Raw genomic sequence first — 214,762 nt, forward strand, 5'->3', positions numbered from 1 at the left:
ATCCTGCTTCCACTCCATTCCTAATAAAAATCTTTCTTCTCATCTCCAATGTGGAATACCCAATCTGTGACAAGTTTTCTGTAACATCAGGCAAAAGCATCCTGAGATTCAGTGAGCTAGTCTGAATTCAATCTTGTCTACAGGATGAGAAATGCACTCATAATCTCTTATTTTTGACTTTGTATTAAGGAAGATTCCCAGCATGCACAAAAATAGAGAGAAGAATATAATGAAACAACAATATCAATATATGACAAATAGTTATCATCTGATGCCCTCGTGTATTATTTTAAAATAAGTCCTAGACATTATATTATTCCATCCAAAAATACCATAGTGCACCAATGTTTGCTTTGAGATGCAATACAGTGACTTTTTCTCCGTTCTTCTAATCCAACTCCTCTTTATATTATCTCATCTTTTCTTCCTCTTCCCACCACCATAGCTTTAAAAAGAGGAAGTGTTTCAATAGGAGAAGGGGCAGGGGTGGCAGTGGTAAGGGATAGAAAGCCCAGAACAAATACTGGAATCCTTTCATTCATTCAACAAACATTTTAGACCTATCCTCTCTCAAAGTCTCAATCATCACTAGTGTAGGCAGTTGTTCAGATAGGTGGTACTGGACAATGATGTTTTTGTTTAGCCAGAAAGGAAGAATGGAAAAGAGTCCCTTAACACCTGCCATCTAGTGGTTACAGTGATAAGTAACATGCATGCTTTCTACTAGACAGATTTATACATGGTTTGTTTTATGGAACAAACAGGAAATTAAGGCCAGAGGGGTAAAGTGATTTAAGGACATATGGCTAGTTAATAGCAGAGCTTGGCATAGAACCCAAACAAGTTGATTTTAAGACCTGTGTAAATTTTGATTGTTTGAAACATAAAGATGTCATTCAAATGATTTTAAATTTGATTAAAGCATCATCCTGTTTTGTATTTATTTGTATAGTACATTAGTATCAAAGGAGAAAAAGTGCCATTGGTTGAATAAGGGAACAAGATGGGCCTATGAGATAATATTAACATTGAATTATTTTCCATTAAATGGTCCTATTACCAACATTCCAATAATAATAATAATAATAATGCCTATGCTAGCTCTGTCACATTCCTAAACAAAGGTTGAATAATTATATTAGAGAAAACTAAATGCAATTATGCCACATCATTGACAGTGCATTCACAGAGTCTATGTTACCTTCTGGAGTTTGTTGGATCTGTTACTTATTCCTGTCCAGTCAGTTAAAATTGAAGGTGGAGCTCACAGGAGCTGATACTTTACACTTTATTTCTGAGTAAATATAAGAAGTTTGCCAGGGGAATGGAAATACTGTGTTTCAAATGAATCCAGCAATGGCCACACCAAACATTCAGATGATCATCACAATTAGGTGGCATCTAGGTTACACTGCCCTTGTCTCTCCAGGACTGGGACTTTCCTAATCCTTTTCACTTGAGAGGGAAGGATTTAAAAGTGAATCTACCCCTACCTTATTAACATTTTGAGGCAGATTTTGGGAATGGGGATAGGTGGCGAGCATTTTGAGACTCTACTTTTGGTGTTAGCATTGAAACTCATTGTGTGACATTTAGACGCTTCTTTGGATCCCATTTTCCTTATCTGTAACAGCAAGAGGTTGACTAAGTGATCATCTCTAAAAGTTCCTTTCAGTTCTGTCATTCTGTGAAATTTTTGTACTAAGGATAAATCTTCAGTTCAGCTGGTCCCTTCTGCTTTTTCCTGGGTTGACTTCCTTCCTCCCACAATCATTTATTGAGTATCTCCATGTTCTTGAGGGTAGGGCCTGGGTTTTATTCAACTTTCCCCATTACCTAGCACAATAACTAAGCAGGTTATTTCCAGTAGGGTTAAAGTTGTTTTCTATATAAGATTCCAACTTTGAATGGAGGGGCTCACAGTTCCAAAGAGGGTGCCAGGCATCATCAATTAACTAAAAGCTGAGTATCCGTAAAAATAAAAAAAAAAGTTGGGGGGGGCGGGACGCGGGGGGACATAAAGGCTAGCAGGATATCTGGTTCTAGTTGTCCTTAAGCACAGGTATGTTACAACAGGGAATAAGAGTGCATAATAATGCAAAAAGTAATGGTTAACACTCATCGAATGCTTTCAGTGTGACAGCGCTTTCAGTGTATTATCTCAAGTAATACAATCGTCCTATTTTCTAGGTACTAGTATTATGTTTCACACTTGAAGTGGGCACAGAGAGGTTAAGTAACATGCCCAGGCAACACTGTTAGAAGCGGGAGGCAGCATTTGAAACCAGATAGCGAAACCTCACAGCCTGCACTCCTAGCGCTCCACTACGTAGATAAATAAGAAAAATCACAATAACAATCGTGATTTCTCCAAGAGGCCAGGTGAATTTGACCAGTGATGAGTACAACCTACAGAAGGAGCAGAGGGAAGTGGCTGCCGAAAAGAAGGCTAAAGAAGTTTGCAAAAAGATAACATGCACTTTTCCAGGCTAGATACCCAGGCCGAGAAGCAAACCGGCGGAATAAAATTCGACAAGCAAGATCTGGAGCGCGCCAGGATGCCAGGTGAACGCTAAAGAACAGGTCGGAAGTGACGTCACTAGCTGAGTCTGGCGCTCAGCGGGACTGCGGGTCAGGTGGAATTCCGGCCGGACGTGGCGCACGGGAAGTTACGCAAGGGAGGCGGTACCTGGTTGTGGAGGGTGACGCCATGGGCGGGGCGGAGCGTCTGGGATCCGCTGGGAGCCTCGGATCCCCGACAGGTAACCTGCTGGCGGGATCTGAACTGGGGTGAGGGTGGCAGCTGGGGTTGATGGCCTAGCTCGCTCGGGGCCCTAAGCGCGGGCGGACACAGGTTAGGTAATGGACTGCATTAGGTCGTGGCTGGAGAAAAGGCTCCTTGGCATGAGACTCCCTGAGGGGTTGAGGATATGGAGAACTCTTGGGAACTTGGTCTTGGGGACCCGAAGTCGTCGAGGAAATACGGACAGGTTGAGTCTTCTCAGAATCAGACATGGCTGGGGGCCATGGGTTTGCGATCATTGGCGCGTGTATTGGAGAGACGGAGCCTGGGACACTGAGATGAGTTGACCTAGGGTTCACCTACCCCGACCTGTTCTGCTAATAGGGGACAGGGACCTCAACTTTTTGTCTCTTAACTCGTAGCACAATGCCTTGCTGCAAGTAAGCATTCTTTAGATGCTGTCGAAGGAATGAATGAATGAATGAATGAATGAACCAACCAACCTGATTCTGGCTCCCCGGCAGAACCTCTCCCAAATTTCAGTATTCTAACCTCTGAATATAGAAATGACCCCAGTTTAGTTTGCTAACCAGTGGTTTATGAGGATGCTGGTGCAGCAGATACCCAGGACATTGTTGGTTTTTGTTAGTTTTGTCTTTTATGGTTATTGAAATTTAGAAATGTGTCTTAGTATTCTTATCCGGGTGGAGAGGATGAGTCACTTACTTTGGCTTCTTTCAGGTTCCTTTACTTTTCTGGGAAGAACTTGTAGGGAAATGATACCAGGGAGGAGTTGGACCGTTGTAAATAAACTGCTGTTATAGCACTGACTGCTCTTAATGCTTTCTTTTAAGCCAAGTAAACTTACTTTCCTTTTTTTTTTTTTTTTTTTTGAGACGGAGCCTTGCTCTGTCGCCAGGCTGGAGTGCGGTGGTGATCTCGGCTCACTGCGCGACTTCCGACTCCCTGTTTCAAGTGATTCTCCTCCCTCAGCTTCTCGAGTAGCTGGGATTACAGGCACACGCCACCACCCCCAGCTAATTTTTGTATTTTTAGTAGAGACGAGGTTTCACCATGTTGGCCAGGATGGTCTCGATCTCCTGACCTCGTGATCCGCCCACCTTGGCCTCCCAAAGTGCTGGGATCACAGGCTTGAGCCACTGCAAGTGCGGCCACTTTCCTTTTTCTTAATGGTTTCTTCCTTATCTTATACGTAAGTGTACTACTTACATTTGAGATGTGAGAATTATAACTCACTATAATTATATTGTAATTGAGAATATACCTTATATTTTTGATTATGAAAATGAAAATAGTAATTTATAAAAATCCAGTCAGAGATTATACCTGGTGTTTATAAGTAAGGTTAACTCCTTCCAAACAGTTATATTAATAGAGGGTCCTCAAAAGAAGATTAAACTGTTTCCTTTGTTGGAAGTACTTGTTTAGGTGTCTTAAATGTGATCAAGAGTGGGGCCAGGCATGGTGGCTCACGCCTGTAATCCCAGCACGTTGGGAGGCCAAGGTGGGCGGATCACTTGAGGTCAGGAGTTCAAGACCAGCCTGGCCAACATGGTGAAACCCCGTCTGTACTAAAAATATGGAAAAAATTAGCCGGGCAGGGTGCGATCCTGTAATTCCAGCTACTTGGGAGGCTGAGGCACTAGAATCACTTGAAGCTGGGAGGCGGAGGTTGCAGGAGCAGAGATTGTGCCACTGCACTCCAGCCTGGGCGACAGTGTTAACTCCTCAGGAAATATAAATAAATAAATAAAATATAAATAAATAAAATTTAAGAAATAAAAATTAATTTTAAAAATGTGATAAAAAGTGGGAAAGGACCTAAAAAACAACTACTGTAACCTTATTGGTTTTGGTTGTCAAATGGAAAAAAAGAGCAGATGAGACTGTCTTCAGGCTGTGTAATGAAATCTTGGCCTGAATCACTACCTAGTCCAGTGAGGTGAATGTGTGTATGGACCACATAATGAGATAGCAGCTCTGGTTTCAGAATCTTACCATTAGATTGGGTATAGTAGGAGTAGGAAACCCTGAATTTATGCCACATGGGTGTGTGTGTGTGTGTGTTTTACAGAGATGAAACTTCTTAAGCATTTTTTAGATATAAAAATCTAAGATGTTCTCAAAATAGGTTGAAAACTCCAAAAAGTTGACATGTAAATATATTATTGCACTGTTTAAATTTTAAGTTTACATACCCTTAAACCTTGTTTTCCCAGTTTCTGGAAAGTGCCCAGAATCATGCCCATTTGTGTATACTGTTACTTTAGAATACGTAAAATTATGGTACAAAGTCATGTTTTGAGATCCTGTAGATTTATGTTAATATTATTGTCTTACTTAAAAATCCAGTCTAATTTTGCTACCTCAGTCTCCTGTTCAGTGTCAATCTGTTGTTCAGTGTGATGTCCACTAAGTTGTGGACATCTAAATGTCTGTGTAGTATAACTTTTATTCATAATGAGTTGGTATCTCAGTGGTAACTTAGGTCTGTACATTGACATTCTTGAGGTTTTTAGTTTTGCAGAACACTGATATCTATGGACTCTAAAATGGACTTCATTTAAAGAAACCCACGGACCATTAATGAACAAAAACATGAGTCAATATGTATTGTGGCATTCAAATCCTAGCACTTTGGGAGAGGTAAGTAATTGACTGTGTTTTATGTTTGTTGAGATGGTAGAACAATCTTAAATTTGCCTAGGAAATTATAGGATTGTAATTGAAAAGTACAGTTCTTAATCTCTTTATGTTTTAATCAGGACCTTCCAAAGAAAGGTTTGTTTTGTATATATAAAGCAATTGTTCTTATTTTCCTGTAAAGTTGATCAGAAATTGAAGATTGGCAAGCTATATTTATATTGTTCCTGGAAAGTTACTGCTCTGCTTTCTTTTTTTAGGGGGGAACCTCCTTTCAACACTTTACATCCTGGTAGAAATAATTTAATCTGTGGATACCCTGTAGAAATGAGGCCTCAAATAGTCATTTAAATTATCTTGCATCCAAGTTTGGCTATGTAATAGTATATGTATCAAATCTACTGATCAATTTTATCTTGTGCCTCAGGTTTAAGCAAGAAAAGAGGCCCCAAAATGTCTTTTTTTCTTTATCCTGCCTTATTCATGCTATTTTATTTTTTTCTTTCTTCTTCTGATATTAGGTGGTTGATTCTCCAGGCCTTTTGTCTTTCTGTCTCAAGAGGATAAAATTTATTTCCTCCCATTTAACCTTTTTTAATTGATCGGTTTGTTCATTTTCAGAACCTTAACTTCTAACTTTATGATAATATTTGTCACCCTTTAATCACTAAGCATTAAACTTGTAGTTTTTTTCTGGTCTCCTTTGTAGATACCCTGGCTTCTTATTTAGAATTTGCTTAATTCTATAGCAGGCAGTACTTCTAGGAATTCATCTTTCAGATTTATTTGGCCTTACACACAGAAATTTGCATACAAAGATTTTTGTCACCATATTGTTTGAAATTAAAAAAACCTGCTAGAAATAGCCTAACTGTGTTTCAACAGAGGTCTAGTTAAATGACTGTCTTTATACAAAGTAATACTTTGCAGCTCTTAGGGTAAAGTAGTTGCAGAGATGCAGATATGGAAAAATCTCTAATACACATTGTTAACTGATAAAACAATAAAAAGAACTATACATACAGTATGTTTTCATTTGTGTTTATATAAAGCATACATTTATATACATACATACAAAATTTCTTCAAACCAGTGTAAGGAATTATTGACAGATAACCCTGGGAAATGAGACTAGAGGCCTACAGTAGGAAGAAGAGACTCACATCTCACAATTTTTCCATATACTATTTCTGGTGGTTTGATTTTTTTTTTTTACTATGAGCATGTTTGTATTTTCATAATACTAAGAAACAAACAGCAAGTCTTTACAATAATTTAGCAATTATGAGAGCCTTTTACTATTCCCTTATAACTTTCTGTTCTTATAATACTTGGACTATTTAGAAGAAGTAGGGTTACATAAATGAGTTAAGATTTTTTTAGAGCTGCAATCTATTCCAATCCATTGTAATAGATTTTAAACCTTGACGTTAGATTGTTACTATTAATAAGATCTTAAGAATACTAAATGCTTAGTCTTGCCGAATTCAGTATTCATTTACAGTATACTGTGTGTTGCTGACCTGACCAGGTGATATGGTGGGTGTTACCATTGTTTGCAAGCTAGGTTAGTATTGCTGTGGCATAGTTCTGAACTTCACAGTATTACTGAATAGGATGAACTTTGTTTTATCTGAATTGCTATTTAGGGACTTTTAAAACAACTCATTATTGTTTTACTTTATTCTTGATGTTTAGAACTGGCTTAAGGCATTGCAAAGAATGGCTTGTTCTGTTAGTAAAATCAGTAAACCAGAAAAATAATTTATATAATTGGTAATCTCATTTTGTATTACTTTTAATTAGCTGATTATCTGCCTTAGGAATGCAGCAGAAAATTCTGGTGACTTTTACTTCGATAATCATTTTTGTCTTCCCACACTTTTATTGTAGGACATTTGGAATAGTAGTAATAGATAAGTAAAATGAATTATATGAAAAATTTAAATATATAATAATCTTTATTTTTTAATAGGGATTTCATTAGAAACTTGCTTGAGAACAGGCTTTGTAAGATATATACCTATATGATACCACTTATTGTGTGTCTGTTAAAAATCATAATGAAGGCTGCTAACTAGTGGTTGAATCATGATTAGTAGAATAGAAGAAGTTATAGGCTCACGCCTGTAATCCCAGCACTTGGGAGGCCGAGGTGGGTGAATCACCTGAGTTCAGGAGTTCGAGACCAGCCTGACAACCATGGAGAAACCCCATCTCAACTAAAATTACAAAAAATTAGCTGGACATGGTGGCACATGCCTGTAATCCCAGCTACTCAGGAGGCTGAGGTAGGAGAATCACTTGAACCCGGGAGGCAGAGGTTGCGGTGAGCCAAGATCACACCATTGCACTCCAGCCTGAGCAAACTTGGCAGAGTATTTTGCATATACTCATCTCTGTTAAATGATGCTTTGTTTCCTAATGTCCTTGGGATTAATCACTATCATCATGAAGGGGAAATCAGTGAGTGCGATGCCTAGAGTAAGACTCTTTATTCTTGCTAAGTGAATGGATAGCAATGAATTGAATCCAAGGACAGATTGTTTTCCTAAATCAAGAGGATAGAATATGGTAAAGGTGACATAGAGAGAAAGGAGATGAACCTGAATGTAAAAGTTACATGTAAAGAACACAGAATTGAGGAAAGATGCTTCTATATGTGTGTGTATATATGTGTGTACATAGATATATAGTATATAATATCTACATCTATGTATGTTGCATACATATATGTTCCAGAAACATATATATTTATATAGAGAGAATATATATATTCCAGAAATATATGTGTGTGTGTATATGTATATACACATAGAGAGATAAAGAGAGAATATACATATATATATTCCGGAAAACCAGATAGGAGGTTATCCAGTTAGTCAATGAGGAAAAAAAAAAAAAAGCGCATTAAGTCCTTAGAGATGGGCCTGTCATAGGCTAACTCATGATTTTGCGAGTAGCTTAAATAATTTTGGAAGTTTTAAGATTATTCACAGAGTTGAAATGACAGGAAGGCAGACCTAAGCTTAAGTGAGAAAATTAAAATCTAGCAACATAAACTATTATGTTAACCATATCCTTTGAGATTCTGTTTTGTGTTGTTTTGGGGAGGGGAGAAAGAATAGAGAACTCAAAAATTTATTGATGTTCAATTTGAATTGAACTAGAACATAAGTCTTTCCTAGCATTCCAATTGTTTATGACCAAGATTAAACAGATCCCATTAACCTATAAAACATTAATGTACAAAAGCTGATTTGATTACCTTGCAGAACAGGAGAACTGTTGTTAATCAATGTTTTGATCCTATAAAAGGGCAATTGTAATGATCTAGATTGAGGGGACTGGAACTATTTAGAAGACTTTGGAAGGGTTGGAGAAACTCCATAGGAAGTATACTTGTTCTTTGTTATTTGAGGCCAAATTTCACTCAAAATAAGAGAAAGTATAGAACTATTAATAATTAGCAGTGAAGCAGACTGTGTTGAGAGGCAGTGAACTCCTGGTAATTTGGGTTGCTTAAGCAGATTTTGAACATCAGGAACACTGTAGAGGGGATTTTTCATTGTATGGGAGAATGTACTAGATTATTCCGGAGGCCTCTTTCAAATCCTAAAAACTTTTTTGTAGTGTAATAAAGTGATTTATTGTAGATGGGTTTAATCTCTTATTCCTATATTTAAATACTGATAGCTAACATATCCACTGGTCACTTATCCGTCAACCTCACCTCACCCATAACCAGGACATAAATTTTAAAATTATTTGAACTTCAAATTATAAGACATAAAATCAACATGCTTTTCTCAGATCCTTATTCAGTTTACTTTTATTTTAGACACAATTCTGATAGGCTTAATTAGCTGGTATCTAATTCCATGAGATATTAGAAGTAACAAATCATGACTAGTCCAGGTGCTCTTATTAGAGGCAAAGAAAAAAGGAAAAAACTCATAAAGCAGACCAGCTAATTTAAAATTATAGCAACCTGAGTCCTTTTGATAAGATGAAAACAGCTCTATATTAATGGATATTCAAAATGATAACCCTGACTGAACAGAAATAATTTATGTTTAGTATTTTCTATTGAGGAAGGGAAGAATACCTGAATTTTAGAAAGATCTCTTCAGTGTTTAATAACAAAAGACAGTCGGACAGATATTTTGGCATTTGGAGAGGCTGCATTGTATAGTGGAAAGAGCACAAACTCTAGAGTAATATAGACAGATTTGAATCTGGGCTCCAGTCTATTAATTAAGTTTTATTATTCGTTTCAAGCCTCAATTTCCTCAGCTGTAAAAAGGAATTTACTGAAGGTTAATGTACATAAAGTCTTGTCTACATAAAAATAGCTATTGTTATTATTTCATTATTACCATAAAGCTGACTTTATCTTGATTAAAAAAAATTTTGGGCTATTCAAGTAGAGCAAGAACAAACTTATCTAATAGTTTTAGTGTAAGTTTAATATATATAATGCTAATAATGGTGATGGCATGCTTGAAAAAAGTTTTTTAAAATTATACAAGTAATTTATATCCACCTTACAAAAATTAGGTTATAGAAAATATACCTAAGCAAAACAAGGAATAAAGTTGTCAGAATCCTTTATCACTATAATATTTTAGTGCATGCTTCATTTTTAAACTGCTTTGACATTCCCACAGGGTGTCACTTCTGAGTAGTGACTGCTGAAATGGATTCTATATTACTACTGTTGGGGAATTTACATTATTCACTGTGCTTTCTAATCATAACATGAAGTGAAAGATTGTGACGTGGCACAACACTGATTAAAATAAAGCCCCGGTCCTGGTAAATTTTGTTGTATTGAAACCAGTTTTGTAGAGTGGTGGGTGTTGCTTTCTGTTGTGGAGCCAGAGAGCCCAAGTTTGAATCCCGTCTCTACTATTTATCAGCTGGGTAATTACCTGAATTTCTGAATTTTTCTGTACTTCAGTTTCTTTATCTGTAAATTGGGGACAATAGTAGTATCTAATTCATGGGTTGTTGTGAGGATTAAAGGAATTAATCTACATAAAGTGTTTAGAGCAGTGCCTGGCACAAAGTATAGACTCAGTAAATATTAGCTGCTATTATTATTTGTTTTTAGGCAGGTTTATACAAGCATATACAATAAACAGAATGAGCACAAAATTAAGTCAGTGAGATTAAAAACCTCTTCTAAAAAAGGGAGAGGTATGGAACAGAGGCTAGTATCCCCTGAGGGAGAGAGGCCTCTGGTAATTATTTACTGAGCTAAAATTTCAGAGGGCTATAACCTGTCTTTCGTTGCATCATGCACATGTTTACAACATTTTTACTATATGTTTTTCATTTGAACCTTACAAAGGGGTCTGAATTTTTCCATTTGAAGGCATTGTTTCTTTTTCTTCCTGTTTAAATATTTCAGTATTTTTGAACCATAATGTTTCCACATCAATTTCTTTCCCTACCCCACAAAGTCAACATCATTTTATGCTGTCTCTTCCGACAAGCATTTTGGCTATGCTTTCAGAGATCAAAAGCTCTTTAAGACAATTCGATACCATGGATAGAGATCAAAGAGATACAATAAATTATCATTAAATCAGTGTATCTGACTACAGCCCCAGGGAGATTCTGTAAGAACTTTAAATTCTGTTGCAATTTTCAGTGACGGGTATTAATCAAAGAGATAAGCCAATGAACATATTTAGCCGTTCTGTCTACGGTACCTTTTAAAAAGTTTTTTTTCCTTTTCTTTTTTTTTGATTTTCTCCTTTTCTTTTAGCATGGTATCTAGTAATCTGATTAATTACTGACCAAAAAGAAGTTTTTAATTTCCCTTAAAAAAATTGTTAGACTTGTAGTAGAATTTTTTTTGTGTTTTGTTTTGTTTTCAAGCATCAAGTACCACGTTTTTGAAGACCATGGCCTATCATCATTATGCATTCAAGATTTGAGTTTGAATAACCTCATCAAGACTTAGATCTTCTTCAAAAGCTTCAAGTCTCATCTGCATTAAAGCTCTCCATTGAACCCTCTCACAAAAGTACAAGCTTAAAGGGACTAAAATCCATTCATACATTCCATTTTATATCCCTTCCTCTGACTTCTCTTCAATTTCCTTGGCCTCTAGGGTGCTTCATATTGCTTGTGTTCCTTTAGACTAGAGCCAAGGAGACAGTGCTTTCCAAAAAATGTGTTCTGTGGCCATAAGTTTTCATTGATAGAGAAGCATAAATTTAACATGATGAATTTAGAATTAGGACTTTTATGGTATCCTATAAAAAGTTGAGTTAACACGCCGGGCATGGTGGCTCCTGCCTGTAATCCTAGCACTTTGGGAGGCTGAGGCAGCCGGATCCCCTGAGGTCAGGTGTTTGAGACCAGCCTGGCCAACATGGCGAAACCCCATCTCTACTAAAAATACAAAAATCAGCCGGGCGTAGTGGCGGGTGCCTGTAATCCCAGCTACTTGGGAGACTGAGGCAGGAGAATCACTTGAACCCAGGAGGCGGGGTCTGCAGTGAGCTGAGATCGCGCCACTGCACTCCAGCCTGGGTGACAGAGCAAGACTCTGTCTAAAAACAACAACAAAAAAAGTTGAATTAACAATAAGGAAATTAGGACGAAGTGGCAAAAATATTTTGGGTTACATTATACTCTCAGAAGCTATGTGGTTTAGAGAAAAGGGTCCCCAACCACAAAAGTTAGTGGTTCTTATTCTGTCTACCTCGTACTAGGTATATGGTAACTGAGAAAGTCACTTAACCTCTCTGAACCTTAACTTCATCATCTATAAAGTGAATCTGACATTTCCCCCCCGGCCTACCTCACAGGGTTGTTGTGAGGATCAAATGAAATAATGTACATGAAAAGACATATATAAAATGTATAATACAGACAAAAGGTCCTGTTACATAGTTGGAAGTCATTCCCTCAGATCTTGGGTCTAGGAAGGTAGGTGATTTAAACTCACTGAAAGCATGTACCATGTTCAGGTTGGATACATGGTAACAAGGCTATATTAAATTTTTTTCTCTGAGTTGAGTCCCTAAAATACTATCATGGGCTGATTCTAAGAAGGAGCACGAATATATATTCCCCTAAAATTATAGCTTAGCATTGTTAATGCTCTAGAGCAGTTATCAGAGTTATATGTTGTAACATATTAGTGATTTGTGAAACTTTTTTACTAAAATGTGACCCTCATTTTTCTTTAAATGAAAGAACATAGAATATTTCACAATCCATTCCATGTGGTAAGAGTAAAAAATTGTTTTAGTTATTTGTACAAATGTGTGTGTGTGAACGTGTGTGTACTTGGTCATTAAATAAAATGTACTTTTTCCCCCCTGTGAGTTGCAGCTGCTGTTCTTTCTTTCTTTTCTTTTTCTTTTTTTTTTTGAGACGGAGTCTGGCTCTGTCACCTAGGCTGGAGTATAGTGGCGCGATCTTGGCTCACTGCAACCTTTGCCTCCTGATTTTAAGTGATTCTCCTGCCTCAGCCTCCTGAGGAGCTAGGATTACAGGCACCTGCCACTGCGCCCTGCTAATATTTGTATTTTAAGTAGAGAAGGGGTTTCGCCATGTTGGCCAGGCTGGTCTCAAATTCCTGACCTCAGGTGATCTACCCACCTCAGCCTCCCAAAGCGCTAGGATTATAGGCGTGAGCCACCGCGCCCAGACTCTTTTTTTTTTTGAGACAGGGTCTCACTTTATCACCCAGGCTGAAGTGCAATGGCACAGGCTACAGCAGCAGCGTGATCATGGCTCACTTCAGCCTTGACCTACCGGGCTCAAGTGATTCTCCCACCTCAGCCTCCCCAGGTAGCTGGGACTACAGACACAGGCCCCCACAACCGGCTAATTTTTCTACTTTTTGTAGAGATGGGGTTTCATCATGTTACCCAGGCTGGTCTTGAACTCCTGAGCTCAAGTGATCCACCCACCTCAGCCTCCCAAAGTACTGGGATTACAGACTTGAGCCACTGTGCCCAGCCATCAGTTGCTGTTCTCAGAGTGCCATTTTGGCACTAATGCCTTCCTACACATTTGGATTCCTAAGAGACTCAGCATTTTTTTTCACTTTATACTACTACTTGTGACAAATAAATTAATATCAATTTGACTTATGGTGTAATTTAAATATTTTTATTTCGTAGCACAGATAAAACCTGTATGCCTCATGAATATTTAATATTTTAATATCTATTCTGATACCCAGACTGTTATAGTATTTAAAAGGTTGCTTCAACCTCTACTAGCAGAAAGATTGTCAAATATTTTGCTTTTTAATTTTTTTTTCTTGTATCTTTCTGGCCTAATGGCAAACAAAACCCTCCATTTAGCATTATTCGAGGACTAAGTAGAGAGAGGCTATCAAGAACGTAGTTAGCATGACTGGGAATTTGATGTTCTCTGGAAAAGAAAGTGCCATTTCTTTTCTTTCTTTGAGTAACTAGGTTTATCTTTAGTTTAATGATTTAAGATAAATAATTCACTAACATTAACTTGTTCAACTGTTACTCCTAAAAACAGATATCTCCCTCTTTGGTGACAGCATTGGTTAGGTTAGCATAGGTGACTTTATTATAGTGTCCATGAACAGTAGGGCATCGCTGCTTCTTCGCAGGGTTATGCATTCCAGTTCATTGATGAAGAACTAATTTTTTAGTGCTTTAGTGTACTGAAATGCTGTCTTTAGTGCCCTGGAATTATTTAAAGTTTGTTAGAAGGTTGTACAAGGTATTCATTTTCTCTGCTTATAAATTATATGAATGTATATAGTCCTAGCAATATGAATATTTATCAGAAGATGTATAATGTAGAATCCAGCTGCCTCATTCTTCCTGAACAGCCGTGGCCAAACTTCTTACATTAATGGAGACTGAATGAATTGCAAAGGTTGTATAAATCGAGGCTATTATGTTTATGACAATTGGCAGCTGTGGCATAAAAGGCTCATTACCATCTGTAATTGACATTTTGTTGTTCCTCCTTCCTCCACACCTTTGCCAAAAAATGGCATTGGTATTACTACCTCTCCATGCAGGAAGTAGGATCTACCTATGAGAAAGTTCAAGAGAGTAGTAGGCAAGTTCAGCTATCCCTGACCTTCTTCCACAACCCTCATGAAACTAATTCATTGCAAAATTCAGTCTTTTCTGCTTCCTAAATATCTTTCAAATTATTCATCTTTGTTTCCATGTCCGTCCTTATTTATTTTATCATCTTTGCCTACATTTTTGCAATATCTCTTGAATGGTTTTTTGTATTTACTCCTCCCCCCTCTAATCTCTTTGCTTTTAGACTGATTTTTAAAAATACAGTTCTAATCTTTTTGATCCTCTGATCTAAACTCTTATTATCTTATTGCCCTTAGAATTCAACCCCAAATCTTCAATCATTCTTTGCCTACTAAGCTCAAGCCATAATGGTCTTCCAGTTCTCTAACAATGCCATTTTTTTTTCTTCAGAGCTTTTGTTGTTGTTATTGTTGTTTTTTGAGACAGAGTGTTGCTTTGTCACCCAGGCTGGAGTGCAGTCCCGCAATCTTGGCTCACTGCAACCTCCACCTCCCGGTTCAAGCAGTCATCTGCCACAGCCTCCTGAGTAGCTGGGATTACAGGTGCCCGCCACCATGCCTGGCTAATTTTTGTATTTTTAGTAGAGATGGGGTTTCACCATGTTGGCCAGGCTGGTCTTGAACTCCTGACCTCGTGATCCACCCGCCTCGGCCTCCCAAAGTGTTGGGATTACAGGCGTAAGCCACCGTGCCCAGCCTTCTTTAGGGCTTTTGCAGATACTTTCTGCTTGGAATGCCCTCCTCTCTCCTATTCCTCTTTACATAACCCACTTCTACTCATACTACCAGTCTCACTTTAAATATTATTTTTTCCAAGAAGCCTTCCTCCATATCTCAGACTAGATTAGACCTCCATTCTCTATCATTCTTTCACAAATCACCCATTTTTTCTCAAACATAGCATAGTTGTAATTATTTCTCATATATAATCATTTGTGAATAATCTTACAAGGCAACCTTTAGGAGGGCAGTGACTGGTGCATGTTTTATTACACTGTATGCCCAGTGTTTAGGAAATTGCCTAGCAAATAGTAGGGAATCAGTAAATATTTGTCAACTGATTCTTCCCACAGCTATCACTCTTCACTTAGGTATTTCAGTACTGTAAGTTCTTCTGGGTTGTTGAACTTCCTCTGTTTAAAACCCTCCACTTGGCTGAGTGCAGTGCTCATGCCTGCAATTCCAGCACTTTCAGAGGCCAAGGCAGGAGGATCGCTTGAGGCCAGGAGTTCAAGACCAGCAGCACAGTGAGACTCCAGTCTCTACAAAATAAAAATACTTTTAAAATGAGCCGGGCATCGTGGCACATGCCTGTAGTCCCAGCTACTCAGGAGGCTCAGGTGGAAGGATTGCTTGAGCCCAGGAGGTCCAGGCTGCAGTGAGCCGTGATTGTGCCCCTGCACTCCAGCCTGGGTGACAGAGCGAGAGCCTGTCTCAAACACACAAACAAAACCCTCTAGTTGCTTCTCATCTCACTCCAAATACGAGCCCAGTCCTTATAATGGTCTCTAGGGCCTTACCTGATATGCCTCTGCTCTCTCCTTACCTCTCTACCATCTATTGGACTGCCCCGCCCAGATCTCTTAGCTGATCTCAGAAATGCCAAGCTTTCTTCTGCCTCAGGACCTTTGTACTTGATATTCCCTGTGCCTGGAATACCATTGCCTTAGATATCTGTCTGGTTTAATCTGTCATCTTTAGGCCCTTGAGGTTATGTGACTTCGGTGAGGCCCTCTTTGACCATCTTATTTAAAATTGTTTTACTTTTCTCCATCGTACTTATCTCTGATTGACATTCTCTTCATAGGTATTTTCCCCAGTACTGAGAACAGTGACTGACACATGGTAGGACCTTAGAACTTACTTATTAATTGAGTTAATTTAACCTGTACTCACAGAGATGCATATTTGGGACAATGAGACCTGTAGCCCAAATTATGAGGGCTGAATATTTCAAGATGATTTTAGAAGATGAGTTAATTAAATTTATTTATATCCTGCCTTGTTCTAAAAAAATTTTCAAATGCATGTAGTATGTAGGATGGAGACATAAAGAGAATAAGACAAAGCGAATGTAATAGTATTAAAGTGGGTAATGTACAGAAGGTCCCGCATAGTGGCTAAAGGCATGTTATAAATTTGACTTATGAAAGAGTTAGCTTGCTCAGAAATGATTGAGCTGGAATCAAGAATCTGTTCTCTGGCACAGGTCACAGATATTTGAGTCTTACATAGAAACCCAGAAAACCCATTTAACTATAAGACATTGTGCAATTACTCTTCGAAAAAAGAAACAAAAAAAAACTTGCTTTCTGTATTAGGAAATTTCCTATTGGCATAAAATGTACACAGTCTATCCATTATAAAGGCTCTTCTACATTTGAGAGATGGCAGTCACAGCTACCACCTCTGCTTATATCATGTCCAGGACATTCCCAAAGTTGATTTAAACCGAGTAATTGGATATTTTTGAAAGTTAGCTGTGAAAAATACCAACCAGCACATTAATTACCCCAGTGTCTCCTCCTCTAATCATGAGGTAGCATGACAGTACAGTGGTTGTGGCGTCCTTCCTTTTGAGGTAGATAATTGACAACTTAGAAATAGGTTCTTGGCTGAGTGTGGTGACTCACACCTGTAATCCCAGCACTTTGGGAGGCCAAGGTGGGCGGATCACCTGAGGTCAGGAGTTTGAGACCAGCCTGGCCAACATGGTGAAACCCTGTCTCTACTAATAATACAAAAATTAGCTGAGTGTGCTGGCACATGTGTGTAATCCCAGCTACTCAGGAGGCTGAGGTGGGAGAATCTCTTGAACCCAGGAGGCAGAGGTTGCAATGAGCTGAGACTGTGCCACTGTACTCCAGTCTGGGCAACACAGTGAGACTCTGTCTCAAAAAGAAAAAAAAAAGAAAAGAAAAAGAAATAGGTTCTTATGTAGTCACAACTAAACAGGGTAGGAAGATTGAGAGTTGGATGAATTAGACTTCAAGAAATTTTTCACCAATACAGTAACCAAAATAAGAGCTTCTCTCTCTCTCTCTCTCTGTGCATACAATTAATAGATATTATATAGTACATGTCTTTCTGTTCATGGTATGTATACTTTCCTAATTCTGTCTTTTTTTTTTTTTTTTTGTCATTTAAAACTGAGTCTGAGAATTATTGCCATGTCTGCAGGCCAGAGATAAAGCAAGGAACGTGGGGACAGACTATAGGCCTTTCAGTAAACTCTGCAGTACCTCACTAAACAAAGCTGGTATTTTTGAGGCAAAAGATGAGAATATTTAGCTAAATGGTGTTCCATTTGCAAAATGTGCTAGTTCTTATTTGAGTTTTTTCTTCTTTCTTAGAAAGTTTTCTCCTTTCTATCTTTGACTTGCAGATAAATATTACATTTGAAGTCACATCTGTCCCATACCATTTTTTTCAGGAAGAGGAAAACTAAATGAACCATAGACTTAGGGAAATAATGGAAATATGGATGTTTAAATAAACCATTTATGTTCCACATATTTCAAGGAAAGGAAATGAGGAGACACATTAAGAACACCACAGAACCATTAAAATGGACAACTCACATAAGGGGAAAATATTTTACCAAAAGCATTACGTATAACATGTTACTGATTAAATTTGTGTTGTTATATTTAACGTGTAAGTATACATTATTCTAACTAATTTAAAATATGTTTATTGAATTTGCTTTACATATTTTATTTATTTGATGGAACTTTATGTTCATTTTTTAAGACGTCAAGTATCTCCTCGTTTTGACATTTCATGAGTAACAGGAGAAAACCTGAGAAGAGACAAAAGTAATGCAAAGGTCATTGTGTCTTCCAGCATAAGTGATGTAGAAGCAGAAAGATCTTATTTTCATTAAAAGTGGTGAAGTGGCAGAAAGACAATATCCCCCGACTGGTTTGCTGACACAAATTTTGCCATATAGTGAGGACAAAAAAATATGTCTAGGCGTTTAACTCATTATCTCCTCAACTATGGTACACAGAATGTCTGACACAACTGCAAGAGATTTTGTAAGCCAAAGGGGTTCTGTAATGACATGTTTGGAAAACGTTGCAGTCTTTTTTGAAAATTTATAATGTATCTTAACACATTCCAAACATGCAATCACAATTCTTTTTCGCTCATAAAATCTATTAATAACCCTTGGAATCATCTTTCAGGAAATGCTGAAAATTTTGCTTCTGTTTAGGATGTAGAATGTTGCAAGAGAACATTGTTCCCATCCTAACAATGAGAAAAATCTTGATAATCCACAAAGTCATGATGTTTCTTGAGCTCATCAGAGAGTTGAGGTCACAAGGCAATCAGATGAACTGAAATTCCAAAGAGAGACAAGCCCTTTTGAAGAGATAGGACACAGAAACTGTGTTACCTTTGGCAGAGCATAGGAGGAAGAGAAGGCACTGTAAAGGTAGGTAAGAAGAAAGCGGCTAAAACTGTAATGAATTCTTAAAGGCTGAGTGTGGGCTAATGTAACATTTCAGAATAACGGGGAGCCCCAATCACAAAAAGAGCCTGCACTCACTTGCAAGCTTTCGTCTATGGACCCCTGTGTTAGTTTCCTAGGGCTGCCAGAACAAAGTACAGCAGTGTGCTGTGTAACGACATTTCAGGCAATGACTCCATCTTCATATTGCCATCCTCTCTGTATGTCTGTCTGTTTTCTCTCTCTCTCTCTCTTTAAAACCATTTTTAAAGATACAGTGCAGTAATATTAACTGTATATATATATGTGTATATATATATAGAGAGAGAGTTACAAAACAGATCTCTCGAACTTTTTCATCTTGCAAAACTGAAACTCTATACCCCTTGAATAACTCACCTTTTCTCTCTTCCCCATTCTGCTAGTAGCACCATTCTACTTCCCATATCTAAGAGTTTGACTATTTTTGATACTTCATAGAAGTGGAATCATGCAATAGTTTTCTTTTTGTGGCTAGTTTGTTTCACTTAACATAATGTCCTCGGAGTTCATCTATGTTGTAGCATATGATAGGATTTCCTTCTTTTTTTTTTTCAGACGGATTTTCACTCTTGTTGCCCAGGCTAGAGTGCAGTGGCGTGATCTCAGGTCACTGCAACCTCCGCCTCCTGAGTTCAAGCTATTTTCCTGTCTCAGCCTCCCGAGTAGCTGGGATTACAGCCACCCACCACTACACCCAGCTAAGTTTTTGTATTTTTAGTAGAGACAGGGATTCACCATGTTGGTCTGGCTGGTCTCAAACTCCTGACCTCAAGTGATCCGCCTGCCTCTGCCTCCCAAAGTGCTGGGATTACAGACATGAGCCAGCACGCCTGGCCTACCTTCTTTTTTAAGGCTGAATAATATCCACTGAGTGAATATACCAAATTTTCTTTATTCATCTGTTGGTGGACATTTAGGTTGTTGGCTATTGTGACTAATACTGCAATGAACATGAGTGTGCGAATATCTCTTTGAAATCTTGTTTTTAATTCTTTTGGGTATATACCCAGAAGTGGGATTGCTAGGTCATATGGTAATTCTAGTTTTAATTTTTTGAGGAACTTCCATACTATTTTCCATAGCAGCTGCACCATTTTACATTCCCACCAACAGTGTACAGAGGCTCCAAGTACTCTACATCCTTACCAACACTTGTTATTATTTTTTGTTTTTATTTATTTATTTATTTATTTATTTATTTGAGATGGAGTCTGGCTCTGCCGCCCAGGCTGGAGTGCAGTGGCCAGCTCTCAGCTCACTGCAAGCTCCGCCTCCCGGGTTCACGCCATTCTCCTGTCTCAGCCTCCCGAGTAGCTGGGACTACAGGCGCCCGCCTCGTCGCCCGGCTAGTTTTTTGTATTTTTTAGTAGAGACGGGGTTTCACCGTATTAGCCAGGATGGTCTCGATCTCCTGACCTCGTGATCCGCCCGTCTCGGCCTCCCAAAGTGCTGGGATTACAGGCTTGAGCCACCGTGCCCGGCCCTATTTATTTATTTTTAATTAATTTACGTTTTTTAATAGTGGTCATCCTAATAGGTATGAGGTGATACTATTCTGGTTTTAATTTTCATTTCCCTAATGATTATTGATGTTGAGGATCTTTTCATTTGTATATCTTCTTTGGAGAAATGTCTGTCAAGTTCTTTGCCCATTTTTAAATTGGGTTATTTTGTTTTTTTAATTATTATTATTGAGTTGTAAGACATCGTTATATTAATATATTCTGGATTTTTGTCAAGTTCTCTTGAGAAACTTTTTTTTTTTTTTTTTTTTTTGAGGCGGAGTCTCGCTCTGTAGCCCGGACTGGAGTGCAGTGGCCAGATCTCAGCTCACTGCAAGCTCCGCCTCCTGGGTTTCCGCCATTCTCCTGCCTCAGCCTCCCAAGTAGCTGGGACTACAGGCGCCCGCCACCTCGCCCGGCTAGTTTTTGTATTTTTAGTAGAGACGGGGTTTCACCGTATTAGCCAGGATGGTCTCGATCTCCTGACCTCGTGATCCGCCCGTCTCGGCCTCCCAAAGTGCTGGGATTACAGGCTTGAGCCACCGCGCCCGGCCGAGAAACTTTTTAAGGTTGCCTTTTCACTCTTAGATTATTTCCTTTGCTGCATGTAAGTTTGTAAGTTTGCTGTAGTCCCATTTGTCTATTTTTTGCACTTGTTGCCTGTGCTTTTTGTGTTAATATCTAAATAATAATTGCCAAACCCAATGTCATTAAGCTTTTCCCCTGTGTTTTCTTCCAGGAGTTTTATAGTTTCAGGTCTTACAGTTAGGCCTATGATCCATTCTGAGTTCATCTTTGAAATCAAAATTTTGTAGGACCTTTGTATGACAAGGGTCCAACTTCATTCTTTTGCACGTGGATATCCAGTTTTCCCAATGCCATTTGTCTTTTTTTTTTTTTTTTTTGAGACAGAGTCTCGCTCTGTCGCCCAGGCTGGAGTGCAGTGGCCGGATCTCAGCTCACTGCAAGCTCCGCCTCCCGGGTTTTATGCCATTCTCCTGCCTCAGCCTCCCGAGTAGCTGGGACTACAGGCGCCCGCCGCTTCGCCCGGCTATTTTGTATTTTTTAGTAGAGACGGGGTTTCACCATGTTAGCCAGGATGGTCTTGATCTCCTGACCTCGTGATCCGCCCGTCTCGGCCTCCCAAAGTGCTGGGATTACAGGCTTGAGCCACCGCGCCCGGCCCCAATGCCATTTGTTTAAGAGACTGTCCTTTTCCCATTGTGTGACCTCAGCACCCTTGTCAAAGATCATTTGACTATATACATGAGGGTTCGTTTTGGGGCTATTCTGTTCCATTGGACAGTATGTCTGTTTATGCCACTACTATTCTGTTTTGATTACTAAAGCTTTGTAATGTATGTTGAAGTCAGGAAGTTTGAGGCCTTCAGCTTTTTCTTCTTTCTCATATTTTTTAAGGCTGTTCAGAGTCCTTTGATATTTCATATGAATTAAAAGTTTTTGTTTTCTATTTCTGTAAAAATGTTGTTAGGGTTTTGATAGGGATTGCATGAATCTGTAGGTCATTTTAGGTAGTATGGACATTTTAATAATATTAAGTCTTACTGGGCGCGGTGGCTTATGTCTGTAATCCCAGCACTTCGGGACGCCGAGGTGGGTGGATTATTTGAGGTCAAGAGTTCGAGACCAGCCTGGCCAACATAGTGAAATCCTGTCTGGGGGGCAGAGGTTGCAGTGAGCCGAAATCCCACCACTGCACTCCAACCTGGGTGACAGAGCAAGACTCTGTCTGAAAAAGTAAATAAATAAATGAGCAAATAAATAATATTAAGTCTTCCACTCCATGAGTATAGGATGTCTTTTCATTTATTTGTGTCTTCTTTAATTTCTTTCAGCAATGTTTTATAGTTTTCAATGTATAAGTCTTTTTCCTCCTACTTTACATTTATTCCTACTTATTTTATTATTTTTGATGCTATTATAAATGGGCTTGTTTTCTTAGTTTCCTTTATCAGATGGGTCATTGTTAGTGTATAGAAACACACTGATTTTTGTGTTTTATATTCTGATTCATTGATTTTATATTCTGCAACTTTGCTGAATTTATTGATTTTTTGTGGCATCTTTAGGATTTTCTACATATATAATCAAGCCATCTGTGAACAGAGATAATTTTACTTCTTTCTTTCCAATTTGCATGACTTTTATTTCTTTTTCTTGTATAATTGCCCACGCCAGAACTTCTAATACTATATTGAGTAGAAGTGGTGAAGGTGGGCAATCCTTCCCTTCTTACTGATATTAAAGGGAAAGTTTTCAGTATTTCACCATGGAGTGTGATATTAGCTGTGGACTCTTCATAAATGGCCTTTATTGTATTAAGATATATCCTTCTATTTTTAGTTTGTTGGGTGTTTTTATCATGAAAGGGTATTGAAGTTTATCATGCTTTTTCTGAATCAACTGAGATGGTCATGTGGTTTTGGCCTTCATTGTGTTAATGGGGTATATTACATTGATTGATTTCATATGTTTAAGCCATCCTTGTGTTCCAGGAATAAATCCCAATTGATCATAATGTATAATCCCTTTAATGTGCTGTTGAATTCTGCTTGCTAATATTTTATTCAGGATTTTTACATCAGTGTTCATCAGGGATATCAGTCTGTAGTTTTCTTAGAGTATCATTGTCTGCTTTTAGTATCAGGGTAGTGGTAGCTAGTTTGGAAGTTTTTATCCTCCTCAATTTTTTGAAAGAGTTTGAGAAGGATCAGTGTTAATTCTTCTTTAAATGTGTGGTAGAATTGTCCATTGAAGGCATCTGGTCCTGGCTGTTTTTGTTGTTGTTGGGAGGTATTTGATTACTGATTCACTCTTCTTACTAGTTACAGGTCTTTTCTGATTTTTTTCTTTATGATTCAGTCTTGGTAGGTTGTATGTTTCTAGAAATCTATCATTTTTTTCTATGGTATCCAATTTGTGTATAATTATTCATAGTAGTCTCTTATGATCCTTCTATGGCATCAGTTGCAATGTCTTACTTTTAATTTTTGCTATTCAAATCTTCTCTATTTTTTACCTTAGTCTAGCTAAGGATTTGTCAATTTTGTTGTCTTTTTAAAAAAGACAAGTTCTTAATTTTGCTGATTTCTTTCTACTATTTTTCTATCCTCTATTTTATTTATTTCTGTTCTAATTTTTATTATTTCCTTCCTAATACTAATGTTGGGTTTAGTTTATAATTTTGTTTCATTGTGATTGGAAAAGATGCTTGGTATGGTTTCACTCCTCTTAAATTTGTTAAGACTTGTCATGTGGCGTAACATATTATCTATCCCAGAGAATGTTCCATATGTCCTTGAGAAGAATGTGTGTTCTGCTATTGTGGAGTAGAATATTCTGTATATCTGTTAATACCAATTGGTTTATAGGGTTGTGTAAGTCATCTGTTTTTTATTGATTATCTGCCTGGTTGTTCTATCCATTATTAAAAGTGGGGCATTGAAGTCTCCTACTATTATTGTGTTACCATCTGGTTTTTCTTTCAGTCTGTCAATGTTTGCTTTATATTTAGTTGTTCTCCTGTTACAAATAGAAAGACATATTTATAATTACTATTTCTTCCTAGTGAATTAACCCTTTATTTATTACATAATGTCTTCCTTTGTCTCCTGACAATTTTTTTTTTAACTTCAAGTCTCTTTTATCTGATATTAGTATGGCCACCCCTGTTCTCTTTTGGTTATCATTTGCATGGAATATCTTTTTCCATCCTTTCACTTTCAGTCTATGTGTGTTCTTATACCTAAAGTAAGTTTCTTATACATAGCATATAGTTGGGTCTTTCTTTAAAATCCATTTTCTATGTTGGGTTTAGTTTATAATTTTGTTTCATTGTGATTGGAAAAGATGCTTGGTATGGTTTCAGTCTTCTTAAATTTGTTAAGACTTGTCATGTGGCATAACATATTATCTATCCCAGAGAATGCTCAGTCTTCCTTTTGACTGAGAGTTCTGTTTACATTTAAAGTAATTATTGATAGGGAAGGACTTATTATTGCCATTTTAAGATTTCTTTTCTGTATGTCTTGTAGTTCTTTTGTACCTGTTTTCCTGTCTAGCTGCCTGCCATTTTGTTCTGCTGACTTTTTGTAGAGAGAGATATGCTTTGACACCTTTCTCACTTTCTCTTGTGTATCTTCTAAAGATATTTTCTTTGTGTTTACAATGGGGATTACGTAAAACATCTTATAATTGTAACAATCTATTTTAAACTGATATCAGCTTAATTTAAACCATGTAAAAAAACTCTACTCCTTTACATACCCCCTACTTTGTCAATGTCACAAATTATGTATTTTATACTTTATATCTAGTAACATAATTTTATAGTTTATAGTTATAGTTATTTTTTATGCTTTTATCTTTTAAATTCTCCATGGGAATTAAAAGTGATTTATGTGCCACCATTACAGTATTACATGATTCTGTATTTACCTGTGTATTTACCTTTACAGAGAGCTTTACATGTTTATATGCTTTCAAGTTGTTATGTACTATCCTTTTTTATTTCAACTTGAGGGTCTTCCTTTAGCATTTCTTGTAAGATAGCTCTAGTGCTGAACTTCTTCAGCTTTTGATTATCTGGGAAGGTCTATTTTTTTCCTTCATTAAAATTTTTAAATTTTTATATATTTATTTTTATAATTTCAACTTTTACTTTAGATTTAGGGGATATATGTGCAGGTTTGTTACATGGGTATATTGCATGATGCTATGATTTGGGATGCAATTGATCCTGTCACCCAGATAGTGAGCATAGTACCCAATAGTTAGTTTTCCAACTCGTCTCCCTTCCTCCTCTTTTTCCCCCGTCTACTAGTCCCTAGTGTCTACTGTTGCCATCTTTATGTCTATTTGTACGCAATGTTTAACTTCCACTTATAAGTGAGAACATGTAGTATTTGGTTTTCTATTCCTGTGCTAATTCTTTTAGGATAATGGCCTTGAGCTGCATTCATATTGCTGAAGAGAACATGATTTCATCCTTTTTTATGACTGCATAGCATTTCATGGTGTATATATATATTTTCTTTATCCAGTCCACCATTGATGGGCACCTAGGTTGATTTCATGTCTTTGATATTGTGAATAGTGCTGTGATGTACATGAGTGCATGTGTCTTTTTGGTATAACAATTTATTTTCTTTTGGATGTATACCCAGAAATGGAATTGCTAGGTTGAATGGTAGTTCTGTTTTAAGTTCTTTGAGAAATCTCCAAACTGCTTTCTACAGTGGCTGAACTTATCAACATTCCTACCAACAGTGCATAAGCATTCTCTTTTCTCCACAGCCTTATTAGCATCTGTTGTCTTTTGACTTTTTTATAATAGTCGTTCTGACTGGTGTGAGATGGTATCTCATTGTGGTTTTGATTTGCATTTCTCTGATGATTAGTGATGGTGAGCTTTTTTCATATGTTTGTTGGCTGCATGTATGTCTTGTTTTGAGAAGTGTCTATTCAAAGTTCCTTCGCACACTTTTTAATGGGGTTATTTGACTTTTGCTTGTTGAATTCTTTAAGTTCCTTATAGATTCTGGATATTAGACCTTTTGGTGGTTGAATAGTTTGTGAATATTTTCTCCCATTCTGTAGGTTGTCTTTTTACTCTGTTGATAGTTTCTTTTGCTGTACAGAAGCGCTTTAGTTTAATTAGCTCTACTTGTCAATTTTTGTTTTTGTTCCAATTGGTTTTGAGGACTTAATAATACATACTTTACCAAGGCTAATGTCCATAATAGTGTTTCCTAGGTTTTCTTCTAGGATTCTTACAGTTTGAGGCCTTACATTTAAACTCCTTCAGTTTTGAAGGACAGTTTTGCTGGCTATAGTATTTCTGATTGGCAGTTTTTTTCTTTTAGCAGTTTGAATATATCATACCACTCTTTCTGATCTGCAATGTTTCTGCTGAGAAATCCAATAATAATCTTATGGGAATTCTCTTGTATATGACAAGTCGCTTTTCTCTTGCTGCTTTCAAGATTCTTTGTGTCTGGCTTTTGATAGTTTGGTTACAGTGTGTCTCTGTGGGCCTCTTTGGATTCATCCTAGTTGGAGTCCTTTCAGCTTGTTCAATTTAGATTTCCATTTCTTTCTTCACGTTTGGGACATTTTCAGCCATTATTTTTTCAAATAACCTCTCTGTCCCTTTCTCTCTCCTTCCTTTGATAATCCAATTAATGCATATATTGGTCAACTAGATGGTGTTCCATAAGTCCCTTAGGCAGTCTTCACTTTTCTTCATTGTTTTCACTTTTTATTCAATTATCAAGCAGGAGCTTGATAATTTTTAATGGGTTTACTGATTTTGTTTTCTGTTTGATCAAGTTTGTTGTTGAATCTACTTAGTGTAATTTTTAATTCAGTTTTTTATATTCCTCAGCTCTATAATTTCCATTTGGTTCTTTTAAAATAGTTATTCTCCCACCCACCCCGCTAAGATGGAGTCTTGCTCTGTCGCCCATAGCTGGAGTGCAATGGCGTGATCTCGGCTCACTGCAACCTCTGCCTCCCAGGTTAAAGCAATTCTCCTGCCTCAGCCTCTTGAGTAGCTGGGATTACAGGTGTGCACCACCATGCCCAGCTAATTTTTGTATTTTTAGTAGAGATGGGGTTTCACCATGTTGGCCAGGCTGGTCTTGAACTCCTGACCTCCTGATCCACCCGCTTCGGCCTCCCAAAGTGCTCGGATTACAGGCGTAAGCCACCGCGCCCACCTTTAAAATAGTTTTTATCTCTTTGTTGGTATTTCCATTTTGTTCATGTATCATTTTCCTGACTTCCTTTATTTGTCCATCTTCCTCTTATAGGTGCATTGAGTTTCTTTGACAATTATTTTGAGTTCTTTGTCTCGTGATTCATAGACTTTCATTTCTTTGGGGTTTTTTTTTTTTTTTTTTTGATTTATTTTGTTCCCTTGGTTGGATCCTTGTTTCTTTGTATTCCTGATTATTTTTTTCCTGGGATTTGTACATTTTTAAAAAACAGCCACTCTCCCAATCTTCTGAACTGGCTTCATACAGGGAGGAAGAGGCGTTAAGACTCTCTTCAGCCCAGCTATAGAGTCTTCCGGCCTCTCAAACCTTTAATGGGGGTGTATCTCCTCTGAACCGTGCCTGTAATTTCCCAGTTAGAGGCTTGCTGGTTTCTTTTTTAGGCACTTGCTCCCTCTGGTGTCTTTCTGTGGTATTGCTGGTTTTCTGGTGTTCCTACAAGCTGCCTAGGTCTCTTGTTCTCAGCAGTTCCCAGGCAATCACAAGTTGCCAGTTCTGTCAGCATTCCAAGTCAGGCAAGACAGAAAGCCATCTCTTAGGCAGTCCCCAGAAAAGCTGAAAGATTGGATATACTTTCTACCTTTCTCTTTTCTTCATGAGAGAAAGCCATGAGTTGGCATTTTCTCCCAGTAACACTAAGTTCTGTTGTCTTCTGTCTGCTGTGCCACAGGTTCTCAGGTGCTGCAGCTAGCTGCTGAACTCTCCACTGTTCTCAGTGGCCCCCAAGCATCCAGAGTATTCTGGTTCTGTCAGTGTTCCACATCATGCTAGACAGTGACTATTCCCTTGGGCAGCTCCCTAAAAAGCTAGAACTTTGGATGTACTCTACTCTTTTCTTTCCCTTCTGATGAGAAGATGCAAGTTTGGCATTTTCTTGCAATTATGTAGGGCTGGACTGGCTTGGGGAAGGCCTATTATGGGTGAAATGTATTGACTTTTCTTGCCTGTTTCAATGTGGCTATTCTTGGCTTTGAGCTTGCTTGGGATACTGTGACTTTTTAACTGGTTTCTGGAGTTCTTATAAAGTCTTTTTGGACCATATGTTGTTGTTAAGTCAGCATCTCTGTGGGGAAATGAGGTCCAGGGATTCCTATTCCACCGTGTTTTCTCTTCTTATAAGGATGCCAGTCATGTTGGATTAAGGCCCACACTATTCCAGTGTGACATCATCTTAACTTGATTATATCTGCAAAGAGCCTATTTCCAAATAAGGTCACATTCACAGGTGCCAGGGGTTAGGATTTTAACTTATCTTTTGGGGTACATAACTGAACCTACAATAGCTTCCACCACTGTTCATAAAAAGATTGAGGCTGGATGCTCACTCTGTAATCCCAGCACTTTGGGAGGCCACAAGGAGGTGGGTGGATCACTTCAGCCCAGGAGTTTAAGACCAGCCTGGGCAATATGGTAAAACCCTGCCTCCTACAAAAAGAAAAAAAAAAAAAAAAAAGAATTAGCTGGGTGTGGTGGCACATGCCTGTAGTCCCAGCTACTCCGGGGGCTGGGAGGTGCGAGGGTCGCTTGAGCCCAAGAGGTCAAGACTGCAGTGAGCAGAGATCACACCACTGCACTCCAGCCTGGTAACAAAGCGAGACCTTGTCTCACAAAAAAAAAAAAAAAAAAAGAAAGAAAGAAATGAAAAGATTGAGGGCAAGACAGCAGATTGAAGAGAGCCACTCTTTAGTGATACACAATTACATAACCCTGCCTAAATTATCAGCTATTCTCTCACATGAAGCAAAAACTTTAAGTGAAAGGAAACCCTTTTATCCTCAGTCCAGGTACAGATTCACTGATTATGGGGGCAGGGTGCAAGCAAAAGCTGTCTGCCCTTAGGGAAGGCACAGAACATTCTCCAGCAGTAGCTGCTACTATTTTGTATTTAGTGTGATCCGTGGGATACTGGAGGGTTTTTGTTTTGTTTTGTTTTGTTTTTACAGTGTTCCTCCACAGATATAAGGCAAAATTTCATTGCCAAGAGGTTGGGGTAGGGGCACAGAAAGCCCTATACCCAAGTCCTAGGTGCACAGGGCCTAGCTAAGATGGAGATATCAAGAAGAACAATGAGTTCTCTTAGTAGAGTGGAGTTAAAAACAGCTGTAGCCTACTGCTGAGGGAGGGACAAGGATGCAGAGAGAGAACCTCCTCCATGGCACAGATATGCAGTGACTGCTGAAAGCTGAGATTGGAGTAGGAACACTGAGTGAAATCCCTTGAACACTGTAGGCGCCACATGAAGCACAAGATGGTAGCTGCCCACTGCTAGAGGAAGGTGCGCAGAAGGTAACTACAGCAACAGGGAAGCAATACCTCGACCTCGACCACTGAGTAGATTCTCTCTTTTTGGAATTTGTTTACCTGGTTGTCTGACAAAATAGGCATCTCCATTTCCAGGAATAACTATTCTTTCCTTCAATTTATACTGTTATTCTACAAACAATATTTGGAATTCTATAAAAAATTATTAAATATGTGGGGGAAAAAAACCATTTTCAAGAGATAAAGCAATCAACAGACCCAGACCTAGAGATGACTCAGATGTTGGAACTACCAGATCAGGACTTTAATTATGATTGATATATTACAGGAACAAGTGGAAAAAGTAGACCTCATGCATAAACAGTTGGGGAATTTCAGCAGAGAAATGTAAACTCTAAAAAGAGTCATATGGACACAGTAAAATAAAAAAAACCCATGATATCTGGGATGAAGAACTCTTTTGACAGTCTTTTCAACAGACTGGGAAGTGGTGAGGAATGAGTAGATAAGTTTGAAGACAGATCCATAGATGTTATTCAAACTGAAGCACAAAGAGAAAAAAAGAATGATATGGAAAGGGAAAAAAAGAGATATGAGAAAAAATAAAAATAACGTGGTATAACTCTTCAACTACCCATTTATTCCTGTGATAGGCAGAGGAGTCAATACCTGCCACTATGCTATCACTGCCATTTTTCTGTGTTCATTTCTGTATTCCTTAGTGCTTCTCTGTTCTTGCTGTTTTCTGCTTTCAATATTCACAGTGATGAGCAAAGGTTGTGCTCACATTCCAGAACACATCCAGGCTCTATGGTGGAACTTAAGACAACTTTGCAGGAGTTGAGTCAGAAGTCGCTTTGAATTAAACTGTTTTGTGTTTCTCTAAATCATATGTCCCTAAAGCACTCAACAAGTGATACCTTGATTTTCTTTGATTATAGAATGAGTTTCCTAGGAATATTCCTACTCCAAGTCATAGTAGCCTTTGTTTCTCGCTTTCGTTGTTAATCCTGTGTATTAGTTCTTTTTCATGCTGCTGATAAAGACATACCTAAGACTGGGAAGAAGAAGGTGTTTAATTGGACTTACAGTTCCATGTGGCTGGGGAGACCTCAGAATCATGGCGGGAGGCAAAAGGCACTTCTCACATGGTGGCGGCAAGAGAAAATTAGGAAGAAGCAAAAGTGAAAACCCCTGATAAACCCATCAGATCTCATAAGACTTATCCACTATCATGAGAATAACATGGGAAAGACCAGCCCCCATGATTCAATTACCTCCCCCTGGGTCCCTCCCACAATGCATGGGAACTCTGAGAGATACAACTGAAGTTGAAATTTGAATGGAGACACAGCCAAACCATATCATCCTGCAATCTCATGTGTCTACCATGAGCCCCAGAATCACCTTTACATATTTTCTTGGCAGCCTGGGGAGGTCCTCAGCCTCATCAAGGTTCCCTGATGCCTCAGAGTCCCCCAAATTGGTATGTAGACCTTTAGTTATTGTCTAGACTCCCCTCTCCTTCTATTTGGCTATTTTGAAAGAACTTCTACATTTTTGGTTGAAAGCGAGGTGGGCAGATACTTAGGCACATGTTTTAGAAAATATGGTAGTCTTTCATGCTTACCCAAGTAATTGACAAAAATGTTCATTGCATTACTGTTTTAAAAGAAAAAAAAGGAAACAGCTTACACAGTCATCAAGAGGAAAGTGAATGAATAAGCTTTGCTGGACTATTCATTCATTGAAATAAAATTTAACAATGAATCATACAGCTTCGTGTATTAACATAGATCAGTCTCAGAAATCATGTTGTCAAAAATCATGCTGAATGTAAGTTGTGAAACTTACTGACATTGTAAGAGCCTAAATGCTATTTAGAAAGGCATTGGGTAAATAGCCACTATGTCTTTGGTATCATGAGTGATATCAGGAGGCTGGGGAAACAGTGGAATTTTTGAATTCCATTTTTCCACATGAAAAGGAACTCCTTCCTCTACTGGGTATTCTGAAGACTGACTAACCTTTGCCCCAGGCTGCAAGCCAAGGAGAGGAAGTATTTACTTGTATAGCTACCTCCTCCAGTCAGGCCACATGACCCTCCAGAATTACTGCTGCTCTTCGGTCTCCAAAATGCAGACAGAAGATAGAAGCTCGGGTCTCGGTTCCAATTTTGTTTCTTTGGCTATGCTGTTATGAGTCTATCCATTCATGTGTGTTTCAAGGGTCATGCAGAGAGATGCTTGGACAGAAATTGGGATCACATCTCTGGCTCTGTCTCAGCAGGACTCTGTTGGGGATTTTAATGTTTTGAGGGGCAGGAAGGATTCATATTATCTTGGCAGAGAGTTACCCAGTGAAAAAATATTTGGGGTTATGCAATGCAGAGATTTCCCACTTTGTGCTGCCCTAGGAAGGGGATTAAATGCGATCAGGGCACTTCTAAACAAATTAACATTTATCAAGTAATTATATATGATATATCAATTATGGAAATATACTATGCTGAAATCAAAAGCATCTTGATGCAAATCAATTACATAATTATATGCAAACTATCAGTGTGGGATAATATTTTGAATAAAGTAGAAATAGATAATAAAGCTCTCTAATGAAAATGCCTGACAATTTATAAAGCAGCATGATTATTAGAAGGCCTATCCCCTGTTGATAGCCACTGAGAAAAAGTAAATTTGAAAGTATGTTAGATGAATATAAAACTCTAATGGTACATATGGACATACTTTCTGAATTTCATAATAAAAATAATACAGAAATAGAAAATTAGAAAAATAGCTAAGGCAGGCAGATCATCTGAGTTCAGAAGTTCAAGACCAGCCTGGACAACATGGTGAAACCCTGTCTCTACTAAAAATACAAAAATTAGCCGGGCGTGGTGGTATATTCCTGTAGTTTCAGCTCTCAGAAGGCTGAGGCAGGAGAATCACTTGAACCCAGGAGGTGGAGGTTGCAGTGAGCCAAGATCACACCTTTGCACTCCAGCCTGAGAGACAGAGCAAGACTCCATCTCAAAAAAAAAAAAAAGTAAAATGTTGAGTAAAACAAATTTCAGAAGCATTTAATGTTTTCACAAAAATGAACATTAGTACAATTTTTTTTTTTTTTTTGAGATGGAATTTCACTCTTTCATCCAGGCGGGAGTGCAGTGGCGTGATCTCAGCTCAGTGCAACCTCTGCCTCCTGGGTTCAAGCGATTCTTCTGCCTCAGCCTCCTGGGAGCTGGGCCTACAGGCGCCTGCTACCATGCCCAGCTAATTTTTTTGTATTTTTAGTAGAGACGGAGTTTCACCGTGTTAACCAGGATGGTCTCAATGTCCTGACATCGTGATCCACCTGCCTCGGCCTCCCAAAGTGCTGGGATTATAGGCATGAGCCACTGCTCTTGGCCAATGGAAAGGTAAACACCAAATTCAGAATAGTGATTAAAGTATTAGGGAGGAGAATATGAACTTTGAAAGGTACAGTTTCCTTTCCAAGTTTGAAAAGTAAAGATTTTGGAAAATACTTGATATAGACATGAAAAACATGAAGTAGTGGGAAAAAAAAAAAAAAGAGTGAATTGTTGTGAAGTTAATTATAGATTCGAATTGGTAAGCTCTTTGGACTCTTTAGTAACCCAGAGACTGACTACCTTCTCTACTTGTCTATCATGGCCTCTGCACTCTAACCAAGGAGCAATGACCTTACTGAGTTTGTTAATCCCAGTAACAAACAAACTGATGGGGAATGCTGCTCTGGCAATGCCTCTGTTTTGGGCATGGATCCCTGGGTTTCGGGCAGCAGATGTGTTGCCAAGAAACAATGTTTCTCAGAAGTGGAGTGTAGGATTTTCTAAGAGATCCAAATACAGTCCTTGACCTACTGCAGTTTGCCTCTCCTCAGCACGCCGTGCACTTCTGTTGCTGTATTACCAACTGACATTGTGATTACTACATTTCTGCCTGTCTTACTAGGCTGGTTTTTCATGCACTTATTCTTTGGCACATAGAAGGTGCTTAATAAATGTGGAATAAATGCAAGTGAGTGCTCCCTTGTAAGACATGGAATAAAAGTGGTAAAAAAAAATTGATTAAACCTCAATACATGAAATACATGGCTAAATGAGAATTTATTTGTTTTACATAGAAACAAGATCTCATTCTGACTGGGGGCAGTGGCTCATGCCTGTAATCCTAGCACTTTGGGAGGCCGAGGCAGTTGGATCACTTGAGGTCGGAAGTTTGAGACCAGCCTGACCAACATGTTAAAACCCCATCTCTACTAAAAATACAAAAATTAGCTGGGCATCATGGTGCATGCCTGTAATCCCAGCTACTCGGGAGGCTGAGGTGGGAGAATTGCTTGAACCCAGGAGGTGGAGGTTGCAGTGAGTCGAGATCACACCACTGCATTCCAGCCTGGGCAAGAGCAACTCCACGTCTCAAAAAAGAAAAGAAAAAAAAAGAAGCAGGATCCCACTCTGTCACCCAAGCTACAGTGCAGTGCTGCAATCATGTTAATAGCTCATTGTAACCTAGAACTTCAGGGCTCAGGCGACCCTCCTGCCTTAAGTGATCCTCCTGCCTCAGCCTCCCAAGTAGCTAAGACTACAGGTACACCCCACCACATCCAACTAATTTTTAAACATTTTTTGTAGAGATGGGGTCTCATCTTCTTCCCTAGGCTGGTCTCAAACTCCTGGCCTCAAGAGATCATCCCACCTCGGCCTCCCGTAGCACTTGGAATACAAGTGTGAACCACCACACCTGGCCACGATTTTTAAAAAATAACTGATACATGTTGGCTGGGCACGTTGGTTCATGCCTGTAATCCCAGGACTTTGGGAGGCTGAGGTGGGCGCATCACGAGTCAGGAGTTCGAGACCAGCCTGACCAACATGGTGAAACCCAGTATCTACTAAAAATACAAAAAAATTAGCCAGGTGTGGTGGCATGCACTTGTAATCCCAGCTAATTGTGAGGCAGAAGCAGGAGAATCACTTGAATCTGGGAGGTGGAGGTTGCAGTGAGCCGAAATCACACCACTGCACTCCAGCCTGATGACAGAGCAAGACTCCATCTCAAAAAAGAAAAAAAATTCTATAAATATATTACACATAGAACAATGGTCCTTAAACTTTAGTATGCATCAGAACCACCCAGAGGAGTAACTTAGCAAAAAGAGGAGAGAATATATGTGTGTACGTCTTAACAAAAACAGATTGCTGGGTTCTACCCTAGAGTTTCTGATTCATTAGGTCTGTTGAGATCTGAGAATCTGCATTTCTAAGGAGCTTCCAGGTAATACTGATACTGCTGGTCCAGAGACCATTAATTGAGAACCACTGCATTAGAAAAATCATGGGAAAAAATATGGAAATACATAATGAAAATAACAAAATCAAATAGCCCTTTCCTCCAAGTATCATTCCTTTGGGAATGCCTTCCAAAGAAATCCAAAACAAGCAAATTGTTTCACTATAACACTTAACAAATTTTGTTAGTGTACCCTATTGCAAATGGGATATTAACTACCTTTACTTCCAGGGGCCTAATCTGTAAAATGAGGATAACAGTGTATCTTTTAACTAGAAGTATCTCACAGGATTGTGAGGATTCAGTTACCAAGTGTTCAGAACAGTGTTTGGATTAATATATATTGCTATTATTATATTAATATTTTTTGTTAAGATACATCAAAACTAACCACAGAAAAGTGAGAGAGAGAGAAGTTCTGAATAGAAGATATTAATTTGCGAGTCATTAGGATATAGAAGATCAATTAGAGAAAGCCCTGAACAAAAAGCAATAAATATATTTTTGCTTACTTATAAAAATGAAATTATATCTTAGAGGCCAGCGTGCTTCTTGATTTTGCATTTGAGAGTTTACTGTTTGATAGATAACTTCACATAAAAACCTTTGCATTGAAAAAAAAAGTTATTTTATTGGGATTTTTTGGTTACAAATATATTTGAGCTAAAATATGTAAAAAATAAAAGAAGAGATGTTCTTGAAATTCCACTCCCCACCTCCTGGGATGCCAGCATTTTTATTAATATCCTTTCAGACATCTCTCTATATTGCAATAACTTTTAAAGAAAGTGTTAGGGAAAGTAAAGGTTAGGAAATAATTACAAATTCTTTATGTTAAATATTTTATTAATATCCAAACTAGCATCATCAAAAGTTTTTTTTATGGCTGGGTGGGGTGGCTCACGCCATTAATTCCAACACTTTGGAAGGCCAAGGTATGCGAATCACTTGAGCCCAGGAGTTCAAGACCAGCCTGGGCAACATGGTGAAACCCAGTCTCTACAAAAAATACAAAAATTAGCTGGGTGTGTTGGCACATGCCTATAGTCCCAGCTACTTGGGAGGCTGAGGCAGGAGGTTCACTTAAGCCTGGCAGGTGGAGGTTGGAGTGAGCCAAGATCACACCATTGCACTCCAGCCTGGGTGACAGACCTGTCTCAAAAAAGAAAAAAACAATTTTTTTTGTTTTGCTGACTAGATGGGAGTAGGGAGGTAGAAATGGAAGAGAGATGTCCTTGGGAAAAAGCAGTTTGATTATCTAGTCTTTTCTCTCTCCCCGTCCCCAACCACAGCAATTTAATTCCAGTTTCATTTTAAAAATCAAGATTGAGGTTATATGTGGCATTAATATCCCATCCTAAATTGGAGACAGTAGGGATAGGAACATTGTGAGCTTGGACAGGAAGGACGATGACTGGGTCTTTAATTTGAAACTATAATTATTGTGATGTCATGTTAATACTTGAAACATTCTTGTTAAAAGATTTGTAATACTGAAGATATTCCAGCCATTGTTATAAAATAGTGTATTGAAATAGTCTAGGAAAAATATTAAAAAGCAGTGCTTCCTTTGCTGGACTTCCCTGATACTCCACTCTTTCTCCATTCACTCTTGTGTACCCTTCATGTCAACTTCTGAAACACCAGTATGTTCTGTAGAAACTCAGATTATGAAATCTGAGTTACATTTTTTCAGCCCTGAAAACAGCTTTGGAAGGAAGATAGATGACTAGGCTAAAATTCCAGGGCAATCTTTATTGTTCTTTCACCTTCTGAAAATGAGGGAGAGAAGTGCCAAGGGTGAAACTAGAGGTGTGGCTAGATCGGAGAAATATTTTGTTTCTGCTCTAAATTGTCCTTACTGTTGCCTATGACTGGAATGATCTTCAGTGGTTTAGGGTTAGTTTCATACTTGGCTCATACTGGAAAGGACAGGTTTCCTGAAGCCTTTTCACAGTTAATCTGAAGTAACTTCTGTCAGTTAAAATAGGTATTTTAGAAATTCTAAAATAAAGCAAAAACGATAAATGCTTTATATTATCTAGACTTTTAGGTAGTTATACTAAGGTCACAGGAATTACGTATGGACTCAGATTCTAACTTTAGCATGATATATTAAATGTCTATCAGACTTGAAAATAGGCCTTTGAATAGCTTGAAGCCATAATCAAGGGTAAATTTCTTGAAGTGGGTAAACGTGAAGTTTTCTATGTATAATTGACCCTACATCTATATAATGTCAAATGTATTTAAATTTGATCTCTTCTTAAGTGACCTAAGTGGGGAAGGGAAGCCTTTAATTTTGTGTAAAGTTTATTGATTCATCTGTGGTGTAACATTCAAGTTCAAGGTATTGAGACAGACACTACTTGGATACCATTCTAATGCCACATATGAAAGTAGTTTCTATTTGAAAGTTCCAAATAGATACTCCAGAACTGACAGGGGAATTCCAGCAAGGTCATTCACCCTTTAAAACTCTAAAGAAAAAAAAATGCAAAGGAAAAAAATTGCCTTTGTGTAACCATTAACCTATCTGCTTTTAAGTGGTTATTTTTGTTTAATTTTTTTTAATATTAGAGGGAGAGTTCAAACTGGATTGTCAAATATTTCAAATCACAAATAATAAATTTAATTAATTTAGAAGTTAAGTTTATACCTTTGTCATTTATTATATCTCTTCTGGGTTGGCAAAATATCCATTACTTAAAAAAAATGGCTTCCCATTTTGTAGCCCACAAAATACAGGAAGGAATTCTTAAAATGTCTGTGGTATGTTATCCTTGGTAGTTATATCAGCTGAAACATACCAAGTTCTTGCTCTTGAAGCTTTATAGACCTGCCCTTAAATAACATTGACAGACAGTCATTTGACTAAGCAAACATTGCTGGATATACATGATGAATTAAAGTATTGTCATTCTGTAAATGTCTTTTGTGAGGTCTAGATACACAATGAAATGCTGACTGTTTAGAAAATAGCAAGAGCAGTTATTCATCCCTAGGCTGGCAGTTTATTCAGTCCTGAATCTTGAAATTCATATTTCATTTAATGTTAAAATTCTCACATATGGTGCCTCATAAAATGATAGCACACTGAATTTAGTTTTAATTTTAATTGTGTTGGTAGCTTTCAAATCTTTTTGTTTGAGTTGTGTATGAGTCTGTAGGGGCTTCTGTGAAACTTTCTGTATAATTTATGCTTTCAGTCCCTCCTGTTCCACAGACCTCATACTGCTGCAGAGATGGCAGATACATTCATGATCTACTTTGGACAAAATAGAGCTTTTAAAAAAATGTTTATTAAATGTTGAGTAGATATAAAATATTTATAAAACATCTGTTAGGCTTATGGAATAACTATACAGAGAACATCTGTGTACCTACAGCCCAGTTTAAGAAAGCAATATTACCATTATTTCTAGCATCTCCTGTGGGCTCATTCCTGATTCTGTACTTTTCTTGTTCCCTCAGAAGTAACCAGAGTTTTAAATTTTGTGTTAATAATTCTCTTGCTGTTCTCAATGGTTTTATCACATTTCTATATATCCCTAAACAATATATTGATTAGTTTTACATGTTTTTGAACTTTATAAAAATGAAATCCTATTGTATGTTTTTTTCTGGGACATGCGTTTTTAAAAAAAAAAAAACAACTCTACATTATAGCCTTAGATTTATCCATGTCAATGCTTACAGCTATTCCTCATTAGTTTTCACTGTATAATATAGCATTGTATGAGTATTACAGAATTTCTTAGCAGGTGAATTGATTGATTAACATTGTAATGTTTCAGTTTTTAGTTATTATAAACATTGTACCTATGTATAGATATATTCCTGTGTTTATATCTACCACATATATGCAATTATTTCTCCATCAATGTTTCCTAACCTTTTTCATGTCATGGCACACATAGAAAATGATAGATAATATATGTACAATACACTAGGTTAAAGAAGTAGAGCTATGTCCTGGCCTGGGGGCTTCTGCTTAACGAGAGAGCTGAGTTCCATAACTGGACACACCAGTCACCCACTCACTGCATACTAGGCCTCGGCACACCAGTTGGGAAGCTCTGTTAGTGTGTGTGCCTGGGAGTAGAATTGCTGGTTATAGGTAAATGCTTCTCCAGTCCTTCCAGGCTAGATACCAAATTGCATGGTGGTATTAATTATTTCATTTAACTGACATCTAAAGTGTTTGTATCAATTCACGTTCTCTAAATATATTTAAATCAAAAAGATTTGAGAATTCTACCAACCTCCTAATTAAGAAGGTTAAGTAGGAAAAGAAATAATTAATTATTCCCTAGGAAATCAATTCAGATTTGCTTTCTCAAAACATGATAATGTCAAAATTCTTTGACAATGTGACAGCAGAGAGTTATAGGTAGTAGGCAACGTTCAAAAGTGACAACATGCCCCGTAGTTGTTATTAACTGTGAAAGCCACAGCTTAAGCGAAATGAATTACTTATGAGAGCTGTAATTCTGTCTTCCAGGTTGGGTATTGTACTGGGTTTTTGTTTCTTAGCCTCAGGAACTGTTTTCAGATAACGTATACAAGATGGAGTAATGAAAACTATTTGCTATGTAAGAAACTTTTTATTTCTTTTTTTTTTTTGAGAAGGAGTCTTGCTCTGTTGCCCAGGCTGGAGTGGAGTGGCGTGATCTCGGCTCACTGCAACCTCTACCTCCTGGGTTCAAGCGATTCTCCTGCCTCAGCCTCTCGAGTAGCTGGGATTACAGGTGCCCACCACCACACCCAGCTAATTTTTGTATTTTTAGTAGAGACAAGGTCTCACCATGTTGGCTAGGCTGGTCTCAAACTCCTGACCTCAGGGGATCCGCCCACCTCGGCCTCCCAAAGTGTAAGGGTTACAGGCATGAGGCACCGCACCTGGCCTATGTAAGTAACTTTTAGTGTAGAAAGGCAAACCTTAAGAAAATGGGTGTTTATGTTGACTACTCTTAAAATTGGTTTTCTTTTAAACAGTAGAGATCTCAATCAGAATTACATTAGGTTAATAAATGATAATATTAATTTCTCCATTCAAATGACATCAGACTAGATGATTGATTTTAGAAAAATTACAACCTGACATAGGTTTCCCATGGCATTTTCAAGAAGCTTCTGGACATTACCTCCATAGTTACCATTCAAATGACTTGCTCATATACAAATTTAAAAGAAATTTTTACTTGGTGGGAGTATTACCTTCTGGCTTGTAGGCTGAGGATATTTAAAATTAGATGGAAAATATGAGAGCAAAGATTTCAAACTCATGCTTACCCTGGTTTATGAAAATCTAATGCCAAATTTGTATTTTAATTTATTTGGCAGAGAATTATAGAGTAAAACTGCATTTCCATTTTACTGGTATACTGTGTACTACACATAAGTCAGGGTTTCAGTTGTTTTTATATAACTTAAGATTGGAAGCAGAGTACCAATTATTGAATTAACACCTATAGTATGTGACAGTTGTGCATATGTGTGCGTGCGTGCATATATACACACATACGTATATATATACGTATGTGTGTATATATTATATATATGCACACACATATATACACATGTGTATATTATATATATGCACACACAGACATGCACATACCGTGCACTTGTGTTATATATATAGTATGTGTATAGTATTGATTGAGGCTCAATGCATATTTAACAGTATCAAATAGCATTGATTAAGCATCTGGATATAATCAGTACTGTAACTTCACTCTAAGCATGTAGCTAAGCTCAAGCTACAGACATATAGGATACATAATAAATGAGACTCAATAGCAAAATAGTGGTAAATATGAGTGATACATTCAAGATTTTTTTCATTATTTTTCTCCTTTGTATACAAAGTATTTATTGTGATTTGCCACATGTGGCCATATTCTTATTTTTTTTTTATTACAAGTAACCGGTTTTTTGTTGTTTGTTTGTTTGAGATAGAGTCTCACTCTGTTGCCAAGGCTGGAATGCAGTGGCGCAATCTCGGCTCACTATAACCTCTGCCTCCTGGGTTCAAGCAATTCTGCCTCAGCCTCGTGAGTAGCTGGGATTACAGGCATGTGCCACCATGCCCGGCTAAGTTTTGTATTTTTAGTAGGACAAGGTTTCACCATGTTGGCCATGATTGTCTAGGCTGGTCTCGAACTCTTGACTCTTGACCTCAGGTGATCCGCCCGCCTCAGCCTCCCAAAGTGCTGGGATTATAGGCGTGAGCCAACACGCCTGGCCATAACTGAGTTTTAAGAGCAAGTACACATTTCCCTATAGCTGGCTATTATATAAGTGCTTCTTTAATTTCTACCCAAGTATCCCCTTACAGAAATGGTAAGTCAATTTGTAGCCCTAGAAATAGGAAGATGACCTCCTTCCTATAAGGGCATTTTATGTTTGAAATGTCAGGATTTGTCTTTAAAAGCTCATGGCAAATTTGCATTTTCCTTTCTCTTTCAATATATTTTCCCCTATATAAAGTTGATACTACAGAAAGATCTGTTCTGCGACTTCATATACCCCAGTTTGAGGAGCACGTTAAGTGGAATTCTATTTTCCAAAGGGCTGTAAATCAGAAGGACTTTCTTCTAGGAAAATGTTGACTTCTGTAATCTGAGTTCCGTTTAGGCTTTACTGAAAGTGAAAGAAGTTTCTTGGGTGACTTTGGCCATCAGTGATCTCGCTCTCTTTTTGTAATCATCTTGTCATCTTTTGTATATCTTTGTTTCTTAGACAGTGCATTTGATTTAACCGTTTTTCCTAGATCTTTCTTTTGTCTTGGTTTCCAGGAAATTACACCATCCTGCTCCTTTTCAAAACCCTCTGTCCATCCCTTCTCTGTTTTCCGTGCTTCTCCTGTATTACCCTGTGTTTATATTTCACAGCTCAGTTTTGACCGCTCCTTCCTCACTCTGTATAATCTTTCTCAGTTAACTCAGTTCTGTTCTCTCATACTGTGTGTATCCAGATGCCTTTTGGACAATTCAACTAGGACATTTTAGAGTCCCTTCACACTTTGCCTTTATAAACTCACTCTCATATCCCCAGCGCCTTGCATAGTGCCTTGCATAGTAGGTACCAACAAATATTTGTTGAATGAATGAGTTAAATAAATCTCATTCCCTTCATCTAATTTCCATCTTTTGTCACTGGTGCCACTGTTCTGATCTCTCTTTGATATTGCAAGTATTTTTCTTTTGAAATACATTTTATCTTTGATCAATTATTTTCACTGTAATTTCATAGCCTTTACCCTAATGTAGGCCCTCATTACCTCATGCCAAGATTACTCCCATAGTTGTCCATCTGACCTTTTTGGTTCTAACTTCTTCTTTCTCCAAGCCGTTTTCATCATAGCTGCTCTAATAATTTTTAAAATGTCTGTTTATTGGGGAAAAAGTCTATTGTTTTAATAAACTTTTGGTTTTTGGAATAATTTGAGATGTATAGAAAATCTGCTAAGATAGTACAGAAAGTTCCTGTAGAACCTTTACGCACCTTCTCCTGATGTTAACATCTTACATAACTATGACTCATTTATCAAAATTAAGAAATTAACATTGGTACACGACTATTAGCTAAAAGCCAGACTTTATTTGGGTTTCACCAGTTTTTCCATGACTGTGGTTTTTCTATTCCAGGATCTGATCCAGTGTACAACAATACATTTGGCATACCTTTTTTTTTTTTTTTTGAGACAGAGTTTTGCTCTTGTTGTCTAGGCCGGAGTACAATGGGGTGATCTTGGCTCACCGCAACCTCCACCTCCCGGGTTCAAGCAATTCTTCCTCCCGGGTTCAAGCAATTCTTCCTCAGCCTCCCAAGTAGCTGGGATTACAGGCATGCGCCTCCACGCCCAGCTAATTTTGTATTTTCAGTAGAGATGGGGTTTTTCAGTGTAGGTCAGGCTGGTCTTGAACTCCTGACCTCAGGTGATCCGCCCGCCTCAGCCTCCCAAAGTCACCTAATTTTTACATTCTAGTATCCTATTAGATATCTGTACTATAATTTAATTTACCAGTTCCTTCCTGATTTCCATCTTTTTCTTTTGCAAACAATGCTGCAGTTAAACTGACACATATACATGTGTGTATGTATGTTTTTAGTTATTGCTGGGTGAAAGTGTATGTGTTCATAATTTGATTGCCAATTTGCTCTTCAGAGAGGTTCTATCAATTTATCCTCCATTATTTCCCCATAACCCATAACCTCATCGACATTGTGTCTTATGAAATTTTTTTTTTTGTTTTTTTTTTGAGACAGAGTCTCGCTGTGTCGCCCAGGCTGGAGTGCAGTGGCTGGATCTCAGCTCACTGCAAGCTCCGCCTGCTGGGTTTATGCCTTTCTCCTGCCTCAGCCTACCGAGTAGCTGGGACTACAGACGCCCGCCACCATGCCCGGCTAATTTTGTTTTTGTATTTTTAGTACAGACGGGGTTTCACCATGTTAGCCAGGATGGTCTTGATCTCCTGACCTCGTGAACCGCCCGTCTCGGCCTCCCAAAGTGCTGGGATTACAGGCTTGAGCCACCGCACCCAGCCGAAATTTTTTTAACTTTGCCAATTTGTTTGGTGAAAATATAGGTTAAGATGATGTCATTGTACTTTTAATTTTTATTTCTCTTATAATGAGTGAGGTTGAGTGTCTTTTTATGTATTTAAGAGCCATTTATATTTCTTCTGTGAACTGTTCATATACTTTGCCCACTTTTCAATTAGGTTGTTTATTAAAGCACATTTATTATTTTATTTTCTTGCTTTAAAATCTTTCAATTCCTCCCATTTTCTGATATTTTAAGTTTAAATCCCAGTCCCTTTTTCTAGACTTTACATTCTATGTTTCAACTCCAATTTCCCAGTACTTTTCAACAACCACTCCTACTGTGACCAGCCTGGTTTCTTCCCTCTCCCAGGGGCACACCGTGCTCGCCCCTTCCGCCATGCTTTCTTTTCTAATATTCCCCTACTTTTCTCCTCCACTTATATCTCCTATTTTGAGATGGAGATTCCTGTCGTTTCCTCCATTTGTGTAAACTTCCTTTTAACCTCAAGGAGACTTCTAGAAAAAAAGAATTAACTCATAGTTTGTAAACTCTTTAAAAAAATGATCATCACTAAGAGCCAGCACAATTTAAAAAACTGCTCAAACAAACTCATCTTCATTTCCATTAGAGTTTGACAAGATTGGGATGCTGTGGACATAGCTTTACTTATAAGGTATTTTGTTCTCCTGAAATGTTTGAGGAACTACAAAAATATAAGCTGTATGAGAATAGGTGGTTTTGTAGCTGATCAAACATGTGTACCCAAAGAATATTGATTTATGGATCAATATCAAACTAAACGTCTCTAATACATGTTTCAGAACTCTATTCTCAATCTTGACTGTTCAATGTTTATTTACTAATAATTTGGGTGAAATCGTGGTAATTAAGTAGATGTAGTTAGGCTGAAAAGGTTACTTACTATGACAGAGGACAGCTGGCATGATTCAAAATGATCTTAATGGTTTGGAAAAGTGGGCTAAAACCAAAATTGAAATGTAAAAAGGTTGTATGTAGGGCCCTGTATTTCATCTCTAAAATTAATTGAGAAAAGAATGAGGGGGTCCTCTCACAAGCACAAGTCATTGGATTTAGAGCCCACTTAGATAATCCAAGATGATCTTATTTTGAGATCCTTAATCACATCTGCAAAGCCTCCTTTTCCAAATACAGTCACATTCATAGATTCCAGGGATTCGACATGGGTTCTTTCTGAGGGGCCACCATTCAGCCTACTACAAAGAGGAACTTGCAGCCATCATGTGTGTCGCTTTGCATCCCTTGCTCTCTCCTCCTCATAGACTGCTACCTTGGCTCAGGGTCACCTCAAAACTGCCTGTTTGGTTTTGGGAGGTAGAGGAGTGGCTAAAAGCTGAGAAGGTAGAAGGACCAGGTATGATCAGACTGGGTCTGAAGGGGATTCTGGAACTTGAAGCAGAGGCTTTGGGCAGGACCAGCTTTCTGTCAGGTTCAAGTGTTCCCTTGTCAATCACATTCTGTCCTTTGGCTGCTGAAAACCCTCCCATGGCATCTCACTGTATGAAATCCAAACCTCTCCCCACAGTTACAGGATCCCTGACTACTTTTTTGGGCCTCACATTTGGTCCTTGTTCTCTCTCCTTTGGCCACACTGGCCTTCTTCCTCTTGGTTCTTGAGCAAGCCAAGGTCATTCTTGCCTCTGAACCTTTACATTGGCTGTTCCTTTGGCTGAAACACTGTTCCTTTCTACTTGCTTCACACCTGATTCCTTCACCTGAAACACTATTTCTTCCCCTCACTCCTCAGTTCACGTTCCTCTCAGCTCAAACATCCCTCCTTCTCAGTGAGTCCTGAATATTGAGTTTTCCCCAGTCACCCTGTTCTCTTATCATCACAGTACTTGGCACTCCCTGAAATTTCCTGGGTTGTCTATTATCCACCCTCTTGCTGGAATGTCAGTCCCAGGAGAATAACGGTCTTGTCAGATGGATTCACTGTTAGAACAGTGCCTGGCAGGTAGCAAGTGTTCACTTTGCAACTCCAGGGGAAAGTGGGGTTCTCAGACCCATGAAATCCAGCTAGGATCAACTCAAGCCCTTTCCACATGTACTTAAAAGCTTCAAACCCCACCACACCCCCAGGACTTTAGCAGAATCTAGAGTGGCTCCTGTTCTCCAGGCCACCCCTGCCTCGGAGCTTCTGCTTTCTTCTACAGCTTATCTATTGATCCAGATACAAATCTCAGCCTGTTCCTCAGCTCCCACAAGAAAGCCCCTCCTTACAGTAGCAGCTGACATTTACCCAGCAGTTACTATGCTCCAGGCACAGGTCCAAGTACTTCGTATGAGCTACATCACTTCATCCTACCTAAAAGGTAGGTGAAATATTGTGCCTGTTTTACAGATGAGACAGCTGAGACCCAGAGAGGTGTTAAGCAAATTACCTAAAACCACTCAGCAAGCAAGGGATAGAACCAGGATCCACACTTGGGAAACTTGTGTGTGTTTGATCTCAACACAGGAAAGGAAAAAAAATGAGGGTAGAGGTAGGCACTTGGTTTAATGTAACTCATGGGGCAAAGACTTAGGAAGCTAGTAAGTTAAGAGTATAATGCTTTAAAAATCTGAAATAATCTTGGTTTGCATTTATAAAAGTATAGCATCCAGAATAAGGAATTTGATAGTTCCACAGTTTTTTTCTGTATCAGTTTTCATTTGAGTATTCTATTCAGTCTTGAGTATTATACTTTAAAGGGAGCTTGAAATTAAAGTACCTGTATTATTTTTCTATTGCTCCCATAACAAATTATCACAAACTTTGTGGTTTAAAAACAGCACAAGTTTATCTTATAGTTCTGTGGGTCAAAAGACCAACATGGGTCTCACTAGGCTAAACCAGGATGTCAGCAGGGCTGGAGGCTCTGGGGAAATATCAGTTTCCTTGCCATTCCCAGCTTCTAGAGGCCACCTGCAGTCCTCCAAGTCCCGCTTCCTCCATCTTCAAAGCTGGCAAGAGCTGGTCAAGTCCTCGTATCACATCTCTCTGAGCACAGCTGGGAGGGAAAGGTTCACTGCTTTTCAAGTATTCATGTGATTAGGTTGGACTCCTCTGGATAATCTCCCCATCTCAAAGTCCTTAACATTAATCACACCTGCAAAGTCCCTTTTGCCATGGAAGGTAACATAGTCCCAGGTTCTCAGGATTAGGACATGGACATCTTTGAGAGGTGCATTATTTTGCCTATCACATTGCTTGTTGCAGAAGATCCCCAGGATAGTGAAAGGATCACATTGGATGCAGAGAGTCAGACTAAAAAGAATTGAAGATGATCCCCAAATTTATTGCCTGGGAGATAATAAAATAATGTTCATAAAGTGAGTAGTGCAGTAAGGATGTAATAAATGGTTGCTACTTCAAAGGCTAATGGTAGAAATTGCAAGGCCAGGCGCAGTGGCTCACACCTGTAATCCCAGCACTTTGGGAGGCCGAGGTGGGCGGATCACCTGAGGTCGGGAGTTTGAGACTAGCCTGGTCAACATGGTGAAACCCTGTCTCTACTAAAAGTACAAAAATAAAAATTAGCTGCGCACGTTGGCACATGCCTGTAATCCCAGCTACTCAGGAGGCTGAGGTAGGAGAATCACTTGAACCTAGTAGGTGGAGTTTGCAGTGAGCCAAGATCGTACCACTGTGCTCCAGCCTGGACAACAGAGTGAGACTTTGCCTCAAAAAAAGAAAAGAAAAGGAAGAAAGATGGTAGCTCAGAAGGGAAAGAAGCTTAGGAATGCAGCAGGAGATGAAGTATCTTGCAAAGAATAGAATTTGGGATCCAAGTTTTCAATTTACATCAGATCAGCCGGTGGTTTGAATGTCAGAAAGTACTACATTTACCAAGAACTTTGCGTTTTTTCTTTCTCTAGTAAGGAGTCAGGGAGAATGCAGATGGGGAAGAACTATTGTGGAGAAGCAATTTTCTGGCCCTTTTCTGCAATGATTATACAATGTTTAGATTCTGAGGAGGAAGGGAAAGTTTTTTGTTTTTTTTTTGAAATGGAATTTCAAAAAGGAGTGTCAGCCTCCCAAGTACCTGGGATTACAGATGCCCGCCACCACACCTAGCTAATTTTTGTATTTTAGCAGAGATGGGGCTTCACCATGTTGACCAGGCTGGTCTCGAACTCTTGACCTCAGGTGATCTGCCCAACTTGGCCTCCCAAAGTGCTAGGATTACAGGCGAGAGCCACCGCAGGTGGCTGGGAAAGTTCTGAGAGGAAAGCAAGATATTTGAAGCTCAGAGGACTATCCTTTTCTTTTTTTCTTTTTTCCAGGAACATATGGGAAAGAAATCCCCTCGGAAACCAAAGCCCAGCCATCAGAGATTATAAGATTTTTCAGGTTTTCCCTGTAATCTTCCTTACATTTGTCTCTTTAAACACGTTTAAGTCGACCTTTGAGAAGTTGCTGATAAGCGGTTATCAAACAAGAGTTGGATTAACACACCCTCCCACCTCGCTCTGTTGGGTGGTAGCTTCCAAGGCCACTGTAAATGTGTATCAGTGTGAACCTGATCCAGAAACAGCCAGGAAGGGAGCAAAGTTTAGTTTAGTCTATGAGGAAACTGTCGGCTGCTGGTAGTTCCATGCTGTCTGTTCAGACTTCAGCTTGGTGTAAGTAGTTTTTAAAAAACTATTATGACATTTTAATATCAAAAGGATTGTAAGAATAATTTCCATCAAAGATTAAATCAAGTTTCTACCTGGCTGTGAATCTTACAGATTAGAACTACTGAAAAGAAAGTTTCAGCACTCAGCAGTAGTTTTATTTTTTTTAATGGAAAAGAAAGCCGTGAGGTGTTTCAGCAAGTGTGCTGCTAAAACAGGTCCTGTGTGCATGAAATGATTTCTAATGTCTTATGTTGAGTGAGTGTTTACAGTTAGAAAATAAAAGTGAGTATGTATCTACTGCCGAGAGATTGTTTCTAAGCAGTGCTTAGATTTCTCCTCGTGTTCTTTCCAGTTGCTTTTCCTCTGGTTTAGGTTCATAGTTACAGATTCATGTTAGCAAATATAATTAAATTGGAGGTTTTGATGTTCAAAGAAATTAAAAGAATGAGAATAAAGTAGAACTTAATACCCTGTAACAAGATGTTGGGATCCTAGATTTAAGAGCAGCAGAATGTATTTTCAAAGAGGAACTTTGTAAAACAGAAGTGGCAAGCAGCCTGAGGTTTCACGCAACTTCAGAGAAATCTGTTTTCTTAAAATTTGACATCTGTATGGATTTTTTAGACTAAATTCCCAGTACTATGGTGTGTAAAATGAGTTTCATATATGAAATTAGAGTTGCCGTGTTTCAGCTGTTCTAATTCTATCTTGAGATTAGGATCCAGGAACTACACATTGTTACACAAACATATTGACTTTATTAATACAGCTATGAGAATGTTAAGGTCGCATGTGGTAATGGAAAGGTTGGTGTTTTCTATTTCCCTTTTACCACAATGCATTTTTTTAAAAACCTGGTACATGACAATTTTATGACTTTTAACTGTATAAATATATAAAAGGTCTAAAGGCTGACTATTAACCACTAGCCTTTCTTTTTTCTTTTTCTTTCTTTTTTTTTCCTTTTTTTTTTTTTTTTTTTGAGACAGAGTCTCGCTCTGTCGGTCAGGCTGGAGTGCAATGGCGCGATCTTGGCTCACTGCAAGCTCCGCCTCCCGGGTTCAAGCGATTCTCCTGCCTCAGCCTCCTGAGTAGCTGGGACTACAGGCGCCTGCCACCACACCCGGCTAATTGTTTTGTTTGTTTGTTTGGTTTTAGTAGAGACGGGGTTTCACTGTGTTAGTCAGGATGGTCTCGATCTCCTGACCTCGTGATCCACCCGCCTCTGCCTCCCAAAGTGCTGGGATTTCAGGCGTGACACCGCGCCCGGCCTAGCCAGTAGCCTTTCAAATCACTGGAGGAGTGCCCAGAAGAGAGATTATTTATGTAGATGTTCACTGGGTTTCCCCTTCCTCTGTCTTCATCTCAGACCTCAGTCTATTTCTCCAGCCTGCTTCTTGTTTCTGCTGTATTGAGCGGGAGCCCAGATGATGGTTCTGGGCCCCAGCTGAATCTTGGTGAGATGGAAGTCCAGGACGCATTGTCCTAAGAAGGCTCTAGGGCTACAATGAAGTGAAAACCTTTACTCACTCTCTAGCTTTCTGAATCTCGTGATTCTAGCCTCTTGAGCTGATTAACGTCTCCAAGTCAATAGCTTCGGCTGGGCCAAGTTCCTTATTTAATTGTTGGTTGATGAGAAGGAGTGGAGGGCTGGGGGGTGTCCTGGGAAAGAAGCCAGTGTGGCAGGTGACATTGTTGCTGGGGAAGCAGCTATTTTCTCATGGGACTTGAAATATTTCAGTCTTTTAACAACCTGGAAGGCCATACAGGTGTGTACTAGCTGAATTGTTAACAAGCCCCTTTGAAAAAATTTTTTTAACCTCCATAGGTGCCTATACCATCCAGACCACTGCTCATGCCCTACAAAGCAGCCTTCAGGATCTGGCTTTCAAGCATGTGTTTTACATCATTGCCTACCATTGTTCTCACTCAGGTTGCTCTAGCTACAAAGGTGTGTTGCTTTCTCTTGAACACATCAAACCTGCTCTTACCTTAGGGCAGCTGCTGCCTAGAAAGCTCTTCCCCCTCATTGTGTCTTCCCACCCTTCATTCAGGTCTCTATTCAAACAGCTCCTCCTCAGAGAGGCCTTCCCAGACTACCCTAACTAAAATGGCACCCTACTCCACTTCCACCACAACACTTCTTTTCCCTTTAACCTAATTTACCGTTTTGTTTGTTTATTTGTTTGTTTTTTCTTGAGACAGAGTTTCACTCTTGTTCCCCAGCCTAGAGTGCAATGGCACAATCCTGGCTCACTGCAACCTCCGCCTTCCGGGTTCAAGCGATTCTCCTGCCTCAGCCTCTGGAGTAGCTGGGATTACAGGCATGTGCCAGCACACCCAACTAATTTTGTATTTTTAGTAGAGATGGGGTTTCTCCATGTTGGTCAGGCTGGTCTCGAACTCCTGACCTCAGGTGATCTGCCTGCCTCGGCCTTCCAAAGTGCTGGGATTACAGTCATGAACCACCGTGCCCGAAATTTCTTTTTCTTTTTTTCTTTTTTAAATAGCCACCTGGCAGTGTTTATTTTATAAATTAAAAAATGTGTGTACATATATGTATGCCTGTGTGTGTTTATGTATGTGTGTTGTGTATGTAGGATATATATTTGGTCTTTCCCTCTAGAATGTAAGAACTTTGTCTTGTTCAGGGCCATATTGTCAGTGCCTAGGACAGTGACGGCTTGACATGTAGTAGACACTTGGTAAATCATTGTATGAATAAATTAATGTCAACTGGTGTTACTAAAGTTTATTTCCAACCATAGAAATTTTTTGAATAGCTGATATATTCACATTTCCAAGACCAAAACATATCAAGTTATACATTGAAAAGTCTTCCCACCCTAGCCCGTCCTCCATCCATTCAGCTCCCATTCAGGGTCCCCAAACCATGGCTATTATTTTTCCATGTATCTTTCCAGAGTTTCTTGATATATATGTAAGGAAATATAAAAGTATAAATAGATTCTTATTTCCCTCCTTTTCACACATAACATTATACGTAATGTTCTAAATGTTTTCATTTGTAATATATGTTGAATCTCTTTCCATGTAAGTACATAGAGGGTGTCCTCATTTTTAAATAGCTGCCTACTATTCCATTGTACGGATGTGCTATAATTTATATAACCAGTCACCTATTGATAGACATTTTGGTTTTTTCCAGTGTCTTCCTATTGTAAACAATGCTGAAGTTCATAACCTTGTACATGTATCATTTTATACATGCATAAAGTATATCCATATGACTAAATTCCCCAAAGTAGAATTACTGGATTAAAAGGTATCATAAATATTGCCTAACTGCCTTCTTTAGGGATTGTACCAATGTGTACCCCTCCCCCCATTATAAGAGTACTGTTTCTTAGATCCTTGCCAACAGAGTCATCAGACTTTTGGATTTATGCCAGTTTGATAGGTTAAGTTATGGTTTCGGCATAGTGTTTGTTTTTTAGAATTTACAATAAAATTTGTGTTGAAGTTTTAAAAACTAATTTTCATTTATAATTGTGGTTAAAAATCTTCTAACACCATTTTCAAGTGTGCAGTTCACTGGTGTTAAGTGTATTTACATTCTTGTGCAACAGTTTTCCAGGACTTTTCTGTCTTGTGAAACTGAAATTCTGTACTCATTAAATAACAACTCCCCACTTCCTCCTCCCACTAACTTCTAGCAACTACCATTCTACTTTCTGTTTCAATGAGTGACTAGTAGCTATCTCATGTAAGTGCAATCACGCAGTAGTTATCCTTTTGTGGCTGGCTTATTTCACTTAGCCTAATGTCCTCAAGGCTTATCCACGCTGTAGTATGTGGCAGGATTTCCTTCATTTGTAAGATGAACAATATCCCATTGTATGTATACGCCATATCCTGTTTATCCATTCATTCATCATTGGATATTTGGGTTGCTTCTACCTCTTGGCTATTGCAAATAAGGCCTCTGTGAACATGGATCTCTTTGAGATCCTGCTTTCAGTTCTTTTGGCTATATACCCAGCAGTGGGATTGTTGGATCATATGGTAATTCTATTTTTAATTTTTTGAGGAACCACCATACTGCTTTCCATAGCAGCTGTACCATTTTATCTTCGTTTTAATTTGTATTTCTTTCATTATGAGAGGGGTTGAGCATCTTTTCATATTTAAAATAAATGCCATTTTCTTCTGTGAACTCTTTATATTCTTTGCCAGTAATGGAATTTTTTTCCTATTATTAATTTGATAACATTTTTTGTTCTTGTGCCCTTGAGTTTTCCAAATTTATAAACTAGTTTAGTAGTCATACATACAGGTGTGGAATAAGACTACCTGGGTTTGAATTCTAGATCTACTAATAGCTGTGCAATCTTGATTGGACAAGTTACTGAACCTTTTTGAGCCACATTTTCTTATTTGTTAAATTGGAATAACATTGGATTGTTGTAAAGATGAGATGATGTATATTAGATACTTAGTATAGAGCTCGTATGATAAGGCAAAAACAAAAAAGGAAAAACAAATTAAAAGACCTAAAGTGCAGAAAAGAAATAAAACTGTCATTATTAACAGATGACATGATTGTATGCATGAAAAGCCTTATAAAATCTTTAAAAAAGTACTTGAATTAATTAATGAATTTGTAAGGCCACAGGTTAGAGTCAACATAAAAATCATACTAGAAACAACAGCTAAAATAGGTGAAAATATCACCATTAAAAATGTCTGACTGGGCACAGTGGGCTCACACCTGTAATTCCAACATTTTAAGAGGCTAAGCCAGGAGGATCACTTGAGGCCAGGAATTAAAGACCAGCCTGGGCAACATAGCAAGACCTCACATCCATTAAAAAAAAAAAAAACTAAAAATATGAAAAAAAAAAAAAAAAAAAAGAAAGAAAAAGAGGCTGGGTGTGGTGGCCCATGCCTGTAAACACAGCACTTTGGGAGGCTGAGGCAGATGGATTGCTTGAGCTCAGGAGTTCAAGACCATCCTAAGCAACATGACAAAACACTGTGTCTACAAAAAATACAAAAATTAGCCCGGCATAGAGGCACACACCTGTAGTCTCAGCTACTCAGGAGGCTGAGGTGAGAGGATCGCTTGAGCCCAGGAGGTGGAGGTTGTTGTGAGCTATGTCACGCCACTACACTCCAGTCTGGGTGACAGAGTAAGACCCTGTCTCAAAAAGAAAGAAAGAAAAAAAAGAAAAATATATCTAACACACAGGAATAAATCTTTCAAAAGAGGACAACACCTCTATACTCAAGACTGTAAAACATTGCTGAGAAAAACTTAACTCAGAAATAAAAAGTGCAATATATATACCATGATCATGGATATAAATGGTTAAGGTGTCATTTCTCCCTAAATCAATCTGTAGATCTAATGCAATCCCAATCAAACTTTCAGCAGGCAGTATTGATGAAATTGACTATTTCTAAGTTTTTTGTGAAAATACAAAAGATATAGAATAGCTAAAACAATCTTAAAAAGGAACAAAAAGGTGAATGACTTATAATACGTGACTTGAACACTTAACTATGAAACATTAATCAAGACAGTGTGATATTGCCTTGAAGATAGGCAGATATGTCAGTGGAACAGAATAGGGAAACCAGAAATAGATTCACACATGTGAGGTCAATTGATTTTTGATCAGGTGGTCAGTTCAGTGAGAAAAGGGTAGTTTTCTTTAACATGTTGCTGAAACAATGGATTTTCTTTTTTCTTTTCTTTTTTTTTTTTTATTTGAGATGAAGTCTTGCTCTGTTGTCCAGGCTGGAGTCCCGTGGTGCCATCTTGGCTTATTGCAGTCTCTGCCTCCTGGGTTCAAGCAGTTCTTCTGCCTCAGCCTCCCAAGTAACTGGGATTACAGGTGAGCGCCACCACACATGGCTAATTTTTGTATTTTTAGTAGAGATGAGGTTTTACCATGTTGGCCAGGCTGGTCTAGAATTCCTAACCTCAAGTGATCTGCCTGCCTCGGCCTCCCAAAGTGCTGGGATTACAGGCATGAGCCACCGCACCCGGCTAACAAATGGATTTTCTTATAGGGGGAAAAAATTTCATGCTGCTCTCACTATACACAAAACTGCAATAGACATGCGTCTATCGATAAATAGACATGGATCATAGATCTAAACAGAACCAGAAACCTTAAAAAAAAAATAGGAAAATATCTTAGCAATCTTGGGTTATGCAAAGATTTCTTGAGCAGAACACTAAAAGCACTAACCATAATAGTACATTAAATACAATTAAATGAACTTATTGCAAGAACTTCTTAGGACCTTTAGGATGTTACTGTTTCTAGTAAGAGGACCGTGCAGCATTTTCCACAGTGTTTGACCACAGAATCCTTTGTTCATCTGGAACATGCAACATACTTGGAGAAGTGTTGCTTTGATCCTCTCCTCAAAATACAGTATTTTTGAGAGCTATAGTAAGCCCCTCTTTGATACAAAGTAATGTAATTGGATCCACTTCCCTTCAACAACTTGAGTAAAGAAAACACTTCTGCCCAAAGAGCTGTGATTACACCCCATCCCCTCTTTGCTGGTTGGCCAGCCAACTGTGGCAATTACTCCAGGCTAATGTCACATTACAGCAGAATTCACCATAGTAAGCCAGGCAAAGAGTCACTGAAGGTGCAAAGCATTTTTCATTTTCCTTGCTGCAGGTTCCATACACATTGTCCCTCAGTATTGGTGGAGGATTGGTTCCAGACCTCCTAGGGATAACAAAATCCAAGGATGTCCAAATTCCTTATATAAAACCTATATAACCTATGCACATCCTCTCGTATACTTTAAATCATCTCTAACTATTTATAATACCTAATGCAATGTAAATGCTATGTGAATCATTGTTATACTTTATTGTTTATGAAATAAGAAAGCCTATACATGTTCAGTACAGATGCGATTTTTTTCCCCAAATATTTTCAATTTACAGATAGTGAAGAGGATAAGGAGGGCCAACTGTACTTGCCTGGCCTGCTCAGCCCTCCTCTGTCACTGCCTAGCAAACTCCAGGTTATTAACCCTTTGCTTCTCTGTACTCAGCTCCTATAGTCCTAGCTCCTAATTGCTTGAAGGGCTGTAGACGGACAGTCTTTATGCATTCTAGATTTCTGTAGCATGCCTGGTCTCTGACTCATAGTTTACTGATGAATCAGATTCCCCTACCTTCTGTTGCTGCCCATGAACTGAAGTTTTATGGAATATGAGTTGTCACATAAGAAATAGGAGAGGAACCAGAAGACAAAGTAGAGGCCAAACTTCACCTTAACCGGAATTTGACCCAAGGCCCATCCTGTTCAGAAAAAGAAATCTCAAAAAGAAGTCAAAATGGTATGTAATGCCAGAATAAATATAAAAAGAAAAGAAATTGGCTGGGTGTGGTGGCTCACACCTGTAATCCCAGCACTTTGGGAGGCTGAGATGGGCAGATCACTTGAGGTCTGGAGTTTGAGACCAGCCTGGCCAACATGGTGAAACCCCATCTCTACTAAAAATACAAAAATTAGCCGGACCTGGTGGCACGTGCCTGTAATCCCAGCTACTCACAAGGCTGAGGCAGGAGAATCACTTGAACATAGGAGGCGGAGGTTGCAGTGAGCCGAGATGGCACCACCGCACTCCAGCCTGGGTGACAGAGTGAGACTTTGTCTCACAAAAAAAAAAAAAAAAGAAAAGAAAAGTTTAAGGAAGTATCCCTACAATATTTATGGGTTGTATTTTTTAAATTGAACTACTATCATAGATACCAGTTTCTCCTGAATGTGGAAAGCTAATAATGAGAAATGGAAATGTCATCAATGTCATCTGAATAGGGCTTACGAGGTAGACTATACATGACCGGAAGTTAAAAGGCTTTAACTTTAGATCTGCCACTAATTTGCCTTTTGATAGTAAAATATACTCTTTTAAAGAAAAAAAATTATGGCCCTCCCCTTATTGCAAAAAAGTATGAATATATGTGTGTTTATGTCTGTATCTATCTACATGTACACCAGGATCTGTCCGAGATACTTCCTCATGTGCCATCTCATTTAATCATCCGTCTGTGTCTCAGCTCCTCAACCTGGAAAATGGGATAATAATATCTCATTCTGCCTTCCTCACAGAACAACAAATGGTTGTTGTTATAATGAGACAATAAAATATACTGCTTTGAGCATGACTCTATAATTTAAAGACAAATCTTTAAAAAAATTTTTTTTTTAAATAAAAATAAAGATGAAGTCTCACTATGTTGCCCAGGTTGGTCTCGAACTGAGCTCAAGTGATCCTCTGGCCTCGGCCTCCCAAAGTGCTAGGATTACAGGTGTAAGCCATAGCAGCCAGCCTGACGATTCAGTCTTGAATGCCATGTTGTGAGATGTGTAGCAATGGTTTCCATAACAAAATGATGTGATGAATCCTGGTAAAATTCATTTCAAAATACACTTGCAATACAAACTTAGAAGAAGCAATGTACACAGGATGTTTCACAGACACTTACGGAACACCTGGAAAGTGTAGCAGCCTTCTCTCTAATTCTCAATAAAGGCAACACAAAGTAAACACACACTTTACGGTATTTTATGACACATCTCATCTAAGAAAAATGGGCAAGAAAAACACTTAGGCAAATAAGTGGAGGCAGAATGCCAACACAGATGATAATGAAAAGAATTTCACATCAGAACTTGAAAACTGATTTTGGGCCTGTGTTAAGATAAAATGGGCATTTAGAAGATGAGAAATTCCACAGAAGGCATATAGGGGGTTGTGGGGGGTGAAAGAAAGGAACCTTATATAACTCTAACACTTATTAACCTGGACCTAGTCGCTGAAACTTGATCTCTTTTCTAGCAACCTGATTCTTTATTATTTATAATCAGAAGGTTTAAGAACTACTGGGCCTCAGCTCTAGGCTATCTTTCCATAGTCCGTCCAGTTTTCAGAATTTAATAATATGGTGGGGGTGGGGGTGGGGAGGGGACACAATAGCTCCCAAGTATCTAGGAAACTACAAATTTTCCTCACTAAAACTCCCTAAAATAACTAGGTTAACACCAACTAGTAAACAAGCTCATCAAGGAGAGACCATAAAAAGTCACTAATTGAAAAATTGTAAAGGGCTGCCTGTATAATCTATTATCTGAAAAATGATTTGATAATGAGACCCACAGGAATAAACATGAAAAGCAATGGCCCGGCACGGTGGCTCACACCTGTAATCCTAGCACTTTGGGATGCCAAGGTGGGCAGAAAACTTGAGCCCAGGAGTTCGAGACCAGCCTGGCCAACGTGGTGAAACCCTGTCTCTACTAAAAATAGAAAAAATTAGCTTGGTGTGATGGTGTGCTTCTGTAATCCCAGCTACATGGGAGGCTGAGGCAGGAGAATCTCTTGAACCCAGGAGGCACAGGTTGCAGTGAGCCAAGATCGTGCCCTTGCACTCCAGCTTGGGTGACAGAGTGAGACTCTGTCTCAAAAAAATAAATAAATAAAAATAAATAAATAAATAAATAAATAAAGACATGAAAAACAAGTGGCTTATATGGGTGTTTTAAGAAGCTGTAAAAAAGAAAATAATTTTGCTAGAACTTTTTTCAGCTCAAGAATCAAGTTTTCAAACAATATACTTAAGAAATTATACAAGATATGACTTAGAAGCCATAAGTAGCAAGTTGGAAATTACTAACATATAAGTGGATGTTAATAGTGCTGGTTCACTGAATAAGGAACATATTATGAAACCCTTACAACTCAGTACAGAAGTTGCCTTCATTATATAACGTTACCCCTATGCCTATCAAATGAATTCTTCAATTTTGATATTTATTTTTTATTTCTAGCATTTCTTCTTGATTCTTTTTTATACTTTACATCTCTGTGGTCAACTTCCCCATTTGTTCATGCTCTCCTTTCCTGCTAGATCCTTTAACAGAGGGAATAATTGTGATGGCAGTTACACGAATCCATATGTAAGTTAAAACTCTTAGAACTATACACCATAAAAAGTCAATTTTACTTGTGTTAATTTACAAAGAATGAGATTCTGACCTGTTTAAAGCAAAAATAATAACAATGTATAATAGAGTTAAGAGCATATAAAGAAGTAAAATACATAATAACAAGAGCACAAAAGGTGGAAACAAAATAGTATGGTGTATGAGGTAGACCGTAATAAGTTAAAATTATAAAATGCTATCTCTAGGCTGGGTGTGGTGGCTTACACCTATAATCCAGCACTTTGGGAAGCCGAGGCGAGTGGGTCATCTGAGGTCAAGAGTTCAAGACCAGGCTGGCCAACATGGAGAAACCCCGTCTCTATTAAAAATACAAAAATAGCCAGGCGTGGTGGTGGGTGCCTGTAATCCCAGCTACTCCGGAGGTTGAGGCAGGAGAATCGCTTGAACTGGGGAGGCGGAGGTTGCAGTGAGCCAAGATCGTGCCACTGCACTCCAGCCTGGGTGACAGAGTGAGACTCTGTCTCAAAAAACTACTAAACTAAACTAAAATAATGAAATGAAATAAAATAAAATAATAAAATAAAATAAAATGCTATCTCTAGAACAGTGTGTTCTCGAAGTGTGTTCTGCAGACCAGCAGCATCAGTGTTACCTGGGATCTTGTTAGAGAGGAAATTTTTGGGCTCCACCCCAGGCCTAACTGAATCAGAAACTCTGGGGGTATGGTACCATGATTTGTCTTTCTGTGATTGTGATGCATGCTAAACTTTACAAAACATTGCTTTAGAGCAGGGGCTGGGGAATTTTTTTCTATAAAGAGCCACATAATAAATATCTTTAGGTTTTGTGAGCCATGTAGTCTCTGTAGTAACTACTTAACTCTGCCATTGTAGCACAAATGCAGCTATAGACAATAAATAAATGAAGGAGAGGGGCTGTGTTCTAATGAAGTGTTATTTATAAAAATAAGCAGCCAGCAGGATTTGGCCCATGGGCTATAGTTTGCCTACCTCTGCTTTAGAGCAACTCTTCACACACAGATACAACTAAATTGGTGAAAAGAAAATAAAAGGAAACATGAAAATATACAGACAGCCCTCACTTTGCATAGTAATATGTGACTATAAAAATGATCATGCAAGCTGAAACTATGCAAAGCAGTTTTAATAACCAGTGGGAAAAATTAGGGTTGTTTTGTGACCTTTAATTCTTTTTTTTTTTTGTCAAAATATATTTGGTAAGGGGTGGAGGGGAGGTGTTTTATTGACTGGAAAGATGCACCAGGGAACTTTCTAGAGGTTATAAAAATGTTTTAGGTCTTGTTCTGGGTGGTGGTTACATGAATGTATAGCATTGTCAGCATTTATTATACTGAGCACATGAGATTATGAATTTCATGTATGTAAAGAATATATAATCAAAGATTTTTTAATAGTACAAAATAAAGGTGTGGAATAAAGTATGCAGTTCGCATTAGGTGACATTCTCATTGCAAATAAAACCTGATATAACTTATGGGGTACCTCCGTGAGTCCAAGGAAAAGAGGTGACAGGGCACTATAGGCAGAAGAAGCAGTGAGGCTATGCAGCCTAATAGGTTGGGAGAAGGAGCAGCTCCATTTGACTAGAGTGAATATTAAGGAAGTGGCAGGAAATGAGGACAGAGAAATTGCTAAAGACACATCAGCAGTGGCTTTATGTACCAAGTTAAGGAATGTGTACTTTACCCTGAAGATGGTGAGAAACTTCCCTAATATAGTTCAGGGCTTAAGTGGCCCTCTTCTTCTCATAAGGACATCAGTCATTGGATTTAGAACCCAACTGATACGGTTTGGCTGTGTCCCCACCCAAAATTTCATCTTGAATTGTAATCCCCATAATCCTCACGTGTCAAGGGCAGGATCAGGTGGAGCTAATTAGACCACGGGGGCAGTTTGCTCGATGCTGTTCTTGTGATAGTGAGTAAGTCTCATGAGATCGGATGGTTTTATAAGTGTCTGGCATTTCCCCTGCTGGCACTCACTGAGTTCTGCCACGCTATGAAGAAGGTGCTTGCTTCTCTTTTGCCTTCCACCATGATTGTAAGTTTCCTGAGGCCTCCCCAGCAATGCAGAACTGTGAGTCAATTAAACATCTTTCCTTTATAAATGATCCATTCTCTGGTATTTCTTCATAGCAGTGTGAGAAAGGACTATTACACCATCCTATCCAGTCTCATTTCATATTAACTTAACTAATATAATACTTTATTTCCAAATAAAGTTACATTGTGAGGTTCTGGGTAGATGTGAATTTTGGGGGCATACTATTCAACACACCACAACACAAAATAGTGTCCCCCCAAAATTCATGTCCACCAGAACTTCAAAATGTGACCTTATTTGGAAACAGGCTCTTTATAGATGCAATTAGTTACGTATGAGGTCATAGTGATTAGGGTGAACTCTAAATCCAGCAATTGGTATCCTTATAAGAAGAGCAGAGGACACACAGATGTATATATAGGGAAGAGGACCATGTAAAGACAGAGGTTGAGACTGGACTGAAGAAGCTATAAGCCAAGGAGCATCAAAGATTTCTAGGAGCCATCAGAAGCTATGAAGAGACAAGGAACGGTTTTTCCCTCAAGCCTTCAGCAGGAACATGGGCCTGCCAACACCTTGATTTTGGACTTCTAGCCTCCAGAATTGTAAAAGAAAAAATTTCTGTTGTTTTAAGCCACCAGTTTGTGATAATTTGTTAAAGTATGCCGAGGAAACTACTGCAATATTTAACCCACATTCTGCTTTCTGTGTTAAGCCTGTGGTAGTGGTTTTAAGACATGTCTAAAAGTTTTTTTATTCCTCTCTTTGAGAGGTATAGCCTAATTCCTCTCCCCTTGAGTGTGGGCTGGACCTAATGACTTGCTTCTAATGAATAGAATCAAGAAGAAGCAAGAGGCTTCAAGTCACTGGCCTTGGAGACCAGGTCAGAGGTTGGCAAACTGTAGTTCTCAGGCTGACTGCCTATTTTATAAATAAAGTTTTATTGGGATACACCATGCCCATTTATTTGTGTGTTGCATGTGACTGTTTTTACACGACAACAACTGAGATGAGTAGCTGTGATACAGACTATAAGGCATACAAGCCTAAAATATTTACTATCTAGCACTTTAAGAAAAAGTTTGCCAAACTCTGAACTAGGTCATAAGAAGCACTGCAGCTTTTTGCCTGCTGTGAATAACTTGCTCTAGGGGAAGCCAGCTGCCTTGTCATGAGGACACTCAGATGTCCCTGCAGAAAGGCCCATGTGACAAGTAACCAAGGCCTCCTGCAAACAGCCACGTGAGTGAACAATTTTGGAAGTAGTTCCTCCAGCCTTTAGGGGACTACATCCCTGGTCAACTGCTTGACTGCAACTTAATGAGAGACCCTGAGCCAGAACCACCCACCCATGCTGCTCCTAGATTCCTGCCCCTCAGAGACTGTGCGAGATAATAAATGTTAGTTGTTTTAAGTTGTTAAGTTTTGGGGCGATCTGCATGCTGCAGTGCACAAGTAATATACTCATCTGTCTGTTCTGCAGTTTTCAGTGCAACCTGCAAGCTGCTCTATGTGTCTTATCTATGCCACAGGCTTTTGCTATTTTAGAAACATACTGGGAAATGAGACTTTTATATAAAGAAACTCCAGGATGACATAGACAACACTTTTAGGAAACAAAGGACATTGGAAGGCAAGAATATTTTCATAACTCTGCTAACTGTCTAATACAATACTAGGTGTGATTGTTGCCACTGATATTAGGTCTATACATCATGCTTATTTGAGTCATCAGGCAAGATGTTTGCTATGTTACTCACTATTATTTATATAACAAGGAGTATTAGAGTATGCCATTATAATCTTTATTAGATGCTTTCTATAAATGTGAAGCAAGTTGTTTCCAGATGGAATGGTGTGAAGTTCTGTGGGTGTATTAATTTTCTCTTGCTGCATAACAATATAATCACAAACTTAGTGGCTCAAAACAATATACCTTTGTCACCTCGGTTACTGGGCATGGCCTACCTGTGTCCTCCTCTGAGGGTCTCACATAACTTCAGTCAGGGCTGCGTTCTCATCTGGATGCTCAACTGGGGAACTCATAGACATAAGTTATTAACACCATTCAGTTCCTTGTGGTTTTAGGATGTGGTTGTAGTACCAAGAACTATAGTGTTTTTATTTTGCTTTTTCTCCCTGTTGGCTAAAGTCTGCCCTTAGGTCATAGAGGCCACCCACATTTCCTTGCCATGGGGGGTTCCCCAACATGGCCACTAGCCTCCTTACAGCTAGCAAGGGAGGGAGAGACTCAAGACAAGTACTCCAGCTTTATATAGCATATTCATATATTACGTGCATGTAATCATGTTCATCCCAGCACCTTTTCTGTATTCTATTGATTGGAAGCAAGTATTACACTCAAAGAGAGGGAATCACACAAGGGTGTGAACACTAGAAGGTAAGGATCATCAGGGCCACCTTAAGAGTTTGTCTGCCATAACAGGCCTGGAGATTATGCAAATCCTACTTGCAGGGTGGAATTAATGCCTTATCAAAGATGGTTTCTGTACCTAAGAGACAATGGAGGGCCTTGTTTTTATTTTTTTCCTCCTCTGTGCTGCAAAAGTGTGACTCTCAGCAGGTTGTTTTTTATTTATTTATTTATTTATTTATTTATTTATTTGAGGCAGAGTCTCGCTCTGTCACCAGGCTGGAGTGCGGTGGCATGATCTTGGCTCCCTGCAACCTCGGCCTCCCAGGATCAAGTGATTCTTCTGCCTCAGCCTCCCGAATAGCTGGGACTACAGGCGCATGCCACCATGCCTGGCTAATTTTTGTATTTTTAGTAGAGGTGGGGTTTCACCATGTTGACCAGGATGGTCTCAATCTCTTGACCTTGTGATCTGCCTGCCTTGGCCTCTCAAAGTGCTGGGATTGCAGATGTGAGCCACTGTGTCCAGCCAGGTATTTTTTAGTGACTAGAAATGGAATAATAAAAAGCAGGAGGGTAAAAAAATATACATGAACCCAAAACATACCTTCAAACTGGAATGTACTGTAGCTAGAAACAGCTTGGCATACAACTAGCTAGATTGACCTAAGCAAAGGCTTCCTGCATATGAGGAGCCACATAACCCCAAAACATACCTTCAAACTGGAATGTACTGTAGCTAGAGACAGCTTGGCATGCAGCTAACTAGATTGACCTAAGCAAAGGCTTCCTGCCTATGAGGAGCCAAAGGTACTATTTTTAGGAGCATAAAGGGAACCCATTTCCAGGAGATCAAAGATACGGTGCAAAAACTTTTATTATTTGTTCTAGTAAATGTGATAGATCACAAATCTACCTTGCTATAGGATATGCATGCATTCATTCATTTAGAAAATTGCTATTAAATGTTTCCCACACACAAGGCCCTTTGCTAGGTGCTACTCAATTTTGCATATGTTGATGGAGTATGTCCGAGGGAAAGAATGCCACCATCTACTGTCTATACCTGCTATGCATCTGGGAAGAGGCATAGAGGCGTAGGCATGTGCCTAGCGTTTGCTAGTCCTGGTATATAGTGTTTTTCCAAGAAGTTTGGTGGTAAAGAAAAGGGGAGTGAGTCGATAAGTCAGAAGGAAATTTTGAAAAGGAGAGACATGGACATGCTTATAGGCAAAGGAGAAACCCAGCCAATAAGAAGAGACATGATGATCTGTGACAAAAGAATCTGTTACATAATAGATGCTCAGTTAATTATTGTACCCCTCTCCTTACACAGTTTCTCCTCGCTTCTTTTTTTTTTTCTTAAACATATATTACCCTGCTCTACTACATGCTATACATGGCAGTAGATACCAAACTGAATATGCGCTTGACCCCTTTCTCTTTATGCCCCATCCAGCTTGGAAATATCATTAGCCATTTATCACTTCCGCCACCCCTTATCAGCCTTTGGTCTGTCCTCCTCTGACTATGCCCAACACAGAGTACCTCCTTAATCATATTTTCAGCTACCATGTTGATTGCTTTGCATCCTCAGTCAGGCCCTCACGACTGATTGGTGGCCTTTCATTTCTATCTGTCGTTTCCCACAGTGGCTGTCGAAACCTCTCTTGCTCCATAGAATCCCAAATCTGTCACCTTTTCCTTTCACCAGGTGATCTGCCTTCTATAATGTCATTGGAAATGGGATCTTGCAACTTCATTTCTACTAATCTCATTTTTTTTTTTTTTTTTTTTGAGACAAAGTCTCGCTCTGTCGCCCAGGCTGGGGTGCAGTGCAACCTCTACCTCCTGGGTTCAAGTGATTCTCCTGCCTCAGCCTCCTGAGTAGCTGGGAATACAGGCATGCGCCACCAGCTAATTTGTGTATTGTTAGTAAAGACAGGGTTTCACTATGCTGGCCAGGCTGGTCTTGAACTCCAGTCCTCAGGTGATCACCCACCTTGGCCTCCCAAAATGCTGGGATTATAGGCGTGAGACACTGAGCCCCGTTTCTACTAATCTCATCATCTTTTATTGCCATCTACACTTTTCTGTTTTCTCTCAAAAAAGTACACACACACCCACACATACACACACACACACACACGTAAACGCATACACCTTCTTCTTGTTAAGGCTTTTCATTCCAAATCCTCCCACCTCCTCAAAGTTTATCCCATCCATGACCATCCCTCACTCTAGTGAAAAGACACACTCTCTATTACAGCATAGTGCAGGGGTCTGCAACGCCCTGGCCACTGACTGATGCTGGTCCGTGGCCTGTTGGGAACTGGACCACACAGCAGATGAGCAGCAGGCCAGTGGGCTAAGCTTCACCTGGTATTTACAGCTGCTCGCCATCACTTGCATTATTGCCTGAGCTTCTCCTCCTGTCAGATCAGCAGTGGCATTAGATTTTCATAGGAGCAGGAAACCTATTGTGAACTGCACATGTGAAGGATCTTGGTTGCATGCCCTTTATGAGAATCTAATGCCTGATGATCTGTCACTGTCCCCCATCACCTCCAGATGGGACTGTCTAGTTGCAGGAAAACAAGCTCAGGGCTCCCACTGGTTCTACATTATGGTGAGTTGTGTAATTATTTCATTATATATTACAATGTGATCATAGAAATAAAGTGGGCCGGGTGTGGTGGTTCACGCCTGTGATCCCAGCACTTTGGGAGGCCGAGGTGGGCAGATCACGAGGTCAGGAGATCGAGACCATCCTGGCTAACACGGTGAAACCCCGTCTCTACTAAAAATACAAAAAATTAGCCTGGCGTGGTGGCGGGCACCTGTAGTCCCAGCTACTCGGGAGGCTGAGGCAGGAGAATGGTGTGAACCGGGAGGCAGAGCTTGCAGTGAGCCGAGATTGTACCACTGCACACCAGCCTGGGCGACAGAGCAAGACTGTCTCAAAAAAGAAAGAAAGAAAGAAAGTGCACAATAAATGTAATGCACTTGAATCATCCTGAAACCACCCCCTCCCATCCTGTGCCCTGAATCCATAGAAAAATTGTCTTCCACGAAACCAGTCCCTGGTGCCAAAAAGGTTGGAAACTGCTGGCATAGTGTATTACAGAATCATTTTCAGGCTATCTTGCTTAAATTAGAAGGGAAAAAAATTGTAACAAGTTTTGTTTTTGTTTTACCTCACATACCTATTATTTATTTGTGGTGAGACATTTAAAATCCATTCTAGCAATTTTTCACGTGGTGTGGAATACGTTGTTATTAACTACAGTCACTGTGTTGTACAAGAGCTCTCCTGAACTTATTCCTTCTAACTGAAGTTTTGTATCCTTTGACCAACATCTCCCCAAAACCCCAATAACACGTTTTTTAAAGTTAAAATAATTTGGTTAAAATAGCAGTGAACATTTCCTACCTTATCAATTTTTGTAACTTTTCCCAAAAGCAATACATTTATACTTCACAGATAATCTAGAAATTTATATTAAAAGAGAAGAAAATAAAATCACCAGTCTCTCTATATCCAGAGATAGGCATGATATATGTGTGATCTAAATCCTTCATCCTTCTAGTCATCTACACATGTTAGATCACCTGGTATCCATTATTGTGTTGCTTGCCTTTTTTCACACTTTGTCATGATTTTTTTTTTTTTTTTTTTTTTGAGACAGAGTCTCGCTCTGTCGCCCGGGCTGGAGTGCAGTGGCCAGATCTCAGCTCACTGCAAGCTCCGCCTCCCGGGTTTACACCATTCTCCTGCCTCAGCCTCCCCAGTAGCTGGGACTACAGGCGCCCACCACCTCGGCCGGCTAGATTTTTGTATTTTTTAGTAGAGACGGGGTTTCACCGTGTTAGCCAGGATGGTCTCGATCTCCTGACCTTGTGATCCGCCCGTCTCGGCCTCCCAAAGTGCTGGGATTACAGGCTTGAGCCACCGCGCCCGGCCTTGTCATGAATATTTTTACCTGTTCTTATACATTTTAGTATACAACCTGTAAAGGTTTTAAGTGTTCTATTGAATAGTTTTATCATAATTTATTTAATACCTTCCATTGTTGGGAGTATTATATTATTCCCAGTTATTTTTGTTTTAAACAATTATGTGACGAAATCCTTTTAGCTAGATTGTTTTGCAGAGTACTGATTATTTATTTAGAATTAATTTCTCAAACTTGAATCTTGGGTCAAAAGATATTTACATTTTAAGTCTACTGATACCCATTGCCAAATTGTACTTCAAAAAAGATGCAGCAATTATTTAGCCATCAGCAGTATAGAAGAGTACCTATTTTGCTATACCCTTTCCAAAGGGTGCAACATTTTTGTCTGTGAATTGCTTGTTCATTAACCTTTTCCTCCTCCTCCCTCTGCCTTATTAGTATGTTTATCTATCTACCTTGATAAGTTTTGAACTCACATTTGTTCAAATTAGTAAAAGTGAATTTTGCACTTCATTTTTCTAATACTTTTGAATTGAGGTGTTCATAACACAAAGGAAGATTTGCTTTTTTTTTTTTTTTTTTTTTTTGACGAGTCTCGCTCTGTCACCAGGCTGGAGTGCAGTGGCGTGATCTCGGCTCACTGCAACCTCCACCTTCCGGGTTCAAGTGATTCTCCTGCCTCAGCCTTTCAAGTAGCTGAGACTACAGGCATGCGCCACCACGCCTAGCTAATTTTTTGTATTTTTAGTAGAGATGGGATTTCACCATGTTGGCCAGGATGATCTCGATCTCCTGACCTCGTGATCCTCCCGCCTCAGCCTCCCAAAGTGCTGGGATTACAGGCATGAACCACTGCACCCGGCCGAGACTTGTTTTCATACATTGGACAGACTACAGATTATGTATATGGATATAGGTATATCAAGGTGTAGCTTTACAAAGCCATTTAATACTGTTCTGTGTAGCTTACTTTATTTCTTTATACATCTCTATTTACTCTATTTCTTATATGTTGCCTTATTGATCATCATTCAGAGGCCTGGAATAATTAATAGTTTAGTTAAAAGTAAAGCATGACATTGATCTCAGTCTACTTGTCTGACTTATAAATTATTCTTTAATACTAGCCCATTTTCTCTTTCACATTTTTAAAACATATTTTTTAGGTTTGCAGTAGATGGCAGCAGCAGAAAGCATTCTTTCATTCAAGTGACAATGTCATCAGGCATTTTGAGGGAACAATACAAAAGAACTTGCCCTAAATGTGAAGAACTTGTGATGGAGGCGATTTCAGAAATATCAATGTAGCCGGGCGCGGTGGCTCACGCCTGTAATCCCCGCACTTTGGGAGGCTGAGGCGGGTGGATCACCTGAGGTCAGGAGTTTGAGACCAGCCTGGCCAACATGGTGAAACCCTGTCTCTACTAAAAATACAAAATTAGCCAGGTGTGTGTGGTGGTGAACGCCTGTAATCCCAGCTACTTAGGAGGCTGAGGCAGGAGAATTGCTTGAACCTGGGAGGCGATGGTTGCAGTGAGCCAAGAGCGCATCATTACACTCCAGCCTGGGCAACAAGAGCAAAACTCCGTCTCAAAAAAAAAAGAAAAGAAAAGAAAAATAAATATAAATGTAGCATGAAATTGGTGACTATTTTATACCCCAACTAAGCAGTGAGCTCCAACAAATAATCTCCTGGGGAAAATGGATTTAATTTTTCAAATGTTGCATTGTTTACTAGTTACAGTATATTTTACTGGTTTTCTGGAATTCTCCTTTTTCCTCCTACCTCTCTTTATATTTACTTATAGTGAAAGCCACTTCAAGGCACCAGCCTCTTTTCTAGACGAATGGCCCTTTGCAGATGACCATTTATTATGGAGCCTTGAGTAATTTAATACACTAAAAATACATGCTCAGAAAATGTGGCCTTTTTAGGCCACTGCTTCCATTTTGAATGATTTTCAACGGAGCTTCATTTTGCTCATTTTGAAATTTAGGCTCAATATATCTCTTGAGTATTTGTAATAATTTTCTCTAGATCATAACATTCCCCCTAAAGTTAGACAAGCATTTTCTGTAAGTCACTCATGACAGGAGCAAGCAACACTACCACAGGGGATCTACGGACATGTCGCTTTTCTTTCCACACTATACTAACAGGTGGATATTCTGTCCCATAGACCACGAGGGGTGGCTATAAGATAGGCCTGGCCAGGCATGATGGCTCACCCTTGTAATCCCAGCACCCTGGGAGGCCGAGGCTGGTGGATCACGACATCAAGAGATTGAGACCTTCCTGGCCAACATGATGAAACCCTGTCTTTACTAAAAATGCAAAAATTAGCTGGGCGTGGTGGTGTGCACCAGTAGTCCCAGCTACTTAGGAGGCTGAGGCAGGACAATCGCTGGAACCCGGGAGGCGAAGGCTGCAGTGAGCCGAGATCGCGCCACTGCACTCCCGCCTGGCGACAGAGCGAGACTCCGTCTCAAAAATAAATAAATAGATAGATAGATAGATAGATAGATAGATAGATAAATGAAAGATAGGCCTAGTGGTTATGGGTTTTGAAAAGAAAAGAGGAACACTTGGTACTTTGGCTGGTTGAAAAGCTAATGGTGTTTTCAAAGGCAGAGAAATAAGATTGTTCTGAACTAGGAACAAGCAGAGGCTGTAAGCATATGGTACTATAATCAAAGGCTTCCATTTCTACCTATTCTTTTTTAAAAAATTTTAGATTCAAGGGGCACATGTGCAGGTTTGTTACATTGGTATATTGTGTCATGCTGGGGTTTGGGCTTCTACTGAACCCATCACGCTAATATTGAACTTAATACCCAGTAGATGGTTTTTCAGTCCTTGCTCTCCTCCCTTCCTCAGTGTCTCTTCTTTCTATCTTTATGTCTATGTGTCCCCATTGTTTAGCTCTCACTTATAAGTGAAAATATGTAGTATTTGGTTCTCTGTTTCTGCATTCATCCATTCAGGATAATGGCCTCCAGCTGCATCCATGTTGTAGCAAAGGACATGACTTCATTCTTTTTATGGCTATGTAGAATTCCATGGTGTATATGATCTACCCAGTCTTAAGACTGTCTCAAAATAAGAAAGAACAGATTGAGATTCAACTAACTGAAGATGGTCTGGAGTGGTTTTCAAAAATTGTATTTTGGAGTGAAGAATTTTTTCACCCTTAATTCCATCCCAGCCCAAATTCTGTGTGTGAGATATATTAAGAAAGGAAACTTTCCAGTTCTAGACTGTAAGCTTCTTCAGGGCGGGGACTGTGTATTTATCATCAGATCTCAGCTCAGTGCTGGCACATACCGAGTGCTCTGAAGAGTTTCCCGAATGAATAAATGAAGTTAACTGCCTTACAGTGACTCTTTCCTTTCATGCCTCCCTAAGACTCCCCTTCTCCTTATATGCCCTTAGCTTGCTGTGTGCATATGGTGCAGTAGGCAGGAACTCTTCCTCCTCCACCAGGACACAGCTTAGAAGAGAGGTTTCTGGTAAAGAATGTCTATTGTTGGTTAGTCAGCACAAGGGAGACCCCGGGGCCAAAGACTTCTGAGGTGGTTTTTAAAAGATTAAAGCATCAAAATTTTCCAGGCCACAGAAAAATAGAAATTTTTATAAGACTTTAAAATACATTTCCAGACCCTAGCATATTTTATTAGGTTCAACAGAGCACTTATGAATTGATCCAAAGATTCTCGAATCATATATTTCCAAAGCACTTCTGTTATCAGAAGTGCTTCTGTGACCCCCTTTTTTTTTTTTTTTTTAAGACGGAGCTTTGCTCTTGTTGCCCAGGCTGGAGTGCAATGGCGCAATCTCGGCTCACTGCAACCTCCGCCTCCTGGGTTCAAGCGGTTCTCCTGCCTCAGCCTCCTGAGTAGCTGGGATTACAGGCATGCATCATCACGCCTGGCTAATTTTTTGTATTTTTAGTGGAGACGGGGTTTCACCATGTTGGTCAGGCTAGTCTCAAACTTGTGACCTCAGATGATCCACCTGCCTCAGCCTCCCAAAGTGTTGAGATTACAGTCGTGAGCCACTGCGCCCAGCTTCCTATGACACTTTTTTGACCATTTTCACTTATATCTTGTTGGATCTCTGACTATAATTGCTTGGGTCCATGTTTCTTGTTTGTTCATTCTTGTTTTCATCATACTATATGGTATGCTAGCATTTTCTCTTATGTTACGTTTCAGATACTTTTGAGACAAAATATGTGATTTTCACACCAATCAGAATGGCTATTACTAGAAAGTCAAAAAATAACATATTCTGGCAAGGTCACGGAGAAAAGGGAACGCGTATACCCTGTTGGCAGGAATGTAAATAGTTCAGCCATTGTGGAAAGCAGTTTGACAATTTCTCAAAGAACTTAAAACAGAACTGCCATTCGACATAGCAGTCCCATGATTCAGTATACACTCAAAGGAAAAGAAATCGTTCTTCCATAGAGACACGTACATGCATATAATCATCACGGCACTCTTCACTATAGCTCAAACATGGAATCAACCTTTCAACAGTAGACTGGATAAAGAAATGTGGTACATATACACCATGGAATACTACACAGCCATAAAAAAGAATGAGATAATGTTCTGTGCAGCAACATGGATGGAGCTGGAGGCCATTATCCTAAGTGAACTAATCCAGGAACAGAACACTAAATACCACATGTTCTCACTTATAAGTGGGAGCTAAACATTGAGTACACATGGACAATAGACATCAGGACCTATTTGAAGGTGGAGGATGGGAGGAGGATGCAGACTAAAAAACTACCTATTGGGCACTTTGCTTATTACCTGGGTGATGAGATAATCTGTATACCGAGCCCCCATGACACACAATTTATCTGTATAACAAACCTGTACATGTATGCCTGAAACTAAAAGTTTTTTTAAATCTGATTTTAAAAATTCTTGTTGGCTTTCCTTTAGAATTGAGGACAGTTTTCTATGTCCCAGGATTACTGAGTGAATGTTAACTGACTCTGCCAAAGAAAGAGGCAGTATTAGTGGTCACTGTTATCCACAGATGGGATGATGTCATGCAAAGAAGATCCCAGGAGACTGGTAATCAATTCCTGGCTCTGCCATGAATTCCAAGACTGTGGACAAATCTCTGAACTTGCATTTATTCATATGTTAAAAAAAGGAAGACAGAGTAGATTGAGTTTTAAGATTTCTCCCAGTAGGCCGGGCGCGGTGGCTCACGCCTTTAATCTCAGCACTTTGGGAGGCCGAGGCGGGTGGATCACGAGGTCAGTAGATCAAGACCATCCTGGCTAACACGGGGAAACCCCATCTCTACTAAAAATGCAAAAAATTAGCCGAGTGTGGCAGCGGGCACCTGTAGTCCCAGCTACTTGGGAGGCTGAGGTAGGAGAATGGCGTGAACCTGGGAGGTGGAGCTTGCAGTGAGCTGAGATCGCACCACTGCACTCCAGCCTGGGTGACTGAGCGAGACTCTGTCTCAAGAAAAAAAAAAAAAAAAAAAAAGACTTCTCCCAGTGTCTTGTTTCTCTGAGTAATTAATTCTCAGAATGTCTAAAGCAATCATTTACTGATCTCATTTAATAAATAGCCACGTAACACCAATTAGCAGTATGTATTAGTTGGGATATAGAGTAAGTAGCAGCAACAGAGTCTCAAAAAATTTGGTCCCTCATAAAAGGAAGAACACTCATCATTAGCAACCCTAAAGCAGGCAGATAATTTAGGACAGATAGACAGCTTTGATTCATTAGAATATTCAAAGCCCAGGGTTACTTCTATTTGTTGTTCTGCCATTGCCTAGGGTGTTGTCATCATCTGCATAGTACAAGTTGACTCAGTGTGGCAATGGGGAAAAAAGAGTCCAGGGCAGCAGCTTCATCTCTAAGAAAACCTGGAAGTTGCAAACATCACTCACTCACATCTCATTGACTAGAACTTAGTCATGTGGTCACGTGTACAGCCAGGAAAGTACAGAAATCTTTAGCAGAGTGGCTGTGTACCTACCTAAAACTTTAAAAGTAGGAGTGAGGGCCGGGCGCAGTGGCTCACTCCCGTAATCCCAGCACTTTGGGAGGCCGAGGTGGGCAGATCACCTAAGGTTGGAAGTTCAAGACCAGCCTGACCAACATGGAGAAACCCCATCTCTACTAAAAATACAAAATTAGCCGGGCATCGTGGTGCATGCCTGTAATCCCAGCTACTCAGGAGGCTGAGGCAGGAGAATCACTTGAACCCAGGAGGCGGAGGTTGCAGTGAGCCAAGATCACACTACTGCACTCCAGCCTGGGCGACAGAGCAAAACTCCATCTCAAAAAATAAAAGTAGGAGTGGGGATCAAGGATTCTCTTACCTAAAGGAAAGAGGAAACATTGGATATTGGAGGACAATCTCTACCACTATACCTTCTGTTATAATTTTAAGCCACTAAGACAATTTTTATTTTCCTATTTATTGTGTTTCTTGTCTAATGAAATAGGCTGAGATCAGGTTCTGTGATTTATCCCTATGTGTATATAAACCAGCATATGTTAAGTTATCTTGAACATAGATGGCATGCATTAAAAATATGTATACTTGATTTATATATTGATGTTCAGAGTATCTAAGTCAGCACTGTGGCCAGCCCCCTTCCTCACTCCTATATTCTCCTGTATCTACTTATTACTTGTTTAATGACTGCTACCTGTACCGCTTATTTCTCAACCTAGTTGAACAGACTAGATTGGAACCTATGAAGTAAAATTTTAAAAATACAATAGAAATCGATCGATTCAGGGCAGGTTGCTGCTAGTAGCAACTACTATCTTTTACTACTTGACGTAAAGATATTACTGTTCTATCTTGGAGTAGAACAATTACACGTAATGGAAAACCAAGAGCTTTCCAATGCGGCTTCATTATTTAATTTTAAGTGTATTTCCTGGACATAACGTATAATTACTTTCATGAGTATACTTTAAAACAGAGTTTTTCCCTGAAAGATTTTTGGGTTCTGCCCCCTCTGTCCCCTTCATCAGTGTTAATAGTAAAGAGATGACTATAGTGCTGGATATTGTTAAAAGAAAAACTTCAGCCAAATTAAATTTAAAGGAGTTTAATTGAACAATGAACGATTCGTGAATTCGGCAGCCCCCAGAATAACAGCAGATTCAGAGGGACTCCAGCGCAGCCATGGGATGGAAGAGGTTTTAAGGACAGCAAAGGGAAAGTGACAGTACAGAAAATGAAAGCAAGGTGCAGAAACAGCTGGGTTGGTTCCAGCTCGGCATTTGCCTTATTTGAACGTGGTTCGAACAGTTGGCTACATTTGATTGGCAAAACCCAGTGACTGGCGTAGGTGTGGGCTACAGTTGGTTTACACCTCCACTTGTTACAGTTTACGATGTACAGAAAAATCTTTAGGCCAAACTTAAATACATAAAGAGGCCGCTGTAGGCTAAATTTGACTTAACAGTATGACTCTACGTAGTATGGACCTGTTTATGGATGGTTATATAAGGCTCATTTTAAACATTGACTTCACAGTTTACTGATTCAGTGTTAATATCTTATCATCTTTAACTTCTAGTTCTTCACTTGCTGTACTCACACACTGTAATCTTATATTAGAATGAAAAGTACTAATGTGTGCCTTACCAGTTTTACATTTGATGTGGACCTTGGGGGAATTGTCCCTGCTCTCTCATATCCAGTTTCCCCAAATCCTTCCCCTTCAAGGTCTACCTCCTTATTGAAACTGACCATAACCACCCCCCGCCCCCACCCACCCCAAATGGTCATTCCATCAAAAAGAAGAAAGACTTAATTCAAGCTCTGGGTAAGAGAGTGGCAGTGCAGACTGGGGCTAGTAGAGCAAACTGCAGCATTAGACCAGGCTGTGTTTGTGTAAGGACAAGCCTTTATTCCCTTCACAAGTGTGCCAACTTGCCAAAGATAAGTAAATCATAAAAGTCGGCTATCGTCTGGTCTAGGAAGAGCGGCTCTTGGCCTTGACTCAGCCTCACTTCACATTCCTAGAGCTCTTGATGAGCCTCAACTTGAGACATCTTTGTTCTTGTCATATATGTCTCCAGGGGACTTAGATGTTTCCCTAAGGGACGGGACGTATCTATCTGCTAAGGGTCTGCTCCTACCTCTCTATGTCAACAGAGGGCAGCAGAGAGCCCCACCCGGTAGCCTAACCTGTAGGCTTCAAACCAGGGCAATGGCAATCCAAGTGCCTAGGGAAGCAAATGCATGGGGAGTGTACCCGTTGCCCCCATTCGTCCCGTCCCTTAGGGAAACATCTAAGTCCCTTGGAGACAAATATGACAAGAATAAAGATGCCTCAAGAACAACACAGGGACTGTTATAAGCGTGGGTGGCAGCGTACTAAATGTGTTGCTGTGTGTAGGATGGTCCCATGCAAGGAAGACTATTATTGCCCCCAAATTTCAGTTACCTTTCTAGTAGTATTGTTTCCCAAATTCAGGTAAAACATTCGTGTCTGCCCCACTAATTCAACATCTACACCATTTTGTATAGTTACTCATCTCACCAAAGCTCCTTGATACTTAGGGACTGGCTTTTTAATCTTTGCATTGCTACTTCTTAAAAATTCATCTTTAATTTTACTCATTGGATGATGAAAAACAGGTCTTTAAAGGGGGAGGGTTAATGGGTAACGGATATAATTTAAAAGTATAGTCAGTTTTCAGTAGATAACAGAGTTTAGGTAAAAGCTATATTAATGAGCCAATCTCCCTGGGGCCCTTATTTTCTTACATGTAAAATGGAACTAACAACTACCCTATTTTAAAGAAATTTGTAAACTGTAAAGTGCAGTACAAGATCGTTTACAAAGAATGTCTAGGACCAGATTTGCTCCCAATTATTATTTCTGGAATTTAAGTATCTGAACTTCCAAAAGAGTGCAATATAATGAAGATACGTTAAGGCTGGGCGTGGTGGCTCACGCCTGTAATCCCAGCACTTTGGGAGGCCGAGGCGGGCAGATCACTTGAGGTCAGGAGTTTGAGACTGGCCAACATGACGAAAACTCGTCTCTACTAAAAATGGAAAAATTAGCCTGGCGTTGTGGTGCACACCTGTAAGCCCAGCTACTAGGGAGGCCGAGGCAGGAGAATCGCTTGAGCCCAAGAGACGGAGGTTGCAGTGAACCAAGATTGCGACACTGCAGTCCAGCCTGGGTGACAGAGCAAAACTCTGTCTCAAAAAAAAATTGACCAGGCATAGTGGCGTACACCTGAAATCCCAGCTACTTGGGAGGCTGAGGCAGGAGAATCACTTGAACCCGGGAGGCAGAGGTTTCAGTGAGCTGAGATCACACCACTGCACTCCAGCCTAGGCGACAGAGTGAGTGAGACTCCGTCTCATAAAAACAAACCAAACAACCAAAAAGCAAAGGGAACTCAGAATTGACTTTAAAATGAAAGTCAGAAAAAGGATAGGTCACAGGAAAAATATGCTTTTATAACCTTTGAGTAGAGAAAAATAGAAAAAAAATTAAGAGATTCAAAGTTATAATCTGTCAACCACAGAATAAGAATAACCTATGAGAAAAAGCATGAAATTCAGAAATATAAAATATATGTTTAGTTATAGTTTTGATTATGAGGTTATTACGTAACATAACTAACATTGTTTACCATGTTGAGGTGCTATGCTATACCTATAATTACTTCCATTTTGCAGTGAGTCACAGAACATTTAAGTAACCTTGCCCAGGGCTTCAGAATTAATGTATCTTAAAGCCTGGATGAATTGAGATAAACGGTAAAAGATTTCTGTGAAAGTCACTGACTTCAAAATATCAAAGATAGAGCTTGCTGTTGAGATGAAATATTAGGTCTTTAAAATGTTGAACTTTTGATAATGACAAAGATAATAACAATAAAGTGTAAACACCATGTAAGAGTTAGAATGTAAGAAGTGTAAACACCATGTAAGAAGACAGAATTTGAAAGTTAATCTACCAACATATTGAAATTATTAGTGTCAAAAAAGGAATTCTATAGTACAGGGAATCTGATTTTAATTTGGTTTTATTGAATAGGATGAAAGAGAATCAATTAATGACATTGTGTTAATAAGGACTCTTGGCTGCAAGTGACAGAAACCTATATCAAACTGGTTTAAGTTTGTGTCTTTTTTTAAAGGGAGCAGGGAGGAATGGATTGATTGGCTTATGTAGTTGGGAGGTCCAGCAGAGTAACTGGCTTCAGACAAGACTGCAGTTAGATGCCCAGTGGCTTTTTTCAGGAATCTGTCTTCTTTCCTTTATCTCTGGTCTGCTTTCCTCTGCCCTATATATGGATGGAGACGACAGCCCTCTGCCTACTTGTCCTTACAGCTAGTGTCCTGATGAAACAAATGTTCAGCCTCCACCCTATCAATAATTGTAAAACATCCTGGGGATGACTCGGATGATGCTTATTGGCTGGCTTGGAGGATGTGTCTATCCTTTCACTAATTATTACGACCAGGGAGTTGAGTTGACCAGCCTTGTGCCACGTGGTCACTCTTGGAGCACTCGCTTCAGATGGGGTCATCCCCATCTGAGCCATATGAACTAAAAGTGGGGGAGAGATAGTTCCTTCAAATGGGGAAGATACAGAGGCAGACTTTATGTATGTATGTATGTACGTATGTATTGAGATGGAGTCTTGCTCTGTCGCCCAACTTTAAAAGGCAGATATCCACTACTCTGATGTTTTGGTATTGAATTCTATAGCCTGCAATATGTGGCTAAAGTGGAAATGCCAACTTGTGTCTAGCTAAATAAGGGGAGAAATTAAAACAGGGTCAAAAGAATGGAAGTTAGACGGTTAAGAGGTTTTGTTGTTGTTGTTTTCTCTCTCTCTCTCTCTTTCTCTTTTTACATGAGCTCTAAGAAAGTAGTATGAATTCTAGGCCAGGTGCGGTGGCTCATGCCTGTAATCCCAGCACTTTGGGAGGCTGAGGCGGGCGGATCACCTGAGGTCAGGAGTTCAAGACCAGCCTGGCCAACATGGTGAAACCCCGTCTCTACTAAAAACACAGCAAAAATTAGCTGCATGTGGTGGCGGACACCCGTAATCTCCGCTACTTGGGAGGCTGAGGCAGGAGAATTGCTCGAACCCAGGAGGCAGAGGTTACGGTGAGCTGAGATCATGCCATTGCACTGTAGCCTGGGCAACAAGAGTGAAACTCCATCTAAAAGAAAGAAAGAAGGAAAGAAAGAAAGAAAGAGAGAGAGAGAGAGAGAAAGAAAGAAAGAAGTATGAATTCTTTGTGGATAAGTAAATAATGTATAAAGTCTTCTTTTGCTCTTTCAATGTATAAAGTACCTTTGCAAATTCAGTATATTATTTTTAATCCTTCAAAGGTTTGGTTTATGGTATTTTGCCAGAATTTGTATGTTATGGAATGGTGTATTTTGGGGATGGTAAATATTTTATTAATTGAGAAATCTGTCTGCTTTTGATTTGCTTCAGTACATTTGCATTATCAATCAGAGAAGAATCTTACATCCCTCATTGGCAGTTATCCTTTTGACAGGAATAACACATTAAAGCTTCATTAAGCTGTTAAGATTTATTCTGAATAGCGCATAAAATCTTAAGCAATTGCTTTTCTCCAGCTGGCTAGATATTTTATTATCCTTTAATAAAAAATATTGAATAGTTAAGTCCAATTGACTCACGATATTCTTTAAAGTTTGCCATAATGTGTACCTTTAATATAAAGATGACTGTAGAATTTAACATGAGGCTTTAATCTTCTTAAAAGTTTACAGATATGTATTTAGTGCAAATTTTTATTTATAGCATACCTTTTCAAAAAGAGTTTGAAGTGCTTATCATAAAAAAGAATGCATATAATAAGGTTAACAATAGAGTAATCCAACCCAAAACAAGGAAGAGAAAGCAAGTATGCATATAAATATAACTTTTGTGCTTAGCTTATTTTAAAGCATATGAATTTTAAAGCTGGCTCTGAGCTTCCCAGCAGCAGGGTCGAAAAAATGAAAATTCAGTGGATTACATTGTAGTCATCTAAAAGGTAGACAGACACCTAATAATTCTTCAAGAACAGAAAACTTTTCCTTCATATTAAGTTGTAAAACAAATTCCTCATATGAATTCCTTACGTGGGAGATATCATTCAAGACAATGGACAACACAGAAGCAATATGAATCTTCCTTATAATAATTTTTAATAAAAGCAAGACCATAACACTCAGTGATAGTTATTCTGCTAAGGGGTATTAGGCTAATGATATTTAGATAGCAGGTAGCTTTCTGATGATCTCCCTTGACACAAGGATAGATTTGAGTGAGCTTATAAGGATGTTTTCCCTTAGATGTTTCTTAAAAATCACTTTCTCAGCTAGGCATTTAATGGGAGCTGGACAGGGAAAAAATGGCAGTATAATAATAATCTGCTGAGGTCTTTGAATGTTGAAATTCAGTTGTTGACCAAGGCTCCATATACTTTGGTGTGGAAATAGGGTTAACATTCTGATATGAAAGTGGAGAATTCTGACCAGTATTCCCAACTAGGAGACAGACTGTTTTCCAAATTAATTCACATCATTTTATACAAGCTACATCTTTATGTAGAAAAAATGTAGCTGCTTTTTAAAAACAATGAATAGAGCTCTTGATCAGCTAGCATAACTACCTGAAGATTCCCCGGATCTGTTTCAGAACCCCAAAGATATTCCCTAACTGCCTGAAGGAAAATGACTTGGATGAACTTTCCTTTGGAAGTTGGGTCACGAATAGATATTTTTAGAATTTCCTGAAAAGATTTTGTACTAGTCTGTGTTCACGCTGATGATAAAGACACACCTGAGACTGGGCAATTTACAAAAGAAAGATTTAGTTGGATTTACAGTTCCACGTGGCTGGGGAAACCTCACAATTATGGCAGAAGGCAAGGAGGAGCAAGTTACATCTTACATGGATGGCAGCAGGCAAAGAGAGAGTGAGGAAGATGCAAAAGTGGAAACTCCTGACCATGGGGATTATGGGATTATAATTCAAGATGAGATTTGGGTGGGGACACAGAGCCGAACCATATCAGATCTGTTCAAGATTTATTATAAGCAAAATAAAGACGTTGTATTATTTCCTATGGTTCTGATTCCTGGATCTGCACAGTTGTTGAAATTTCCCTTGTTGAGAGAGTAGCAGAATCTCAATAACAAAATAAAACCAGCTACCAGTATCATTTGCTGAGTATCTTCTGTATGTAGATACTGTGTGCAACTCTTTACATGTGTTATAATATTACTTTAACCTTCACACAATAATATAGGCTATTATTATCCCCATTCTAATAATGAGAAAACTGAAACTCAGGTTTACCTGAATATCCATAACTAATAAGTGGCAGAAACAGGATTTGAGCCCAGATCTCTTTACCAGCTTTTAACCACTACACACTGTTGTCTGCGAAGGAAATTTGAGTCTCCATGTATTAGCATTTGAGATCACTAAACTCTTTCTTTTTCCTGGCATTTCTGACAAAAATTGCCCATGGGTCATGTTACTTCGGACTTCGATTCTGGCTTAAATGAGTTGTTTTGCTTTTTTAAAAACACACTTTTTTCCTCAAAAAAAAAACTCCAAAACTAGAATAGCTTATATTTTTATAGCAGAATTATTGTACCTTAATTTCTACCTATAGATTTTTATCTAATAATTAGTTTTAAATATATTAGTGAATAACAAGACTAGAGTCATTTTTTTTCCAGTTATTACTGAAGTTTGAGGAGATTCATTTGGTTCTTAAAAGAGCTTACTCACCTTGATAATGGCTTTGCAGTTCTCTACACTTACTATGCCCATGTGCTGAAATTAAAAATTACTTATAATGTTGGGACTTGGCTTGTTATCTCTAGAGTTGCATTGTTCCATACCATAACCACCAGTTACATGTGACTATTTTTGGAGTTAACTAAATTTAAATCACTTTACATTAAAAATTCACTTCCTCAAGAACACTAGGCATCTTTGAAATGCTCAGTAGCCACATGTGGCTACTGTGTTAGTGCAGATTATGGAACACTCCATAATCACAGCAAGTTCTCTTGGGCTGTACTTCTCTAGAGTGTACATTTTTCATGCCTCTATCTCCTTTCCTATCTTCTGCTTCTAAAATGATAATGACTTTCTCCAAGACTGAGTTCCATATCTTCCATAATTTGGTGAGACAGCTTATCTTTCCAATGATTTCCCATGATAGCTGACATGGAGGAGTCTTTGTTGGCCTAGCTGATGTTCCTGTGGTATGGGAAGCATGCTCACCCAGGCCAAGTTTATCTTACTAAAGCGGCAAGTCCATAAAGCCAGCAAGTTTTTATTTTCCAGGTTATATATTGAGCCAAGAATCTTAGGTGACTGTTATTAGAAGCATTTATAGACCTTGTTTTGTTGAATTGCTTCAGAGACTACTCCCATCCCTAGTGGACTTATTATTAGTAATTTTGTTGCTGTCAAACCTTACAGAAAAACTTCTACAACAGCTTTAGCCACTTTTTTTTTTTTTTTTTTTTTGGAGAGGGAGTCTTTCTCTGTCACCAGGCTGGAGTACAGCGGCGCGATCTCGGCTCACTGCAACCTCTGCCTCCTGAGTTCAAGTGATTCTCATGCCTTAGCTTAGCTTCCTAAGTAGCTGGGATTACAGATGTGCCCCATCATGCCCAGCTAATTTTTGTATTTTTAGTAGAGACAGGGTTTTACCATTTTGGCCAGGCTCGTCTCAAACTCCTGACCTCAGATGATCTGCCTGCCTTGGCCTCCCAAAGTGCTGGGATTACAGGTGTGAGCCACCACACCTGGCCAGCTTTAGCTGTCTATAAACAACAACAACAACAACAATAACAGCAGCAACAAACAGCTTTATTGAAATATGATTGACATAGAAAAAGCTGTAAATATTCAATGTGTACAACTTGGCTGGGCGTGGTAGCTCACATCTGTAATCCCAGCACTTTGGGAGGCCGAGGAAGAAAGATCATTTGAGCCCAGGAGTTTGAGACCCACCTGGGCAACATGGTGAGACCCCATCTCTACAAAAACTTATTTAAAAATTAGCCAGGCATAGTGGTGCATGCCTGTAGTCCCAGCTTCTCTAGAGGCTGAGGCTGGAGGATTACTTGAGCCCAGGAATTCGAGGTTGTGAGCCATGATCGCACTACTGCACTCCAGCCTGGGTGACAGACAGTGAGACCCTGTCTCAAAAAAAAAAAAAAATATATATATATATATATACACACACACACACACACACATACAACTTGATGTTTCTTGGCTATCTTATTGACGTAGTCCACAAAAAGTTTGCCTCTTTCTATTAGTCTGTACTGTTTTGGAAGAAAAAAATGTTTTTTATAAATCTGATTATTTTAATGTATCCTGGTTGGCTTTGGTCATTGTTAAATAAATAGAGATGTATATTCTTCATCTTTCCATTTGCTCGTTCTTTTTTTTATTATTATTTTTTGAGATGGAGTCTTGCTCTGTCGCCCAGGCTGGAGTGCAGTGGCGCGATCTCAGCTCACTGAAAGCTCCGCCTCCCGGGTTCGTGCCATTCTCTTGCCTCAGGCTCCCAAGTAGCTGGGACTACAGGCGCCCACCACCATGCCCGTCTAATTTTGTTTTTGTATTTTTAGTACAGACGGGGTTTCACCATGTTAGCCAGGATGGTCTCGATCTCCTGACCTCCTGATCCGCCCACCTTGGCCTCCCAAAGTGCTGGGATTACAGGCATGAGCCACCGTTCCCGGCCTGTTCGTTCTTAAATAATGTGGTTCACTCAGGCCTACTGGACGTGTACCAATATCGTATTTGCCTTCAGCACTCCCGTGTTACCTAAGTAAACTTCTTTGGCCTATGTTCTTTGTAGTGACATTCCACAATAAGCTCCTTTAGAGAAGTTTGTTGGCTGTGTTGTTTGCCAACAATATTCTATTGCTTCAGTATATACGGTACACTGAATAGCTTTGCTGTGTGTAAAATAATCCTGAAAAGCTTTCCTTTTCCAAATGAGCTAAGAAGTGTGCAATACTTACTAGTGGTCAGGTTTAGACCCTCCAGAACCACTTAGAAACAGGCCACCACTTTCCTTCTCTCACAGTTGTATAAATAATCTGATTGAGAAATAGAGCAGATCTCTGTTCAGAATGTTCTTGGTCACTGGACACCTCATAACTGAGGCTTTATATTAACCACAATCGTTCTAGTTTCAAGGATTTGAGGCCATTTCCCAAGTTTAGAAAAATCATGGTCAGTATTTGTCAAGTATTAGTCATTGTGAAGTGTAGTGATGAGGAGTGGGGACAATAAATATATTCATTTCCAATTTTGTATAACTGAAAAGTGTAAAAATAAAGAAGAAAGAGATGCTTTTCGAGTGAATTTAATACAGCTGTTTTTGCTGTTAATAATAAAACATCTTACTGAAACCAAAATTTGCTCAAAGTTTCATTAAGCGCCCTTTTGGAGCTGTGTCTTAATCGACTGCCAGAAGTTGAATAAACCAATGAGGAAACACTGTACGCTACTTAAAAGAAGTAGTAAATTTTTCTTCCATATCCACTTTTGATACATCATGAAGGTCAGCAAGATGTTACTGCTGTACAAAACAGCTACATTCATGCAATATTATTTTCCATATGCCTGTTTTCTTAGTTACTATTGTTCCCATGCATTCTTCCCGACAGTTTTGCTTTTACAAGTTGTGGTGGGCAGGGCATACATGTCCACTAGTCTGCTAGTTTTAGAAATGGTTTTCCTGACTTTGATTTGTTTTTATCGCATCAGGCATATTGCTGAACAGTAAGAAAAGGGTTGAAGGAAAGAATTCTAATGAATAAAAGATGGGATTTCTTCTATATGCATTTTTGTTAGCCTTGATTCCACCGAAATGCTATTTTGATTCCTTCATTCAATAGCAATAATAATGTTTTTATGACTATCACAGCTTGAAACACACACACACACACACACGCGTGCACACACACACACAAACACACTCTCAAGCTGCCAGTCTGTCTTAAGGCAGTGGCAGATGCCTGATTGGCGGGCTCTGTTTATTCTGTGACCAGATTCCTCCTAAAAGAAGGAAGGCCATGTCTGCCTGAAGCCTATTGGCCGGGCCTACTCTGGACCCGCCCCTCTTTTTTTTCATGGCACACACCACGGCGAAGTCTGTGCGGAATCCTAAACCAGCCCAATTTACATCCATTCATGAATCTGTGACGTCAGCAAGCCTTTGGGCTCCTTTGCGGTGGGCTGGAGGATTGTGTGGGTGGAATCCCCCTCCCCTTTATTTTTCCAATTCTGCAAGGCTTTTAAAATTAACCTTACATCTTTTCAAAGCAAGAAAATGGAACAGCATGTGTAGGAATTCTTCGTTGTTGTGAGTATTGCTCTCTGTTTTTCCTGTTTCATCAGCATTTATTTCACAAGGACAGAGAATGTGTTTGTGATTTGAGGTAATTAGAAAGCTGATATTATTGAGGGCGACACCGTGAGAGAGACAGACAGAGGCGGAGAGAAACCCGAAACCCCGTTACAGCTAGGAGCCTCTGAAACTGACAGCTGGTTTTCCTTTGCTTGTCTGCCTGCTAGACGTGGACATTTTTCATTTACGGTTCTGCACGTTACCTCGGATGCCTGCTTGGCTTTCCTTAAAGGGAGATTTATTTCTCTGAGAGATGATGTGGATGGTATTAGCGGAAAAGCCCAGAACACCAGAAAGGTGCTGAGAAAAGCGGGGCCCGCAAGACAGAGCAGGTTCTATCCTGCGGGGCACTGGTCTTCCTTGCGGCCGTTCTTTCTGCGGTTCCTCACCCTTCACCTTGCCTTTGTTTCATATTGTGTAACTGTCAGTATCTTGCGATTGCAATTTGGGGAAGATGAATACTTGTTCAACCATTTTTCAAAAGCTCTTATGATGGGAGCCATAGTGGTGTATTTATATATATTCATAGCTCTTCTTTATGTCACTCCCTACACTTTATTTATAGTGTCAAAAACCTAAAAAGCTGCATTAGAGGGAAAGGGGGAATTATCCTTACACCTGAGTTGTTCAATATCCTCTAATGAAAACTAAGAAGTGGTTATATATGTTCCACAATTATATTGCATAGAAATGCACACGAGTGTTTTCCTAAGATGAACTTATTAGCTGAAAATAGTTTATTCCACTGTGTTAGGGAAACATGGAAAAGTTCTGACATGTTCCAAGTATGAAGTTGGTTTGATAGTTTGCTACTGCAGTTTTAACAAAAAGTTAGTATTTGTAATTGAATTTGTTTTCCAAGGGTCTGGTTTATTCTGGTGAAAGTTGTCAGAGTAAAGAAGAGGGATGTGACACTGTGACATGTTCTGCCCCTGGGGCAGCTCCTCAACCCGAATAATCTGACAGCATTTTCCAACTGCTTCACTTTGAGCAATTTATATGCCAGTCTGCAGCATGTACCCAGGTGTTCTTTTTGGTGAGAAAGCGAAATGCCTGATATTTCTTATAATCTAGGCTGTCAGGTTTACCTTGTAAAATCAATACTTAATTTTTAGATTTTTCCATTATCTTTTCTCGTGAAGCAAGACTTCTAAATTATGGCTATAATATGTTTTGAATTGTTGTTCTTAATGAATCTTCCAACTGTAAACTCATCTAATTTCAAACTTATCATACCCGAGGATGTAACATTTTCTTTTGTTTCTCATCTTAATATTACTGTCAATCATTTTGTATTTCTGAGTACACTTGAACTTGCTGGAGTAATAGAGGGAGAACCTCTGCCTGATTCTAAATCAGATCTTTGTCCTATACTCAGACAATTGTGGTTTCATATTTTACTATTTTTTATTTGCTGTGTTTAACAAATGAGATAACATTTTAGACACAATATTTGTAAACACCTTGACTTGTTTCAGTATTTTCCTTTTGTGTATACCTTCAGAGAGTTTGTTGAAAGTAGCAATTTCCAAGTAATTTTAAATTATTGAAGTCTACTAGCTCGAAAGATCAAATTCTTGGGATATTTAAAAAATGCTGTTTACATAATCCAACTCATCTTTAAAAATGTCTTTGATGCACATTTTGCCACAAGAGAGCCTAATTTCTGTGAAAGAAATGCTGTATGTACTTTGGATTTACTAAAGTAAAACTGTTCCTTTAAGGCACAGAGCAAATATAGAATCCTCCTTTCCCCCCACTCCTAGTGACTGTATTCTACATTATATTTATCTTCGTGTATAGTGTACTTGTCGGGAAAAAAACAATAACTCTTAATTGTTTAATATCAAACAATAAAATCCTGTGTATCAGTGACTGTCAATAGATGGCTTTCTGTTTAAAAATTGAAGCTACTCCAGAAGTAGGAATTAATTTATTTAGTAAACAAAGTCAGTCAAACCAGAGCCATGTCCTGGGGAACTGTCAAAAGAATGGTTCCTAAGGGCCAGAGGCCACATCCACTGGTAGATGACAGAACAACCATACTTTGGATGGCAAAACCGGTCAGTTTGGTTTGCACTGTGTGCCTATCCTCTTTCTATGTGCTTCAGCTGAATTAATTGCTTGGTGAGCTCAAATAATTCAAGATAACCAAGATGACCAATTCTGCCAGGTGGCAGCCTGATCTTGCAATTTTGATTAAAATAAAGAACATTCCCCAAGAACACCTTGTTGCTAAAAAAAAAAAAAAAAAAAAAAAATTCAAAAAATACCACACTCTTGTTCTGTGCTATTATTCTGTAAGAATATGGGGGAGAAAAAAATTTAGAAAATGCAGTCTTTGCTCTGAAGGAATCTAGAAAGTAAAATGCCAGAAATAAACTTCAGTATTAGAATTACCTTTGGAACCTTTTCCCCTCCCTCACCCACAGCCTCCACTCCCCCTCCTCCCCTCCCCTCCCCCCTCCCTCCCTCCCTTCCTTCCTTTCCCTTTCTCTTTTCTTTTTTCCTATTTAATGGTTTTTAGTATGTTCACAGAGTTGTACAATCATCATCACAGTCAATTTTAGTACATTTTCATTATCACAAAAAGAAACCACATACCCATTAGCAGTCACTCCTCATTTCTCTTCGCCCCCCAGCCCTAGGCAACCGCCAGTCTGCTTTCTCTATATATAGCTTTGCTCAGTCTGGATATTTCATATAAATGAAATCATACAGTACATGCTTTTTTGTAACTAGCTTATTTCACTTAGCATAATGTTTTCAAAGTTTATCCATGTTGTAGCCTATATCAGTGCTTCTTTTCTTTTTATTGCCAAATAATATTACAGTGCACCATATTTTACTTATCCATTCATCAGTTGATAGATATTTGGGTTTCTGCTTTTTTGACTATTAGAAATAATGCATCTGTGAACATTTGTATACATATTTTTGTGTGAATTTGTTTTAATTTCTCTTGGGTATACACCTGGGACTGAAATTGCTGGGTCATTATGATTACTATATGTTTAACATTTTCAGGAGATGCCAAATTGTTTTCCAAAGTGGCTGCACCATTTTACGTTCCCATCAGCAACATATGAGGGTCCAGTTTCAGCACATCCTCTTCAACACTTGTTATTATCTATCTTTTTGATTAGAACCATCTTAACAAGTTTGAAGTGGGATCTCATTGTGGTTTTGGTTTATATTTCCCTAATAACTAATGATGTCAAGGATCTTTTCATGTGCTTATTGGCCATCTGTATATCTTCTTTGGAAAAATATCTATTTAGACACATTGTCCACTTTAAAAATTAGATTATCTTTTATTCTTGACTTGTAAGTGTCCTTTATTTATTCTGGACACAAGCTCTTTATCAGATATATACTTTGCAAATATTTTCTCTCATTCCATAGGTTGCCTTCACTTTCTTGATAATATTGTTTGTGGTATAAAAATTTTTAATTTTGATAAAGTTTAGTGTTTATTTTATTTTGTTGTTTATGCTTTTGATGTCATATCTAAGTCGGCTTTGCCTGACTCAAGGTCATAAAGATTTACTTCTATGTTTTCTTCTAAGAGTTTTATAGTTTAACTCCACATTTAGATCTATGATTCATTCTGAGTGATTTTTTGTGTATTCTATAAAGAAAGAGTTCAACTTTATTCTTTTGAATCTGGATATCCAGTTGTTTGAGTAATATTTGTTTAAAAGACTATTCTTTCCCCCATTAAATGGTCTTAACACCCTACCAGGGAACTTAAAAAAAAATACTGATGCTATGCTCCCACCTCCAGAGATTTATATTTAATTGGTTTGTGGTGGGACCCAGTGCTGATGTATTTTTAAAAAGCTCCCCAGCTGATTCTAATGCGCAGCCAGGCTTGAAAAGTATTGACATGCAGGGTCTTAGAAGAGAGACAGAGACTTTCAGAATCAGGCAAGAAAATGAGTGAAAACAGAATTCTGATATGAAAAGGAGGGAAGAGAGGAAAATTGAGAAGATTCATACCAGAAAGCTTGAGTTTTCTGCTAATCACTCAAAGAGTGAGGGTATCATTGGAAGTTAATGGAATTGTTAAAGAGGAGGAGCTAACATTTATTAAGCACTTTCTACGTGTCTGTAAATTTTTTTTTTTAAACAAGGTCTCCCTCTGTTACCCAGACTGGAATATAGTGGCTTGATCACGGCTCCCTGCAGCCTCAGCCTCCTGAGCTCAAGCTGTCTTCCCACCTTAGGCTCCGAGTACGTGGGACCACAGACACATGCCACTATGGCTGGCTGTTTTTTAAATTTTTTATAGAGATGAGGTCTCCCTATGTCGCCCAGGCTGGTCTCAAATTCCTGTGCTCAACTGATCCTCCTGCCTTGGCCTTCCAAAATGTTGTAATTACAGACGTGAGCCACTGTGCCCAGCCTACATGGCTATAAACCTGTTGGGAGCTTTTAGATACATTATTTTATTAAAATATAATCTTCATCCATCCTGGGCAACATGGCAAAACCCTGGGTCTACAAAAATTAGCTGGGTGTGGTGGCACGCGCCTGTAGTTCCAGTTACTCAGGAGGCTGAGGCATGAGAATTGCTTGAACCCAGGAGGCGGAGGTTGCAGTGAGCCTTGATTGTGCCACTGCACTCCAGCCTGGGTCACAGAATAGACCCTGTCTCAAAAAATTAATTAATTAAATGTAATCTTCGTGATATGAAGTAGGTAGTATTATTCCCACTTTACAGATGAGGAAAAAAAAGACTCAGATAGGTCATTGACTCAACCAAAGACACCAGGTAGTGTATGTCATATCCAATTTTCAAACTCAGCTCTGATTCCTCATTCTGTGCTCTTTCTTCTGTTTACCATGGATTGTGAACATTAAGTTTTGCCATGAATTGCTCTTGGTCCAGTCCAGCATGAATTTAAAATCTTCTGTAGCACTGCTCTGGAATGGGCAAAGAGTAAGGTAAGTTAGATGTTAGGGGTTATATAGGGTTTAAGTGTTGGCACAGCACATGCAGTGGAAGATAAGAAGATGGGGGTAAATGAGGATTATCGCATAATAAACATGGAGCCCAGACAGGCTATACTCTCCCTAGATGTAGCCAGCAGAAAAAGCCCTAAGAGGGTGGCGGTCCAATATATTGGGCATGAGAGAGTGATTGAAGGGAATGATAGAAAAGATGAACTTCCAGGCGTGGTGGCTCACGCCTGTAATCCCAACACTTTGAGAGGCCAAGGCGGGCGGATCACCTGAGGTCAGGAGTTCGAGACCAGCCTGACCAACATGGAGAAACCCCATCTCTACTAAAAATACAAAAAAATTAGCCAGGCATGGTGGTGCATGCCAGTAATCCCAGCTACTTGGGAGTCTGAGGCAGGAGAATCACTTGAACCCAGGAGGCAGAGGTTGCAGTGAACCGAGATTGTACCACTGCACTCCAGCCTGGGCAGCAAGAGTGAAACTCCATCTTAAAAAAAAAAAAAAAAAAAAAGAACCTAGTGTCCTTAGTATTAAGTACGCAGCAGTGAATAAAACAGACAAAAATTGTTGCCCTCTTGGAACGTATTTTAATCTAATGAAAGGAGATGAACAGTAAGTAAGTAAATTATGTTTAGACAATGATACATGTTAAGGAGAAAAATAAAGATGGGAGGGGAATAGAGCATGCTGGCAGTGGGGTAAATTTAAAATGGGGCTTTTGCATTGTATTGTTTATGTGTGGATATTGATTCCTCAAGGAGATGGTGAACCATCAAACAAAGGGGTCAGTGATTGACCTAGTCAGGTACCCTGAGATGTAAAGAGAGTTTCTTCTAAGTCCTAAAAGTCAAAGTGAATATTCAGTATTAACTTTATTGTGTAAGTGCCATGTTGGGGAGATTAGTGATGTTTCTGTTGGGTGGAGAACTCTTTTAACCTTGCATACTTCTCTATTAGAATAGATCCTCATACATAAGTGTGTGGATGCGAATGTGTGCCCTCCCATAATATCACCACTGAGAATCACTGCATAATAAGGCATAGTTAATGGGGGGAATGTGTTCTGCTTCTCAGATGAATTGGGCAGAGAACCACCAATGTAGGCAATATTGAAAACATTTAAATTTCTTTTACTTTTAAAAACACTTTAGCAGGAGTTTCACACTCACCACCTTGAACAGAGGTTGAATTGAACCTTTGGTGTATAGTAAAGTTTTTAATAAAGAGGTTCTATCATTCATCCATTTACCTGCCTTCTTTATCTAGAAGATTCTTATACTAAAATGGATAAAATCCACGTTTTCTCTTTACCTACTGCAAGGCACGAGGATGCAATGGAAAAAGAATTGGACTAAGACTGTAGGAGTCTATGTAGCAATCAGGTCATCCTTACCAGGTCATCCTTACCAAGGCAATTACCCATTTAGCTTTTTAAAAAATTTTCCTTAGTTTTGGTTTTAACATGAGAGATGAAGAAATTGTTCTTAGTGATCTCGAGTGTTATTTTTAATGCTAACATTGTAAGATTCTTGGAACCTGGATGTTAATTAACAACATTAAATAAGCAAGTGACAATTTCTAAGGCAATCTGGTTAAAATATACTTTTATTCCAATTCTTTCACAGTATTTTTTTGTTTTTTGTTTTCTCAAGATGGAGTTTTGCTCCTGTTGCCCAGGCTGGAGTGCAGTGGCGTGATCTCAGCTCACTGCAACCTCCGTCTCCTGGGTTCAAGCGACTCTCCTGCCACAGCCTCCTGAGTAGCTGGGATTACAGGCATGCACCACCATGCCCAGTTAATTTTTTTATTTTTTAGTAGAGACAGGTTTCACCATGTTGACCAGGCTGGTCTCGAACTCCTGACCTCACGTGATCTGCCAGCCTTGGCCGCCCAAAGTGCTGGGATTACAAGCCCAGCCCTTTCACAGTATTTTTATAGAAATTTAGCCTCCATGGCATGCTGCTACAACTGGGGAGGAGGAGAAAGTGTCAGAATCGTTTCAGATGGAGACATCTAGGTGATACATTATAGGTTAAATCACCTTCAGATTTGCCCACGGACTTTCCTTATAAGCAGGAAATAGATTCCTGATCAGTTATGACTTTACCACCTTTAGGCATGCCCATTATAAATGTCAATTGTCTTGACCATTGTTCTCTGTAGTCAAAAAAAAAAAGCTTCCATTAGACTAGTGATTTGGTGATCTGGACTAATAGGGGATGTGGCTACAGATAATCCAATAACCTCAGTTTGCCTTTTCATGATGTGACCTTTGTTAGTGCTCCTAACAGAATTCATCCTATTGCCTCTTTCTGCCCATCTCTCACTATCTCCTTTTGTCTTCTAAATTGAGCTGAAGCTAGATGAAGGATGAAAACTATATTAAATTGAAAAAATGAAGACCCAGTAAATTCATAAATATTATAACCAGCCTTTGTAAAAATAAGGTATTATTCTGTATGATAATTGCTAGCTTTTGAAAATTGTTCTTTTCATAATTTTCCCAATAACAAGTTGGTCAATGGATTGGTATTTAAAATTTGTAGATTTTGCCCCCCCCAAAAAAAGGTAAATTTTAAAATTACAAAACGGAAAAATCCCTTTTCATTTGTATATTCACTTCATCAGTTTGGAATTTTTCTTACAATCTTCTTCATTTGTATAATTGTCAAGCCAAGAGGCCTGATGTCTAGTCCTAACAGCTATAATAATTTTCATATAGCATTTTCATTTAGTAACAATACATATCTGTATAGCAGTGTGGTAAAAACATCTTGCAAAAAGCAATCATGTGTTGCAGGGCAACCCTAAGAGAATGTGCAGTAAGTGTACAATTTTAATTGTTTAAAAATTTTCAGGAAAAACAATGTAGAACGTCCTGCTGACAGATGGTGATTGTCTTCAGTGTGCTAATTTGCATTGTGAATTCCTGGTCTGGGGTAATAGTAGAATTGAGCAATTCTGAGGACATTTTAGTGAAATTCTGGATTCACAAAAGGCCAGAGAAGTAAAGAATGAATTGATTCAAGGTTAAGGTAGCCAAAGATGAAGGACTGGAGAAAGATGATAGAAAAAAAGGAGAGCAGAGCCCAGGGAGACTGTGGCTAAGCTGATGAGGCAGGTGGCAGCCAGGACAGCAGTTTCCACCTTAAACAGAAGGGAGTGGATCTGGGACTCAGACTGAAAAAGACTCTTTGGAGTCCTAAAGGGGGGCTGTCACAGTTGCCATTACTAAAGAGGGCTCAATTTGCAAAATAAGCCCACTAAGGCTCCTTATTACCCGGAGGCATTGTGCCTGCATTTTTAGTAGCTGGCCTGCCTGCCTCTAATGGGACACATTAGGCTATCTGCAGGCTTGGATAACCATGGATAATTGAGGCTAGTGAGATAAAGCGCACCAAAATGCAAAGCCATGATTGCTTTTTCCAGGGAAAATAATCTCTTGATTAAAGTTAGGTTAAGCATTTTACTAATTACTCACCAATTATTTCCTCCCCCATAACAAATTTAGATAGTATGCACACTAAGAAGGAACAGATGCAGCATACCTTTGGATATTTCCAGCCACTACTTCCAGACCTAAATTACAGACCCACTTTCATTTTTGCTAAGCATAGAAACTCCTGGGAAACACTCACCTGATATTACAGCCATTAGGGCTCAAGAGCCCATTTACAAAGAAATTTTATGACTTTGCCAGGTTCTCCCTTCCCCTTCCTTCTCCTTTTTCTGGCCATTTTTGAGCAGAATCCCTTCCATCTGTTTGTCTAAGAAAAAATAATAGAACATTTGCTTATGTTAATGATCGAAGCTATGCCCTAATCTAGTCTTTTAAGTATTCTCAAAGACCTAGAGACAGACTAGACCAGGTTTCTTGGAGAAAGAAAAGCAATCACATAATCCTTTATATTTTCTGTAATGATTTCTTTTCTCCAATCAGGGCTTCCGCATAACACATTGAAAAGTACTCACTCCTCATCATCTGCTCTCCTTTGATTAAAAGGTTATCTACATTGATGATAAGGATTTCTTTTAACTGAATCTTACACCTTTGATACCAGATTTTGTTAAAGTCAATCTGCTTTTGTCACAAATTTTCTTATAAATAGACTTTATCTTTTTTCTGCTATTTAATAGGCTATGGAATGGCTTTAAAAACAAAGAATAGCCAACTAGATTCTAATAGACTTTGACCATATCTGAAAAGTAAAGAGAGATGATAAGAGAACCTCATTATTAATGCAGAGCAAAGAGGACCCTAAGATAAGGTCCCTCTTTCCCCCCAAGGAGAAGGAAGTCACTCCAAGGGAGTACCTATACATGAGACTGTCCTGCTAAATCTTCACCAAGCTCATGAGAAATAGGAAATGGTCGTTTTCATCTACCTGAAATACATAGAACTTGTACCCAGAAATTCTTTACATTGATGAATAGTTATGGACTTGAATTGGCTGTGTGCTGGATTTGAAGTTTCGGGGTAAGGAAACGATAGTATTGAGGATTCCATGTTCTAGGAAATGTCTTCTGGTTTATTCTTGGGTAGTGATAGCCAAGGATTTGTCAGAGACTGGGAAGCTAAGCTTCTGTGCCTTGTTTTGGGACCTGTGCTTTCATAGCTGTATATTATTTTTCATCACAGGAAACTGAAAAAGTAGAAACAAACAAAAATGTATCCTTGATACTTTTTACCAAATTCCTCAGATTCTCCTACTTTTGTATGTAATTCATAAAATATAGTTTATGAAAAACTACTCAATGTTTTTCAGATGGCTCACGCTTGTAATTCCAGCACTTCAGGAGGCTGAGGCGGGTGGTTCACTTGAAGTCAGAAGTTTGAGACCAGTCTGGCCAACGTGATGAAACCCCGACTCTGCTAAAAATACAAAAACTAACCAGGTGTGGTGGCATATGCCTGTAATCCCAGCTACTCAGGAGGCTGAGGCACAAGAATCACTTGAACCCAGGAAGCGGAGGTTGCAGTGAGCGGAGATCATGCTACTGCACTCCAGCCTGGGTGACAGAGAGAGACTCCATCTCAAAAAAACAAACAAAAAGAATATTTTTCTGATACTTTAATGATAGAGTGTGTCTAAATAACAAGAGAACAAAGCTTTTTTTTTCTATTTCTGTTTCTCAATTCCCATTCATATTGCCCTGCCCCTGCCAACCATGACTAGTTCCCATCTACCTGGTTAGCCTGGTCCTATACAGCGAAAAGGATTTCTTTTGATGAGTTATACATTCATTATTTTTTTCCCTCCATCTCACCAAAAAGGATGAATTAGCAATTTAAAAACATCAACTCTGCAAGAGACCTACCCGTGAACCAGCTAAAGCTGTAGTTCTCAAAGTGTGGTCCCAGGACCAGGACCATCAGAATCACCTGGGAACTTGTTAGAAGTGCTCATTCTCAGCCAGGTGTAGTGGCTCTCGTCTGTAATCCCAGCACCTTGGGAGGCCGAGGCGGGTGGATCCCCTGAGGTCAGGAATTCAAGACCAGCCTGGCCAACATGGTGAAACTCTGTCTCAACTAAAAATACAAAAATTAGCCGGGCATGATGGCGGGTGCCTTTAGTCCCAGCTACTCAGGAGGCTGAGGTGGGAGAATCACTTGAACCCGGGAGGCAGAGGTTGCTGTGAGCCAAGGTGGTGCCATTGCCCTACAGCCTGGGTGACAAAGTGATGCTCCATCTCAAAACAAAACAAAAACAAAACAATCCCCCCCACAAAAAAAACAAACAGAGGAAATGCTCATTCTCAGGCCAGTCATGGTGGCTCACATCTGTAATCCCAGCACTTTGGGAAGCCAAGGCGGGTGGATCACGAGGTCAAGAGATAGAGGCCATCCTGGCCAATGTGGTGAAACCTCATATCTACTAAAAATACAAAAATTAGCTGGGCATGGTGGTGCGTACCTGCAGTCCCAGCTACTCAGGAGGCTGAGGCAGGAGAATCACTTGAACCCGGGAAGCAGAGGTTGCAGTGAGCTGAGATCACGTCACCACACTACAGCCTGGCGACAGAGTGAGACTCCATCTCAAAAAAAAAAAAAAGTGCTCATTCTCAGGCCACTCCCCAGACATTCTCAGTCAGAAATGTTGAGGGTAGGGCCCAGCCATCTGTGTTTTAACAAGCTGGCTAGGTAATGCTGATACGTGCTAAATTTCAAGAATCCTTGATTTATAGCAGAGCTTCTCAGACTTTTAATGTGCATAGAAATCACCTGCAGATTTTGCTAAAGAAACAAATTCTGATCACTTGGCATGGAATGATTTTTGTCAACATTTCTAATTAGCTCCCAAGTGATGCTAACGCTGCTGGTCCTAGGACTACATTTTGTGAGTAGCAAGGATCTGAAGAACTGTCATAAGGCAGGCACTCCAAGAACTACTATGAGAAGCAGGCTGTATCAAAATTCTGACTTTACCAGTAGCTCCTAGGGAAATATTCCTAAAAGAGGAAGAAGGCTTTTTTTTTTTTTGAGATGAAGTCTCGCTCTGTTACCCAGGCTGCTCTGCAGTGGCGAGATCTCAGCTCACTGCAACCTCCGCCTCCCGGGTTCAGCTGATTCTCCTGCCTCAGCCTCCCCAATAGCTGGGATTACAGGCGCATGCTACAACGCTCGGCTAATTTTTGTATTTTTAGTAGACAGGGAGTTTCACCATTTTGGCCAGGCTGATCTCAAACTCCTGACTCAACTGATGCACCCACCTTGGCCTCCCAAAGTGCTGGGATTACAGGAGTGAGCCACCATGTCCAGCCAAGAGGAAGAATTTCATGCATAAAGCATTGATCATAGCATTTATTTTAATAGAAAGAGAAATAGCTTAACTGCTCAATAATAGGGAAATATAGTTCGTTAATCCTCATTATTCACAGATACTATATTTGCAAATTCACCTAGTAGCTAGAATCTATTTTTAACCCCCAAATCAATACTCCTGGTGCTTTTACAGTCATTTGCAGACATGCACACAACAGCAAAAAAATTGAGTCACCTGACATAACACACTCTCAACTGGGGTGGAACAAGATGAGGCTCTGCCTTCTTGTCTCAGCTCTCCTACTGTAAACAACTGTCCTTCTTGAGGTCTATTTAGTGCCCTGTTTTTTGCATTTTTGTTGGTGATTTCACTGTTTAAAATGGCACCAAAGCATAGTGTTGAAATACTATCTAGTGTCCCTGAGCCCAAGAAGGCTATGATGTGCCTTACAGAGAAAATGTATGTGCTGCATAAGTTTTATTTAGGCATGAGTTATTGTGCAGTTGGCCATGAGTTTGATAATAACAAATCAACAATATAGATTATGCAAAGTGTCCTTAAACAGAAGCGCACATAAAACAAGGTTATGTATTGATCAGTTGACAAGCATGTTGTGACCAGAGGCTTACAGAAACCTAACCCTGTACTTCCCCTAGGAGCAATGGCTGAATATTCACTAGTTCAGTCCTCACTGAGGCTTTATAGAATGTAGCTATTGTGAATAACAAGACTTAACTGTAGTTAATAATCAACATGCTGCCATTTTAAAAGGATGATGATGAAATCGATGCAATAATATAAAAAATGTACAATAGTCCCCCTTTATCCATGGGAGATATGGTTCAAGACCTCCCAGTAGATACCTGAAACTGCGGATAGTATCGAACCCTATACATACCAGGTATTTTTCCTAAACATACATAACTATGATAAAGTTTAATTTATAAATTAGGAACAGTAACAGATTAGCAACAATAACAAATAATAAAATAGAACAATTATAACAATAGACTAATAAAACTTTGTGAAGATGATCTCTTTCTCTCTCAAAATATCTTGCTCATCCAATATGTTACTCATCAAAATATCTTACTCATCTATTTTTGGACCATGGTTGACCAAGGGCAACTGAAACTGTGGAAAGTGAAACTGCAAATTAAGTTAAGACTACTGTATATGATGTAGTGATAAAAGACAAGAAACAGAAGACAAAGTGTCAAGTATATTACAATTAGAGTTACATTGAAATTTTTTTCAGGTAAGAAAATTGAAGGTAGTATACAACTACAGATTGGATGTTTGCCCCTCCAAACTCATGTTGAAATTTGATCCCCAGTGTTGGAGGTGGGGCCTAATGGGAGGTGTTTGGGTCATGGAGGCAGATCCCTCATAAAGAGCTTGGCACAGTCCTCATGGTAATGAGTGGGTTTTCACTCTATTAGTTCCCACAAGAGCTGGTTGTTAAAAAAGAGCACGGTACCTTCCACCTCACTCTTGCTTCCTTTCTTGCCATGTAATTTCTGCACACACTGGTACCCCTTCACCTTCTGCCATGAGTGGAAGCAACCTGAGGCTTTCACCAGATGCTCGGCCTTCTAGCCAGCAGAATCATGAATCAAATAAACCTTTTTTCTTTATAAATTACCCAGTTTCAGGTATTCCCTTATAGCAACACAAAGAGACTAAGACATATACCAATAGTTTTTTAAAAATTAATTATAAATAATAATTACATATTTATGGGATACATGTGATATTTTAATACATGTATATAATGTGTTACTATATCAGGGTATTTAGGATATCCATCACCTTGAACAATTATCAGTTTCTTGTGTTAGGAACATTTCAAATCTTCTTTTAGCTACTTTGAAATATACAATAAATTGTTGTAACTATAGTCACCTTACTGTGCTACCAAACACTAAAACTTACTCCTTCTTCATAACAGTATGTTTGTATCTGTTAACCAACCTCTCTTCATCCCCTCTTCTCCACCCTTCCCAGCTTCTGGTAACTATTGTTCTACTACCTACCTCCGTGAGGTCAACTTTTTTTAGTTCCCACATATGAGTGAGAACATGTGGTATTTGTCTTTATGTGCCTGCCTAATTTCACTCAACGTAATGATTTCCAGCTCTACCTCTGCTGCAAATGACTGCATTCCATTCTTTTTTATGGCTAAATAGTATTCCATTCTGTGTGTGTGTGTATGTGTGTGTGTGTGTGTCACATTGTCTTTATCCATTTATCCATTGATGAATACTTGAGTTGATTCCATATCTTGATATTGTAAATAGTGCTGCAGTAAACATGGGGGTGCAGGTATCCCTTTGATACACTGATTTCCTTTCCTTTGGATAAATACCCCATAGTGAGAATGCTGGATCATATGGTAGTTTTATTTATAGTTTTTTGAGAAACCTCCATATTGTTTTCCATAATAGCTGTACTTATTGACGTTCCCACCAACAGTGTGTAAGAGTTTCCCTTTCACCACATCCTCACCAACTTTTGTTATGTTTTGAGAATAGCCATTCTAACTGGGATGATATCTCATTGTGGTTTGATTTGTATTTCCCTGATAGTTAGTGATGCTGAGCAGTTTTTCATATACCCATTTGCTACTTATGTCTTCTTTTGAGAAATGTCTATTCAGATCCCTTGCCCACTTTGTAATGGGATTATTATTATCACTTTTTGTTGTTGAGTTGTTTGTATATTCTGCATATTGGTCCCTTGTTGGATGAATAGTTTGCACATATTTTCTTTCATTCTATAAGTTATCCCTTCACTTGGCTCAGAAAAGGGAATGCTTTTATACTGTTGGTGGGAGTGTAAACTAGTTTAACCATTGTGGAAGATAATGTAGCTATTCCTCAAAGACCTAGAGGCAGAAATACCATTTGACCCAGCAACCCTATTAATCGGTATATACCCAAAGGAATATAAATCATTCTACTATAAAAACACATGCACACATATGTTCATTGCAGCACTATTCACAATAGCAAAGACAGGGAATCAACCTAAATGCCCATCAATTATATATTGGATAAAGAAAATATGGTACATATACACCATGGAACACCATGCAGCCATAAAAAGGAACAAGATCGTGTTCTTTGCAGGGACATGGATGGAGCTGGAGGCCATGATCTTTAGCAAACTAGTGCAGGAATAGAAAACCAAATACCACATGTTCTCACTTAAAAGTGGGAGCCAAATGATGAGAACACATGGATACATGGTGGGGAACAACACACACTGAAGCCTGTCAGAGGGCAGGGGGTGGGAGAGGGAAGAGGATCAGGAAGAATAAGCTAGTGGATGCTGGGCTTAATACCCGGGTAATGGGATGATGTGTGCAGCAAACCATCGTGGCACACATTTACCTATGTAACAAATCTGCATATCCTGTACATGTATCTCTGAACTTAAAAGTTGAAAAAAGAAGGGAAAAATAAATAAATAAATGTGATACATCACATCAACATCAGCAGAATGAAGGACATATGCTATAGTTTGGATATGGTTTATTTGTTCCCACCAAATTTCATTTTGAAATTTGATTTTCAGTGTTGGAGGTGGGGCCTAATGGGATATGTTTGGGTCATGGGGCAGATCCTTCATGAGTATACTAATGCCCTCCCTTGCGGATCAGCGAGTTCTCACTCTATTAGTGCCTGTGAGAGCTGGTTGTTAAGAAGAGCCTGGCACCTCCCACCTCTCTCTTGCTTCCTCTCTCTCTATGTGATCTCTGCACAAGTTGGCTTCCCTTTGCTTTCCACCCTAAGTGGAAGCAGTCTAAGGCCCTCACCAGATGAAGATGCCCATCTTCATGCTTGAACTTTTTCAGGCATCAGAATCAGGAGTCAGGGAAACCTTTTTTTAAAGAAATAAATTACCCAGCTGCACGTATTCCTTTTTAACAACACCAAATGGGCTAAGACACCATATGATCACCTCAATAGATGCAGAAAAATTATTGATAAAATTCAACATCCTTTCATGATCAAAAATTTCCAAAAAATTAGCCATAGAAGGATCATACCTCAACATAATAAAGACCACATAAGAGAAACTCACAGCTATCATCACACTGAACGGGGAAAGGTGAAAGCCTTTCCTCTAAGAACGAGAACAATATGGTCACTTTCACCAGTCTCATTCAACATAGTATGGGAAGTCCTAGCTGGAGCAATCAAGCAAAAGAAAGAAATAAATAGCATCCAAATTGGAAAAGAGGAAGTCAAATTTTTCCTCTTTGCAGATAACATGCTCTTATATATAGAAAATCCTAAAGACTTCACCAAAAAACTCGTAGAACTGATGAACAAATTCAGGAAAGTTGCAGGATACAAAAGTCAACATACATGAGACAAGAACTTAGGTGGCTGAAAAAAGTTTAAAAATCAGTGCACAAAAATCAGTAGTTGACACAAAATATATACCAATAACAAACTAGCTGAAAAATAATCAAGAAAACAATCCCATTTACAATTGCTACAAAAAGGAAAAAAATCCCAACTAGGAATAAATGTAACCAAGGAGGTAAAAGACTTATACAAGGCAGCTATAAACACTTCTAAAAGAAATTGAAGAGGCCAGGCATGATAGCTTATGCCTATAATCCTAGCATTTTGGGAGGCTGAGGCAGGTGGATCACTTGAGTCCTGGAGTTCCAGACCAACCTGGGAAACGTGGCAAAATTTTGTCTCTACAAAAAATACAAAAAGTAGCCGGATGTGGTGGCATGCACCTATAGTCCCAGCTACTCGGGAGGATGAGATGGGAGGACTGCTTGAGTCCAGGAGGCCGAGGCTGTAGCGAGCCATGATCACAGCACTGCACTGCAGTCTGGGTGACAGAGTGAGACCCTGGCTCAAAAAAAGAAAAAAAGAAAAGAAAAGAAAAGAAATTGAAGAGAACACAAACAAATGGACAGATATCACATGCTCATGGATTGGAAGAATTAATATTGTTAAAAATGGCCATATTACCCAAAGCAATCTATAGATTCAATGCAATCCCTATCAAAATACCAATGATGCTCTTTACAGAAATAGATGAAACAATCCTAAAATTCCTACGGAACCCCAAAAGACCTTGAATAGCCAAAGCAATACTGAACAAAAAGAACACAGCTGGAGGCATCACAAAACCTGACTCCAAAATATACTACAAAGGCATAGTAACCAAAACAACATAGTATTGGTATAAAAACAGACACATAGACCAATGGATAGAATAGAGAACCCAGAAATAAATTCATGTATTTACAGCCAACTGATTTTTACCAAAAATTTTTGAGTAAGGGCAATAAAATTAGTTTCTTCTCTATTTCTCAAATTTTCATAATATTGTTTTTTTTTCAGTTTTGACATTTTTATTCACTGATCATAAATATAGTCTCATGAGCATTAAGGTGATCATGAATGATGTACTAGCACCTGGAACTTGACCGTCATGGAGCACTCACTGTTTCCCCACCACTGGCCAAAGAATTCAGGGCAACTAATTTTCATAATATTGTTACATTGTTTTTTAAATGTTACACCTTAAAATTTGTGTCTTATTCGTTCTTTCAGAGGTACCTCCGTTTTACTTCCCTGAGCAGCAGAAGTAGTACATTCTGGTTGAGGAGTTGACCTTCTTAGGAAAGACCTTTTAGACATCAGTGTATGGGAGTATGTTCTCTGTGTTAAACAAAATAAAAGTTGCCCTAAATGACAATATGAACATCCAAGAGTCATTCAGAATTACAAACCTCTGGTCAAGAGTAATTCAGAATTACAAACCTCTGGTAAAGGTAAACTAGGTACTTAATAGATACTACTAGCACCATGCTTTGTAAATAATTTGTCTTGCCTAATCATAGCCTTCCAAATTTCTCTACACTGTCCCACTCTTTCAAAGGGCTTACAAGTTTGGCCTCTAAAGTGAGACAATGCTAGTTGAGTCTTAGTGTTTCCATTTATTAGCTGTATGCCTTGGGTAAGTTATTGAAAGTCTCTAAGTTTCTCCTATGTATATAATAGGAATAATTACAGAACCTAACAGGGGTTAAATGAGATAAGGTACATAAAGTCTGAGCATAATGCATCAGATGTACTAAGCCCTGAATAAATGATAGTTGCTAATATACGTTAGCTTCTTTCTTTTCATTTATTTTCTAACCATGTTTAAAAAGACTGCCAGTTGATACCTGGGGGAAATTTTTTTTTAAAAAGATAGAAAAAAAAAGAAAAAAAAATACAATAGTATTCCTGTCCATAAGAATTCACAGTCTACTTGGAGAGATTGACACATATACTATATTTTAGTTGGACAGCAATTCTCAAACATTTTGGTCTCAGGACCAAAAAAAAAACAAAAATGAGGACCCCAAACCAAAGGGCTTTTGTTTATGTGAGTTATATTGTCTATATTTACCATATTAGAAACTAAAACAAAATATTTGTTAAGTATTTATTAATTTATTTTAAAAATAATAAACCTATTATACAGTAACATAAAGAACATTTTCTTTCATGAAAAAGAACTACAGTTTCCAAACCTTCACAATTTTTTGTGAGGAGAGTGGTATTATGAAAAGAGGTCTTTGCAAATGTCTTTAATGTCCGACTTAATAGATGATTGCTGGATGCTCCTATCTGCTTCTGCTTTCAATCTGTGGTGATATCAAATGGTATATAGTGGCCACAGGGGATGTCCACTGTCTCTTGTGAGAGAATGTGATAAAAAGGAAAGTAGTATCTTACTATTATGTAAATAATTCAGACTCCCTAAAAGATCTCAGAAATCCCCGGGAGTTCCCAGAGTATACTATAAGCACCATTGCGTAGGGTGTGGGTAATAGCTAATATCTCTATTGGGTTTACTGTGTGCCAGACACTGTTCACAGTGCTTTACATATTTAATCCTCACAACAGCTCTGTGTGGTGGGTGCTATTGTTATTATCTCTAATTTCCAGATGAAACCAAAGCACAAAGAGAGTAAATTCATCAACGTGGAGTCAGCATTCAGCTTCAGACTGTCTGGCTTCAGGGTCCAAACTTTCCTATGCCACTGCACTGCCTCCCTCCTTGGCAAGTGAGCACAGTTTCATAGAGAAAATAACATTTTTCTTAAAGGCTATGCAAAGATGGAGGTTCTAATAGACAACCCTTAGAGAACATTTTATCATTACAAAGCAGGATTTTATTCTTGTGAATGTTTTCAACCTTCAGCTTTATCTCCTAAGTTTCTTTGAAATCACTTTACAGTCAGAAATTTTTTTTTTTTTTTTGAGACGAAGTCTTGCTCTGTCACCAGGCTGGAGTGCAGTGGCACAATCTCGACTCACTGCAACCTCTGTCTCCTGGGTTTAACCAATTCTCCTGGCTCAGCCTTCTGAGTAGCTGGGATTACAAGCACATGCCACCACACCCAGCTAATTTTTGTATTTTTAGTAGAGATGGGGTGTCACCATGTTGGCTAGGATGATCTCGATTTCTTGACCTTATGATCTACCTGCCTCTGCCTCCCAAAGTGCTGGGATTACAGGCATGAGCCACTGCGCTGGGCCAATATTTTCCTTTCTTATACCTGCATCAACAGCACCATCCTACACATCCCAATCTGTCCAAGGTTCCTACCAATAGCTGCCAGTTACTGCAATTTCAATGCTGAAGGCAGGATTTTGCCCCTTCTTTTTTTCTTATGATAAAATACCCATAGCATAACATTTACAGTTTTAGCCATTTGAAGTGTCCAGCTCAATGGCAATAAGTACATTGATGTTGTTGTGCAACCATCACATCCACAGAACTCTTTTCATCTGGTAAAACTGATACTCTGTACCCATTAACCAGTAACTCCCATTTCCCCCTCCCCACACACCCTGGCAACCACCATCCTATTTTCTGTCTCTATGAATTTGAGTACTGTAAGTACCACATATAAATGAAATCATACAGTATTTGTCTTTTTGCGACTGGCTGATTTCACTTAGCATAATGTCTTCAAGACTTATCCATATTGTAGCATGTGCTGTCGCTTCCTTTCTTTTTAAGGCTGAATAATACATCTCAAGGATTTTGTCTGTTAAGAATAAACCATAAACACAGGACCTAAATAAATATCAGTTAATTTCCAAAACAAATATAAAATAGTATAAAGAAAGGAACACAGAAAGGACCTCTAAGGTACTGTTTCTGTGCCTTTTACAAAGTTACTATTTTCTACATTTATCCTAAAACTCATGATATTACTTGGTTGAACATAAGCATTCAACAGATTTTTTTTTTAATGGTTGAACAACAGCTAGAATTCATCATATCTACTGTAGCCATTTCATGTAACTCTGACCTTCTTTTCCTTTTCTGCTGCTTTTTTCTGTTCCCAATCCCTTTTTCCTATCATAAAGTAAAACAAAACTCTGTTTCATCTCTCCTAGGATGGCCATTCTGTGGAACTGTTCACAATTAAAAAGCAGACGGGTTAGATATCTGTAAAATAAAAACCCTAAATAAACTAAATAAAAACCCTAAATAAACTAAAAAAAAACCCTAAATAAAATAAAATAGAAGTACATTCTATTTAAGTATAACCTGTGTTTTGGGGTGGGGTTAGGGGAGGTGAGCGCGGGTAGGTGGGGTGGGTCATAGTCCTTGAGAAGGATTTTTATAGTGAAGTTTCTATTATTATCCTGGGACCATATAGAGAATTCGACCTTCAGAATATGTTCTTGAATGACTTTTACATGCTGTGCTATGCCCTGGGGATGTAGTGGTAAACAATAACAGGTTTGAACATGTTGGATATAAGATATAATTTATGAAAGACATTATTAATAGATTGGATTATGGCCTACAGAGTTCAAGGATTTACCCCAGATCCTATAGTTGCTTAAGTAAGAATGTCAGCATTCAAACCTGAATGTGGCACCTGCCTGCACAGAGCTTACAGACTAGCAGGGGAGATCATTAAAAAGCAATTATAATACAGTGTGATATGTGCTATTAGGGAAGGAGGTAAAGGGCTGAGGGAATACAGGCTCTAGAGGAGGACGTAAGTGGAGCATCTAACCCAGACTAGAGGGAGGCTTCCTGAAGGAAGTGGTAACAGAGATGAGCCCTAAAGAACAGGCAAAAATTGGGAGAAGAGAGGCATGCAGAGTGTGTTGCATGCAAAGCAGAATGCAAGTGCTTTATTCCAGAGGTGAGAGAGAAGGCAGTGAATTCAGAGAACTGAAATGAATCTGACTGAGAACTGCAGGTCAATGTCACACATGAGGCTAGAGAAGCAAAATAGGCCTAGAGGGCTGCACTTTGTTCTGGGAGCAGGAGATTTTATGAAGTTGAGTGGTATGTTCAGAATTACATGCTGGAGAAATCACTCTGGTAATGGAGATCATGGAATAGGATAAAAAGACTACAGACAAGGGTACAATTAGTGAGCATTAAAATAGTCTAGGCTGACCGGGTATGGTGGCTCACGCTTGTAATCCCAGCACTTTGGGAGGCTGAGGCAGGCGGATCACCTGAGGTCAGGAGTTTGAGACCAGCCTGGCCAACATGATGAAACCCTGTGTCTATAAAAAGTACAAAAACTAGCTGGGTGTGGTGGTGGGCGCCTGTAATCCCAGCTACTCAGGAGGCTGAGGGAAGAGAATCACTTGAACTCAGGAGGCGGAGGTTGCGGTGAGCCGAGATCATGCCACAGCACTCCAGCCTGGGCGACGGACTGAGACTCAGTCTCAAAAAAAAGAAATAAATAAAATAAAATAATCTAGGCAAAGATGTTAATAACCTGTGCTAGAAGGGATTATTGGGGTGGGGAGAAGTATGCAAATTTAAGAGATATTCAGAATGTTAAAGGATATTTTTTATAATAATAAAATATTAAGTCATACACACATAAAATGAGTCGAAGATTTTATTTAATTCATTAATGAGGAAATTAGTAAGATGTTATAAGAAAAATTCAAAGCATATATATATATATATGCAATGAGGAATGCTGAAATGAATGTACAATTAGGGGCAAAACCAGTCAATATCCACAGGGCAATAATCAATTACATTCCACCAGAAGACACAATTCGTTGCATATCTATGGATAAGAATCAGCTGCATTACTATTTGCTATAATTTACAGAGTTGTAAATATCTTTTTTTTTTTTTTTTGAGATGGAGTCTCACTCTGTCGCCCAGGCTGGAGTGCAGTGGCACGATCTCGGCTCACTACAAGGTCCACCTCCCAGGTTCACGCCATTCTTCTGCCTCAGCCTCCCAAGTAGCTGGGACTACAGGCACCTGCCACCACGCCCAGCTAATTTTTGTATTTTTAGTAGAGACGGAGTTTCACCGTGTTAGCCAGGATGGTCTTGATCTCTTGATCTCGTGATCCGCCCGCCTCAGCCTCCCAAAGTGCTGGGGATTACAGGTATGAGTCACGGTGCCCAGCCGTAAATATCTTAAAAACAAGGAAAGGCTCACAAAAAAACTGGGAGTCGTGCCCTGAGCAAGAGTACTCAATCATCTTTTTTTAACCTATTTCCTTAGGCAGAATACCCAGTCATTTTTTCTGCCCATTTCGAAGTCTTTCAATTTTCCCTGACAAGAAGATATCAGCAAGAGTTTGGTGATTAATTGGATGTGATGATGGTTAGCAAGGAAGAATGAAAGAGAAAAGTCAAGTGTGGCCACTTATTCAAGGAGGTTGGGGGGCATTTAGCCAAGATGTGGATGTTGGAACAGGAGGGTACAAGGGGAAAGTTTTGGAGGCAAGGGAGAATGAGAGGTGGGGTCAGGGAAGAGGATGTCTGAAGAAATATAGGGTTGAGACTAAAAACCAGAGGGGCTTACTTCTTCGGTAGTAACAAAGGAGAACAGGAATGTGACGCAAGGTGGGATTAGCTGGCTACAGGTTTGAAAAATTATTCCCAGTAGTCCTCTGATTCATAGGTGTCAGTGGTTTCTCATTTAGAATTATTCATTTATCCTGTGTGTCTCTGGGTACGAGTCCCTGAGTACCTGCTTGCTTGGAGTAGAAACCTAAAAGAATTATGTTGATTAAGAAGGTAATTTTGACTTAACTAAGTCGATTTAATGAAAATAAACTCTTAGTAGAGAAACACATCTCAAGCATCTTTCTATGCCTGGGATGTTTAGCATAACATCCAGCAATTATATTTAGTACATATATAGAATGAAAGACACATATATTGGATTATGGCCTAAAGAGTTCAAGGGCTTAACTGCAAAATTTGCATATATTTCCTCTCTAAGGAGAGGAAACTTTCTAGAAAGATCTAATTTGAAATCAGATGGAATGGACAAGCAATCTACTGACTGTGTAACACTAGAGAAGTTATTTAACGTCTCTGTACCTCATTATTTCATCTATAAAATGACGATGATACTGACCTCCATGAAGATATAAAGATTAAATGAGATATTCAAAAATTTAAGCATAATAGATGACTTCATGGAAATTGATATTTTTAATTCTAAGGTGTAAAGTTTTTGCATGCTTACTTTATATCAAAATATGCCTTTTTTAAACGTGGGATATATTTAGTACTGAGCTCCTTTGCTTAATTCTTTATAAATCTCAATGTAGTTTTTTCAATATAATTTCTGCAGAAAGATTCTTGTGTCTTGATATAGGTATCACTAGTTTCAAATACTTTGCTTTTCTCTCTTTCTTCCCAGTCTATTGACTTTTCTTTTTTCTTTCCACTATACCAAACTTTACCATTGCATGCTTCCAGAATGACATCACTGTATTATAACTTAAATTAGGTTTGTTTTGTTTGGTCCCCTGTATTATTTCTCAGATACAACAGGCATTTCTAATTCAATATTATTTCTCATTCAGCTTTTCTTTTTATTTTGGAGATGGAGTCTTGCTATGTCACTCAGGCTGGAGTGCAGTGGTGCAATCTCAGCTTACTGCAACTTCTGCTTCCCAGGTTCAAGCGATTCTCCTGCCTCAGCCTCCCAAGTAGCTGGGATTACAGGCACGCATGCTCAGCGAATTTTTGTATTTTTCGTAGAGACAGTGTTTTGCCATGTTGCCCAGGCTGGTCTTGAACTCCTGAGCTCAAAGCAATCTGCCGGTCTCAGCCTCCCAAAGTGTTAGGATTACAGGCATGAGCCACTGTGCCTGGCCCTAATTTAGCTTTTAAAAACACCATTACAATTCGAGATTATTACTGGTTTCCTATTTTGGCCATTTTCTGAGTATATACAAATATACTGAACTCATAAATAGGTATATTCGGCCTGGTGTGGTGGCTCATGCCTGTAATCCCAGCACTTTGGGAGACTGAGGTGGGTGGTTCACTTGAGGTCAGAAGTTCGAGACCAGCTTGGCCAACGTGCTGAAACCCCGTCTCTACTAAAAATACAAAAATTAGCTGGGCATGGTGGTGCGCATCTGTAATCTCAGCTATTTGGGAGGCTGAGCAGGAGAATTGCTTGAACCCAGGAGGTGGGGGTTGCAGTGAGCCCAGATCGTGCTACTGCACTCCAGCCTGGGTGACAGAGAAAGACTCTGTCTCAAAAATAGATAGATAGATAGATAGATAGATAGATAGATAGATAGATAGATAGAAAAATAAACATAGGTATATCCTTCCAGACCTCTTGGTGACAAAAGCATTTGAAGGAGTTGGTAGTGATGGAATAATGATTTAAGCTGTTTCCCATTGTTAAGGAAAGGGTAATAAACCTCACTTTTCCTCAAAGAAAGATCAATACCTGCTCTGTCCACCCTACATGGCTATTATGAGGCTCAAATGAAATTAAAATATATGAAATTACTTTGGAAATGCAACTCAGTATACAAATGTAAGATAACAGTGATTATTGTTATTTGCTGCTGTTTTGATACTGTTCCTAAGGACACAGGCCGATGGAGCACACCTGCCGTAGGGAGCATCTAGATGTCCCCAAACAAATGAGAGCTGACTGTGATCCTCTTCCCTCCTTCCTTTATTTTTTCCAGCAGTCAGAAGTGTCAGCGTGGTGAAACCCTATGGGCTCAGTTTGGAGTGACTGAAGGCATGTAGACCTTTCATTGCTGGGTGTTGTGTTTGCAGAGTTATTTACACCACCCAGCAACCTAACCCAAGGTGAACAGTCCCTATTAGCAAAGCAGTGACTTGCTGTAGCTGTCGTTTTTCTATTAACATAACATCAAACATTTTCTATACCTAGAGGATACCATTTCATCCCCTGCTTTTCCTATTCATTCTTGTTTTTTTTTTTTTTTTTTTTCATGGTTTCCAGAACCAATTCATAAGATAAGAGAATCTTACAATTGAAAGACATAGGAGAGGTCATTTGGTTCAATCCTTTTTCCCAAAGCAAAAATCTTTTGTACAATTTATCTGATAGATGTGTCCCACATTGAGCATTTCCAGTGATGGAGAGCTAATCAGTTGTGAGATATCCTATTCCATTATTGGATTGTTCTAATTTCTTATATTCACAGAATGTTTTTTCTAATTGCTTATAGGACCTTAGAGATCATTCTAGTCCAATTCCTTCAGTTTGCAGATGAGGAAATTGAGGCCTGGAGAGGTCAAGTGACTTGCCCAAGGCCAAACAAATAATTTATGACCCAGCTGGGCCTCCCGGTTCATGGTAACTTCTTTCAAAATCATTAAACTACAAAATTGTTGAATTTGTAAATATTGAGTAGCATTAAATGCTATTATGCAGTATATAGTATGTGTATATTTAGTATGTAGCATATTTTAGCATAGGGAATACTTATGTTGCTCTATAGATAAACTTATTTCTATTTTGATGGAGAAAATGTGGCTATTTTGTTAATTGTGTACAAAGATCTCCTTAAACCTCTCTGAGAAACTCCCTCCTTTAAATAGGACTGTTTTTTTCTTTGCTTTCCTTTTCACAGTGGGGAGAAAGAAGTAATCAGTCTGACCCTTATAATATATCTAAGATGTCTTGTTGTTAGAAGAGACACAAAAACACATTTCTCTGCCTGCCGTGAGGGTTGTGGGGTGGACCAGAGCCAGGGACTTTTTCATATTCCTGTCAGGTGTTGGTTCCCGGCCTGTCAGTGGCCGTGTGGATGAGACTGGAGCGGAGCCTGCCCATATGCCAGGGAGACTTTGAAAGGTAGCCTGGTCTGCCCTGCCTCCTGGAAGGGCTGCACATAAAGGGAATTGGCAACCTTTCTGTCTTGTGACATTACTTGCTGGAAGCTTTAGGGTCACCCCTGGCCCTGTGGGGTGGGGTGGGGAGGACTGGAGGTAAGAGGGGCACAGAACACTGATGGGCTATGATGAGAGAAGCCTACAGACTCTGGGAGGGTTTTGAGGTACTGGACAGACTTGTGGGGGTGAGGAGAGGAACATTCAAAAGAGTGTGACCTAAAGAACTGACAAGCAATGCTGTCTGTTCTGAGAAATAACTGAGAGCCTAAGAAAGGGAACCTGATATCTTTGCATCTGTGAGCCAGTAGCCCTAATGCCGTTTTAGTTATAGATGTGAAAATATTCATTTAGGGTTTACCAGATGCACCAGAAAAAAAGACATTCCCCCACAAAAAAAATTTCAAACTTTTGATTTCATATCCTATGAAGGCAGATGAGCAGCCTCTTTATTCCCCAAAAGCAGAAAGAGTAATCTCTTTATTCCTATTTAATCTCACTATACTTAGTGCCTCTGTTAAAAGTACTTAGCACAGTCTGCCTTCATTAGAACTAATTGAGTTTGTGGCTGTCTCCCCTATGAGATATTACCATATCCCCTACTAGGTTAGACTTGAGTTCTGAAGAGCAGGCACTATTTCTTTCTTTTTAAAAAATTATGAAATATGTCAGGCATACCAAAAGATAAAGAAGATATTATCTTTACACCATTTTAGCCCCATATGTCTTCTGAGAAACATGGTACCTAGCATATAGCAGACACACAGGGAAGATTTGCTGAATTGTGGTACTGACTTCCTTCTTATGCTTATGCACTCATTTCTTCTATTCTTTACAGATTATGTCAAATTAGAATCATTTTCTCTAAAGCCTAAGTGCTCAGGGTCAATACAAATATACTCTAATATTCATGGAAATAACAGCTGGTCTAAAATGCCTTTGGAACAGTGGTGCCCACGTTACACAGTCCTAACTGTTGATTGTCATTAGAATTAAGAGGTAGCCAAGTGTCCTATTCAGAAGACTTAAAGGTTAAAGAAAGCAGTGAAACAATAAAGCTGTATGTAGCTAATGGGAATATGGATTTGGGCTTTGATGATAGTAGTTTTTTATTTATGTTCACCATCGCATCCTTTTGCCATCAGTGATTTGTTGAGGAAACCAAAGTGTGGCTCTTGGAAGACAGAGGGTTTTGAAGAAAGGAACACTGTTGGGTTGAGGAAAGGACAGGAAGAGCTTATTCATGTTTATATTAGTGTTAGTGAGGGGAGGAAAAAGAAACAAAGGAAAGTGACAAAATTACCCTGGAGAAAAAATGCTGATCACCAAAAGCTGAGGATAAAATGGGCCCATAAAATTTGTAACTCTCCTGTCCTGAGTATAATGACGATATGAGGCCAGGTGCGGTGGCTCAAGCTTGTAATCCCAGCACTTCAGGAGGCCGAGGCTGGTGGATACGAGGTCAGGAGTTCCAGACCAGCCTGGCCAACATGGTGAAACTCCGTCTCTACTAAAGATACAAAAAAAAAAAAAAAAGATTTAGCGGGGCGTGGTGGTGCATGCCTGTAATCCCAGCTACTCAGGAGGCTGAGGTAGGAGAATTGCTTGAACCCAGGAGGCAGAGGTTGCAGTGAGCTGAGATCGCACCATTGCACTCCAGCCTAGGCATATGGTGAGACTCCATCAGAAAGGAAACGAGAGGGGAGGAGAGGGGAGGGGAGGGGAGGAAGGAAGGAAGGAAGGAAGGGGAGAGAAAGAAAGAAGGAAAGGAGGGAGGGAGGGAAGAAGGAAGGAAGGAAGGAAGGAAGGAAGGAAGGAAGGAAGAGAGAGATATGAAACCTTTGCCTTGTATTCATCTCTCTAACAATATTTGTAGTTCTTTGCCCCAGTTACAGTTCAGCTACTTCCTTATTTCCCTCCCTGCCTGATGGCTATAGGAAAGAATAAACTCTGGCTCATTACCTCCTCCCTTCAGCTCCTCTGCCCTGCACCCCCTCTCCTGGAGGTCCTGCCTCAGTTAGTGGTAGGATCGAGTCCACACTAGAAAACCCTGTCACCATCACATCCAGCCAGTCACTCCATCCTGTTAATTCTGTCTCCAAAGTGTTGCTCAGATTCTTTCCATTCTCCCTAGAGCTCTTTCCACACCCCATTTGCCCTCTCTCCATTTTCTACCCTGAAACAGAATCATCTTTCAAATTGAATCATGTCACCTCCCTTCACCTCTCTATAGTTCTGTATCCATAGGAGAAAAAATAAAACATCCTCGAATTAAAAACAAAAAAAAATCCTCGAATCCACCTTTCCAGCCCCATTTTCGACATCTCTCATCACCTCTCACCTGCCCTGCTGATGTTTGTCCCTCTCCCCAAACAACCATGTGATTTCCTTCCCGCCTCTCTGCGTCTGCCAAGGCTGCCCCTCTGGATGATATTCTCCATACCCCTTCCCTGGCCATCCTGGATGGGGATTTTCCCTTCTTTGTATTTCAATAATTTGTATCCATCTCCCTTAAAGAGCTTCTCACATTACATGGTAACTACTTATTCATCCATTTTTCCTCTAGTAGACTCCTCTAGAGCAGGGGTCCGCTGTTTTGTTCATCTTTGCATCATCGTTATTGCTTAACACAGAGCCAGCACCATAGATGATTAACATAGCATTTGTTGAGTCAGTGAGCAGAATAGCAAATATCTAAGTGACCACTCTCCTCACAGAAATGGGAGTTTTTAGATGTAGCCTTGTGATTTCAGTAGCAAATTGGATAGGTGCTTTTCTCAGAGGGCTGTGGGGAGAACTGATGTGAGGGTATCTATAAAAGTCCTTGAATATTTTCAAAGACACGAAAGATCTAAATCTTATGTATTTAAGCAGCATGCAAGAAAAAACAGTTGTTTCAGCAATTCTAATTATATTCTCTTTCTAAGAATGATCTCAAGTGCTTATAAGGCTGCTAGGTGTTTCTAAGTCTTTTTTTTGTTTTGTTTTGACGTGTAATTTTTTTATTGTTTCAATAAACTCGATTTTCTGCACTGTTTCTCTTCTTATTAGGATCATTCCTGGTTTTGTTTTGTTTTTTTGTCTTCTTTAGATCTGCTAGTACTATCTTTAACATTGTTATATTTGGGAAATAATCCAAAGCAGCTAAGCTCTTAGCTTGCAGTAAGAGGCAGAAGAGAATCACTGGCCACTAGGGCACCTTGTTTGGAGGCTGTGCAAGTTTATACAAGCTCATGCGTGCAGGTACTGTTGCTTCTTGCCAGGTGAACATATCATCTGTAGTTTTCATTTTGTGGTAAATAATATCACCGTTTTCTTTTCAAGTGATATTTGCAAGTTAACTAAGTATAGGTGAAGTAGCCTTAAGACCGTTGCTTGTTTTCTGTCACTTGAGGACTTTATTTGCCCAGGGCTCTTTGAATCCTAAATTATCCTCTAATTGCCGATATGTAAAGGGGGAGCATTTTCCCTATAATTTCCTGAATTGATGAGTTTGTGTGGGAGCAGGTGAGTGAGAGTTGCTTTTGAAAAGCTGACAGTACTGTATCCTGCTGCTGGGGCAGATCCCCTCCCTGTCTGGGCTCAGGGCTGCCCTTGTCTTCAGCCCCTGCTATGGATGGCTGCACTGATGGATGGAATCTCCTCGGGGAGCTTCATGGATCAGCCCTCTGTCCATTACCATGTAGCAGGATTATAATTTATAGCCCCAGATGGTGACTCCCCTACCCCACCACTCCCTATTTACTTCAGTAAAGCGGCAGAGGCATTAACGATTAAATTGCTTCCCCCTTTTTAAAATAATTGAAGTCATTTGCAAAGGGCCTTATATAAAAATACATGTACTTATTCAAACATTTTAGTAAGTAAAGTTTCATCAGTATATGAAGAACATTATGCATTGTAATAAAAAATAAACAACCACATGGTCAGGCTTATTTTTCTTGGCATATTTCCATGTGGAAATGAGGTTTTGAGGCACAATTTCTGGTGAGATTCCTGGATTTCCATAAGAGAGTGTCAGCTCTTTCTTTTTGGTAGATTGTTAATGCTTATAGAGTGACCTCTTACCTGGAAACCCAGATTATTTGCATTCCAGGTTCCTGCCAGAAAATATAACCTGTAATTTTTAGTTACTCAATATTCTTGAAAGCTTGAGTGTGATAAATAATGCTCAAGGAAGGACACCCGTCCTAGTAGGTGTATTATCTTGATTAACTTTCACAAGCATAATATACATGTGGGCTTTTGTAAGTCTTCTGCATCTACCAAGTTGAGAATCATTTCTCCCTTCTGTGAAAATGAGATGTGAGCATTATAGGTCTCTAGGAAATCCTGTCCTAGTAGGTGTATGGGGGCACTATAAGAAAAAGGTGATGCCCCACTAATTCTCCTAATTAAAGTTCAAGGGGATTTGTTTAAAGGCTATAATAGGAGACTTTGAAACCCCTACCATTTGGACTTTTTCTTTACTCCAAGGGAGAGGGTTTGTAATCGAGGTAGGGTTGAGGACCGACAGTGTGGTGCTGGTGTCGACAAGGGCTCTGGTATTTTCCCCATTTATGGCTATTTCTATTTCTCCTATTTTAATTCCAAGAATTATTTACTTGGACTCTCCCTACTATAAGTGTTGCTTTTCTGGAATTTTGGGAATCTCACCTTGCGTGGAGAGGTGCTCTTAAAAACTGTCCTAAATACCTCATGTTCTCACTCATAGGTGGGAATTGAACAATGAGATCACTTGGACACAGGAAGGGGAGCATCACACACCGGGTCCTATTGTGGGGAGGGGTAGTGGGGAGGGAGAGCATTAGGAGATATACCTAATGTAAATGATGAGTTAATGGGTGCAGCACACCAACATAGCACATGTATAGATATGTAACAAACCTGGACGTTGTGCACATGTACCCTAGAACTTAAAGTATAATAAAAATAATAATAATAATAAAAATAAAAATAAAAATAAAAACTGTCCTAGGAAAGATGCCACTGTATTTGCTGGGAGGCTATTGTTGAGGCTACTTTATACTCATTTGGGATATATCAATGAAAGAAAAGCCTCTCAGGCCTTAGCACATACAAATTATTATTAGTAGTAGTAGTATTACAATGTGTTTGTTTATTTATTGTCAGGTTTTTTTTTTTTTACCAATTATTTTTATCTACTGATTTTTGCTTTGGGTGGTTTTTTAAAAACTTTTTTTGTGTTATTTCTTCACCTCTTTACCTATTACTGTGTACATCTTTGTCTGGAGTCTGTGTGCTTTCTTCTAGTGTGTACTTTTAAAATTTAAGTCTGTTTAAGAAGTCAAGCTTATTATATCCATTCTCATAATAAAATCATAATGTTCTCACCTTTGAATTTTAGTATTTATTATCTATGCTGTTGAATCCTTAAGATCTCTAACATCTCTGCAGCGTGAACCATGGACAACATTTATTAGGACGTAGAGGCCAGATGACGCCTGGAAGTCTTACTGTGTAATTTCATCCTGGGCGCTGTGTTGTTTGGCTTCACTGGACTCTGAGTGTGCATATATAATTATGTGCGCATGTGTAAAAAACCTAGCCCTGACAGGAAAGAGAGGCAGGAACATCATTAGCAGAGATTAGATCTGTCTCTCCAGCTGGGCAATGTGCCTCTGAATTCCAAGGGCTTTCCCCAGTGTAAATTATTAGACTGACTCAGCTGCTGTTCAGTTCCCCCCTGGCTGAACTGCTTTTGCTAATGCTGTTAAGCTGTGGCCCAGGAGGCAAAACGTCCTGAGGTACTAGATATATCTGATGCAAGCAAAAGGAAAAATCTCCCTGTTTCTCATATTTAGAAAATACTGGTATATAGTCTTCCCAAATCAAAAAATAAAAGGCAAAATGGAGATAAGAAAAACCCTGCCAAACCTCAGCTATACATAGAGTGCTTTGGAAATTGTTAGCAGACTGAAATAATTCCTATCTAGCTAAAGCAGAGAGGCGTAATCTAATCAAAATCTAATACAGATCAGTTGAGAGTATCTGACTTTAGATCCGCTGCTGTTCTGAAATTGCTGAAGTCTAAACAAATTAACCCCACTCTGAACTAACACACATCTTGATTGATTCAGGGCCGCCGAGTGGTCTTGTCTGAATTTCTTCAGTGGTTATAATATACTAACATTTACGAAAACTTGAACTTTTTAAATATAGCGTGAAGCATAAGGTGCAGCATAATGTACATACTTATTAATTGGTCGAATAGAATTTATAGCTATAGTAAATGCTCTGTGTTTAGTTTTTTTTCCATTCACAATTAGGACTATGTATATGTTGTACTAATGTAATTCAAAAAGATACCGTGAGGCGATGGATATGCTAATTAACTTGATGTAATCATCTCACAATGTACCTATATCTCAAAACATCACACTGTACAATTTTTGTCAATTTATTTTTTACTGTAAACATAATATTGTCAATTAGACCTCAGTAAAGCTGGAAAACAAAAACAAGACACGATATCTTTCCTCTATGGTTTTATTACCTAAAATGGCCAACTTATATATACAGATAAACCTAATGGCCAGTTTATCCATCACAGGTCAGGAGAATAAATGAAATGCATAGATAATAGAGAAGCTGTAATCAGGTAATTATTTATATCTTTCTTTAAACAGTCACAGTTTTGTTACCAACTCTATTAACAAGTAGCAAAATTGTCTGACCTACGGTTTGCTTTTTTTCCCCCTTATTCCTTTCCTTTTTCTTTGGAGAAGGTGCTGAAGAATAGGACTAAAATATAAAGAACAAGGACATCAGATAACAGTGGGATCACTTAGTGATCAATTTTTAGGACTGTAAAATGCCCACCACAGTGCCTAGGCACTCAGCAAGTGGTACCTGCCACCACCACCATTAACATTTTCTGCAGCAGTAGCAACCATAGTTACACTCTGCATAAACAGTAGCCTGGATACTACATGAGTGTGAGAATAAACACTGGAAATAGATGAGAACTTATTATCTTACCTGTGATTAGTGAAGACTTTATAAAGAGGGGAAATTTTAAACACAAAAGATCAAGGAAACAAAGCCTATTTTCAATAAGCAGAAAATAGCATTTTAAGAACAGATGAAGGTGTCAGCATTTCTCTAAGAGGAACTCTTGTGGTCTCCACTGCCAGTGAAGGCAGGGAGGAAAGCACAGTGGTAGAGATGGGATCAATTCTGGGGGCAAATTGGGAGCAAAGTTTACACTTGAACGTGAGAGTTGTTTTACGTATGTCAGGCTACGGAAACAGAATGGATTGTCATTAAAAGTTAGGGTTGGCAATCAGACCAGCTTCATGGGTATATAACTTATGCAGTTGCACAGGGACCCATGCATGGTTTAATTTTTAAAAGTTTTTTCGAGATAGAGTCTTGCTCTGTCCCCCAGGCTGGAGTGTAGTGGCTCAATATTGGCTCTCTGCAACCTCAGCCTTCTGGGTTCAAGCAATTCTCCTGCCTCAACCTCCCAAATAGCTGGGATTACAGGCGCCTGCCACCAATCCTGGTAATTTTTGTATTTTTAGTAGAGACGGGGTTTCAACATGTTGGCCAGGCTGGTCTCAAACTCCTGACCTCAGGTGATCCACCCGCCTCGGCCTCTCAAAGTGTTGGGATTACAGGCGTGAGTCACTGCGCCCAGCCCCATGCTTGGTTTAATACTCTGGTATCTCCATCTTGAAATTCTTAATAGTTCTTAAACAAGGGGTCTTTCATTTTTAGTTTGTACTGGTCCTGCAAATTTTGTAGCCCGCCCTACTGGCAATGTATAAAATTGTAAGTCCTTAGCTGATGTTCTTATTAGCAATGCGTTTCAGTACGCTGAACATTTCTTGTGTCATGCCTCTTTTTGCTCTAAGGCGAGCATGCTTATTTCTACCTGACTACTGTTAGACTTCTAGAAGTGGTTCTGAAGAATGTGTCCCTGCCAATGAATGACTTAAAAGAAACTCAGCCTCAATTTTATGCCACCAAACAATGTTATTTTTCTAATAAGGTATATACACATTATTTAATGTAATCACATAAATTCAGAAACTACACATTTGCACCTTCCAATTACTGTGGTCTTGAACAAAAGCTTTCTGATCATTGCATAAGTAATGAGTAATGTTTTCTATGAGGCCAAATTCTTTTGATCAGAGAAAAGAGACTCGTCAGCCCAGCATTCAAAACCTTTTATGATGTGGCACCACCCTATAGTTAGAGCAGTGCTGATCACTGCTCTCTATGCACCTTATGTTCCAGCTCTTCCAGACTGTTTGCTATTCTTGGAAAATGCTATTTATTTTCTTGCCCTCCATTCTTTTCTTTGCGCAGTTCCTTTGGCCAGAATATGTGTCTTCTTCCAGGCAACAGCCTCATTTCTCTTCATCCTCCACTCATTCTCTACTGGTGTAACTCTGATTCTTCTTCAAGGCCTCACTTTGTTGCTCAAATGTCTCTTTTTCTGTGAAGTCTTCTCTGGTATCTCAATCACAGTTGCTGTTTCCCCTGCTGTGCTTATACTGTGCTTGAAGGCTAAAGTCTGCCTTACATTGTACTTGTTTACTTGCTGATACACTAGACTGTATGCTCCTTGAGGGTGGGACTATCTGACCGGGGTCTATTCCATTATCCATGGCATCGTAACGTGATGTCTGGCACATGTTCAATACATGTTTACTGAGTGAGGGAACTGGAAAAGCACTGAGTGTTAACTCCCTAAAGTAAAACAGCTAGTTGACGTCAGTTGATCTTGTTAGAAATAGTTTTGACTTTTAGAAGCATTTGTGTAAGAGATAAATAATAAAAGCAGTGCTGTCAGTGGGAATGAGTCCCCCCAGAATTATACAATGTCGTGACCCTGGGTGAAAAAGTAGTAAGAGTTCAATATCAGAAGAGTTTAAAAGGACTGGGAGGTCCCAGAGTAGCCAGGAAAAATTACCTAAAACAGTTTGAAGTCAGAAAAACAGGAAGCCCAGGGTGCCACTTGAATCTCAATTTAGCCTTCCTAGCCGGCAATTTAGTTCCCAACTATTCTTTTTGTAGCACCTTCCTTAATTAAATTGTACTGCCATGTCAAGAAAAGGCTTGAAATAAAGCCAGCAACATGGAAGGCATATTTAGAAGTATGCTAAATACATTTCTATGCTAACACTTTAACTCTCAAACTAAATTCTAGCTATTGTGCAATTTAAGTCTTTTCTCTTGATTCTTTTGTGGTAGTAAGGAAAGCAAGAAAGAGGGAATAAATCAGAATCTGCATCTGAATCTACTGGGATTAAAGAATAATCAGACTATTCTTTGAGCTTCTCTGTAACCATAGCCAAGCATGCCTTCTAATTTTGTCAAATGGGATTAGACATATGTAGGCTGAGGGGAAAAGCCACTAATCCCAAAGCCTAGATTGTACAAAGTATTGTAGGTGGGTTAACTTCTAAGTGTTTGCTATTATTCTAGCCTTGTTGTCATTTCAGCTGTGATGTGAAGAAGGCCATTTAACAGACTATATGTAAGGAGTTTGTGATTTTTCCCGTAGGTATTTAATAATGATTTACTTTCATATTTTAAATTTTGGTGCTCAATTCGTTTTCGTCTACTGAGGTTGAATGGATGCCCCATTGCAATAACCATTTTCACTAACGAACTGACTTGTTTTCATGCTAGGCAAGTAAAACGGGGATCTGTGGAAAAAAGCCTTTAAATGAAAGCCAGAAATCATAGAGTGGGGTGGAATCATTCCGGAAGAGATGTAGGGTATATTCCCACAACATTTTTATCCAATAAAATAAAGTTTAAAAATTTATATTAAAAGTATGCCTAGAAAGAAAAGAAAATCATAAAAGAACAGTAGAAACTCTAAAGATTATGTGGAAAGGACACTCTAAGTTGATTTGCCTCAGTAAATGATGGAAATTGTACATGAGCTGATTATCTATTTGTCTGTGAACCCTCAGATATAAATAATGTTTCTTTTTTAAACCTTTTTTTTTTTTGCCACCACCAGACCCTAGATCTTGAGACTTAACCCACCTCCACTTTCTGGAGTGGGAATCTCTAAGGATGGCCCAGATTCTAAAGACATGTAACCCTGACTGTGCTAAACTCTTACCTCATTTTGTTGTCTAGACTTATGATTAGTAATTTTCATTTGGAAACACCGGGCGGTACCTCCGTCTCAAAGGGTGCTAAAGGATTCTAAATACAAAATTGACTCTGATACACACAAAATAGAACGTTATAACTATAAAGCAGAGTGACTGCATTTTAACAAAGTTTGCCACACCGTGCACAATTAAATGGACTTTGTCAAAGGCGTCTTAAGTGTTTTTGACAAAGTGTCAGGAAAAGTATCAGTGTCCAGCAGTTTGTTGATGCCTTCTGGTGATTCTACTATTGCTCAGGACAGCATGGGGACTTTAGCTTCAGAGTGCGTTTTGCCAATTTCAGCATTGGAATTAAGGGGGAAGAACGCTCAAGTGTGTTCCCTCTTCCCCACGCCTTGCCCCTATTAGTCAGTTCCCACACCTGGCCCCTATTATTTGGTTTCTGTCCTTGTAGTGCTGTCTTTTCTATAAATGGATTTCATATAAATAGAATTATACAATATGTAGCCTTTTGTCTTTGCTCATTTTAGATTTCCTTGTAGAATTTTGAGTTTATTTATTTATTTATTTATTTATTTATTTATGTATTTATTTTTTGAGTCAGGGTCTTGCTTTGTCACCCAGGCTGGAGTGAAGTGGCATGGTCATAGCTCACTGTAGCCTTGAACTCCTACACTCAAGTGATCCTCCCACCTCGGCCTCCCAAAATATTGGGATTACAGGTGTGAGCCACTTTTTGTTTCTTCCTCACTTTTATCTTGGTAGAGTCTGGCATGGGCAGAGCAGAGATAAAATGTTTATGTTCAATCTATCACATTTAACTAGAAATCTTGTTTAATAGTTTTAGGGGGAAAAATCAGAAAGTGGGAGTATAGAGTGAAATCTTCCAGTTTTGCAGTTGAAATCAAACTTATTTCAGGAGAGAAACCATTTGAAGCTTTCAGGGTCTTATTTATAGTAAGCACTCAATAAAATGCCAATTAGGCCAGGTGCGGTGGCTCATACCTGTTAGCCCAGCCTGTAATCCCCTTGGGAGGCTGAGGTGGGTGGATCACTTGAGGTCAGGAGTTTGAGACCAACCTGGCCAACATGGTGAAATGCCATCTCTACTAAAAATACAAAAATTAGCCGGGCATGGTGGTGCATGCCTGTAATCCCAGCTACTCAAGAGGCTGAGGCAGGAGAATCACTTGAACTCAGGTGGTATAGGTTGCAGTGAGCTGAGATGATGCCACTGCACTCTAGCCTGGACAACAGAGTGAGACTACATCTCAAAAAAAAAAAGAAAGAAAAAAAGCCGATTAGTTTGATTTGCATCTACAGCAACCCCAAAAGGGAGGTTTAGTATATCCTGTGTACAAGTGAGACAACTAGTATTCAGAATATTTACATAACTGTCAAAGATTTCACAGCAGATAAGTGGCTAGGAATAAACAAGGTATTTCTGATTTGAAAACCTGCATTCTCTGCAATTACAGCACATCATAAGCATTATGTAATAAACATGGGACAACTATTTGTAATATACCAGGCTTCATTACAATCTGATTTATTACAGTCCTAGGGCAACCTTGCATTAATGGGAGGTTAGACGTGAAATTTGCTCTGTGTGCTGTTTTTGGCCATCTCACTACCACATTGGGCATCATCAGAAGGCGTCTACCAATGAAATATATATATAAAAATATGTATAAATATATACATATAAAGGTGGACTACAGTTGGACATAGATCAGACAAGAGCAACTGAGATGATGCAAGGAGTGTGTGTCCTGCCTTAGAATTGCAGACTGGAGGCTGGGCCCAGTGGCTCACGCCTGTAATCCCATCACTTTGGGAGGCCAAGGTGGGCAGATCACAAGTTCAGGAGTTCAAGAGCAGCCTGGCCAATATGGTGAAACCCCGTCTCTACTAAAAATACCAAAATTAGCCGGGCATGGTGGCATGTGCCTGTAGTCCCAGCTACTTGGGAAGCTGATGCAGAAGAATTGTTTGAACCCAGGAGGCGGAGGTCACAGTGAGCTGAGATCGCACCACTGCACTCCAGCCTGGGCTACAGAGTGAGACCCTGTCTCTATTTAATTAATTTAAAATAAGCTTAATATCCCTGATTATCAGGGAAGTACAAATCAAAACAGCAATGAGATATCACCTCACCCATTAAAATGACTATTATCAAAAATATAAAAACATAAATGCTGGCAAGGATGCAGAGAAAAGGGAACTCTTACGCACTGTTGGTAGAAATGTAAACTAGTACAGCACTACGGAGAACAGTATGAAGGTTCCTCACAAAAAACACAAATAGAACTGCCATATGGTCCAGCAACCCCACTACTGAGTATTTACCCAAAGGAAAAGGAACCAGTACACTGAAGAGGTATCTGCACCTCTAAGTGTTTATTGCAGGACTATTCACAGTAGCCAAGGTATGAATCAACTCGTGTCTGACAATAGAAGAATAGATAAAGAAAATGTGGTATATGTATGCAACTGAGTGGTATTCAGCCATAAAAAGAATTAAATCCTGTCATTTGCAGCAACATGGATGAGCCTAGAGCAGCAGTCCCCAACCTTCTTGGTACCATGGACCAGTTTCGTGGAAGACAGTTTTTCCACAGACCAGGGATGTGGTGGGTGGTGGGTGGGAATGGTTTGGAGATGAAACTGTCCCACCTCAGATCATCAGGCATTAGAGTCTCATAAGGTGCGCACAACCTTATGAGATCCCTCGAATGTGCAGTTCACAATAGGGTTTGCACTCCTGTGAGAATCTAACGCCACTGCTGATCTGACAGGAGGCAGAGCTCAGGCGGTAATGCTCACCTGCCACTCACCTCCTGCTGTGTAGCCTGGTTCCTAACAAGCCACAAACAGGTACCAGTCTGCAGCCTGGGAGCTGGGGATCCCTGGCCTAGAGGACGTTATGTTAAGTGAAATAAGCCAGTAACAGAAAGTTAAACACCACATGTTCTCATTCATACCCAGAAGCTAAGAAAGTTAAACTCATAGGTGTAAAGAGTGGAACAGAGGTTTCTAGAGGCTGGGAAGGATGGATAGGGAGGGATTTGTTAAAATATACAAAATTATAGCTAGACAGGAGGAATAAATTCTATAGCTATAGTGTCCCATAGTACTGCAGGATGGCTATAGTTAGCAATAATATGTATTCCCAAATAGCTAGAAAAGAGAATAATGTTTCCAACACAAAAAAAGATAAATGTTCGAGATGATGTATATGCTAATTTCCCCAATATGCTCACTATGTATTACATGTATCGAAACATCACTCTGTATCCCATAACAATGTACAATTATTATGTGTCAATTTTTAAAAATTAAAAAATAGGCCCACACAGTGGCTCATGCCTATAATCCCAACACTTTGGGAGGCCGAGGTGGGCAGATCACCTGAAGTCAGGAGTTCAAGACCAGCCTGACCAACATGGAGCAACCTGTCTCTATTAAAAATACAAAAATTAGCCAGGTGTTGTGGTGTGCACCTGTAATCTCAGCTACTCAGGAGGCTGAGGCAGGAGAATCGCTTGAACTCAGGAGGCAGAGGTTGCAGTGAACTAAGATCACACCGCTGCCCTCCAGCCTGGGCAACAGAGCAAGACTCTGTCTCAAAAAAAAAAAAAAAAAAGGTTCAACTTATGAATAAGATTCTTCCATGGGCTATTAAGAAAAGTGAGTTTATGTTATACCCATTCCTTTTGTAAACAGATGTCCCAAAAAACAATGACTCCCCATTCAAAGCTATCGTCGGAAGCAAAGTATTAGGTAAAAGGGCCCTTGGTTTTTCCTGGCTTCTTCAGGCAGAGTTGTCTCTTCTTGTCCTCACTTTATGAGATGTCCTAACTGTAGATTATATCATGCTTCAAGAACAGCTAGACATGCATACACATGAATTTGCAATCGGTTATTTAGAACACAGAGAAAAAATCAGAAAATGAAGGGAAAAACATTTGCATATAGCCAGAATGTACGTCATGAAACCCATGTACAAAACCTCACAGTTTACTCATATGAAGAGTCATTAAGCCTTTATACAAAATCTTATTGCTGTTATTTTGCACACAGTTCTAAAATGTTTGGGCATACGGTTTCCAAGCCCATGACAAATACTAACTTCTCAGGTAGATTTGCTGGATACACCACCTACTCAGGCAAATTTACTAAGAGTTATGAAATTGATGTTTAATTAAATAACTAATACTAGACATTGAAACAACAGAAAATTCAAATTAAGCAAACAAGTACAATAATAAAGCAATCATTGGCATTTCAGAAGGATTCTTCATTTTGCAAGTAGATTTATCAGTGATACTTCAAATAGTAATTTCTATTAGTGATTTTTAAATGTTATTTTTAAAATGTGATTTATATGCAACTTTTTAGGAGCACTTAATGAAACCATGTGAACTTGTAATGAATTAAAAGTATGATTCCCAAAGGGAGGCAGCTAAATATGTCTTTTTTTTTTTTTTTTTTTTTGAGACAGAATCTTGTTCTGTCACCCAGGCTGGAGTGCAGTGGCGCGATCTCAGCTAACTGCAGCTTCCACCTCCCAGGTTCAAGTGATTCTCCTACCTCAGCCTCCTGAGTAGCTGGACAAAGGCATGTACCACATGCCCAACTAATTTTTCTATTTTTAGTAGATATGGGGCTTCACCATGTTGGCCAGGCTGGTCTCGAACTCCTGACCTCAGGTGATCCTCCCACCTCAGCCTCCCAAAGTGCTGGGACTACAGGTGTAAGCCACCATGCCCAGCCTAAATATGTCTTTAAATTCTATCCTTTGTAATATTTATCTTTGTATTGAGGGACTACATATTGTTTTCTGTCACAAATAGTTTATTATTTTGCATTTATTTTTCTTTCCATTAGAACTGTCTTATATATTTATCATTTTTAGCACTTAGAATCAATAATTAATATTTATTGATGTTCTTCCTTGCCATCCTTGTTTTGGACAGATGGGATTTATCTAGGATCCTTTAATAGTCTGCAAATTTCAGCTATATATGGGGAGTAGAAATTGAAACTACCCTCAATGAATAATTAAACAATGGGTATGGATTACACTCTAGCACAAAGTCATTCCAAAACAGTGACATAAGACAAGTGAAAAATGGCCAATCTTTGACAATTTCAGATTTCTGTTGTCGGTAAAGCTCAAAATGTTCTATCACACATTTTCTAGAGTATCATCTTGATTGAATCATTACTTAAAAAAATTAAAACTCAGGACTACTTCTGTGAACAAAAACAACAGTAAGTCACAAGAAATGTAAAAGTCTGAAACAACAGGATCTCTCACTACTTTGGCTTTGGTGACTGCTCTATTAAAATTTGACATTGGATCCAGAGTCAGGAGTGCTTTGTTCTTCCTGGAGTTTTTGTCCTGGTTATCTGTAACACAGTCTCCTCTGAGAAGTGACACATACTTCTGGTGATTTGGTAAAACTTCTGTTCCTATTCACCTTTTCCTCCATTAGCCCTCCCCTAGGTTCCTGCTTTTCACCTACACTAGTCCTGTGATTAGGAGCTTCAAGGAATGATGGTAGCAGTAATCTAATTTCATTTTTTAGATTTTCCACAAATGAACCTACTTAAGTATTGAAAATTATTCCTCTGACTCCTTTTAGACACCTGGCTGTGATTCCTTGGACAGTCTTTTAAAAGATGAAATCCCCAATTCAGTTTGATCCTGATGAATCATCATTAGAATGAGCTATACTTAAATCATTCACAAATATTACTAAAACATGGTTGCAAACCTGTCATATTAAAGAGGGTAGTGGAGTACTGTGCAGTTAGCAAATCCCCATGTAGGAAGGGAGCCACAATGTTGGTTAATCCTTAGAACAGATCAATCTATTAATATGAAGAAAGCACATAGAGCAACACTGTCCAATGGAACTTCCTGTAACGATGGAAATGTTATTTTTTGCACTGTCCTATATGGTTGTCACTGGCCACATGTGGCTACTAAATACCTAAAATGGACTAGTACAGCTGATGAACTAAACCTTTATTTTATTTAATTTTAATTAAAGTTAAATAACTACATATAACTAGAAGCTACAATATTGGATGATGCAAGTATAGAGTTTTAATGTTAAAAACAGAATGGGGCTGGGAGCAGTGGTTCATGCCTGTAATCCCAGCACTTTTGGAGGCTGAGGCAGGTGGATTGCCTGAGGCCAGGAGTTCAAGACCAGCCTGGCCAAAATGGTGAGACCCTATGTCTACTAAAAATGCAAAAATTAGCTGGGTGCGGCAGCACGCGCCTGTAGTCCCAGCTACTCAGCAGGCTGAGGCAGGAGAATCGTTTGAACCCAGGAGGCAGATGTTGCAGTGAGCTAAGATTATGCCACTGCACTCCAGCCTGGGCAACAGAGCAAGACTCCATCTCAAAAAACAAAAAACAAAACAAAACAAAAACCAGAATGGAGTAAATCCTAAAGAAAGTGAGCATATTTTAGAACTCTCCAATTATCTTCAGTTATTGCTAAGAATTTGTACCTTTCACCCTAAGTTTAGAACCTAAGTTCAAGGTAAAATATGAGCCTATTCCATATTTTTCTGACCTAGACCTTTTTTAGTTAAACAGAAGCCCATTATAATATCGACAATACAGTGTTGTGGTTAAGGGGTTGGTCTTGGGCTCAGGCTGTGGAACTGGAGTGGAACTGGGTTCAATTCCTGTCTTCACCACTTAATAGCTGTGAGTCATTTAAACTATCTGTGCCCCAATTTTTCACCAATTATTGTCAAGGGGTAATAATAGTACCTTTCCCAAAGGGTTGATGTGAGGATTAGAGAAGTGAATATGGGAAATGTGTTTAGAGCAGTTTCACATAATCTCAATAAATGTTGTTAATATGTTATCACATTGCTCTGTGCGCGTGTAAAATCTTCTCATCCAAAAAGTGAATTCCACCATATTATATCAGGTTCTGCACTAGGTGCTGAGGCTAGATGGTGGGAAAAGAAAAAGGACAAGGTATAGAGATAAACAATGTTTGATTCTACTCTCACAAACTTATAAGACTTAGTTGTGTATCTTGACAAATAGAAGGCATGGCCCAATCACTGCTCCCTCCAACTTGAACCATCTGTGATTCTACCATTCTTAAGAAAGGCCTGGAAAAGCAATGCAAGGATGGCAGAAGGACTTTTGATGACATCTTGCCTGCCAAGTATATCTAGGACTTGCCCAGGAACAGTGTGTAGAATCTGCAGCTTTGTGAGAACTTTCATATATGTCATTGGAAGTCAAAGTCTGTTACTGATGCTCTTCAACAGCCTGAAATATTAAACTGGCAATGAATTATTTGATTTTAATGTATAGTATAAGTACAGAATGTATTATATATTGATATCTCTAGTTATATTTTACTGTCCAACAAAACAATCTAAATACTGACAATGAATTTAATGAGAAAAGAAAATTTTCATAATATAATTTCTTTCAAAAAGATTTTTTGGCCAGGTGTGGTGGCTCATGCCTGTAATTCTAGCATTTTGGGAGGCTGAAGTGGGAGTATTGTTTGAGGCCAGAAGTTCAAGACCAGCCTGGGCAATATAGTGAGATCCTGTCTCTACTCTTAAAACACATTTTTTAAAGAGTTTTCCTCCCTTCTCACTTGCTTAGAGTCATGAATCTCCTGACAGCAGAGCCAGCCTATTCTTACTAAGCAGCACACTATCCATCACTTCCCAAATGGCATAGATTTTGTTTGTTTATTTATTTATTTATTTATTTTTGAGATAGTGTCTCACTCTGTCTCCCAGGCTGGAGTGCAGTGGCGCGATCACGGCTCACTGCAACCTCTGCCTCCCGGCTTCAAGAGATTCTCGTGCCTCAGCCTCCTGAGTAGCTGGGACTACAGGCATGTGCCACCATGCCTAGCTAATTTTTGTTTTGTATTTTTAATACAGACGGGGTTTTGTCATGTTGCCCAGGCTGGTCTTGAACTCCTGGGCTCAAGTGATCTACTGCTTCAGCCTCCCAAAGTGCTGGGATTACAGGTATGAGCCACCCTGCCCTGCCCTGGTCTAATTATTCTTATGTTTAAAGCATAAGCAATGTTTTTCTAGAGATATTTTCTTAAGTCAATGAAATCATCTCCTAATTTAACATCACAATATAAAACCAGAGGGGTTAATTTTTTGTGTGTGTTTTGTTTTGTTTTGTTTTGTTTGAGACAGAGTTTTACTCTTGTTGCCCAGGCTGGAGTACAATGGCGTGATCTTGTCTCACTGCAACCTCTGCCTCCCGGGTTCAAGTGATTCCCCCGCCTCAGCCTCCTGAGTAGCTGAGATTACAGGCATGTGCCACCACGCCCGGCAAATTTTGTATTTTTGATAGAGATGGGGTTTCTCCATGTTGGTCAGGCTGGTCTCAAACTCCCAACCTCAGGTGACCCACCTGCCTCGGCCTCCCAAAGTGCTGGGATTGCAGGTGTGAGCCACTGCACCCGGCCAAGTTTTTCTCCCAAATGCTAGAACTACATAGTATTAATATTCTCCCAAACATTATAGCCATGTAGAACCTTCCTTTTTGTGTGTGCAATGTAATTAAAACCTAGAATGTAAAAATAACTACTGTAATTAAAGACAAAGGAAATGAAATATGAAAAAGAAGTTGCATACATTTGGGATTTTTGTCTCCTATTTTCCATCTTGCTTTTACCCTTTTCACCTGGTATCTCACTATTTATTGATTCTTTGTGCTTTCATTGATAATACCAAATGAATGTTACAAGCTCAGCTTGCCTCAGTTTCTATATATATCAACCCGTTTCTCTCTTCTTAGCTCTCTTTTCTCATCTTATCACTTTCCTAAAGAAAAGCTTACTTGTCTTTCCCTTGCCCTTCTTTTTATTCCCCTTGATTTCACATATATATTGAGCATATTGACATATTATCTGTTTATTCTAGTTCTTCTAAAGATTTGCATAGCTGGCCGGGCGTGGTGGCTCAAGCCTGTAATCCCAGCACTTTGGGAGGCCAAGACGGGTGGATCACGAGGTCAGGAGATCGAGACCATCCTGGCTAACACAGCGAAACCCCGTCTCTACTAAAAAATACAAAAAACTAGCCGGGCGAGGTGGCGGGCGCCTGTAGTCCCAGCTACTCGGGAGGCTGAGGCAGGAGAATAGCATGAACCCAGGAGGCGGAGCTTGCAGTGAGCTGAGAACCGGCCACTGCACTCCAGCCCGGGTGACAGAGCGAGACTCCGTCTCAAAAAAAAAAAAAAAAAAGATTTGCATAGCTAACAAATATTGAGGCTAAATGTGTTATATATGTACTATGTACTATCTCATATAATCATCTACTGTATGAGGTGGATTCTGTTATTACTGCTAATGATAGACGACAAAATTGAGGCTTAGAGAGAGTTATGGTGAGGTTAGTGACTACGATTTGAATCCAGATCTATCTTCCTCTAGCGCCTTCTCTCTTAAGCCCTTACAATATTATTCTCAATATGATGAAGTACATCTGAATATTGATTGTTTGGGTGAGAAATAACTTTAAAGTGTGTATTATAGCACTTCTTGTTTGAAACCGAGCCTTGCTGTGTTGTTCAAACTAGACCACAGTGGAGCAATCATGGCTCACTGCAGCTTAGACCCTCTGGGCTCAAGTGATCCTCAGTCTAGTGAGTAGTTGGGACTACAGGCACGTGCCACCATGCCCAGCTAATTTTTCTTTGTAGTAACAGAGTCTCACTGTGTTGCCCAGGCTGGTCTTGAACTCCTGGGCTCAAGCAATCCTCCCGCCTCAGCCTCCCAAAGTGCTGGGATTACAGGCATGAGCCACCTTGCCCAGCTATGAAACAAATTCTTTAAAAATAATTTTAATTTTATTTTTCTTTTAACTCTTACATTTTACAATAATTTTTTTTTTTTGAGACAGAGTCTCGCTCTGTCACCCAGGCTGGAGTGCAGTGGCCGGATCTCAGCTCACTGCAAGCTCCGCCTCCCAGGTTTACACCATTCTCCTGCCTCAGCCTCCCGAGTAGCTGGGACTACAGGCACCTGCTACCACGCCCGGCTAGTTTTTTGTATTTTTTTAGTAGAGACGGGGTTTCACCATGTTAGTCAGGATGGTCTCGATCTCCTGACCTCGTGATCCGCCCATCTCAGCCTCCCAAAGTGCTGGGATTACAGGCTTGAGCCACCGCACCCGGCCTAATAATAATTTTTAAACCATTTCAATTCTTGTTCTCCTAAACTATGTATCTTAGGAGAGTTCCAAAAAGAGAGAGGAAACAGTCACAAAATAAAAGGAAAAGAAAAGGAAAGGGACTAGCATTTATTGAATGCTTACTGTATACTTAGTATCTTATCAGGGACCAACTCAAGTTCATAGTTCTATATATTCTGTAATCTTCCTTTAAAAAAAAAAAGGTATTTCTTTATCTTCTACTTTTCCATCAATAACTGTCTTGCTCATAGTTCCTGAAGATAATTCTTTACCAAAGGTTGTTTTTGTAATCCTAAATGCAAGAGTTTTGGTGCCTCCACATGTAATTCATCTGGACCTTAGAAGTTGGAAATAATCAAGACAATGATATACGTTCTTGTCTCTTCATCTCTTTTGGGTTTCAATTCTGTTAATCATTATCATTCTACCTTTTCTAGAATGAATGTGAATCTCATCAGTAGAAAAGGTAAAAACAAAATAGGAGTCATTAACTTTTGTTTGCTCATTGTCATCTTTTTAAGTTCATTTTTCTTTTCATTTTGAATTTATCATCTTTTTTTTTTTTTTTTGAGACAGTCTCACTCTGTTGCTCAGGCTGGAGTGCAGTGGCATGATCTTGGCTCACTGCAACCTCTGCCTCCTGGGTTAAAGCAATTCTGCCTCAGCCTTCTGAGTAGCTGGAACTACAGGTGTGCACAACCACACCCTGCTAATTTTTGTATTTTTAGTAGAGCTGGGGTTTCACCATGTTGGCCAGGCTGGTCTCGAACTCCTGACCTCAGGTGAGCCTTCCACCTTGGTCTCCCAAAGTGTTGGAATTACAGGCGTGAGCCACCACATCTGGCCTATAATTCTTTTTCAGCCTGTTTGCAAGCCTCAGCACACAGTGACAATTAGCTTTCCTGACAGTATCCTTAACATTTCACATCATTTTTCATACCTGCAAATATAATGAAGTGGGCCCATTAATCTGTTTGTTTAAAGCAACAAGGATTTGTATTGGAAACCTGTGATTAAACAAATAATACATGCTAATGGTAGAAATTTGGAAAAATATAGAAAACGTCAAAGAACAACAATAATAACCACTGTTGACCTTTTAAAGCTAATTTCTTAAAATGTTTACTTAATTATAAACATTTTGACTTTTTATACCTATTAATATTTATATATTTAAAGGTACATATATGTCTGTATCTTATTTTTAAAACATTTAAAGTTATTGATGTTATCATTCACATGGCAAGTTGGATTTAGGTCAGAAAATGTTGAATATTAATACTTAAAATACCATATATTATTTATTAAAGATTTATGGAGATAGCATTTATGATATGATTTATGGCTAAATCATTCCTTTGGTCAAGATGTTTCACTTTTGACTTAAGGCATTTTTGAAGTCTCACAAGTTTCTATTTCTTGATAAATTTACAGACTACTACTCTGAAAATGAAGTATCTTTATTGGTTTTAAAGCCTACAAAAAACTTATTATAACTGTAATCACAGTTGCATTTATAGGTACTGGTATTCAGAAGGTAATTGGTCACCATGGAGAATTTGCTTCTTTGTAATTTTTATTTTTTTGCTGTCTCCAGCATACTTCAAGATTATTAAACATTCATAATTTTAACCGAAAATATAGGTACATTGCAAACATGGAATCAATATTTTTGAATGCATCATTGTTGAATGAAATGTTATAAAGAAGGTGAAATGAGGTAGGTCAGTGGATTTCGTCGATTGAGTTTTTATTGTTCCTTCAAATAGGCATTTCAGGAGATGGTCCACAGTTAAGAGAGTAAGTAGGGATAAAGGCACGATTGTAGGCCATTCTTTTTATCTGATTTGAAGTCACATACTTCTAATCATACAACTCCATTCGAGAATGCTAGCTAATGTTTTCAAAGTTCAGATTAAGATCTGGGTGACAGACCTCTATCCTGGAAAAATCATTTTATGTTATTACTATGCACAAGTAACATCATCCAAATTTTAAAATGGGATTGATGCTCCTAGCAGCAGAAATGATTTTACATTCTCAACAGCTATATGAATTTTAGAGAAATGACCAGAAGGCTAAGATGGCAGTGTTGTATTCATTTTTAAAGATAGGCAAGAAGACGCCAAGTAAAGAGAAGGTAGCTTAGAAAGAGCTCAGCATCAATCAAATCTTGTAGAAATAATGCTTAATTTAATTTTTTATTCAATTTTAGTCACACTAAAAACTTTGTGGGGCTAAATTGTCCAAAATCTTTTGATTTATTCATATTTATGATATAAAATTCAAAATCTGATCATTATAAAAATCCTCAATTAGTAACATGGGAAAAATTGTATTCTATGATAGAAATCCAAGAATTTGAGAGCCATTTGGCCACATTGCCTCCTCCATTCCTCTTTCTCTCTACATTGCATCCTGGGATCTTGGCACAAAACCAAGGTAATTTCCAGAAATTGGCAGTGCCCGGCCAAATGCGCAGCTGCTGCTGTCTCCAACTCTTGCCGACTAATTTTGCACAAACCACTTCCTCCTCTTGGGGCCAAGAAACTCAGAAGGCAGGGAAAGTGTTCCTCAAGGGCAGATATGGGAGCACTTCCTGCGCCCTTTGCAGATCGGGACCTGTTGTAAGGGCGGCAGTAGCATCACCTCACCTACAGACCTTCCCAGAGTACTTCCTTTTTCTTTTTTCTTTTCTTTTCTTTTTTGTTTTGTTTTTTGTTTGTTTGTTTGTTTTTCTTTTGTTTTTGAAACGGAGTCTCCCTCTATTGCCCAGGCTGAAGTGCAGGGACAGCATCTCGGGTCACTGCAATCTCCGCCTCCTGGGTTCAAGCGATTCTCCTGCCTCAGCCTCCCGAGTAGCTGGAATTACAGGCGCCTGCCACCACGCCCAGCTAATTTTTTGTATGTTTAGTAGAGATGGGGTTTCGCCATGTTAGGCAGGCTGGTTTCAGACTCCTGACTCCAGGTGATCCGCCTGCCTCAGCCTCCCAAAGTGCTGGGATTACAGGCATGAGCCACCGCGCCTGGCCCCCATAGTACTTTCTTCTGGTAAGGGTGCCATTCCAAGCTTGCCCTTTACTTCTCCGACATTCCTTATCTTTTTCCCTTTGACTCTCAACATTCAAAAATCTTGCCCCACTTCCTTTCTGTCTCCTTCTAATATATACTAGCTTTGATTTCTTATGAATGGAAAGGACCAAACAATCAGCTCCTGTGAGGGTACCTGAGCCAGATTTGCACAGGGAGAGAGGAACTGAGAGGGCAGAAGACAGCCAGAGATAGTGGAACCGCCTGTGTTTCCACGGTTTCCACCTGACAGTCTCTTCACTGTGCAGTGGCAGCGTGTGGGTGTGCATACTAACACAGGTAAAACTGAGGTATTTTTAGCTTCCTACATTCTTCTTAAATGTAGAGTCAACTCTGATCATTTGAATATAGCCATGGTGATGATTTTTCTTTCCCTTTGTTCTTGTAACCTCTCTATTTCTCTGCCTTTGTTGGGTCACGTTGGACTGGATATTCTTGGTGAGCATGAGGGAAGCCTATTTGACTGCACAGCTTTATACACACCTTGAGGTTTACCTCACCTCTGCCCATTCTGAGAGCAGTCAGTGGGTAGCCTCCTGCTGGCCTGTGGACAGGCGCAGGGTCACCCCGCTAGGTGGGCGCTAGTGTTTCCTTGAGAATAGTTTTAGTGCATCTAGAATAGCACTGTGAATAGCTATTGTTTTTGTCATCAGTGGCCATGATACCATGGCTATTTATTTCTCTTCGAATAAATAAACAACCATGCTAGTGGAAGGAGCTGGGCTGAGGAAGGAGGACTCATCTCAGCTCTGCCACTGGGCAGTTGTTATATTAAGCAAGTCCGCAATCTCTTTGAAATTTGATTCTCATATGTGAAATAAGCGGGTTGAACCATATTCCTTGATTGTCCTGTTTTTCCCTGATCTCTTAAATATCAAACTGCATTTGATGGCATTTGATGACTGTGATTAGATCCATTCCCATGCCAATGAGAACAGGTCCACTTCACACTCATCCTTAACCTGTTAGAGATAGGAAAAAAATTACAAAACAAACATGCGTTTTTCTAACTTTTTGTGTATGAGCTCATCCTAACATGATGTCGTTAGGCAGAAGTTCAAGATAAAAAATGGACAAAGTAGAAATTGACCAGGAATTAATACAAAGTCTGATAGTTTGATTCAAAAAAAATAAATCACACAAGTACGTGTTTGGCTGAAATTCACATATATATTTGGGTATGCAATTCATGTGAACCAATAGCATATAGCACTTGTGCTGTATAGCAGGGGTTCCCAACCTCTAGGCCACGGTCTGGTACCAGTCTGCAGCCTGTTAGGAACTGGGTGGAACAGCAGGAGGTGAGCAGCGGGTGGGTGAGCCAGCAGAGCTTCCTCTGTGTTTATAGTCACTCCCTGTCACTCATATTACTGCCTGAGCTCCACCTCCTGTCAGATCCGTGGGGGCATTAGATTCTCATAGCAGTGCGAACCCTACTGTGAAACGTGCATGTGAGGGATCTAGGGATCTAGGTTGTGTTCCCCTTATGAGCATCTAATGACTAATGATCTATCACTGTCCCCCATCAACCCCAGATGGGAGTATCTAGTTGCAGGAAAACAAGCTCAGGGCTCCCACTGATTCTACATTATGGTTAGTTGTAGAATTATTTCATTATATATTACAGTGTAATTATAATAGAAGTAAAGTGCACAATACATGTAATGCACTTGAACCATCTCGAAACCATCCCCCGTCCCTGGTCCGTGGAAGAAGTGTCTTCCACAAAACTGGTCCCTGGTGCCAAAAAGGTTGGGGACTGCTGCTGTATAGGATAACTAAGAGTCCTGCAGCCAAGGCAGACCAGAAGTAACTGCTGAGTCAGCGGCCAGGTCAGATAGTATGAAATCAGCAGTCTTAAAAGAGATCAGGCAGGACAAGGTGAGAGAGGCCAAAGGCAGGAGACAGCTCAAGGTTGTGGCAGGTGATCAGCCAGAAAGTATAATGAGGAGATCAGTAATGTCGAAGCTCAGAGATGAGCACAAAAAGAACAGGGGAGGGGAGGCTGGAGTGGGTGGAATGGGGTCTGTAATAAAGGGCTCCAGTTTTTCTTCTTTCTTCCCCCTGACCCAACCTTATATTCCCAGGCAACTTCTCAAGGCTTAGATTTCTCCATACCCTATAATTTAAGTGCCTCTTAACCCAACCCTGTCCAGTTAAAGTGATCTATCTGGTTTGTTAGGAGGGAAGAATCACCTGCACTGTATCATAAGCTTTCAGAGCCCATGTGTGGAGGCAGGAGTTACCCTTGCTGCACACTGCTCCCCCACATTAGCCACTACTGTTTCTGGGCCAGCAACCCCCTCACGCACCCTCTGGTCATTCCCGCTTCCCTGCCCCTGCCAGTGCTCTTATTCGACCCCGATTTCCTTCCCTCCGTCACACACCTTACCTTCACATCCTACCTCTTTTACCATTGTTCCCATCTCTCCTGGCTCTGTAGAACAGAATATGGCTCACTTGTCATGGGGGATGACGTGTAATTATTACTTCCGTAAGTAGTTTGTGAGCTTCAACAGGATAGGAACCATGTCTTCAGAGACTGCCTGGTACAGGAGAGAGTGTCATGATTAGGAAAAATAACCCGGTATTTCATCCTGGCTCTGTGACCTTTAGCATCTACCTCTTTCTAGGCCTTCATTTCCTCCCGTGAAAAATAGGGATAATCATTCTGTGTTTTGGATTCCTTACCTAGGGATCAAATACTTAGATCAAATGATCACAGATAACATCATTTTTTAACCTGGAAAGCACTCTATGAAAGTGAGGAGTTATAAGAGGTTCCATCGTGTTGTAAAAAAGGCAAAGGATTTGGGGAATCTAAACTTTGAGCTAGATTTTAATTCCTTTTCTATTACTTATTGAATATATTACCTTAGAGAAATTTCTTCTCTTGTGAAATAGAAATGACATTATTACGAGGATTATGGTGCTGGAGCTGGCTTATGCACCAACTTGTAAGAGCCAATTGTCAAATATTTAGAAACTTTGCAAGCAAGTTGTTAAACTTTTATTAGCTTGAAATCTGCTATGGTGGGAATATTTACACTAGGAAAATGAGCAAACACTACAAACCAGATTGCTGTTGTTTTGGAAAGAGCTGATTTACCAGTACTGCTGATTATGTAAACAGGCTTCTATAAATTGTAAAGCACTTTCTCTTATTCATTATTAAAAACACTAATGGTAACAGTAATGTTCTGTATCCACAGAATCTAGCCTAGTGCGTGGCACAATTCTCAGTATATATTCTTTTTTTTTTTTTTTTAAGACAGGGTCTCGCTCTGTTGCCCAGCCTGGAATACAGTGACACAAACACAGCTCACTGCAGCCTTGATTTTCTGGGCTCAAGCGATTCTCCCACCTCAGCCTTCCACCCCAATAGCTGATACTACAGGCGCATGCCACCATGGCTGGCTAATTTTTGTAATTTTTGTATTTTTTATAATGTTTGTATTTTTTGTATTTTTTTGCCATGTTGTGCAGACTGAGTATATATTCAATAAATACACTTTAAATTTACCTTTTGATTTGGAAACTTCTGCCCCTCTGATAAATGAGCCCCATCTTTATCTTTCTTCCAATCTCTCTCTACAAAGTGTCTTTTTAAAATCAGATAGCATCAATAAAAGCCTAGCTCCCTAGCTTAGTGCATGATGCATAGTAGGCCTTAAATTCTGTATGTCCATAGTTGAGCTAATCGTCTTCTTTCCAAACCTTTCTTTCTGGCATTTCATATCTCAGTTATTGACATTGTCTGTCTGTTCATTATTCCAAATAAGTGATTTGAAAAGTCTTCCTCACCCCCTTTCCTTTACCCACTTCCATGTCTAGTCAATTACTAGATCTTACCAATTCTACCTCTTAAATCTTTCCTGTCCTCTTCACTGCCATTGCTAACTGACTTGTTCAGGTCCAGATCATTTCTTTTTGAACTATAACTTCTAACTGGACTTTCAAACTTTCCCTTTGAATCCAACCTCTACTTCTATAGATGTGATTTTAATTTATCTGACCAAATTACTCCCTTGCTTAAAATTCCTTAATGGCTCTCTGTTGTCATGAGGATAAAACCCCAAAGATTTAGCTTGTCATACAGGCCTACCATAATCTAGCCTTTGCCTACTTTTTCTAAGAGTTATCTCCTGCTGTTTCCCAATACTACCTGGAATGCCTAGTCTTTCTTTCCTAGTGACCATTAATTCGCCCCTCAAGACTCAATTTAAACAAAATTTCTTATAACGTCTCTAGACACATTTTATATTTATTTTTCTGAGCTCCCATTGCACCTTATACATGTCTTTGTCCCATATCTAACCATGTGGCTGTCATCTATTGGTCTTTCCTTCTAGATTGTAAGTTCCCAAAGGGTAGGAACCTATGGTCCATTTACTAATGCCTAACACATTGCATGCCATGTAATAAGAGCTCAGTGAATGAATAAGAATTCAGAGGATAGAATATTTTCTCCTCCTTCTTCTTCCTCTTGTTCTTCCTCTTCTTCCTCTCCTCCTCCTCCTTCCTCTTCTTCTCTTCCTGTTCTTCTTTTTCTTCTTCTTCTTCCTCTTGTTCTTCTTCTCCTTCTCCTCCTCCTCCTCCTCGTCCATCTCCTCCTCCGCCTCCTCCTCCACCTACCCCTCCTCCTCCTTCCAGAGTCTCGCTCTGTCACCCAGGCTGGAGTGTAGTAGTGCAATCTTGGCCACTTGCTGGGTTCCAGCAATTCTCCTGCCTCAGCCTCCTGAGTAGTTGGGACTACAAGCATGCACCACCATGCCCAGCTAATTCTTTGTATTTTTGGTAGAGATGGCATTTCACCATGCTGGCCAGGCTGGTCTCAAACTCCTGACCTCATGATCTGCCCACCTCGGCCTCCCAAAGTGTTGGGATTACAGGCGTGAGCCACCACACCAGCCGAGGATAGGATATTTTCATTGGTTCACTAATAGAAGCTATTCATGGGATATGATAATGAATAAAAGGCTTAAAATTTAGGTCTCAGTTATGAAGATAAGAAAATAATAAAATTGAGAGGGTCTATTTTTATCCATAATCCCCAATATAAGTTACTATGGCTCCCCATCACCTTCAATATAAAATCTCAAACTCAGCCTGGCATGCAAAGCTCCTTATAATCTAGCCCCTACCTATCTGTCCATTCATGTCTTTCTGCATGTGCTTATATATAGCCTACATTCCAGCCACTTTGGGTTTCTCATCTGTTCCATAGTCTTTCAAGCTTCTATGGCCTCCTTCATGGTTTCACCCACACTTGTAATACCCTCCCCCTCTTCTTTCACTCACACCTTTCTGACTTGCTTAATGAATGCCTACACTTTCTTCAAATGGATCAAAAGTTACTACCTTTCAGCACCTTTCCCTGAAACTATTCCTCCCTCTTCTGTGCTCTCAGAGCACTTACTTAATTCATTATAAACACTGTTCTGTCAACCTTTGTTGGTCTTTCTTTTACCCCATCTGCAAAATGAGGTCATCTTCATACCCTGAGCTCTAGCACATTCTAGATGCTTGGTACAGAGTGAAGGAAGGAATGACTATTACAAAGGGATTTAAAAAGAAAGTACATTTCTGATAAGAACATACTTTGGGCCGGGCACAGTGGCCCATGCCTGTAATCCCAGCACTTTGTGAGGCAAAGGTGGGTGGATCACCTGAGGTCAGGAGTTTGAGACCCGCCTGACCAACATGGAGAAACCCTGTCTCTACTAAAAATACAAAAAGTAGCCCGATGTGATGATGCATGCCTGTAATCCCAGTTAGTTGGGAGGCTGAGGCAGGAGAATCACTTCAACCTGGGAGGCGGAGGTTGCAGTGAGCCGAAATCACGCCATTGCACTTCAGCCTGGGCAATAAGAGTGAAACTCCGTCTCAAAAAAAAATAATAATAAATAAATAATAATAATAGATATCGATACAGAATGCTTAGAATACCTTGAAAATCACAACAATATAAACCTCTCCCAGATCTAACCACCTAAAATTAACTATTGTTAATTCCTTGGATTTTTTCCTTCAAGTCTTTTTTCTCGTATATATATCCTTTTAAATAAAATTTTAAGTTAATGTTATATATATTGTTCTAACCTGTTTTTTATATTAATGTGTCGTGGATATTTTGTCATGTTCATAAATACTCTCTCACAGCATAAATTTTCATTGCTGCACTCATCTCCGTCACATGGACGGACCCACAGGTTAACCAGTCTCCATGTTTCAGTGTTCTTAATGCAAACAGAAGTGTTGTGGTGTGCATACTAAAGAAAAGATGATCTCATATCTCCCTCCTGTTTTTCTCAGGTTTTGGAGCCCTCTCTTAAGTCAGAACTCTGTCCCAACAATCCTCTGAGTGTCATCTCAGGACCTTGGTTATACTCATGGCACAATGGCCAACTTTCAGGAGCACCTGAGCTGCTCCTCTTCTCCACACTTACCCTTCAGTGAGAGCAAAACCTTCAATGGACTACAAGATGAGCTCGCAGCTATGGGGAACCACCCTTCTCCCAAGCTCCTCAAGGACCAGCAGGAAAAGGGGATGGTACGAACAGAGCTAATCGAGAGTGTGAACAGCCCCATCACCACAACAGTTTTGACAAGCGTAAGTGAGGATTCCAGGGACCAGTTTGAGAACAGCGTTCTTCAGCTAAGGGAACACGATGAATCAGAGATGGCAGTGTCTCAGGGGAACAGCAACACAGTGGACGGAGAGAGCACGAGCGGAACTGAAGACATCAAGATTCAGTTCAGCAGGTCAGGCAGTGGCAGTGGTGGGTTTCTTGAAGGACTATTTGGATGCTTAAGGCCTGTATGGAATATCATTGGGAAGGCATATTCCACTGATTACAAATTGCAGCAGCAAGGTAAGCTAGAGTATGGACTTGGAAGATATTTCTTGTGTAAACACACCATCACCACCACCATCACCACCATTAGCTGGATAACCTGTGAGCTTTGGGCAAATTAAAGAACTAGTGGCAGATGAATACCTCATTTCAGTTTCCAGTAGACCAGCTGAAGGGAAGAGATTCACATTTGGTGGGTCTTTTTTGGTTGTAGCCCATCTTTTTGTGGTCATCCAGTCTAGTGGTGTACAAAGTACAGTACATATAAAACAATCCGTGGGATTATAAGAAGAAGATACTAGAGCTCTTGTTTATCTCATCATTTAAAATTTCTATTTTCATAAATTTTCAGATATATTTCATATTTTAATATAGTTGTGCAGATATATAATATATAAAGAAATCATGCAGTGGCTACATATTTAAAATTTTTTGCCAGGTGCAGTGGTTCGCACCTGTAATCTCAGCACTTTGGGAGGCTGAGGCAGGAGGATCACTTGAGCCCAGGAGTTTGAGGCTACAGTGAGCTATGATTGTGCCACTGCACTTCAGCCTGGGTGACAGAATGAGACTGTTTTTCTAAAATAATTAATTAATTGATAAATAAAAATAAGTTTTAAAAAGTTTACTGATAACTTATACAATCAAAAAAATCTGATGGCTGCTGGACTGATTTAAAACCAGACAGAAGCCACATGGTAATGCCCCTGAAGACTGTAGGACTTAGACTATAGTGAAACTTAGATTATAGTAAAAAGGAGTTATTTTCTTATGATAAAGGCATAGAAAGCTTACATTTTGAGGAAATGACAAAATATCTAACCAATCTTGAGAAGCGCTATTATTTCTAGATCCCACAATCGCCCAAAAAAAGGAAGTTTTGTTGGGCGTGGTGGCTCACACTTGTAATCACAGCACTTTGGGAATCTGGGGGGGGCAGATCACTTGAGGTCAGGAGTTCAAGACCAGCCTGGCCAACATGGTGAAACCCCATCTCTATTAAAAATACAAAAATTAGCTGGGCATGGTGGCATGCACCTGCAGTCCAAGTTACTTGGGAGGCTGAGGCACAAGAATTGCTTAAACCCAGCAGAGGTTGCAGTGAGCCGAGATCGTGCCTCTGCATTCCAGCCTGGGTGATAGAGTGAGACTCTGCCTCAAAAAAAAAAAAAAAATTAAGTTTTTAACTCCCATCATTGTGTAACAATATATTCATATATTCTGATTCAAATATTAATATTGTACTTTTGAAGCCCTGGTTTTCTTTATAACCTCATTTTTTAAAAGTTTTATGTTACGTTCAGGGGTACATGCGCAGGTTCGTTATACAGGTAAACTCGTGTCATGGGGATTTACTCTACGGGTTATTTCATCACTCAGTACCCAATAGTTATTTTATCTGATCCTCTTTCTCCCCCGACCCTCCACCCTCACGTAGGCCCCAGTGTCTGTCATTCCCCTCTTTGTGTCTATGTTTTCTCATCATTTTGCTCCTGCTTGTAAGTGAGAGCATGTGATATTTGGTTTTCTGTTCCTGTGTTTGTTTGCTAAGGACAATGGCCTCTGGCTCCATCCATGTTCTTGCAAAGGACATGATCTTATATAACCTCATTAATATTCTCCAAAGTAACTTTTTTTTTCTGATAACAAAAGTAATATGTATGGAGTTTGGAAAATACAGGTAAGTTCCAAAATAATTTTAAAATAATCTATGATCCTCCATCTCCTGAGAATAACCATTAATATTTCCATTTTATATATTATGTTAGTCTATTTGTGTATGTGTGTGTATACTTTTAAAAAATGGAGTCATACTATATTAATCCTTGTTCACACTGCTATAAAGAACTACCTGAGACTGGGTCATTTATGAAGAAAAGAGGTTTAATGGACCCACAGTTCTGCAGGCTTAACAGGAAGCATGAATAGGAAACCTCAGGAAACTTACGATCATGGCAGAAGGCGAAGCGGAAGCAAGAAAGTCTTACCATGGCAGAGCAGGAGAGAGAGAAGGAGGAAGTGCCACACATTTTCAGACAATCAGATCTCGTGAGAACTCACTCACTATCACGAGAGCAGCAAGGGGGAAATCCGCCCCATGATCCAGTCACCTCCCACCAGGCCCCTCCCCTGACACGTGGAAATTACAATTCGAGATGAGATTTGAGAGGGGACACAGAACCAAACCATATCACATACTGTTTTGTAATGTTTTCTCACTTCATATTGTGAACATTTTCCATGTCTTAAGTATAATTCTTCAGCATCATTTTTAATGGCTACATAATATTAAATGATGTGAATGTGCCAATATTTTTAAGTAATCCCCTATTGCTCAACATTAATTTGTTTGCATGTTTAGTTATTATAAGCCATACCGCAATGACCATTTGTCTACTACTTTACTTTTGTGTATATCTTTGATTAGTCCTTGGGATAAATTCCTAGGAGAGGAATACTTGAGTTCAAAAGATGTGTTGTTTTAAGACTTTTGATACATATCTTTGTGGCCTTATGTAAATGATTAAATTTTTATGAGTTCTCTCATCAAGAAATTCTGGAAAGGGAAAATATGGACCAAAAATGAGATTCTATTTATTTTATAACTGAATTTTAGACTCTGGGACCCTCCCCTAAAAGTCTGTTCATCTCTTTTAGTCAAGACTGTTGATGGTTTTTCCACAACAGCCAGTGGCCTTCAGTTACCATTAACCACTTTTCTCATGCGTTTTATTTCCCATTTCTGCAATACATTCTCTTAAACCAAATACCAACTCCACCCTCTATACCTGTTTTCCATAAGTATATTGGGATTTACTGGTATGCCTGTAACTTCTAGGTCCTTGTCAGGATTTGTCAACCATATGATCTGATCTTGTTCCATGCAGAAATTCTTCATCAGTCCCTGGTTTTGTGTATGTGTATCTCTCTCTTTCATACACACTCCAGTACGCTACACATTCTGCTTTCATTTTCCTTCCACCCCCTGGCCCACATGATTTTAAGGTTGTAAAGGAAATTAGTTGCTTCTTGCTAACAGCATTATTATGTTTTAAATTAGACATAAATATAAGCAGGAAAATAAAATAAAGAAGATAATAAAAATCACCTGTCTTTCCAGAATTCAGAGGTAACAATTTCTAATTTTTTTTTTTTTTTTTTGAGACGGAGTCTTGCTCTGTCACCCAGGCTGGAGTGCAATGGTATGATCTCAGCTCACTGCAACCTCTGCCTTCTGGGTTCAAGTGATTCTCCTGCCTCAGCCTTCCGAGTAGCTGGGATTATAGGCGCGCACCCATTTTTAGTAGCGACAGGGTTTCACCATGTTGGCCAGTCTGGTCTTGAACTCCTGACCCCAGGTGATCTGCCTGCCTTGGCCTCCCAAAATGCTGGGATTACAGGCATGAGCCACCGTGCCTGGCCCTAGTTTGTTATTTTTTTAAAGTTCCCTTTTCTTTGGTTGGACGCAAAACCTACTGATAGCTGCATAGGTGATCGACTACATTTGGTTTTTAGGGTCTCCGCTTGTCCAGTCTCAGACTTACTTTTGGTGATAATTTGAATATCTCAGGATCCAAGTACATCACTGAGGTTCAGACTCAGAATGAGGGGCAATACACCCATCCCGTATGTTTGTCAAAAGGAGATTTTAAAATTTTTTGTTATTATTCTGCAAACTGGTATTTAATTTGTGTTCCAATTGATTATGTGACTTTCAAAAAGGTTTATTTCAGAAATAAATAAGAAACAGGCCTGGTCAGCTTAAGATTCTGATATGGGCACAGCAGATGCCTAGCCCTTCAGCAGACTGCAGGATATCCCACTGAGAGCTGGTGTTGCTGTGCACCATGAAAGAGTTCCGCTAGCCAGAAACTAGCAAATTTCCTTGTCAGGTCTGGGATCAGGGAGCTAATCTTCAGTCCTGCATTGCAGCCAACCAAAGGATAACACATGTCACAGGCATGTCCCTACAATTGGTACTTATGAGGAAATGTCACTGGATTTTTAAAAAATTGTAATGATGTCCTCACCTCCCTTTGAGTATGTTGATAGTGAACCCAAGTAAGGTAGCATGCAATTTAAATCTTCTGTTGCCAAATAGTTTCCAGTCTCAAAGCAAGTACTGTCATGGCCATGTCTGAATAAACAAAGGAGAACTGTTGCCTTAAAGTGGGTGGGCATGTGGCTTTTTCCCAGTCCTAAGGATCCTGATGGATATTGGAATTAACGTCGTTGTCATTGGGAAGATAAAAGAGAAGATAAACTCTGGGGAAGACTATCAATGGGACAGACATAAAAACAATGAAAAGTTTGGGACTAACCCTAGAGAGAGTATAGTCAGTTCTTCATTATTATGAGATCAGTTATCTTGCTCATCAATTATCTAGGCCCTTAATTTTGTGCATCCTTATCACCAATTTCCTTTTTCCTGCCATTTTCCCATTTCTGAGCTCTCTGCTCGTTATTGACAGGGACTTTGAGACTGGGCAAGGAGTGCTAAATTCATATCAATCGATTTTACTTCTGATAATTAGTTTCAGTAAAAAGATGGATAGAAACATGGTTGAAGCATTACTTTCTTTATTTTACAATCTGTGTTCTTTTATTACCAGTGCTATCCACTTTGTTTTTCTATGGATAATCGAGACTTGGCTGAACATAGTTGAATAGCACAGGCATGAAGTAGAGGTTGGTAGAGGAGAATTTTATTTTTTGTTGCAATACCCGGAATACTTTGTATTTGAGTGCCAAATGTATTTGTATTTTAGTAATTAATCTGTTTATCATCTTACAAAAATACTAATAGGCATTATTTCTAAAAAATATAGTGAGTTACAGTGTAAGTATCCTAAAGCAATATGAAAAGAAAGCATTTTTTTAACAAATTATTTGGGAATCATTAAATAGCAATGTGGAAAAAAATAATTTATATCAGTCCTCATACCATACACCAAAATAAGTTTCAGATGAATGTAAAGATTAAATTTTTTAAAATGAACGATAGATAACTTTTAGAAGATAGACTAGGCAGTGGAAGAAATTACAAAGGAAATAATAGACAACGATTTAGAATACTTCGTTCAAAAATAATAAAATTAAAAGAAAAAGGCTTATAAAATATTCTCATTTGTATCAAAGAAATATAGAAGGAGTTTCTTCAAGTTGATGCAAACTATGGAAGGCTAACAGATAAATGAACAAAGGGGTTTTGACAATTCATACAAAGCAGATTGTGAGTATTAAACAAATGTGATCACGGTCAATTAAACTAGTGCAAAGTTATAAAACACTATTTTATACCTAATTCAAATAGAACCAAAAAATAATTGATAATACTTACTGCCAATATGTTCATACATTGCTACTGTGAGCAAAAACTATCAAAATCCTTTTGGATAGAATTTGGAATGTACATACTAGCAGGGCATGGTGGTGCTCGCCAGTAACTAAAGATTGAGTAAATAGGGTAAAAGAGACACCCAAACATTGGTCTAATTTTAGTAGTTATTTTATTAAAAATTAGGGTAATTTGGGCTTGCGTAAAGCTGTTCAAAGACATACTGCTCAGTTATGTTCTTGCCCCAGAGTCCAGTAATAATACTTTATTCAGTCCCCTAAAATGGTCAAAATGACACTGGGGTTTTTTTGTTTTTGTTTGTTTGTTTGTTTGTTGTTGTTGTTCTGAAATGGAGCCTCGCTCTGTCGCCCAGGCTGGAGTGCAGTGGCACAATCTCAGCTCACTGCAACCTCTGCCTCCCAGGTTCAAGCAATTCTCCTGCCTCAGCCTCCCGAGTAGCTGGGATTACAGGCGTGCACCACCATGCCCGGCTAATTTTTTTTGTATTTTTAGTAGAGATGGGGTTTCACCATATTGGCCAGGCTGGTCTCAAACTCCTGACCTCATGATCCACCCACCTCGGCCTCCCAAAGTGCTGGGATTACAGGTGTGAGCCACCATGCCCGGCCAATGACACTGTTAATTTGTCACTGGACCCCAATGAGGAAAATTCTCTTACCATATGCCATCAATATCTGTGTACCGTGTGTGCTGCATGGATGAGCCCATAGACGTGAAAGTGAGATTTCATGAGCCACTTATTAATACTTGTCCTAGAAACCTTGAAGATAGTTAAAATAGCCAAGGCTATCACTTGCTGTTTCTTCCCAAATCTCACTTGGTATCATGTGTTCCTTGGGTGATTTTAAATTTGTCAGCTATTTGTATTTGAGAGAGATTTGCTTTTATCTAGCATTTATTCAATTTCAGTACAGCGGAAAATTTTAATACTGCTCAGATCAGGAGAATGGGATGAAGGCCCATGGCATAAACCACCCTCATTTTATATATTTCTTGTTCTACGTAGTTATATTTTGAAGGTTAAGTTTTAGCAATTGTAATGAGAAAACATTTTATTAAGATCTACAGAGTTTCTTTTCTCTTAAGGTAGAGAAAATTAGAGAAGAGGGAAGTGTAGCTCACTTCTAGAGGCAGATAAGCTCTTTCCGCTCTTGTTTCATCAATGCAGTAGATGGTGAGTTGATTTGCTTTCAAGACCGGAGTGTCTTTGAAGCTAACTCAACATTACTTTGTTCCATGCTCTGCAAACAGCAGCCTTTGAGTGATCTGAGGAGAATCTCTCACGACCTTTCACACTGTCATCATTTTTCTCACTCCGTGGGGTTCTTAGCTCTTTGATATTTGTTTCTTACCTGTGATAATACCCTGGAAAGAAGGGGAAAGGAGAAGGCTCAATGAATTACATTCTTGTTTTGAAAAGTTTCATGAGATTAAAGCACATATTGATTGAATTTTTGAAGTGCTTTATTTAAAATACCATTTTATTCATTATAAAAGTGATATAGGCTTATGGTAAAAAAATAATTTTTAAGACAGAAAACAATAAAGAAATATAATATGAAGCACTAATAATGCCACCACTTAGAAATGACCCTTCTTAAATTTCTGGTGCAAAAAAATATTCAAACTCTAAGGAAAAGAGAAACTTGAAAATACTACAGCTTTATGAATAAGCATATCATGACTAGTGACTAATGGCCCTCTCAATTACTTATGAGAGGCAATGTCATATAGGAGAGAAAGCACTCTTCCCAAAATTGGCCAATCCTGGAATTCTAGGCCCAGTTCTACCACTTATCAGCTATATGATTTTAGGAGAATTTACTTCACCACCCTATGCCTTAGTTTTTTTCATCTTTAAATAACTATAATAAGGCCATACTTGTAGGGTTGTAAGGATTGAACATATGATATATGTCAAGTACTATGCTAGTGTATGGTATATAGTAAGTACTCAATCAAAGGTAAATATTAATGTAAGTAGTATGCATAATGAAGTTCTTAGGAGAGTATCATTAAAAATTCATTAGAAGCCCAGCACGGTGGCTCACACCTGTAATCCCAGCACTTTGGGAGGCCAAGGCAGGTGGATCACCTGAGGTCAGGAGTTCGAGACCAGCCTGACCAACATGGTGAAACCCTGTCTCTACTAAAAAATACAAAAATTAGCCAGGCATGGTGGTGGGTGCCTGTAATCACAGCTACTTGGAAGGCTGAGGCAGGAGAATCACTTGAATCCCAGAGGCAGAAGGTTGCAGTGAGCTGAGATCATGCCATTGCACTCCAGCCTGGGTGACAGAGCAAGACTCCATCACAAAAAAAAAAAAAAAATTCATTAGCAAAGATTCACTGAGCATCTGCACTAGAAATTCAAAGAGGAATAAAATAACACCTGTAATGGGTGATGGGGTAGGGATAGTTGCATAGAGGCAGATGGGTAAATTGACTGACATGCAAGCTTAAGGTGAGGAGGTAGGACTGCAAGAGTGGTAGGTTGTGTTTTGTTTGGAGGAAGGCATATTGGAGGCTTCTGCTCTGCTTTATTTCAGTGGTTAAAAATTGATACGAACTAATGTGTATGAATATTTGATCTATAGTTCCAAGGTACATAGGAAGGTTCTATCTTTTGGTGGGAGACAGAGGGTAAGGCTCATCCTGGATGATGAAGTTGGTACCTTCAGAATGGCCTTGTAGAGTGGTCCCTTCTGAGATCTCTTCAAGCTTATTTCTTGCTTGTGTGCCTAGATACTTGGGAAGTGCCATTTGAGGAGATCTCAGAGCTACAGTGGCTGGGTAGTGGAGCCCAAGGAGCTGTCTTCTTGGGCAAGTTCCGAGCAGAAGAGGTGGCCATCAAGAAAGTGAGAGAACAGAATGAGACGGATATCAAGCATTTGAGGAAGTTGAAGCACCCTAACATCATCGCATTCAAGTAGGTCAAGGCTTTTTTTTTTTTAAGAAGTAGACCTATTTTCTTTCCCCCAATATAGACACACAAGTTTCTGCTTTGAGAGATATTTCAAAAGCATTCTCTAGCTGTGCTAGGTGCTTTGGGAGGGTATCAAGGAACTATTATATTGGAGTTGTGTCCTCAGGCATCTTATAATCCAGTGGTTCATTTTGCTGAATTATGTGCTACATGGAAGGAGCATGCACATGGGGCAGGAAGGGAAAGTGTGGGTTCTTGCCAAGCAATCAGATCTGCTGCATCAACCTCATTTATCAATGGGATGACAGAGGTTACTTCAATATCACCTGAACAGCCTAAAATTCACTTAAGAAAACAAAGTTGACTGGGTGCAGTGGCTCATGTCTGTAATCCCAGCACTTTGGGAGGCCAAGGCAGGCAGATCACTTGAACCCAGGAGTCTGAGACCAGCCTGGACAACATAGTAGGACCCTGTCTTTTAAAAAAAATTTTAAAAATTAGCTGAATGTGGTAGCACAGGCCTGTAGTCCTAGCTACTTAAGAGGCTGAGGCAGGGGGATTGCTTGAACCTGGGAGGCTGAGGCTGTGTTGAGCCAGGTTCATGCTACTGCCCTCCAGCCTAGGTGACAGAGTGAGACTGAAAGAAAGGAAGGAAGGAAGGAAGGAAGGAAGGAAGAAAGGAAGGAAGGAAGGAAGGAAGGAAGAAGGAAGGAAGGAAGAAGGAAAGAGAGAGAGGAGAGAGAAAGAGAGAGAAAAGAAAAGAAGAGAAAAGAAAGAAAGAGGGAGGCAAGGAAGGAAGGAAGGAAGGAAGGAAGGGAGGGAAAGAAAGAAAGAAGAAAGAAAGAAAGAAAGAAAGAAAAAGAAAAGAAAAAAGAAAGAAAGAAGGAGAAAGAAAGAGAAAGAAAGAGGGAGGGAGGGAAGGAAAGAAGGAAGGACAGGAGGAAGGACGGAAAGAAGGATGAAAGGAAGGAAAAGAAAGAGAGAAAGAAATAGAAAGAAAAGAAAGAAAGAAAGACAAAGGTAACATCTGAAGTGATCAAAGAACAGTCAATCCTTGTGTAGTAGATACATATTTTGTATTAGGTTCTGTTAGCATCCCTTCTTAAACATTAACTTGTAATAGCAGGTACCTTTAGAGTATAGCTTCTGGTTTTCCTAGATCCCCTTCCAAGTAATGTCAAACATTCAGTTTTTTTTTTTTTCTGAGATGGAGTCTCACTCTGTCGCCCAGGCTGGAGTTCAGTGGCCTGATCTCAGCTCACTGCAAGCTCCGCCTCCCGGGTTCGTGCCATTCTCCTGCCTCAGCTTCCCGAGTAGCTGGGACTACAGGCGCCCGCCACCTTGCCCGGCTAATTTTTTGTATTTTTAGTAGAGACGGGGTTTCACCGTGTTAGCCAGGATGGTCTCAATCTCCTGACCTCGTGATCCGCCCGTCTCGGCCTCCCAAAGTGCTGGGATTACAGGCTTGAGCCACCGTGCCCGGCCAGCTTTCTTAACCTAATGATTGTCAAGTTATTGATAGTAAGTCATATGTTATATTCATTTCACAAGGTGATTGTTTTCAAGAGTCTGTGAACATATCTTTCTAGTCTAGACGATTTTTTTCATAATATTAACTGGGATCCCTAACAGAAGGAGGAGAGTCAAAGTTTAAAGGGTGGAAGTGCTGAGCTCTAAATAGATATGATCTCTTCTGCCTGAACCTTTCCCTTGAGTTATCTCCCTCGCTAGCCTTTTAATGTTGCCCTAGGCTTAAACAAATAAGTGGTAAGTGGCTTTAGAGGAAAGAAGGTGGAGAACAGGACAAGTATTTTTAGGTAGGATGAAAGTTTAGAAACTAGAGCTTTGTGATATATTTGATATGTATTTTGCATTCCTGGAAAATAGTATGACCAATGAGGCTACAGCTAGAAGTGGAATAATTTACAAATCCCCCTCCTAAGCTAGGAGAAACTTCTCCCAGCCTCAGAAGTGATCCTTCCTTGATAAAATTCTGATTATAAAGCTAAAAATGTCATGTGATAAGTCTTAATTGGGATCACATCCACGAAGTAAGGAAGGTAAATTTTGGGTACAGGTTTTGTAGAATGGGTTTAAATGAGTACTGAGGTTGAATTTTGATTACCAAACAAGAAGGAAAGGGAAAGACGTGTGAAGAAAGAAGCAATCAACCAGGACACCAAGAGACAGAAAGAAGTACTGGATTCGTTTCCTTGTGGAAGGGTCATTCATTCAGAGGGCAGGGAAGAGAGCTGCGGTTGCTGCAGTTAATTCTGTCCTTGGTTGACCTAGTAGGGCCAGGAGGATGTGTGACTAAAATGAAATGCTGCAGAGACAAATTATCATCTTTCCAAAGAGGATACATTTCAAAACACAATGGGGAGATTATTTTAAGCAGACAAACAAGCAGAGACCCTCTTCTTTCTTTCCTTCATTTTACTTCACTGAGACGATCATCACTTCCAGTATGCTACATCCTCCTAAATGGAAGGAAGGGTCAAAAGCTTCTAAACTTAGATCACTAGGACACTGGGTTTGAGACACAGAATGTTCTGTAGGTGAGTATGGCCTTTTGCCCTCTTCAAGTGACTTAGGCTGTGTGTTGCAGGTAAGAGGGTTTTCCAGCAGGGTACCCGGGGTCACTGAAAGTAGAAATGTGTCCTAATAAGATGGTGTTGTGAGAAGCTTTATTTTTACTTCCTTTCTTTTGCTTCTTTCTCTTTCTTCCTGTCTTTTTCCCACCTCACCCTTCTGACTCTCCTACCTGCATATGCAGTTTTCAGCATTGCCCTGCTAGTGCCCAACTCTTTAGGCTGAAGATACTTGAATAGTATTTACCTCTACATGGAAAACAATAGTGAGACTGTGTTCCTGGCCCATTACACCATGCTCTTGGGCATTGTGCAGTGTTATGTTTGCAGCCATCTGTGCCATGTGTTGCTTGGCCAATGAATCCCATTCAGGACCGTCTGGAAGATATACGAGGGCATGATTAGATTTTAGTACATCTCTCTGGATACTGATTTCTGTGCTTACAGCTTCTTTTGAAGTTAATAAAAACCACATACAGAAGGGGAAGTACAAGATAAGAATGCTATATTCTTTTTGCATCCAATTTTTTTGTTAATCTTTTAAGAAAATTCAACCTGACTGTTCCTAATGGAATTCAGTGCCAAGGGGAAGAAAAGGTAGCAATTAGAAGTGATTATAGAGCTGTTATTTATAGCTACTAAGAAACCTTGTCATAGTACAGGGCTGATGGAATGATTGCTCCTCGTTCGTCAGTCAAGAGAAATAAAAGGTGCGTAACATCACTGTTAGACCGTTTCTATGTGGAACAAGTTAAAACATAGTTGAATAGGAGGCTGAGTACCTTCAAAAATGTTTATGTTGGTATACTTAAGCATATTACATTATACGTGCCATATTTATTAGTTCTCTGTAATGATAATCAATCATTTGTTTGTAGCTGCCAGACACTTGGGTTCACCAAGCTTTCCTAAGAGACATATAACCGGAACTTGAAGAAAATTATTAAAAATCAAGATAAGAATTCTTTGTAGCCTAGAAAATGATAGGAGAGTAATAGAGATAGCTTTGTGGCATTTGACAGGCACATCAGGGCAGAGGGAAATGAAGATTAATTATACTTCTTCATAACCTGCTATTGTTATAAGATCATCATCATCTTCATATGATCAGTGCCGTACACCATGACCTCTAAATTCTTTCATCACTTAGAGCAGCTGAAGAGATAGGCATGGGTTGGTAGCTGGCTGAAGACTTTAACTGATGTCTTACAGATACTCTGCTAACTTCTCTAGAAAGTTTCAAAGGAAGGCGTGTATACCCATAAGCAATAAGACATAGATTACATATAGTAATTTTTCTTCTCATCCTGAGAACAAAACTGTGAAGTAGAGTTACTATGATCATTCCTTCTTTTATGAGATAATGGTGTTAACATAGGAATTCCCAATGTGCTTGTCTAAACAGAAGTTAAAAAGCTAAAAGGGAGGCAGTCTTGTACAGAGTGTAGAGGGCCTGGACTTTCAAATTAGGCAGACTGAGTTTGAATCCCAGCTCTGTCACTTAATAGTTGTATGATCTAGTTGTGATTAGGACAAGTTATTTTCTCACTCTGAGCCTTACTTATAAAAATGGAAAAGGTAATATTTATCTTACAGTAGTTTGGGGCAGATTAAGTAAGACAAATAAACATGGAAATGTCCTTGAAACATAGAAGAGGTTCTTTCACGTTAGTTTCCTTCCTCCTCCTCAAGGCCTCTGTACATGTCATTTGAGGGCTTTTTTAGTTAAGAAGGTTGAGGTGAAGGTAACAAACATTTGTTAAAGACTTGATGTGAACCTCTAGGCCTTGAGGTAGAGAGAATAGAACTTGAAGACCGTTCCCTTTAAGGAGCCTATAATCTATATGCGGAGAGAAAAACTGCATATAAAGAACTAGTGGCTGTTGTATATCACAGGAATTTAGAGAAGAGAAAGATCTTTTTGGAGGGGAATAATTGGGAAAGGTTTTCATGGATGATGTCGGAATTGATGCAAATATAGGCTACATGGATATATAATACGTTGTATAGGCTGGATGCAGTAGCTCACGCCTGTAATCCCAGCACTTTGGGAGGCCAAGACGCATGGATCACTTGAGTACAGGAGTTTGAGAGCAGTCTGGGCAACAATGACAAAACCCCGTCTCTACTAAAAATAAAAAAATTAGTGGCCAGGAGCAGTGACTGAAGCCTGTAATCCCAGCACTTTGGGAGACTGAGGCGGGCAGATCACCTGATGTCAGGAGTTCAAGACCAGCCTGACCAATATGGTGAAACCCTGTCTCTACTAAAAATACAAAAATTAATAGGCATGGTGGCAAGCGCCTGTAATCCCAGCTACTCAGGAGGCTGAGACAGGAGAATTGCTTGAACCCGGGAGGTGGAGGTTGTAGGGGGCTAAGATTGTGCCACTGCACTCCAGCCTGGGTGATAGAGCAAGACTCTGTCTCAAAAAAATAAAAAATAAAAAAAATTAGCCTGGCGTGGTGGTGCACACCTGTAATCCCAGCTACTTGAGGAGGCATGAGAATCACTTGAGCCTGGAAGGCGGAGATTGCACCACTGCACCCCAGCCTGGATGACAGAGCGAGACTCTGTCTGGAAAAAAAAAAAAAAAAAAAAGTTGTATATTGTTTTTCATATTCTTTTGTGATTCGTAAGCATGATTGGGTGTTCACACTCGCGGGTGAGATGTGCCTCCTTCCAACCTTGTTACAACGTTAGCACATTACCTATCTGACATAAAAAAAAAAGAGAAATGTTTTTCAAAGATTATGTAAGATGGAAAATTGGGTCGTCTTTGGGTCCTCAGTCTAGTTAGTTATTTTTAATTTGAGTAAAATTCAGCAAATTAAAAATAGAAGTATTTTGTCTGAATTATCTCTCTGTACACTCATAAAACCCTCTAAAACTGTAAAAGCAAGAAATTTTAAATTATTTTTTCTTTTTTTTTTTTTCTGAGACAGAGTCTCACTCTGTCACCCAGGATGGAGTGCAGTGGCACAATCTTTGCTCACTGGAATCTCCTTCTCCCAGGCTCAAGTGATTCTCCTGCCTCAGCCTCCCAAGTAGCTGGGATTACAGGCGTGCACCACTATGCCCGGCTAATTTTTGTATTTTTAGTAGAGACATGGTTTCACCATGTTGGCCAGGCTGGTCTCGAACTCCTGATCTTGGTGATCCACCTGCCTCAGCCTCCCAAAGTGCTGGGATTACAAACATGAGCCACCACACCTGGCCAAATTGTTACTATTTTTTATTTTTGAGATGGAGTCTCACTCCGTTTCCCAGGCTGGAGTACAGTGGCGTGATCTTGGCTCACTGCATCCTCCGCCTCCCGGGTTCAAGCAGTTCTCTGCCTCAGTCTCCTGAGTAGCTGGGACTACAGGTATGCGTCACCATGCCCGGCTAATCTTTTTGTATATTTAGTAGAGATGGGGTTTCACCATCTTGGCCAGGCTGGTCTTGAACTCCTGACCTTGTGATCCACCTGCCTTGGCCTCCCAAATGATACTTAATGATCTAAAACAACACAGTATCCAGCCTGCACAAACCTCAGAAAAGTGTGCTCTTTGTCCCGGAATGGAAGGGTCCCACAGAAAAGGCACCAGACACAGCACAGCATATAGATATCCAGAGTAAACAAAACAAACGAAAATTGTCTATGTACATCATAGAGAAACCTGTAGACTAGAGAAGGTTCAATGCTAATTTAAGAATCAGAAACTATTATCTATACACATTTTAAAAATAATTTGGGTATAGAATTGGTTTTGATTAACTCTTCTTTAAATATACATATGTATGCATGTATGTGTGTACTGATGTACATGTTTGTGTTTTCTTGGAAGGGGTGTTTGTACTCAGGCCCCATGTTACTGTATTATCATGGAATACTGTGCCCATGGACAACTCTACGAGGTCTTGCGAGCTGGCAGGAAGATCACACCTCGATTGCTAGTAGACTGGTCCACAGGAATTGCAAGTGGAATGAATTATTTGCACCTCCATAAAATTATTCATCGTGATCTGAAATCACCTAAGTGAGTTCTGGAGCTAATGTTTCAGCTATTTTGTTTTGTTCTTTTGAAATACATAATATTTATCAACCTCAGTTGACGTTTTCAGACATCATACTTTTAGTTCAGTTTCAATCAGCACAGTGGGTAATTCTGTTTGTGCATCTCTTGGGTTATTGTTGACCTACCTGCTTACCTGTATGGCAGATATCTCCAGGTACCTGAAACCACTTTTCCCTCTTGTTGCTTTTAAATCATACAACTGTGAAACAAAATTCATTATGATCTGAAGTATTCACCTTCTATCATCTCAGATAGTTAATGCCAGACCTTCCCATTTGAAGCCTTGGTTTGTTGTTTTCCATGTGTTCAAAAAACTTTTTAAACTGAGTTTCAGAAATGTATACAACAGGATAAAATGGATAAATAAGAAACAGGCTAGCTGGGTGGAGTGGCTCATGCCTGTAATCCTAGCACTTTGGGAGGCCAAGGCGGGTGGATCACTTGAGGTCAGGAGTTCGAGACCAGCCTGACCAACACGGTGAAACCCTGTCTGTACTAAAAATGTAAAAAATTAGCCAGGCATGGTAGCAGGCACCTGTAGTCCCAGCTACTTGAGAGGCTGAGGCAGCAGAATTGCTTGAACCTAGGAGGAAGAGGTTGTAGTGAGCTGAGATTGCACCACTGGACTCCAGCCTGAGCGACAGAGCAAGACTCCATCTCAAAAATAATAATAATAATAAAACAGAGGCAAAGGAAAAGTAAAAACATTAGAACTAAAAATTATTCACAAATTACATGCCATGAGATTCTATAGATGTGGACTATACATTTGGCTTTGAGCTTCTAGTGTCTAAGCAAGGAGGAAATAAACAGTTATAAGGTTCACAATGGCCACAGGAAAAATAAACACTGGCTATGTAAGAGAAGCAGGGCTGTTTCTAGTAATCTCTGTTTTCAAAAGGATTTCTTGGCTACTAATCACTTTAAGAGGAGTGTGTAGTTAGTTCCCCAAATTGCATGAAGAAGGAAATTGATAAAATGATTTATTTCAGTATAACTCCTGTTTTTCAACATTATTTTTGTTATTTATCATCACATTTTGGGTAGACGAGCAGAAGATTAATCTCTTCAAAATATATTTGTAGCCTAGGCAATATAGTGAAACCCCATCTCTACAAAAAATTAAAAATTTAGCCAGGCATGGTAGTCCAAGCTACTCGGGAGGCTGAGGTGGGAGAATCACTTAAGCCCGGAAGGTCAAGGCTACAGTAAGCCATGATCACACCACTGCACTCTAGCCTGGACAACAGAGCACAACCCTGTCTCAAAAAATAATCAAAATAAAATATATATATTCATTTATTGTATATACACACACATGTATATATATTTGCATAGTGCTTTCATGGTTTATAATATCTTGGGGGGGATCCATGATCACATCTTTGATCCTGGCAAAAACTGTGTGGGATTTGTAACGAGTATTGTTATTCTTATTTTATGTAAGGGAAACTAGAGCTTAGCCCAAAGTCATGGGGCTAGGACTTGAACCTAGAATTTCTGAACCAAAGGCTGCTGCATCCTACCTCATTAAGTGACGGTAGGGGATTCACAGTGAATCCTGCCTTTCCTCCATGGACAGTATATAAACTTCATTATAAACTTCAAAACAGCTCTTATTTATCACCATCATCCTCAGTAATTACAGTGCTTAGTTGACTGAACAACCTCCCCCTTGCTTTACTTGCAAGTAAACATGATTGTGTAGTGTTCATTTCTTCTGTTCACATTCTTACCCTGTTGCTTTTGCCATTCAGTGCATACAGGTAAGGACATTAACTACCTGAAGGCCTCTTTGCATGGTCTCCTTTTTAACCACCTTGTTCTCCTTGTGAATTAATCTTAGAGGGAAGGAGTCAGGAAGCCGTAGAATAGAGTAGTGAATGGGTTACCCAGTAAGCCTTTCCCTCTATTAACAATAACACTCCCAACCCCAGCAGCTTTGGCTTCTTTGGGTTTCAAGCTGACTTTGAGAAGACGGGGATCCATCTGACTTGCTGTAACAAGAGATCTCATTACCTACATTAAGTCTGCAGGCTCTGTGACCCCAACTTTGTTTCAGAGAAGATTTCAGAAAAGTTCTAATGTTATATTTCTCTAGTCTTCTCCCAAGTCCATCCTCTCTTGTCACACCAACGGAGGCAGAGAGGAAGTTCCCAGAAAAGGTTCCCTGTTTTAGGGGCTAACTGCCTACTCTCACTTTCATGGTGTATGATATCAGTTCTCCAATTCTCTCATCCCATAATATTTTAATCCTTATGCATTTTCACTAAGACTAACACTGTTAAATCAAAACTCCTAAGTTAGATAAATTTTACATATTAGGTGCAAAACCAGGGCATGGAGGATGGTATTCAAAAGCAATTGTAAGCTCTGAGCTATTTGGTAAATAGCCATTGGGGTTGGGGTTGTGAGCCTGGTAAATGTGAAGGAATCCCTGGTTCAAATGGAGAAGCAAGGGGATAGAGTCAGACGTTTTCAGCTTTACAGCCTCCTCAATTCTGATACTATTTGAGGATGAAGACTTTTTTTTTTTTTTTTTTTGAGACAGAGTCTCGCTCTGTGGCGCAGGCTGGAGTGCAGTGGTGCGAACTCCACTCACTGCAAGCTCCGCCTACTGGGTTCACACCATTCTCCTGCCTCAGCCTCCCGAGTATCTGAGACTACAGGCGCCCGCCACCACGCCTGTAACCCTCTCATCATTAAACGTAGGTCCCTAGATCATTAAAGCCTCTGAAACCCTAAGTCATTAACTTTCTAATGTTCTAAACAGGTTGTTTCAAGTGAAATCGATCTAGGGTGTGAAGCTGTCAATTTGGTACCAGATTGTATTCATCTTCAAGGCTGGCACGAGCACTTGGCCTCAGGTCACATTTTCAGATAACTACTATGACAAGTAAAACACTACTGGTGTGGAATTTACTTAAGCTTGGATTTATTTCTGCTTTTCCTTATCAGCGCTAGTGAAATCCCAGCATATATATTAGCCTTTTAAGGTAATGAATCCCAAATATCATGGTCTCATGCATGATATTAGTTGGCTATCATTTAAACAGTGTTTAAAAAGAAGTATTCTTTTTAGTGGGCTGGCTAAAGCCAGCAAGGATGGAAACCAATATTTATTGATAACGGTGCCTAACATATCTTACCTCATTTAATTCAAATGAAAATTCAATGAGATTGTTATTAGAGGTCTATCACCCCTTATCCAAAACTCTTGAAGCAAGATATTTTCAGAAAGGTAGTGCACTACCTTAGATATCCAGCGAGGTCTGGAGCAGTACCCTAAGATCAACCACATTAACAAATCTGCAGCAAAACCTGTTGTTCACACAAAATGGGATGAAGAAAGTGAGTTTGCCTTATACATGTGAAAAAAATATAAGCTGATTGAGAACTGTTTGTATTTTCAAATTGTGGATAAGAATGAAGAGTCTCCATCCTACATATGAGAAAACTGGCTTAGAAGAGTTAAATAAGGCTGGGTGCAGTGGCTCACACCTGTAATCCCAACACTTTGGGAGACCGAGATGGGAGGATCACCTGAGGTCAGGAGTTTGAGACCAGCCTGACCAACATGGAGAAACCCCATCTCTACTAAAAATACAAAAATTAGCTGGGCGTGGTGGCAGGTGCCTGTAATTGCAGCTACTTGGGAGGCTGCGGCAAGGAGAAAATCCCTTGAACCCAGGAGGCAGAGGTTGCAGTCAGCTGAGATCATGCCATTGCACTCCAACCTGGGCGGCAAGAGTAAAACTCTGTCTCAAAAAAAAAAAAAAAAGAAGAGTTAAGTAACTTGGCAAAGGTCGCACAGCAAGTGGAAGAGGCAGCATAAGACTAGGCGTTAAAAGCCTGTTACGCTAAGCTGCCTCACAAGTATGAATGATGTTATTTCTAGTGTATAGCCAATGCCCCAGTGACATTGGAAACTGCAAGCTGAATGCTACAAGATAGGAAGCAGCAGATAAAGTCTTCCGTTTCAGCCATTTAGAATCATGGTTTTCATTAGTACTAACGATCTGGATGTTTTCTTTTTATTTCTTTTTAAAGTGTTTTAGTGACCCACACAGATGCAGTAAAAATTTCTGATTTTGGTACGTCTAAGGAACTCAGTGACAAAAGTACCAAGATGTCATTTGCCGGCACAGTCGCATGGATGGCGCCAGAGGTGATACGGAACGAACCCGTATCTGAGAAAGTTGATATATGGTGAGTGGCGCCACCAGTTGTGCCAACTAAAAAGCCTTTTCCCACTTTCGCCCTATTAGCACTGTCTTCCTTCAGCGCTTACTTTTCCAGAATATTCTTGAGTGTTGTCCACTTTTGGTTGATTTCAGCCTCATATTGTCTGAGGTACTTGCCAGTATGGTGATATATGGGGAGAAGGATTGGGGGAATGAGGGTGACTCTCCACTCAGTAAGTCATCAGTTTGGGGGACCTCAGAGAATATGCTGAATTTTCTAGAAAACTGAAAGTTTACTTCAAATGATCATTTAGTATGGAAGTCTTCCTGAAATGTGTTACATAATTCTCACCTTCTTGAGTAAAGTACAAGAGCTTACCTATTCTCAATGACTCAGGTCATCACTACACATATCAATAATGTACTTTGCTGTGATACAATTATGTTCTCTAGACACGTTTGAGATGTAGGAGGTTGTTTTGCCCTTTTATTGAACAGCCTCTATAGGCTATGATTTTAAAAAAAGATCTCTATAACATTTCTTCTGAGGTTATGTCTTTTTATCAACAGTATTTTTCCTTGTAATAGCTTTTCTTCTACCCTTAAAATTGGCAACTAGTAACTTTTAGGCTTAAAACCAAAATAATAGCGCATGTCAAAATTGCATGTAATACCAGAGTGAATAGGATAAAGTAGAAATGTGGGGTCATTTGTAATTTAGATAGTCATTACCAAAGTACCCGCCTTAGGGATTACTAATTGATGTTCCCACCGGAAATATGTAAGAGTGTTTTCTCAGTCTCACCAACAAAATGTGCTAAACTCTTGGATTTTTGCCAATCATATAGGTAAAAAACGGTATCTTGGGTGCATTCCTCTCGGGACAAGTAAGCCTATACATTTGTTCATATGTGTTAGAGCCCTCATATTTTCTTACTTGTGAATGGCTCATAATCTTTGCTCAGCTTTCTGATTTTTACTCATAATTTATCAGAGTATTTTATATATTAAGGAGATTCACATTTTGTGTAAATTGTAGATAATTCACATTTTGTTATTTTGCTGATGGTACTTTTTCCCTTGTCAGATTTTGAAAATACAGTTTCATCTATCAATTTCTCCTTTTATGGCTTTTAGATTTCATGGTTTAAAAAGTCTTTAAAAGCCAGGCACGGTGGCTCACACCTGCAATTCCAGCACTTTGGGAGGCCGAGGTGGGTGAATCACTTGAGGTCAGGGGTTCAAGACCAGCCTGGCCAACATGGTGAAACCCCATCTCTACTAAAAACACAAAAAATTAGTCAGGCATGATGGCACATGCCTGTAATCCCAGCTACTTGGGAGGCTGAGGGGCAGGAGAATCACTTGAACCCAGGAGGTGGAGGTCGCAGTGAGCCAAGATCACGTCACTGCACTCCAGCCTACGTGACGGAGCGAGATTCTGTCTTAAAAAAAAAAAAAAAAAGTGTTTAACACTCCTAGATAATTTTTTAACTCCTTATTTTTAGAAGATTTTTATGGTTTCATTTTTCTATTTAAATCTTTGATTCAAGTGAAATTTATCTTGATTTATGGTGAGTTATAGACTTAATTTTTTTCCCAGCTGTTCCAACAACATTTTTTGACTAATCAATTTTTACCCGCTGGTTTGTGATGTCACTTCTATCTTACATTCAATTCCTAAATGTATTTGGTTTATTTCTGGATTTCTTGTCCAGTCCGTTATTCTGGTTGTCTGTTCACACACACGAGTTAATTATTCAAGTTTTAATTTCTGGTAGTATTGATTACCCCACATAGAATTTTTTTTTTTTTCCAGAGTTGTCCCAGATGTTTCTGTTTTTCTTATAGCAATACTAGAATTTTAAAACTGGGTATATGTACTAATTTGATTTAAATTAATAAAGAGCTAAAATACAAATCAGTCTTTCTGAAACATCTTCTGTACATGTTCCTGGTGCTACTGTAGGTCTTTTGGAGTGGTGCTTTGGGAGCTGCTGACAGGAGAGATCCCTTACAAAGATGTAGATTCTTCAGCCATTATCTGGGGTGTTGGAAGCAACAGCCTCCACCTTCCAGTTCCTTCGACTTGCCCTGATGGATTCAAAATCCTTATGAAACAGACGTGGTAAGAATATTGTCTCTAAAACAATAGGGAGGTCTCCAATGTGTATTTGGAGTGAATCTCCTGGTGGTGGAAAGAATAGGAGCTTTGGAGTGGGAGAATCTTGGGTTCAAATACTAGCTCTGCCCCTTTCTATCTGTGCAATTTTGGGCATGTTATCCAATATCAGTTTTCTCATTTGTAAAATAGAGACAACACCGACTCATAGAGTTATTGTGTTGTAATTAATGAAAATTTAGAAATAAAGAACTTGGTATGATTATCTTGAAATAGTAGGCCTTGGCCAATGATAGCTATTATTTCTTTGCTAGTCCTAATGGACTATTATTAAATAGGTCACTGGTCCTAGATTTCCATTTCATCATTAGAGGTATCTCATAATTACGTTTTCCTTTTGCTCTTCAGTATATCAAAACTGTACTGCAGGGCAGCCAGGCACACAATTACAGGTGGCTCACACCTGTAATTCCAACACTTTGGGCGGCAGAGGTGGGAGGATCGCTTGAGGCCAGGAGTTCAAGAGCAGCTTGGGCAACATAGCGAGACCCCATCTCTACTTTAAAAACATAAAATAAAATAAAATACAAATAAAAAACTGTACTGCAGGGCCAGGCATGGTGGCTCACGCCTGTAATCCCAACACTATGGGAGGCCGAGGCAGGAGGATCACTTGAACCCAGAAGTCTGAGATAAGCCTAGGCAACATAGTGAGACCCTGTCTCTGAAAAAATAAATGAATAAATAAATTTAAAGAAATGTTAAAACTCTACTGAGATACAATTCAGTTATGCTATCCTGATATAATGGAGTACAGCTGATTTTACTCAGATATAGCCATTTTTAAGTAAACAGTCTTTTTCATAAAGTAAAATAAAATCTTCATTCTCCTGGACACAACTTCTGAAATGCACAAACTGTCTTTTTCACTTTTAGGCAGAGTAAACCTCGAAACCGACCTTCTTTTCGGCAGACACTCATGCATTTAGACATTGCCTCTGCAGATGTACTTGCCACCCCACAAGAAACTTACTTCAAGTCTCAGGTAAGCTGGGAAACTCTACCAGGTGCTACTAAACAGATAGAGAACTCTCAGTGAAAAAAAGTAACTCTTAGAAGGGCCCATTGTGTTTGTTATAATGGTGATATAACTCTATTCATTGTGAAACAATAAATATGTTACTTCACACATGACATCTTAGAGTTTTTAAAGCACTTAACATATATTAATAAATCATTTGAACAAACACGTGTTGGCCAGGCATGGTGGCTCACGTCTATAATCCAGCACTTTGGGAGGCCGAGGCAGGCAGATCACCTGAGGCTGGGAGGTCAAGACCAGCCTGACCAACATGGAGAAACCCCCACTCTACTAAAAATACAAAATTAGCTGGCTGTGGTGGCGCATGCCTGTAATTCCAGCTACTTAGGAGGCTGAGGCAGGAGAATCGCTTGAACCTGGGAGGCAGAGGTTGTGGTGAGCCGAGATCGTGCCATTGCACTCCAGCCTGGGCAACAAGAGCTAAACTCTGTTTCAAAAAAATAAAAGGAAAAGAAAAAAACGTGTGTCAGAATATCATCCTTATAGTGGCTTCTGGTAAAACTGCTGAATAGAAAAGAGAAAAAGAAGATATGAAAGCTGTAATGTACATACATCTGAATTAGGATTACTGCCGACCTTCAAGAAAGTATTGTCTTCTTTGAAGTAGCAAAGCTGAAGTACAGAGGTGGGAGGTTAAATAACAGAATGAGCCTATGATAGAACTCGGCCCAGAGAGAACCTTTTCTCTAAGTATGTCACCTAGTAGCTCCAAATAAGTATAATTTAATGTATCTGTTAGCCACTACTGCACAACAAACCATCTCAAAACTTTTATTTTTATTTTCTGAGACAAGGTCTCACTCTGTCAACCAGACAGGAGTACAGGGGTCTGATCTCAGCTCACTGTAGCCTTCACCTCCTGGGCTCAAGCAATCCTCCCACTTCAGCCCCCCAAGTACCTAGGACTGCAAGCATGCACCACCACACCTGGCTAATTTTTGTTTTTGTTTTTTTGATAGATACGGGGCTTCACCATGTTGCCCAGGCTGGTCTAAAACTCCTGGGCTCAAGCGATCTGACTGCCTCGGCCTCCCAAAGTGCTGGGAATATAGGCATGAGCCATTGCCTGGCCCCATCCCAAAACTTATGACTTACAACAGTAAGCATTTATGTATATGTAGCTCATGATTCTATGGGTTGGCAGTTTGGGTTAGGCAGTTCTACTGGCTTTGACTGGGCTCACTTGTGTCTGCGGTGAGTTGCCAGGTCAGCTGGGAGGCTGGCTGGTCCTAGACGTCTCATTCACATGCCTGACAATTGGCTGGCTATTAGCTAGAGCACCTTGCTTCTCCTCCACATGGCCTCCACTCCTCCAGCAGGCCACCTTGGGCTTGTTCTCATGGTGTTCTCAGGGTAACAAATGTAATGAGAGAGCAAGTCCCAATGCACAGGTGATTTCCAAGCCTGTGCTTCATTATTCCTGCTAATGTTCCATTGGCCAAGCAAGTCACAGGCCAACCCAGATTCTTGAGACTGAGAAATAGGCTTCACCTCTTGACAAGAGAATCTGCTACCGTACATTGTACGGGCACGGATCTGGAGAGGGGAAGAATTGTTGGCAATTAAATTAAAAGGCTGCAAATGTCACAAGGATTGGATAGTGGGTGGTAAGAGATGAAATCTTTTTTTTTTTTCTGAGATGGAGTTTCACTCTGTCGCCCAGGCTGGAGTACAGTGGTGCGATCTCGGCTCACTGCAAACTCCACTTCCCAGGTTCACGCCATTCTCCTGCCTCAACCTCCTAAGTGGCTGGGACTACAGGCGCCCGCCACCACGCCCGGCTAATTTTTTGTATTTTTAGTAGAGACGGGGTTTCACCATGTTAGCCAGGATGGTCTCGATCTCCTGACCTCGTGATCCGCCCGCCTCGGCCTCCCAAAGTGCTGGGATTACAGGCATGAGCCACTGCGCCCGGCCGAGATGACTATTTAATAAGGCCCTTATCCCTTCCAGACCCAGGCAATATCAAAAGGGATGGAACTATAACTTTGGAAATAAATGTGATGATCCCGAATTATAGCTGTATGCTTATAGAACATAACACAATTATTACCTAATTTCTCATTTCTCATATAGCTTTATCTCACTTAATGTTATTGTGCTTCAGAAATGAATTTTTGTAAAGTGAATCGCATCTCCCCGCTGACTTCCAGTATTTCAGATTCATTCTCAGAAAAGACATTTTATTAGCAATTGGCATTTCAGCCTCCTTCTCATAGCCCCTCATCCCTGAAGGGCGATGAGTTTACCCACCAGGAAAGTATCTGCTGAAAACAGTACTGGACTTTGGGAGGGGCGTCATCCCTGGGAGCTGAACAAGTCCTTAAATATGCTTTTCACTTTGGGAGGGCGAGGTGGGCAGATCACGAGGTCAAGAGATAGAGACCATCCTGGCCAACATGGTGAAACCCCGTCTCTACTAAAAATACAAAAATTCGCTAGGTGTGGTACCATGCACCTGTAGTCCTCGCTACTTGGGAGGCTGAGGCAGGAAAATCACTTAAACCAAGGAGGCGGAGGTTGCAGTGAGCCGAGATCGCACCACTGCACTCCAGCCTGGGCGACAGAGCAAGACTCCATCTAAAAAAAATATATATATATAAATATATATATATGCTTTTCTACCTGTCCCTACCAGAGGCTTGGAGTACTTCTGTGGTGTCTGATACACAGAGAGACACTCTGCCTATCAGATAGATATTGAGGAATATCTTAGTAAAGGCACAGGGCTTGTTTTTATTTTTGTCTTTAATTGAAGTTTCTAAGAAATGATAAATCAGAGACTCCTGTTACCAAAGTTCTAACACACTCTCTGTGATCCATAAACTTAGCTCTCCCTACAACTGTGTCTTTAAGTAGTCAGGCTTGCCCCTATTGTTTTTTTTTTACTATTTCTAAGAAATTATTATGTTAGTAAAGTGTTTGCTTTCAGAGGAAATAAGATGAGGCAGGAGGTTGACTTCATGACATTTCCTACATTCTTTGATATACATTCAGATCAATTCCCTTAGCACTATCACCCATCTGTTCAAATACATGTAGGTATGGGGCACTGGGTAAGAAATCTTTCAAATATCTTCTGTTTGTATTCAGAAAAAACACTTAACCCTTTTGTGAAATGAAAGAGAATAATAGTACTCTCGAGGAAATCTTGCAAACTTAAGATATGGTTGTGATCACAGCTTTGCTTCTTCTTCTTCTTCTTTCTTTTTTTTTTTTTTTTTTCTGAGATGGAGTCTTGCTCTGTCTTACCCAGGCTGGAGTGCAGTGGTGTGATCTCTGCTCACTGCAGCCTCCACCTCCCAGGTTCAAGCAATTCTCCTGTCTCAGCCTCCCGAGTAGCTGGGACTACAGGCATGTGCCACCACACTCGGTTAACTTTTGTATTTTTAGTAGAGATGGGGTTTTACCATGTTGGCCAGGCTGGTCTCGAACTTTTCACCTCAGGTGATCCACCCACCTCGGCCTCCCAAAGTGCTGGGATTACAGGTGTGAGCCACCGTGCACAGCCAACTTTGCTTCCTTTACAATAAAACTGTACATACCATAATTTTGAAAAGCAATTTCTGATGATGGTATTAAGTCACAAGCCATTGAGACAGTCAATATAAGTTTATATATTTGGAAAAACTTCTAATTCTGAACAGATGTTACTTAAGCCCTCCTAAAATGTCACTTCTGAAGCCAGTCCCACATTTTCTGAGAACCTACCACGTGCAGAGCCCTGTGCAGGGCAGCTAAGTTAGCCACAGCCAGTGTCCTCACCTGAACTGCTCCCAGATTATCAAGATACCCATAGCATGGAGCATTAACACTGAACTCAGAAAAGGTTCTCTTGGGAGAAGAATAGGACGAGAGAATAGGAGAGGAGGTCAGAAGAGGAGAGAAGAGGGGAGAAGAAAACGTAGTACATTAAGCATCTAAGTCTGCTCAGGCTGCTACAACAAAGTGTCACACCCTGGGTGGCTTAGAAACAACAGAAGTTAATCTCACGGTTCTGGAGACTGAGAAGTCCAAGGCACCAGCAGAGTTGGTGTCTGGTGAGAGCCTGAGTTCTGGTTCCTAGGTGATGCCTTCTGACTGTGTCCTCACAAGGTGGAAGGGTGAACAAGCTCCCTTGGGCCTATTTGATAAGGGCACTTTTCTCATTCATGAGGGCTCTGCCCCCATGACCTAATTACTTCCCCAAAGCCCTACCTCCTAATAGCATTCCCTTGGGGTTAAGATTTCAGCACATGAATTTGGAGGGGACACAAACACTCAGACCACAGCAGCATTTTTTCATATTCACTTATTCTTCCACATTTTTTCCCCGACATAAAATTTCACTTCTCCTTAAATAGCTCCAAATCTGCTATTTTGCTACCTCCTAGAATTTTCTCGGTATTTATAAGTCAATTTGTCTCTGGATCTGAAAGTCAGGCTACCTCTAGCTAATATGAACTGGCTAGTGAGGTACTACAAATAGCAAGAGACCTTTAGTCTAAACCCCGTCCTGTCACTTCATACTGTGTGGTCTTGGCTAAGTCACTCAGTTACACTAAACCTCAGCTAATTCACCAAAACAATGAAGATAATCATATCTTCCCTTCCTTAGAGAGTTTCTGTGAGGAGCAAATGAAAAGATAAAACTGCAAGTGCATTGTAGACCATCAAGAACAGTTTGATCGTAAGATGTCATTATTCTTGGCTGGGTACAGTGGCTCATGCCTGTAATCCCAGCACTTTGGGAGGCCGAGGTGGGTGGATCACTTGAGGTCAGGAGTTCGAGATCAGCCTGGCCAACATGGCAAAACCCTGTGTCTACTAAAAATACAAAAAATTAGCCAGGGGTGGTGGTGGGCACCTGTAATCCCAGCTACTTGGGAGGCTGAGGCACGAGAATTGCTTGAACCCAGGAGGCAGAGGTTGCAGTGAGCTGAGATCGAGCCACTGCACTCCAGCCTGGGCAATAGAGCAAGACTCCATCTCAAAAAAAAAAAAAAGATATCATTATATCATTATTCTTGAGTTGCAATATGATAGCATAAAACAAAAATGAAGGTGTTATTATTCACCTTAATTTTTGTAGCTTTATACTAAGCTACAAAAATTAAGCCTCCTTTGGGTTGTTACATTCTGGATTCTTTTTCTGATGAACTCCTGAGATGAATAAGATGGCAGCCAGGGAACTCCTATTGTGTTTGACTTTATCCTGCCCCAGTAGAGAAGAACTGGCTTTTTGGCAGGCACATGTTCTTTCTATAGTCCTCTTGTACCTGAGGCCTTGCCTCCTCCTGCCTGCTTAGATCCTCTCAACGTCAATTATCAATCAATAGTTGTTAGCCCCTGGTCTCCACTTTCTACCAAAACTGTCAGTCAAGAGGTGCTGCCAAGAGCCCAGCTGACTCCTTCCTGAGAGAAAATGTGTCATTCGTTTTTCGTCAACAGCACATGTGTAAAGACGTAGCCTATATAGAGCAGATGAACAAAGCAACTGATTTCAATACAGTATTAGATTCTGCCAAAGCTATTGCTTCGTTGCTAGGCAATCACCCATTTCTCCAAATAGGCAACTACTGTTCCTGGTATTCAATTACATTTGATATGAGTCTTTAGAAAACATTTTCACCCCATTCCAGATCCCAGCTGCTAGGCGGATCGTGTGCCTGACTTTGAAGCTCTCTCAGCCCCCTGCCTTTGAACTATTCTAGTGTTCTCTTGAGTGCCACTGTGACCACCCAGAAATTCAGGGACTGGGAGTTGCAGAGACACCCCAACTCTGAGGTTAGACTCTGCTGCCTTAAAAGTAATCTTCTTGTGAGGGAGCAGATGCATATGCAGAGGCTGGACACTCACATCAGGGAAGGAGTCGTGTGCCCAGTAAGGGTTGGAATGGACCCCACTATGGCTTTTCTGATTCCATCTGATTTCCCTTTACTAAGCCCCCAACATCTTGCTGCTGTACTCCTTAAGCTAGGCTGGAACTGGCTCAATTTCTTTTTTTGTTGTTGTTTTTTATTTACTTTTTTAAAAGTGTGGTAAAATAAAGATAGTATAAAATTTGCCATTTTAACCATTAAAAAAAAAATTTTTTTTTTTGAGATAGAGTTTCACTCTTGTCACCCAGGCTGGAGTGCAGTGGCGTTGTCACCCAGGCTGGAGTGCAATGGCATGATCTCAGCCCACTGCAACCTCCACCTCCCGGGTTCAAGCTATTCTCCTGCCTCAGCCTCCCGAGTAGCTGGAACTACAGGCACCTGCCACCATACCGGCTAATTTTTTGTATTTGTAGTAGAGATGGGGTTTCACCATGTTGGCCAGGCTGGTCTCGAACTCCTGACTTCAGGTGAGCCACCCACCTCAGCCTCCCAAAGTGCTGGGATTATAGACATGAGCCACTGCGCCCAACTGATTTTAACCATTTTTTAATGCACGACTCAGTGGCATTAATTACATTCACAATGTTGTGAAATTGTCACCACTATCTGTTTCCAAAAATTTTCATCACCTCATTCAGCAGTAACTCCACATTCCCTCCTCCCCACCACCCCTGGTAATCTCTATTCTACTTTCTGTCTCTATGAATTTGCCTATTCCAGGTTATTTCATTTAAGTAGAATCATACAATATTTGTTCATTTGTGCCTGGCTTGTTTCACTTGGTGTGTTTTCAAGGTTCACGTATTTTGTAGCATGTGTTACAACTTCCTTACTTTTTATGGCTAAATAATATTCCATGGTATATATACCACATTTTGTTTATCCATTCATCTATTAATTCAACTTCATTTTGACACCTATACAGTATTCCCCACTTATCCGTGGTACATTCCGCGACCCCCAGTGGATGCCTAAAACCTTGAATAGTACGGAGCCTGACTGCTGTCCATCAGAACACGTTTCTTTTCAAATCTTCCACCCACAAATGTAATGTCTCTTCTATCTTAACTAAGCTCTTTCTTTACTTTTTATTTTTATTTATTTTTATTTTTTGGAGCAACCCTATTAACTAATTAGACTCTTATTAGTACTGTGGACAGTAGGAGAGGAATGCTGGTTACATTCCAGTGTTTCTCAGGCATTTTAGTGAAATGATGGGAAATGCCCCTCCACTCCTAGGCAGGTGGCTTTGTTATAGGTCAAGCTCAGGCAGGACTCCTCCCACCCTTAGTCTTCTCTCTCAGAGGCTCCTCGACAGCTGTGCAAATTGGCTTTGGGCTTGCCAATCCTCCCTTTCTTCATATGTGCCCAGACATGCCTGAATTGCAGATTAAGCTCAAATTGGAACTCCTTTTCCATAAGATTCTAAGTATATAAAATGGAACTCAAAATTAACATGTGCCAGGAATAGGATACCTTCGGGGGAAACACAGTCTTCATCAACACCTGGTTTTCCCATACATCCTTTTTCCTCTTCACAGGAGGGAACTTCTTTCTGGAAACCTACTTTCTTACAGATTTCAATCTTCAGAAAGTTCTCCTTGAGTTTCCCGTAATTATAAGCTAGATGTCAGAAGACTTATTTCCTCTAGAACGAAAACAAATCTCATCTGTGATATAAAATTCCTCACCACCAGAGGGAGGTACTCCTTTTCTCATCCCTTCTTGAAGTATTTTAGTAGGATACAGTGACAGTTTTGCACAAAAGAGGATACTTCAAGACACAAATCTGACCCTCTTATTCTTTTTTGGTCTAACTACTTTCACTTGTCATTCTTTCACCTCCTAAAGCTCAAAACTCCTCCTGCTCCATGACTTTGATCTGATGATTGACAGAATAGCATTAGCAGGGGCTGCTGTCAAAGGCCATTAGCAAACAGTAGTGTATTCTGATGAGATTGGGCACGTTCAGGGTGGAATGGCCATAGACTGCAGTAGTGTATCCTGGATCTTGGCTTTCTAATGACATTGCTGGATAGATTTGCTGCCTGAAAGTCAACCAACCAACAGAAACTTCTCTCCAGTGTTCAACATATATATGGGAAAATCTAGCATATTACAGAATGATCATTTTTTGCATGATTAAAATATAATTTCCTCCATAAAAATAGATGAGAAACAGCTAATTTGAGGAAAACCTTTTATAAATCCACAATTACTTAAGAATAACTTCTTACTTGATCCAGAAAGATACTCTTTTTATTATTGTGGTAAAAACACTTAATGAGAGCTACTGTCTTATTTTATTTTATTTTATTTATTATCTGAGATGGAGTTTCGCTCTTGTTGCCCAGGCTGGAGTGCAATGGCGTGATCTTGGCTCACTGCAACCTCTGCCTCCCAGGTTCAAGCGATTCTCCTGCCTCAGCCTCCCAAGTAGCTGGGATTACAGGTGCGTGCCACCACACCCAGCTAATTTTTGTATTTTTAGTAGAGACAGGGTTTCACCATGTTGGCCAGGCTGGTCTTGAACTCCCGACCTCATTATCCGCCCACCTCAGCCTCCCAAAGTGCTGGGATTCCAGGAATGAGCCACCACACCCACAATAGCAATTAGGGATTGCTATTATTTGTTTTGAATTTTTTAAATTGAAAAAATATAGTCAAGGATGTAGAGAAACTGGAACCCTTGTACACTGTTGGTGAGAATGCAAAATGGTGCAGCTATATGGAAAACAATAGGGAGATTCCTCATCAAATTCAAAATGGAGCTACCTTACAATCTAGAGAGATACTTTTTAACATGAATCTAAAGGTAGTAGAATAATTTTAGGAGAAGATTATACCATTAGATACATTTAGTTACAAATCTAGCCTTCATTGGAAATTATATCTCATTAGCTTCTGGAGATGGAAGATAGTCTATACATAATATGAAGAAACTTATTTTTGCTGTTTCTCTCTGTGTCTACTGCATATAGGCCACATTCCAGTAGTGGTTTTTCTACCCCCTAAAATTTAGGTAAAATTAGTTTGAAATTTCATGCCCCGTGGAAAGCTCCATGTCCTTTCTAATACTTCTGTAAATTTCTGGGAGAGTGATAATTTCATGGCCATTCTGCCTTTGCCTTCTTAAAATTCTTGGTCCCCACCCCTGCTGCCTTGTGGTTGTGCCTTTATCTTTGTCCCATATTGACCAAACATTCAATTCAGCGCCTTTCTTTAAAAAACAAAACAGGGCCGGGTGCGGTGGCTCACGCCTGTAATCCCAGCACTTTGGGAGGCCAAACTGGGTGGATCATTTGAGGTCAGGAGTTCAAGACCAGCATGGCCAACATGCTGAAATCCCGCCTCTACTAAAAATACAAAAATTAGCTGGGCGTGGTGGCAGGCACCTGTAATCCCAGCTACTCAGGAAGCTGAGGCAGGAGGATCACTTGAACCCAGGAGACGGAGGCTGCAGTGAGCTGAGATCACACCACTGCTCTCCAGCCTGGGCAACAGAGCAAGACTCTGTCTCAATAATAATAATAATAGTAATAATAATAAACACTTAAAAAAAAAAAAAGCAGTCATTCAAAGCCTAAGTGAATGTCAGATACCTCACTGAAGGTTTAGAAAATTTAAAGAAGTTTACATTTTGAACAACATAAACCATGTATTAGACATCCATCCCTGTTCTAAAAATTTTGTCAAACTACTAAATTGCTTGGCCATACTCTCTCTTTCCTTCTCCCCCTTCTCTCCTTTCTGTTCTTTCCCTCAACTCCAAATTCCCATATAGTTTCTTACATTTCTATTCCCATTTCCTGCTGTTCATGCCTATAGGGTCTTCTACTCTAGATATTTTCTCAAGATACTTTCCCAAACAAAACCTAGGAGGAATTCTGGGGCCAAAAACATGTTCATAATCTCACACGCACATATACGTTTCCATGTGGTTATCAGAGCTGTTTTTTTCTGGCCAGGCTGTCTCAGCCACCATCTTGCTTTAAAGTGAACTCTTCTATTCCAGAAGTGATGGCCAGCATGCCAGCTGTGATGTACCTCAGTCAGTGCTGGAGGAAAACTCGGAAAAAGACAGCATCATATATTGGAGTAGAAATATAGAAATGGGCTGGGGCATGGAGATATAGTAGCAGCAGTTATTTTGCTATCAATCAAATCATATTTTTTGAATATCTATTCTGAAAAAGGCTCTTCAGTATAAGCATGCAGGAATAAAAAATCTTGTACGTGACTTTATGGATATATCAGGGATTGAAACTCTTGGAATTTATCAAAATCTAATTTGTCCTTGCCCAGGCTGAATGGAGAGAAGAAGTGAAGAAACATTTTGAGAAGATCAAAAGTGAAGGAACTTGTATACACCGGTTAGATGAAGAGCTGATTCGAAGGCGCAGAGAAGAGCTCAGGTCAGCTCATCCCTCCTTCCCCACCTGCCCTCATCCCCAGGTCTTCAGATGGTAGCAGGCACGCTCTTCATAACCGCCATTTCACTTTCCACATACCTTTCACCTCTGCGTTTTATTGTTATGCTCTTTAAAAGTTGCCCCAAAAGTTAGCCCTCCTTTATATCTCTTTCCTATCCTTTCCTCCTAACTCCATTATCCTCTTTTATTATGTCTCTGCAACAAAGATTCTTGAAACAATGCTATTTAGTCATTCAGCCAGTGTCCTAGGTGCCATGGAATTCCAGAAATGTGTAAGATTTAGTCCCTGGCTTCAAGATGCTTATAATCTATTAAGAGATATAAGGCCAGGCGCAGTGGCTCACACCTATAATCCCAGCACTTTCGGAGGCCAAGGCAGGTGGATCACTTGAGCCCAGGAGTTCGAGATCAGCCTGCCCAACATGGCAAAATCCCCTCTCTACTAAAAATACGAAAAATTAGCTGGGTATAGTGGCGCGCAACATCTGTGATCCCAGCTATGCAAGAGACAGAGGCATGAGAATCACTTAAAGCCAGGAGATGTAGGCTGCAGTGAGCCAAGATTGTGCCACTGCACCCCAGCCTGGGTGACAGAGTGAGATTCTGTCTCAAAAAGAGAGAGAGAGAGATAAGACATGTTCATGGATAATCACTGATACGGTTTGGCTGTGTCTCCACCCAAATCTCACCTCAAATTGTAACCCCCATTATCCCCATGTGTCAAGGACAGAACCAGGTGGAGTAACTGGATCTTGGGGGTGGTTCCCCCCTACCCTCGATGCTGTTTTTGTGATAATGCATGAGTTCTCAGGAGATCTGATGGTTTTATAAACGTCTGGCATTTCCCCTGCTTGCACTCACTCCATCCTGCCGCCCTGCGAAGAAGGTGCCTGCTTCTCCTTTGCCTTCTGCCATGATTGTAAGTTTCCTGAGGCCTCCCCAGCCATGCTGAGCTGTGAGTCAGTGAAACCTCTTTCCTTTATTAAATTACCCAGTCTCAGGTATTTCTTCATAGCTCTGTGAGAACAGACTAATACAATCACATCTGAGTCAGTTCCAGCGGCTATAACAAACTTTAGACTCGATAATTTATAAACAATAGAAATGTGTTGGACAAAGTTCTGGAGCTAGGGAAGTCCATGATCAAGGTGCCAGCAGATTCAGTGTCTGGTGAGGACCCGTTTCTCATCGACGGCACCTTCTCTGTGTCCTCACACCGCAGAAGGGCAAAAGGGCTCCCTCAAGTCTTTTTTATAAGGGGACTATCTCATTGACAAGGGCAGAGCTCTCATGACCTAATCACCTCCTAAAGACCCCACCTCTTTTTTTTTTTTTTTTTTTTTTTGAGATGGAGTCTTGCTCTGTCACTCAGGCTGGAGTACAGTGGCACCATCTCAGCTCACTGCAACCTCCACCTCTCCGGTTTAAGCGATTCTTCTGCCTCAGCCTCCCAAGTAGCTGGGATTGCAGGTGTGCGCCACCACGCCGGGCTACTTTTTGTATTTTTAGTAGAGATGGGGTTTCACCATACTGCCCAGGTTGGTCTTGAACTCCTGACCCCATGACCCACCCGCCTCAGCCTCCCAAAGTGTTGGGATTATAGGCATGAGCCACTGCACCTGGCCGACCCTACCTCTTAACATTATCATCTTGGGTGTTAGGTTTCAACATATAAATTTGGGGGGACACAAACATTCAGACCATACCAACCACTATATCACACAGGATCTGGGCCATGGCTAAGTGTAAATGAGTGATCATGGTGTTGGCTTTAACTGCATGTTTCCATTAACATATGAGTCTCTCCTACTGTATTCTTATTCAGATAGTGACAAATGACAGACAGATTTGTATCTGTGGCCCTCTTGACTATTCTACACAGCTGATGGGCCCTTTAGGATAAACCAAGTGGAGAGCTTAGATTTCCCACCTCCCATTCCATTTTGTCTGAGTTACTGCGCTGGACAAGGGAACCTTAAACTAAGAGGGCCCTTGGGCAAATGCTTTTGTGATGAATCATCCTGTTTCTTATTTCATCAAGCGGACTTTTTTCTCCCGAAGTCGGTTGGCCTGGCTGACCCTGTGTTTTCTTTGATAGGCATGCGTTGGATATTCGTGAACACTATGAGCGGAAGCTTGAGCGGGCAAATAATTTATACATGGAATTGAGTGCCATCATGCTGCAGCTAGAAATGCGAGAGAAGGAACTCATTAAGTATGTATCCAGACCAGTGTCTGTTCTTACTGATTTGAGTCTGTCAATCAGCAGAAACATACTACCCTTCCACATTGCTGCCACTCAGAACTGGCAGATATTTCATTCATTCACCCAACATTCCTTCCAGGATGTGCTATGCACAGGTCCCTGCCCCCGGCAAGGTATACAAATAAGCAGAGTTGCCGCAGAGCAAGTTATAGGGGAACATGCACTTGGCAGTCATTTGCTGCATAGGGAAGGGGTCCGCATTTCAAAAAGAGCACGGGTGAAGAGCGGGGAGCCGATTGCCGCCTGGGGAAATGTGTTGGCTGCTGAAAGTGATGTAAGGTACTCCTGATGGTGGCAAGAAAACCCTGGGAATCCTGACCAAAAAAGCAGCTACTGAAAATAAGCAGGACTTCTGCCATTGTGTTATGTTGGGGAAATGAAAGTGTTAGTGTCAGTCCATGAGCTGAAGAGCAGAATGAAGTCAGGTTAATTTGAATCTAGAATTTGCTTTTTTTTTTTTTTTTTTTGAGACGGAGTCTTGCTCTGTCACCCAGACTGCAGTGCAGTGGCATGATCTCACTGCAACCTCCACCTCCCAGGTTCAAGTGATTCTCCTGCCTCAGCCTCCCAAGTAGCTGGGATTACAGGTACCCACCACCACACCCGGTTAATTTTTGTATTTTTAGTAGTCACGGGGTTTCACCATGTTGGCCAGGCTGGTCTCAAACTCCCAACCTCAGGTCATTCACCCGCCTCAGCGGTGAATGTTTGGGATTGCAGGTGTGAGCCACCGCGCCAGCTTTGTTTGTTTTTTAAACCTGAATGGCAGCTTTGTTATTCAAATAGCCTGTATCTGCTAAATATGGCCAGAATCTGTGGGTAGAATTAGCCTGTGAAAATACTCTGCATATCCTTTCTGTCTGCAATGACTGAGGTGTGGCTTTTGCATTTATTTTTCAGGCGTGAGCAAGCAGTGGAAAAGAAGTATCCTGGCACCTACAAACGACACCCCGTTCGTCCAATCATCCACTCCAATGCCATGGAGAAACTCATGAAAAGGAAAGGAGTGCCTCACAAATCTGGGATGCAGACCAAACGGTGAGACACCTGTACAAACGCAGTATTCAGATAAATGGGGGAAAACCCCCCTGCAAATCCATTCTCACATGATGACGGATGTGACCTCTTCTGTAGCTCATCAGATGAGTGTAGAGATACTCATCTCTAGGTAAAACAGACTAGGAAGGTGAGGGAGTATCACAGACTTTAGAAATCCAGCTTTTACATCTGTAGCATAAATATTTATTGTCTTGGCATGGAAAGGGAAATAAACTGGAGGCCAGACAGACCTGGATGCAAATCCTGGACCTGCCTTATAAGGTATATGACTTTACCTCTGTCAACCCCAGTGTCCTCATGGATAAAATGGTACAATTACAGCACATGAGATTTCTTTTTATTTTTCTGATCTCTAGGACACAGAATTGGGTTAGTCATAATTCTTGATTTATGACACAATAGTCCATGCATGCCTACTTTTATTCACACATTTAGTTTGTTCTTGTTAATGATGTGGAAAGTACCTGCAAACTCACTGTATTAGTCCCTTCTTGTATTGCCATAAAGAAATACCTGGCCAGGGCTGGGCCCGGTGGCTCACACCTGTAATCCCAGCACTTTGGGAGGCTGAGGCAGGCAGATCACGAGGTCAGGAGATCGAGACCATCCTGGCCAACATGGTGAAACCCCATCTCTACTAAAAAAATTACAAAAAATGAGCCGGGCATGGCGGCATGCGCCTGTAGTCCCAGCTACTCCGGAGGCTGAGGCAGGAGAATGGCATGAACCTGGGAGGCGGAGCTTGCAGTAAGCTGAGATCACGTCACTGCACTCCAGCCCGGGCGACACAACGAGACTCCGTCTCAAAAAAAAAAAAAAAAAGAATGAAATACCTGGCTGGGCGTGGTGGCTTACACCTGTAATCCTGGCACTTTGGGAGGCTGAAGCAGGTGGATCACAAGGTCAGGAGATAGAGACCATCTTGGCCAACATGGTGAAACCCTGTCTCTATAAAAACGCAAAAAAATTTAACCAGGTATGGTGGTGGGCACCTGTAATCCCAGCTACTTGGGAAGCTGAGACAGGAGAATCGCTTGAACTAGAGAGTTGGAGGTTGCAGTGAGCCAAGATCACACCACTGCACTCCAGTCTGGTGACAGAGTGTGACTCAGTGTCAAAAAAAAGAAAAAAAAATACCTGAGACTGGGTAATTTATAAAGATAAAAGGTTTAATTGGCTCATGGTTCTACAGGCTACACAGGAAGCATGAAGGCTTCTGCTTAGCTTCTGGGGAGGCCTCAGGAAACTTACAATCATGGTGAAAGATGAAGGGGGAGCCAGCACTTCACATGGCTGGAATAGGAAGAAGAGAGAGCAAAGCGGGAGGCGCTACATTCCTTTAAATAACCAAATCTCGTGAGAACTCACTCACTCAGTATCATGAGAACAGCACCCAGGGGATGATGCTAAACCATTCATGAGAAAGCGCCCCCATGATCCAGTCACCCCTCACTAGGCCCCCCCTCCAACAGCAGGCATTACAATCCGACATGAGATTTGGGTGGGGAATGTAGACTCAAACCGTATCACTCATCATGGAAACAAAAGCAGGGGCTTTGATAATTACCTATATCTAACCATATGGTTCCCCTCATTGTACCCTAGCATGGGAGTTTTGTGAAGTTTAAATAAGATAATATGTATAACATGTGAAATCATCTATCAAATCATAGGTGCTCAAAAAATGTATTTTGGGATGGCTTAAAACAAGATTGCCCTTTCCCCTTTTTACTACATATTTGCCTTATATTAGTTTAATCTTGGAATTCTCTTCCTCTCATTTTTCCTTTACCAAACTCTGTAGAGACTCATTCCTCTCAAGTAACAGAGGGTTGGCTCTCTCCTAGCTAAGTTAATGTAAAGGGAAGGAATGTCGCTAAACCTAGGGTGTAGACCTAATAGTGAGATGTGAGCTAAATGCAGTAAGAATAGAGGTAATAAGAGAACACAAACCAAGAATGTATCATGATGCTATCAGAATGGCAGTCATTCTACCATAGCTGGACTAATAGGTACCTAACTTCTAATGAGTAACTACACGGACTAATCCCAATTTTGCTTTTACCCACTGCCCCAAGCATCTAATGGTCAAGTTCTGAGAAACTTTTTTCAGATTCCACCTGACAAAATCCTTGCGGGTGGGGTAAATCCCAACACCCCTTTTCTTTTGTTGTACTAATAGGGACAGAGTCTGCCTGATGGCTGCTCCCTGCTTTCTGCCTACAGTGAAAACAAAGAGCACGGGGGGGGGAGAAAACAGAACTATTTAACTTTTTAAAATATGAGCTCGTGTTTGCTTTTATTTTGGCTATGAGAAATGTTTGAAGGAGTTTGATACCACAAGTAGATTCTTAGTCAATGAGCTAGCTGAACACGAGAAGGCAACCTGCAAAGAGCTGTACTGTCAGCTGATTGTCCCTTGAAGGAGTTCAGTTTCACATGATTTGGACAGTGCAATGGTTACCTAGTGAGAAGTCTGGAGACCTTGAAGGAAATTAGAAAGGAGAAACCATTCAGCCATCCTTAAGCCCAGATTTCAGTTTATGTTTAGTTAGAGACCAAAAAGAAGAGTGTCAAGTTCAATCATGGACATTTCCAGCCTGTCATACCTGAGTACAGTCCAAAAAGATAGCCTAAATACCCCATAATAAGGAGAGGCTTGAAATGGGGAAGAATTATGCCTCAGGGTCAAAAGATTTGGGTTCAAGTTATGAGTTCTGCCATTTGCTAGCTTTGTGATGGATACAAGCCAACATAACCTCTGATCCTCAGTGCACTTCTCCATAAAATGGGTATTGTAATAGTAGGAACCAAGTGCTTTCTGCTGTACAAGTTGGCCAGCTGACCATAGAATTTTGAATCTGGGACAGGAAGCTGCCAATAGCAGACAATACCCTACCCACCTTATCTTAAACTCTTAATACCTGGAACTTCTATGCTAAGACAAGTCCTCAACTGTACTTTTCTCGTATAAGAAAAACCCATCTCCTGCTGCCTGCTGCCTACTTATGAGCTCTGGCTATTCAATGTGTGGCCTCACTTTAGCATCATCTGAGAGCTTGTTATACTTGGAGGCTCTCAGGCCCCACCCCAGACCTATTAAATCAAAGTCTTCATTTTTAACAAGCTCTGCAGGTGATTTGTATGTGCCTTCAAGTTTGAACTCTGACCTTCAATAAACCAGATTGAAAATTAGGCGAGACTTTTTGTCTGGCTGTACCACTCATGAGCTATGAGAGCATAAGCCATTTTGGCTGGGCTGTGAGCTCCTCATCACATATGGTGAAGACAGGATTGTACCTATGGTTTCCAAGCAAAGCCTGGAACACCCAAAGGCTTGTACAGAGGTTTCTCAGAGGCCACTGCAGGGGTAGAAAGGACAACGAGGGGGAGCCCGGGAGCCCTGCAGAGAGGGGCTGCTGCTCTCCACTTCAACCGGTTGCACTATACCTGTTTTATATACTGCATTTCTCATAATAATTCATTTGAGAGGATTCTGTTGTTAAAAACAAAAAAGTCTGGGCCCGTCATCTGTAAAATTTCATGCTGACTTGTGTCTTTCTGGTCCAAAGAAGGGTAAGGCTACTCGGTGGTAGGAAGAAAGCAGTGGTTCTTCCTGGTAATCCTAGGGACTCTGCCCTGATCAGTTCATCGGTTCAGAAACCAGTTATTGTTTCCCTACAGACCTTGGAGTCAGTGTGGGCAAGGTTTACCTTCAGGCTCCTGATTTTCTTTTGCACATAATCTTCACGACTGGCCCAGTGGACACGTGGAAACAGGACTGTGAAAGAACCCCCTCCCTTTAGGATCAAAGTGAAATACCAGTGTCACTCCGCACTAGCCCTTCTCTTCCTGCTGCTACTCAGCCTCCTGCTGAGCTCTGTATTTCCTCCTTCTCTGACCCCTCCCTTCCTTTTCCTTCCTTCAAGCTTCACTGAGTACTCACTTTAAACAAGATTCCTTGCTAGGGTATAATACAGAAGGAATAACAGAAATCCTCCATAAGTGGACATGTAGGTTGTTCCCAGCTTTTTGCTATTTCAAATAATACTGTAACATAACATCATCAAACATATATTTTGATGCACATATGAGGGGACTTCAAAAACTTCATGGAAAATGTAATTATAAAGGATAACAATTAAAAATATAAACTTTACTTCTCAACATAAGCTCCATCAAGGTTAAGATAGTTTTGTAAGTGATGATATCAGTCATTAACTCATCCCTAAAGAACCGAGAGTCCTGGGAATGTATCCATGTCACTACAGTCTTTTTTAGATTATTAACTGAAGAAAAATGGATGCCCTTTAAAGGTATTTTCAGATTAGGAAACAAAAAGAAATGAGAAGGAGCCACATTGGGACTGTAAGGTGGATGCTTAATGATCTCTCATAGAAACTCTTGAAAAATTGCCCTTGTTTGATGAGATGAATGAGCAGGAGCATTGTCATGGTGGAGAAGGACTCTCTGGTGAAGGTTTCCTGGACTTTTTTCTGCTAATGCTCTGGCTAACTTTCTAAAACACTCATATAATAAGCACATATTGTCATTCTTTGGCCCTCCAGAAAGTCAACAAGCAAAATGCTTTGAGCATCCCAAAAAACCTGTTGCCATGACCTTTGCTTTTTTTTTTTTTTTTTTTTTGTAGAGACGGGGTATTGCTGTGTTGCCTAGACTGGTCTCAAACTCCTGGCTTCAAGCAATCCTCCTATCTTGGCCTCCAAAGTGCTGGGATTACAGGTGTGAGCCTGACCTGGACGACTTTTACTCTTTTTTTTTTTGAGACGGAGTCTCACTCTTGTCACTCAGGCTGGAGTGCAGTGGCGTGATTTCAGCTCTCTGCAACCTCCGCCTCCTGGGTTCAAGCGATTCTCCTACCTCAGCCTCCCGAGTAGCTGGGATTATAGGCACCCACCACCACACCTGGCTAATTTTTGTAATTTTAGCAGAAATGGGGTTTCACCATGTTGGCCAGGCTAGTCTCGAACTCCTGACCTCATGTGATCCACCAGCCTCGACCTCCCAAAGTGCTGGGATTATATGCATGAGCCACCACGCCCAGCCGACCTTTACTCCTGACCAGTCTGCTTTGACTGGACCAGTTCCACCTCTTGGTAGCCATTGCTTTAATTGTGCTTTGTCTTCAGGATCATACTGGTAGAGCTGTGTTTCACCTCCTGTTACAATTTCACTTATTTAAAGAGATGTTTGAAGATCTTGATCTCAAGTGTTTAAAATTTCTATTGAAAGGTCTGCTCTTGTATGCAGCTGATCTGAATGCAACAGTTTTGGTTCCCATTGAGTGGAAAGTTTGTTCAACTTTAATTTTTCTATCAGAATTGTGTACACTGAGCCAAATGAGATGTCTATTGTGTTGGCTATTTTTTCTGCTGTTAATCATCAGTTCTCCTCAATTAGGGCATGAGTAAGATTAATTTTTTTTCTCACAAATTGATGTAGTTGATCTGCTCCTGTGGGCTTCGTCTTCAACATCATCTCATCCCTTTTTTTTTTTTTTTGAGACAGAGTCTCGCTCTGTTGCCCAGGCTGGAGTGCAGTGGCACCATCTCGGCTCACTGCAACCTCCGCCTCCCGGGTTCAAGCAATTCTCCTGCCTCAGCCTCCAGAGTAGCTGAGACTACAGCACGTGCCACCACGCCCAGCTAATTTTTGATTTTTAGTAGAGACGGGGTTTCACCATGTTGGCCAGGCTGGTCTCAATCTCTTGACCTCATGATCCGCCCACCTTGGCCTCCCAAAGTGCTGGGATTACAGGCATGAGCCACTGCGCCTGGCCCATCCATTCTTAAAGAAGTTATCCATTTGTAAACTGCTGATTTCTTTGGGACTTTGTCCCCGTAAACTTTTCGTAAAGCGTCGATGTGTTCATCATTCTTCCACTTAAGCTTCTCCACAAATTTGATGTCCTTTAATTGTAGCAGAATTCATGTTGCTGTGATAGGGGCTCTTTTCAAAGCGGTTGTTCTGAGTGCCTCAAACTAAATCATGTTTAGCGATGTCACCAATAAGCTGGTACGAGTTTATTTTGATGCAAAAACTTTTGAGATCCATGCATAGTTTTTTCATAATATGCATTTTCCATGAACATTTTGCAGACTCCTCATACATTATCACTATTGGATAAATCCCGGTGACTACTGATTCAAAGGCTCTGTGTATTTTAAGTCTTAGGATAAATTTCCCCAAACTTGAATGTGTTTTCATGTGTTTCAGACTAAACCTGTTCTTTTCTCCCAGGCCAGACTTGTTGAGATCGGAAGGGATCCCCAGCACAGAAGTGGCTCCCACTGCATCCCCTTTGTCCGTAAGTCCCAAAATGTCCACCTCTAGCAGCAAGAGCCGGTATCGAAGCAAACCACGCCACCGCCGAGGGAATAGCAGAGGCAGCCATAGTGACTTTGCGGCGATCTTGAAAAACCAGCCAGCCCAGGAAAATCCACCCCATCCTGCTTACCTACACCAAGCTCAATCCCAATACCCTTCTCTCCATCACCATAATTCTCTGCAGCAGCAATACCAGCAGCCCCCTCCTGCCATGTCCCAGAGTCACCATCCCAGACTCAATATGCACGGACAGGACATTGCAACCTGCGCCAACAACCTGAGGTATTTTGGCCCAGCAGCAGCCCTGCGGAGCCCACTCAGCAACCATGCTCAGAGACAGCTGCCCGGCTCGAGCCCTGACCTCATCTCCACAGCCATGGCTGCAGATTGCTGGAGAAGTTCTGAGCCTGACAAGGGCCAAGCTGGTCCCTGGGGCTGTTGCCAGGCTGACCCTTATGACCCCTGCCTTCAGTGCAGGCCAGAACAGTATGGGTCCTTAGACATACCCTCTGCTGAGCCAGTGGGGAGGAGCCCTGACCTTTCCAAGTCACCAGCACACAATCCTCTCTTGGAAAACGCCCAGAGTTCTGAGAAAATGGAAGAAAATGAATTCAGCGGCTGTAGGTCTGAGTCATCCCTTGGTACCTCTCATCTCGTCACCCCTCCAGCGCTACCTCGAAAAACAAGGCCTCTGCAGAAGGTAAAGTGTAATGACAAGAGGGGCCTGTGTCACTGCCTTCAAAGAATGCCAGAGCCTGTCATGTTATACACATTAGAGAGCTATGTAAAAAGCATACATTTTGTAAAAGGACAAGATAACAGAAACATAAATCGAAATTTATTTTACTTTAAATTCATTCTTTCCACACTACTTAAGTGATAAACTACGGAATACACTTGAGGAACTACTGAACCAGAGGACTGAGTCAAGTGTATGTATAATAATTTATGAATAAATAACTATATATTGGGGATATGGGCTGAGCACGGTGGCTCACGCCTATAATCCCAGCACTTTGGGAGGCCAAAGCAGGAGGATCACTTGAGGTCAAGAGTTCGAGACCATCCTGGCCAACGTGGTGAAACCCTATCTCTACTGAAAAAATACAAGAATTAGCCAGGTGGTAGCACACACCTGTAATCCGAACTACTCGGGAGACTGAGGCATGAGAATTGCTTGAACCTGGGGGGCGGAGGTTGCACTGAGCCGAGATTGTGCCACTGCACTCCAGCCTGGGTGGCAGAGCGAGACTCTGTCTCAAAAAAAAAAAAAAAGAAAAAACTATGTAGTGGGGATACATAATCAAAATAGTTTGGAAACCACTACGCTACAGCTCTAGTCCTGAGGGATGTTATGGGAAGTAAGGAGCCTGTTATAGAGTAAGTTTAAGAAGCACAGTATTCTCTCATCCCTCATACATATTCCTAGTGCACATTAACAGTCCTCTGCTTTGAGAAATCATGCAGTAAACTTGTTTAACCGAGCATTTCCTCACCTATTTGAACATACTGCCTTTTAAAATTAACATCTATTAATCCCCCATGGCACTAGCTTTCATCACAATTTACTTTGGAAAACATTGCCTTAATTGACAGGCATTGTGACCCAGATAGCTCTTAGTCATTGAAACCTGTTTCTCTCCTCCTTATCCACTGGCTGCCTAGGATTTGTCAGCTGGGAAGCAGACTACCATAGCAGTTAAGAGCATGAACCTAGGAGTCAGACAGATCTTACTTTAAAGCCAGTTTCTTGGCCGGGCGTGGTGGCTCATGCTTGTAATCCCAGCACTTTGGGAGGCCGAGGCAGGTGGATCATGAGGTCAGGAGTTCAAGACCAGCCTGGCCAACATGGTAAAACCCCATCTCTACCAAAAATACAAAAATTAGCCAGGCGTGGTGGCAGGCACCTGTAATCCCAGCTACTCAGGAGGCTGAGGCAGAGAATTGCTTGAACCCGGGAGGTGGCTGCTGCAGTGAGCCAAGATCCCACCACTGCACTCCAGCCTAGGCGACAGTGTGAGACCCCATCTCAAAAAAAAAAAAAAAAGCCACGCTCTTCCACTTAGTACCTCTATGGACCTCAGTTTCCTTGTCTATAAAATGGGCCTAACATTGGACTCTGCCTCATCGGTTGCTATAAAGACTACATGCATGAATACATATAAAGCATTTAAAACAGAGTCTGGAACATAGCACTTTTCCAAAAGTATTAGCTCTTCTTGCTATGAGTCAAAAAGAAGATTATGTATGAAAAATGTTTACAACATGCTAGACACCCACCCAATTCTAAGTATGGTTTCATCTCATCATCATTGTTCATCAGGAATTTAGCTGAAGGAATGAAAGGGCATAAAATGTAATGAGTATGTTTGGTCAACTAGGCATTAAGTAGAAGAAAAGCTGAAGCTGAGGGCTGTCGTCTGGGAATTGCATTTCCCCCTCCACCTGCACTGCTGCTCCTGTACTGACTAAGCAGTCCCAGAGATTAAATTGTGTTTCAGGGGCTGGCCGCGGTGGCTCACGCCTGTAGTCCCAGCACTTTGGGAGGCCAAGGTGGGCAAATCACCTGAGGTCCGGAGTTTGAGACCAGTCTGGCCAATATGGTGAAGCCCCGTCTCTACTAAAAATACAAAAATTAGCCGGGCATGGTGGTGCACTCTTGTAATCCCAGGTACTCGGAGGCTGAGGCAGGAGAATCACTTGAACCTGGGAGGCAGAGGTTGCAGTGAGCCAAGATCACACTGCTGAACTCCAGCCTGGGCAACAGAGCAAGACTCTGTCTCAGTAAACAAACAAACAAACAAACAAACAAATAAATAAATAAATAAATGATTGTGTTTCAGCTGGTGCAGTTGATTTGGGCCAATCCATTCTCTGCTCCTCCAACTCCGATGGCCAGTAACTTATATTTTTTGGTAACTTCTTTTTTTTTTTGAGACGGAGTCTCACTCTGTCGCCCAGCCTGGAGTGCAGTGGCCGGATCTCAGCTCACTGCAAGCTTCGCCTCCCGGGTTTACGCCATTCTTCTGCCTCAGCCTCCCGAGTAGCTGGAACTACAGGCACCCGCCACCTCGCCCGGCTAGGGTTTTTTTGTATTTTTTAGTAGAGATGGGGTTTCATCGTGTTAGCCAGGATGGTCTCAATCTCCTGACCTCGCGATCCACCCGTCTCGGCCTCCCAAAGTGCTGGGATTACAGGCTTGAGCCACTGCGCCCGGCTGGTAACTTCTTTATTAAGATATAATTTGCATACCATACAGTCCCCCCATTTAAAGTGTATAGTTCAATGCTTTTTATCCACAGAGTTGTGTAACTATCACCATGACCAATTTTACAACACTTTTATCACCCCAGAAACAAACCCCACACCCTTTAGCAGTCACCCCATCCCCTAGGCTCCCCCAGATAACATGTATCTTTGAACCTTTCTCATGCCGTTGTGATATCATCTACAGGTCTTTAGGCCATAGAACACATACCTTGTACATTTGGCTTCATTGGAACCTCACTCCCACAGAGCAGCTCAACTTTTCTTGACCAAAACATAGTCCCACAGGTCCTCCTAGGGTAAACTGCTCATCTCAGCAGGCAAGATAACTTCATCTCTGTCTTTCCTATTAAAAAAAAAAAAAAAGCATATCAGAATACAAGTGAGTAAGAGTCATGATATTTTAGAACTGACTTTTAAAAAGGTAAATTATTCTCAATATTTGGTACAGTTCCTTGGACCCAATTACCCACCTTACAAGTGATTGGGTAATCCAGCATATCGTGATGCTGTGCTTAAGGACAGTTGATCTTAAGTATGGCTGCTCCTATGCCCTTGGTTTGAGATGAGTTATCTGTAAAGGAAAATCACCTCAGTCAGGACACTTAGCCCGCCTTCCAGATCAACCACGAAGCCCCAGCAATCATGGGGCCTCAGGTGTCCCAGCCAGAGCTCTCTTACTGCTGCCAACATGCCGACTCAATAAAAATGCATTAAGTACTTTATTTTAATTGACAAACAATAATTACATATATTTATAGGGATAACACCAATTTTGTATGCAAAATTGTATTAATGGAGTGAGGCATACAGTACAAACAGGATATAGTCTGACCCTCAAAAATGTCTATCCAACCACATAGTATTAGTGAAAAAGGGATTGGTATATAAAAAAGGAAAAAGTAATTGTTGGACTTTGAGGATTTCAAAGATCACTTCTATGACAGAGCCTGGAACCACTAGTGACAATGATTACAAGAGACCGCCCCCAAATCCAAGACCTCCTCTCCAACTTCCCTCTCCATCACTCACCTCTGGACACTTTAATGGAGCCATCACCTCCCTGAGGACAGAGATAAATTTCACTCAGTTCTACACGTCTTCCAGCATCTAATGCAGGCTGCCATCACAGGTACCCTGGAAAAGTTGCTAAATGAATAATGAGGACATGTATGTTTAAAGATGACATTCAGCAAGCTACTACTAAATGAATGCCTTTTGATGATAATTACATTTTTTACAGATAGTGGGGATGGGGTGAGAGAGAGAGTGACACTAAAATAAATAAAACTCTTTTCTCCTTGTTCTCCTCAGAGTGGAGATGACTCCTCAGAAGAGGAAGAAGGGGAAGTAGATAGTGAAGTTGAATTTCCACGAAGACAAAGGTAAAACCAACAAATGCACATGATTGCTTTTAGTGGAATGGGGAAAAAAATCCTAAGTTTACCACACCTGCTTTTCAACCACAGGTGATTCCCTGGCAGCCACCTTATAGGCAACTTTGAACTCACTGTGTTCATGTTTTCCTGTTGCCACGTTTTGGCAGTTGTTCATGCACAGCAGATCCTAGTTCATCAGCATTCATTTTACAGCAACTTCATGATGAGAAGCATGAATACAGATTCAAGATTACAACTGAGAATACAGTGGGCAGTTTGTGACAGATGGCCACGCTATTTTATGGGTAATTGTGTTGGTTTCTAGTGTGTCTCCCTGTGTTAGTCTGCTCAGGCTTCTGTTACACAAACTGGATGCTTAAACAGAAATTGATTTCTCACAATTCAGGAGCTGGGGAAGTTCAAGATCAATGTTCTAGGTGACTCCGTTCCTGATGAGGGCTCTCGTACTGGCTTGCAGACAGCTACCTTCTTGCTGTTTCCTCACATGGCAGAGATCTTCCTTCCTTTAAAAGGTCACAGTCTTATTGGATTAGGGGCCCACTCTCATGACCTCATTTAACATTGATTACCTCCTAAAGACCCTATCTAGAGGGTCTATCTAGATACAATTATATTGGAGGTTAGAGCTTCAACTGATAAATTTGGGAGGAAGACAATTCAGTCCATAGCATTCCCCATGCCTTAGATTTTATCCCTCAAGTTAAATATGATTAGATAAGTTGAGTCCACCATCAACTCAGCCTTAGAAATAGCTTCTTGCTTAGATGGCGATAATAATACTCCTTCTAGGAGTCAATAAGGGCCATCTCCCCATACTTCTAAAATAAAAGCTGCCCCTAATGTAGAGGAGAAGATCGTTTTCCTACCAAGAGGTCTTTTTCTGCTAATAGACACTGTGTTCTTGAAGAGTAATGCTCTAAGAGGCAGAGGTTGCAGTGAGCCGAGAAGGTCTCCCCAGGAAGCTTTGTGTACCTGCCCCAAAACAGGAATTCCCTACAAACCAAAGGACTCCTGGTGCTTTGATAAATTATATTCTGGATCCCCACATCATGCACAAAATTGAAATCTGTTCTCATTCCCTGCTATTCCTGGACTCTTTATGGCCTCTTCTTATATATCCCTGATCTGCCCCCCGACCCCCCACCAACTCACCCCATCACCTGGCCTGGGCATCAGCCAGGCCTAGGTCATATGGCATAAAATCTCTTTGTACTATGCCAGGTGCTATGGCTCACACCTCTAATCTCAGCACTTTGAGAGGCTGAATTAGGAGTTTGAGACCAGCCTGGCCAACAAGGTGAAACCCCGTCTCTACTAAAAATACAAAAATTAGTTAGGCATGGTGGTGCACACCTGTAGTCCCAGCTACTCAGAAGGCTGAGGCAGGATAATTGCTTGAACCTGGGAGGCAGAGGTTGTAGTGAGCCAAGATCACACCACTGCACTCCAGCCTGGGCAACAGAGTGAGACTCTGTCTCAAAAAAAAAAAAAAACACTCTTTGTACTAAGAAATACAGAAAGATCAGACAATGGCAAAAGAAAAAGGCAGTCTTTATTATTTGTTTTCTTATGTTTCTTAAGCCACTGTAAGCTAATATCATTCTTATTTACTAAGCTGCTTATAAACAATAGGAAGGAAGTGAGGAACTTTTGCAAATTTTCTCCCCAGAAGCTCTGGCTCATCAGAGCCAAACCCAGATGTTGACTGGAATGAGCTACTAACTGGCTGGGCAGTACCCACAGCTGCAGAGTGAATGTTCCTTCCAAGCTCATTTCTGTTGGAGGTTGGTCAACAGAGGTAGTGAAGGCACTTGGGCCTCCAAGGTCACCATGCCCAGTGGATACTGGGCTCTGGGAAATGAAGCTGGGGTAGATTGACGGGGAGGTGAGGGATGGGGGTTAGAGAAGGACACTGATCAAAGTGTGTGTAGACCCAGCCCAAACCTCAGCTCTGCCTTTTCTCATGGTGTGGCCTTAAACAAGTCACTTCCCTTCTCTGGCTCCAGTTTTCTCATCTGGGAAATGAGTTAGTCCAGAGACTCTCCAAAGTCTCTTTCACCTGTGAGAATCTATGACTCTAAATAAGAGGCATAATTTCAATTTGGACATTTCCATACCATGCATACATGTACATAATATGACTAGACAAGCTGATTTTTTTCAAAGACAAGTCATAGCCATCAGCTTGGAGTGTAGTGTTTAGTCACATAAATATATAAACAAAATGAAAGGGGAAATTAAAATTTCCTTCTTGTGTTAGTTACCTTGGGCTGCCATAACAAAATACTACAGATTGGATGGCTTAAACAACAGGAACTTACTTCTCAAGTTCTGGAGCTGGGGAAGTCCAAGATCAAGGTGTCAGCAGATTCAGTTTCTGCTGAGGGCTCTCTTCCTGGCTTGCAGACAGCCACCTTCTCTGTTTCCTCACATGGTGTTTGCCCTGCACATGCATGTTGAAAGAGGGCAGGAGGGAGGAATGGAGAGAATCTCTTCCTCTTCTTATAAGGCCACCAATCCTATTTGATTAGGACCCCACGCTTATGACTCCATTTAACTTTATTTACCTCCTGAAAGCCCTGACTCCAAATACAGTCGCACTGGTATTAGGGCCTCAACACGGAATTTCGTGGTGGATAAAATTCAGTCCATTGCTTTAATGTTAAAAGTTAAACAGTTTCTACCTATCTTGATTTCTTAGGCCTCCTCGATGGCAGGAAGAAAACTAGATTATCCCTACCACTACTATGAGTGACAGATAAGGAAAGGAAAGTAGTTGTTCCTCCGACTAAGTTCTCCTGGTTCTTCTTGGTCCTAGGCCCCATCGCTGCATCAGCAGCTGCCAGTCATATTCAACCTTTAGCTCTGAGAATTTCTCTGTGTCTGATGGAGAGGAGGGAAATACCAGTGACCACTCAAACAGTCCTGATGAATTAGCTGATAAACTTGAAGACCGCTTGGCGGAGAAGCTAGACGACCTGCTGTCCCAGACGCCAGAGATTCCCATTGACATATCCTCACACTCAGATGGGCTCTCTGACAAGGAGTGTGCCGTGCGCCGTGTGAAGACTCAGATGTCTCTGGGCAAGCTGTGCGTGGAGGAACGTGGCTATGAGGTGGGGGCTTCTCCCTTCTCCCATCACTGTTCCCTATTTTGCTCTTTGGGGTTCAAGGCTCTAGAGCCTTTACAATTTTCATTTAGTAATAAGATATAACAGTAACCTTGTATTAGTCTGTTCTCACACTGCTATAAAGAACTACCTGAGACTGGGTAATTTATGAAGAAATGAGGTTTAATGGACTCACAGTTCCAAAAGCTGTACAGGAAGCATGGCTGGGAGACCTCAGGAAACACAATCATGGCAGAAGGTGAAGAGAAAGCAAGCTTGCCTTCACATGGTGGTAGGAGAGAGAGAAAGCAAAGGGGGAAGTGCCACCCACTTTGAAACCATCAGATCTCATGAGAACTCACTCACTATCATGAGAATAGCAAGGCGGAAATCCTCCCCCATGATCCAGTCACCTCCCACCAGGTGCTTCCCCCAACACTGGGAATTGCAATTCAACATGAGATTTGGGTGGGGACACAGAGCCAAAGCATATCAGGCCTCCAAGAAGTAAGCGGAAGTACAGAGATCAACAGAGCTCCCAGAAATGAGGCAGTTTCTCCCAAATGACACACACACACACTGAACTGCTCAGGAACTCTTCATGTCAAGATTTAACTCAAACATCCCCTCCTCCCACTCCCATCTCCCAACATGGTTAAAGGTCTGAGCCCAGGTCAGGTATGGTAGCTCAGACCTGTAATCCCAGCGCTGAGGCAGGAGGATCACTCCAGGGTCAGGAGTTCAAGATCAGTCTGGGCAAGACAGCAAGACTTTGCATCTACAAAAAAAAAAAAAAAGATTTAGCTGAGTGTGATGGTACATGCCTGCAGTCCCAGCTAGTTGGGAGGCTGAGGTGGAAGGATCTCTTGAGCCCAGGAGTTTGCGGCTGCAGTGAGCTGTGATCACACCACTGCACTCCAGCCTGGGCAACAGTGAGACCCTGTCTCTGGAAAAAAAAAAAAATTATTTTAAAGGTCTGAGCCTCCCCACTCCATACCCTGACTCTTCCCTGGATGATGCCATCATAGGACATATAGCACTTTATTTCATATTCAGGATTGCCTTTGGAGAGGCAGGCTAGCATAGTGGTTGCAAGTGTATACCCTGGAATCTGACTGCCTGAATGCAAATCGCAGCGTTCCATTTACTGTGGTACCCTGGGCAACCCACTTAACCTCTTTGTAAAAAGGGGATGGTAATAGCATCTGTCTCATAGGGTTATCATGAGGACTAAATGGATTAACAGATGTATTAATAAAGTACTTACCGCAGGGCACAGTGGCTCATGCCTGTAATCCCAGCACTTTGGGAGGCCGAGGTGGACGGATCATGAGGTCAGGAGATCAAGACCATCCTGGCTAACACAGTGAAACCCCATCTCTACTAAAAATACAAAAAATTATCCAGGTGTGGTGGCACACGCCTGTAATCCCAGCTGCTCAGGAGGCTGAGAGGCAGAAGAATCACTTGAATCCAGGAGGCGGAGGTTGCAGCAAGCCGGGATCACGCCACTGCACTCCAGCCTGGGCAACAGAGTGAAACTCCGTCTCTAAATAAAGAAATAAATAAAGTACTTACAACAGTGCCTGGAGCATAGCAAACGCTACGGAAGTGGTGGTGTGGTGCGCACTGTTATTACTGTCGTAGCAATCATCATCATCATCTTTATGTGTTTTCTTTCTCCATAAACCCCACAAGGACAGGACCTGGTCTCATTTACCTCTGTAGCCCCCTTACCAAGCGCAGTGCCTGTTGTGTGGGAGGTGTTTGACATATATTTACTGAGTGATTATAGAAATGAATTAAGGTTTTATTTTGTCTTGCCTTTGCAGAACCCTATGCAGTTTGAAGAATCGGACTGTGACTCTTCAGATGGGGAGTGTTCTGATGCCACAGTTAGGACCAATAAACACTATAGCTCTGCTACCTGGTAATGAAGGAATACACGTCCTGAAGATCTCGTGACTATACTGGCATTTCAGATCCACCCCACCCCCAGACTCGTCCCACTCTCTCTCAGCATTTTGTCTGGGAAGAGAGACTACCCCATCTTTACACCCCCTAGAAATGAGCTGCAATAACAGGAACATGAAACTTCGCAAATCTCTGGAAAATAATATCCAAATGAAATTAAGTCTCACTGAACATTTCAATCAAGAATGGCAGGGATCTATTTTATTGAATATTCTAGCTACTGTAACATTGATATTTATTTTTGTTTGACATTTTAACACTTTGTACTGTAAAGAGTGAACTATATATGAGATAGAGATACAATAATTTCTTGCAAAAAAAAAAAAAGAGATAAAGAAAAAGAAAAGAACAGAAAAAAAGAAATAAGTGGAATTTAGGAGCAACATCCTTGGGAATTTGTGGGGCCGGGAGGTATTATTGCTGCTTGAACAGGGGACCAGGTCTTTTGGCCATAAGTGACTAAAGAAGAGCCAGAGCAAGACATTTAACATTTCAGAACACAAAGAACAGCAAAAGAAAAGCCATTCCAGGCAACTTGTGAACAGATCATATTCACTTCAACCAGCTTGTCCAGGTGGGTTACGGAAATGACCTAGAAAAGTCTGGTGACCAGATACTCGCACCCAACATCTTCAAGGGCGTGTGCTTCCTCTAGGAGGGAAAAACAAACAAACCTGTATATGTGGAAGCTGTCAAAATGTTTTTAAATGTTTAAGCAGCAGTTGGTAGTGAGGTTTACAGATAGCGTCAAATCTTGTTTTTGGCAAATACGTCCCTTTTTAGTGCTGTCACTGTCATGACCTTGACAAATGTGCTACCTTGACCCAATGTGTTGATCTTTCATACTCAAGTGCCATTTCCTTGTAGCTCATTTCCTTTCTGTCTGCTGACCACTTTTACTGTAGGAACAAAGGTTGGGGGGCAGTACTGAGGAGGAGAAAAGGGTAAGAGAGGAAGAACATCTACAATGGTGTTAGGAAAGTGAACGTGGAATTTATAAAACTCCATTCTCAGGATCACTCATTTCAGCTACGTGGAGAAGATGGAATCACCCTTCTCTGGAACTAGGTTGCTTGTCTACTTGAGTCATATTGATTCAAGCAGGAGAGCAGACGTTGAAGGCAGCTAGGATGTATGTGTCTATACAATGTCTGAGCCCAAACCATCCCTTTGTTTTTATTTACTAGCTCCTTCTGTGTTGGAAGTTCTTGTTTTGTTTTGTTTTGTTTTTTTGTTGTCGTTTTGTTTTGTTTTGTTTTTTGACAGAGTTTCACTGTTTTTGCCCAGGCTAGAGTGCAATGGCACAACCTTGGTTCACTACAACCTCCGCCTCCCGGGTTCAAGCGATTCTCCTGCCTCAGCCTCCCGAGTAGCTGGGATTACAGGCGCCCGCCACCATGCCCAGCTAATTTTGTATTTTTAGTAGAGACGGGGTTTCACCATGTTGGCCAGGCTGGTCTCAAACTCCTGACCTCAGGTGATCCGCCTGCCTCGGCCTCCCAAAGTGCTGGGATTACAGGCATGAGCCACTGTGCCCAGCCTATCTTAGAAGTCTTAATGACTGGTTACCACTGTCAAAATAAAGGCAAAAACAACCTGCAAAAGGCAACTCCTCTCCCAGCACCATAGCATTTTTGTTCAATGCTACTTGTAAAATATCTTTTACTTCACTCCAAATCAATGCAGTTTTAAGGAACTGGATTTGAACATTTGTGGAAAGAACAAGTGATGCTGAGCAGAGAGAGGAAAGATTTTTACATTTGCCAAAAGCATGAGGTCCTGCCTGTCTCCAGGGTCATGGGCTCTGAAAAGCATTCCAAGGTACTTCATGGTGCCTTGGCATTATGGAAAATTTTATTTAGAAGTTTATGTACAAATAGATGTTGACCTAGTACCTGTCCCTGTCTCCAAGACAGATGACTGTCAAACAACCTCTCTAGATTCGCTGGACTCTTTGACACTGCATCATGTTGGACATTAGGAAATACTTGCACAGACAGCTGTTAAACCATTTCCAATGCACATGAAAATGTTGTCACTCCTCTGGGTTTCACTGATTGTATCAGCCAAAAAGGAAAGGCAGGAGGGAATTTAGAATTCCTTTTGCTTGTTTGATCCATTTGTTTACACTTTATGTTGATACATTGATTTAAAATGTAGTGTCTGTGATTTATAGCTCTTAGGTAGGATGAAGGAAAATGTTTAATTTATACAAAGAACAGTATTGTTTGCATTAAATTATTCCATTTTGTAAAAATTCTGTAGCTGGACTACATGAAAGATCTTAAGTTATGGCATTATTATCATTGTTATTTTATTTTATAATATTATTCTCATTTTCTGTCGATCAGAAGGTGTGATTTATGATGTAGCACAATGATTGTGTTTATTGCTAACCAGGAATTATTATGGATTTTATGATTTTAATGAAGGAATGAAAATGGAACTGCCATTTGGGAGCTCCCTGGTATTGATCTTAGCTGTGTTCCCTAATTTTCCGTGTACAACAATCATCTGAGGATGCATGTTCTGCCCTGAAGCCCAATGGATACATGTGATTTTGACCTGATCATGAAAGCTCCTGGGTGGGCCGATAACCCCCAGGATGTCAAATAGTGGATGGACATATAGTTCAAAAGCTGTAAACTTTCTAAAGTTTCTTAGGAAATAAAATCATGGGACTATATTAGAAATAAAAAGAGAATGATTTAATGTCCTGAGAGGAACAGACCTAGAGTGTTTCCGCACAGGGCTCACGGATTCATTTCAAGAACTGACAACATAGTTTGCAATCTCCTTCCTGCCAGACCTCTTTATTCTCCCATCTTTATTCTCCTAGTGGGGAGTAGCAGGGAGACTGAAAAAAGAAATGGTATACAGTAGTCCCCTCTTACCCATGGCTTCACTTTTCATGGTTTCAGTTATGCTCAACCACAGTCCAAAAATATTTGATGGAAAATTCCAGAAATAAACAACTCATAAGTTTTAATTGCACGGCATTCTGAGGAGCATGATGAGATCTTGCCCCTTGCTGCCCTGGATGTGATCCTCCCTCTGTCCAGCATATTCATGCTGCTCATCCATTAGTCACTTAGTAGCAGTCTCGGTGATCAGCGTGACTGTCTCGGTTATCAGATGACTGACTGTATCACAGTGCTTGTGTTCAAGTACCCTTACTTGATTAATAATAGCCCCAAAGGGCAAGAGTGCTGTGCCTAATTTACAAATTAAATTTTATCATAGATATGTAAGTATAGAAAAAAAACACACAGTATATATAGGGTTTGGTACTACCAGAGTTTTTAGGCATCCACCGGGGGTCTTGGAATGTATCCCCCAGAGATAAGGGAGGACTACTGTATATACATGTAGGGCATGACATAAAATACCTAACTGTGATGTCATCCTAGAACAAGACTAAAGAACTTTAAGAAGGAGGCCTGGTCACTTAGAGAACCAAGCACTGGAAAAATATCTTGAAAGGCCATATTTTCCATCCTCTGACTTCAGATCTCACTGTACTGCATATCTCTCTGGTTCATTATTCCTTGGAACTGAGATGCTACAACTCTATGTCTTCTTCTATCCAACATGAAACACTGGCACTTTTGTCCAATTCTTGCCCACCTTTAGTGGCAACAGAGAAACATGAGGGTCAGCTTCTATCTTACATCTTTCAGTGATGGTCTTCCTAGAAAACCTACCCCTGATACCTCATAATTTTGATCAGTTTTTTTTTTGAATTCTCATCTTGATTATCTGTTACACTATTGTCATCATACACCTTATCTGGATTAACTGTTATGAGTATGTTAGGGTAGTACGTAGTGGCTGAATCTCAGTCATTCATTGTATAGCCGAGAGTTGAATAAAGTCCATATTGAATACATTTTTTGGAGTAGAACTGACTAGGTTTCAGAGAAGAATAATGTCCTTAGTGGAGGTTAAAAAGGGAAATACCTTTTCTAGCCCAGCCTGGTCCTTTGCTGCCTGCCTTGTGATAACCAGGAAAATCTTGAATTGATGTATGTTTCTTTGAGAACGACTCCACACTCATCTGAAGAGTGTTGAATCAAGAGCTCAGGGAAGTTATGAGCTAATTCTTCAGTCCCGACAAGTGTTACAACAGTGCTTCCAGGAACCTCACAAGACTGTGATTTCAAGCTGCTTCATTGATGGAAAGTTTCACCACCTTGGGATGAATGTCCATGTTCAGTTAGCATCTGTTTTTGACTGACTGCAAGATGATGAGTTTTAATTTGGGTTACAGATGAGCATTTTGTTCTGATTTCCATCTATTTCTGGATCGTATGCTCTGGATAACAGTTCCTTTTAAAATTGCTTTGCAGAGGGACTGAGAAGCCTGTAATCTACTTGGAAATTATAATGGACCTTACCACCACTTAAGTTTAGACCTGTTTGCAAGATGGTGGGGAGCTCCTGCTTAGAAAGATGAAGATGCCAGCTCTGTTGTAAACTAGCATCTTCATCTAGCTACTTGAAGTTGAGATACTGTATTTTAAAATGTTGGCATCAACAAATCTATCCTTCTAGAATTAAAGACATTTTGAGTAGGATTTAGAGCTTCTGTAGAGCTTCATCATGCTAAATTATTCCCTCTCCTTTTCTAAGTAATATATGTGCTTGGGTTTGGGGTTTGCCTGGCACCAACCCAGACGTTTTTTTGGAGGGGGGGCGGGCAGGATCTCACTCTCTCACCAGGTTGGAGTACAGTGGCATGATTATGGCTCACTGCAGCCTCACCCTCCTGGGCTCAAGTGATCCTCCCACCTCAGCCTCCTGAGTAGCTGGGACCACAGATGTGTGCCACCATACACAACAATTTTTTTTTTTTTTTTGGTAGAGATGGGGGTCTCCCTGTGTTGCCCAGGCTGGTCTCAAACTCTGGACTCTAGCGATCCTCCTTCTTTGGCCTCCCAAAGTACTGGGATTACAAGCGTGAGCTGCCACGTCCAGCCTCCAGACTATTTTAAATGCCCTCTCCCACTGGGGAACATTGGCATCCTTTAAGAATAAATGCATCCTTTTTGATCAGATGACTTACTCTTTTTTTCTTCAATGTCCTATGTCTCAACTTTTTTTTTCCTTTTCTTAAACAGTCCCACTTCAACTTCCTGGAACTGAATTCTCCAGAACATAACATTTATAGTCCATAGAATTCCTGCCCTGCTCTGCAGTAGAGTGTGCTATGTTTTGTTTTCCCACTGAGCCAGAAGTCAAAATATTATACTACCACTTACCACCATCTACCCCCTCCAAGACCAAGACCAACATTATGTATTGAGCACTGTATCTTCCCTACTGAGCCGAGACACAGCCTCAGAACCTCTCAACATAGCACTTGGAGCAACAATTGCCACTTGACTGAAATTGCTGTTTGAGCTTGAGTTAGCCCCAACGGGAGAACGACAGGCTTGCGCTATAGTGTTCTCTTATGGCTCCACCTGTGGTGTCAAGGGTGGTACCACTGAAAGGGGAAAGGTCACTTCCCTCCACCCACTGCCCTTCTGGACAACAATTCCAATGGAAGGAACACCAATCACTGATGGATCCAATTCCAAATTCATATTCATTCTGTTGAATGAATATGTTCCTCCCTCACCTTTTATAAACAGTAAATTAATATAAGTCCCAGTTACTTCTTTCTTAGACTCTATGAGACTCATGTACCAAAATAATGTGACATTCTTTTCGAGACTTTGACTTGTACTGTCAGTATGAATTTAGTGCCTTTCCAGGCAGCAAAATGTTTCTTCTTTGCTGATTTCATAGGACAAACATCCCAGAATACTCATACCACCAGTGTTACCAGCCTCACAGCCTGGCACATTCGAGTCATATTAATCTGCTTGTTTGCATGTTACAACTGATACTGCAAATGCCTATTCAAGTTGGACTGAACTAGGCTAAGCAGAGGACCCTTGTGGAACCTGGAGCATTTCTCAGGGACAGGTGGCTAAAGAGGGGAGCTCTGAAATCACTGCTCTGAGAAACAAGAGGTGGGTTAAGGCTTTTGTTAACTGTCATGTGGCCAGGGTATAATGGCAGGATTTCACAGAGCAGAGCCCTAAGCAGATGGCAAGACCACTGTAAGGAAGCTCCCGGCGGCATCCCAGGTCTGCTCTCCAGAGCCACTTCACAGCACTCAGGGATCGCTGGCTCCCGGCCCCAGGCTGCTGTCCAGTGACCAGGCAGACAGGGTCCTCCAGTGACTGCAGGCCAAGGGAACCCCGGCCAGCACATGCAAGCTATTAGGAAGATGGCCCATCTTGCCCATATCACCCCAGTGGCTCTTCACCTCCAGAGTGACCACTTCCCAGACTCTGGAAGTGGGAAGACCCTCTTTGATGCTTTATTACAATAATTTGAGCTCCTATGGACTTGGGGCAAATGCATTTCTCTTTTGTGGTTAAGTCTCCAAATGAACGTCCTTACCTGTCTCCCCTCTGGTCTCCCGTACTGTCAGTCCCCAGCTCCCAGTGTTTTCTCATGCCGGCTCCCCCTCTGTATTGAACAGCAATGGGAACAAGAATGACTATCAAAGCAAACAAATGCATGGAATTAAACAAAAAGTGTACTTCACTGTTTTCTAGTCCTGTCTTTTTCTAAATGTACCGTTTATGTCCTGAGAGCTGCCTTAACAATCTCAGCACTTGTCAGAACTTGACGGAAAGGAAGACTTTCCATGACTGGGTTTCCTGCAGCCACAAAAAACAGGTAATGGAGAAAGCTAGTTTGTGATTCTTATATTTGACACAGCCACGAAAGGAAGAGGCAATCATCATTGTATTTGGTGACAGCCTCTTCTTGAGTATTCTGCAAAGGTTAGACCAGCACTCTGCTTCTTCCCTATACTTTCCTGCTGCCCATCTGGTAGCTACTCCTGTTACTAGTGACCCCACTATACAGGGAGCAGAGAGAGAAAAAGAAGATGAAAATCTGGCTTCCAATAAATTATTTTGGTAAGAAGCATCCTGAGAGTGGAAAGCTTAAAACACCATTTTGGACTGTCTGATTTTCAGCCAATCCTAATTTCCACTGGCAAGGGTAGTTGAAAGTTAGCAACATGTTCAAACAAGCACCACACAGAATACTTATATCCATTTATTTGGGAAATTGCTTTGCCTGTAAACTCACAACTGATAAGGCACATTATTGCAAAATCATTGGGGTGGAGGGAGGGAGGCAAATCTAAGATTCCTGAAAAGGGGCAAAGGGCACACACTTGCGATGCTGTGGAAAATGCGTTTCTCCTTCCCTCTCCCTACTCCAGAACACCAAGGGCCACAGTCTTCAAAGTCTGCTGCCTCCTTCCCCCACTCTCATTATCAAGGCTTCTTGTAAAGAAACACGTTTTCAACAATGAAATCCTTGGTGTGAAAGGATCATACCACAACTGAAAACCATCACCTGGGAATGCACTCTCCCTATGGAACATGAGTATTCCCAAGAATTCATGTAGAACAAGAGGCCTAGATTAAAGTCTTGGCAAGACCCTTGGCCAAACCAAATCATCAACCCAGCAGATGATGCCCAAGAGCCATGGTCTGGTAAGTCCTGATGAGATACTCCTGCGGGGTGCAGGATCACAGGGCTGGTCAGTTTAGGTGCCAAGGTCCCTCTGTCTTTGGAAGCATTCATCCAGGTCTGTGCCAATTCCGTACTGCAGCTAGAGGAAGTAATGCCAGCTTAGCGCATTAAGATACAACACAACAAAGTTATCAGAAGCCAAGGTTTCCCTTTGAATTAAAACATACAATTATTAAAAGATGCAATTATTCTTTGGTTACTCTCAGCAAATAAAAAAATGAAAAACATTCAGAAGGTATACTGCCTGATGGCCTCATATACTGAACTCATTCTCCTAGCATGACACAGAAGAGATTCCTGCAGAAAGGACAGATAAAACGTTTGCCTGGTCATCTGATTCAGGTGAGTCAAGGGCCCTACCCCATCCAGATGGGTAAGAATTTCTCCAGAACATATCCATAACATACAGCGTTTGCTCCATTCATATTTAATAGTCTGTTTGCAATCAGCTTAACTGTCAGGACATGCAATCATAAGTAGGTTTGACATACATGGTAACATCAGTGTGTCTGAACACAAGAGCATGACAGAAATCATCATGCATGTGAGCAATACGTGGAAGTCCTAGGCAGTTCGTCACCTTGTTTCACTTGGCTTATGACGAGGTAGGTCATCAGCAAAAAAGTACAAAAGAAATGCTCTGCAAGAGACTAACAGAAGATGAAGAGCGGTGTCAGTGATGTGGGTTCCCATGTCATCATCAGTATTAAACATCCACAAAGATGCAACAGGAGGACATCTGTCCCAGCAGCCTGTCACTCTGCAAAAGTGGTACTCTGGACAAGGACGGTCAGCATCTTCTCCCAAGGCAGCTCAGGGGCTGGCATGAGGCAAATACAACAGACTATCCTGAGCTCCTTATTAGATCACAAAATATAATACAAACAGCATTTTCCTTTTCTTTTTTTTTTTTTTTTTTGGTTGAGACAGAGTCTCACTCTATCACCCAGGCTGGAATGCCGTGGTATGATCTCGGCTCACTGCAACCTCTGCCACCTGGGTTCAAGCGATTCTCCTGCCTCAGCCTCCCAAGTAGCTGGGATTACAGGCGCCTGCCACCACACCTGGCTAATTTTTGTATGTTGAATACAGACAGGATTTCACCATCTTGGCCAGGCTGGTCTTGAACTCCTGACCTTGTGAACCACCCACCTCGGCCTCCCAAAGTGCTGGGATTACAGGTGTGAGCCACTGCGCCCGGACACAAACAGCATTTTCTAGGAGGCATCCGTTGTAGTGTCTGCTACACCAGGGCTGGTTTGAAAACCTGATGTAATACACCTTCAAGAGCAGAGTGTGCTTTCTGACAAGAAACACTGCACATTGATGTACAGTGTCCATATCACCTATAGAAGGCAATTAAAAACAATGAGGGGCTTTAGAGGACCACATCCATTACACAAATAAGCAACTGAGTCCAGGGACGTGGCAAACTGAAAATCCAGATCACGTGTCTTTTCTACTGTGTATGTGATTAGCAGTGCTTGTTTCATTCAATTGCAGATGTTTCTGACTAAATTTTTTAATGAGGGTTCCAGGAATTAATGCCACCATGGCAATGGCCAATAGCTTAAAGACAGTGTCCCAGGAGAAAAGAGCATCCAGAGAGGTTAGGGTTGACAGGATGGAGCCTGTCTGCACACAGATGAAATTGTATGGGATCAAACCTGCAAGAAGAAAAGGGAAAAGTGCCTGTTACTAACAGCAGCAAAATTAAGAAAATAATAATTCAGAAATGTCACCAGGAACAGTGACTACAGTTTTTTTTTTTTTTTTTGCTTGACTCTTGACCCTTACACATATTAACTCTTTCCCTTCTTTCCTTCTTTTCTATTCTTTTCCCTCCTTTCCTCACTTCCCATATATACCTGTCTTGTTCAACAAAAGCACTTGAGATATTTACACAAATAATACATACTACCTTAATTTTAAAATAGGGCCAGGAATGGTGGCTTATGCTTGTAATCCCAGCGCTTTGGGAGGCCGAGGTGGATCACCTGAGGTCAGGAGTTCGAGATCAGCCTGGCCAACATGGTGAAACCCTGTCTCTACTAAAAACACAAAAATTAGCCGGGCGTGGTGGCATGCACCTGTAATCCTAGCTACTCAGGAGGCTGAGACAGAAGAATCACTGGAACCTGGGAGACAGAGGTTGCAGTGAGCCGAGATCTCACCACTGCACTTCAGCCCAGGTGACAGAGCTAGACTCTGTCTCAAAAATTAATTAATTAATTAATTAATTAAAATTTCAAATAGGAAAAGCAAAACGTGTGCAGAAGAATAGAAGACATCAGGGAGTACAGTTACTAGGAAAATGCATAAGGTTCACCTGTTTGCTAAAAGTGGGCCCCAAATTTGGTTCTGAGTACCCAACAGCCAAAGTAAAGAGAGAAGTGCCATTGCTGACAAACAGTTTTTTAAAAGAAGTACTATTCACATTCTGCACTGTCTCAAAGATGTCATCAAATCTACTGTATTCCAAAAGTCTGACTGGCTGACCAGGCTAGCTGCAGAACAATCAGGCTCCACCCCAGAAATTCTGGTTACTTGGTTCTGGGGTAGTGCCCAGGAACCTGTATTTTAAAAGCCCCTTCTCCACTCCCACCCCGAGATTCTGATTGGTTTGGAACCCTCTGATAGTCCATTCCTCTTCCATAGGAGAGGAAGCATACAGGAGACGAAGTTCCCAGACCCCTCAGGATCACACAGCTTGTGAGACAGGGGACAGGAAGCCTGGCCTCCAGAATCTTGCCAAGCCACCTAGGTAATTAGAAGCTGCAAACCCCCACTAGCTGAGTGCCTGAGGCACTTGCCTGAAAGCCACTATGACCAGAATTGGCTGTGGTAGATCTTGCTTCTATTTAAGATCTCCATTTCTCTCAGGTATCCCCTATTAATAGCAGCTGCTCAACCACAGTTTTGCTCTGTTTGACCTAGAAGCCCTGAATCGTCTTTCCCTCTAGGCTCTAAGGAAGGCTGAAGAGAAAGAGATCCTTGCATTAGGCTTAAGGAGGGTGGTTTTCTTCTAGTATGCAGAAAGCAGCGTCACTGATCTTAAAGGATGTTAGCACTTCACCACTCTGATAAAGGTGGTCCAAGGCCCCTACTTTGAGAAACACTGCTCTAGTCCCAGCCCCTTATCTGGATGAGTGGCCCCTTCAGAGCAAGTAGCTTGCTGGAGGTCATATAATTGTCAAAGGCAAGGAGAAATTTTAGATATCGTCTAATTCAGTAGACTGCAAAACTCAGGATCCAGCAGAATCCCTTCTAGGGACTAACTACTTGCATCACCTGGAAAACATCAAAAGCTCCTGATCCCTGAGTCCTACCCCAGAGGTGATTTAGTTGATGTGTGGTGTAGCCTTAGCTTAGGGATTAAAATCTCCACAGGTGATTTTTTTGTTTTGTTTTTTGTTTTTGTTTTTGTTTTTTGAGATGGAGCCTCATTCTGTCACCCAGGCTGGAGTGAAGTGTCATCCTCTCAGCTTACTGCAACCTCCACCTCCCAGGTTCAAGTGATTCTTCTGCCTCAGCCTCCCAAGCAGTTGAATTACAGACGCATACCACCACGTCAGGCTAATTTTTGTATTTTTAGTAGAGACGGGGTTTCACCATGTTGGCCAGGCTGGTCTTGAACTCCCAACCTCAAGTGATACGCCCGCCTCAGCCTCCCAAAGTGCTGTGACTACAGGTGTGAGCCACTGAGCCCGGCCTCCAAGTGATTTTTAATAGGTTTGCAGGCGATTCTTAATAGGTTTGCAGTTTGAGAACGACTGGGTTTGCAGTTTGAAAATGACTGACTAGGAACTGGATTAAAATGCATATTCCCAGATTCCACTCCCAAGATTCTGATTCAGTAGGTCTCGAGTAGGCCCCAAACCTAGATTCTCAACAAGCCCCCTGACGCTACCAATCTGATAAAGGTGGCCCAAGGCCCACACTTTGAGAAACACTGCCCTATTCCTAGCCAGGTGGCCCACTGAGGGTAAGTAGCTTGCTGCAGGTTGTGCAATTGTCAAAAGGCAGGAAGGAACCTCATTGATGCCAGCTCTTCCTAAGGCAGAACTTAATCAAAATAGTGGCCAAAAACCAGACAGGAAGTCCCTTGCTCTGCTCCTTTCTTCTATCCCCACTCAAAACTCATGGACACATACCCTCATTCCAACCCTGCTCTTCCTGCTAGCATTTACTGAGTACTTACTACGGGCCAAGTTGTATACTTTACACAGACTATCTCTTCTAATCCCAGTGCCCAGCGCATACAGCCATGCAATGAACAATCTTCATTTAGTCCAAAAGTATTTTTATGGGTTTTCATGTTGAAGCCTGAGTAGATCTGAAATCAGGAATCATTTCTTTAGATCCTAAGGCTTGAAGTCACACTTTGTGAGCCTGTGTTCTCAGAAGCAGGCACATGCTCATGTGGCCAATAACCCAGGGCAGATCCCCAGTGTGACAGCTCTGAAGACTCAAACCTACCCCACTGGCATCTTACCAATAAGAACTGAGAAGAAGAACTGTACGATGGGGATGTTCAGAATCGGGGCCGAGAGGTTCAAGAACCAGTTTGGTGTCATGGGGAAAAGTCTCAAAAACAATAAGAAAAAAAACAAGCTGTTTCTGTTCTCCTCCACCTGTAGCCAAAGAGAAGAAAGCTGTTAAGAAGCAGAAAGGGTTTCCAGGTATTGAAAACTTGCTGGTGCCAGGCACTGTTTTAGACACTTTACATAATCTGTTCCCAATTCTTCCAACAACCCTTCAGGGACAGATTGTTTTCCTCATTTTAAAATAGAGATGCTGAGGATCAGAGAAGTCAAGAACTCGCCCAAAGTCACAGAGCTGGTAATGATGGAGCTGGGATTTGATCCCAGGTCCATGTCTCCTGAAGACATCAAAAGAACCCCTAGGACCTCCGGAGACAGCGTGGAAGAGCACTGTGGGAAATCCCTGCCACTTGTTTCTCTTAAGGCCATGCACGTGGTGACTTTCTGGGGTCCCAGCTCTCAGAAGTGACCCCTCCCCTTACCTTTCTCTGCAGCAGGGCCACTTTATCAGGAAAGTAGGACACCACCAACTGTTTGCCAAAAATACTGGAGAGCAGGTAGCAGCATGTGGCACCCACCGAGGTCAACACACAACACAGCAGAAGCCCCAGCCACGGCCCAAACAAGGCACCAGCTAAAACATTCTGCAAAGAAAACAAACCCTCAGGCATGTGACCATCTGGCAGCTACCAGCAACCTCATCTTGGAGCCTGAGAGTCATAGGTTCTCTCCTCCTTCACTGCTTTTTTCCAGCTAAAACCCAATTGCCTTATTTATTTATTTTTAAGAGACAGGATCTCGCTCTGACATGCAGGCTGGAGTACAGTGGCATGATCATAGCTCACTGCACCTTCGAACTCCTGGACTCAAGGGATCCTCCTGCCTTAGCCTCCCAAGTAGCTAGGACTGTAGGCACACACCACCACATCCACCTACTTTTTTTTTTTTTTGAGACGGAGTCTCACTCTGTCTCCCAGTCTGGAGTGCAGTGGCCCAATCTCGGCTCACTACCTCTGTCTCCCAGGTTCAAGCGATTCTCCTGCCTCAGCCTCCCAAGTAGTTGGGACTACAGGTGTCCACCACCACTCCCAGCTAATTTTTGTATTTTTAGTAGAGACGGGGTTTCACCATATTGGCCGGGCTGGTCTCAAACTCTTGGCCTTGTGATCCGCCCACCTCGGCCTCCCAAAGTGCTGGGATTACAGGCTTGAGCCACCGCACCCGGCCTTTTTTTTTTTTTTTTTTTTTTTTTTTTGAGACAGAGTCTGGCTTTGTCGCCCAGGCTGGAGCACAGTGGCACGATCTCGGCTCACTGCAAGCTCTGCCTCCCGGGTTCATGCCATTCTCCTGCCTCAGCCTCCCGAGTAGCTGGGACTACAGGCGCCCGCCACCACGCCCGGCTAATTTTTTGTATTTTTTAGTAGATACAGGGTTTCACCATGTTAGCTAGGATGGTCTCCATCTCCTGACCTCGTGATCCACCCACCTCCGCCTCCCAAAGTGCTGGGATTACGGGTGTGAGCCACCACGCCCGGCCTACATCCACCTACTTTTTAAAATTTTTTGTAGAGATGGGGGTCTCACTGTGTTGCCCAGGCTGGTTTCAAACTCCTGGGCTCAAGTGATCCTCCCACCTCAGCCTCCCAAAGTGCTAGGATTACAGGTGTGAGCCACTGCCCCAGGTCCTAATTGCCATTTAAAGAAGTGAATGAAAAATCATGAAAAGACTGGGAACTACACCTGGCATCAGTTTCTTCACTTTGAAAATGAGGATAAGGATAAAAGCCCCAGGGGGCAGGAGAGAATTAAATGGGATCTGTGGCTGTGGTAGATTCTGCAATCACTGGGGCTCCAAGAAAGTAGAAATGAAACTCACAAGTTATTTTTACTATTTTAAAAGATGAACACAAACCATGAATTTTCCCTTGGTGGGACCACACAAGCTATATAAGATGTCTTGTTTCTTTGCTTTGTGCTGCAATTACATCCATGTAGTATGCTAATACCGGGGGTTCCATGTTGACCAGAGCTCTAGCCGACACTTGAAGATGTCTTGGTTTAAGAAAAAGGGAAAAGTGGGCCGGGCGCGGTGGCTCAAGCCTGTAATCCCAGCACTTTGGGAGGCCGAGACGGGCGGATCACGAGGTCAGGAGATCGAGACCATCCTGGCTAATACGGTGAAACCCCGTCTCTACTAAAAAATACAAAAAACTAGCCGGGCGACAAGGCGGGCGCCTGTAGTCCCAGCTACTCGGGAGGCTGAGACAGGAGGATGGCGTGAACCCGGGAGGCGGAGCTTGCAGTGAGCTGAGATCTGGCCACTGCACTCCAGCCTGGGTGGCAGAGCAAGACTCCGTCTCAAAAAAAAAAAAAAAAAGAAAAGAAAAAGGGAAAAGTGAACCAATACTTCCTAAATGCATTTTGGCTGCTAGACATCATCCTGACAAAACATGGGATCCAAGACAGAAAGTAAAAGGAAGCCTTGGTATTGGGAAGAGGGGGAGCTGCTGAGCACTGTGTTAAGTGCTTGACTACATGACCTGTGTAATCCTCACTACATCCCTGAGTCATGCCATCCTTGCCCCATTCTACAGGTGAGAGATTAAGTATCTTCCCCAAGACCACAGCAGGCAGAGTCAGGGTTCATCCTCAGGTCTGGATGTGGAGCCCCCACCAAGCAGCAGCTGGCTCCCAACCCTGAAGAGGAATCAGTTCAAGACAGAAGACAGACACAGGGGAGCCTCAAGGAGTCAGCCCCTGACCCCGAGCCCCACACCCCGAGCCCCACACACCTCCCCTGCCTCTCTTGGACATGTCTGCTTTTCTTCCAGTTTCCGATAAGGAGACTGCTTGAGCAGGTCCAGCCTCAGCCTAGAGGAGAGAAATATGCTGGGGCAGGAGAGGGAAGCAGTACAAAAGGAAGCTGTCAGTGTCTCCCCCTTCAGTGCTCAATCCCACAGTAGGCACGCTGAGGGCCACTGTGTGCCAGCCCGGCTACACCCCCTGTCACATTTAATCATCCCCACACAACAATCCCAGGAGGTTACAAGGGAGTATCTGAATTTTACAGGGTTGGAGGGAGGGCAGGACACTGACCAGGAAGCTGGAGCCGGGGATGGCAAAGCCCTGTTTGTAGAGGTAGGCGCTGCAGAACAGCAGGAACACGTAGGCCTGGTGCTCCTTCCGGTAGTCTCGAAGGACCTCAGAGAGTTCCCGCAGCTCTGCCAGGTCGGAGGGGAACCACAGGGACCTGGGGATTTGGAAAAGCAGATGGAAACATGAGTTCAGATCAGCCCAGCGCCCACGAGAGTCACTCGCTGTGTCTTCCTTTCAGAGTAGGTTTATAAATATGCCCATCATCTGGTCTGCTGGGAACACATACACTCCCAGTGACAGACGACCTGATAACTACGTTGCAGAGACAGACAGGAGAGCCCTAATTTGGAAGCAAGAGACCTGGGTTAGCATCCCAACCCTGCTACTTTCTCTTGTATGTCCTTGGACTAGTCCCTGGGTCTGTTTCCTTATCTAAAAAATGAGAGGTTGGTGCTAAATAGTCATTAAGTTCCCCTTTAGCTCTGGGATTTTAGAATCTGTTCTTAAGAGGCAAATGGATTCACTTCCAGGCAAGTTCTAAATGTCCTAAATTGCCTTCCTTTCAAGGACATTGCCTGCCCCACAAACCAAGAACAATTCAGATTTCAAACTGTTCCTGAGGTGCCAAGTAAAACGACTTTTTAGCATTCACTATAAAGCCAATTAAAGATTCTTCAGGAAAGTATATCTATCCCATATTACAAACGTAACTTTTTTGAGAATATGTCAGGCTTGAATCAAACCCTTTAAAGAGCCTACTATTTCATTCTGCTCTTAACCTGGTCCTCAGTGCACTTTGAATCCTGTCCAAAGGTTACAGTATAAAGGCTACCTTGCCTCTACCATCTGAGCAGCCCTTGAATCCATCACTGATTAATGATGAGCAAACCCTCCCACTTCTCATGAGAATGCTTCTCTTGGTATGTCCCACACCCACAGCAGAGCCTTCTTAGCTACAGCAAAAGAATACAACAGCCGAAAACAGTTGCCTTAATAGTCAAATATCAGTAATTCCCTTGACCACACAATGCTGTACTAGGCACACTTCCATGCACTTTATAAAGAGTATGCAGCACTCATAAAAACCAGCCACGTAAGTATTGCTCTGCCTCCTGCCTCGACGAATGGGAAAAGTAGGCCTAGCGCGGTGGCTCACGCCTGTAATCCCACCACTTTGGGAGGCTGAGGTAAGCGGATCAACTGAGGTCAGGGGTTCAAGACCAGCCTGGCCAACATGGTGAGACCCCCGTCTTTACTAAAAATACAAAAATTAGCCGGCCGTGGTGGCGCGCGCCCGTAGCCCCAGTTATTCGGGAGGCTGAGGCAGGAAAATTGCTTGAACCCGGAAGGAGGAGGTTGTAGTGAGCCGAGATCGCGCCACTGCACTCCAGCCTGGGTGACAGAGCGAGACTCCAGCCGGGGGGGGGGGGGGGGGGGAGTAAAAGAGACAATCAGGAAGAGGGGCAGAGCCGATAATTAATTTGTGAATAATTTAAAGTTGTCCATGCAACATTTCTCTGAAGACCTAACGTCTAAAGTCTCAAGGGCAGACCTGACGGAAGTGGGGTGGGGTGGAGGAGAGGCAGCTGAAAGTGGACTTGAAGGGGCTGGGGGCCCACACCGGGGCGAAGGTCGGCTGGAAATGGGGCCCAGGGCTGGGACTGGGAAAGCAACGGCGCGGGCAGGCTTAGCGCCGCGTCTCCCTCGGCAAATCCATTCAACCAAAGGCACTGCGGCGTGACGCCCTGCACACCCCGCAGCCGGCACCACACAGGTCCGAGTCAGGCCCGGGACCGGGCTCTCATTTCACTCGCCTGTCCGAGACCGTGTGGACGCGGGTCCAGATACCAGACCCGGATTCCAGTTCAACAAGAGAACCGCAATTCCCAACGCCTCCGATACCCGAACCCGAATTTCCGATTCCCAGCCCCGGTCCTTGGACCTGGCTCCCTTCCTCTGACCCGAACCTGGATTCCCGCTACGCACCTGCCTCCAGCTTCCTCGGTGGAGCCCAGTCTCCGCCCGCGGGGCAGTCGCGTTGACAGCAAGTACAAGGCGAAGGTGCAGCCAGCGAAGACCAGAAGGAGGCCGAGCAGCGGGCGCATGTCGGCTCCGCACCCCGGCCCGCGGGGCAGTTGACAGGCTCACTTGCACGCCGGGGCGCAGCGGCGGGCGGACTGAGCCAGCGGAGCAAGTTCGCTGACGGACCGGAGAGGGGTCCGCGCCAAGGCCCGCCCCCGAACCAGGCCCCGCCTCCCGAGCCAGGCCCCAGCCGGCGATTCTGAGTCCGCCCTCCCTGTCCTTCGGTGTAGACTCCCGGAAAAACCTGCCTCCCAGGCTGCCCTCTCTCCGTCTGTCTGTGCTTATTTTTCTACGTTTATCCCTGTCGCTTTCTCCACTTATTCTGCAGTCATGGAGCGCCCCCAGTGCCGGCTGGTGCCAGTGCTGGGAGATCTGGGGGCGAATCGTGAGCCTGGCCCACAGCGAGCTTGCAGTCTAGTGGTCAAGGCAGTCTTGTCCACAACCTGCTGCCACACGAAGCAAATGTAGCTGGTGTAGCACCAGGGGCTGCAATCAGGTGTGGTGGGGCGGCAATAGTGACCACGGAAATAATCAGAATGCTTTCAATTCAGCTCCTACTATATTCCCATTATCCCTGAGCCTCACAATCGTCCTCCAAGGTAGGTATTTTTGTCTTTCTCTAACAGATGAAAACTCTGAGTTTCAGAAGAATTAAATGACATCCTCCCAAAAGAGAGACAGTATAAGAATCCAAGTCAACCTGAGTCCAAAACCAGTGGTTCTTACACTGTGTTGATTTATGGAGGAGATGGAGTTTAAGTTTACCTTCAGGGATGAGCAAGACTTTTCTGCAAGCAGAAAAAGGAGGAAATGGGTGAACAATGGCCCAAGTAAGGCACCAGAGTCCAGTTTCAGTGAAGCCTAAGGTACATGAGAAATAAGTGAGAATCTGGGGACAAACAAGAGTGCACTGAAGGCAGGCTAAGGAGATAGATTTTTAATAATGTAGATGAAACACCAACAGAGGTGTTTAAGTAAGAGAATGATTTAGTTCCTGTTTTAGGATGTTCGCTTTGGCAGATAGCCACAACTGTCCTGATAAGAAAGCAAGCCGGCCTAGCTCACGCCTGTAATCCCAGGATTTTGGGAAGTCAAGGCAGGCGGATCGCTTGATGTCAGGAGTTCGAGACCAGCTTGTCCAACATGGGGAAACCCCGTCTCTACTAAAAATACAATAATTAGCCGGGCATGATGGCACATGCTTGTAATCCCAGCTACTCCGGAGGCTGAGGGAGGAGAATCACTTGAATCTGGAAGGCAGAGGTTGCAGTGAGCCGAAATTGCACCACTGCACTCCAGCCTGGGCGACAAGAGCGAAACTTCAGGAAAGGGAAAGGGAAGGAAAGGAAAGGAGAGGGGAGGGGAGGAAGGGGGGGGGCGAGGGGGAGAGAGAGAGAGAGAGAAGGGAAAGGAAAGAAAGGAAGCAAGCAAGCACTCAGGCCTGATCGAGGACCACTGCGGTGGACTTGGAGGGAGGAGGCTGGGGGTGGTTGAATTGGTATGATATGTCACTGAGTAAACGGAGGAAAGGACAGAAAGAGAACTCCAAAGTGTCAAAAGCCTGGACAACAGAGAGAAAGCATCCTTGTTATATCATTTAAAGCACCTGTTGGGACAAATAGGGAGCATTTTTCAGAATTCATGTGCACAAGATCTCGCAATTATATGTCCAAGAATGTAACCTACGTCCAAGAATGTAATGGGATTTAATTCCACATCCAAGAATCCCCATAGGTAGCAAAGATGTATATTTAAGGGTGTTCTCTCAGCTTTGTTTTTATGTTAGGAGATTGGGAACAACCTAAATGCCCATCAGCTGGCGACTGGCTAGGTTAACTATGGTATATTCACAAATGGAATACTAGGTAGCCTCCTAAAAGAGGAAGGTAATTCTACATATCCTGATATAGTGTGGTCACCAGATAGATGGCTCAGATACAAATGAAACAAACAAGTTGCAGTGTTAGAGTATGCGATGTATGACTCCTTTTAAAGGACAAAAAGAGGATATACTTTAACTTTTTCAGATACCGAACTATTTATTTATTTAAAATTTTTTTTCACAGAATTGTTACAGCATATAGAACCAAAAAATATTTACAAATGAAATTACTCAGTGTCAGATTTGCGTCGAAATAATGGTACAGGGGTTTAGTGAGTAAGGATATAGGTAGAACAAGATTTCCATGAGTTGATAGCTATTGAAGCTGGGTGATCACCTGGGGGTTTTATACTATTTGGATGGTATACTATTTTTTTTCTATTCTTGTGTATGTATCAAATTTTCACTTAAGAGAATGGGGAGAAATGGTGTCAGCCCTCCATTCCGGCTGAACACACCATGTTAGTTCATGCCCCATTACACCACTCTTCTAGCCATCTGTCAATCTTCTCTGCCTGGCAAATTTCTACTCTTTCATCAGGACCCAGGATAATTATCACCTTCTCTGAGAGGCCTTCTCCAACCCCTATAGTCAGAAACATTCCTTCTCTATGCTTGGGGCCCCTGAGAAATGTCTGTAATCTTGTCGCAAATACATATTCCAGTGTCATTATCCATCTCCCTAGTAGACAGTGAACATTTCCATCAATGAGACATTGTCTCAGCTATCTTCTTTCTGTCTCAACCCTTAACCCTGGCACCTAACAATTGTTTGTTAAATTCATGGGTCAGGTCTAGTGAAGACAATGATTAGCTGTTTGATTTGGTACATATTGACCTTGAGAAGTCAAAGGGATATCGGAGGAGAGAAAGTGAATGAGGAACTGATGTTATTGAGCCTGTGCTAGGAGACTGCTGGGGCAAGAAATAGAGTGAGGACAAAGGAGGTGAGGCTCCTGCTGGCAAGGACCTCACTTTCCTTTCAGCTGGGGAAGAGCATGGAAAGATATAATTCTAGAGCGTGGTAAGTGCCATGGATGAAATAGACAAGGCAAGACTTACTCCACTTCAGCAAAGCGATGTCAATATTCTACTTATGGATGAGTGGATAAACATGTTTGGATGAAATCACTTGTGCAAAATTTACAGCTGTGAGTGCTGAACAGGAACAAGCTTTTGTCTGCCATCAGGTGAGGCCATGCTTTTTCTTCTGCCCTTCACTGCCACTCGACATGCAGGTGAAACTCTGGAGCTCAGACCAAATATTCAGATTTGGAGGTCATTCTACAGGAGATAGTTGAAGTGAGGGGAGGGGAGAAGGTCTCCTAGAAACCACATGAGAGGGAAAGTAACAGCAGTTGACTTTCATTGAGTACTTAGTACACTCCAGACCCCATACTAAGCTTTTTTTTATTATTATTTTTATTTTTTTTGAGATAGAGTCTTGCTCTGTTTCCCCAGCTGGAGTGCAGTGGCGCAATCTCGACTCACTGCAACCTCCTCCTCCTGGGTTCAAGCGATTCTCCTGCCTCAGCCTCCCAAGTAGCTGGGACTACAGGTGCGGGCCACCATGCCCAGCTAAGTTTTTGTATTTTTAGTAGAGACAGGGTTTCACTGTGTTAGCCAGGATGGTCTCAATCTCCTAACCTCACGATATGCCTGCCTCGGCCTCCCAAAGTGCTGGGATTACAGGTGTGAGCCGCTGCCCCTGGCCCATACTAAGCCTTTTACTTACATGAGTTTATTTATTCCATGTAACAACCCTCATGAAGTAGGAACTCTTTTTTGAGGAACAGGGTCTTGCTATGTTGCCCAGGCTGGTCTTGAACTTCTGGCCTCTGGTGTTCCTCCTGCCTAGGCCCCGCAAAGTGCTCGGATTACAGGCTTCAGCCAGCATGCTTGGTCTAAAGTAGGAGCTCTTAACAGTCCCACATTTATAGCCTGGGAAAATGAAGCTTAGAAAGAATGAAGTCAACAGAGCAACAGAGGTCGCACACCTTGCGAACAGCAGAACCCAAATGTCTTACCATGCAGTAGCCTTTTGAGAAAGAAGACCGAGATCAGGAGCCGGGTAAGGAAATGGTGGAAACAGTGAAAGAGAACAAGATGCCCCCTTTCATTTATGAGATGAGAAACAGAAAAAAGAAACGTCCTGAGAGCCCAAGAAAGACTGTTAGGAAGGGAACTGGGGCACAGTGTCAGAGTCCATGGAGAAACCCAGCAGGGAAACCTGAGGGTCATGGAAACTGGCCAACACGAGGTGGTAAGGGACCTTTGACAGAGCTATTTTGAGTGGTGCTCACCTGCTTTGCCACAGGCTCACGACTGGAGCATCTGCTTCTTCCTCTGACCTGCCCCCTGGACTAATGTTGTGATTCCTCTCGCTCAACCTGTCTGCCTGGGGAAGAAGCCCTGGACTGTGTTTCCCCAATCTCAGCATCCCCAACCCTCCTGGCCCCCAACCCAGTACCTGCAGAGCTAACTCTAACTGCCCAATGCACCTCCTGCAAGCTGCAGCAGCCCCCATCGAGGCCACTTATTTACAGCACAGGCCCACACAGTCTGACAAAGGACAGCTGCAATCCTCCATCAACTGCAATCCTTTCCCAGGCACATGCTGGATTGGGAAACAGGTGGGAGAAAAGAACAGGTAAGAGATTCCTGTGGGAGTGAGTTAGCCTGGCATTTACTGTGCCTCTTTGTGAAGAGCAGCCAACCTTTTCTGGCTTAATCAGACTTGCCCAGAGCATTTGAAAAGAGTAGCTCTGAAGTCCATGTAATTTTGCCTCCCCACCCCCACCCCAACCATGACTGATTGGAACTAGATAGATGTCTTCCTCGGGAGGAGGAGCTAAGGGCTGTTTCCTGTCCCTGGACTTTGGAATTGGGCCACCTAGTCAGTGAGTGGCCAAGAACCCAATGAAGCTGCCCCATGAAGGGAACTGAGCTCAGTCAAAGAGATTTGTGGCAGAGCGCTAGGGTTAATAAAGGCCCATGAACTCTTGTTGCTGAAGGCTCTAGGGCTGCCCCATCCTTGCCCTTCCTGAGATTTGATGGATCATCTCTCCCTGGGTTTCCACAAGTCCTCTCTCTCTATCTCTCAATAATCTATTAAATTTGGGTGTGAGTGGATTTCTGTTCCTTGCATCCAAAGTCTCCTTGGCTATGATGGAGTTCTATAGGAATGAGAGCAAGGGTCAGGGGTCCAAGGGTAGGAGCTTCTAAGTTTAGGACTTTAGAAATAACACCGTTAAGTGTGTTGATGTCTAAGTCAGAATGGAGGTGATTCTCTCAAGTTTCTAAGCATCATCCATTCCGTTCTGTCCAACAGACATTTATCAAGCACCTGCTCTGTGCCTAGCATTGTGCTAGGTGCTAGAGAACCAAAAATAAAT

General features: G+C 40.7%; 2 protein-coding genes, 2 long non-coding RNA genes and 1 other non-coding gene across 5 annotated transcripts; 3 read left to right on the forward strand and 2 right to left on the reverse strand.

The window, feature by feature from the left end:
• The first annotated feature begins 2,668 nt into the window (after positions 1–2,668).
• On the forward strand, positions 2,669–12,756 carry LOC117083840. The gene is made up of 3 exons (XR_004437227.1): positions 2,669–2,762; positions 5,284–5,410; positions 11,297–12,756. It is a non-coding gene; the product is annotated as an uncharacterized LOC117083840 (long non-coding RNA).
• Positions 12,757–47,664: 34,908 nt separating this feature from the next.
• Positions 47,665–194,835, forward strand: MAP3K13 (mitogen-activated protein kinase kinase kinase 13). Its single transcript, XM_033211944.1, has 14 exons — positions 47,665–48,064; positions 139,548–140,107; positions 148,194–148,377; positions 154,796–154,987; positions 159,077–159,235; positions 161,180–161,338; positions 162,269–162,377; positions 172,601–172,710; positions 174,827–174,943; positions 175,895–176,032; positions 182,315–183,101; positions 186,983–187,053; positions 189,887–190,184; positions 192,011–194,835. Exons 2-14 carry the CDS (start codon positions 139,633–139,635, stop codon positions 192,110–192,112), a joined length of 2,901 nt encoding a protein of 966 aa, XP_033067835.1. The 5' UTR covers positions 47,665–48,064; positions 139,548–139,632; the 3' UTR covers positions 192,113–194,835.
• On the reverse strand, positions 146,052–186,244 carry LOC117083846. Its single transcript, XR_004437229.1, has 4 exons — positions 186,142–186,244; positions 185,880–186,014; positions 151,213–151,343; positions 146,052–146,813 (listed from the first exon to the last, which is right to left on the reverse strand). It is a non-coding gene; the product is annotated as an uncharacterized LOC117083846 (long non-coding RNA).
• On the forward strand, positions 153,586–153,686 carry LOC117084725. Its single transcript, XR_004437626.1, has one exon. It is a non-coding gene; the product is annotated as a small nucleolar RNA U13 (small nucleolar RNA).
• A 4,426-nt stretch (positions 194,836–199,261) lies between the features above and the next one.
• On the reverse strand, positions 199,262–209,618 carry TMEM41A (transmembrane protein 41A). Its single transcript, XM_033211947.1, has 5 exons — positions 209,390–209,618; positions 207,404–207,557; positions 204,790–204,951; positions 204,259–204,397; positions 199,262–201,430 (listed from the first exon to the last, which is right to left on the reverse strand). The coding sequence occupies exons 1-5, from the start codon at positions 209,506–209,508 to the stop codon at positions 201,210–201,212; spliced, it is 795 nt and encodes a 264-aa protein (XP_033067838.1). The 5' UTR covers positions 209,509–209,618; the 3' UTR covers positions 199,262–201,209.
• Positions 209,619–214,762: the final 5,144 nt, after the last annotated feature.

Source organism: Trachypithecus francoisi, unplaced genomic scaffold (genome assembly GCF_009764315.1).
Source record: "Trachypithecus francoisi isolate TF-2019V2 unplaced genomic scaffold, Tfra_2.0 Lachesis_group0, whole genome shotgun sequence".
NCBI lineage: Eukaryota > Metazoa > Chordata > Mammalia > Primates > Cercopithecidae > Trachypithecus > Trachypithecus francoisi.

Excerpts from the sequence above, each read along its gene's own strand:
- TMEM41A (XM_033211947.1), bottom strand. The coding sequence starts at position 209,508 with ATGCGCCCGCTGCTCGGCCTCCTTCTGGTCTTCGCTGGCTGCACCTTC. Across the intron at positions 204,952-207,403 it reads TCCCCGGCTCCAGCTTCCTG|AATGTTTTAGCTGGTGCCTT; the intron begins GTCAGTGTCCTG and ends TTTTCTTTGCAG. Across the intron at positions 201,431-204,258 it reads CTTCTTCTCAGTTCTTATTG|GTTTGATCCCATACAATTTC; the intron begins GTAAGATGCCAG and ends TTCTTCTTGCAG.
- MAP3K13 (XM_033211944.1), top strand. The coding sequence starts at position 139,633 with ATGGCCAACTTTCAGGAGCACCTGAGCTGCTCCTCTTCTCCACACTTA. Across the intron at positions 162,378-172,600 it reads AAACTTACTTCAAGTCTCAG|GCTGAATGGAGAGAAGAAGT; the intron begins GTAAGCTGGGAA and ends GTCCTTGCCCAG. Across the intron at positions 174,944-175,894 it reads CGAGAGAAGGAACTCATTAA|GCGTGAGCAAGCAGTGGAAA; the intron begins GTATGTATCCAG and ends TTTATTTTTCAG.